The sequence below is a fragment of the Ahaetulla prasina genome, chromosome 4, assembly GCF_028640845.1.
Source record: "Ahaetulla prasina isolate Xishuangbanna chromosome 4, ASM2864084v1, whole genome shotgun sequence".
NCBI lineage: Eukaryota > Metazoa > Chordata > Lepidosauria > Squamata > Colubridae > Ahaetulla > Ahaetulla prasina.
This window is the reverse complement of record NC_080542.1, coordinates 59,991,816-60,238,623: the sequence shown is the minus strand read 5'-3', so window position 1 is coordinate 60,238,623 and position 246,808 is coordinate 59,991,816. Positions and strand designations below refer to the sequence as shown.

Here is a 246,808-nt window from a genome sequence, read left to right as displayed (position 1 = left end):
GGAAGGAATGGAGAGCCATAGGTAGAAGATAAACATGTTCTTTTCAAAGTTTCATTTAACTCAAAGTTTATTGGCAGAGTTTTCTGCGGGACTGGTGGTATAGTAAGTTTATATAATTAACTAGCAAACTAGCCCTGCTACCATACCTGCTGCCTGTTAAATTAAATTAACTGTATTACACTTTAAAATTTCTGATTCTAATTGGAATCAGAACAAATTGTCAATTTTGAGAATATAGTGCTGTCTTTAAAACAGTAACAATAGCGATAGAAATAAATTATTGTGCATATAGAACCTATTCTATAGAACACAGAATACCTGGAGTAATAAATATAGAAGGGAATAGAACAATGATGGCTAACCTTTTTGCCATCACGTGCCAGGATGGGGGGTGGAGGGAAGATTCGTGCATGCGCATGCCCACACCCATAATTCTACGCGCCCCGCCCTGCGCACCCAACCCCCCAGCCCCCCACTCCTGGCACGCAATGGTCCGGGGCCCGTTTTTCTTTCTCACCTGGCTCCAGGTCCTCTCTATGCATCTGGGGAGAGCAAAAACAGCCTTCCCCATCCCCTCGGAGGCCCTCCATAGGCCCAAAACAGCCCATTTCTCAACTTCTGGTTGGACAGGAAGTGACTTTTGTTCTGTCCCCAGTCTCCAGAGCCACTCTAAGAGTCTCTGGAGGCTGGGGAACAGCAAAAAAGTCACTTCCTGTCCAACCAGAAGTTGGGAAATGGACCATTTTGGGGAAGGCTGTTTTTGCCCACTCTAGATGCATAGAGAGGATCTGGAGTCAGGTGAGAAAGAAAAATGGGCCTTCCCCCCCCCCCGGCCCTCCGGAGGCAGGAAACAGCTTGTTTCCCTACTTTTGGCGGGGCCAAATCAGCTGGCTGGCATGCGCATGCACGCTGGAGCTGAGCTGGCATGCTCACTGATATGGTAACGCATGCCACCTGTGGTATGCGTGCAATAGATTCACCATCACAGGACTAGAACATGTCCATCTTCCACTTTGGGTAGGAGATCTATATCATTCTAGACAAACAGCTCTCCAATCTCTTTCTGAAAACCTTCCCTTCCAATCACACTTGAATCATTTCTTTCGTTGCTTATTGGTGGTATAAGAATGAAGTTGTCAAGGAGTTACTGAATGTATTTAGTATCTTCTCAGAAAAGAATGGATTTAGATATTAATAAAAATACTTTCATTAAGTTTTAATAACAGACTGGTAAGACAGTCTGTTATTAACGTAGCTGCTTGCAATTACTGCAGGTTCCCACCAGGATCAAGGTTGACTCAGCCTTCCATCCTTTATAAGGTAGGTAAAATGAGGACCCAGATTGTTGGGGGCAATAAAAGTTGGCTTTGTATATAATATACAAATGGATGAAGACTATTGCTTGACATAGTGTAAGCCACTCTGAGTCTTCGGAGAAGGGCGGGATATAAATGCAAAAAAAAAAAAAAAAAAGGTTAACAATTCTTACTTATAAGGAATCCAATAGAATCTGATAAAAGAGCCAGATGTGATTGACAATTTAATAACGTATTAAACAGATTAATCAGGAGTGAAATGCTCCTGGTTCGAACCGGCTCGTCCGATCCAGTAGTGATCGCGGCGGGTGGTTCGGAGAACCGGTAGCAAAAATCCCTGGCCCCGTCCCCTGCCTCTGCTGAGCCAAGCCATGAAGTTTTTTTTTACTTTTAAAAGCAGTTTTTCTTCAGCCGAAAACATGCCTTTAAAAGTAAAAAAAAAGCCTTTGATGAGCATGTGGCTGAAGAGGTTGTAAAAAAAAAGTTTTTAAAAGGATCCTCTGGTGATCCCAGCTGAGTTCCTCATCACAGAAACTTAAAAAACATGTTTTCTACAAGCTCTTCAGCCGAAGAGCTTGTAGAAAACCTCCTTTTAAGAGGTTCTGGGCTGCGATGAGGCACTTACCTTATTACTGCTCCTTTCAGGCTGGCAAAGCCATGCTTTACATTAGTTGCATCAGCTAGCAACTGAATCTGCCTGCCTGCAATCCATTTCCTCAGTCAGCAACTCAATTTGCCTGCTTTGCTGACTGAGGAACTCTGGAAATTGAAGTCCACAAACTTTCAAGCTACTAAGGTTGGAGACCCTTGATCTAAAAAATATAAAATAAATAAAATAAAATAATAAAATACTTATGCAGCTTTCTGAGATTTGGTGTGTTTCTGTAGTGTTTCACTCTAGCTACACAAACACACAAAATCTCACAAAGCTGTATGTGGCATTTTGTGTGTGTGTGTGTGTGAGTGAGTCAGTGAGTATTGTGTTGTGTTGTGTGTGTGTAAAGTGTGAAAGTTGGTTTTTGAGCTTTTTGTGGCTGTGTGAGGTTCCTGCATGTTGTAGGGGCCATTTTGGGTTAAGTGCAGCTGCTTTTACATTGTTTGTGAGTCTGTTGTGTTTTGTTGTGTGTGTGTAAAGTGTGAAAGTTGATTTATGGTACCTCTTATTGTTTTGTATACCTTTTTATTATTTATTTTATTATTTTATTATTTATTGTTATTGGCCATGCCCACCTTATTGTTTTGTGTACTTTTTTATTATTTATTGTTATTGGCCACGCCCACCAAGTCATCTGACGACCAAGCCACGCTCACCAATTAAGCCACACCCACAGAACCGGTAGGGAAAATTTTTAGATTTCACCTCTGAGAATAATCTACATATTTTTCAAAAACCTCTTCCATCACTCTCTCTAAATATTTGTTCCAAATTTCAGTAGCATCTTGCCAAAAGTCATTCATTCTGGCACTCTTAGACACCTTCCCCTCAATTGGCATCAGCAGAGAAATGTCCTTTTTAATAAGGGATTAGTTCAATGATGTTTTCAGTATATTAAATAATGTTTGCACTATAGTTACTGCAACCGGAAACTATTAGACTTAATTGGAATTTACATACTGTAAAATGATTAATTTATCATCTTCGAACAATTTGTAATTCCCAGAAGCATGCCAATTCAATGAAAATGTCAATTATATGTTGGGGGAATGCATTTAATGTTTAAAATGATTCTGTAGTTCTACATGAACTAATGTCAGGTTAGCTGATGCAGTAACATTGCATGTAACATTGAAATTATCTGGTTTAAGTGAAATGCCAATTATGGAGAGGAATATAGCATGGTTGTTCTTAGTTACTAAAAAAAAATTACAGCTTCTCATATTTTGTTAATCAAAACTGCCATCAGGCATGAAAGTTCAAGACTAAACATGAAGACGAAACATAAAACATGAAGATGAAATATTCATATGTTAGGATTGGCAATTTATTTGTTTTTTGAAAAACAAAAACATAGTACATATTCCAATAAATCAAATAAAAATAAAAATCCAAAATTAAAGCCAACATCACATATATCTTGTGATTGTTTCATCTGTGGCACTAAATTAAATTAATATTTTACAGTATATTACATGTAGTCACTGCAGATGAGCTGTAGCACTTCTAAAGAGCAAGATTGTGTAATCTAGCAGTAATATACATTGAAAGCCCAGTGCCTCCCCTGTGCACTGTCATCATAATTATTAAACATAATACAATGAACATAATTCAAGTTATCTTCATGAAAAACAAAATCATACTTATGTTAATTTTATTTAATGGCAGATTTCTCCAAGTTATACATGATCTATAGTTTTCATATCACTGAACCATATTAAGGGAATGGTATAGTTGTAATACATCTGGATGAACCCATTAGATCCAGTGAATTTGGTAACTTGTTATTTTGGCTTGATATAATTCTGAAAATAGATTGTTCCTAGATCCTTGGCACATAAACTTAATCAAGAGCACCACATAGATATTTATGTTGCTTGTAAACAAACTGGGAAAAACCTGCATTCTTTCTATTAGGGATGACCATTTTAATCTATCACAATGTTTCAGAGTTGTAGGATTTTTCACTCTGAGGCACCTGAAATAAAATAATCATATATTAATAACTTCTTATATTTTCAAGCTATTTTAAAAGAGATTCTTTTATATTCTTTTCCTATATTCCTTTTGAATGTACATATATATTTAGAAAAATTTTCTAATATTTCTACATATGAAATTAAATTTTAATTGTTTCTTCCAACTGATTGCATTTTTCTGGAACAACTAAGTCTGGGATCTTCTGCCCCAACTTAATGCCAAGGAAAAACGTTATGCCTTCAGATCCAAGATACTTTTCTGCCATCTATAGACAAGGTGTTCAAAGGTTTCTTTACAACAGTGAAGAAGATGGAGCAGAAAGAAAAGCTTCCTTTGCTGGAATGTTTTTTTTTTCTTTCGTATATTTTAAGTAAATTTTCAGGGATCATATTTGATATAAATACTGAGACAAAACATATAAAAGATTATTGATTTGGACAGTGTCTTGTCTTTTGAAAATGCTATCTTACTTCACTGATTTTAATGCTATCGTTTACATATAACTATTTTGTTTTTCTAGAAGTAATAGCTTTATATTATGCATATTTCCTTACAAAATGGCCTGAAAGGTGTGTTTCTTATGAGTTATTCTGCAAGCAGATTAGACTGCCATATTTATAGGCTTGTAGTCTGAGATGAAAAAAAATCCATTGTTTGTGGAAACACACATAACAGGACAGATTTATCTGTGTTGATGTAGTTAAGATATACTTCCAATATACTAAGAAATTCACTGATATCAGAGATACCAAATTGATCTATTGATCTTGCTAATACTATTACAGGCATTTTTACTGATGCTTTTCAATATTTTCCTGTATGAGTCTGAGTGAGACCTATTGATCCAACACTTTAATCTCCTTAGCAGCAGGTTTCAAACTTGAGCTTTCTAGGTCTTGAGAAGAAATTTTCCAAACCTGTAAAGGGTTGAGGGATTCACTTCTCAAATCTCATATATGCCATGATATATAAGTTATGCACACACAGTTGTAATATCTGACAGCAAGTCTGTCCAAATAATACATTTAAATATTACACCTTCTGGGTCAAACTATTCTGTGCAGAAATAAGTAACACTTCTGTTGGAGTTATTGCAAGCCAGAAGCTGGAAGAGAGATGATGCTTGATATGTTCCTTTCATGAAGAAGATATGGTTCCATCATCAGTCTTTTCACTAAAAGAGATAATAACTGAACTGCCCTAACATCAAGCCAACACTCACCTTCCTGTCATAAAAAGCTCTATTAGCAATAGCGCCTAATTTGTAAGAGCTGCTTCAACTGCTATGAAAATATGAAAGCCTAATATAAGTGTACTTTTTGCGTTTCAGTCAATTTTCCTGAAAGGCTTTTTACAGAGTCAGTTACAAAGATATATAAAAAGTCTTATCACAATAGTTCAGGTTACAGCTGCTACTCATCTAGACAACTTTTTGGGGTGCTTAAGAACTGGAACACGCTTTTATCCTACCCTACCTCTCCTCTCAAATCAATATCCTTCCTACAAATACACTTTGTTTTTTACCTTTCTTAAACATGCTTTTCCAGTTCCTGCGTTGATTGTTTCCATTAAGTCTTCCATTAAGGCTTGCCTTGAATTCCATACACTATCCTTCATTCCTGGATAGTATTGTCTCATTCTCAACTGTGCAGGAGATAATGCCAAAGGAAGACCATATTGTTGTTGTTTTGCAGAGTTGTTCTTATTCTTGAAAATATCTGCATTTCGGAATTTCTGCAACTCCTCAGAAGCAAATGAAGAAATCTACCAATTAGAAAATTTAAAAAAAAATGTTCATGGAAGAGATATTCAAATAGCAACAATTTGATACAAGGCATTTTAATCATGAGTGGGATCTTACTGGTTTAATAACCGGTTCACTAAGTGTCCACTTGCACACGTGCCAGATGCACACCAGATATGCATGCAAACTTTGGAGAAAACTAACCTTCCACATTGGTGCTGGCAAGGAAAATAGCTGTGGCATGGCAATGCACCCTGCCACCCCTATCAGCTGGGCTTCGGACATGGAAATATAGGTAAGTATGATGCAGGGGCGGGTGGACCCACTTCAAAATCAGAGCAAACCGGTTCCCTCACAGCTGAAAGTTGGAGCTAACGATTTGGCCGAACCGGTCTGAACTAGTAGAATCCCACCACTGATTTTAATATCTGATCTGAATTTTCGATTATTAAACTTCTATGCAATTTTATTTTTAAGACTGAATATCTGTTCCTGTTTTTTTTGTATCTTCTAAAAGGACTGACAAGCACAATCAAGGAATTAGTTTTGATGCAAAAATTCAATCTTTATTGTTATTCTGTTATTCTTTTTAGCACAGCAAACAAAAATGATTAGCTGCCCACTAGGCTAGATTAAAAGTAACCAATGTGTCAGCTTTGGAAGCCATACTAGGGCGAAGGCTTCCATACGCTGCCATAATTCTTCTCTGTGGGAAAGGAGGGGAGGAGGGTGGTAGTGCAAGGGATGATTAGACATAAAAACATATTTTTCCTGCCAGTCAAGGTCAGGCTGGGTTTGCATCTGGAGAAGGAGTGGCTGGAGTGATGTTTTGACATGGGACGGTTGAGGATTGGAGCATGTGACTGGCAGAGGGGTCAGATTTTGGGATTTGTATTACTGAGGGACAAACCGGAATCCCCAGTCTCGGTTTTCACCCAACTGTGCCAGTTTATCTATGTTAGTAAAAGAACTTTGAAAGATGTCAGTTTCAGATCTTTTCTGCAGGAGGGGGTTTCTGGAACGCTGACACAATATTTTATAGAATAAATGGTACCTGGCTCAATGGCAGTAATTGTGGAGGGATCTAGATGTCCTAGTGGACAATCACTTCTGTCTGAGCCAGCAGTGTGCTGCTGTTGCCAAAGAGCCAATGCAGTCCTAGGTTCCCACAACCATTCATCATATGCTTTAGCCTCAAAGCCTCTAAAGATCTTTTTTAGAGTGCATTTCTCTGCACTCTTTCTAGAATGTCAACATATTATTTTTTGTACCAAGGTTCCAAAACTGGGCAGAGTATTCAAATATGGTCTTACTACTGCAGTATAAAGTGGTATTAGTACTTCATGTGATGTGTCTCCCCTATAAAAAATATGGTGAGATGTAAGTTACAGAAATCCATAATGATCTATTATTATTACGGATCAAGTACACCAACAAGAAGAGGATATTTGACACTAATGCATCTGTCCTGGAAAGAATAACATGTAGAATCAGAAATAATAGAAATAAAAGAACAAGATTTTCAAGGATAAAAATGTTTTTGAACGCATTTGGGTTAATATAAAAGGAAATCACCCAACCAAACAGTAAATTGATGAACTTTTTGCAAATCAGTTACCTAAGCAGTGCAAAAAGCATACTACACTAGTAATGGGGGATATTAAGTACCATGACATAAAATTGGGAGACAAACTGTGCAGCAAGTGAGAAATCAAACAGGTTCCTGATAAAACCAACAGACAACTTTATCACCCCAAAACTATAGGAGGGAACTAGTGGGCTGGCTATAATGAAATGAATCCTTATTAACAAAGATGAAATTATAGAGAAAGTTGAACTTGCAAGAACTTTGAGGGAGAGGGTCCATGTCATATTGGAATTCAACGTAATGGAGACACAAGCAATAGAACAAAATCAAACTAGTGTCTTAGATCTCAAGACAGATGATTTCAATAAACAGAACAGCTTGGGAAGGATTCCATTTATGGAAATCTTAAAGAGAAAAATAACTCAAGAAGCATTGGAAACTCTGAAAATTGAAATTATAAATGCTCAGTCTAACTCAATATCTCTGAGTAAAAGAAATAAAGAGACCCCAGATGAAACTAGCATGGTGGCATATAGAGTTTACGGTCTTTCCATTCCACCTTGGTTGGGTTGATTCAGTCAATGGTTGTTGGAGACAAGAGATCCTGTCTTTCACCACTCCAGTATGGAATTCCCCAGAGATAACGTTTTCTTCCTTTTTATTTAACACAAATCTGCTGTGAGATCATCCATTGGTTTGGGTGAAATACCACCAATATGACCTTGGGTAATCTGAGTAATTCACAGAATGTAATCCCCACACACTAGAATGTATTCTTTATTGTGCAAAATATGGAAGGGATCAACTGGTATCCTGCTTTCCATTTCTATTCTATTGTCACTATGTATATAGAAGGAATAGGGACACAGTGGCTCAGGGGCTAGGACGTTGAGCTTGTCAATTGAAAGGTCAGCAGCTCAGCGGTTCGAATCCCTAGTGCTGCCGCGTAACGGGGTGAGCTCCCGTTACTTGTCCCAGCTTCTGCCAACCTAGCAGTTTCGAAAGCACGTAAAAATGCAAATAGAAAAAATAGGGACCACCTTTGATGGGAAGGTAACAGTGTTCCATGCGCCTTTGGTGTTGAGTCATTCCGGCCACATGACCACAGAGACATCTTCGGACAGCGCTGGCTCTTTGGCTTTGAAATGGAGATGAGCACCGCCCCCTAGAGTCGGCAACAACTAGCACGTATGTGTGAGGGGAACCTTTATCTTTATATAGAACGATGTGAGCCAGAAAAAACAACAACCAGAAGCTACATCTCTCAGGCTATCATGTTAACTACTCAGGTATTGCTTTTAATGGTTTTTTTAATATAGAGATGTTTTGCAAATTAAGTATATTTGGTGTTTGAGAAGCTTAACCTAAGTTTATACCTGGTCCAGTATACTACTATTTTTAATTCTTGTGAGGACCTCCTTCCCTCAGTAGGGTGATAGATATAGATACAGATATAGGTATAATTTTTATCTAAAATATCTCATCTTAGCTACTACTGGAAAAGGAGGCTGAAAGACAATGTTTGCCCAGTTACAGCTGAGTTCTCAGATGTAACTATTTCTGGATCTGGTTCTAGTGAGTGTTAATCATGCATTCATAACCTCTCTGGATTATTGGGACTGCCTCTGAATACAACTTGAAAACTACAATTTATTTATTTAAGCAATTGATAAGACCACCTATCTTGCAAAAGTGACAAGGATTAAACAAGGATTAAAAACAAGACAACCTCCATGCCCAAGGCCATAAACACAATCCAGTTTATAAAAAAAAAACGTATTAACCAATATTAACTAGCAGAGATCACTTAACTATCTGGTGCAACAGCTGGGGTAGTTACAGAATGTTCTACAAAAGGGCAACAGACTTGGGACTATGCTGATCTCAGATAAATTTTATTTTATAGGGCAAGTGCTGCCACAGAGAAGGCATGCTCTGGGTCCCCCAACATTATGTTGTTTAATGAAAGGGACCCAGAACATGCCTTCCCTGCTCTACCTGGGGCAGGGCAGAAACAGAAGTGGATGGAAGGTCCCTCAAATATGCTATGCTGGTTTTATAGATAAAATCCTGAACCCAGAATTGCACCCAGAAGCCCAATGAGCATCGAAGTATTCATGGAGCAGTGCTGCTATATAAGACTACTGAAAACATAACTATAAACACAGTATCTACAAACAATTCCTTAAAGCAGCTGTATCTTTTCCCTCAATCTTGCAGTTACTGTTTGTGGCTGCAACATAATTCCAAAAAGTTGTTGCTAACAAGTACTATGCAAGCAATTTTTCTATTCAAATCCAATGGGCTGTTCCAAATTATTATAAATCAAAAGAGCATCAAAGCTACATGAAGCTAGCAGCAGAAATACAAAAACCAATGAAAGTGAATGAGATAAAACTCAATTTACTACAACTGCTATGTCGCAATAGTTTACATATTTTGTTGATTCTAATAGCAGATTTAAAAGTGAACAAACTATTTTTGCTATATAAGGACAATCTTTATCCATTTAGTATCTTCTGCTTTGACTTGGCAGATTTGCCAGAATGTTAATTTGGAGATCCCTTCAACTTTCCTAAGATAATTTTCAAGCAAATATTAGGAATTCAAATTAGAATGGATTTTTAATTATATCTTTAATTGTATCTTTAATATTAATTATATCTTTAATATTTAATTATATCTTTGTTAAGTGACAAATATTATGCAGTGCAATTAGAATTACCTTTCTTAACATTGAGACTCCACTGTGCCCTCTAATAGCTGCCAAGAGAGCTGAACGCTCAGTCTTTGTTTCCATGAATTTTGACTCTTTTGGACTTTCACTTATAGTACTCTGTGAAATTTGACATACGACAAAACACATAGATTTATTTTTTAAAACTTAAAATTTGGAAACATGAATAATATGTGCATCTGATTTTTTTTTTTTTATTTATTTATTTTTGAAAACTTGCCAATTTTGGCCTTTATCTGACCTGAATATACTGAGCTATGTATAAAAGCAGTTTTGCAAAATACTAGAATACGTCATCTTCAGGCTGGTGTTATCAGCTTCGTGCTTCTAGGAGCTAACTTAAGTTAAAAGGAAGAAACAGCTGCGATCACACATTGCTCCTAGAAGCAGAAACAGTAAACACCAGCCTGAAGATGACGAATGAGACTTCGTCAAAACGTCGCCAAGATACTTTCAATTTTAGGTGGGAGAAAACCCAAATAACCAAAGACCTACATAGAATCACCTGCGAAAACCTCAGAAAATATATATATATATATATATATATATATATATATATATATATATATATACAGCAATGTGCAATGTGTGATCACAGCTGTTGCTCCTAGAAGCACAAAGCTGAAAACACCACCCTGAAGATGACGAATGAGACTTCATCGAAACATCGCCAAGACACTTCCAATTTTACGCGGGGGAAAACCCGAATAACCAAAGACCTACATATACCCGCGAAAACCTCAGAAAACACACACACACACACACACACACACACACACATATATATGTCTTGCCATTTTCGGGTCTTTTCCCGTGTAAGGTTACACGGGAACCTTACACGGGAAAAGACCCGAAATGCCAAGACCTACATACCTATACCCGTGAAAACCTACAAACACATATATGAATGAGAATTTTTACATACATTGCTTGATAATTACTACCTCTTTAGGACAGGATTAGTCTGTTAAACTATCTATAACCATAGCACCAAATGTTAAATATATGAAGTTGCTATGATTATGAAATAATTACCAAATAGCACGTATAGAACTGATGGTACTGTAGTACTGTATCTTGGTAATATGCAGTTTTATAGTGTTATAGTAGCTTAATAAGTCACTGGAAATAATGGTTGTTATAAAAGTTAGTTATAACTTTGGTAAAAACAACAACAACAAAAGTCCACTCCTGATCTTACAGGAAATGGTGCTTCATCCAAAGCTGCTTTTACCCGACAAATATTTACCTTTCGAAGCTTATATTTTCCTCCTGCGTTTCGAATGGCTTCCATTAAAGTACTATGTAATGATGTTTCTTTTGGAGGTGGCTTTTGTACAACTGATTTAATTTTTGTCTTTGTCCCAAAAATATTGTAGATGTTGTCTTCTATTCTATTAGGACAGAGTTTACTTTCTGCCTCACCAAGATCCTCATACTTTGTTTGGCTAACCATTGCTATTGATGGTATATCGCTTGATTTCACATGGGAGCTAAATGTCGTGGCAGATGTGTCAGTACTAGGTGTGCTAAGAAAAAGGGGATCTCTAACCTGATCAGATGGCTTTTTTATTACTGCAAAAGTCATTTCTCTATCTGTTACATCTTTTACTAAATCATAAACAAATTCCTGTTCTAAGAGGTTGTTTTTGTTAGAGGTTAATGTAGTAAATGTCCCAGAAGTGGTATTAGTAGCTTTGTTTTGTTCTGTTTTGTTTTGTTCTGAGGTCTTGATATTTGATACCCTACGATCAGCACAAGATGGAGTGGTATTTGACACATTTTTACTAAAACTGAAAGTAGTTGAATACAGTTCTTTTGTTTTTGCTGGCTCCAATTCCACTGGGCAATATTTGGCCGCAACAGTACATCTTTTGGAAAATAGATCCATTTCAGTTTTCATTCCTTCTGTTTTATTTAGTTCTTCATACTGCTTTCCTTGGATTGTTTTAAGCTGCATTAGATCATTGGAATTGGCAACAGTTGTGGCCAAATAATCATTTGATGATTGTTTGGGGGCCATGTGCACAATTGCAGATGCTAAGACAGTTTTCCCCAAAAACTGTGAGGTATTACTAGGGACTTTTATTTCATCTGACCCAACAGTAGTTTCATCACTGGAGTCAACAATTGGCCAAGTTTCTGTTTTCAGACTCCTAATACAATCAGGTTTAGTTCTAGATGTTTTATTAGGTTGTTTGTCATTTATGTTGCTTTTTGCTTCAACAGACTGGTCTAATGGTAATTCTTCAGTTTGTTTTCCCATAGAATTGGACCGTTTATATTCTTTACCTCTGCCAAAACTAGTTACTTTAGAGGTTGCATCTACTGTAATTTTTCCAGGAGAACCATTATTTGGTTTCACTAGGTTACCTAGATCATCTATTTGAATCCCACCAGTATAGAGAGACTGAATTTTGTTAATATTTCTTATTTTGGGTTTGGGAGGAACTACTGTAAAAGTTGTCAAACCAGTTTTGGACCGATTGATTTTACATCTATTGCTAAGATGACGACGCCATGGAAATTGTGTTGAGTCCGATTCTTCTTCATCAGGGTTTTTTGCTGATGCACCTTTCAATTCTAGATGAGATTTATTAAGTTCATCACTAGTATCTTCATAAATACTTCCTGTAGAATTTTTTTGTGACAAATTCTTAGATGAATAGGAAGATGTTCCTACACATTCCTTACTGGCAGATTCAATATTTGTATTTCTGTTAAAAAATTTAATTAGATCAGCCAATTTAACTGGAATATTTTCATTAGGTTCTGTTTTAGAAAACAATTCTTTTTCTTCTGTATTTGAGTGAGCAATGGTATAATTTTTTGGAACTTCATCAATAATTGTCACTGGCACAGGAGATGAAACATCAGAAGGATTCTCAGCTTTTTGTAGAAGTGGGCTGGATGCACCTTTCATCTCAAAGAAAACCGACTGGCTTTTAGAATCATTATGTATATTTTCCGCCCCTGCAAATATTGTCAACAAATTATTTCAAAAACTATTTACAATGAAACTGGAACATTTTGCAAAATTTTATAATCAAAAGTATCTCAAGGAATCCTAAAAGCCATTTAATATTTTCTCGGCAGCAGCAGTTCTCATACTGTAAACTTTTGTTTTTTTACTACAAAAGTTATTTTATATATCACAGAAAAGGTTACTGTTAGAAAAATAATTGAACACAATTTTACAACACACAACGTAATTAACAAAACACAACACAATCTGAATCTGTATTGTGCTAAAATATTTAAAAAATCTGCATTTAGTGAACCATTTGAATGTAATAAAGGAAAGTATTATCAACAAAACTTATTTCCACAAGATTATTTCTGGGCAAGACACCAAAATCAAGAAAGCAAAGTGTGCATGTGTAGATCTATATCAGTGGTAGTCAACCTGGTCCCTACCGCCCACTAGTGGGCATTCCAGCTTTTATAGTGGGCGGTAGAGGTTTTGTCAAATTGTCAAATTATAAATTTTATAAAGTAAAGTTACTTCCCTACTTCATAAATAACCATGACTGTGGAACCAGTGGGTGGTTAGAAAACTTTACTACTAACAGAGATACAAAAGTGGGCGGTAAGTATAAAAAGGTTGACTACACCTGATCTATATGTATATATGTATGTGTGTGTATGTATATGTGCGTAGATACATATGTGTGCATGTTTGTCTGTCTGTCTGTCTGTCTGTCTGTCTGTCTATCTATCTATCTATCTATCTATCTTTCTATCTATCTTACTATCTGAATTCAATAATTTACCCTAGCTGAATACCACACAGACAATAGACTTTTCTATAATTTTTACTTGTACAGTAGCACAGTTTGACTTTTTAATGCTATTATGTTTCTTCTGTGATAGAATACTCAGTCTTCCATCAATCTATCTAAATAATACTATTTAGAAATTTATTCTCTTGCTCTATGCCTACAAAAATAGTAATCAGTGATATATTGCTTTTTTTGGAATAGTGGTATACTATTTTTAAGAACTGGCTCTGTTGGCTCCATTGCTAGTATTGTGTCTAGCCCTTAGCCATGGAACAACAGATTGGCATTGACATTCACCTTTGTTCTTAAAGTTCCTAGAAATTTAACTATAATTCTCACAAGCTGGAGTGAGCCAGGTTCAATATATCATTGAATGTAACTATGGTAAAACTTACGTCTAGAAAGAGTAAAATAAGGCTAATCATGGAAGTGGAACAGTTTCACTGGTATAATATTCAATAAAGCTACTAGGTTATGATAGGCAATTATATTACCATTATTACTTTCTCCAATTTGGAGATTTACAGAAATCTTTTAAATCTTTCTAGTACATTCTCTGCTATTATTTCCTCCTCCTTTCTATTATGTTTGCAAATCAACTTCCACCTACCTGCTAGGCTTTTGTCTGCTGCAAGTTGAACATTTTGTATACTAGCAATATCAATATTCTCAATTTTGGCTTCCACCATTCTGCCATCAGCCCTGTATTATGAAGACAATTGGTTAATTGCTGATTTCTAGCAGGGCTAATCATATTAATACTATAATTTGGGTGAATTTGGATGAAGCAAGCCAAGGAATAAGAAAGTCAAAGTAGGCCAAAAGTCAATATGCATTTTATTGATTATAGAAAGGCCTTCAACTATTTCAACCATGTCAAATTATGGAATGTCCTCAGAAAAATAAGAATCCAGAATAATTCACTGTCCTCAAAGAAATCCTATATAAACAGAATAGGAAGCCAGAGTCTGGAGTCGAAAATTACAACCAATCTCTCTGTGCTGCGTCACCTGCAAAGTCATGGAATCAATCATCAACCAATCCATTACCTCATACTTAGAAACTAACAACCTACCCTCCAATAAACAATTTGGTTTCAGAAAAAAATTATCATGCAACTTACAACTTCTCCACTGTAAAAACATATGGACTACAAATCTTGATCAAGGCAAAACAATAGATGCAATCTACATAGACTTCTACATAGAGTGAAACAAGGATGTGTACAACCTCCTAATTACTGAAACTATGCTTTGACTATATATTAAGGGAGGCTGGATTGAAAGAAGTATGTGCTTTTAAAATTGGGGAAGAAACATTGATGATCTGAGCTATACATATGAAACTATTCTGACAGCTGAGAATGCAAATGATGTACAAGCTCTTGTAAGAAAAATCAAAGAACACAGTAAGAAAATGGAATTAAAGATCAAAACAGTAGTAGATATAGTAAGCAGCCTTAAACCTGTCAATGAAAGTACTGAAATGTTGGATAACTTCAGACTTATAGGATAAACTGTCAACAGTAAAGGAATCAGCAATCATCTTGATAATGTAGCAATGAAAGCATTGAAAGACACAACATGTCTATACCTGAAAAGATCAGAATCATGTAGGCAATGATTTTCCCTGTAACACTTTTTGGAAGTGAAAACTGGACTCTGCAGAAGCAAAGAATAGGACAGAAAAAATAGTGATGCTTTTGGTGTTGGAGAAAACTCTTGAGAATATCATGGATACCCAGGAAAACAGATTATCAAACAAATCAATTCAGAGTTTTCATAAAAGGTACAAATGACCAGACTCAAATTAACATGTTACATACACATATGAGAAGACTTAGCTCTTTGATGTAGGTTACAATTCTAGGACAAATGAAAAGAAGGAGAAGAAGAGGACAACAAGATGCAAGGTGGATGATCTCAATTACAGTACATTCCATTAGGAGACCTGAAGGTTGGGGATACACCATGCTAGAGGAAGTCTATTTATGTAGTGACTAAGACTCAACACTGACTTGAGGGCCTATATTTTAATTAAATCCCACAGAACCAAATTGCTTTAAAATTACATGTAACAATAAAAAAACATTAAAAATTGTATTTCCCTTGATAACAGAAAATAGAGTGGATTAGAACTGTTTGCCCCAACTCAAGCAAGTAAAACAATGTGTCCTGAATTCCTCAAATTTGTATAGGGTTGGAGCATAGTCTAGACTCTAGGAGCACAAAGAGCCATTATTAATTGCTATTATCATGTACTAAGTGAGAGGGTGGGGAGGAGTCAGAGGATGAGAGACAGAGCTTGGGTTTCTTATTTGGATCAGGAATTCAACAAAGGGAATAGAATGCAAAGCAAAATTCTGCAAGTCTCCTCTTTAAGATAGACCAAAAGCCAGCCAAAGGGCTGAGTAGTTGGAAAAGTCAGTGGTCAGCTCTTGCTTTAGATCTTAGATTTTTCTCTAAGTTTGTTGCCTGCTTCTCCTTTGGATTTGGTGTCTGATTAACAGTCCATAGTTCTTAATCTTTATTTACTTTTTTTTTAAAAAAACACAAATAGAGTCTATTTCAAAAAATAAACCAAAAGAACTTTTGCAAAAGAACTAGCTGCAGTAAAGTCAGGGTATGGTTAATTGTACGTGTAGGTCCCTGATAAAATTTATAAACTACTTGTTTTCTTATAGCCAGTTATGCCAAAATAATAAACTTGCATATCATCTCAAAAATGTAACTTACCTTTGTTTAATAATCTCAGATTTATCATTTTTAAAGGTAGCATTATTTACAGAACATTCTTTTGCAACCAACACGGAATCTATTTCAGCTGAGGTCTTCTCTACATCAATGGATTTGTCTGTTGAATTTATGCCATCAGTTGGAAAAGCCATTGGTACAATAACAGGGGGTAAATTAATAATTTCTGTATCATCTATTTTGCATTTTGGCATAGAACAACTGCTAAAAAAGCTGGTTTCTTCTACAGTGTCTTCTTTATAAGTATGTGAAAGTTGGACATTTCCTAAAGAAAACACAGGGAAAAAGTGAACAATGAAGCTTTCGTTGTTTGGCATCATATTGCCTAATTCATTGCTGTCCAAGTCCTGCCTTCACCATGAAAACCAGCTGAGTGATCTTAGTCCATTCTCTCTTAGTCCAACTCAGCTCACAATAACCTCCCCTGTTGTTGTGGAGAAAATAGGAGGAGAGAGGTATGTTGGATATGTTCACTGCCTTGAGTTATTTGTTAGATAGATAGATAGATAGATAGATAGATAGATAGATAGATAGATAGATAGATAGATAGATAGATAGAAGTGGTATATAAATAAATAAAGAATAAATAAATTTCCATTTGTTACTTTCTGTCTTGTCCTCAAATGCTTTGGAGAATAGGTTGGCCCCCTCTTCTTTGTTACAGCCCCTCATATATTGGACGCCTATTGTGTCATCCCTAATCTTTCTCTTCCTTAGACTAGACATTCCCAGTTCCTGCAACGGTTCATCATGTTTTAGCCTTTAGCCCTCTAATAATCTTTGTTGCTCTTCTCTTCACTCTTTCTAGAATCGAAATATGTTTTTTGTATTGCGGTAACCAAAATTGGATGCAGTATTCCAAGTGGGTTATTACTAAACAGTATATAGTGATATTGATACTTCACTTGATCAGACTACTATTAGTTTTTTTTTAATTTTCTATTTAATAATCTTTAAATTACATTTTAAAAAACATTTAAAAAACAACCCAGAGCAAGAAATTCTGCAACAAATTACTGATGGAATCTATAACTGTGGCCTAGAATTTCAGTTCTTGTAAAGATGATGATTATAATGATGGTGATTAGCCAAATCTACTTCATGATAAAGACATTTTTATTGACAGTTGTGGGCTGCAATATCTGGTGTAATTTAGCAGAGAGAGAGAGGTTTGTTAATTTTCTAGTCTAGGGCTGACAAAATGTGGCCCACAGACAGACAGTCAATTAGTTCCCATATCTAAGGAATAGAATCACAACCATGCCATTTTAGTGCCCATGTATATTAATTTATAAAATAGATTTCAAAATTGTGAAACCTAATTACATTTCTACTACTGAATGCCAAAGATTGAGGAGAAACTTTAACCACAAAAAAGCAATTCAGACGTTTTCTTTCTTCCTTCCCTCCCTTCCCTTCCCTTTCGCCTTTCTTTTTTTTCCTTCTTCTTTGAGAAGGCCTAGTTTTATAGAAGTCCATCAAGAATTGTCAAGATAAATAGTTTAAAGTAACAACATCTTACTCAAAGTGGTTACAGCTACCAGAATTGCTTCTCTATTAGTAAGCAATTTCTTTTCAGAAACCCAAAAGGTTTACTAAAAGTTTTAAATCCAAATTAAATCATCTTCACTATAGTATATTATCATCTTCAGACATATATTATAAAACCCAGTTCATCTTTCAATGCACATTTTTCAATTACAACACTATCTTTTAAAAGCTATCTTCTTCTCTAAATGCATGAGTCACTAATATACTGTACTACCAAGTCTAAGCATAAATTGATAGGATCTGAATCTGAATAAATGTGAATAAATATATCTGAACTATATCCAGATATATCCAGGGGTATATCCAGAATATATCCAGATATATTCAGGGGTATGATCAAAGGTCTTCAAAACATCAACTTGTTTTATATTTACTGTGATGGGTAATTAAGAAATAAGTAAGAATCTAGTGCACTCATGAATTTGAGAGTTTCAGAGTAATTAAAAAGCTCACCTTGTGTTTTCTCACTAATTTCAATAAATCCAAATCCTTTTAGAAAATCTGAGATCACAAGGTTAAAGTAATTCTGATGGCTTTAAAACTGTTTAGTATTCCTTGTTTTATGTTTGAAATCAAAGTCCAAAACCTTTCCTCTTTTTTTTCTGGGAAGGACATGCCACATTAACGATTCATTCTGAATCAAGCCATCTTGAAAGTGATTTCAGATAAGATGATTTATGTTTTCATACCTTTCAAAAGGAGTGGTCAATAAAGCTCCAAACATACAATACCTGGAAAATATTTCTTCCTAAGGGGTCTTAAATGTAAAAAATTTTCCTACTGGAAAGCCCTTCTGCTGATATGAACATGTCTAGATATGAAAAATGTTGGTTTCTCAGACTGTAATATTTTTTATGAAAAACAAATAGCTTATATACGTGTGTGTGTGTATGTGTGTGTGTGTATTATATATATTATTTCTAGAGACCTACTATAGAAGATAGATTACATAGATAGATAGCATGTCTCTAGAAATACTTTCCTTTTTACCATAAATGGGTATTGTCTTATCAAATAGTAACATGACAACTTTACACACACATAGACAAATTTACACGCACCAAGACAAATTCCTTGTGTGTCCAATCACACTTGGCCAATAAAATTCTATTCTATTCTATTCTATTCATACACATAATCTGTGAATTTCTATTTTTTTAATGTGTAGATCATGCTTATAATCTCTTAGAACTGCAGAAAAAACAATTACTACCAATCTGCCTTCCATTGAGGACCTGTATGCTGCACGAGTCAAAAAGAGGGCTGTGAAAATATTTACAGACCCCTCACATCCTGGACATAAACTGTTTAAACTCCTACCCTCAAAATGGCGCTATAGAGCACTGCACACCAGAATAACTAGACACAAGAAACCTTTTTCCTGAACATCATCACATTATTTGCTAAACAAATAATTCCCTCAACACTGTCAAACTAATTACTAAGTCTGCATTAGTATTAATCTTCTCATCATTCCTATCACCTATCTCCTCCCACATATGACCGTATGACTGTAACCTTGTTGCTGGTGTACCTTAAGATTTATATTGACTGTTTCCCTATGACTATCATTAAGTGTTGTACCTTATAATTCTTGATGAATTTATCTTTCTTTTATGTACACCGAGAGCGTATGTACCAAGACAAATTCCTTGTGTGTCCACTTGGCCAATAAAGAATTCTATTCTCTTCTCTTCTCTTCTCTTCTCTTCTCTTCTCTTCTCTTCTCTTCTCTTCTCTTCTATTCTATTCTATTCTATTCTATTCTTCAAGATCACCCTTTCTCAGCAGAATTACTTAAAGGTATAACATATGCCTATCTCAAAGTTTGGTCCCATTACAGGTATTCCTTGATCAGTCACCTTAATTGACTCACAATTATGTTACAAGTTGAGGTGATTGGTAAGCAGTCATCACATGCCCTTACCTGATTTTATAACTTTTTTGTAGCAGTTATTAAGCAAATGCTGTTCATTAAGAAAACACAGTAGTTGTTAAGGGAGTCCATTTTTACAATGTTTTTTTGTTTTTGTTTTTGCTAGAAATCAGGATTAAATGCTATAATCCAAAACACTGTAAATATTGATATTGTTCAAATATTGTAAATATTGTAAATATTGATGTTGGGATGCTAAAAACAGCTCTAAATGTGAGCCAGTTGCCAAGCGCCAAAAATGCATTTAGGTGACTGCAGGCATATGTGCGGCCATCAGAAGTTAAAAATCATATGGTAAGTAGCTTTGGGAAGGTCAGTCATTGCTTTGAACGGTGGCCAAGTCACTTTTTTCTTTCCATATGAAAAACCTATTGATGAATTTAAAGTTGTCCATCGCTTCTGTCTTATAACTCCAAAATTTCCCTTTTTTTTATCTTAGGGAAAAATCTAGGCTACAAAACATTTCTGCTCCATTTTCCTAACCCATATTCGTCACCCCAGATTTTATACCCGGTGAGGAAAATTAAGCTTCTTCTTGGATGAGAAGATCCTTCTTATATCACAATATTAAACTATGCTCCAGTAACTTATATTGAAAATTTAAATGCTACAATTTAGATACCTCATTACTAGGACATCTTTCTTTTTAGAATAATAATTCTATCTATATATTGATGCTAGGAGGTTTATTTAAAGCATACACCTTTTGCTTGTGCAAAACAATACTTAGCGATTTTAACTGTACACTGATTGGAGAAGATGATTAAAATTTACTTGTCTTAAAACAAAAATCCTACAGTTAAAATATTGTAAAATACTTATGAAAACTAGAGGGGCCAACCGATTGGAAGAGGTCAATCTACATTACAATACAGACAGTCCTCAACTTACAACCATTTGTTTAGTGAACAAAGTTACAATGGCATTGAAAAAAGTAACTTATAATTGTTTTTCACACTTATGACTGTTGCAGCAGCCCCATGGACATACATGATCAAAATCTGGACACTTGGCAACTGACATATACAATGGCTACAGTGTCTAAGGGTCATATGATCACTTTTTGCAACCTTCTGACAAGCAAAGTCAATGAGAAAGCCAGATCTACTTAAGGACCATGTTAGTACTTAAATAACTGCAGTGTGATACACTTAAAACTGTGGCAAGACAGGTCATAAAGTGGGGCAAAACTAACAACTGTCTTGCTAAGCAATGGGAAATTTTGGGCTTAGTTGTAGATAAGGAAGTACCTGTACCCAAAAACAGCAACTTAACTTATTGTACAATGTTCTTAATTTCACATGGTAGCAAAGTAATGCTTAGGCTTTAATTTTCCTTATTTATTCAGTCTATATGCTGAATATATACTAAAGGAAGCTAGACTGGAAGATGATGAAACTGGGAAAACAAAGAAAAAAAACATTATTATTCCACACTATGTTGATTATACTATATTGATAAGCTGAAAATGCAATGATTTGTAAGCCCTAGTATTGAAAGCCATAGATCACAGTGAAAAAAAATAATTGCTGTAAACCAGGATGGACTTGTTAAAAGAAGGTCATTTCAAACAACTTTGCCTTTTTTGATAAAATGGCTAAATTAGCGGATCAAGAAAATGCTATAAATATAATATACATAGTATACATTTCTACAAGGTATTTGAAAAGTAAACCGCAGCCTATTTCTAGGTAAAATAAGTTGATTTTGTATATAAATATACAAATAGGATGAGACTATTGCCTTACACAATGTAAGCCACCCTGAGTCTTCGGAGAAGGGTGGGATATAAATTCAAATAAAACAAAACAAAACAAAACAAAATAGAACAATGTGGAATAAAAAGTACCACCACCAGATGAATATACAGTTGACTGACCAACCACACTCAGCGTATGGTCCTCAATGGAACTACATCTACATGGAAGGAAGCATCCAATAGGATATCTCAAGGTTATATCCTGGACTCAGTGTTCTTCAAAATCTTCATAAATGACCTATATGTGAGGGGATAGAAGGGGAACCCATCAAATTTGTAGATAACACCAGGCTGATTGGTATCATTGCTGACATTTTGGAAGTTATACTTAAGATTCAGAAGGATCTTGACAGACTTGAGCATTGGGTTTTATCCAACAAGATGCAATTCAAAAAGTAAAAAAAGTAAGGTCTTGTACTTATACGGGAAAAACCAAATGCATAGGTACAGTGTAGGCAGTACCTAGCTTAATGATAATTACTGTGAGAGGGATCTAGATGTTCTCTTCAACCACCATTTAAATTTGAGCCAGCAATGTGATGTGGCTGCCGAAAAAGACAATGGAGTCCTAGGATGCATCAAGAGGGGTAGCACCAAGATCATGAAAAGAGATATTATATACACTAGTAAGATCACACTTGGAATATTGTGTCCAGTTGTGGTAATCAGAATACAAAAAAAAAAAAAAAAGACTGAGAAAGACTGCAGCAACAAAGAGAATAGCAACAAAGAAGTTAAGGGTCTGGAGGCTGAATTGCATAAGAAATGGAAAAAGGAACCAGGTATGTTTAGCTTAACAAAGAGAAGGTTTAGGGGTGATGATAGTCCTCTTTCAATACTTAAAAGGCTGTCCCCGAGAAAAGAATTTTTCTTCAAAGCACCTGAGGGCAGGACAAGAAGCAATGAGTGGGAGCTCATCAGAGGGGGACCCAAGAAGTAGCTTCTTTAAAATGAGAACAACTGGATTTATACAACTGGATACTATCACCTGCTTCAAATTTTTCCCTAGATGCAACATCAGCTCTGATCAAATTATCAGGAATCCAACAAATGCTAAGGAGTTTCATCTCAAGGCACATGATCTGGAGTTGGGAGGAAATATCAAATTATCCCTTGTCATTGATAGATCACACTTGGATTGTCTGGAGCTCTTTATTCCGGTATTCTATTTTCTACTGGGAAAATAGGATCCATTTAATTGGTCTATCCCAGGTTCCTGAAATACCCACTGGTATTCAAAGTTCCTGAGAACAGTTCAATTAAAGCTTTAAAATTCTTCTTGGAATGTAAAGATGGCTATGTCCTTATATCAGACTGCTTCTGCACAGCCTCTCTAAGAATGCAGATCCCAAAGGGTCTGATTTTCATAGAACTTCAGAAGTTGAAATTGCAGAAGAGATGTCTAGAGTGCTATTGAAGGAAGTCAAGGATCAAATCCACAACACATGAGCAAGGGCTTTTAAGGATTATATAATGATAAAAATGGCAAAAATGTGTATTTTCTCATGTTGATTGCATCTATTGGTTATTATTTAGCTATCCATTTAAGGCAACTTATTCTGTCCTGTGATAGGTCAGAAGATCACCTGTAGCCTGATGTGAGGAATTTTCAGGTATCTATCAAATAAGATTTGCTCTGCACTAGATTCCAGTTGTGCAGACCTTATTAAGATGACTAAGGCGGAGTCTAGCATGGTTATCTGGGGAAAGTTTCATTCTGCTTTTTGTTGCTTATGTTTTTGCTTCTGAGAAATTCTAAGAGTCCTCAGTTGTTATTGAGACAACCAGTTATTAAAATCTTGCTCTTCCAAATTGGTCACATTCCCTGGGTTGGGTTTAGGAATTCTTGTGATAAGAGGTGGTTCCCCTATGCTTAAGGAGGCAGTAATTCTTCCCATACGAGGAACCTGACAGTACTAGATAATTCTGACCAGTTTCCAACCTTTCCTTTTCCAAAAAAAGTTGTGGAAAACACAGTTGGCTTGCAGCTTCAGAAGGCTCTGGAAATAACAGATTATCTAAATATATTTTAGTTTGGTTTCAGGCTTCTGTACAGTACCAAGGCAGCAATGATCATGCTTATAGATTCCTATAATGGGGTCAGGATGGGGTAGTGCATCCATCTTGGATCTCCTTAATCTTTCAGTGGCCCTTGATATATTAATGAATGAGGACCTGGCATTACAGGAATTCTCCTTCTTCCAGAGGGGTTGTAGTTGGTGGTGATAGGAGGTGGTGATGCAGATCCCAACATTTGTGTTGGATAGTGTCTCATAGCTTGATTCCGCTTCTGTTTCACAACTATATGAAGCTGCAGGGTGAGGCTATCCATCAGGATGGGGTTAAATATTTTCAGAATGCTGAGGACACCCAATTATATATCTCATCCATGATTATTCAAGTGATTGCTCACTCATCTGACACAATGTCTGAACCCGAGAAAATCTGATGAGTAAGGAACTGAATCAGGCTCAATCCTATCAAAACCAAGTGTCTTGTTTTGTGCAGCCTTGAAGACCTGATTGTTCATCGGGTATTAGATTAGGTGACTTTGTAAACCATCTGGATTGACTGCAAAATTGTCTTTGCCATATCCAATTTACTTATGTTTTTAACCATTTATTTTTTTACAGTATTGTTCTACCACTCTTGTAAGCTGCCTTGAGTTGCACATTGAATGGTTTGCTATATTAATTGAGAAACACATAAACATTTAAGAGACACTGTATTTGAAATGAAAGCAATAATAAGTTTTACATGAAATTAAAGAATAGCATAAAGATTAATAAGATTAACAATAAATAAGAAATGTGAGGATGGGTGGGGAATATTAAGACGTAAGAATGGCATTAATTCAGAATATTTTGTTTTGTTTCATGTTTATCAAATTCCTCTAGTATTATTTTTAAAAGGTTGGACACCAACCTCCTGGTTTTGTAAGTAATTTCAGGGCTCTTAATTCAATATAATTGGATTATGGTTCTTTTTTGTCGTCTCTTATTTTTCATACAGGTAAGTATATAGTTTTTAAAAATGTAAATATATAGTTCTTAAAGATGTAAATCTAATGCTGAACTATACTCACCAAATATAGCATTTGACATTTCACGAAGAACTCTATTTAGCTTAGGTTTGACAAAGCAAATTATTTTACACAAAGAAATTTCTATTCTTTATGTTATGTCAATTTTGAAACATATTTATATACTATGAAAAATGCGTAACATTTCTTAATGAGTGGCTTTAATAATAAGTTCAGGATGACATTAACTTTATATTAATATTACACGAATTTTTTCTCATTTTTTCTTTCCCTATTAATTTTAGTTTTTTCTAATTGCTATATTATATGCAATTTTTAATGCAGTGCCACTTTTTGTTCATTATATTTCATTAATAAAAAAGTTTTATTACTTTTAGTATACTTCTTTCCTTTTAAATTTTGGTTTCTTCTAATTGCTGTAAAATGTGCCTTTTTATTGCAGTATCATTTTTGCTCAAAGTATTTTATTTAATAAAAAATATCCTTAACTATTAGAATAGATGGATATTATTATAGAGAAGATAAAGGAAAATAGAGAATAAAGAAAAGCTATTGCTCAGCAATCTTTCAGAAAAATCAGTCATAAAGTATTTTTTTATAGAGTTGACAAGTGAAAAAATAAACTATGTACTTGCCACTACTTTTGCTAACAGCAAAAATCCAACTCCTTCTGCAATTATAGTCTGTATAGGCAAAACCTACATGTGGGATTAGAGACTGCAACTAGTAACTCTATTTCTTAAGAAAGAATATGAAATGTAAATAACATCCATTGGCATACGAAGTCAAAACCATTAACCACTATGTTAAATGCTTTTCCATACTAATTTACCATAACTGATCTCATGAATTCTATTATTGAAGATTTTTAAATATCTTACATGCATTCTTTAAAAAATATGGGTGAAAGAAACAGAATTATTAGTATTTTAGTATTTCATACTTCTGAAATATTTTATTAAAATTATTACTTCTAGTATGTTATTTGTTGGGAAATGTACTGCATATATGGCCATTTTTGTTATATTCAGAAGAATATAACAAAAGTGGGAAGAAAGGATGAGAAGCTGAATTGAGTATTATCGTAATTTAAGTGGTATAGGCTGAGGTTCTTTACAATAAAATTCTTTACAATTAAATTAAGAAATTGTTTTAATATCATACTGAAATTCCTAAAGGAATAAAAATAAAAATTAAATGAATTAAATAGAAATTTAAAACACATTTACATTTTGATGTTCTTCCTCTGTCAGTGGAACAGTTGAAGAGACTTGTGCTAACATTATCTGGGCAAGTCGAGTTACATATGATTTTAACAACAGTCTCATAGTATCCATAAATTCCTCACATTTATTATGCCAAAAGTTTGTATCATCTACACAAACCAGGATTAGACAGTATAGTATCAATGGGCAACAATCCATTATCTCAGGAAACAATCCACTGGCTTCTAAAAATATTTTTAAATTTAAAAATAAATTGCAAAGCCATTTGGCAAAACAAGTTATGTCATAAAGAAAACTTATTAGCTTTCTTGAAAGGAAGAGCCAGATTTGCATGAATTGTTATAGCTACTATTGTAAAAGAGATCTATTGTCTGAAGAGATTAGAGAACAATTAATTGTTCTCTAAATTAATTTATGCAAATTAATTATTGTTTTAGTTAATATTGTGAAAGAGGATCCGTCTAAAATTTAGTTGTTCTAATTGTCCAGGGAATTTCTCCAATCTAGAACCAAGGAGAAATTTCCTGACAGCGAGAACAATTAATGAGTAGAATAGAAATTTAGCTGCTCCATCACTAGAAGCTTTCAAGAAGAGATTGGACAACCATTTGTCTGGAATGGCATAAGATCTGCTTGAGCAGGAGATGAGATTAGAAGACTTCCAAGGTCCCTTCCAACCCTATTATTCTATATCTAAGAAGTTTCCAAAATGGGTAACTTAATGATTGCCTGCAGCATTTGCTAAGCTACCTAGAGTGAAAGATCATGAAAATAATCTCCACAGCACTTGCCAAAATTACTCAGTAAACAAACTCTTTTACTAACACTATAAAGGAAAGGAGCCTTTCTCAGCCTTCTCTTTTTTGCAAGATTTCCTGAAGATCTTTTTGACATTTAACACCATGGACTTCCTATAACAAAGAGTAAGCAATTTTAAAAGGTGACCTTTCTTAAGCCAAAGTCACACCCTGCACTGTCTCAACAATTCATTAGCTGACAGTTCAGACTGTCAAGAAGCATGAATTGATCTTCTGTGTACTACACGGTTCTCTCTATTGCTCTGTTACAGCAATTAAAAAGACTGTCCTCCACTATACTCCTGCCTTGTATTCTGAAAATCCCTAACTATAGTAAATAATAGTACCTCCACTAGGCACAGCATCATATCCATCAGCACATCACAATTTCATAACATAGGAAAGGAAGATCTGGTAGTTTAAGCAAATAGTCCCTGAGGAATTTCATAGACTTTTCAGAGGAGATAGCAGCCTGAACTCCTTGACCACTGAGTGTGCCAGCTGATCTCTTAACTAGCCTCTTCAGCATGCACTTTGGACAGTAAACCACTCATTGAAAGGTCTTAGACATGCCCATTTTGTACATGAGCTATGGAATTTCCTATAACCTGCAATAAAGCCACCAAGTATAGTTGCAAGTAATTCTTTTTTCTCCCTCACCTGCAGCATTCTCCAAAGTAGGTACCTATTAGACTATTCCCATAATAGAAAATCCGACTTCAGCAACAGAGTCAACACCTGGAATGTTCTACCCTACTGTTGTTACATCCTCAAACCCTCACAGCTTCAATCTTAAAACTGTCTACCTTGGACTTCACCTCATTCCTAAGAGGTCCATAAAGGGGGCATGCATAAGCACACCAGCGTGCCTACCGTCCCTGTCCTACCGTCCCCATTTATTTATATTCATTTCCTTCATTCATGTCCATGTTCATATTCATACTTGCTATCTTGTACATGTTTGACAAACTAATAAATAAATTAAATAAATAATGAGTCTTTTATGCCTACACATGCCTGAGACAGTAACCACTTTATATGCAAAGCAAGTCATTTTCTAAGTGTATTCCTGACATTCCTCTGGAGCCTGGGGAAGGCGAAAAATGGGCCTTCTGGTCCCACCGTGACATCACGTGTCAAAAATGGGAGGAGTGCGGGCAGGTCGCTTATGCATGCATGGGGGGCGGGGAGCATTGAATTATGGGTGTGGGCATGCGTGTACGCGACCCCCTCATGCTTTCGCCGCTTTTGGCACACGACAGCAAAAAGGTTAGCCATCACTGCCCTACACAATTAGCATTTGTATACCATTTTCTCTCAGGCATATTAACAGATTTGCAATGGTATTTCTTGGACATTTAAAGTAAAATTCATATTTATTGGATTAGATAAAGAAAATATTGAGGGTTATTTTTCTGTTTAGAATGCATTTATTTGATTATATATTAAGAAAAGTACATGGTCAGCTACAAATAAACAAAATTATAATAGCCACATGCTTTCAAATTAACAAATAAAAATTCTTTTACGATAATCTTCAGCTTTGGAGAAGTAAATTTCCCATCTTTCCTTTTTATTTTAGCATATATACCCCCTTTGCTCTGTTTAAATGCTTTTCTTTTTCTTATTAAAACAAAATAAAAGAATAAAAACAAATATTACATGTCCTGGGTAAAGATGGCCTAACCTCAACTTTCCATCTAAAGGCTAATGACGAAATCAGGTAATAACTGATAATGTTGCTATTAAAACTTAAACACAAAAACAACTTTTGCTAAAACTGTTTTGCATGACTGCGTAAATAAACATTTGATAATATAGGCAAAACTGGAAGTAGGTCACCCAAGTGGCTTTGTGTCTATGGTGGTATTAGGACTCACAAACTCCCAATTTTTAACCTGCTACTTTAAACAATTTATCAAACTGGCTCTCAGTAAATAGGTATTCTATTCAAAAATCAATTCACCTATTTATCATATGCTATTTGAGTAAAATAGTGAACCAAGTATAAGATAGTGATTGGAATGAAATCAAAACTGAAATTTATTAATTTTAATATACTAATGGTAATTAATTAATTTGTAATAAACAACAACTAGGACATATGTTATTTCTGGGTTATCATAAGGGATTTGATTCTGAATGCCCATCATATCTGGGCTGCAAAATTACAACATGGTATCACAGAGTTAATTTTTTCTATGTCTCTTTGCTGCTATCTAGATTTTGCAGTTCAGATATGTAAACTTAATGTCTACATACAGTACTGAGGATTGTTAATTTTCCTGGTGATAGAAAATTAGAGAACACGAGAACAAAACTGTTGGCCTGTTCCTTTAATAAACAAAATTACTTTCATTTAAAGCAGGGGTATTCAACCTTTTTATACCTACCGCCCACTTTTGTATCTCTGTTAGTAGTAAAATTTTCTAACCACCCACCGGTTCCACAGTAATGGTGTTTTATAAAGTAGGGAAGTAACTTTACTTTATAAAATTTATAAAGCAGAGTTACAGCAAGTTAAAGCATATAATTGTCACGGGGAATTTTATGAAAACCTAATGAAAATGTTTTTAAATAATGCTATGAAAATTTTTTTAAAAGTCAATTAAATTAAAAAAAGGAAAGTGCTTCAGCATTGGACAAAACCCCTACTGCCCACCATAAAAGCTGGAACACCCACTAGTGGGCGGTAGGGACCAGGTTGACTACCACTGACTTAAAACATTTTATCCTCTGACCCTGAGGTTTGGTTAACTGCTAAGACATGAGATACCATTGAGTTATACTCTTAGGAAGAAAGGTCCTAGTAAATTTAAATTCTTACCCAAATAAGAAAAACTTTTCTTCCTTCTTTGATACTTGTAAGGGCATACAAACTGCATGTATTCTAGCTCAGAATTATCTCCTTTGCACAGCTCTGAGTAACATATATGACAGAGTACAGAAGAAATTGAAGAAAAGGCAGGAGAAATCTTACATATATATTTCTCCTTAGTTAACATGAGATTTATCTTCAGTCTAATGCTGAAAATAGAGGCTTTCCGAATATACTGATCTCAGTACAAGGTTTTGACTTTACACTACTCTGAAAACTGTTGATACATTTCTTTAACATATTGGGAAATAGAACATAAAATGCCAGTAGTAAAGATGTTTGTATTATAAATTAAAACTGCTATGGCTTTAATAATATCCCATCCGATATAGAGAGCAAATTTCCATTTGAACATAAATGGAAATTATGCTGCTTGCTAGATGTTTAGAAATTAACAAAGATACAAGTGACTTTTTAAAAAGAGCAAGTTTTTGAAATCAATGCAGCATATTGAGTAATATGAAAAAAATCATATGTAACCTTTTGAATGCACAATATATGTTTGAACATTATTTCTGTTCTTTTACTATATATAAAGTTCACGTTTATAGCTTTTTATATAAATATTGGTGCTTAAAATGAACAATTCTATTAAATAAAAATTGCTTTCAGAAATACACACAAAAAGTAATGAACATTATTTCTCAAACTAATACAAAAAAGAACTCTATTGAATTAGATTTGTCATCAAACAGTTGAGAAAGTATTTGATTCAGAAACACATTTAATTTATCATATGGTAATAGAACTGCAACAAGATACTTATATGCAATAAGAGTATGCGAAGTAGGAAAGGTAATGAATTAGTCTAATATATTATATCTTCTGCATATCTTCCTATGTAGTGGTTGTGGGATTGATCTGAAGATATGCTGCCTAGGGAATGGTCGGATAAGAGGGAGCATAGCCTATAGCTGCCTAGTGAACAGAGCAACAGGCTCAAAAGTGACTCACTGCTATTCTGCTGTAAAGGTGATAGTGGGAGAACTGTAATTTCAGGCTTACAAGATTCTGTTAATGTACCTTAAAATAAAGTAAAATTAGTTTATCTGGCCGTATTTTCTGTCTGGTCTATCTGATAAGGGTGACATCAATCTTGCAAGTCAGAAAGTACAATTCTTGTGCCATCACTTTTACAGTCGAAATTTAGGATTGTTCCTTGGGCAGCATCACTTCACCCAATCTCCTAAGGACATTCCCACATGCCATTAAATCCTGTGACTTACTTTATACATCATAAGGCAACATTTTGAAGCATTTTTGTGATTGAATTGTCCGTTAATGTACTATCTTTGACAGTTCCCATTTGAACTTACTTCAACATCTGTAGCTTTTAATTCGAATCCCTTGTGAGGTTGATAGATCATGCTGAGCAAACTGTAGAAGCTGGTTCCGACTGGCAGAAGCCAAGCAAGTTGATCTTATTCATGTGACATGAAAACAACTGCTATGTTCAACATATTAATTCTGCAACTCTATTCAGAAATAAATCTTACTATTCTGAATGAAGTTTATGTTGAGTATGCAAGGGTTTAAAGTTTCATAGTAAAATTCTGAGATAAATCCATTGGAATCAATGAGATTGATTCCTATATAAGCAGGCAGGAATGTAATCCTACACAAACAGATCTTGCTTGAGCCAAGTGTATAACCATTTATTTATATACTATTAAAACTCCTGTGTTTGTAAACTGTAACTGGGTGAAACAGTTCATCATAAGGCAAAATCTTTCTAACCAGGGTGACTCAAATGGCAAAACTTACAGAATGGATCTAAATTACAGGATCCCAGAGTCCCATGGAACTGAAATTTAGCAAACTTTATAAACAATCTTATGATATAAAAATGATCTTAAGAACATAATATAAATACATAAAGAAAATATCATCGAACATTTCCTGTGGTCAACCCCCGATATTTGTCTGTGACATACAGTTCAATATGGACAACTTTTAAGGCAGATACATGTCGGAGTATCTCCCTGAATTTTTAAGAACTTTTCACGTATATTAAAAACTCTGCCACTGTTGATGGCACTGAGGAATCTGATGAGGAATATTTCTTAAATAGTGACCCATGGGTTGTCTATTGTCTACTTAGAATTAATCCTGAAAAAGTTAAAAGCCTGCATCACTTTATCTATATACTTTTCTGAGCTCATTGGAAAACTAACACAAGGCCCCTTGTATCATTCATTATATTGCTTCAATAAGGCGTGCCCAATTGCATAGAACAATACAAATGAAATCTATATGGATATAGCACAATGTATAGTAGTAAATGTATACTTGAAAAGAGAAGGATAAGAAAAAAACAGCATAAATGTAATTGTTCAACTTCAACAACAAAACTGAGAAATGTCCTCCATCTAAGTAGTTAAAAAAAAAGCATGCATACACTAAATCCTGGAAGAATTTGTTTCATAAACATATATGCAGCTGAAAACATTTGTCACTGCAAAATAATAACATATATGAAAAAAGATATCTGAAAATGTCATTCATGTAAGAAGAATGTTTTTCCATATGAAGAGAAAAGGCAACATAAAGATAGATAAGGCAGCAGAGGCAACAGTTTTCAGAAAGATGGAGACCATAGCAAGAGCCAAACTGTATCAGATGGGCTTGGAAGGTGAAGGAAATGATGCACAACAATAAACTGTTGGGGAAAAAAGCAAATAATGCATTAAAAATTTAAAATACTTTAAGGCACACTCCTAATTTACTAATCTAGGAATATATACTACTATAACCAAGTATATTTTTAGATGTTCAAGAGCTTCTAATGAAGCTAATAGTAAAAGTAGGGAAGCATCCTTGAAGAATAATTTATATTCTGTCCAAATAAACTTTTTAAAACGCACAGCTGTAATATATTACATTTCAATATAATACATATTCACAAAGGGGTGAAAGATCTTTTTAGGATCTTTGTTCACAAAAGACTAGCAATTATAAATGTAACATTCTTGGACAAAATCAATATACATAATTAAAGCATGCACTTGTTATATACCTTACTTTGTGTATACACATACACACAACTATACTCTAAACCCATGGTCACCAACTGGTGGTCCACAAGAAAATTTTGGTGGTCCTCAGAAAAATTATTTGCATTTTTTTTAATTGCACTAAATCAGGGTTCCTCAAACCATGGCCCCTGGGCCGGATATGTGTAATGAATAGTTGAGTTGCTGCAGAGAGTCTCCCCCTTGTGTGGGTCGGAGGGGGGGGTAGAAATTCTGACTTGGGGTCTGCTTCGGCCTCCTGGTGTAGGACTTTGGTGAAGGTTGGAGGGGAAGCAGTGGCAAAAAGCCAGAGGGCCTTGTTCCAGTGGGACTGCATCATAGCCTGGAACTGGCTGACCATCTCAGCTCGCTCAGCCAAAAGACACCATACCTGGCTTGCACTCCCGCAGGTCTTCCCTCTGCTTGGAAAGCCTATGCTCCTAGTCCTCAGTGAGGTGCTTCTGCTGAGCCTCCTTCTCAGTCAGATCCAATTTGAACTAAGCCAACTGTTTTGCCAACTATTTCTCATGGTGGCTGCTTAGCTCCGACAACTCCTTCCTGTTGAGGCCCTAAGGAGCCTGGGGAGGTGAGGAGTGGCTGGGAGGGGAGGGGTGAGTAGAGGCTGGCAAGGCACCCCTCCATGTGAATGACATTGAGTTGGACCACCCACCCAGTCACATGAGCACCTAGCCACCGAGCCAGTCATTAGGCAGATCATATTAGTGGTCCACGGGATTTAAAATTATGAATTTAGTGGTCCCTGAGGTCCGAAAGGTTGGTGATACCCTGCTCTAAACTACCCTGGGAACTCTCAAGAAGAGCAAAAATCAAATAACAACAACAGCATAGCTGAAAGTGTGACTCATTCTCTGAGGTTATTGCTGCCAGCAAGAACATAACTCAAGCACATGCAACCTCGGGTATATTTCTACAAATAGGGTTCTTGTGGCCAAATAGAATCATGTTTTGAAATATTTCCAATGGTCCTAATTTATAGTGATTACTCACTAGCTACAATCCTGTATCTATTTACTCCTGAGCAGACACAAATAGTGTTATGCTACCTCTTAAATACATTTATCTTAAAATAAATTCTACTAACCTTAGTTTGATATACTTCACAACTAGTTAACTGGGGCTGTTAATTAAAACAAACTGGGGCTGTTAATTAAAACAAACCTTGGCAACTATACATGCAATAAATGTATGAATTGTAACAAATCTTCACAAAGTGAAAGTTTGATCAAAATCAGATATTAGGCTAGAACGGGGGTAGTCAACCTTTTTATACCTACTGCCCACTTTTGTATCTGTTAGTAGTAAAATTTTCTAACCACCCACCAATTCTGCAGTAATGCGACGTGAATCATCGTCTGTGCATGCCTCTCGCGCATCGTGGATTGGGTTTGCGGGGGATGCCGGCTACCAGCTCTGCTTTTCTGTTACAGCTGGGTGGGGAGGGGAGATGCGCGAGCTATTCTGGGATGAGTCTCTTTTGTTTGCAGTCGCACTACAGCGCCATTTAGTTTCACTTACGTAATGTGAACTAAACTTATGCGCGGGCGATACAAATAGTATATTTTCAGAAATTTAAATGGTCACGGGGAATTTTATGAAAACCTAATGAAAATGTCTTTAAATATTGCTATGAAAATTTTTTAAAAGTCAATTAAATTTAAAAAAAGGAAAGTGCTTCAGTATCAGACAAAACCCCTACCGCCCACCGTGAAAGCTGGAACGCGCACTAGTGGGCGGTAGGGACCAGGTTGACTACCACTGGGCTAGAAGAATAGAAGAAACCATATTAGTAAACTAAAACAGAAAAATCTACCCATGGATGGGTTATGTGGGATTTGGGTGCAAAACATTTAAAGATCCAAATGTTAACAAGGCAGAACTGTATTTGAACAGAACATATTTATTTCCTTTTAATTTTTTGAAGGGGTGAAAAACATAGGCATAAAGCTGAGGAAGGCAGGATAAAGTAGTTATGCACTGGCTAATAACAGAGCTCTGATTTGCTAGCAGTTCTCTGTATGTTTTAGGTGCTGCTGCATTCAGGGAGACAATAGCAAACAGGTGGCAGGTAAAATTAACCAAGAACTGAAGGTGACCGATAAGCCCTTCTCCAATCCCATCTTCCACTGGTCACTTGGCTTCACTTATGACTTTGGTTGCAAATCATATCTGATTTAACATGAATTGTAGTTCCAGTTGGATACTACTTTAAGACTGCAAACTCCTAGGCAGGTATGAGAGTAATCAGAAGGTAGCTAGCTATACCATTTCAAATGATACACAGATTATTCAGTTAATTAAATATGCCACAGAAACCCTTGCAAAGTCTGATGCGGATGCTCAGTACTTGATAAATCACATGTACGAACTTCAGCAGTAGACCAGCATGCAGAAATCATACCTCATTTCATTTTAATTATGTGAGAAATAGAAAGTTGTGTTGTCAATATTCAATGAATCAAGGGGTCAATGAATGGGACAAACAGTGGCCATAAGGGTCCAAACTCTATCTTCTGAGATAAATGGCTGGAATGGGGGTTCTCTTTTTATTTAATTTCCATTTGAGGTATATATTAGGATTAACCAGGATAAATTGGGGCTTCTTGCCTACTCTCTGCCTATTGATAAGATTTTCCAGGTAGCTCAAAACGAATTCTTTACTAATTGTCATTTAAGTACCTGGAAATATTTTTTTCCTGAGTCTGTAATTGGCAGCTGAGACAATGGATTGTCCTCTATAGCAAACAGAGTCTTCTCATGTTTTTAAAACTGTCACCACTGATTCTAGGAAGAGGTCACTGCTGCAGAAAGCTCACTAGTTGCCTTCATTCATCCTCTTCATTAGCTCAGGTCATCTTTAAGGAACTTTAAGATGAATGCATTTTAATACCCAGAATTCCCCAGTCAGCACGGCTAGCTGGTGCATATTCTGGGATTTGAAATTCACACATCTTTAAAGTTGCTGATATTGGGAAATGATGACTCTAGGTAGTTAGCAGACTGTGTCTCTGCAAACAAATGGTCATTTTGGGTCACTGACCACATATTATAAAATTGTCCAGAAGCCACAAGAAATCCAGTAATAGCCTGTTTGTAAACTATCTCTTTCTCTTTCCTTTTCCCATTCGTTATATTCCAAACTGCAAATGTGATTATGTTTTAACATTTCAATTACAAATAACTCAAATATACATTTCTTACAATTTTCTTTTTTCTTTTTAGATTAATTGTTGCTTGGGAGAACTGCTCTTTTCTCTTATATGCTCCTTGCATTGATTCAACATTATTTTTAAAATAAATATTGTTATACTCTATGGAAAATCAGGATTTGGAAAAAAAATTAGTGGTTCTATAATTCAGCTTCCTAAGCTGCATTAGGGCCATTTAGCACCATAACACCAAACTATTATCTTCATGAGAAATGAAGAAATGGCCTATAAAATTCCATAAAAGAAAGAAAAATAAATAGTTACATAAAATGAAACATTGAACTCAGGTCTTGCCATCCAAATGCCAAAAATGTCATATCTGAAATCATTATCTTAAATGACTACTTCCAAAAAAGTAGTCATTTAAGATAATGGCATGATTGACTCAATATATTACTCAAGTTCATATGATACATTTAAGAATTTTAAAAGGAAACAAGATTGATAAGGAAAACACATATATGACTGGAAACAGAACAGAGGAAAGTCTGGAAAAGAAAGAGAAATAGGCAATTTTTCAAACATACTTTTAGATACCAACTGGGTTGGGTCTGTAACATCTGCTTCATGGTACAATGCAGCTGAGTCCATAGAAGCTTTGTCAGGAGGAGGGTATGATGGGGGTGGGGGAAGCACTAACTGGGGTGGATCTCGTGTGTTGCCTCTAGGAGGCTTTTGAGGCACTTGCTGTTCATTACCTATAGGGGAATCAATTGGAATTCACTAGTTACTTTTATCATCAAATCAGATGCCTATCACATTTGCTCTAATGTACACTGCTTTGCAGTAATTTACATCATAATCACCTTCTGATTAGTGTTTGGACATTGCTACTCCAAAGTATTAGCTGTTTGTCAGTTTTAATGTATTTTTCAAGGAAATCTGAAACTCCAAAGCAGGCATAACCATATTACAACATGAAAAGTTAGTGTGCCATTTACCATTGCTTCCTTAAAATGAAATATTTGGTTGTGAGTCATTTGAAATAATCTATTGTTAATCTCTTTTTAACAAGTATTATTCTCTACCTGACCTTTGTAATTAGCATACACACAAAACACAGAAAAAGCCATTCATATATCTACAACTGTCATATAATCTAAGGAATTTTGTATAGTTCATATAGCTTATATGAGCTATACATAATTCCTTAAAATAAAATATTTCATTAAAATATTACTGCCAACATAACCAAAAAATGTACAAACCAATAAATTACACTTGTAATTCTCTTTATTTATTTATTTGTGTGCCACCATGATCACAAAACTCTTAGCTGCTAACAAGACATATAGAAAGTGAGACAAATAAAACTGAAATAAAATATCTACATCTGGTCACAAAAGCTCTCTAAAGAGTTGGCTCTATCATTATAAACAGTGTTTCTGGGCTTTGGCCTCTTAACTTTCCAAAAATGTGAGGCAACAGATGCTTCGTCTGGCATAGGCAGAGTGGACAGGCCACCTTTAATGAATAGCTGTGATCTACCAGATAATCAAGTATCAAGCCATAAAGTAATTTATAGGTTGATATCAGCACTTTTAATTGTACTTGGAAAATAATAGGAAGTCAGTGCAGCATCTGAAAACAAGTGCAATAGGGTATGTGCTAAATGGTCAACTACAATTTTACACAAAGTAAAGTTTCTACATCATCATTAAATGTAGAGTATGTTGCAGTAGTCTAAATGTGTGGTGATGAGGGAGTGAATCAGTACAATATTACAAACAGTACCATCAACTTACTAGGTTTTGTTAAACTTATTCTCTCCCAGCCAGGCTCATATAACCTCCAAACATAGAAACAAGACTTTGATGGCATCTCCAGCCCAATTTGGAGTTGCCATATATAATAGGGTGTATCATCAGCATATTTATATCAGACTCCAAAGTGCTGGATTACTGCCCTCAGAGGCTTCATGTACATGAAGGGGGAGGGAAGTGCTGATTCCTAGGATATCCCATGGGAGAATCTATGTCCTTTGACTATCACCCACTGAACTGATCACAGAGGAAAGAGTGGAAGCAATGCAGAACAGTGCCTTCAATTACTGCAATTGGTGCAAAAAGATATCATGGTTGATGATAATGAAAGCTGCTGAAAGATTGAGAACCAGGACAGGTCATCACACAAAACCACTAAAGCTGTCTCTGTCCCATATCTGTGCTTGAACTCCAACTGTTAGGATCCTGATATAAAACCAAAGGTATCATAGAAGATCTTAAATGCATTCAACAAAGTAAATGTAAATCACTAGATGCATTTATAACTGGCTGATAAACTGTACTCAATGAGTCATCCTTATAGGTACTACCTCTGCATGAAGAGAAGTAAGCAGTACCACAAGGCTCCATTTTAGACCCACTACTCTTCAATATCTTCATAAATGACTTAGATGAGGGAATAGAGCAACTGATTAAAGGCCTGGAGACAAAAACATATGAAGAACACTTGCAGGATTTGAGTTTGGCTAGAGAAAAGAAGGACTTGGGGAACATGATAGCAATATTCCAGTATTTAAAAGATTGCCACAAAGAGAAGGGCATCAACTTACTTTTCAAAACACCAGGGGGCAGGACAAGAAACAATGGATGGAAACTAATCAAGGAGAGAAGCAACCTGGAATTAAGGAGAAACTTCCTAACAGTGAGAACAATTAACCAGTGGAACAGCTTGCCCTCAGAAATTGTGGGGTTTTTATCACTGGAGGTTTTTAAGAAGAGACTAGACAGTCACTTGTCTGAATTGGAATAGGGTCTCCTGCTTGAGCAGGGGGTTGGACTAGAAGACCTCCAAGGTCCCTTCCAGCTCTATTCTGATTGATTGATTGACTGAAAACATATCTCAGATTTAAAAAGATAGTTAAGTTCATTGAACATAAATCTAAATAATCATTAGAAAATGTTCAGCTTCATAAAGCTTGTTAAATTTTTAGCCAAATGCAACATTTGTGCCAGAATAATTTGTTATTTTTTTCTACAAGTTGTATAAACTGCCTAACAATGGGAGTTTCAGATATGTGGAGAATTTTTTGATGTTGTTTCCCGTGTTTTGGTGGATGAGAAAAGGTCACAAAATGTTTAAATCAGTTAATTTTATCCATATTCATGGATCTTAATATTTTAATATTAGTGTTAACTAAGAACTTTCCAATCAATAAATACTATTCAATAAATACTGTTCAAATATTATGACTTTGTCTAATTAAGTAAAACATGCCAATTCCTACTTATCGTATTTTTCAGAGTATAAGACGCATCTTTCCCCCCCCCTCAAAAGGGGGTGAAAATTTGGGTGTATCTTTTACATCAAATGTAGCCCCACCCACTCACTGGCCCCCATCCTTTGGCCTCTGCCTCCCATCAATTTACTTCAAGGAAGTAAATTCTTAAAAATCACCTGAAGTAAATCGGCTTCAGCACAGCCTAATTAGCACAAGTTGATTGTCCCTTGGATCGGCCTCCCGACTCTCAGCTGTTTCATGCTGCAGGGATTGCCATTGCCTATTGCTGCGCGGGCCTCTGCTGCTTGCTGCAAGGAGGTAAATTGCTGGGAGCAGGTTTTTTTTCTTGTGCTAATCAAGCTATGCTGAAAACAAAGATGAAAGTAAAGCAGGCTATTTGCTGTAACTAGGCAAAATTGCTGAGAGGCAGAGGCAGAGGCAGATTTTTTTTTCTTGTTTTCCTCATCAAAAATGGTAGGTGTGTCTTATAGTCCGGTGCATCTTATACTCCGAAAAATATGGTAGTTAATTATATACTCAAAGAATGCAAATCATTTGTCACCTTTGTTGAGAATAAGTCTTGTACTGAAATATTATATTAACACATAATGTATTTCAAATATATATTCAAACGTGCAAAAAAGTGCTTAAGGCACCTTAAGTATTAATATTCATCATAAAAATTTGCACATACTTATAAAGGTTTATGCATTAAACCGATTTGCAAGAAAGACATGTTAAGCTTTGAAGAACTTTGTGAGGAAGGACAGAGAAAAAAATTAAAAAATCAAGTTCTAGGATATTATTTGAAGGCACTAAAGATCAAGATTGTTAAAAATAAACAGTGGTTCATCTGATCATTATCTATTCAAATAGATATATTGTTGTCTCTGGTAACCCTTGGTGGACTTTTGCTGATCAGGAGTGAAAGCTGGAAAGATTTGTTTATAGATAAGAAATGGATTATGAGAAATAATAACTGGTTATATTTTAAGGAAAGGTGGTAAGTTACTAAAATTGTTTATACCTGTGATGAAGGAAGAAGGAAACTATATCCTTGTTTTCTTTCTATTTTTCTGCACTGTTTCTTCTTTTTTTTTTTTTGAATTAAATATTCAAAAAATATTTTGAATTAAAATTTTAATAACATTACTATCAAAAAAATACATGATCAAATACTTCATTGTTTCCAGACTTTCATTCTGTTATGTTAATAGTAATATTTTGTAAACTGGGATACATTTTAGGATTACTGTTGATGCAGCACACAATCTGAAAAGCAGCAAAGATTACATGCACTAGTTTCAAAACTAGTCGCCCTTACCAATTGTACTTTCTCTTTTATTTTGAAGTTCATTGTATCTGGTTGGTATTTTAGGAGGCGGTGGAAGAGGAGCACGTCTCTTTTGCTTTTTTACTTCAAGTTGCAATGAACTTTGAGACATCTATAAAGACAGGAAAAAATTATGTGGACATATATTACATATTTTGTATATTTGAAGGAATATTAATAGGCCAATATTTGAGCCCTTGTTTTCAGTGCCATGTTCTACTACAGACAAAGGCATTAAATAATCCTATACTCAAGCAGCTATTGAAAACATCCTTCTCTAAACTGGTAATAACATTACATTTCCAAATTAACTACTCTCAGTAGAACTGTCTGCTGTGTACATCATCACTCTCCATGTGATTATTAACCTCATTTATTATACAATATATTAAAAAGAAATGTATTTGGTATATTCTAAACTTTAATAATCTTCCCTGGATTAACCATCCACATTTTCCATGCATACATGTTTTATAAACCTTGATCATATATTCCTGAGTCATTTTTTAGCTGAAAACTCTCCATCAGCGTTTTCTCACATAGAAGGGATAATGATAATTCCACTATCATTTTATTTTTTTTCTTGCACTTTTTTTAGTTTTTCAATTGTGATCATCAGAAGTGTATCCAATATTTCATGGGCAAATGTACCCATAGATATATGCATATATGGGATTTGCCATGTTGACCAATTTGTTTTCAGTCCTTTTCCTTCCTGGTTTGAAATTGTCTTTTTTACAACATCTGCAGTGAGTCAAAATATTCATAAAATCATCAATAATAACACCAAGATTCCCTGCCCCCAATCAGTTACAGACGTCTCAAATCTCTGGTCTCAAATCAGGGGATATGTAAAGTTAGGGGTTTTTGTCCCAATGTACATGACTTTTACATTTGTTTAAACTGAATCACATTTAAAACATTAAAACTGAATCCAGAGAAGGCAGTGGTATTTACTATCATAATTGCAGATAGACAGTTTTTGGTTTTTTTGGAAGGATTAAACTCTTCTAGAATGAGCAGATACACCATGTGGGATTAGTGGTGGCATTCAGCCGGTTTTCACCAGTTTGCCCAAACCATTTCTTGTACAGTTTAGAGAACCAGTTGAAAATAAAGTGCAAGAGTGGTTGTTTTTTTTCTCTTCTCTCTCCTTTCCGTTAATAGCTCCGGGCAGACAGCCAAGAACCACTTAACAGTTGCAGCTGGAATGCAACCAACACATGCCTTGAATAAAGTCAATAAACAACAGAAACTGACAGGATTAGGAAAGAGAAGCCCATCAATCACCATCAAGGGATGGGATTAACCTCTTCTCTTCAGGAAGAAGGACAAGATTACAAACATTTTCATTATAAAGGGTATTAAGTAACACTTTTGTAATCAGCTGTCACTCCCTGGAGTTCCCCAAAGACCCTTTATAGCTGCTGCAGTGTTGGCTACTTCTTGTTTCTTCCTGGGGGCAAAAGATACAGGAGTGGGCAATGATGCAGCTTGATCATACAGGCTGTGGTCCTGCCAGCTGTATTGTTTCTGCTGTGAAGCATCCAGTTTAAAACATAGAGAACCTAGAATAGATTTGGAAGGGTTAATGGGTTTTTGCAGTACACCCAGGCTTTCTATTAGCATGATCGGCTGCTCTTAGTTTCCCTCTGAGCTGGTGCATTTTGGGGTTTTGACATTTGTTTAAAAAGGGAAATGGCTGTTTTAAATTTTCTGCATTGGTTTAGTGGATCCTGGCACTGTCCTTTTCAGGTGTATTTCCCTCACTCTTTTTGAAAGCCTCAAATGATGGAGTACAACTTCTGAAGGCAAACTATTCCATTGGTTGATTGGTCTCACCCTTAGGAAATTTCTCCTCAGTCCTAGGTTGCTTCTCTCTTTGGTTAGTTTCCATCTATTGTTTCTTGTTGTGCCTTTTGGTGTTTTGGAAAATAGATTAACTCCCTCATTTTTTTTAAGAGCCCCTCAAGTTTCCTGACAGTTAGAACAATTAATCAGTGGAATAACTTGCCTCCAGAAGTTGTAAATGCTCCAACACTGGAAATTTTAAAAAAAGAGGTAACCATTTGTCTGAAGTGGTATAGGGTTTCCTGCCTAAGCAGGAGATTGGACTAGAAGACCTCCAAGGTCTCTTCCAACTTTGTTATTCTATTCTAAATATTGGAACAGTGCTATTTTATTGTGAGTTGGACTAAGGAGAAATTTCCTAAGGGAAAGACCAATCAAGTTGGCCATGCCCACCCAGTCACATGCCCACCCAGCCAAGCCCACCCACCCAAACAGGTTGTTAAATTATTTAACAAATAAATAAATAAATTTAACAGGTTGTTAAATTATTTGAATCTGAGCACTGTGTGGGATGCTTTTGATTACTATCTGTCTCTGCTTGTCAACAATAAGGGAATGGCCAGAAAATGGCCAGGACTGTTTCTGATCAGCTAGGCATTGTCAGGAACCTGTTTGATGCTTTGCAGAGACTACCCTGACATAAACAGCGAGACAAAAAACCCCATTATTATATATTAATGCTTAACAATACATTTCATTGGCTTATTGATTACACTATTGAGCAGCTCTTACAATGTGGATTTTCCCTCCCTTTGAAAGTTGAAAAGATATGTGTAAAGATGGCTATTTTAACTTTTCTTAGTTAAATTTCTTTTGCTATTTAAAAAATTATTACTATACTAGCAGCAGAAATGTATTTATATGAAATATAAACAAACAAACTTTGAGGATGCAATTTAGCACTGTAACTCAGTTTGATGTGGCATAAAAGGCATAAAAATGTCAGATAAAGTATCAGATAACAGTAATATAAATGCAGTAATTTTATAACATAGTAGTGAAGGAATGTAGATCAGGGATGATATTAAGACATAACTAAGATATTAATTCCAGGATAGGAATTGGATAATTACTGTATTCCTAATTCAGAGTTTTTTTCTCTCTATGAAAATATAAGTAATTATTCATGACTGATAATGTATCTTTTCCTACATAATCCTTTACAAATTATATATAGGACTCTTGGCTTGGAAGGTTGGAATCCATTGGTTACTCTTTTGAAGTATTTTTATCAACATGGTTTGGAAACTGTATTGCTTTGGTTTATCTTTCAGTCAATTGCTTGTTTTCTATGATTCACTGAACTTGAATGTATAATCCTATCACTTAAAGTCATTATTCAATGTATTATCTTTTAACATGATAAATACAAATCTTGAGCTTCCTCAGGTACTTGAAAATGTAGCAATACCACATTTTAAAGTAACTGAGTGCATGTATTCCATATCTTCTCAGTGCCAAATAGTCCCAGTTCCTTCAATCTCTCTTTATATACGACTTACATTGTGTTACTATTCTTGCAGCCTTATCAGCCTTTGCTGATTCACAATTGGTTGATGATGAACTGCTGTTTGACAAGTACTATTGTATAGTAAAGATTTTGAAAATTTTAAAAATTTAGAAAATTTTAAGATGCAGTAATACTTGTGAAAATATTTTAAAATAGTTCAACTAGAACTTTATTTTGGACTGTTCCTAATCCAAAACTTTAACTATTACCACACACTGACTTTCAATAAGATAAAATACCATTTAGTCAATACATAAGTAGCTTCAGAATAAGTTAGGATTAAAGAAGAATGTTGCAAGAACAATGATTTCTCTCTTCCGAGTTATCTTCAGTACTCACAAACAGACTGGCATAATTCTCTAAGATATTTCAACTTCCCAGAGGCTGGTGGACTGCTGGTTGTGAGTAGGGAAGACTGAGAGGGAGTGCAGGATGAGCTGCCTCCATTGCATTTAGGTAAAAAACCCACTTTTATCGAAAGGTATAAAGCAGTGTGCCCCATTTTTTTGCAATGGTGATTTGGCAAACAGCTGTTCTGTAATGAAGTGAAGAGCTATGTAGTCATGATCATGTGAAACGAGTTAAAATGCTTCCTTAAAAGTTTTAAAATGTATATATAGTAAAAGCTTGCTCATAAAATTGGCGGAACACAATTTGCAAGACTTTATAGTTATAAAAGGCTTAATGGAAGTAGCAAAACACAAAGAACATTGTGTTTCTTTTTCATATTGGTAGAAAGCAAAACAATAGAAGTTGAAAACAATTTGTTATGGTTGGCTGCTTCTTTTATGAAAAAAATCAAGCCTTAACAACACCATCTGAAGCAATTGCCTACCCAACTTTGTTATAAACACCTCTTGCCAAGTGCAACAAATTCCTCACTGTTCTCAGCACTCTTTCACTATTTTTGATAACTCATTAGCAGACTTCATTTTATTTAAACAGACATTGATCAGCAAAACAATGCAACTACATGGAGAAAACAAAAACAAGAAACCCATAAAAATGAACCATAGAAAACATTTTTTAAAAAAGCATGCATAGTTGAGATATATAAGTACATTCATAAAATGGTAGATTATAAATGTCCAAAATCAATTATTCTATCAAAAAGTCAATTTCATGGGGAAAGCTATCTGTTAGAAAGAAATGCTCCAACTAAAAAAATGAAAACATATATAAATAAAATCCAGTGGAAGATATTTTTCAAAACTCTTTGCAGTGGTGTTACTTTTTCCAGCCAGTGTTGTTTTCCAATTCTTTTAAATATTTTTGTTATAAAAGTAAAGGACTTCAAGTTCAATACTAATACTAATACAAGTATTAGTAGTTGTTATATTAAATTTAATATTTAAAAACAATAACAAAATTGTTTTGTATCACTTTATATTACCAGAGGAAAATGACCAATGAAACATTAAAACTAATTATTAAAAAAATTATGTAATTTTTCAAATTTTGTCACATACTTTCAACTACAATGAATCGTGATATGAATCATAATCTAATCTAAAAAGTCTGATTAAAATAGCATCTCTTAATCAATTCTTGATTTATTAAACTAGTTTTACAAAGAAATTTATGATATAAATAACTATTAATATGAATTTTCTAAACTTTTTAGAAGTTTCTGATAATTGAATAGAAACAAAATGTCATAGTCACAACAACAATTAAAATTGACTATTGAAACTATGAATTTAATCATCTTTGGATACTTCTTTTGGTACCTTTGGTACCTGACATCTGACAACTGCCAGGACAAGTCACTGTAGTTTTCTTAATAAAACTACTTTCTTAAGAAGTGATTTGCCACTGCCTGCTTCTCAGGGATGAAAGAATGTGATTGGCCCAAGGTAGCTTTGTGTCTTAAGATGGGACTAGAATTCATGGTCTCCCATTTTCTAGCCTTAACTAGTGCACCCAATTGTCTCTTTTGGATATGTAAGTGGAATTCTAATAGCACATACTGTATGTTGTAGATACAATATCCATAGCTCAGCACAGATAAGGTGGCTTTTATACAGATGATATGCATATAGGTGGCTTTTATGCAGATGATATGTATATCTACCAATTGTTATTCAAAAAAGTAGTACCCCAGCTAATGCATTGATATAGGATACATTAAAAATGTATCTAGGGGCATTGTTCAGGGAGGCAGGGAAATGATGCTGTAGAAAAGATAGGAACTATTGAATCTATTAATTTAAATATTTTAGTCAAAATCTTGTTTTGATTCAGTCCGAGTTTTATCCAGATCAAAAGCAGAAGGTGCAAGCACGAAAAGATCAGAATATGCCAAGTTGCTATTAATTTGTTTCTTTAGAGCCAAATCTATCTAGCAGGATGAAATGGTCCAGGGAAGCCCCTCCCTCAAATTCAACCAGAATTTGAGTCAGCAGAATCTTACTCAAGCCCACAAGCCTAAGCCTATCCACAATGAAGCATTAGAAGTCAAGTGAGGAATGACTGTTTCACTGTCACGGACTTCTAAGCTTGAGGTTTCCTTATAAATACACCGCTGAATGCATATAGCATTATACTCAGAATCTTGGCTTTAAATATCTTAACCGCTGCCAGGGCATAGTTATTTTCAAACTGATTTGCAAATTTAAAAATGCAACAGTTGCTTTTCGTATGAAGCATTGTCACTTGAAATTGACCAGCAGTTGGAAAGCAAACACTAAATACCCAAGGGAGGAGTCAAATGGGGACTTAATCTAGAATCTGTACATGGGCCCTACATGAGAGTGAACCCTGCATGAGAGCAAATTCACACACACATACACATAAATGCTGTTGAACTTTATCTAGTCTCACCCAGGCACAATATAGACTTGAGCAATAAATCAACTAATTAAATTCCCATGTGGCCTAATTGTTCAGGTCTGACACCTAAATACTCAAAAGATTTGACCTAATCAATAAATTTCTGATTAATCATCCATCTAATTTGGGGACTTAAAGCAAAAGATAAAACAATCTAATTGGTGACCTAAAGAGACCGTCACAAATATTGTTTTGGTTAATTTCAGAGTACCCACTAGCAAAATGAAGCAATAAAACTCTGAGGCATTGTCATGGAACAGACAAAGCAGGTGTCCCAAAGGTGCTTTTTCAAGAGGCAACTGGACTTTCTGGTTTTTCTTTGAAGACCTTTCATTTGTATAAATGAAACTCAATCATTTCACTTCTCAGAGTGTCCATATAACTTATAATTAAAAAGCACAGCCACAATCTTGACCTCCTTCTGCAGATAATTCTAATATAAAATAATATATAAATATAAATAATTTAAAAATTGCCCTTTTATTTCTACTATTTTTTATACTTAGCAAATATGCCTATTCAGTGATATTAATACTTTTCCTTTGGTAAATTTGTATGGAGATGTAATGCTTATTAAAAGTATTATATCTCCATACAAATTTACCAAAGGAAAAGTATTAATAACACTGAACAGGCATATTTGCTAAGCATAAAAAAGCTTAACTTTATATTTAAACACATTGTCTTGAGCGCACAATGTCAATGATTTTTTTTTAATATTCTAGGTTCCATGAACAATGTATGAATTTATGTAACATTATGTGCAAATAAGACAAAAGACTGGTAGGAATTTAAGATCACTGTCACAGACCTTTCTATTAGACGGCAGAAGGTACAATTGTTTGTTTTCTGAGGAGATACAAACTCTAAAATGTTCTGTCTTAAAATTTCATCATGTGCTTGTCAGTTCAAATTCAACACTCATTTTGCTATAATTTAACAGTTATGTTATTATTGCATTGTCACTTTATTTTCTTTGTTATTTTTATATTATTGTTTAAAATTTGTATTGCATTTATATTTGGTATTTACAAAGTTTATTATTATGACATAAACTATACCAACATCTTAGTAGAATAGGTGTTACATTATATATTATAAATTAATAAAATGCAGAAATCCCTGATTTTGTCAGATTGGAGAAATTTAACCTCCTATCTCTACTGACCCACTTTATTAATATTCTTTAAAATAGTGAAAAAACCTTGCTGCTTAACTACTTAATATAAATATAAATTTCAATCGAAGGGTCATTTTAAAATAGGAAGCATGTGTATCTAATGATAGTAGGTACTCCTCTGTCCCCTCATACTTAAATATAGAATTCTAATTGCATAAATAAATCCATGATTAAATGTTCTATACTTGACAGTGGGGGAGGAGATTTCTGCTATCTTCCAGGACAAACAGAGAGGCGGGCAGGCAGGTAGATACAACACATATAAGACAGAGGCACATATATACAACATACTCATTTCGCAAAGACTCATAGTTGTATATTATAAAAATTATAATTAATTATAACACCAATAATTATAACACCAATATAGGTAGTCCCTGACTACAGTAAGACCACTTTTTATTCTAATGATTTTGTATTTTATTAGTTTTTCTAAAAGTTTTACATGAAAAATTAAATAAAAAATTTGATAAAACTCATAACAATTTCAAATCACTTAAAGAAGACATCCAGACACAGGCAACAGTAATTAAATCAGCCATGGATTGGAAATTAATTCAACATTAACAGACTTGAAAGAGAAGTTTTGTTTGATGACTGGAGACTTTCTAGAAGAGGCTGAAGAAGACATTAATGAATTGGACCTTCTCAGGAAAGTTAGTGGATTTTGCAGAATAGAGCTATTTATGCAACTAGACATTGAGTCCCAAATTTACTGAGCAACAAATACTATGGAGATATCCTAAATGGAGAATATTATGTTTCGGGGGTGTGCAAAGCAATTGTTTGGAAAGATTCCGCTTATAACTTTATAAGGGCCGCGGTGTGGCTCAGGCTGTAAGATAGCCTGTTATTAAACACAGCTGCCTGCAATTACTGCAGGTTCTAGTCCCACCAGGCCCAAGGTTGACTCAGCCTTCCATCTTTTATAAGGTAGGTAAAATGAGGACCCAGATTGTTGGGGGGGGGCAATAAGTTGACTTTGTATATAAATATACAAATAGAATGAGACTATTGCCTTACACAATGTAAGCCGCCCTGAGTCTTCGGAGAACGGCGGGATATAAATATATTTTTTAAAAAAAGTAATTTCAGATTGTAACTACTTATTTTCTCTAAAATGTTTCTGTAGGGGATTTAATCAGATATTAATCAATGCTACTGTCTGCTTTTGTTGGTTATTCTTGGTCATTCTATCCAGCCTGCAATTGCAAATCAGGAAATTTTCTGAGTACTTATCATTCAATTTGTATTTCTAATGTATGTTTCTTACCCGGGTTGGCATTTTTTCTTCCCTATCAGCTTCCCCACCAGGAAAGGATGAAATTACGGGACGGGGAGGTGCTCTCCGCTTCTTCATTACAGTACTTGAAGTTGCCCCTTGTATATTTCCAAGAGATAATGATGGTGCCGGCAGTGCAGAACATAAATTTCGTGAAGAATCCACTATCGCTGCTTCCTGGAATCAGATGAACAAACCACCATCAAAATTTATTAATGTGACATTTCAAAGCCATTTATTATAAATTTACCTGAAACAATAACAAAATGCTGCCTGATATATCACCCTATTTATGTTGGCCTTCTAGAAGTCATTCAAACCATAGTTTTTGTCAACTGTCTGACAATTTTATGATATAAAGTAATGGCCCAAATTGTGGAAGCCTTTTGGGAAAAGTGTATTTTCTAAAACTAGCTAATAACACCACTTTTTTATGGAGTAGTAGCATAAAATTATGTATTAATAGAAAGATAATTTAATCAAGAATTAATGCAATAACTTTTATGAAGGATTTCCTTCATACAGTTACAATATAAAGAAGAAAAATGAAACACATATTAAAAATGAGATATACAAAAATTATCATGTCAATTAATACTTAGTTGGGTAATCTTAGCATGAATTAAGCCTTACAACATCTTCCCATGTAGTGAACCAAATCTTTTAGTTCTGCAGCTGTTAGAATGTGAAACCAAGATTGAATGATTGCATCTATTAACTGGGTTTTATAGCTGGGTCGCTTCCGACTAACTAAGTAAAAAACTAAGTTTTTAGTCGGCTCTATGAGTTTTCAATTGGGTTAAAGTCTGAGCTATTCCCAGGCCATTCCCACAGTGGAATATGATTAACTTGAAACTCAAAAAATAAAGTGGTGTTATTAGCCATCAAGCCTCAAAAATACACTTTTCCCAAAAGGTTTCCACAATTTTGGCCACAACTGTAGTACTATGCTAAATGGTTACATGGTGACTGATTAAATGCACTTTCTGTGTATTTTTCTACCATTCTGTTTCATCTTCTTAATATATCTTGTTATTTTTAATTGGTTTTTATCAATATGTATTGTTTTATTTTATATACCATCCAAAGTAACTACATGAGATTGGTGACTATATAAATTTGATCAATCAGTCAGTCAAATTACTTTCTCTTATTTCTAACTAATAATCACAATTATATTAACTTAAAAATAAAGGAAATACAAGTAACTTAATGCTATTAAAATGAGAGGGTGTAAATGAAGAGGAAGGATGTATTACCGCATCTAGTAAAGCTTTATAATAGCAGAGACTGGAACAGTATTTGTCATTATATTAATTAGCATGAAAAAAAATCAATAATTTTAAAGAGACAACAGCAAGTGCAAGACAAACACACAAAAAAACATCCTTCAACTACACTTTACAGAAGACCCTGAAACTTTCAAAACAGCAAAACCATTAAACTATCTTGGAGAACCAAAGAAAACTGCTTGCTCTGTACCAGGAGTGAAGCATAGCATATATTTTGCTTCAGCCTTAGAATGATAGCAACACCTAATTTGTATTGAGCACCCCTTTCCACTTTTTCTGTTGGCCAATGTACATGCCCTGTTTTGTTTTGTCTTTCAACCTGACATGTTAATATAATTAATACAGAATTCAATTTCACTGGCAAAAGTACAATTGTTTACCCCAAAAGGACTTTTCAACAAACCGATAGTCTACAATTAATCCTTTAATCTCGGAGTAGCACTATCTAATGGCTAAATTAGGACTTACATCAAGGCTTTGTTTACGATACAATATGGATTTTAAATATTCTCCACTACCCAGATCTAGGCTTCTTCTTGAAGATGTCTCTGCCTGAAATTTAAATAAAAATCCTGCATTATATTTTTTTAATAAACACATTACACATCTAAACTCAGTAGAAAAGCCTGTAAAAGCAATGTACAATTAACCACAGATTCAACTGCTGCTTGGTCATTATTTGGCAAACTAATACATAGATCCTGATAAAGAATTTGCCTGAGCATGGGGTAGTGAGAGGAATGCAACAGATTCTGCATTCTTTGAATTATATTTTCTTCCTTAGGAGCAATTAAAAAATGGAACATTACACATTCATCAAAGTTGTAAATCTATAGTGTTATTACATAGAAAGCATATGTCAATTTTAATGGACCCAGAGACAAATACATTTGCCCTGTCCACAGAATACAGTGGGAAGCTTACTGGAAAAGATACACAGAATTCCCATCCCAAACAAGCATGTTTGTAGGAGTCAGAAGTCAGTTCTGGAATGATTCTCTGTCTCTGGTGAGGAACAGAGTTATCATCCTTGCCTCTCTTGTGTTTCAGTTAGAAAAGAACTGACAGATTTATATTAGGAAGCTTATCTCTAAGAGAAATAAACCTCAATTAGCAGTAATCCAGAGGACAAAGCAAAAAGATGCTCTCAAGTCAAGTCAAAGCATTTATTGTCATTGTACATCATGTATACAACGAAATTGGTTAATTTTCTCTCCTACTATGGTACTGTACCTCTCTGTACCTCTCCAAAGTTGGGTTCCATCACTGGAGCACAACTTAAAAAAAAGAGTGGACAACCATCTGAAATGGTATAGGGTCTCCTGCTTGAGCAAGGGGTGGGACTAGAACGGGGGTCTCCAACCTTGGCAGCTTTAAACCTGGAGAACTTCAACCCTCAGAATGTCCCAGCTAGCTTTGCCAGACTTAAAGTTGCCAAGGTTGGAGACCCCTGGAGTAGAAGACCTCTATGATGCCTTCTAACTCTGTTATTCTGTTATTCTATTGGTATATTTCTCAATAGATATGCAGGCAGTCCTCAACTTACTAGAACAATTGAGCCCAAAATTTCTGTTGCTAAGCAAGACAGTTGTTAAGTATGTTTGGTCCCATTTTATTACCTTTGTTGACACAATTGTTTAATTGAATTAGTGACCACACGACTCCAGGACACTGCCACTGTCATAAGTGTGTGCCAGATGCCAACTGTCCAAATTTTGATCATGTGACTATGGGGATGCTGCATTAGTCATGTGAAAAACAGTCATAAATCACTCTTTTCCACTGCCATTGTAACTTTGAATAGTCACTAAATGAATGGATGTAAGTCAAGGACTAACTGTACTGTGTATGACCTGCACATATATACCTGACCTGCGTAATATACATTATATGCACAATTGTTAGGAAACAACTAATATTTTAACAAATGTTATTAAAATCACATCTATATTTCTCAAAACGAAAGCATAGACTTTCATTTTATATAGTTCTTTGGAAGGACAGCAGCTTATGCTCAGTTTTTTCATTTGCCACTGAAACTTTACAAGTTGCTTTACAAGCAACACCCTAAATACAAGCTACAAAACATACACAGATAAGTAGGAATTACTAGCCAAATAAATATAACATTTACCTTGTTTTTCTTACTTGTCCTAAAATATCCAAAAAGTCCTTTCTTTTCCTTTACTGATGTGTCATAACCAGGTGATACTTTTGTTTCTGTTAAATGCACAAGTCACAATAACTATTCCAATCCAGCTCAAATAACATTTTAATAGAATCGCTTATCTATTTGAAAATTGAAATTAGAAATCTCTACTGCATAGAGGACACAGATATAAAAGGAACATTTATTATTCTTATGAGTTACTCATGAGAGAAAAAAAGTCATATGGCATTCACTCAAATCACTTATTTTAGTTTTCAACCCAAGTTTTATTTACCTGTATTAAACTTTCTCTCTTTGTATCTGTCTGTAGGTATAGATTCTTACATTTCTATCAGACTCTTTAAACATGAGATAACAAATACAATTTTATTTACAATAAAAAAACAAACACAAATGTTTAAAACACTGTTAAACTCTAATGAAAGCTCATCCTGTTCATTCTGTTTGCATGATCTTTTGTTACATTTTCAATCAGTCATACAATGGTTGGCTACTCTGAGTATGATGGTTTGCATCTGAATGGAACAGAATTGTGCAAAATTCAAACTGGGTAATTATGCAGTGTACTGGTGATATTTTTTAAACACAAGCAGTATAACAAATTTTAAGTTAGAAAATAGGACAATAGAACAGTTTATCACCAAAGAGTACCACTTGGCAATTTTGTATAGACAATTTTTATCATTCCTTCTATTATTGCTTCTCTACTATTAATTGCCCATTTTTCTTTTAGCTTGCCTAGTCATAACTTGTCTAATATATATATCCCTCCCTATTTTGTATACAAATGGTATCTTGCTGCACCGGTTGGAGAGTTTGGGAGTGGGAGGCATCGTTTATCGGTGGTTCTCCTCCTATCTCTCTGACCGGTCGCAGACGGTGTTGACAGGGGGGCAGAGGTCGACCACGAGGCACCTTACTTGTGGGGTGCCTCAGGGGTCGATTCTCTCGCCCCTCCTGTTCAACATCTATATGAAGCCGCTGGGTGAAGTCATTAGTGGTTTCGGGGTGAGTTACCATCTGTACGCTGACGATACGCAGCTGTACTTCTCCACCCCGGACCACCCCAACGAAGCTGTCGAAGTGCTATCCCGGTGTCTGGAAGCTGTACGGGTCTGGATGGGGAGAAACAGATTCAAGCTCAATCCCTCCAAGACGGAGTGGCCAGCACCCCGGTACAGTCAGCTGCAGCCGCAGCTGACTGTGGGGGGCGAGTTATTGGCCCCAATGGAAAGGGTGCGCAACTTGGGTGTCCTCTTGGATGGGCGGCTGTCGTTTGACAATCATTTGGCGGCCGTCTCCAAGAGGGCTTTTTACCAAGTACGCTTGGTTCGCCAGTTGCGCCCCTTCCTTGACCGGGATGCCTTATGCACGGTCACTCATGCTCTTGTCACTTCCCGTTTGGATTATTGCAATGCTCTCTACATGGGGCTGCCCTTGAAGTGTACCCGGAGGCTGCAGCTAGTCCAGAATGCAGCTGCGCGGGTAATAGTGGGAGCAACTCGTTGCTCCCATGTAACACCAATCCTGCACAGTTTGCACTGGCTTCCTGTGGTCTTTCGGGTGCGCTTTAAGATTCTGGTTACCACCTTTAAAGCGCTCCATGGCTTAGGGCCCGGGTACTTACGGGACCGCCTGCTGTTACCCTATGCCTCCCACCGACCTGTATGCTCACACAGAGAGGGCCTTTTCAGGGTGCCGTCCGCCAGACAATGTCGGCTGGCGGCCCCCAGGGGTAGGGCCTTCTCTGTTGGAGCTCCTACGCTTTGGAATGAACTTCCCCCTGGTTTATGTCAAGTGCCTGATCTTCGGACTTTTCGCCGTGAGCTGAAAACACACCTATTTATTCAAGCGGGACTGGCTTAGAAGTTTTACTAAATTTTAACTGGGGCTATTTATATTTTAGGATTTTAAACTGTTTTAAATTTTGGCCATTTTGTAATATGTTTTGTTTTAGTCTTGTTTTAAAGTGTATATTGTGGATTTTTATTTGGCTGTACACCGCCTTGAGTCCTTCGGGAGAAGGGCGGTATAAAAATTGAATAAAATAAATAAATAAATAAATAATAAAATACATACTATTTTCTGGAATCTGCATCCTTTTACACAAAAAATATCACATTAAAATTTAGCTAGTATCTTCAAGCAGATAGCAATAGATAATTTATATTGTCTGTAGCTGACATATTCTATGAAAAATTCACAAATGGGCTGTTTCAAGCTAAAATATTGTATTGGATGGATGGATGGATGGATGGATGGATGGATGGATGGATGGATAGATAGATAGATAGATAGATAGATAGATAGATAGATAGATAAGATAGGAGACAAGAATGTTGAAATATAGTCAGTAATATATGAAGGTGTGAAAAATCAAAGTGTTGCAATTGACCAAAAAGCCTGATATCACATTAATATATTGTCAAAGCAAAAAAATGATTTTACAATAAATTAAAGGTTGTGTTTGATAATACATAACAATTGCTTGGATTCTCACTAATGTCTTTTCTGGGTTTTCTACAATAAGCCAACATATCTGAGGATTTGTGTCCTTGGAAGTCAATTCTTGCAGTTTCTTGCCTAACTAGTCAAGGCAGTGTTAAGGCACCTTTATTTCATTCTTAAAGCTCCCTATAAAGGAGATTCCTAAAGCTCCCATAAAGGCCAAAATATTTATCTCCACTATTTCCTCAAGTGACTTGGATCCAACAAAGTGCTAGGAGGGAAAGGTTACCCACAGCTGTAGATTGCCCATTTTATATAGTTAATGGAAGCTTTGGTCTTAAAGGCTTAAAAATAACTATGATACAATAATTGTGATGTATTAATTAATGTTACAATAGAGTCACTTCGGTGTGGTGTTTAAGGCATTAGGCTAAAACAATGGGAGACTGTAAGTTCTATTCCTGCCTTCAGGCACAAAGCCAGCTGGTGACTTTGGGCCAGTCACTTTCTCTTAGCCCAAGGAAGGAAGCAATGGAAAACCACTTCTGAAAAACTTTGCCAAGAAAACTGCAGGGACTAGTCCTAATAGGCTCCAAGAATCAGACACAACTGAATGGAAGGAAATGTTTACAAAGGTTGATAATAAAAGCAAAATAAATGCAAAGTATGCACAAACAGCAATAGTTGACAATTCATACGAAGAATTACAAATAATTTAAGACATCATTTACAATAATTCAACTAGAGATAATTATGTTCTATGGTTATACGGTTATGAATACTATTAAATTTGCCATTAGTTACCATGCATGTTACAGATTAAACTGACACCGGCAGTTTACTTTCATGCTAATAAAACTTTTACTTTATTTTATTCAAAACAAAAAGTTTTCTACTGTTCATTAAAATGCATTGTGATTCTGGAAATAACAGTAAATATAAAAATATTAATATCAAAACATACAAAAACAAAACCTAAAAGGCAAATTTCTCTCCAAGTTCATTTTACATTACCTCTATAGTTCACAACAGGTTCAGAGTGAGTTTTTGCTGGCAAAACTGCAACAACAGGAAAGTAACACTATGAAACTATGCAATATATTGATCTATTTACTTATACAAGATTTTTACATATTGCCTCTTTTCTAAGGTTTATTATAAAAATACTAGCAGTAGCAGCCAAAAAGGCAAAGACAGTCTTTCTATAATCAATGCATAAACATACTGAATAATAATAAGAGCTGAAGAATCTTAGACAAGACCAGATGGTTGGGCTATCCTATATCTTAGGAGGCATTTATTCCAGAGTATGGGGGCAACTTCTAAGAAGATATATTGCCAGACTCCTGCCTCTTTGTGAGGTGAAATCTTAAGCATTCCCTCCTTCAAAGACAATATAGGGTAGGCCAGATCTTACTGGGAAAGTCTTAATTCATAAAATAAGAAAGGCTCCTTTCTTGTAACCAGGCCTTTACACCATTAATTAATGATTCAGTTTAATAAATACTATAAAACACATCTGAGCTGAGTTTTTAGGAGAAAAAAAATTCCACTGAGTTTACTCCATTTTATTTTTGGGGTGGTCGAGTTCCAGCTTCTAGTGACTTGTCTTCTTACCTATCCCCAATACTTATGTACTTAAATGGGACTTAGGAACATTATCAATCATAAATCCAAATAACTACTTCAGAAGTTAAATGCTTAAATGGCCAAATAAAGGGCAGAAAAGGATCCAAGTTGTGTTAGGATTCCAACAAATGTCATAAAGGTAAACAGAGATTGATCAGTACCTGCCTCAACAATATATTGTTTTATATAGCCCTATCATTTTATATAAAGGTGTTCAATACTCAGAACAATTAAGGAGGGTCCGAGGCTTGGTCATTAACAACTCCTTTATTAGCACAGAATTGGAACAGGAACAACCAGAACGAGCCAACTAAAACAACAACTCTGCCCCTGCTTGACAGCTGCTTAAAAACTAGCTGTCAAGCCTGAAGGGCCAATCAGGTGGAAGCAGGTTTCCCACTTATTTGGCTAGCTGCATCTAAACCAATCACCGTCGGCTAGCAACAGGCATACGTTTCCTCGGGTCGTAACTCCGAGGACATAACAAAAGGGTTATATATATTTGTCATTGATTTTAAACACCTTGTGGAATAAACCTGAAGACATTTGTATAGATAAATTCTTGTTGCTGCTCCTTTTAATGTAGCTTATTCAATTTGTTCAGTGATTGAGTAATGTCATGTCAATTCAAATGCTTACGAAGTAATTTCACTTTGAAATTAGTTAATAAGCTTTTGATGGGTGCTCTGAGTCTTAATTATGTAAACCGTTATATCACTGGAAGCGACAAGAAGTTTTTGTTTCTCACTATATTTTATGGCAGGTTACTGAGGGATTGTTATCATAAAACAAAACTAGTTGAATTTCTTTACCAGATCAGATATTCATAAGTGAAAAATAGCTAAAATTAATAGTGTACAAGTTACAATTATGTAAATGCCTTGGCCTTTTTCCAGATTTTTTGAATCTAAATAAGTCGAATTCGATACAATATGGAAAAGTTGAAAGAAGTGTTAATGAAGTAAAACTCTGTAAGACCCTGGCAGATATTATGTTACAGCAGCAATTAAAACTTTCAAAGCTGATTTGGTATATGATTCTTAAGTTTATTTTACATATAGCTTTAATATTAGAAACATGTTTGTTAGTGAAAATATAAACCTGGCTCACTTTTCTTTCTTTTTTATACTTAAATCAATTTATTTTTTTCATCGGGATTAATTCTAATATTTTGGGATACCACTGGTTTAAATGGAATAAAGACCTTATATGAAACTTAAGAATAGTAGGATATAAACTGGTCTAATTTCAATGGGATATGAAAAGTAAATTGTGTAATTGAAAAATATTTCTGAAATAACTAATACGGACAGATGCCTAGTTTACAAACATCCAGATTTAAGAAGTCCTATAATCAAAAAGCATCCAGCTAATTATTTAACTAATATAGCAAAGCTAAAGCATTACAGGGCATTTATAATGGCTTGTATCAATGTGCTTTGCTCAACTGTACTAGACAGTTGTTATAAAAAGGCCCCTTTCATTACAGTAGCCTTCCTGTGTGCAGCAGAAAAAAAAAGCAGCTGATCACTTAGTTTTGTATTGCTTCTTTTATCATTTCTTTTTAAGAGCTACCCAGGTGATTGCAATAAGGCTTTTTATTTATTTCCTTTATTCTTTAAAAATATATAATTAAAATATAATGAGAAATGAAACTGAGAAAGATTCACCATGGACAAGCAGCAACTCGATCTTGTTGAGATTTAATTTGATATCATTCAGATCCACCAGGCCAGGATTTCAATAGCATCCCTATTCTAACCCAGGCTAACAATACAAAGTTGAGTCCAGGTTTTCTGGAACAGTCACTGACCATAATAAGAATTCTGTTCTATTATATACAATTGGATGTCATCAGCATACTGAGGATACTGCATCCTGAACCAAGAGATGATCTACCCCAGCAACTTCATGTTGTTTTTAAATAGCATGGAGATGAGATCAAGAGTGTATGTAACAGCATCATTCATTCATTCATTCATTCATTCAATTTGTATACTGCCCATCTCACTATCAAGCAACTCTAGGCAGCTTCCAATACCATACATATACAACCATTAACAGGATTAAAACATAAAAACATAGGGCATTAAAACTTTAAAATTAATATTAAAGTTGATAAAAAGAACCAATGTATAAATAGACTGAAAGTGAGTTCTACTGATCTACCAACCACCTCCAAAATGGACATCCAGTGGTGGTATTCAGCTGGTTCTATCCAGTTCAGGCGAACCGGTAGAGGCCAGTGCAGGATGCCCCGCTCACCCATGCAGAAGATAGGCGTGCAAGCGGAGCACGTGTATGCACATTTGTGAAACAGTAGAGAAGGTAAGTAATACCATCTTAGACATCCCATTTATAAGCATGATAATTTAACATAGATTGTGATTTACCTCTTCTGTTGTTCCAGGCATAAAGCTCCTTTATCCCTAGGTCATTCAATGACTTACTCAATTCCAGTTTTTCTCCAGTGAAAGTATCTCTTAAGAGAACAATGCATTCTTGACTAACTTCACACTTTTCACAAATTATTGGTACTATATTCCGAAGAGGAACTTCAGGATTCACTCGAACTACTGTCTTTTGCGCCTTCAAATAATTTACAACAAGTCTCACGGTTTTCTAGAGGAAAGCAATTCAAAAACAACCAAATGTCCAAGCACAATACTTCATCAATATAATTCAAACGTAATTTAAACTGTATGAGAAAACTAAAACATAAATGTGCACTGTACCTTCATTTCACTTAACACTATAACATTCTGAATAAATATATGCATAAACAGAAATCATAAGTGCAACAATCATAGGGCCGGGTGCTCCATGGCATAGGGCCAGGTTACCTACGGGACCGTCTGCTGCCACCGATTGCCTCCCACCGACCCGTGCGCTCTCACAAGGAGGGACTCCTCAGGGTGCCGTCAGCCAGGCAGTGCCGACTGGCGACACCCAGGGGAAGGGCCTTTTCTGTGGGGGCTCCTACCCTCTGGAACGAACTTCCCCCAGGACTTCGCCAACTTCCTGACCTTCGAACCTTTCGCCGCGAGCTTAAGACACATCTATTTATTTGCGCAGGACTGGACTAGAATTTTAAATTTTAAATTTGGTTTTAACGGGGTTTTATTATTTTATTGCAATTTTTAAATATTCGGCCTTATTTAATAAGTTTTTTAATTGGTGTTTTATTTTGTATTTATATGTATGTTTTTATTAGGCTGTAAACCGCCCTGAGTCCCCCAGAAGGCGGTATAAAAATGCAAATAAATAAATAAATAAATAAATAAATAAATAAATAAATAAATAAATAAATAAATAAATAAATAAATAAATAACATTGGAAAAAATAATGAAGAGAAAGGTAACTGAAGAGAAATTACATTAACTAAAAAAACAGTTTTTGTCTTAGAAAACAAAAATGCACACTATAAGGCCCTGATTCCCTGAATCTTTCCTCATAAACTAGTTTCAAAACTGCAAATCAAAACCATGGATAAGTTATTTGGCCGGAGAGGGTGTATAAGTGGCCGAGAAGAATGTGTGAGTCGCTGGAGAGGCACAAGGCAAGTGCACTGAGGCTTAGGAAGGATGCATGAATATGCATGGGATGTGAGACATGGCATGAGCACACTGAAGCAGGTGATTGGGAAGCAAATGATGAGTATAATGAGGTTTGAGGAGCTACACGAGTGAGGCATGGTGTGAGAGCAGCAAAGCTCAGAAAGGGAGAGAATGCATGGGTGGTGGGAGAGGCATGGACAAGTGCAGTGAGGCTTAAAGAGGTATGCAAGGGTATACAGGTGGCCAGCAAGGAGCAGTGTGAGTGCAGATGGTCTAAGGGAGGGTGAACAGAAGGTAATTGATTGATTTTGCTTGTGGAAAGCCAGCAAGCAAGGTTGCAAATCATCACCATGGGCTACTGCAATTGTCCTAAGTGTAAGCCAGTTGTCAAGCACTCAGATTATGACCATGTGTCTGTGGAGATGCTGAGGCAGCCAGAATTTCAAAGACTCGTAACCACAACTCATTCAATGCCATCGTAAATTGAAGAGTTATTGGACAGGTGATTATTAACTGAGCACAACCTGTATGTCTGTTATATGTGTAAATATATTACACACTTTGCATGATCCATTCCTTAAATGAGTTACCCTCCTTTTTAAGTCAGACCTAGATCTCCAAGCCACAAGCTTTCTGTATGCTTCAGTTAGTTAAATCATACATTCACTTTTTATTTTGATAAATATTCATATACTGCTTATTTAAAAACATCAAATTATCTAAGATACTAACTTATTAAACTGAATGCAATTCATAAAGCAACCACACATTTTTTTCATGTTTGACAGCCTATTCAAAAGAACCTCCCACTGTAAATTCAACCGGAACAGTGGAATCACTAGATCCTTGTGAATTTGGCCAATATTGCCTATCCTTGTGATACTCGATGGATTAAAGGATTGTATCAGCAATACTAAAATAATCCAGCACAGTGAGATGACTATCCCCTTCTCTATTCTTGGCCATAATGCAAGAAAATAAATAATAAGAAAATGTTTTTACCTCCGGAATCTGTGGCGGAGGGCGCTTGATTTTTTTTTCTTCAGGAACCTTCAATTTTAGAAGTACCTTCTGTACGTCTAATGTCCCTATCAAAGTATTAGGCTTGTAATTCACCGATTCCTGGGGCTCCCCAGACTTCAATTCAAAAGTATGATGGGCTGGGTTTAAGTGGTACTGGCTGCACAATTCTACGAAAAGATCCATCACAGGTTTGCTGGGGGGTAAAATGCTGAAGGTTATTCTCATGAAAAGGCCAGTTATAAACTAGGACTATAACTGTAGGCTTTTCTTGAAGATTTTACAATAAATACCTATACAACATACATCACAACAAAAAATATCAAGTCATTATTTTGAAAAGCCTTAAAAACATGGAAAATATAAATGTCAAAATTTTTTTATATATCTGCATTTTTCAGAGGGGTGGGCAATTAATTTTCCCAAGAGCACATGAGAAATGGGGACTGTTATGGAGGGCCTAATCAATAGGAAATATTTTTTATTAGTATGGTTAGTAATTGTCATTCTATTGTCATTCTATTAACTAAGATTTATCAATTATCATTAAATAAATATTATTGCTTTTCTAAATAAAATTTTCAGGAAACATAATAGGGGATCAAATTAATTTCTTTTGATTTTAAAAATGTATTAAGCTTTATTATAGTATAAATTACATTAAAATAAAAACATTTAAAAGGGGAAGTGCAGGATGGTAGGGGGGGGGAAAAAGGATGGAAGAAAAATGTGTTGACTTCCAACTCTTCCCAACACAGTAAAATACAATTTTGACCTCAACTTTTTACATTATTTATACTAAATGCAGGACTTTACTTTTCTCACCATTGAATCTTGTTAGATATGACCCAATGCTTACAGCTGTCAAGTAACTTCTGAATCTTGTCTAAAATGTTACCTGTTCCCCCAGCAAATTTAATCAGAACATAGAACACAGAATAATAGAGTTGGAAGGGACCTCACAGGTCTTGTAGTCCAACTGCCTGCTCAAATAGGACATCCTGTATGATCAAAGGATTATTCAGTCTCCGTTTGAAAGTCTCCAGCTGGGACATGACCACTGAAGTAAAAACAAGGAAGCTGGAACAGCATTTTTCAAAATGAAAAAGGTCTTCTGCAGTCATGATATAAGTTTAAGATTGAACATCAGGCTTGTCAGATGTTTCATCTTTTCTATCCTGCTCTATAGAGTAGAGAGTTGGTCTCTGACAGAAAGCCACTTAAAAAGACTAGAAGCATTTGAAATGTGGATTTACAGGCGGCTGTTATGTATAAACTGGGTGTTAAGTTTGGGTATTGACGAGGCAGGAGACCAGGTTAGTGACAACAGCTCTTTAATATAGTGTGACCCAGAAAAACTCTGGACAAAAACCTCTCCTTATATACACTTCAGCCTGAGGCTGCATCCAATCAGAGACGAGATATTTCCCGCCTAAAACTCCCGCCAAAACTTACAGTAATACATTACACTCCTTCCCTCCCAGAAGGCACTTTGCCCATATTTGCATACTACTTCTCTACGTAGTCCTGCAGGTACGTGGGGCGTCTCCTGACTCTCCCGGACCTGCGCAGTTCACTTTCTGGAGTTGAGTCGAGCGTGCCGGAGGGACTTTTCGTTCCTCTGAGCTCCTCCTCCCGGCCATCCGGCCCTGGATTATTCGCCGGCTCGGGCCTGCTGTCCTCTAGAGGGACCGGAGGGTGTCGCTGGACCTCGCCTGACTCAGATAAGTCTCTGTTTGGTTCTTTGCTTACGATTTCTGTTTGTTCTCGGCTCCAGTCAGCTGTGGGGTTAATTAAATCAAAGTCAGGGCTGGTCTCGCCTAATTCCGTCTTATCGCTCACTCTATTTCTTAATTGATCTATGTGGCGTCGCCAGATTCGGCCATCGTCTAGCTCCACTAGATAGGATTTAGGGCCCGTTTGGTCTATGATTCTCCCCCTCCTCCAGCTAGGGCCGGCGCTGTAATTCCGAGCCCATACTGTGTCTCCTATGGCTATTTCTCTGAGTTTCTCCGGTTTAGTTCTGAACCCGTCTTGTATGTAGCTTGGGTGCAGCCGGTCTAGTGGGCATCTTAGCTTTCGCCCCATTAGCAGCTCGGCTGGGCTGCGGCCAGTGGCTACACAGGGGGTCCTATGTTGAACAGTTAGGAATGCGTCGATTTGTGACTGCCAATCCCGGGGCTGCCGTGACAGCGCCTCTTTCGCACTCCGAACAAATCGTTCAGCAAGGCCGTTCGACGCAGGGTGGAACGGCGCTGAGAGGGCATGTCGGATGCCCTCTTCGGCCAGGTACCCTTCAAATAGCGCTGCGGTGAACTGTGGACCGTTATCGGACACGATGGTGTCCGGTAGCCCATGTGTTGCGAAAAGGTGTTTTAGGGCTGCAGTGACAGCTCCCGCGGTTGTGGATTTCATTAGAATGATCTCCAGCCATTTGGAGAATGCATCTACCACAATTAGAAATGTTTGGCCGTTGGCGTAGTCGGCAGGATTCGAACCTGCGCGGGGAATGTAATGTAATGTATAATGTAGAGTGTAATGTATTACTGTAAGTTTTGGCGGGAGTTTTAGGCGGGAAATATCTCGTCACAATTTCAAAGTCTCGCCCAAAAACGTATTCGTGAAATTTCTTCACGCCTGACACTATTGCGAGAGCCTCCCTATCTAGTTGGCTGTAATTTCTTTCAGCCGGGGACATCGTTCGTGAATAGAACGCTATAGGGGCTTCAGTGCCGTTTGGGAGTCTGTGGCTAAGTACAGCTCCTACTCCATAGGGGGATGCATCGCAGACCAGTACTAACGGCAGCCTGCTACTGTACTGGACTAACAGGCTTTCGCTTGATAGCAAGTTTTTGACTGCCTCAAATGCTCTGTTTTCTGTCTTTCCCCAAGACCAAACAGCGTTTTTTCCTAACAACTTGTGCAACGGTTCCGCAACGGTTGCTTTGTTTCTTAAAAATACAGCATAAAAGTTTACCAGACCCAGGAAAGCCTGAAGCTCTGTCTTGTTTTTGGGTGCTGGGGCTCTCTTTATCGCTTTGACCTTACTCTCGGTGGGGTGAATTCCATTCTTATCTATCCTATATCCCAAAAATTCCACTGACTCGACCCCCACCTGGCATTTTTTTGCTTTAACTGTCAGGCCGGCTGACCGGAAAATGGCCAAAACTTTCCTCAGCCGCTCCCCCAGTTCTTCCAAATTCTTTCCCGATACCAACACGTCATCGAAATAGGGCACGACTCCTGGTAGCCCCTGTAGGAGTCGTTCCATCAGATTTTGGAATAGCCCAGGGGCTACGCTTACCCCAAACTGTAACCGAGTGCATTTAAAGGCACCTCGGTGCGTTACAATGGTCTGGGCTTCAGCTGTGCTAGCATCTACGGGTAGCTGCTGGTACGCTTGTGCCAAGTCTAATTTGGCGAAAACTTGTCCGTGCCCTAGTGAGTGCAATAAGTGTTGCACTACTGGAACTGGGTAGGCGCTCTTTTGCAATGCTTTGTTCAAGGTAGCCTTGTAATCAGCGCAAATTCTTATGGACCCGTCTGGTTTTACAGGGGTGACGATTGGCGTCTCCCATTTGGCATGGTCAACTGGCACTAGTATCCCCTGGCTGACTAATTTATCTAACTCTTTGTCGATTTTAGGTTTGAGTGCAAAAGGAACCCTCCTTGCCTTTAACCTAATGGGAGCTATTTGGGGGTCTAAATTGAAGGAGATAGGGGTCCCCTTGTACTTGCCTAAACGGTCCTCGAATACATCTGCGAATTCCTCCAGTAGGGCGTTTGCAGGTTGCATCCGCCCGTGGACGCCAGTCACCCCATTCCCAACGCCTGAACCAGTCTAGCCCCAGCAAGCTTGGCAAGGTTCCTCGACTAACGTGATGGGCAGGGTCTTTTCGTATGTCCCGTACTTGACCTCGACGGTCGTTGTCCCTCGAACAGGGATGCGGTTGCCCTGGTAATCCTGCACCCGGAGCCGTTGTTTCTGTAGCTTGCGCTTTGCGATGTGCGGCAAGGCTTTCACAAAAGTGTCCCAGGACATGATTGTGATAGCTGATCCTGTGTCTACTTCCAGTCGGCACGGTACGCCTTCAATTGTCGGGTTTGTGAAGATCTTTTCTTCGATGCGGGTAGCTGCGTGGTCTATGGTAACAGTCATTCGGTTTGACTTCGCGCTCTTTCTTTCCTGGCCAATCGCGGGTCGCCTCGCCGATCTCGCGCTCTGATTGGCTGGTTTGAAATTTTCGGCGGGAAGGTTGGGGTGCTCGGCAGACTTGAGCCAGGTGCCCCTTCCTTTCACACCGCCGGCAAATGGCGTCCCTGAACTTACATCTTTGGCGCTGATGTCGCCCCCCGCAACTTCCGCATTCCTCCGGGTCTTCCCTTGTCGATTTTCCGGTGTAGTGGACTTCTTCCTCCTCTTCGCTGGTTGACTCACGATAGGTTTCTTCGTGGTGGACTGCGCTCGGCTTTGCGCCCGCCATTGGCGTGAGTCGCTTTTGTAAGGTGTCTGCTGCATGGTTGGACATCTCATGGGCTCTGGCTTCGTCCAGAGCGTTTGCCAATGTCAGGTTGCTCTTGGCTAGCAACCGTCTCCTCAAACGGATGTCTCTGACCCCCCGTATAAGTTGTTCCAGCAGCTCTTCGTCCAGATCGCGGTACTCGCAATGCTTGGAGGCTTGTCTCAGGGCTGCCATGTAGTCGCTGATAGACTCGCCTTCTTGTTGCCTGCGCTCCCCAAACTCGTACCGTCGAACGTATTTGGACGGGGCTGGTGCGTAGTGATTCTTCAGGAGGGTCTGAAGGGTCTGCCACGATACGGAGTGTAGCGGTGTTGGCTCCGCTAGGGCTTCTGCGACGGCGATGACTGCTGACCCACAGTGGCTTATGAAGTAAGCCCGTTTGCGGTTGTCGGAGACTCCCTGTAGCTCGTTTGCCTCCAGGAAACTTTCGAAACGGGTCATATATATTCCCCATGTCTCCTGGGCAGGGTCAAACGGAGTGGGTGGCGTGTAGCCGGTCATCGCTGCAATGGCCGTCACCTTGCTGGGTTTGATTCTCGTAGTGAGTTCAGCTCTGTTCTGGTGCTCTGCCTCAAGATCCCACCTTCGTCGCCAATGTTAAGTTTGGGTATTGACGAGGCAGGAGACCAGGTTAGTGACAACAGCTCTTTAATATAGTGTGACCCAGCAAAACTCTGGACAAAAACCTCTCCTTATATACACTTCAGCCTGAGGCTGCATCCAATCAGAGACGAGATATTTCCCGCCTAAAACTCCCGCCAAAACTTACAGTAATACATTACACTGGGTTGACAAAATCAGAAATAAAGAAGTGATAAACCTCCTGGGAAAGCCAAGGAAAATGATCAAAATGATCATTAAAAAGCTGAAGTTAGAATATTTTGGACACTTTTTGAATATTTTTCTTGGTGATGTGACATCCAGAAAAATATGGCATACTTCCCTTAATTCTCCAGGGAAAGGTTGAAGGCAAACGAGGTCCAGACAGAAGAACAACATCATGGCTTCAAAATCTAAGGGACTGGTTTGGACAAAACTCAGCAGCCCTTTTTCGTGTGGCTGTTGATAAAAATAGGATTGCCAACATGATTGCCAACGTTCGATGATGGATATGGGACAAGATATAGTGGTAGTGATGGAGCACCCCCAACTTCTGAAGGCAAGGTATTTCATTGGTTTATTGCTCTTACTGGTAGAAAATTTCTCCTTAATTATAGGTTGCTTCTCTCCTTGATTAGTTTCCAAGACCATTGTTTCTTGTCTTCCTTTTTGCTGCTTTGAAAGTAGTTTGACCCCTCATCTTTGTAGGAGTCCCTCAAATATTGGAACAGTGCTATGATGCCACCCATAGTCCTTCTTTTCATTAAACTAGATATACCCAATTCCTGTAACCATTCTTCGTATGTTATAGCCTTCAGCCCCCCAAATCTTTTTTTTTTTTTTGCTCTTTTCTGCACTCTTTCCAGAGCCTCAACATCTTTTTTATATTGTGGTAACCAGAACTGGATTCAGTTTTCCAAATTTGGTCTTATTAAGGCTTAGTAAAAGGCTACTCAGGGGCTCAGGGGCTAGGACGTTGAGCTTGTCGATCGAAAGGTCAGCAGCTCGGCGGTTCGAATCTCTAGTGCTGCAGTCTAACGGGGTGAGCTTCTGTTACTTGTCCCAGCTTCTGCCAACCAAGCAGTTTCGAAAGCACATAAAAATGCAAGTAGAAAAAATAGGGACCACCCTTGGTAGGAAGGTAACAGCGTTCTGCGTGCATTTGGCATGGAGTCATGCTGGCCACATGCCCACGGAGACGTCTTCGGACAGCACTGGCTCTTCGGCTTTGAAACGGAGATGAGCACCGCCCCCTAGAGTCAGCAATGACTAGCATGTATGTGCGAGGGGAACCTTTACCTTTAAAAGGCTACTAGAAATTCATGTGATCTTGATTCTATTCCTCTAATAATGCAGCCCAAGATTATATTAGCTTTTTTGGCTGTTATCACACAATGTTTGCTCATACTTATGTGATTGCCTATTAGGACTCCAAGACCTCTCTTGCAGTTACTGAATTAAGCCAATTTTCACCTAGTCTATACTTATACAATTGGTTTTTCTTGCCTAAGTGTAAAACCTTACTTTTATCTATGCTGAATTTTATTTTGTTAAATAAGGCATACTTTTTAATTATGTCAAAATCTTTTTGGATCTTATGGACTATGGGCTATTCTTGCTAGCTTAGTTCATCTGCAAATGTGATGAATTCCACTTCAATTCCTTCATCTAGATTATTTATAAAGATATTGAAGAGTACTGGGCCTAAAACGGAACCTTGGTGTATCCCACTGCTTACTTCCATCCATGTGGATGTAGTTCCATTGAAGACTACAAGTTGAGTGCAATTTGTCAGCCAGTTACAAAACAACCTGATAGTAATGCTCTCGATCCCACATTTTACTAGTTTGCCAAGACGTAAGTTGAGGTCTACTTTATCAAATGCTTTACTGAAATCTATGTATTCCATGTCCCCATTTTGCTGATCTACTAATTTGGTCATTTTGTGAAGAATGAAATAAGATTTGTTTGGAATGATCTGTTTTTGACAAACCCATGTTAGCTACTGGTTGTAACCTTGTTTGCTTCTAGGTGTTACATATGTGTGATTACAGATATCTTTATCATGGTTATTTTTAAGAGTTATGGCAGTATTATTTGTTTCAGATATTAAAAACCTTACCTTCCATGAACAGTAATTTTCTGTTCTTCTCCATTTGGAAGAACTACCAGAATGTCCAATGTGGTTTTAATCAGATTTCCCTTCATAGTTAAGATATTCTGATCTGACCACGTTTCTAGGGTTGGGATTACTTTATGTTCGTTAACGTCACGAACAAATGGAGGTTGGGGAGCACGACCCTTAATTTTTTGTCTGAAAAAAGAAAAAAAAAGACAATGTGATCAGATTTGCCTTATTTATGTTCCTAAGACATTGCTCCCTTTACTCAAGTGAAAAGGTCACCTATTCTGGCATGACTATTTGGAAATAAACTTGGTGGCCAGAACTATTACTAATGAGTCTTTTTTATATCTCAGGATCCTCACACTTCAGCTTCCAAAGATTTTAGTACTGGTTTGTAATATGATACCTATAAAAAAAATAGATATTAGTTTGTGTGCATCGGTGATTGGTTTTAACCAGTGTTACCACTGGTTCATTTCATGCATGCGTGCTTCGCTTCTATTTTGTCATCTAGATCGAAGAGATCAAAGAGTATTAGGCCTAAAACAGAATCTTGGGAGATATCTCCCTACTTCCTTACTTCCATGTAGATGTAGTTCCATTAAAGAACTACATGTGGAGTATGGTTTGTAAACCAAATTTATCTGGTAGCAATGCGGTCTAGCCCACATTTTTCAAGCTTCTTAAGAAGTAGATTGTGATCTACTTTGTCGAATGGTTTACTGAAATCCGAGTATTCTATGTCCACAGCAATTTGCTGGTTCGCTACTTTAGTCACTTTGTTAAAAAATGAAATAAGATTTGTTTGGCATAATTTGCTTTTGACAAACCCAAGCTGGATTCTGGTTATAACTTGGCTTGCTTCTAGGTATTTGCAGATTTGTTGCGGATTACCTTCTCCAGGATTTTTCCAGTCTCAACATCTTTTTTATATTATAGCAACAAAAACTAGATACAGTATTCCAGATGTTTTCTTACCAAGGCATTATAAAGTGGTATTAACACTTCACATTAAAGTAAGGCTATATGCAAGTCTGAATATGCAAGTCTTATGGTAAAGCTATATGCAAGTCTGAATATAGTAAGGCTATATGCAAATCCACCTCTATTTCTGGTGGATTGCTTGAACAATTAAGGTAGATTCTTCCTAATTTTTTACTTCTGATTGTAAAGCCATTGTGGGCACCTGTTTCAACTCCTACCCTCAAAACGATGCTATAGAGCACTGCACACTAGAACAACTAGACACAAGAACAGTTTTTTCCCGAAGGCCATCACTCTGCTAAACAAATAATTCCATCAACACTGTCAAACTATTTACTGAATCTGCACTACTATTAATCTTCTCATAGTTCCCATCACCAATCTCTTTCCACTTATGACTGTATGACTGCAACTTGTTGCTGGTAATCCTTATGATTTATATTGATATACTGACCATCAATTGTGTTGTAAATGTTGTACCTTGATGAACGTATCTTTTCTTTTATGTACACTGAGAGCATATGCACCAAGACAAATTCCTTGTGTGTCCAAACACACTTGGCCAATAAAAATTCGATTCAATTCTGTTCTGTTATGTTCTGTTCTGTTCTATTCTATTCTATCCATTGTCTGAGTGCTTTCTAGACAACATCTCTTCCCCTCGTCCTTCAAGGTTATCCACCCATCCCATTACAGATACAATATCAAATATATTTTTGAGACATAAAGTAACTATATTTTTTCTTCATGAGAAATAGCCTATGTCAGTTTAGAATATTACTTTATATTTGCAATTCTGAAAAGAAAAAGGACAGATCTATTTTTTTTCCACATGGATACAAAGTATTTATTTAAAAAAAACAATAAATCAAGTTAATAATGGCTCTCTGCTATGCTGCAATAGGCAGTAGGGGTAACCTTGAAAAACATGAGGAAGAGCCACAATTAAGGCCACATTCAGATAAAAGAAATCTGAGACCCTGACAAAAAGGTAACTTGAGAAACTGTCTCAAACTTGACCATCCCTACTTCTCATAAAGATAAAGGCAGAGAGGAGAAAATGTATTCAGACTTGCAAGATTCTATTACTGTAAGTTTATAATAAAAGGTAGCAATTGTATTCAAAAGTTGGTTTTCTAGTTTGATCTACTTCAAAAGGTTTAACACATGCTGAAGGGAACAAGATAAATTTGTCCCATCTCGGCTCCTTCATTTTTACTAGCATTAGAGCCATTGGCAAATAATATACATTAAAAAAATAACATTTAGGAATTAAACTGCCAATTCCAAAACACAAATTGAAATTATAGGTAGTTCTTGACTAATAATGGTAAATGGGACTTGAATTTCTATCTGACACTAAGCAATATAACTATAGTAATATCTGCAGTCCTATTTGTTAATGTAATGTGCTTTCCTGCTGTTCCTAATGTTAATTCCTGCTGGCTTCCCACCTATAAGTTAGTGGAGAAACCCAATGGAAACTTGCAAATGTCAGAAGATTCGCAGGGAGGTAAATGGCTACTGTCTGGTGAAGGAGCCCACAAGAGATGCATAAGAGAAGAATGTGCAATGATGTTCAAGGAGGTTGCACACGGGTGGGAAAAAGTGCAAATGGGATGTGATAAAATTTGGAGAGGCTGTGCTTAGGGTTGGTAAGGCTTGGGGAGGATGCAGGAGTGTACAAATATGCCAGGAAGACACAGCAAAGGTCAGGGAGGCTGCACAAGATACAAGGGAGGCACAGCAAGTGTAGGGAGGGTATGTGAAGGAAGCATGGTGAGGATCAAGAAAGATGCATAAGAATGCTGAACAGTATGAGGCAGTGGTGAAATCTGAATTAGTTTGCCATCGGTTTGCTGGCCATGCATGCGCAGTACGTGCCAAATGTGTGCTGTCTGCACATGCTCAGTACACACCAAATGCACACTGCACACGCACATATGCACAATATGTACCAAACACACACTTTGCATGGAAAAAGGAGGTAAGTAGAACAGCAATGGGGGGGGAGAAACAGCTGTGCCATGCAATTTAGATTTACTAGAAAACAGAATTTCCTGCTTTCTAGCAATTTTAAATCGCGCAGCACAGCTGATTGTCAGAAATACTGATTCGGAGGAATCAGTAGCTTTTTTTTTTTACTACTGGTTCTCACGAATCGGTAGTTTTTATCACTACTGGTTCGCCTGAACCAGTGTGAACTGGTAGCATTTCACCACTGGTATGAGGGATATATGGCAAAGATCAGGGAGGATGCATGGGGGTGCAAATATGGTGAGGCTCAAGGAGGATGCACAGGTGACTAGGGCAGTGTAAGTGCAGAGGGACTGTGGGACTAATATCGATGGGATATATAGAGTGATGTTTAAAAGTCTGTGAACCCTTTTGAATTTTCAGTATTTCTATGACAAATCCTAAATTTACATAATGAAAACTCAATTAATCAATCAATCAAAAGGATGTTCATTTACTTACTGAGGAAAATGATCCAAAGGAATGTGATTTTATGACAGTTACTGGTTGAATAAAGATAACATTCAAACATTTAATAATATTTAATAGAGGAAGAAAATACTGTATCTAATTGTTAGCTACTCAAAATAGATCAGACTATGAAACCAATGCCATGTAGGTCAGAACTACTTATTCTGCAAAACTACAGTAACAATATCTTGCAAATCTGAATATGTTTCCCCCTCCTCTATCTTATGTGAGCAAAGGAGGGCTTTCTGAGACACTTGTCACATTCTTGTCCTGGGATCAGGCTTTTTTTATTTGAACATTGCCTTAGTAGCATTTGTTCTTCCTGTCCTTCAAGGCTATTCCCACTTCCTCCTTTACAAGGGATATCAAACTCAAAGCCCAGGGATCGGATGCTGCCCATGGGATGCTTAGATCCGGCCCACGGGATTGCTCTGGAAATAGCGAAGGACTGGCGCACAGTGCCAGTGGCTCCATTTTGGCTGGCAGAGGGTTGCAGGAGGCCATCCTAACTGAAAATGGAGCTCTGGGGCCCATTTTCTCTGGCAGAGCACTCAGACCACCAAGGCGCCCCCAACACGAGTGATGTTGAGCTGGCCATGCCCACCGTGGCTATGCCCACTCCGGGCCCCCAAAGTCAAGCACAACCCTGATGTGGCCCTCAATGAAATCCAGTTTGACACCCCTGCCGTGCATTAATAATAGGGTTTGTCATTATTGCAAAAAAGGCCATATACTTTAGAATTTACCTAACAAAAATTAGGAATTATTTAAAATAATAATTTACAGAGTTGGAAAAATGTAACAGCAGATAATTCCAGATGGGAAAAAAAATAAAGTGATCTTAATTAGAATTACAGCTTTAGGATAGCACTCTAATTAGAAAGTTTAAAAATACTTTGTATGAAAGTGGGTTTCTGCCAAGATGAAGTGGAGATTGAAGGAAGGAGAGAATCCACTCTGGCTGTTTATGACTAGTAAGAGAAAGAGAAACGCCTAACACTTCCTGATTCAATACAGAAGGAAAAGAAAACTAGAGAAACACAAGGTATAAAGGATGACACTGGTGAATCAGAGACCAAGCTAGAGATAGCCATTATGTAATAATAGGAAGAGAAGGTCTGTTCAATATGTTTGCCATCTTGAGTTACTTTTAAAAATAATAAAGGCAGGAAATACATACATATGTACATACTAATATACTAGGGGTGAATTGCTCCCGGTTCGGACTGGATCGCCTGATCCGGTAGCGGTAGTGGCGGGTGGTTCAGAGAACCAGTAGCAAAAATTCCTGCCCCCCTCCATGCCCAGCTGAGCCACGCAATCATCATAGGTGTGGTTTTTTTAAACTTTTAAAAGCATTTTTTCTTTGGATGAAAAAATGTTTTAAAAGTAAAAAAAAAAAGCCTCTGAGGATCATGCAGCTCAGCTGGGATCATCAGAGCCTTTTAAAAGCATTTTTTCTACAACCTCTTTGGCTGAAGAGATTGGTTAAAAATGCTTTTTAAAAGCTCTGGCGATCCCATTTGAGTTGCCCAATTGTCAGAGGCTTTTTTTTTTCTTTTAAAGGCAAAAAAATGCTTTTAAAAGAAAACAAAAGCCTCTGACGTTCAGGCAACTCAGCTGGGATCGTCAGAGCCTTTTAAAAGCATTTTTACAACTTCTTCGGCCAAAGAGGTTGTAGAAAAAATGCTTTTAAAAGTAAAAGAAACCCCACCCACCCAGTCACATTACCCCCATACACAGCAAGCCACGTCCACAGAACCAGTAGCAACTAATTTTACATTTCACCACTGGTATGTATGTATCCAACTGTCCACCTTCAAAGCCACCAATATCATATCAAACATTCAAAAGGAGAGGAGAAAATAAATCTTGAACCAAATATTTGGTTTTGATGAGCTCATTTCAGTATGTTTTTCAGATGGATAATTATGAAGCCATTAATTAGAAATGCTATGTGTCAGAGTCCCAAAGGTGCTTTTTTTCAAGAGGCTTTCTGGACTTTCTGGTTTTTCTTTGAAGACATTTCGCTTCTCATCCAAAAAGCTTCTTCAGCTCTGACTGGATGGTGGGTTGTTCAGGCTTGTCATCCAATAATTTTCTTTGTCATTCAAAGAAAAACCAGAAAGTTGCCTCTTGAAAAAAGCACCTTGGGGACAACTATGACCTGGATGACTGAGAATTTCCATAGACATATATGTCAGAGTGTCTAGTAATTTCGGACGTGTTCCTTGTCAAATAATATTTTTTAATAATTCTCTTATAATTATTTAGCTTGTTTTATTTTTAAATATATATTTTGAACATTTCAAATAAAATATGTAAAGAGGCAAACCAAAAAGAATAAAAGGGAAATTTTTTAAAAAAATTCTAGGCCCTTAGCATACATGAATTGAGGCTTGACCTTTTGCTCCTCAACCTCTAGCAGAAATGATAGTAAAGTGATTATAACAAAGGTACTACAGTATCTGTTTGAACAACTTGTTATTTTGTAATTGCTAAAACTGCTCTTCTTTCCAGATCCAGAGTCACAGGAACAGAGAAGCTGCTTGGCATAATAATCTTACCACAGATCAAAGAAATATGATCCTGTTCTTTAGAGATGTCTCAGAAGAACTCTTCAGTCCAAGAAATGATAGCCAACACCTGAAAGGCTCAGGTGTTGAGATAAAGAAAGATTACACCAACAGTGCTAGAAAAATATATCAGCAGCCTTTATACTAAGGACAGGTGCATATAAAAGGTCTCTCCATCATTAAGGCTTGCTGGAAATCATGGAATAATGTAGTGGACGAAAAGAGTATAATCATTTATTTATCTATTTGGATATTTAAAGCTCACCAACTACATTAACAATTTCAGAATAAGTTATAAATAAATAAGATGAACGTTTTAAAAATCAATATACTAAGATTTAAAACAGCAATGCCACAATGTCATAATAGATAGGCAGGGATATCTGAAGAAGAAGTTCTTAAGTTGCAAATGCATAAGTGAAAAAGACCTCAGTTTTCTACTTGCACTAAAAAGTAGTCAGTATTCAGTTACATAAACTTTTCATTGATTATGATGAACTTCTCTCTCTCTCTCTCTCTCTCTTCCTCTCCCCCCCCTCCCGTAAAGTGCCATTAACTATATCTCAAAGGCAAAAGATATCTAATCTCTAATTTTGAAGTTATCCTTGTGATGTTATCCTTGTGAACAGCTTGGCTGTTTAGCAGGCTCTATTGTTATTGCAATCGTCAAAACTGAGGACCCAACACAATCTCACATGACCATTTAGCAATAGAATCCAAGCAGTTCTCATTGTCATTGTTAAGCAATAATTGTAGGTTATTAAACAAGGACCTCACATGACTGCGACTTGTAACTTCCTGCTGCTTCCAACAAGCAAAGTTAATGGGGAAATGGCAAGAAGTTGCAAGTCCCAGGCAATTCATAAGCAGATCAACAGACAGATGGATGCTATGGACAGTAGCCGGGATAGGCAGCTGCTGCAGCATGGTCTATATGTGGCCAGGCAGGGGAATGCTATAGAGCTGTGATGAGGAACCTTTTTGCCACCACTTTGCCCAAACTGGAATGCGCACGCATGCTCACATGCATGCCGGAGCGCCGGAAACCTGAACACCAGGTGGCTGGCGTGCGCATGTGCACTGGCCAGCTGGTCTTTGGGTTTCTGGCGCTTCAGCACATGCAAAGACCAGCTGGTCGGCATGCATGTGCCCGCCAGAAACCAGAAGAGCATGGCGATGGTGCGCATGCTCACAGAGAGGGCTCTGTGTGCCACCTCTGGCACACGTGCCATAGCTCCACAATCATGGCTAGAAAGTGTGGGAGAGCATGCAGGTGGCTACCATGGCTGAGTGGAAGATTGCTGCTAAGGAGAACAAGAGGGTATGCAGATGGCTATCATAGCATGGGCACAGCTGAGTGGGTTGTGGTTACTAGAGTGTGGGAGGATGCATAAATGGCATAGCCAGATATGCACTATAGAGTAAAGGAAAATAGCACTGTGAGTAAACATGAATCCCCAAGATCTGGTATTTTATAGCTAGGATCCTCAGGAGAAAAAATGGAAACAAGAGTGGCTGATAGGTGTAACCTGCAACCTTCTCTGCTCCTGCTTCTCCACTGACTTTACTTGTGGAAAGCTAGCAGAAAATGTCACAAATGGCAATCACCACTGTACACCATTGTACTGCACTGAACTCTGTCACCACTGTAAGAGCCAACTGGTTACTAAGCATCCAGACCACAATCCCTTAGGTGCTTGGGAGAGCTGGAACTTTAAGGACTGGTCTTAAACAGCACTTTTCAGCACTGTTACAAGTTTGAATAGTCGCTGAATTTGTGGTTGTAATAACAACAACAACAACAACAACAACAGAGTTGGAAGGGACCTTGGAGGCCTTCTAGTCCAACCCCCTGTCCAGGCAGGAGACCCTACACCATTTCAGACAAAGGACTACCTGTTAGTCAAGGGCTACCTGTAATTTAACCCCCCAGGAGGAAGATTGGGCTGTTATGCCACCTGGATAGGATATACTAATTTGCAAGTAAGAACAAGGATTTTGGGGCTAATAGTGGATGTAGCTGTTATCATAGCCACCATAATTTTTGCCTGCTTGAACAGTTTCACAGCAAACTAAATTTGTAAAATCCATTTTTTGGAACATCCTTAAAACCCAATGCATCACATACAGAGATGACAATAAATGCCATCAACAACAAACCAGTATATTTTCTCCTTTTTCATACTATTTACCTTTAATAAATTTGTTCAAACTGTACCCACTCAAATTTCAAACTGTACCCTCTCATAACCAAAGCATACATTATTCCTAACACATCCCCATTAAATAAACACATAATTGAAAAATGCTGCCTTCTCAATATAGATGACTGGAATAAATTGTACAACAGTCAAGTTAGTAGGCAATTTAATATTAAAACATTTTCAAATACAATTTAATAATGTACTAACTAAAATAAAGATGAAAAATACATTATGTTTACAATAATAAAATAATTTCTCTGGTCAATGAATCACTAGTAGCTATTCATCAAGAGTCTCCCAGCACCTTGCTATTCAGGAGGTTCTTTAATTTTTTTATAAAAAAATAACTGGATTTAGATAACTTTTAATGTAAAAGAGGAAACTAATTCAGTTGTGAGGGACTTTGAAAAGGAAGGAAAAACATATTTTTTCATTAAAAGCAGCCAAAATCTAATACAAAACAGGCAAAGTAATTCAATTAGACGTCTTACTGTAAGCACTTGTTTAAAAAGATGAAAAAAGCAAGAAGCTAATAAAAACACAAGTGTAATTACATATATAAAAAGGTGAACGTTGAAATCAGTAAATAAGAAAATGCAGATTAATTACTGTATGGCTTAAGAAACTGAAGCTAGAGAACACTTCATTATACCAATGTTTTACTGTTTAATGTTACTTGCACTATGTGTGTGTGTGTGTGTGTATGTATGTATGTATGTATGTATGTATGTATGTATGTATGTATGTATATGGGACTTTTTTAGGTCCTCTAGTCCAGTTGTGGTATTCAGCCAGTTCTATGCAGTTCGGGCGAACCAGTAGCAGCGGCTGCGGGTGGCTCTGCCCACCCACCCAGATGTAATCACATCCCATTTAGCCATGTTTTTGACACTCTCATGCACAGAGGTGCTCAGGTGCGCACTCACATTTGTGAACCGGTAACAAAATAAGTGAATACCACCCCTGATCTAATCCAAACCCCCCTCCCAAGTAGGAGACCCTACAACATCCCCATTTACAACATTTACTTTTTACATTGCAGTTTATACTATATTTTACATAGAATTTAATATATTCATTTAATATTCAGAAGAAAAAAAGTATCTCTGTCAAATGCAAGAGGCATAATGTATTAACATTTTGCCTATTATCCAATTGCTATCAATTAATTCTTTGAAAATGTCTATTGGGTGTAAAAAAGAATTAATTCATGAGCTAATGAATTTCCTAATAGCCATAATTTAGAATTTCTTAAGGCTGTTTTAATTAGATATTTTATAATGAATTTATATTTTCAAGCAGTGCAAATACGACAGAAATCATTAGACTAAGAATCATCACAGTAAAACAATTCTATGTAGTTAAATGGTTTATTAAGGAAACTTCATTTAAAAAGCTTCAAAGTAATAACTAATAGTAGCTAAAACACAAATATGCTGATAAAACCATTTTTCATCTATAGTATTGTTAATTTCCAAAGTAGATAATCTTTCATTAAATACTTAAAGACAGGAGAAAGTAATTAAAAAGAACAATGTAAATAAACATCAGACACTTCATAAAAACCTTTTCATTCATTCTTTCTCACACAAATGATTCTCCTTAATTGAGTTACATTGTTAAATAATTAAAGAAAGTAATTTAACCAGGCTGTTTTCAGCTGATGAATAAAGTAACAATTTGTTTAAACTTGAATAATATAAAAATAACTTAGCATATACAGGCAATCTTTGATTTACAACTGTTCATTTAGTGACAGTCCAAAGAAACAATGAAATTGAAAAAAGTGGCTTATGATTTGTCCTCCTACATATGACTGCTGCACATCCCATGGTCAGAGGATTGAAATTCATGCACTTGGTAATCCAGCATATATTTACAAGGGTTGCAGTGGTTCATATGATTGTCACTTGCAACCTTCCAAGAGTGCTTTTAACAAGCAAACTCAGTGATGGAAACTGGACTTGCTTAATGGCCATGTTATTCACTTAACTGCAGTGAATTTCTTAAGAACCATGGCAGAAAAAGGTAATAAATTCAGGCACAACTCACTTAACAATTGCCTTGCCTAACAACAGAAATTCTGGTCCCAATTGTGATTACAAGTTGAGGACCACCTGTATTTAGCTAGGTGCTAACATAGGAAAAAGGTGTGTTATACAGATAGTTCTTGATTTATGAGCACAATAGAGTGGAATTTCTATTTTCCACAATGGAAACTTCATCAATAGAAGACTAGAATAACAGAGTTGGAAGGGACCTTGGAGGTCTTCTAATCCAACCCCCTGTTTAGGCAGGAAACTCTATACCACTTCAGACAAATGATTATTCAACATCTTCTTAAAAATTTCCAGTGTTGGAGCATTCACAACTTCTGGAGACAAGTTGTTCCATTGATTAATTGTTCTAACTGTCATGAAATTTCTCCTTAGTTCTAAGTTGCTTCTCTCCTTGATTAGTTTCCACCCATTGTGTTATGTATTTGAATTTTGGAGGGAACGTTTTGGAGGGAAAAAGGACATTGTTGATTGGCTGGTGTCTCAGCCAGAACAGTATAAAGGAGAAATACAGTTTATTACAGCCATAGGCCAGAACAAGTAAAAAACACTCAGTAAATATACAATTAAAAATTCAAGAATAAAATACTACATAATAGATAAAATCTATGATAAAATCCAGTTATCTTGTTGTGTAACTTAAAATTAAAATACTACTAACTTCAATCGTGTATAATACCATTCCAATAATTAAAATACCTTAACTCAACCAATAGGATCACTTCCTAATTTACATGTGTTGAAAGCCATCAAGTATGTGAGTAAATGTATTTTTACCATAACTGTTATATATATCTCCAAAAAGTTGCATCAGTTGATATCTATAATTCGGTAACCAATTTTTTTCTTGTGTACATTGCAGTGACACAAAATTTTGCCACTGCACGTGTGGTAGCCGGATCTGAGTCTTGGAGGAGAAAGTCTACATAAAAGTCGACTGTCCTCCCTGGCAATCTCTCTAGTAAGGGGAGAATATATATTGACCTACATACTCTGTATAACTCACAGTACAATAAGACATATGAGATATCTTCGACTTCTCAGAACAGTATAAAAGGAGACCTTTCCTATTGTTCGAGTTGTTGGGTTCACACCATGCATTAAAGAGTTGTTGCTGATGACTCATCTCTTGCCTCCTCATTCACCCAACACAACATTGGCGACGAAGGTGGGATCGAGGCTGGCACAGAGACCCGAAGAAAGAGCTAGTCACCCCTGAACCCAACGAGTATCCGTGCAGCATCGACTGGACAAGACAACAGGAATGTCTGCCTACACGCTGCCAGCACCCTTTGATCCAGCCACCGAAAAGTGGGGATCATATATGGTCCACTTCAAGTGTTTCCTTGAAGCAAATTAATAATAATAATAATAATAATAATAATAATAATAATAATAATAATTATTATTATTATTATTATTATTATTATTATTATTATTATTATTATTATTATTTAATTTGTATACTGCCCTTCTCCCGAAGGACTCAGGGCGGTTTACAGCCAAGATAAAAACAGTAAAGACACATACAATACTAAAAACATACATTAAAAAACTTATTAAATTTGGCCCAATTTTTTAAAATACAATCAATCCCGATAAAAATTAATAAAATTAAAACCCATAAAATCAACTAAAAAATTAAAATTCAAGCCAGTCCAGCAAGACGGAATAGATAAGTCTTAAGTTCATGGCGAACTTAAGGTAGTTGTCGAGGTCCAGGGGGAAGTTCGTTCCACAGGGTAGGAGCTCCCACAGAGAAGGCCCTTCCCCTGGGGGCCGCCAGCCGACATTGTTTGGCTGACGGCACCCTAAGGAGTCCCTCTCTGTAAGAATGCACAGGTCGGTGGGAGGTACCAGACAGCAACAGATGGTCCCGTAAATATCCCGGTCCTAAGCGATGGAGCGCTTTAAAGGTGGTAACCAATACCTTGAAGCGCACCTGGAAGACAACAGGAAGCCAGTGCAGTCTGCGTAGGATAGGTATTACATGGGAGCTCCGAACCGCTCCCTCTATCACCCGCGCAGCTGCATTCTGGACTAACTGGAGCCTCCGGGTGCTCTTCAAGGGGAGCCCCATGTAGAGAGCATTGCAGTAATCCAAGCGAGAGGTAACAAGAGCATGAGTGACCGTGCATAAGGCATCCCGGTCAAGGAAGGGGCGCAACTGGCGAATCAGGCGGACCTGATAAAAAGCTCTCCTGGAGACGGCCGTCAAGTGATCTTCAAAAGACAATTGCCCATCAAGGAGAACGCCCAAGTTGCGCACCCTTTCCATCGGGGCCAATGACTCGCCCCAGCTGACTGTACTGGAGTGCCGGCATCCACAGCCACTCCGTCTTGGAGGGATTAAGTTTGAGCCTGTTTCTCCCCATCCAGACCCATACGGCTTCTAGACACTGGGACAGTACTTCGATAGCTTCCTTGGGGTGGCCTGGGGTGGAAAAGTACAGCTGCGTATCATCAGCGTACAGTTGGTACCTCACCCCAAAACCACTGATGATCTCACCCAGCGGCTTCATATAGATGTTGAACAGGAGAGGCGAGAGAATCGATCCCTGCGGCACCCCACACATGAGACGCCTCGGGGTCGATCTCTGCCCCCCTGCCAACACCGTCTGCAACCATTCAGAGAGATAGGAGGAGAACCACCGATAAACGGTGCCTCCCACTCCCAAACTCCCCAGCCGGTGCAGCAGGATACCATGGTCGATGGTATCGAAAGCCGCTGAGAGGTCTAATAGGACCAGGGCAGAGGAATAACCCCTGTCCCTGTCCCTCCATAGTTCATCGACCAACGCGACCAAAGCCATCTCCGTACTGTATCCGGGTCGAAAGCCGGACTGGAACGGGTCTAGATAGACAGTTTCATCCAGGTATTGGGGTAATTGATGTGCCACCACACTCTCTACAACCTTCACCACAAAGCGAAGGTTGGAGACCGGACGATAATTTCCTAAAACAGCTGGGTCCAGGGAAGGCTTCTTGAGGAGGGGTCTCACCACCGCCTCCTTCAAGGCAGCCGGAAAAGCCCCCTCCAACAAAGAAGCATTTATAATCCCCCAGAGCCAGCCTCGTATCACCTCCTGCGTGGCCAGCACCAACCAGGAGGGGCACGGGTCCAGTAAACATGTGGTGGCATTCAACCTCCCCAACAACCTGTCCATGTCCTCGGAAGTCACAGGGTCAAAACTATCCCAAACAGTCTCAACAAGACGAGTCTTGAACCTCTCGCCTGGATCTACCCAATTTTGATCCAATCCATCCCGAAGCTGAATGATTTTATCGTATAGATAACCGTTAAACTCCTCGGCCCACCCTTGTAATGGGTCATCCCGCACCTCCGGTTGCAGGAGAGAACGGGTCACCTGAAACAGGGCGGCCGGGTGGTTATCTGCCAACACAATGAGGGAGGAAACGTAGGAACGCTTCGCTTCCCTCAGTGCCACTAGGTAGGTCCTACTATATGACCTAACTAGTGTCTGGTCAGCTTCCGAACGGTTGGATCTCCAAGCACTCTCTAGGCGTCTTCTCCAGCGTTTCATCTCCCTCAGCTCCTCGGAGAACCAAGGAGCTGGTTGAGACCTACGCCGGGTCAGAGGCCGCAAAGGCATGACATGGTCCAAAGCCCCAGCCGCGGCCTGTTCCCAGACCGCGACTAGTTCTTCAGTCATGCCACGGGCCAGATCCTCAGGAAACGGCCCAAGGTCCGTCAGGAACCTCTCCGGATCCATCAGGCGCCTGGTACGGAACCAACGCATTGGTTCCATCTCTCTGCAGTGTTGAGTAGCGGTCCAAAAGTCCAGACGAAGAAGAGAATGATCTGACCATGACAAAGGCTCGACAACTAAATCATTTAAAATCAGATCATTCAACCACTGGCCAGAGACAAAAATTAGGTCTAGAGTGCCTCCCCCGATGTGGGTAGGGCCGTCCACTAATTGAGACAGGTCCATGGCCGTCATGGAAGCCATGAACTCCCGGGCCGTCGAGGAAGCCACGCCAGTTGATGGCAGGGACTACCGGACAATAGAAAGAGGACATATTTTCTGACCCACTGCGGTCCCGCTGTATTTAACACAGCCGAATCGCTGTCGGAACTGACTCCAGTCCAGATGGTACCCTGGCAAGTACTTCAGGCTACTCTCAGAGCACACTACACCCCAGTGCCATCCAAGTTGGTGCAGCAGTATGAATTCCGCCATAGACTGCAAAGAGAAGGGGAGCCAATCAGCTATAGCCATAGCTACCCTGTGCAAGGCCGCAACACACTGTGAATATCGAGACTTCGATGATGCGCTCCTAGAGCAACTAATCTGCGGAGTGAGAGATATTCGGCTACAAATAAGACTATTAGCCAAGTCCAATCTAATGCTACAAGTTGCCTTCGACAAAGCCAAGGCACACAAATTATCTACAAAAGCCGCTAAAACATTCCAGAGACCAAACTCAACGAACACGCCATAAAGCATAGTCCCAATACACCAAGAAGAGATCCAACTCGAGAGCGAGGGCAACTCGGATGAAGAGATTTTTAAAACAGAAAGGATGGGGTGCGATGAAGAAGACAAATGCGCGGGCTGTGGAGCGGCACACTCTGGAAGCACATGTCATTTCAAGGATGCCATTTGCAGGCGATGTGAAAGAAAAGGGCATCTAGCTAGAGTGTGCCTAGCAAACCAACCGTCCTACCAAAAGAACAGGGCTATCGTGAAGCCAACCAATCAGCAGCCGCCATTCCGCAGGAAGAATCCAAATGGCCAATTTCAAAGAGGCGCAAAATCCAACCAGATGCGGATCGGCCAAGCAACAGCCAGCCCAGAGGAAAAGATGTTCACCGTAGTTGGCATCAACGATGTGCCACGTGAGATGGAAATAGACACCGGATCATCAATCACGATTATGACTTGGGTCAACATAAAAGCTGCTCTCCCACACTAAATGAAGAGGAAACTACAACAGCAAAGACTAAGGGTTCGAGACTATCAGGGAAATCGAATCCCCATGGAAGGCATCGCCACCATCAGAGTGACCTACAGCCAACACGACAAAGACCTACAAGTCACCGTTGGTGGAAAACTTCCTAGCCTCCTGGGTCTAGACTGGTTTCAAGCCCTCAGGATGAGAGTCACTGGAGTCATCGGAATACACACCATTGGGGGAAGCTGAGTTCAGGGACATTTACACAGGCAGCCTCGGCAAGTATGTGGGGACCCCTATCTCTTCTAAACTAGACCCAACGATTGCCCCAATTAGACTAAAAGCCAGGAAGGCAACCTTCGCTCTTAAGCCAAAAATTGACCAGGAACTGGACAAACTAGTCAAACAAGGAGTACTAGTCCCTATAGATCACACAAAATGGGAAATGCTTATAGTGACTCCCGTCAAGCCGGATGGGTTTGTCCGCATCTGTGCGGATTACAAAGCGACCCTGAATAAGACATTATAAAAGAGCGCTTACCCATTACCGATCATTCAGCACCTCCGACACTCCCTAGGACCTGGGAAAATATTTGCTAAATTAGACCTGGTGCAGACGTACCAGCAACTGCCAGTAGTTGGCACCATGGCTGAAGCACAAACCAACGTAACGCATAGAGGTGCCTTCCAATGCACCCGATTGTGCTTTGGGGTCAGCATAGCCCCGGGCTCTTTCAAAATCTGATGGAGTGATTGTTGCAGAGGATACCGGGGTAGTTCCCTACTTCAATGACATGTTGATAACGGCAGCTAACCAGCAACAATTGGGGTACAGATTAAGGAAAGTCCTAACAGTCTTTAGGACTGCTGGTCTTCAAGTAAAGCTTGACAAGTGTCAGATCGCAGTACCAACTGTCGAGTTCCTGGGGTATAGAATTGACAAAGCAGACATTCACTCCACAGACAGTAATGTCAGAGCCATCCAAAAGGCCCCCACCTCACAGAACAAAGTGGACCTCCAAGCCTTCCTTGGACTATTGAACTTTTACTCCATATTCTTGTGTTTTAAGGCCACCGTAGCAGAACAGGCTGTTGGCCAAGAAATCACCATGGATTTGGGGAAAAGCTGAAGTAGCCACATTTGCCACTATCAAAAGACTCCTGTCTGAGGACAGCCTACTAATCCAATATAACAACACACTCCCAATTGTCCTAGTCTGCGATGCATCCACTTTTGGAGTAGGTGCAGTACTGAGCCATAGACTTCCAAAAGGGTCAGAGGCACCCATTGCCTACTTTACCTCACCCTATCCAGCGCCGAACAGAATTACAGCCAGCTGGACAAGGAAGCCCTGGTCGCCGTGGCTGGGGTCAAAAAATTTCACAAATATCTCTTCGAAGGACCTTTGAACTGATCACGGACCACCACCCCCTACTAGGACTGTTGGTGGGGGACCGCCCCACACCTGTGGCCATGTCCCCAAGGTTGACCAGGTGGGCCATTTTTCTGGCCGCATACTCATACAGAGTGATCTACTGCCCCAGCCGCAAACTGAGCCACACCAATGCTCTAAGCAGGTGCCCACTGCCGGATTTGATTGGACCCAACCCTGGGCAGACCAGCCCTGCTAATCAATTCTTTGGACTCAGACCCCCTTACTTCAGCAGAAGTGGCAAGGGCATCCTGCAAGGACTTTATTATCAAAACTGTCACTGGCTGGGTGCATAGGGGTTGGCCTACCAGCCTGGGACACGGGAAATTTAAACAATTTGTAATGAAGCAATTTGAACTGTCAACACGGGGGGTGTTTACTATGTGGAGATTGAATTGTGATCCCATTAAGCCTGCAAGAAAGAGTTTTAGAAATGCTGCATGCAGGGCACCCGGGGATCGTGCGAATGAAGGGACTAGCAAGAAGCTATGTTTGGTGGCCCCACATGGATGATGACATAGCGAAATGAGTAGCGAGATGCCCCCAATGCCAAGAATCTAGACCATGTCCCCCAGCAGCCCCGGTCAGAGAGTGGGAGAAACCCCGAGGCCCCTGGTCCCAGATTCACATAGACTTCGCAGTCCCATTTCACGGCCAAATCTTCCTAATTGTAGTGAGTGCCTTCTCAAAGTGGCTGGAGATAATACTCATGAAATCCACCACCACAGAGGAAGTAGTCAAAACCCTTAGAAGACTATTTGCAACACATGGGTTACCGGATACCCTAGTTTCGGATAATGGGCCCCAATTCCTGACGACCCTGTTTGAGGGATACCTGGCAGAGCTGGGAATCCGCCATGCCCTGTCAGCACCGTTTCACCTGGCCTCGAATGGGTTGGCAGAATGTTTTGTGAGGTCAGCCAAAGAGGCGTTGGCACGGTTGGGACCGGGGGACTGGCAGGAAAGGATAGACACCTACTTAGCCGCCTAGCATGGCACCCTCTGCACAGCTACGAGCCACAGCCCAGCAGAATTGCTAATGGGAAGGAGACTCTGGTGCCAATTGGACAGGTTGAACCCCAATTACTCCCCGGACAGTTACCAGGGGTGAGGAAATAAGACAAGAGGCTTCCAAGTAGGGGCACCGGTATTCACCAGAAACTATGCCAAAGGACCCTTATGGTTAGCTGGCATCATAACTGAAATCACAGGCCCAAAGTCCTACATCACAGACATGGGGGACGGAAAAATATGGAGAAGGCAAATTGACCAAATACGTAAACAAATAGAGTCCAAGCAAAAACAAACACCAAACAAACCAGTCCCTGACTACCAAACAATTTATCCCACAGTTAACTCAAGCCCGGAGGACTTACCTGAGGACTTCGGTGTCCAGTGCCGGCCTCCCGAACAGCTAGCTCCAATCGAAGAACAATCTGCCAATAATCCATCCCCGACTGAAGAAAAAAACCACCTTTAATCCAATCCCACAAAACCCAATGGATGAGCTGAGAGGAACAGGAAGTACCTCTGACCAGCAGAACTCCCCGCCTAAAACGGAGCCGTGGAGATCAACTAGACACAGGGAACACCCTAGTTACCTGCGTGACTACATATGTAGGTAATTGCAAATGTTGGGTGCAATTATGCCTTCTGGGAGGGGAGGTGTGTTATATATTTGAATTTTTGAGGGAACGTTTTGGAGGGGAAAAAGCACATTGTTGATTGGCTGGTGCCTCAGCCAGAACAGTATAAAAGGAGAGCTTTCCTATTGTTCGAGTTGTTGGGTTCACACCATGCATCAAAAAGCTGTTGTTGCTGATGATTCGTCTCTTGCCTCCTCATTCATCCAACACAACACATTGCTTCTTGTTCTACCCTCAGGATAAATAAGCATGCAGTCAATAAGCACGCAATCATTAAGTGAGGCATGTGACCACAACCCAATTTTATGATATTTTTGCATGATTGTTAAGCAAATCACCTATGGTCATTAAGCAAATCACCTATGGTCATTAAGCAAGACATCACATAACCACAACTTGCAACCTCCTGGCAGCTTCCCCATTGATTTTGCTTGTCGTAATCTGGCTGAGAAGTTTGCAAATAGTGATCACATGACTGGAGGATGCTGCAATTGTACATATGAAACAGTTGCCAAGTTTCCAAATCACAGTCATATGACTATGGAGACACTGTGATAGTTGTAAGTGCAAGGACTGGTCATGTCACTGTTTTCAGCATCGTTATAACTTCAAATAATTGCTAAATGAATGGTGTAAGTTGAGGAATACGTGATCCAAACTTCTATTCTTACTAACATATCACAGCAATAACATGTACTCATATTAAAACCACATTTAACAGAGATAGGCGGGGGGGGGCACACTCTTTGATTGTAAAAGCGGGCAGGTTGTCAAGTATCCTAATTTTGATCACTATGGAACACTACAACAGCCATAAGTGGAGGACCAGGGAGTTGAAGTCCACAAGCCTTAAAATTAGTAAGGTTGGAGACCCCTGTCTTAGATAAAAGCAGCTAAATTTAAAACTTCTTTAACTTTAAATCGCTGTCTAAAAAAAACTCTTAAAAAAAAACCCAATTAACTATTTTTTAAAGCTCCCACCCACCCACCCACCCCCATTTACTTACCCAATTGCAGGCAGGCAGATTCAGTTGCTAGCTGATGCAACTGACTGCAGCAGCTGAAGGAAAGGATGGCTTTGCAAGCCCAAAAAGAGCAGCAATAAGGCAAGTGGGGAGGGGGCATTGGGTGGGCATGGGAGGAGGTTGTTGTAACAGATTGTTAAAAAATGATTTTAAAAGTCTGTGATGATCAGGAACCTCAGCTGGGATTGCCAGAGGAACCTTTTAAAACCTTTTTTTTTTTTTACAACCTCTTCATCCGGAAGAGGTTGTTTAAAAAAAAGAGTTTAAAGGGTTCTGATGATCCCAGCTGAGCCACAGGATCATCAAAGGCTTTTTTTTTTACTTTTAAAGGCATTTTTTCGGATGAAGAAAAAATGCTTTTAAAAGGTGTTGTTTTTTTTTCATTTATATCCCACCCTTCTCCGAAGACACAGGGCGGCTTACACTATGTCAAGCAATAGTCTTCATCCATCTGTATATTATATACAAAGTCAATTTATTGCCCCAACAATCTGGGTCCTCATTTTACCTACCTTATAAAGGATGGAAGGCTGAGTCAACCTTGGGCCTGGTGGGACTTGAACCTGCAGTAATTGCAAGCAGCTCCTGTTAATAACAGACTGTCTTAGCAGTCTGAGCCACTCAAGGACCCTTGAGTGTAAGTAAAAAAAACAACCTCTGATGATGGCGCGGCTCAGCAGGAGAAGGGGGCGGGGCCAGGGATTTTTGCTAGTGGTTCTCCAAACCACCAGTTGCCATCGCTACCGGATCGGGCAATCTGGTCCGAACCGGGAGCATTTCACCCCTGCTTCAATCTGGTCCGAACCGGGAGCATTTCACCCCGTGCGGAAGCCCACGAAGAAGGCAGGCAAGCATGGCAGGGCTGCAGGGAAAGAGCTAGCAGCTAGCACGTGGGCTTCCGCTTCTCTGCCTTCACAAGCTGGCCAGCAGGATGCCAGGAAGGCATCTTGGAAGGCAGGTAAGCATGGCAGGGCTGCGGGGAAGGAGCTAGCAGCTTACTCACCCTGCCACCCCACTCAAGCAGCGGCTTCCCTGCTCAGCCCCGACAAGCTATGCAATGGGATTGTTTTGTTTGCTGCGGTCGTACTTCGGGAGGGCAGGTGGACATATTTATTATAGTTGTCAGCTGCAGACATCCACCTGCCCTCCCAAAGCACCACCGCGGTGAACAAAACAATCCCATTGCTATGGGTGCATAGCTTGTTGGGCCTGAGAAGGGAAGCTGCTGCTTGAGTGGGGGGAGGGCAGTAAGCTGCTAGCTCTTTCCCCACAGCCGTGCCATGCTTGCTTGCCTTCCACATGGGCTTCCACTTGCCTGCCTTTGCAAGCTGGACACCAGGAAGGCAGCGTGGAAGGCAGGTAAGTATGGCTGGAGCTAGCAGCTTACTCGCCACCTCCCCCCACTCAAGCAGCGGCTTCCCTGTTCAGCCCTGACAAGCTATCATCCATAGCAATAGGATTGTTTTGTTCACTGTAGTGGTGCTTTGGGAGGGCAGGTGGACATATTCATTATAGTTATCAGCTGCAGACATCAGCCTGCCCTCCCAAAGCACCACTGCAATGAACAAAACAACCCCATTGTGCCGCGCCTCTTCCTGCAGCCAAATGCGCCCAGCCATGCATGCCCATTCCTCAAATGGGCTGTGCATGGGGCACTTGGAGACTGAGCGAGCAATAGAGCTCTCTAACCTGTTTTTGTGTGTGTGTGTGAGGAAGGGAGCATTCTGAAGCCGAGGCACCCAAACTTCTGGCAGCGGTGGGGGTAGTTTCTGAGCAGCCCTGAGTCAGCCAGCTCCACGTGACCTACTCCCTGAGTCTCGCCATTCTCCTCAAACCCCCCCCCCCGCGTCACTCAAGCAGCAGCATTTCTTCTCTACTTCTCTCGAGATGCTGGTGCGGGCACCATGGATGCATAGCTTGTTGGGGCTGAGCAGGGAAGCTGCTGCTTGAATGGGGTGGGGGGGCGAGAACGGCAAGACTCAGGGAGTAGGTCAGGTGGAGCTGGCTGACTCAGGGCTGCTCAGAAGCCACCTGTGCCGCTGCCAGAAGTTTGGGTGCCTCGGCTTCAGATCACTCGCTTCCTCCCTCCCTCATACACATACACAAAAATAGAAGTTGGAGAGCTCTCTTATTTGCGGTCTCTCCAAGCGCCCCATGCACAGCCCATTTGAGGAAAGAGCACACACGGCTGGGCATGTTTAGTCACAGGAGGCAACGCAGGTGGAAGGCAACTTTTTCTGCAGCATCCCCCTCCCCTCTTTGGATTGCCCTGCAAGGGGGAGGCTGTGCCTTTGCAGAAATGGGATGGGAGGTTTGTACGGTGGATTGGCAGGGGGGGATGCACGGCCCTCCGGGATGAAGAGCAGGGCAAGAGAAGGCTCCAATGTTCGCTTGGGCAGTCAAGCCAGAGGAAAACTCAAAAGCGTTGGGGGCTTCAGAAAGGCAGAATGTGCTTTTGTGAAGCTCCTGGCTTTTGTGACATTCTGTGAAAGACAGAATGTGCTTCTGTATCAGAATGTGAGCTCCTGGCTCTAACAGTGAGTGACTCCAAGTTGGCCACGCCCACCCAGTCACATGCCCACCAAGCCATGCCCACCAAGGTACGCCCACAGAACCGGTGACAAAAAAAAATAGATTTCACCCCTGGCTTTACCTACTCATTCTCCAAATTCAAATTCAATAACAATTTATAAACCTTAGCAATAGTATGTTCATCACTACCATGCAGTAGGATTTCCAATTCATTTTTCACAAAGTCAAACCTATAACTCTTCTTATCTACTTGAACCTTTCTTTCAATTGTTAATATGTAAACCAATGACAGGTGCATCCTTCTGATTCTAATTCCTCTTTGGGTTTGAGGATTACCAAAATTAAAAAATATTATTTGACCATAAGTCCACAGTCTGACTTTGCTACTATTTCTTTTCTTTACAAAAGCTTTCGGGGGGCGGGGGGACACCCAGAGAAGCATCTTTTTTTAAAAAAACTTGTTTTATATTTATTCTAGACTCTTAGAATGGCACATCTAACAAAATGGTTATTAAAATCAACATTTACTTTAACCTTGTCATACCATAAATAGTTATGCCATCCAAATCTTAATTTGTGGCCCTCTAAATTGAATAACCTCTTATTCTAAAGATTAATCCACTCTTTTAGCCAACCAAACAGCAAGCATCAAAATACAATTTCAAGTCAGGTAAACCCAAATCTCCCCTTTCTTTAGCATCCTGGAGTAATTTGTATCTAACTCTTGGGTTTTTTCCCTTGCCAAATACTAAATGAACTGCTGTTAAACTGAGGACTACCTGTAACTACGTATCTGCGTGCATGCAAAGTTGCTGTTCTGCTGATACTGGCAGAAATGTTGCATGAAGTAGAAAGCCATCTGAATTTTGTAAAAGATGCAACTACTTTAAAAATTCAGAGATGCTTTTGTTTAAAAAAATACACCTTATGAAACATCTCTCTAAAAATTTGCAGACACCTAGTAATCAACCATTCTAATAATCTGACATATGCCACAAGAAAAAAACTATGATTTTTTTTTAAAAAAATATACACAACTACTTTCTGCATATAAACAACTTTCTAAAATGATGTATCTTCTTTTAACACCAATGGCACACATAATTTGTGTTTCTAAAAATGCATCCCCTGGTCACTAGAGGGTAAGGAGTGCAACTGTTTTCAAATTGCACAGCTAATTTCAGAACATTTTATAATGCAGAGACAGAACTGGATGGGATTATTTATCATCAGGAAAGAAGAACAGTAACATTGCTCAAAGACAGTTTTAAAACTATCTAGCTCAGTTTTAGCGATCATAAATCTCTAACAGGTCCATAAAACAAACATTTTTCTGTATGAACATTCATAAACAGCTATATTTAATTTACATACAATTTAACTTCAACAATCCATAACTCTGTTACAGATTTCACAATGAGTGTTGGATAAAATATTGCAAGGTTTAAATCATAGAAACAAACCCTCAGGCTCTACTGATTTCCAAAAACCTTTTAAGTGCAGATCTTGGCTAAATGCTACAGATTATCTTATTCCATTTAAATTTTCAACTGTTTAAAAACTATAGCTTTTTTTCATTCTGAATTAACATTTTGTTCTGCTGTTGTGTACACATAGATCTTTATATATCATTATATATTTACAAGTATATTTAAAGATCTTTGTGCACAAGAGCAGAACAAAAAGTTAATTTATTGCTATAAATTGAGCAAGAACATTCATTCAACTATAGCAATAGAAAAAGAAGCCTAGGACATCACACAGTAGGCAATAACATGGTTTGTAAACCTTGTGGCTCATAGCCTAATATTTATATATGAATTGAGGCACTGTGATTATTTCAGAAACACAGTTAAGCAAGCTAATTTAGCAGAAGATAATCATCTTCAAAATCTTTAAAATTCATTTACAAACACTGTAATAAATTAGTGTTTCTTCTTGAGTTTCCTTTACAGTACGTAAACCAGACTGAAATGGGCAAATAATTTACTTCACTATGAATTAGAAACTGTGAATTAGAATTTATAATTCTAATTAGAATTTATAATTCTAATTAGCACATAAATTCAATTGATTAAATCATAATTGTATAAATGATATTTCTGCTTACAAAAGTAAAAAGCCTATGAGTCATTAAAGCTTTTTGAAATAAAATCAAGGTCACTTTTTCAAAATTACTACTTCAGGCAATATTTGGAAAACTAAAGCTTAATGTAGAATTTTATACTAAAAATATTTACTTCACAGTCAAATCAGAGAGATTGGAAGCCTTGTTGAAAAATGGGTGTACTTTGGCTATGGTTTTAAAAATAAATAAATCAGTACTATAGTCATTCCAAAGTGTTCTCACATTGTCACATATTTGTATACTTTTACACAGAAGGCAATAAATACTATTAACATTTAAACTTTTGATTATTAAAAGGCATGGCTTCTTTAAACCATGAATAAACCCTTATGATTTGGAACAGTAGATGGATGGTACTCTTTCAATTACTAAATTAATACAGGGACAAGGAAGAGAGCTTTCAGCTTGGCTAAATGTCTTCTGTTTATTAAAAATATTTAGTGCACACTTTTAAAAATTTTCTATTTTAATTTTATGCTCTCCTCTAATAATTTAAACAATATAGTTAATATTTGTACAATATCAAATCATGTATTTTTGTTATCCTATTGTCATAAAACATATACGAGTCAATTGTTCTCTCATAGTTGTATGACTTAAGTATCAGAGTTCCTTTCAAGAGAACTAAACCCAATATATGGAGCATGTCTATTTTTATAGTTAAACAGAGTTATGGTTTTAGGAATGTTTCCAACTAGGAAACACCAGAGGAACATAATTACTACACTCTTTTCCAGATGCTCATATCAGCCCTATCCAGCACTATTAATCTACAGTATTTATTTTTTATATTTATATACTAACTGTCCTCTTAGAGGTCAAGGTAGCTTGGCATGGAAATCTCTAACATTTTACCCCCACCAAAACAATCCTGAAAAATTAATTAGGTAAAGTAAGTGACTAATCCAGAATCACCTAGTGAGTTTCCGTGGTTAAGAAGGAACTTAAACACTATTCTCCCTTCATCCTAGTCCACCAATAACTAATATTCTACATTGCACTGCAGCTGGAATCCTTTAAACTATGGTGCCATGGTAACACTAAACTTGGAATAATTCCCCAATCACTGGTTAGTCTGCGCAACACAGGAGCGAGGCTAGACGGCTTCTGGGCCAAAAAGCTCCCCAGCACGCGGGGCTCAGCCGTCGCCCCAAAGGACCTACCCTTCGCCCTCTCCTGCCGCCTTAACTAGGCAAAAGATTCGCCTCCCACTTGCTCCCTTCCAGTTGCCGGCCAGGCTCCAACTCCACCCTTAACTGTCAACAGCTGAAGAGGCGGGGTGAAGAAACGCAGAAGAGAAGCGGGGAGAGACCCTCCCGAGTCCTGATTTGACTGTCTTAAGGGGCGCTGGCGCCTTAGTTTTGGAGAACGTCGCGTATTGCTGGTTTTTGCTAACATATCTAGTTAGCTTAGATAGTACAAACCCAGAACGGGCTGGAAGTATTGCGGTCAGGAAAGGGCTCGCAAAGGGGTTTTTGAGAGGACCTTTAATAACGCTACGAACCTAAACCTGCTAACCCTTAAAATAGTACTGTCTCTTGAAAATGCAATATCCGAAGGCTGCTTTTCTTCGTCAAAACGCCGAGTGCGAAATGTCCCTGATATACACTACTTGTTCTCTACTCCGCCCTAAGCAATTGCAGCCGAGAGGAATAAAAACCGGGACAAGCCTCTCCCCGTTACTCTTTCTCATATCTCCAACTCTTCTCCTATTTAAAAGTACTTCCCCCTCGGAGTAGCCTTACCCGCTGGCGGGTTTGTAGTCCCCGGACTGAGTAGCCCCGGTCTCCATAGTTGCTTTGAAAAGTTGCTCTTGCGCTGCCTTGAATGAGAACTGCTCAACTCAATTAAATTGCAGCTGGCGGTGGGGCAGATGGCGGGCGTCTGCTCTGCTGGGCCAATTGGTTGGCGCGCGGTGTTTCATTCACGCCGGACTCTCACTCTAGCTGAGTCCTGATTTGACTGTCTTAAGGGGCGCTGGCGCCTTAGTTTTGGAGAACGTCGCGTATTGCTGGTTTTTGCTAACATATCTAGTTAGCTTAGATAGTACAAACCCAGAACGGGCTGGAAGTATTGCGGTCAGGAAAGGGCTCGCAAAGGGGTTTTTGAGAGGACCTTTAATAACGCTACGAACCTAAACCTGCTAACCCTTAAAATAGTACTGTCTCTTGAAAATGCAATATCCGAAGGCTGCTTTTCTTCGTCAAAACGCCGAGTGCGAAATGTCCCTGATATACACTACTTGTTCTCTACTCCGCCCTAAGCAATTGCAGCCGAGAGGAATAAAAACCGGGACAAGCCTCTCCCCGTTACTCTTTCTCATATCTCCAACTCTTCTCCTATTTAAAAGTACTTCCCCCTCGGAGTAGCCTTACCCGCTGGCGGGTTTGTAGTCCCCGGACTGAGTAGCCCCGGTCTCCATAGTTGCTTTGAAAAGTTGCTCTTGCGCTGCCTTGAATGAGAACTGCTCAACTCAATTAAATTGCAGCTGGCGGTGGGGCAGATGGCGGGCGTCTGCTCTGCTGGGCCAATTGGTTGGCGCGCGGTGTTTCATTCACGCCGGACTCTCACTCTAGCTGAGTCCCGAGCTTCCTGCCTTCTCTTGTGTGAGAACGCGGGGCGTCTAAAAAGAGGATAAGCGCGGAGTGGAAAGTTATTGCTAGCTCTCCCCTGGCATCCAGGAGACTAGAAAGGCAACTTCCGTCCCCGAGGCCAAGAGAAAGGGGCACAGACAAGGGCAACCTCTTCGTTTGCTGTCCCGTTGGGGAGCTGAATGTCTTGCAGAATAACAAACGTTACGTTTGCCAGGCAGGGAAGCAATGCAATATTTATAGGCAGGTGCTTTCTTTCGGAGGCCCAACGAACCGGATGTGTAGTTTAAACAAATTAGCGTATCAGGAGCAACTGCTGATTATTAAAGCACCAGAACATACCCCCCATATGTAGGAGTCGACCAAATTATTTGTAAAAGGGTTAGAGATAGAGTAAGCACAAGGTTGGGTGCGTGATATTAAAACGTTCACAAATGGTTTGTATGATAGCCCTTAGGCTATAGTAGTGTAACATACTCTCCCATTCCGCTGGGTAGGAATTCTTTTCTAAAGACAGAGCTGTTAAATAATGCCGAACCGGCATTCATAATCTTGGATCTGAAATGGAGAACTGAGCTGTAACACCTGTTCTCTAAGCTAAGCTTTGGGAATAATACAAGCTGTAGTAAACTGGTTACAGTTACTCGCCGACAATACTGTCGTCCGAAGCTCGCTTCAAGCTCCAATACCGCTTTGGCTCGTGTAAAGGGCAGGTTCCTCACCGTGCTATAATATAGAAAATTTAGACGAAGGCTGGGGACGTGGAGCGACCAGTGTATTAAATGACTGCCCGGAGCGAATGCAGCAACCGAAGAATGACTAAGGTCGAGTGAGAAAGGCAAGCGGCGGCGCACCACATTTTTGTCAGTGGTTACGGGCAAAAGCGAGCTTGAGAACAAACGCAGATCGCATACCTGCCACCGTCAGAGGAAGGATTTTGCTTACATAAGCAAGAATCCTAAAAGTCCATTCCTGCCTCGAGTGTGTTTCTTAAAAATAAAAAAAAAACCCATTCCCTTCGTAAATGCTGAATCCCTTAAAATAGGTGGGCAGTTTTAAATTTCCCGGGACTGTAGTGAAGTACTGTAATGAAAGCTTGGGGGAGGGGAGTTTTCTTATTTTGAGGGATGAATTCAGAGTCCTCCTCTAATGTAAACAAGATCAAAGCTTGTCTTTATGCAGCCACAGTCTTTGTTTCAAAATAATTTTACAAACGAAGGTGATGGTGTTTGGGGGCTATTACACTACTATAAAAGACCCTCAGAGGCAGTAGCCTCATTAAAATGGCTTATATTCTCATAATGGTCATCTTTTGCAAATCTCTCAGTTTATTATTCTGTGTAAAGTTAAATGGACATATTTTATCTCTCGAGCCTCTAGTTATTAAGAAAGGGTATTTATGGATAAAGTTAAAGTAATACTTAAGAAAAATAAGGCTATCTTTCAATATAGGAATGTCCCATTTGTAGTGATGTATCTGATATTGCCTTCATAATGTCTTCATGTACAAATGGCAATTACTGCAGCAGAATGAAGAGCTGGTAAATATTCCAGCCCTTTGTACTTCCTCTCCAGACAAGAGGACAATTAAGATTGCCCTCAAGTATTCCAAAAAGGTGTTTCTTGTGAACAAACTGTAAAACAGCAGTCTCATCTGGATTAGAGCCCTGGAAGATGAGAGAAAGCCATTGCTCAAACATTTTAAAGGGCAACATTTGTATATTTCTTTTTTCAATAATTTTTGGAATTAACTGCTTTTCAGCTATTAGGAACCTTTGGATCAAAAAGTTTCTTTTTTTAAAAAAAATAGTTTTTATTGAGCTTTTTACCTTTAAAAACAGGAAAAAAACAGGGACAAAAACACAGTAAAAAACATAACAATACAATATATGCTATTTTTACAGCCTTCTGTATTAACTTACATATTCTCTATTTTTGTTCAATTCTTCTACTAAATACATATATTTATATTATATTTATTTACATAATATTATGAGATTAACAATTAGTGACTTATAGTTCTGTATTTCAGCAATATTAACTTAAATTTCCCAATTCTTATTTTGATTTCTTTTTTCTAACCATTTATACATTTTATTCCACACACTATAATAGTCCGAAACTTCTCTTTCCTTAATTTCCATTGTCATTTTATCCATTTCTGCATATTGTAAAATTTTTCCAATCACTATTTCCTGATGGTGTGTTATTTTGTTTCCACCCTTGTGCAATGGTAATCCTTGTTGCCGTTAATATGTGTAATATTATGTATTGCAAAGTTTTTTCTATTTTGGGGTCTATTATTCCTAATAGAAATAGCTGCGGTTTAAATTCTATCTTTTGTAATGTAATTTCATCCAAACATCTCTTAATTTTATACCATTTTTTTTTATTTTAGGGCACATTCACCAGATGTGGTAGTATGTTCCTAATTTATGGCCACATCTCCAACATTTGGGTGATAAATTTGGAAACATTTTGACCAATCTCGCTGGTGCCAAATGCCATTTATAGAACATTTTGTACAAATTTTCTTTAAATGCTACTGTCCTTGTAAATATATAATTTCTTTTCCATAATTTGTTCCATTTTTCTAATTTTATATTGTGTCTGAAATTTCTTGCCCAACTGATCATTGTTTCTTTTACCATTTCTTCTTCCATTCTATCTCTTAATAGAAGATTATAGATTTTTGTAATCATTATTTTTCTGGAGCCTAATAATAATTTACCTATTTCCAATTGTTCCTTATATATGCCACATTGTTTCAGTTTTTTTTAAATCTAGTTTTAAGTAACTAGTATCTAGTTTGTAAGTAAGGCCACTGTTCCAAATTTAATCCTTGCATTTTCAAGTCTTGAACTGATTTTAATTATCCTTTTTCATCAAGTAGTTCTGCATATCTCATTTTGCTCAAATGTGTGGTGTTTGGGTGTAATATTGCTTCCATTGTTGATAACCAAATTGGGACTTTTGTATAGTAATTCCTTTTTATTTATAGTGATAAATTCCTTTTTGTATAGTAATTCCTTTTTATTTTCTCCCAGATTTGTAGATCAATAAGTTTCATGGTACCAAGAAAGTTTCCTTTAATCCTTAGCAGAATAAGTTTTAAATACAAGTTTAGGGACTTAAAACTAGGGGGCGGGAATAAACAGCAAAAGAATGATTAGATCATTTAGATCTAATTTGGAAAATTACAAAATTGACTAAGGGTACAGAATGGATTTGAAATAAGATTTTGGTATTAATTATAAGAATTCTTCGTGTGGGAAAATGCTTTTGTTTTGAATTCTTTAAAAAAGATGTGATTTTGAAGACTGGACACAAAGAACCAGAAGGAACTGAATTATAAAGAGAAGAACACTTGAACTGAACTACTAATAAAGAATGGAGCAAAACTATTTTGCTGTATTAGACTGCATATACATATTATTAAAGAGAAACAAATATTACAGAACAAGATTTAGATTGATCTGGAAGTAGATTTTAAAATAACTGGTAATAAGAATCATACAGAAAAAGTGTTTCACTGAATATTCAATGAAACTGGCTAATATCATAATAATTAAAATGAGTATACAGATAATAAAGAAATAGCCTAGGTGTGCAAGAGGTGTTGCTTGGTGTGCAAGAGGTGTTGCTTGGGTCTGGAAGGGTGTGCCGGATGCATGATAGAAATAAGAGTGTTATATAAGAGAGTATTAGACAGAAGTGAGAACTGAGTTTATCAGGAAAAACATAAAAAATAAGTTGAATGCAGTTGCTTTAATGCAGGGGTGTCAAACTCTTATTTCATTGAGCGTCACATCAGGGTTGTGTTTGACCTCGGGGGCGGGGGGGCAGGGGTGTGTGGCCAGCTCAACATCACTCGTTGAGGCTCCATTTTTGCTTTGTGCGTGTGTGTAAACTAAAGAGTGTTAAAAAAATGAATGGTTCCTGAATTAAAATGGATTAAATACCAGTTAGTGGTTACTATAAAGAAGACCATTGGGATGATTTGGTCAAAGAGAATAAGTGAGGAATTAACCTATAAAACAGAGACAGTATATTACAGAAAAATGATCTTGGAAGAGAAGGCCAACGATGTTGTCGTTGAATGGAATGGATGAGATCCTCAAGATGAGAAAGGCACATAAGAAAAACAAAGGACAATATACTATGAACATCCTAGAAGTCAGAATAGTTTTAAGGACAAACACTGAATGGAAAATATGGAAAAGACTGAATAGTATGGAGGTAAGTTTGTTTTACCTACATTGTCTTTCCTTTTTATTATTTCACTCCTTTAATTTCTTTCAGTATTTCTGCACCCAGCATAATGTTGTTTACTCAAAAAGGAACAGTATATTTGTGCATACATTGAAAAATTGTTTTAAGATAACAATTATTTAAATTGATTTTTAAAAATTTTAAATCTGATTTTTTTTGTTTAAATCTTTTGTAAAACATGAAAATTATTCACAAACATTATGTTCTGTTTGGCCTATGTGTTTTATTCTATATGCTGATGCGAAGATGATAAATACTATACTTGGCAAAATATTCTACCACCCTTTAAAAGTACAACATAAATCCATCTATCAAGAATTTGAGATAGTAGGAGAGATCTGGGCAAACATTTACATTTTGTTTGTATCCAACCTTTTTTCATTTTTTCAAATAACTCAAGGTAGTAAACATTAATTTATTTTTTAATTTATTCCTTATAACTCTGGGTAGAACATATCCAACACCCCTTCCTCCTCTTATTTTCCCTACAACAGCAACCTGTGAGGTGAATTGGACTGAAAGAGACTGACTGACACAAGGTCACTTAACTGGCTTTCATGGCTAAGGCGGAACTAGAATTCACAGTCTCCTGGTTTCTAGCCAGTGATTAGAACATAGACCAAAAAGGACAATTATGTTTTTGAAATAAACCTTTTACACATCAAAACAGGTGAAAAGAAACTTAATTGTAAATGTTCTAACAAAGTTTCTGAATTTGCCGATCAGACAGGCCAGGCCACAAAATTATGCAAGAAAAAAAAAGTTGCTTATGAAAACAGCATCTTCAAAAGAAAAATAGAAGAGAGCATTGCCTCAACATGCAGGATATTCAGGTTAGTAAACATACATTCTTTCTTTCTTCTTGGCCTTATATTAATTAAAGCAGTCTCTTTTTTAAATCTTCCACATGATCCTGAAAATACACACAAATGTTTGGAGAAGTCAACTAATTAAAATCAATATAACTCTTTAAGTAGCTGTACATTTTTCAGCCTGTGGATTTATTAAAACACCAGCATGAGACTTTAAAGTTTGGCATGCAGTTAATAAAATACAGTTTTTTATAGATTCTTTGATTTGCCTTTAGAAAACTTTTTTTTATTAATGACATTATTTTATAATGTCATATATTATTTAATTTCAGTGAGATCCATCCACGATACATAAAATACTATAAGATTTTTTTTTTGTAAATGAGTTCTATATATTTTCCAGAATAATGTACTGAACTTGTGCAGAATAACTTCTCTTTAGAAATTTGGAGTCCTTCAAGGCTGACCTGATTAGGAAACAAAACTACCAGAATTCCGGGAATGCTGCTTTATTGTTATGCAGTATAACAACGGTCTTGAAAGTATATCAGAATTTCTCTCTTAAATCCAAGGCATGATTTTTTTGAGCTTTTGTCTCAAGCTTTCCACAGTCTCAAGACTCATTTGGTGAGACATGCCCTTCTTGTCATTTTTTTATGTATGTATAGCAGTCTTAAACATAATGGGACCACTACCTGCTACAATGAAAGATTGAAATACCTGTAAGAACACAAGCCAACTCATCTGAACATTCCCTAAAAACATACCAATGGATATTAGGCCTGCTGCTTTCAAAATGCTAATTTTCAGCAGTGTCCTCCGGACAGAGATAACATCAAAGTTAAGCACTTGCTTGGCAGGATTGGACACAGCTTTCCTCACAGAGGTGCTATTTGATGCCTTAGATCTTCCAAAAAATGTGTTCAGCTCATTTAAAAAGTCTGTTTCACCCTTACAACACGATGTAGCCACCGTATAGTCTGTAATGGCCTGGATGCCTTGCCACATATTGCCAAAAAGGCACTAAGAGTTGTTAATCAATCTTGCATAGCTTCTTGTCTGGTAATATTGTACTACTAACTAGACCATACAAAACATTTGCTAGACCAATTCTTGAATACAGCTCATCTGTCTGCAACCTGCACTGCATATCGAACATAGATACAATTGAGAGAGTCCAGAGATATTTTACGAGAAGAGTCCTCCACTCCTTTGCTCACAATAAAATACCTTATGCCACCAGACTCTGGGCTTAGACAACTTAGTCAAACTATGCTGACTTCAGTCTGACCTAAGCATAGTATATAAAATTATCTACCACAATGTCCTACCTGTCAATGACTACTTCAGCTTCAACCACAACAATACATGAGCAAATAATAGATACAAACTCAAGGTAAACTGCTCCAAACTTGATTTCAGAAAATATGACTTCAGTAACAGAGTGGTCAATGCCTGGAATGTACTACCTGACTCTAGTTTCTTCTCCAAACCCCCAAAACTTTAAGCTTAAACTGTCTACTATTGACCTCACCCCATTCCTAAGAGGTCTGTAAGGAGCGTGAATAAGTGTGCCTGCGTGCCTACTATTCCTGTTCTAATATTACTTTTTACTTACTTTTTTCATGTATCCAAATTATGTTTATACTTTTATCTGTTATCTGTTGATGATCCAAGCGAGGGAGAGGAGGCATATCTTGTTGAGCCCATTTGGGATGAGTTTGACCCTGTGGCTCCCGAGAACGTGGACAGGTTGTTGGGGAGGCTTCACGGCATGACATGTTTACTGGACCCGTGCCCTTCCTGGCTGGTACTGGCCACTCAGGCGGTGACAGGAGGCTGGCTCCAGAGGATTATCAACGCTCTTTGTTGGAAGGGGTTTTCCCTGCCGCCTTGAAAGAGGCAGTGGTGAGACCCCTCCTTAAGAAGCCCTCCCTGGACCCAGCTATTTTGGGTAATTACCGTCCAGTCTCCAACCTTCGCTTTGTTGCGAAGGTTGTAGAGAGTGCCGTGGCGCGACAGCTACCCCAATACCTGGATGAAGATGTCTATCTAGACCCGTTCCAGTCCGGCTTCCGACCCGGATACAGCACGGAGACAGCTTTGGTCGCATTGGTGGATGATCTCTGGAGGGACAGGGACAGGGGTTATTCCTCTGCCCTGGTCCTATTAGATCTCTCAGCGGCATTCAATACCATCGACCATGGTATCCTGCTGCGCCGGCTGGGGGGAATGGGAGTGGGAGGCACCGTATAGCGGTGGTTCTCCTCCTATCTCTCCGACCGGTCGCAGACGGTGTTGACGGGGGCAGAGGTCGACCGCGAGGGGCCTCACTTGTGGGGTCCCACAGGGGTCGATTCTCTCGCCCCTGCTGTTCAACATCTACATGAAGCCGTTGGGTGAGATCATCAGTGGTTTCGGGGTGAGATACCAGCAGTACACTGACGACACCCAGCTGTACCTTTCCACCCCGGGCCACCCCAATGAAGTTGTTGAAGTGCTGTCCCGGTGTTTGGAAGCCGTACGGGTCTGGATGGGGAGAAACAGGCTCAAGCTTAATCCCTCCAAGACGGAGTGGCTGTGGATGCCGGCACCCCGATTCAGTCAGCTGCAGCCGCAGCTGGCTGTCGGAGGCGAGTTACTGGCCCCAAAGGATAGGGTGCGCAACTTAGGTGTCCTCCTGGATGATCGGCTGTCGTTTGAAGATCATTTGACGGCCGTCTCCAGGAGGGCCTTCCACCAGGTTCGCCTGGTTCGGCAGTTGCGCCCCTTCCTTGATCGGGATGCCTTATGCACAGTCACTCATGCGCTCGTTACCTCTCGCTTGGATTACTGCAATGCTCTCTACATGGGGCTCCCCTTGAAGTGCACTCGGAGGCTTCAGTTAGTCCAGAATGCAGCTGCGCGGGTGATAGAGGGAGCTACGCGTAGCTCTCATGTAACACCGCTCCTGCGCAGACTGCACTGGCTGCCTGTGGCCTTCCGAGTGCACTTTAAGGTGTTGGTTACGACCTTTAAAGCGCTCCATGGCTTAGGACCTGGGTACTTACGGGACCGCCTGCTGTTACCACACGCCTCCCACCAACCCGTACGCTCCCATAGAGAGGGACTTCTCAGGGTGCCGTCCGCCAAACAATGCCGGCTGGCGGCCCCCAGGGGCCTTCTCTGTGGGGGCTCCCACACTCTGGAACGAGCTTCCCCTGGGTTTACGCCAAATACCTGACCTTCGGACATTCCGTCGCGAACTGAAGACACATCTTTTTATCCGCGCGGGGCTGGCTTAAATTGGAATTTTAATGCTAAATTGATTAATTTTTAAACGGGGTTTTTTAGTATGGCAAATTTTAATCTCCAGGCTAATTTAAATAAGTTTTTTAAATTGTATTTTAACCTGTATATTGTATTGCTGGTTTTATCTCTTTTACCCTGAGTCCTTCGGGAGAAGGGCGGTATAAAAATCAAATAAATAAATAAAAATAAATAAATAAATAAAATATCTTATATATGATTGACAAAATAAATAAGTAAATAATACAAAAAACCAAATATGCCTTGTGTTCTGAAATACAGTCCTGAAAAAAGAAGTTACCAGTAAACCTCTTTTAATGGTTCCTTTTTGCACGTTAATCTCTTTATTCCTTTATAGATATGTGTTATAGTATGTCCTTATTAGAAGGTATGACGTTATAAAGTGGGAGATCATCAATTCAAGTCTTACCTTGGCCATGAAAGCCAGCTAGGGTTACATATTCTGACAAAGTGCATCTTCCCTTTAGGAATTTGGTGAATACAGGTAATCCCCAGGTAACGAGCATTCCCGCGAACTCCACCCTCATTGCGTCGGCAGATAACCGCCCGGCCGCCCTGTTTCGGGTGACCCGCTCCCTCCTTTATCAGGAGGTGCGGGATGACCCGTTACAGGGACGTGCCGAGGAGTTTAGTGGTTATCTATACGACAAAATCGCTCAGCTCCGGGATGGTCTGGACCGAAATTGGGATGATCCAAGCGAGGGAGAGGAGGCACGTCTTGTTGAGCCTGTTTTGGGATGGGTTTGACCCTGTGGCTCCCGAGGACGTGGACAGGTTGTTGGGGAGGCTCCGCGCCACTACATGTTTATTGGATCCGTGTCCTTCCTGGCTGGTGCTGGCTACTCAGGAGGTGACACGAGGCTGGCTCCAGAGGATTATAAATGCTTCTTTGTTGGAAGGGGTTTTCCCTGCCGCCTTGAAAGAGGCGGTGGTGAGACCCCTCCTTAAGAAGCCCTCTTTGGACCCGGCTATTTTGGGAAACTATCGGCCAGTCTCCAACCTTCGCTTTGTTGCGAAGGTTGTAGAGAGTGCTGTGGCGCGTCAGCTACCCCAATACCTGGAAGAATCCGTCTATCTAGACCCGTTCCAGTCCGGCTTCCGACCCGGTTACAGCACGGAGACAGCTTTGGTCGCATTGGTGGATGATCTCTGGAGGGCCAGGGATGGGTTATTCCTCTGCCCTGGTCCTATTAGATCTCTCAGCGGCTTTTGATACCATCGACCATGGTATCTTGCTGCGCCGGCTGGGGGGATTGGGAGTGGGAGGCACCGTTTATCGGTGGTTCTCCTCCTATCTCTCCGACCGGTCGCAGACGGTGTTGGCAGGGGGGCAGAGGTCGACCGCGAGGGCCCTCACTTGTGGGGTGCCGCGGGGTCGATTCTCTCGCCCCTTCTGTTCAACATCTACATGAAGCCGTTGGGTGAGATCATCAGTGGCTTTGGGGTGAAGTACCATCAGTACGCTGATGACACTCAGTTGTACTTCTCCACCCCAGGTCACCCCAATGAAGTTGTCGAAGTGCTGTCCCGGTGCTTGGAAGCCGTACGGGTCTGGATGGGGAGAAACAGGCTCAAGCTCAATCCCTCCAAGACGGAGTGGCTGTGGATGCCGGCATCTCGATTCAGTCAGCTGCAGCTGCAGCTGACTGTTGGAGGCGAGTTATTGGCCCCAAAGGATAGGGTGCGCAACTTAGGTGTCCTCCTGGATGAGCGGCTGTCGTTTGAAGATCATTTGACGGCCGTCTCCAGGGGGGCCTTCCACCAGGTTCGCCTGGTTCGGCAGTTGCGCCCCTTCCTTGATCGGGATGCCTTGTGCACAGTCACTCATGCACTCGTTACCTCTCGCTTGGATTATTGTAATGCTCTCTACATGGGGCTCCCCTTAAGGTGCGCCCGAAGGCTTCAGCTAGTCCAGAATGCAGCTGCGCGGGTGATAGAGGGAGGGTCTCGTACCTCCCATGTAACACCCCTCCTGCGCAGACTGCACTGGCTACCTGTCGCTTTTCGGGTGCACTTTAAGGTTTTGGTTATGACCTTTAAAGCGCTCCATGGCTTAGGGCCTGGGTACTTACGGGACCGCCTACTGTTACCATATGCCTCCCACCGACCCGTACGCTCTCACAGAGAGGGACTTCTCAGGGTGCCGTCCGCCAAGCAATGTCGGCTGGCGGCCCCCAGGGGAAGGTCCTTCTCTGTGGGGGCTCCCACACTCTGGAACGAACTTCCCCCGGGTTTACGCCAAATACCTGACCTTCGGACCTTTCGCCGCGAACTGAAGACGCATCTTTTTATTCGCGCGGGGCTGGCTTAAATTTTACGGATTGTATAGTTTTATTATTAATTTTAAACGGGGTTTTAATTTTTATATATTTTAAAATTTTAGGCAAGTATAATAAGTTTTTTAATTCTGCATTTTATAGGTTATTGTTTAGTCTGTTTTTATTTGCCTGTACACCGCCCTGAGTCCTTCGGGAGAAGGGCGGTATAAAAATCTAATAAATGAAATGAAATGAAATTCCCTTAGCAAATGTTTGAAGTTACATGATAAGTGCCCCCTAGCATTTATGATCAAGTCCTGAAATTATGAATATTGCAGTACCACAGCAGTTATTCACTCTTACGAATGACCACAGAAGCTAAGCAACATTCACCCCACCTATTTCCTCTCAACCCCCCTCCCCTGGTATGGTCTTCACAGGCAAAGGCTTACCTTGCAAAGATCTCTTTGTTGTGCATTCTTTGCCTGATTCATTGCTTCAGGCTTTTGGTGCATTCACAGAGAACAGAGTAGTGTGAGAACTTGTGCTACTGATCTTATGTGATCTCGCACTTTAGGCCTCTATTCTCTGCAAATTGAGGCCTGGATCAGTAGTGGGTTTCAATTTAGTTTGCTACCGGTTTGCTTGTGTGTGCATGCTCGCATGGTGCACAACGTCCAGGCAGGTAGGCAGATCCTTCCACCGCTACCAGTTCGCCCAAACCACTAGCAATCCACCACTGGCCGGACATTTGCAAATGGAGGAAAGTCTGCAGTCCTTTAGGCCTTCCCTCCATTTGCTGTTTTCTTGATGAAGCCTGCAGGGAGATTGCATTCCTGTAGGGTTTGGCACCCCTTTGCAGAAAGTCTTTGTCAGCACCAGCGAAGCTTGGGAGGAGTGTGCCTCCAAAGCTTTGTTGGGAGGAGCATCCCTCTGAAGCTGTTCCCAACATCAAAGGCTTTTTGAAAAGGGCTGCCTAAAGGGATGCAATCTTCAAGCACTTTGCCGACAAAAAAAGAGACCCAGTGGGCCACGTGCGGCCTTCTGTGCCTCCTTTCTTACTAGAGATCCACTTTATGAGGCCTATGGTGACAAAAAATGAGGGCCGGAAGATCAGAAGCCTCGTTATGTGGATCTCCAGTGAGAAAAAAAGCTTGGAATACTGTGTGTGACCTTCCGGGCTTCTTTTTTCATCACTGGAGGCCTCATCAAGCCCTTTGCTGATGAGAAAGGAGGAAACAGGCAAAGAAACAGGCTGGAGAGGAGACATTTTCATAAGGTAAGTCATCTGGCATGGCAGTATGGGGGGGGAAGTAATAGTGGGGACCCCAGGGGAGGGAGAATCAGGTATCTGTGGGTTGGAGGAGGCATTGGGTGGATTGAAGTAGGTGACCCATCACTAGCCCCCCCCCCTAGCTTTCTCCACTTTGAAATACCTCACAGCACTTAACATGCTGTGCATTCAATTATCGAATGCATGGGCGAAAGCAGGGAGTGATCTTTTTCAAGGTACGAGATTCCCTCCCACAAATACTCGGGTTATGAATGGAATGGGCAGGCTCCATTCTTAACTAAAGGACTACCTGTACCAGCAACTTAATCATAATTATAGGGCTTCCGGTGGCGCCGCTTTCTTCGCTGGACGCCTGAAAAGGCGCCCTGTGCTGAGGTTTCGTAAAAGCCGGTGAAAACAGCGAAAATCAGCTGCTCGCCAGCTTGAAGTACCTTTCCTGGGAGAAAAGGAAAGAAAAGAACAGTGGAAAAGCAGTAGAACTCCCCAGAGGCTTTGCTTTTGAAAGTGAAGCCTCGGAGGGTTGAGTTCCGCATAACTCCACTGAGCTCCGAATCCAGCGCGCTCCTGCAACAGCAGGAAAAGAAGAAAACGACCACCTCTGCTCAAGTGATTTTTTTTTTATTTTTGGATGCAGACGGAACAAACACAAGTGATCAATCATTGGGACTGCAAGTATTGAACCTAACTTCTACCCTTTAAGAAAAGAAACTTTCTATCGTTTTAATTAAAATTGCTGAAAATGGCGTCTGAGAGGAAGTGAAAGTTGGAAGTTGTTTGTGTAATCAATTGGAGAGTGTATTTGTGGATTGTAATAGAGTGGAGGCTCTCCTACATTGAAAGGAAGATAGAAGATAGAAAAAGTTTTTTTTTTATTTTACATTTTTGATTCTGACTTTATAACTGAACTTTAATTTGGAATTTGAAATGGCTTCTAAACCACCTAAACCTATAACAAGAAGGGGATCTGAAGTGGGTATGGAAGATATGTTTAAACAACAGACAAAAATATTTGAAGGAAGGTTTAAAGAGGTTATGAATCATATTGAACTGACTAGAGAAGAAATGAAAAATAATAATAAAAAATAGATGATATTTTAATGGCTTTTCAAGGTTTGGAAAAGAATTTGGAGGTTTTGGAAGAGAAAGTGGAAGAAATTAATCAATCTAATCAGCATTTGGAAAATAAAATGGGACAATTGGAAATAAAAGTGGATAAAAATGAAGATCAGGTGGTGGTGTTACAATAGAGGGCGATGGAGGGGGCTTTGAGAATCAGAGGTTTGCAGGAAGTAAAGGATGAGGACCTTAAGAAAATTTTATCAGAAGCTTTGGCTGAAAGGTTAGGATTTTATCCACAAGAGGTTGCTTTTCAAATTGACAAAGTATATAGGGTTAATTCATGGATTGCTAGACAAAACAAATTGCCAAGAGACATTGTGGTTTACTTCTTGACAAGAACAATGAGAAATCAAATTCTGCAAACCACGTATCAGAAAAAGTTGCAAATAGGAGAACAAGAAGTGATTTTTTTACACAAGAGCTCAAGAAACGTCAGATTCAATTTAGATGGGAGGTTCCATCTGGTCTCACAATGTTTTTTCAAGGAAGGAGATATATTGAAACTGTGTTGAAAGCGAAATACTTTCTTTTCAATGTGCTGAAAGTTGATCCCGAAGCAACAGATAAAAGCCCACAAGAGAGGCAAATGAGTATGGAAGCCGACGTGGCCCTTTTGATGTTATTATCCCAAGAACAACCACAAGAACAAAGGATGACAAGGGCGGCTACTAAGTGTAAAGAAAAGGAGGATCAACTTCAAAGTAAAAGTCAGGATTCTACTACAGAAGCAGAAGCAGTGGGAGGAGCGAGGCCAAAGATAAAGGAAAGTGAGGATCTTCAGCTGATTGCTCAAAAGCTTCGTGAGGCCAGTGATGACAAATAAATTCCTGACCTGGAATGTTAATGGTTTGAATTCAGCGCAGAAAAGAAGAAAAATATTCTATTATATTTTGGATTTCCTCTTCTAAATACCTACGCTGTTTTTGTTGTTTACTTCTCTGTTTATTATTCATATATATTAAAACTCCTCTCATATATTGATTAGGATGTATTTATCTCTGATTTGTATGGGGGAAGTTAGGATTTGAGAAGAAGGGGAGGATTATAATTTGTGTTAGGGAAAATTTAGTGAATGTTTGTTTTTTCTTTTGAACTATACCTTGTGTTTGTTCTGGGAAGTCGGGGGGGGAGGGAGGGGGGTGGTTTTGGAGGGAGGGGGGAGGGGATAGAGTTGGGGGGAGGGGGGGTAAATTTTTTTGTAAAAACTTTTTCAATTAAAAAAAATAATTATAGAAAATCCTCATGAGAACTGGAAATCTCAGTTACACAATACAATTCCCCAACACAAATCCCTCATCCAAAGTTCACCTAGAGGACAAAAATCACCACATTCCTCAAGATGAGAAAATGACATTTCCTCACCTCCTCATTTCCATTTCCATATGGATTTCATACATTTCCCAATGCAAACACACTAGCTAACACTTTCATATATTTCACCAAAGAACCAATTTCCCTGTAAATATTATTGTCTTTGGCATTTCAAATTGTAATTACCTTTGATTACTGTATGTCAGTGTTATTCTGTCAAATAAACTTAACCTTCACTTAATGTAGTTGTCCGATATGCCCATTCATGACCAGCTTTGAATGAACCAAAAAATTTATTCTTAGAATTTAGAGACCCTGAACGGATTCTGACACTAACCTGGCAAGCAGACCTAGCACGGGTAAACATCACCTAGCTGGCACCGGACTGTTTGTCTGGAAAGTCCTACCCATGGCTTAACCTGCCCCATTATAGGTAGCAAAAGGAGCTTGAGCTTTAGCTTTGAACCAAACAGCTGCTTGAACCGGAGACTCCTAAGTTAGTAAGTACCTCACAGAATTCATTACTTGTGCTTAATGATTGTGTGTGCACATATCTCCCTTTTATGTTTTTCCCACTGCTGCCCAAAACTTGCACCCCAACTCATGCTCAACTGCACCTGAAGTCTTGCAAACTTGTGTCAGGCCATAACTCAGAGATGTTGAAAAACAAAGGAGTTTTTCAGATACCTGAAGGCTCCAGCAGATTGAGAAAGGAATTGTGTTATCTGGGCAGTTGCCAGCCTAGTTTCTGACTGTTAAAGACTCCTCCCAAGTGCCTGACACTCAAAACCTGGTAAGTGGAAAGGAGTGAGATGCCCATACTCTACTGAGAGAGTTCCTTTCCACCCCAAGAGCTGGACTTTTGAAAATTGTAAATAGGTTAAATATAAATTCCTCTGCTAGGGAATCTTTCCAGGTGTGCATGATATCTCAAACAGTTGGGACAGGCATGTCAGCTAGAGTCAATGGGAAATTCCTCGTTTTTCCATTTTCCCCTTTGCCTGGGATAATGGAAAATTGCTGCCCAAGCAGAAATGAAGAAAAACATGATGGTTGTGGAGGGAGTGGACAAAACTTGAGACAGCTAGTAATACAATTTGACTAAAAGTACTTTCAAATAAAATGCATTAAAAACAGGGCAAAACAAGCCGTCTCACCTTCCATATTGAGGTTGCGGAGTGAACTCTCTGATCTAGTCACCACAATTCTCAAACCAGACACTCACATTATCACAGGCCCATGCCTGGACTGCACAGTCAACTCAGAGCCCCTCCCAGTTGCCCAGAATCAAGTGGTTGGAATAGAAGAATCATAGAAAAATAATGGCACCTCTCCTTCAGAGACCTAGCTTTGTCTGGGCCTAAGGATGGATGAAATACATCATCACCTACACCCCATTCTCACTGTCCAATTCATTAATTTGAAAAAAGGACAACCCTGCCTTCCAGTCAGATCCCTAGACAATTATAAGAACCTGGCAAACCACAATAGAGAGCCTTATCCTTTGTGAGGCTACAAGATGTAGCTTTTGAATGTTGTCAGGCATAAATAACCAGACCTACATGCATAAGGTTCAAGCTTTCTATTTATTCTGCCTATTATATAGAGATTTTTTTCCAGACTGTCAACCTTAGCCAGGGAACAGGAAGGTAAGATTCTACGGAACATAAGGAGGAGGTCAGTTCTGAACTTGTTGGCTGCAGAATGACTCAGAATGAATTCTACACTTAAGCCTCCCTCTTGCCTGATTGGGTGTTTCCCAACTTCACTCCTTCCCCACAACAGTGTCATCCTTCTTTCATGTTATCCTCATTGCCTGCATTCTCGTAGGAACTTGGGAGGGAGTGATGCCAGTTCAAAGGAATCCTTTTGCTCTCATGATTGAAGAATCTGCCATGCCAGTTGGTGCATCCTGCAAAACATCTAGATGATTACGCATTCCTCCCCACTTTCCTTCCCTGAGCCCCATCTCATTTCCCCCTGGAGGGGCCTCTTCTGCCTGGCTAACCCCTTCACATACTGGCCCTTTCTCAGGCTCTGGGGTAGAGCTGGGTGTTAGGAATGTAGAAGGCTGCAGTTTGTCTGGGAATCACAAATGGAACTGCTGCATCAATTCAGGAACATGCATATTTCAGTTGTCTCTTTTCAATAAATTTACAGACATTTCTAAAATTTTGTTTTCACTTTGTCATTATGGGGTACTGAGTGTAGATTAATGAGAAAAAAATGAATTCCAACAACTGTAAAATCAGGCTGCAGCATAACAAAATTGACAGAAGTGAAGGGGGTCTGAATCAGGGGTGAAATGCTCCCAGTTTGGACCAGATCGGCCGATCCAGTAGCGATGGCAGCGGGTGATTTGGAGAACCGATAGCAAAAATCTCTGCCTCTCCCTGCCCATGCCCGCCCGGTTGCCCGCTTGCTGCTCCTTTTAAAAAATGTTTTAAAAAGATAAAATAAAGGTCTGATAATCACAGCTGAGCTGCGCAATCGTCAGAGCTTTTTTTAACTTTTAAAAGCATTTTTACAACCTATTCGAATAGGTTGTAATAAAATGATTTTAAAAGTGAAAAAAAAAAGACTGACAATCACAGCTGAGCCACGTGATCGTCAGAGCCTTTTTTTTTACTTTTAAAAGCATTTTTTACATTCAGCTGAATAGGTTGTAAAAAATGCTTTTAAAAGTAAAAAAAAAGATCGCGTGACACAGCTGATCACCCCCCACACACACACACACAGTTCTACTTATCTCATGTCTTCTTTTTGGCAGGCACTATGCGCGTACCTCGCATTTGGTGCATGATGCCAGCAAACTGTTGTAAACCATTTCAGATTTCACCACTGGTCTGAATACTTTTTGAATGCACTGTATATGTCATTCCTAGAACCCTGATCATGCCATTATCACTGTGATTCCTGCCTCTGCCACTTATCATCCTTGAGCTATGCACCCTCTCCAATATTCCAGTGGACCTCACTTTGCAATATTTCTTTGCCTTCACATTGGAGGACTAACAACACATATAGATGACACAGCTCCCACAGGAGTATACCAAATCACCTATTCTCTTCACCCAGATCCTGAAAGCTTGGGAAATACAGTGTCTTTCATCTCTCTGCTTTGTGATTCTGCCTTCAATATGTTGTATATGGTGCAGAGAAATAAGTTTTATTTCTGGCATAATTGTTGTTTGGTACAGTGTGGAATTATAAAAAGAAATAGGTGAAGACCACATTAAACTATGGACACAAAAACAAAGGAACAACCAGTCTCTCCTGATCATTTTCTTGTCAATATTCACATTACTCAGTCTCAGAGTCAACCTTTAACTGCTAAAAGTTGGCTGTGGAATTATATTCTAGCAATCATTCTTCTAAAATACCAACAGTAATAAATTTCAAAGCAAAGCACAATGCATTGAGACATATCTATTTGCTGATTTATTTTTGAAGGTGAGCTGGAGAATCTCACTTAAATATTTGGAGGGAGAGATCAATATGATCAGCAGCCTTGTTAGTAGAATTCAGACTTGGGTGGTTTAAAACCAGTTTAGCTTTTTCAGTCTCTGTTCAAAATAATTGGGATGCATGTATAATAGTGCACTAATAATAAATATTTTAAGTCTTTACAATCCATATTTACTCATTCTTATCCCTTAACTTTTGTGTGCAAATGTTAAAAAACGAATATTCCTAGAAAGGTAGCAAAGATAATGAATGGTGAATAAAATTCAAAAGTTAATTATCAGTAACATAAGGAACCTGACATGTTTTGATGGTACAGAGAAGATGAAAGAGGATCAAATCACAAAAGTATGTGAAGATGAGAAGTGGGATGTTCAAAAACATCAAACATTTAAAAGATATAAATCTTAAGAGATATAAATCTTTTTAAAAGATAGAAAATTATGAACAAGTAAAACTAGTTTTAGGCATAGTGTCTTTTCATATTTCATGCCTTGTAATTTGTGTTAGCATTTGTTATGTTTTTGCGATTTTTTCACACCCCCATCTTGAAAACAAATAGCACCCAGGCGGTGCACTATATATATATCAGTGCTTAGTAAAAGTGACGTAAAAGTGGGAGGTTGTATATCTTCCAGGTAACGATATAGAACATAAGCACTCATTGTCTACAATACCCCTCCCCTTTTGTATCTTATTTCTCTTGAATAATAGTTAGAGATCTCTTGCCATTCAAGAGACTTTTGCAAAAAAAAAATTTCAAAAGGAAGCCTCGCGCGCAGCGTCTGCTCCTATGATCCTTATACGCTTTGCACCTTTGGAAACTTTCAGCAGCGACCACTAACGCGCTCCCAACTCATTCAGTGCTTCCATCCATGTAACGCCCGCTCCAATACCAAGAATTACAAAATTTTGACAGCCGCTTGAAACACTCTGCGCAGGCGTATTTAAGTACTGAACGTTCCTATTTGCCTACGCATGCGTATGAGCCTCTGTTTGGTGAAGATTTTTTTTTTTTTAGGATTGTGAAGGAGTGAGGCGCAAGCGCACTTCAATTGTCTTTCAAAGGGTTCCGGGACCTTCTAGTGATCCGGGTGAGCCGCGGCAAGACGAGCTTTTGGGGGTTGCTTTTATTTGATTCTCGCTGTTTTTATTTGACAGGGTAAGTGCATTTACGATGTGATCTCGTAATACCGAGAGGGAGATGGGTTTGAAAGTTCAGGACCTGGATTGTCTGAGGTCTTGCTAGAGAAACGTTCTCAAGGTTATATCAAAATGCAGTCATCAGAGCCGAATACAAAATAGATTTCTTTAGCAGATAAAGCGGGGGAGAAAACGATCGTTCTATTTACGATAGCTCTTTCTTTGCTGCTTATAAGTCAATGCGTGGGATGTGGCCCAAATTTTTTTTTGTTTTGGCTCCGTGGCTAGTAGATGGGTGTGGATAATCCATCAGCAGCGAAAATAATAATTACTGGCATGCATATTCCACGTATAGTTGGCATGGGATTTTTATTAGTTTATTTGTTTATTTTTGTGGTCTTAGGATGCTGCTATGTTCATGGAATCATAAACAAGCCAACCATCCTTTAGCTTAGCATGCTATGGCAGTTTTGCCAGTATGGTGAGTTTATCATTCGGTATGTGCAAACTCAAAAAATTAGATTGAGTAACAGCGTTTATGCAAACCATGAGATAATAGGTTGTGCAATATTTGGAAAAAAAATAATAAAAGCTATCCCACAAACGTACAGCATCAGGTTACTCTTTAATTTTTCTAGATCTCTCAACAGGTTTTTATATTTAGAAATTACCAGATATAGATCATTTGGAAGATCCAATTAACATCAAATAAACATTTAAAATATATGGTTGTATACAAGTATTGTTGGAAGTACAATAATTTAAAACACATTACATTTCCTTTTCTGTGCTCCTGTACAACTTACTGAACAATTGAAATTTGGTTCTGGGTGCTTTTTCCTGCACATGTTCTATTTTATGCGTGTTCCATTCACATTTATTATAATTCATTTTGCAATGTATGATTTCCAAATAAGGGAAAGAATTGAAAAATGATTGCAAAAGGAAGAGGATTTGACCTGTTAATAAAGCACACTTTACAATACATGTTACTACAGTTTATAAATTAATATATTTTAAAGCTAATGCTATATTGTATAGTACTGTATATCAAATTGGTAAGATGTCTAAAGGGCATAACTGTATGTTAATTGCCATTGTCTGTTTTTTTGTTTGGTAAATTTATTTGTTGCCCATCTTGCTGTGGGGATACTCTGAGCAGCTTTCAGCAATAAAATGGGGGGAAAGGATATAAAATATAAAAAAGTAAAGAAATAAAACTATATGAATAAACAATGAAAGTACAATAGTATGAAATTAAAAAGATGATCAGCGAGGGAGCAGAAAGCACGGGGGAGAGATGGTGTCAGCTAATTAGTCTGGCAGCCACCTCTAGTGATGTATTCCCCCATTGGCTCCCTCTGTCCAGATGGCAGAGCCAGGAAGGTGGGGGCAAACCTCACCTGAGGAGCAGGATGTTGCAGAGAGTTGATACTACAATAGAGAAGGCTCAGTCAGAATTCCTTGACCAATGGGATCCTCAGCAGGTTTGTTTGCTGGCATGAGTAGGGAAGACTTATTTTAAGCGGGATCAGATGGTTCATCAAGTAGTTTGAACCTATGCCATGGAGAACTTTAAAGGTCATAATCAATAGCTTGAACTGCATCAGTAGCCAGTGTAGCAGTGGTGTAACATGTGGGCCCCAAGACTGCTCATGCTGCTTGTACCAGTTAAAGCTTCTAAACGTACTTCAAGTGCAATCCCACATAAAGCACATTGCAGTAATCCAAATTAGTGATAATTTGGTATGAGTGACCAAGCGCAGGGGTCCCAATCCAGAAAAGGCCATAGATGGTGCATAACTGAAGCTATGCAAAGGCTCTCCAAGATATGACTGCGATCTAATTTTCAAGCAGAAATTGTAAGTCCAGGAGAACCCCCAAGTTGCAAACTGGTTCTGAATGAGGTAGTGCAATAGAACTAAATATGTCAAAAGACTTTTGAAGATTTTGAAGTTCTATGAACCCAAAGCAACACGGTCTTACCAGGGTTTAGTCATAGCCGGTTGTCCCACATCCAAGCCTCTACAGACTCCAAGCACTGTGAGAGGGTAGCACTCAGGTCATTCACCCATCACTCAGTTCATTCAGATGTGGATATATAAAGTTTAGTTTCAGCAGCATTTTGATGATATTTCAACCCATGATCTCATTCAGTAGCTTCATTAGATGTTAAACGGGAGTGGAGAGAGTACTGAGCCCTGCAATATGCCTTAAAAGAGTGGACAGAGGCTGATACCTTACTTCCTATCAACACTGATTGGGAATGGCCTTGAAGAAAAGAGCTAAATCAGCATAGAACTGTACTGTTTAGTTCTAAACTCTGTAGCCGGCCCAAAAGGATACCATGATTGATGTTATCGAAGGTTGCTGAGAGGTCAAGAAGAGCCAAGTTGGTTGCATTGTTTTCATCCCACTCAATGGAGATCATCCATTAGTGTATGGTCCACTGTCTCATAGCCTGGCCTGAAACCTCAGAGAAAGAGGTCTAATAAATTAGTTACCTCCCTTGAAGTTGCCCAAAAAACCACCTTATCTATCACTTCCCCTAAAAAGGGGAGAAGGGAAACTGAATGAAAATTGTCAAGGCAGTTGGTACGGATTGAAGGTTATTTTAGGAGTGCAAATCAGGGCCTCCTTGAAAAGTTCTGCAAAGGTCTCTTCTTGTAGTTAGGAATTTAACACTGCCTGAACCCACCTGCTGGTCATTGTTCTGAAGGCTTTTATGAGCTAGTGGGACAAGGGTCTAATTGACAGGTGGTTGCATTGATAGCACTGAGGATTTATTCATTTATTTAAATAGAAGAACTAATGCTATTTTGCTGCTCTTATCACTATGAGTTTGGCCATAATAGCAGTTCCAAGTTTTGTCTAGCAGTGCTCTAAGTATCTCTTAATCCTTTTCAAACCCAACAGCTCCTCAATGAACCATGGGGAGCATCGGGATTGATGGATCAAGCTAGGCCATATAGGCACAACCTGTCCAGAACCTTGGCCACCCTTTGATTCCAGGCCATTACCAAGGCATTGATAGAACTATGCAGCAAATCTTTTGTGACATTCCCCAGTTCCCTCTGGAATCCATTTGGGTTCATCAGTCTTCATTATGAGAACACTGGAGTAATTTTCTCTTGTTATCCTGTTTTTTCCAAATGTTTCTTTCAAAACTGTATAGTTTGTCTATTTGTTCTGGTGTATAAAGGTTGAATAAATCATGGCAACTGGTCCAAACTTTGTTAATCTTGAGATATTTTGTTGCTCAGCTAAGCAATTTCATTAGTCAGAGCAAAATTAGTTAGGCAGAGAGTCAGGGAGTTGCTGAAATGTACCAACTCTTTCCACACCAACTTCAAGGGTTTCTCCCCGGAATGCATTGCAATATGTCAATTAAGACTCAATTATCCAGGCCAAATTTGCGTTAATTTGAGATATTTTGTTGCTTATCCAAGCAACTTCATCAGTCAGAGCAAAATTAGTTAAGCAGAGAGTCAGAGAATGTACTAACTCTTGCTATACCAAGTCAGCTCTCTGATTCTGTCTGAAGTTTGGTCCTATTGCCATGATTCAACTTTTAGACACCTTTGGCCTGGATGATTGAGTCTTTATTGACATATTTGTTCTGGTGCTTTTCTATCAATACCATGCATGTTAATTCCTCTCTTTAGAATGCCACAGTAGCACATTTATGACTGTTTTACTTGAGAATATTAGAAATATAGCAAATTATAGACAAAGTCATTCAGTTGGAACCTATGTATGGTGCAGGTCCATGTGGTGGACCTGCATGGGGAAAGGTCTTTCTCAGTTATCTGGGAATAATTTGTTCTTTTGGTCCCAAGGAAGTAGACAGGGTCTTCACTACTGTCAGTGCAACCACCAGTCAATTAGATCCTTGTCCCTCCTGGTTAGTGAAAAGCCGTCTGGTGACTGTCAGATGGGTTCAGGCAATGATAAATTGTTCACTGTAGGAAGAATTTCTACAGTGAAGAATTTCCTGGGGCCTTTTTAAAAAAAAACATTTTTGTTATGTTATAGAGCAGTGAGGGCAAACCTTTTTGACACTGAGTGCCAAAAAGGGAGCCCATGCACAGCACCAAGTGCTGAAAAGGAAGCACTTCGCGCGCTCATCAGAAGAGGAGCTCCCCAGGGGGCATGCGTGTGCCAGATACAGGTACTTTCGGTCTCCAGCACGCACATGCGCACCGGCTAGCAAGTCTTCCAGTTATTGCCACACATGCACACACACTGATCAGCTGGCCAGCGCGCATGCTCATGCTGGAAAACGGAAGACCAGCTCTTCCGGTTTCCGGTACTGCCACATGTACAAAGGCCAGCTGATCATCGCATGCACATGCATACCAGAAACCTGGAAGAGGAACGGGCAACACTGTGTGTGCCAGGCGACATGGCTCCATGTGCCACTTCGAGCATGCATGCCATAGGTTCACCATTATGGTTGTAGAGCCTGGGTACTTACGGGACCGCCTGCTGTTACCACATGCCTCCCACCGACCTGTACGCTCTCACAGAGAGGGACTTCTCAGGGTGCCGTCCGCCAAGCAATGTCAGCTGGCGGCCCCCAGGGGAAGGTCCTTCTCTGTGGGGGCTCCCACACTCTGGAACGAACTTCCCCCGGGTTTACGCCAAATACCTGACCTTCGGACCTTTCGCCGCGAACTGAAGACACATCTTTTCATTCGCGCGGGGCTGGCTTAAATTTTATGGATTTTATAGTTTTTATCATTAATTTTAAATGGGGTTTTAGTTTCTATATATTCTAAATTTTTAGGCAAATTATAATAAGTTTTTTAATCTTGTATTTTATATAATATTGTCTTGTCTGTTTTTATTTGCCTGTACACCGCCCTGAGTCCTTCGGGAGAAGGGCGGTATAAAAATCAAATAAATAAATAAATAAATAAAATAAATAAAATAAATAAATAGAGTATTATAAAATAAAAAATACAAAAGTAAATAGAAGAACGGGGAGGGGGAAGGTGGAAGAGAAGTGAGGAAAGTTAGGAAAAAAACGAAAGAAAAAGAAGCATTGATTTCCGACTCTCTCTGTTACAATAAATAAGGCATTAACATCAAATCACAGCTTTTTGTTTTTCCATAATAGTATGAACAAGTCATTTCTATAAATATCTAACAATCTAATCTGTAAAACCCAAAGAGTTTCATTCTTTCCCAGCACGAAGTTCAGAAGCGGTTTCCATGTGGAAACAAAGTACTTATGTTCTGTTCTTTAATCAAAGTAGTCAGTTTTGCCATTTCAGCCAACTCCATCAACTTTTGCAACCATTCTTCCATGGTAGGAACCAAAGTTCCATTTGCACATACAATAATCTTACTACTGTAAACATATATAGTATCAAAGTTCCAAATTTTTTCTCCAGTTCTCTTTTCATTAGACCCAAAAGGAAAAATTCTGGTTTCATTTTCATCTCCGTTGTCAGAATAATCTGTAATAAAATATGAATCATACTCCAATTTTTTTTTTTGCTTTATCACATGTCCACCACAGAAAATAAAAAGTCACTTCTTTATTTTTACATTTCCAACATTCATTTGGCATGCGTTCCTGGGGCCTTTTAAGGAGATTCCGGTTTCCCCCCTTCTTAAAAAAACATCATTTGATCCCACCTGCCTGGACAATTTCTGTCCAGTTTCTCATCTTCCATTTAGGGAAAAAGTGGTTGCCTGGCAACTTCAGAGGGTAAAACAGTTGATCTGGACCCCTTCCAGTCAGGATTCAGGTCTGGTTATTGGTCGCACTTGATGATCTCCGAAGAGACCAGGATGGGGATAGTGCAAGATAAAAGTCAGATACTATACATGTGAAAATTTATCATATACACCAGATTATAGTTTATTGCTATTGAGGTAAATCATAACATCCAGCCAAGTTTGATAAAATTATGGTTCCTGCTTCTGAAATCTCATTAATCACTGACTTTTTTTGTTACGTTGCACAGTAATTGTTTCTCCTGCGATAATTAAATAGATAATCTATTTTTTATCTTTAAAATTGAGGCTTGATCATATAAATAAATGCAATAATCCTAACTCAGAATACTTTCCAGGAGAGATTTATGTTGACACCAAAAAGCCAGGGTATTCTATCACATATCTGTTGCGCTATTTGGTCTTTATTGAGAGGTTCAGTATTGCTATAAAGATTATATGCTTTCAACATTTTAGCCAAATCATTATGATGATCCTGATAAAACGTGTTATCAAAGGAGTTAAAGGAGAATTATCTATTTTTAGAATTGTGATTTTTTTTTCAAATTTGAAGCATTGCTTTTTTAAAAATGTTTTCAGTCTGTTTTATTCTAGAAAAATGTTTGGGATGTAAAAAAACACTGATTTATAACTTTATTCAACGCTGACGTTCAGTTTGAATTCATTGTTTTAGAAGAATCTTCATAATAAATGAAATCATATGCCTTAACTGTGCTGCTTGATTATATTGATAAATTGGACATCCCCAGCCTCTCTGTTTCTGAGGTCTACATATAAATAAAATACTTCTGCAATTCACCTTAAATATCAAAATGTTTTGAAGCCCATATTTTAATTTTATTATTTCATTTCCTATATGTTGGCATATCTAAAGATTTTATGAATCCATTGTCCATTATTTTTAAGTTATATATGCATAACTTAATCTGCATTTTCAGGCTTTGCTGTAAGATGGAGGAGACTGACAGGGAAGCAGTTGCAACAGCTGTACAAAGGGTAGCTGGGATGCTTCAACGACCAGACCAGTTAGATAAAGTAGAACAATATCGCAGAAGAGAAGGCCGTAAGAAAGCTTCAGTAGAAGCGCGACTGAAGGTATAGAATCATATTATTGATAGTCTTGAATTTCTATGTATATGGTGCTATAGATGTTTTCTAACAGAGTTTCAAATGCGCTTCAAATACCTGGTTAAATGTTATGTTATATATCAGAATAAATTTAGAAAGGCACAATTAGAATTACAAAAGTTATGACAGAAATTATTTTAATTAAAATTAAATAATTAAAAATAAAAGAAATGATGACATTGCAAATTCAGGTAATATTAACTGTTTAATTATTTAATAATTGATTTATTTAAATGAAATAAAAATAATTTTAAAAGATGGGGAAAATCTAATAATTGAAATTAAAAGAGTGCTTAGGTTAATGAGAGCAACATTATAATTTTAAGTATGCCTGAATACAAATTGATTCTAGTTTATTAAGTAAATTATTTAAGATATTGTAATTCAATTTCTTTTTGCAATTGAGGAACCTACTCTTTAGTATTTCTGATTTTGTTTAAACTTTGAATTCATTTAATCAATTCCTGCTAGTAATGTTGTCATATAGTAGTTACAATAATTTATTTTGATTCAAGAATCTTTAGCTTAAAGTTTTGAATACATTAAAGCATCAGCTTTTGTAGACTATAAACCAGGGATGTCCAAACCAGGGATGTCCAAACTTGGCCCCTTGAAGAGTAGTGGACTTCAGCTCCCATAATTCCCAGCCAACATGAGCTATAAATATGATCAAGTTGCTGTCTGGGGAATTCTAGGAGTTGAAGTCCACCACTCTTCAAGGGGCCAAGTCTGGACATCCCTGCTATAAATCAACTTTATTAGATGTATGAAATGTTATAATAGTTTAAGACATGGGTATCCAACAGGGGTGAAATTCACTTACCTTCCCTACTGGTTCACAAAAGTGCATGCACGACTGTGAACAGGAATTGTTGATCCAAGAAAGGGCATAACTGGTGCGCAACCTTCTCTTGCGCAAAGGCTTTGAGCAGAAGTCTTGAATCCAGGAGAACTCCCAGTTTATACACTGGGTCTGCCTGGGGCAGTACCAGTTATAAACCATTCAACACCAGAGATGGCAATTCTCCAAGGACCAAAAAACCCAATGGAGAGATTTGGTCTTGCTGTTGTGGTCCGCCAGCAGCCGGCGGAGGTCGCAACAGAGTTGGATAGCGATGAGGCTGAGGAAGAATAGGGGCCAGTCCTGGAGTCTGGGGAAGGCCTGGATGAGGGCTCTGCATTGGAGGCAGAGGTGGAGCCACGGCCATTGGGGAGTGAGGTGCCAACTCCAGAGCCTCCAGAGGCTGACAGTAGTGAGGCAGAGGAACAGGAGGAGCCTGTTCCTAATGCATGCATGAGAAGAGCTGCCAAAAGGCAAGAGCAGCTCAAGCAAAGAGGACAACTCAGGAGTAGGGCCAAGAGATGATTGGCCCCTCCCATAAAAGACCAGCAACGGTGTTTGGGCTCTTTGCCGGAAAACAACGTTGATAGCTTTGTCTTATTGCATTTGTGTTGTATCGGTGTCTTCTGAACTTTTGCCAAGAAAGGCCTTTGTCAGTTTGCCTAATTGGACCAAGGTTGGTGACAAGACTGAGGAATTGTATTGGGAGGAATTTGACTTAGTTGGACTGCACTGAGAATGAATTAATTCTCATGTGCTCTAATAAAGTCTGTTTGTTTTTACACTGACTGAGTTTCCTACTACCTACTTGGGTCTGGGTCACAACACTTGCCAGGATTCAGTTTCAGCCCGATGCTCCCCATGCACTAACCCACTCCTGCCAGAGATCATAAAAAAATGCCACTAATGTTGTTTCTGTCCTATAACCAGACCTGAACTCTGCCTGGAAAGATAATCTATTTCTTTCAGGAACACATGGGGCTGCTTCGCAACCAACTTTTCAATAATCTTCCTCGGAGAGAAAAATTCAAATAATTTTTAATAATAATTCTTTAATATTATTCCATTAAAATGATGATGGTATTTGTGTTGGACGTTTGTGTTGGACATTGAGACATTTTATATTTCAGCAGAAAAAATATATACATAGCTCAGATTGAACTGTGGAATCCTTTGTGCTCTCTGGGCTTGGTTGCTTTTTTGCAGACATGTCGTTACCCAACTTCAACTGTACTAATACTACTATCTAGCTGGGTAATGAAATGTCTGCAAGCAAAAAACCAAGTTCATTGAGTATCATGTTTCTGTATTTAAATAGAACTGGCCTCAGTTTTATTAAACAGTGTTTTATTAATAAAATTGTAGTTTATCTAAAAACAAATATTTTTTAAAGATAATTAGAGAGCATGTTAGGTATTTATTGCTATCATAGAGTAAATTAACTATCAAGCTTGGTTTTTTTTTAGGCTGCAATTCAATCACAACTTGATGGAGTTCGAACTGGTTTAAGCCAGCTGCACACTGCATTGCATGATGTCAAGGACATACAGCATTCCTTAGTTGATGTCAATAAAGATTGGCGGCAGAGTATCAACACCATAGAAAATCTCAAAGATGTTAAAGATGCTGTAGTTCAACATAGTCAACTGGCAGCTGCTGTAGAAAACCTCAAAAATATATTCTCAGGTATGACTTCTAAAATATCTCATATTCTGAAAGTACAAAAGAGTTGTACAGTATTAGTATGAATTCATATAAATAATGTTAAGTTTTAATGTACTGCAGCTGTTGTTATGCAGCTACAATTCTGAAGTTTGTGGGATATAATGTAACTTAAATCTGTGATTTCCCTTTTTCTTTTCAGTCCCAGAGATAGTCCAGGAAACTCAAGACTTGATTGAGCAAGGGCAGTTATTGCAAGCCCATCGAAAGCTGATGGATTTGGAGTGCTCCCGAGATGATCTTATGTATGAACAATACCGCATGGATAGCAAGAATACCCACGATATGAACCTAATTGATAGTTATTTTGGAGATATGCAGAAACTTTCTGAAGAACTGGCCAAGCAACTCTGGATGGTCATTCAAAGGTCTCTAGTCACTGTCCGTAGAGATCCAACCTTGCTTGTTTCAGTTGTAAGAATAATTGAGAGAGAAGAAAAGATAGATCGGCGTATGTTAGATCGGAAAAAGCAAACTGGATTCATCCCCCCTGGGAGACCTAAAAAGTGGAAAGAAAAAATGTTTGATGTCCTGCATCGAACTGTTATTACCAGGATTGAAGGCACTCAAGCAGATACTCGAGAGTCTGACAAAATGTGGCTTGTTCGCCATCTGGAAATAATTCGTAAATACGTTCTTGATGACCTGTTGGTGGCTAAAAATCTCATGGATCAGTGTTTTCCCCCACATTATGAAATTTTCAAGAGATTGCTATCTATGTATCACCAGGCATTGTCTTTACGCATGCAGGACCTGGCTTCAGAAGATTTAGAGGCAAATGAAATTGTTAGCCTTTTGACTTGGGTTTTAAATACATATAAAAGGTAAGGATATTATTAGGAAGTTAAGAAGGTAAGAAAGTTAGTACTAGTAAGAATTACATGATTTTAATAAATTTTGTCAAGCCCCATATATCTGGCAAAGTCAAAGGTAGCAAGAATGAGAAGACTTTGAAAAAGCTATCTTTAATAATAGGTTGAGGTCAGTACAGAATCTTTTAAAAAGTAAGAAAGTTCTTTCTTTGGTTACACTGAGTTTATTAAACGAGAATTACTTTGAAGCAATTTTGTTCCCCATCAGGATAGAGATACCTCTTCTGAAATAAGCAATCAAACACCAATCTGCTACACTTTCCCATAGTTTTTCACAAATGCATAAAGATTAATTCAGTTTCTAATAGCTAACTGTACACTTTTACATCATTTTCTTGATATTACATGAAAATGCTTAATCACTTCCTTCCACCAGATTAGGATTAGCATTAGGATTAGTTATTTTTAATTTTGCGATCTAACCTCTACCTTAAGATTCTCTGTTGTTCTTTTATCTGAATATTAACCAAGTCTGATCCTCCTCATTTTTTTTCAAACCAAAATCAGCTAAGTGCTGCCGTCTGCTAAAGAAAGATAAACATATGATATAAAATAGCAGCCAGATATGGATACAATTGAATAATTAAAATGTAGAAGAGTTATACTAGGCAGCATTCATGAAAAAAAAATCTTGTTTTATCTCAGAGACTAAAATGTTTTGTAGTGACTAAATTGGGGCTACCTTTGAAAAGCATTCAGAAGCTACAACTGGCGCAAAGCGCAGCAATGCAGGCAGTTCTGGGGGACCCTAGGATGGCCCATATTACACCACTGCTCTGCAAGTTGCAATGGCTGCCGGTTTGCTTCTGGGTACAATTCAAGATGTTGGCTATTATCTTTAAACCACTATATATCATGAGTCCAGGTCTCATCCCAATGGGACCAGCCTAGCCCAGCTATACCAGTAGAGGGTATGCAATGGGCCCTGTCCGTAAGAAAATTTTGGCTAGTGGGTTCCAGGAGAAGAACCACCTCTGCCATGACTGCTGCCCTTTGGAACATCTTATCCAGGTAAGATGCTCTCCTTAAGGGTCTGAAAACATGGCTCTGCCAGATGGCTTGGGTCCCCAATGGAGGAGTATCATACTGGAGATAATTGATGAATTAAGAGATCATTTAATTAAGAGATTAAGAGATGCATCCTGATCATTCTCTTCCAATCTTTTAACTAAATTTATTTTGGACTGTAATTTTATTATTATTTTAGACATATTTCTTTTATGGTTTTATTGCTTTTAATGTTGTAAGCTGCCCAGGATTGCTTCAAAGCTAGATGGATGGCAAACAAATTTAATAAATAAACAAACAAATCAATCAATCAATCTTTAGTTAAAGCTGTTAAGAACTGAAGAAGTAATCTTTGGCATGCAAAGCAATCACTATACCATAGAAAGGTACTCTTTGTACAGTACAGATCTTCTTACCTATCTTAGATGAGTATAAAATGAAAATAATAGTTTTTTACCCATTTTGAGAGAATAAAGATAATTCTCATATATAGATTTGTTTAAGTTCAGTCATAAAGTCATGCAATCAGAATCATTTGGCTAAGTTTCACTGTTTATGGAACATTAAGAGTAATGATACATTATATCTTATACAACCACAACCCAAAATTTCCATTGCTAAGCAAGTCAATTGTTAGGTGAGATTTACCCCATTTTACGACCTTGCTTGCCACACTGAATCACTGTTAAGTGAATCACTGCCGTTATTAGGTTATTAAGTGAATCTGGCTTCCCCATTGACTTTGCTTGTCAGAAGGTCGCAAAAGGTGATCATGTGACCCCAGGACACTGCAACTGTCAAAAATATGATCCAGTTGCCAAGCAATCAAATTTCAATCGTGACCATGGGGATGCTGCAATGATCTTGTGAAAAATGGTAAAGAGTCACATTTTTCAGCACAATTGTAATTTTGAACATTTACTAAATGAACTTTGCAAGTTGAGAAATATCTGTACTTGGTTTATTTTGTTTCTAAGGAATTTACACTTTCGGTAAGAAGAAAAAATGAGTTTTCTTTTTTTAGATATTCAAGCGTTAAAAAGCAATAGGTTGGAGAATGTGCAAAAATGCTGCAGAATAAGATCTTGAAAATTGGATTCTCTTTACTTTTTCTTTCCATTGGATAGAATATTACAAGTGTTCAAAGAACTGGTAATTCTATCTGTTAAATAAAAAAGGGATTCTAGTATTTTTTTCTATGGTTCAAAATGGTTCAAAATCTAAAACTAAAGCATCCAGAGTAAACAAAAATAAATAAAATCATATTGAATCTTTTCTGTTCCTGCTTTTTTCTCCTCAATCACCTTCTAACCCCTTTTAGTCCCCCTCCTATTTCTTTCTTCATCTCCTAATATCCAAATTATTTGCAATCCACATCTAGAAGATTCTAATATTATTTTCCAATTTTAATTTGCATCTTATTGCTAATATGCACACAGCTGGACTTTGAATTCTTAAATCTAGGACTATAATTAAGGAGAGTTTAACTGTGAGTTTCCGTTTATGTAATTAGGTATCCCTCAAGTACTTGTATAAAACACATACACAAATAATTGTTCGGAAAAGCCCATGTTTATTTTGCAGAATTAAAAATGCAAATACCAAAAATAAGCATCAATTGTCTATTCAACTCTTCTGCTTAAAAAAACTATTATTAAATTGCTTTGTTAGACTATCTGTATTTAAGGTTTGCTATTTTGATCTTTTTAAAAGTATTTCATTATGTGCCTGTTCGTGTGTGTGTGTGTGTGTGTGTGTGTGTGTGCGTGTGTTGCATTTTTTGCAACTAAAGAAAAATTGATCCTAGAATTGTATTTGCCATTTATCTGTTCTCTTTACTTTAGTGAAGAAATGATGGGAAATTTGGAACTGGCACCAGAACTGGAGGTGAATTTGCTGCAACCTCTTCTTTCTCAGGATATCGTGAATGAACTTCTCAGCACATATATGTCAACTCTTACGGTAATTTATTCATCTAATTTCAGTGCCATCCAGCTTGACATTTTGGCAACTTACAGACAAAAAGAGAAAAGTGCATATAAATACAAATAAAAGAAAATCCTGATTGACTTAAACTTAAGTCAACTTAAGTACATTTTCCACATCAAACAAAAATTAAATACTGTTCTTATTCAACAAAGGAGCAAACCAATACAAATAGGTTAATTCTTGTCTGTTGTTAGAAGGCAGGATTTATTATAGATTTCCTATTCTCTGAAAAGAGAACTAGTTCTTAGTATTGGCCCTGCCTTCTGGAGAAAGACAACTCTAGGCTTCTGCAGCAGTAAATAAAAGTAAATAAAAAATAAAAAATAAGCATGGGCATTTGGGATGGATGGGTGAATGATAAAATACATATCACAATGCAAATGTTGGCCCATTTTGCCTTGCATTGCAATTTTGCAGAGTAGTCATAAGGAAAAAAGCTCTGGCTTTGATAAGTGATAATATATTTCTAGTCACTCGCCAGTTACACTTGGATTCCTCAAAATATCTAAGCATTTTGGTCTGCTACTAGTCCATTATTTTGTCTTATCAGACTTAATAGTGGTTCTGCAAGTGTTGATGGAGGCTTCTTTTGGAGCTTGACAGATCATTAGAATTTAGACAAAGAAAAAGGTTTTTTTGGGCGGCTCTGACATCTTTTCCAATCATGAGTGATTGTTGTTTTGTGTTGGTGAGCTCTAGACCACTTGCTCATGATCTGTTCATACTGCAGATGATCAGGAACAGGATTTCTTTGACAGTGTCCTAGTTAGAAACTCTGCTCAGGAAATATAGCTCCCTAACCTGTTGTCTTGCCTTTTAGATAAATCTGTTTTTCTTCAGGCCCATTTGAATTTGTTTCATTTTTGTCAACATGATATTTCTCTAAGAATGGACAGAAAGTGGCTAAATTTGGTTGGGAATAAGCCAACAAGTCAAATACACAATTGGAAAGAGGACTGGCTTCAGCTAGGGCTGTACAGGAAAAAAAAATCTCAGAAAAATTGGCTTGATTAGGGCTTTCAAACAAAATAACCTTCAACAGCAGATAAAAACTATTTTAAAGTAAAAATGGTGACAAGATAAATGAAGATACGTAAAATTAGAATTGTGCTCCATATGGACTGGGGAACTTCCAGATGGACCACTTATAGCATCAACTAGCCTTTGGGGTTTTTTAGATAGGGCATTTTTAAGGGGTGGGAGGGAAAGGGCGGGTGTTGGGGGAAACCCGTCGGGTGGGGGTCCAGTTCCTGCATATGCTCATGGCTGTAAGTTAATAGGTCCGAGGGTCATGGGGGGAGTTTGTGTTCCACCGGTTGAGGGTGGTCCTATTTGCACGGTATGGGGGAGGGGCAGATATGGCGGAAGTGGGGGCTCAGATCGTTCTAAGGGGGTGTGCGCTCGATGCTTGCAGGCGATCGCGCGCCCCGAGCCCTCAGACTTCTCCCGTTCCCCGGATGGTCAAGACCCTCAGAGCCCGGGCCTTCGGCTGATGTTGTGCAACGCACGGTCCGTGGCCAATAAGGCCCCCCTAATTTATGACCTTATCCAGGGGGGTGCCGCGGACTTTATGGGTGTTACGGAGACCTGGTTGGGCACGAAAGGGGGCGTGCCCCTGGTGCAAATGTGCCTGCCGGGTTTCTGAGCATTCCATCAGCCGAGGGCCCAGGGTAGGGGTGGAGGGGTGGCGGTTGTGATTAGAGAGAGTCTGGAGCCGAGGGAGACCACTGTACCTCAGATTGCCGGGTGTGAATCCCTCTTTGTGAGGTGGGGTCATAGATGTCAGATGGGCTTGTTTGTCACGTACCTGGCTCCTTGCGGCGTGGCAGCAGCCCTGCCCGAGCTCCTGGAGGTGCTTGCTGGAGTGGCGGTGGAGACCCCCAGACTTATTGTCATGGGGGACTTTAACTTGCCATCGACCGGCCTGTCATCTTCAGCTGCTCGGGAGTTCACGGCTTCCATGATGGCCTTGGACCTGACTCAAGTAGTTGATGGCCCTACTCACAGTGGGGGTGGCACTCTGGATTTGATTTTCATCTCTGGTCAGTGGTTGAAGGATCTGGACTTGAGGGATTTAGTCATTGAGCCTTTGTCATGGTCAGATCACTTCCTCCTTCGCCTAGACTTTCTGACCGCCACTCAACACCGCAGGGAGACGGAACCAATACGTCGGTTCCGTCCCAGGCGCCTGATGGACCCGGAGAGGTTCCAGACGGAGCTTGGGCCGTTTCCTGAGGGTCTGGCTCACGGCATGGCCGAGGAACTTGTCGCGGCTTGGGAACGAGCCGCGGCGGGGGCCTTGGATCGTGTCGTGCCTTTGCGGCCTCTGACCCGGCGCAGGTCTCAACCAGCTCCCTGGTACTCCGGGGAGCTGAGGGAGATGAAACGCCGGAGAAGACGCCTAGAGAGTTCCTGGAGGTCTAGTCATTCAAAGGCTGATCGGACACTAGTTAGGTCCTATACTAGGACCTACCTAGTGGCAATGAGGGAAGCGAGACGTTGCTACGTCTCCTCCCTCATTGCGTCGGCAGATAACCGCCCGGCCGCCCTGTTTCGGGTAACTCGCTCTCTCCTTCAACAGGGAGAGCGGGATGACCCGTTGCAGGGACGTGCTGAGGAGTTTAGTGGTTATCTATACGACAAAATCGTTCAGCTTCGGGACGGTCTGGACCAAAATTGGGTAGATCCAGGTGGGATGTCTGAGAGCCGTCTTGTTGAGATTGTTTGGGATGAGTTTGACCCTGTGGCTCCCGAGGACATGGACAGGTTACTGGGTAGGTTGAATGCCACCACATGTTTACTGGACCCGTGTCCCTCCTGGTTGGTGCTGGCCGCACAGGATGTGACACGAGGCTGGCTCCAGGGGCTTACAAATGCTTCTTTGCAGGAGGGGGTCTTTCCAGCTGCCTTGAAAGAGGCGGTGGTGAGGCCTCTCCTCAAGAAGCCTTCCCTGGACCCAGCTGTGTTAGGTAACTATCGTTCGGTCTCCAACCTTTGCTTCGCGGTGAAGGTTGTAGAGAGTGTGGTGGCATGTCAGCTACCCCGGTACCTGGAGGAAACCGTCTATCTAGACCCGTTCCAGTCCGGTTTCTGGCCCGGTTACAGCACTGAGACGGCTTTGGTCGCATTGGTGGATGATCTCTGGAGGGCCAGGGATAGGGGTTATTCCTCTGCCTTGGTCCTATTAGACCTCTCAGCGGCTTTTGATACCATCGACCATGGTATCCTGCTGCGCCGGTTGGAGGAATTGGGAGTGGGAGGCACCGTTTATCGGTGGTTCTCCTCCTATCTCTCCGATCGGTCGCAGACGGTGTTGACGGGGGGGCAGAGGTCGGCCCCGAGGCGCCTCACTTGTGGGGTGCCTCAGGGGTCGATTCTCTCGCCCCTCTTGTTCAACATCTATATGAAGCCGCTGGGTGAGATCATCAGTGGTTTCGGTGTGAGGTACCAGCTGACGACACTCAGCTGTACTTTTCCACACCGGACCACCCCAGCGAAGCTATCGAGGTGTTGTCCCGGTGTCTGGAAGCTGTACGGGTCTGGATGGGGAGAAACAGGCTCAAGCTCAATCCCTCCAAGACGGAGTGGCTGTGGATGCCGGCATCCCGGTACAGTCAGCTGCAGCCTCGGCTGACTGTTGGGGGCGAGTCATTGGCCCCAATGGAGAGGGTACGCAACTTGGGCGTTCTTTTGGATGGACGGCTGTCTTTCGAAGATCATTTGACGGCCGTCTCCAGGAGAGCTTTTCACCAGGTTCGCCTGGTTCGCCAGTTGCGCCCCTTTCTAGACCGGGATGCCTTATGCACGGTCACTCATGCTCTCGTGACATCTCGTCTGGACTACTGGAATGCTCTCTACATTGGGCTCCCCTTGAGGAGCACCCGGAGACTCCAGGTAGTTCAGAATGCGGCTGCGCGGGTGATAGAGGGAGCCCCTCGTGGCTCCCATGTAACACCTCTCCTGCGCAGACTGCACTGGCTGCCTGTGGTTTTCCGGGTGCGCTTCAAGGTTTTGGTAATGATCTTTAAAGCGCTCCATGGCATAGGGCCGGGTTACTTACGGGACCGTCTGCTGCCTCCGAATGCCTCCCACCGGCCCATGCGCTCTCACAGGGAGGGACTCCTCAGGGTGCCGTCAGCTAGGCAGTGCCGACTGGCGACGCCCAGGGGAAGGGCCTTTTCTGTGGGGGCTCCCACCCTCTGGAACGAGCTTCCCCCAGGACTTCGTCAACTTCCTGGCCTTCGGACCTTCCGCCGCGAGCTTAAGACACATCTATTTATCTGCGCAGGACTGGACTAGATTTTTAAATTTTAATTGTTTAAATTTTAGATTTGGTTTTAAATTGGGTTTTATTATTTATATGTCTATTTTAAATATTTGGCCTATTTAATAAGTTTTTTAGATTAATGTTTTACTTTGTATATTTATGTTGTTTTTATATGGCTGTACACCGCCCTGAGTCCCTAGGGAGATAGGGCAGTATAAAAATATAAATAATAATAATAAAAAAATATAAATATAAATAATAATAACTCAGTACTAACAAAATGCTATTTTCTCTTGATTAAACATTCTCTTGATTCTCTAGTCCAACATTATAGGCTGGCTAAGAAAAGCATTGGAGACAGATAAAAAAGACTGGCTAAAAGAAAATGAACCAGAAGCAGACCAGGATGGATATTATCAAACAACACTCCCAGCTATTGTATTTCAGGTATTAACAATATTTACATATAAATAATTTAAGTCATGTTTAAGAATTTTTAAAAATATATGATATTGATGTGAGTTATACTCTTCTGATATAAAATATCATAAAATAGATTGGATAGATTTGAATTTGTTTTACTAAGGATTCTTGGCGAGATTCTTACAGAGAGCTATAAAGCCCTACGAAGCAGTGTATAAGTCTAAATGCTATTGCTATTTCATTGCTCATATCCCAGCATATTCAACTAACAAATGGAGATAATGTGTTCATGTAGCACAAACAAAATTTTGTAACTCAAATTATAGTGGCAGGAGAAAAATGTATTGTTCATCTGAATCTCCAGAAAACATGCTTAATTCTGAATGAAATGTTAGCTAATTGTTTTTCTGATTTTAGATGTTTGAACAGAATCTTCAGGTGGCTACTCAGATAAGTGAAGATTTGAAAATAAAAGTCCTGCATTTGTGCCTTCAACAAATGAGTTCCTTTCTTAACAGGTAAAATTATTATTACCAGAAGTTTTTGCAGAAACATTGTGAAAACATAGTGACGTGACCACAGACACTGCAAACAGCTGTAAATATGGGTTGGTTGCTGAGCATTTGACATGCAGCCATATAACAATGGGGAGAGGGGTGGCCATTGGAACTTCAGAACCGCGTTGTAAGTAACCCTGGGGTAGTCCATCATAACTCTAAACAGTCACTAAGATAAGTCAAAAGTCAAGGACTACCCGTATAGATTTTTCTGCAAATGGTAATGCAGCCTCACAATTTGCCAGTTCATTGTGAATTATGACTGAACCCACTGAATCTGCTTACTTTTAATCTTTTAAATAATTTTACAGAAACTATACACTAGAAACTATCCCTCTGGAGATCTCTAAAGATTAATCTATCTGTTCTGGGTAATGATGTTGTTCCTACAAGAGCAGTTTGAAGATTTCACTTTCTTTTCTCATTGAGTTTGTTCCCCTTCCCTTATTCAGGTATAAAGAGGAAGCACATTTATATAAAGAAGAACATTTAAGAAATCGTCAATATCATCCATGCTATGTTCAGTACATGGTTGCCATCATCAACAACTGTCAGACTTTTAAGTAAGTTTTGCTAACTGAATTTTTTTTAATGAAAAAAATCCACATTTAATATAATAAAATAAGATAGTAGACAAATGTGTTTTGATAATACTAGATAATTTTGCTGCTGTGCTAATAACATACTAAAGCTGTTTGGAAACAATCTAATACATATCTAAGTCACTCTGAGTGTGAGATGTGGTACCTAAATTTGACAAAAGCAAACAAATAAATGGACTACACAAAAGGAAAAACAAATTGGGGGAACAAAGAAAGCAACTAAATGCAAGTAGCAGATCTTGAAATTCCCAAAATGCAAAATTTATTTAAACAAGTGGTTTTCAAACTTTCAAATCTTTAATTATGTGATTAATTTTTATAATACCTATTGGAATATTTATTGAACAACATATTAAGCTATACCTATAATGGCTTCTATAACTTTTCAGTATATTGTGTAATGGAGACCCCTATAAAATGTCTATAAAACACATTGCAGAGCCTTTTGGATCATATTTTAACGCATGTATTTCACTACTTCTACATGAATTTTCCATTGCCCTTCCTTCTTCATAGAATTTTGCAAAGTATTCATTATACTACTACTCAAAACTCGTTTGATTATTCTCAGCTTTAAGCTTTTCTAATCATGAAAATGCTTTGAAGAGGAAGAGAGTGTTTGTTTAGCTGCTTAAAGTCCTGTGATTACTATTGTAAAGTCCTCCATCTGAAATAGCCTTTATTTTTTTAACACTGGCCAGGCCAGTTGAATTAATAAATTCAACTGACCTAGCCTGTTGAATTTCAGCACAGCCCTGGTAAGATCATACGAAGAGTATACTAAAGAGAAGCCTTCCTGGAATCAAATCTGATTTTTATGATTTCATGTAAACTTCCATGTTATTATGTGTTTATAATGTGTGTGTGTGTGTGTGTGTGTGTGTGTGTGTGTGTGTGTGTGTGTGTGTATTATATATAATATATTATGTTATTATGTTCCATGTTACTGTTTCTTGGCAACAATATGGAAATAGTTTGTCACTATCTTCTGGAAGAAAATCAGTGACCAGAGTACAGTATAGATAGTTCTTGACTTATGACCACAAGATTCAGAATTCTCATCATAAAGCAGTGCAGTGGTAAAACAAGTCATCATGTGACTGGACCTAATTTTACAACTTTTTACTATGGTTGTTAAGCAAATCACATGGTCATTAAATGAATCACATGTGATTAAGTGAATCCAGCTTCCCCAATTGACATTTATTGTTAGAAACCAATTTCGCAATTGTGCTCACATGACTGTAGGTCTGTAACACTGCAATTAGTTATAAATTTGAGCCTGTTGCCAAGTATCTAAATTGTAATCTTGTGACTGTGGAGGTAGTGTGATCATCTTAAGTGTGAAGACACTTATTGTACACTTACACTTATTGTAAATCACTTTTCCAAAGGTCACCATGACTTTAAACTATCGTGATTGTATAACTGTATCCTCTACAGTCTTATGATTTCTTAGTAGTCTTTTTTTCAAATATAAACCAAGTCTGACCTATCTTACCCTTTTTGAAATCAAAGTTCATGAGGTGCTCCTGTAATTGAGTGAGAGCAACTCCTAGTTTTTGTTCTATTTTTTAAAATTTATTTATTATTTTATATTTATTAATTTATATTCTACCCATCTCATTGTGAAGTGACTGGGCCACTTTCAACAATATAAAAATATAATATTATAAAAATATAATTTAAAACAATAGAACTGTTAAAAACATTAAAACTTTTAACATTAAGAGTTAAAAAACATTAAAATCAACCAAAAATAGAATAAAACAAATAGTGTCCTATGTCATTAGATTGGGAGTAATGAGCAGATTTGCTCTGCATTTTCCATTTCAATAAAATTACTTATTTTCTTGGTGAAGATTAATTGAAAAATTTCAAGAATAATTGAAGATGCCTTGTTACACAATTGAAGACCACAAGATCTTCATATATGCTGCTAAATTGAACAATCATGTTTTACATATTGTAATATCACCTTGAGCTTTGAGAAACTATTATTAATAATTTAGTGAAGCTTTGTCATGAGGATGACAGTAATACTTTATTTTTTTTAAATAATATTTATTAAATTTTCAACATATAAAACACAAAATACAAAAAATTTAACACTAATGACAGCTTTTCCATATTGGTATCTCTAGCAGAACAAACACATTTACAAAGATTCTAATTCTCTCCCCCCACCCCCCACCCTCTCTCTCTCTATATATATACATATATATTTGTTTTCTGAGGTTTTTGCGGTGTTTGTATGTAGGTCTTTGGTTATTCGGGTTTTCTCCCGCGTAAAATTGGAAGTGTCTTGGCGACGTTTCGACGAAGTCTCATTCGTCATCTTCAGGCTTCAGCTTGCTCCCAGAAGCACGAAGCTGAAGCCTGAAGATGACGAATGAGACTTCGTCAAAACGTCGCCAAGACACTTCCAATTTTACGCGGGAGAGAACCCGAATAACCAAAGACCTACACACACACACACACATATATACATACATATATATCTTAAATTACATCCTTATTTAAATTATAGTAACATCTATTCACAATTCATGTGAGGATGACAATAATACTTTAATGAGGCTATCATTGGACACCACAGAATACTTTGATTTAACTTAATATACATTTAACAAGATCCTGAAATATTTTTTCTTGCTTACCCAAGGGAGTCGATCATCAGTTTGAAGAAGAAATATTTGCCCCCTATGATGGAAGAGATGCTGATAAGCAGTCATGCATGCATCGATGCTGTTTTAGATGATATTGCAAAAGAAGGATGCTCAAGCCTGCTAGATGAAGTCTTCATTGATTTAGAGGTTATTTTTTTCCTTCTCCACTCCCTTACTTTCATTTTTAATTTTTTTAATTAAAGATGTTTTTACAAATTAAAAGATAATTATGAAAAAAATACGAAAAAGTAAAAAAGATAAAGATATAAGAATTAAAATCAATAGGGGGAAAAAGAAAAATAATATTTAAAGAAGCAAATTTCAGTTTTCATAGCATTTATAGACATCTTAAAACTATTTCCCCCTTCTAAATCACATAACATGCTTTCCTTCCCCACTCCTGCTTTTCAGATTAAAGCTTTGGGTTGTGGGGCTGTCTGTAATGGGATAAGAGACAAATGCCTTGATTTAATGGAGATCAACCCAGTGTCCATCTAATCATATGTGAGATTGGATATATCTGATTTATATGAATTACAGCATACTCAGAATAGATAATGTTGTATAGAAATTGCATCCCTTTGAACAAAAACCTTATCTGGCAGTACAATAATTTTGAGTGTATATTCTTTCAGTACCCAGAACATAGGGATATTTCAATATACCATTCATCCTGACAACAGTTTTCTAACCCATGCAGTATGTTCTTCCTCAGAGAACTGGGAGAGAAGAAACTTAATGGTTGGAGGTTTGTGTTGAATAATTTTCCTTGCAATTTGTAGATGATTTACCTCACCATGGACTCAGTGTTCAAACACTAGGAAGGTAGGCAGAATAATAAAGACCATTACTTCATCCTTGGTCTTCAAAGCTGATTAAATCACCCAAGTTGTGATAGGCAGCATGGTTACATAAGGTGCTTAATGTCCCTTTAAGTAAGAAATGTGTTTCCACTTAGTTAAAGAAGAAATTAGAAGACCTTTACCAAAAGTACTCATGAATGATGGCAATGTGTGTCCCAGGATAATGTTACAGGCCATTGGGACTAGAAGTTTAATTTTTCAAGTTTTCGGATTCATGCTGAGCCTATCCCTGAATCCATTCTCAGGGAACTGGAGAGAAAGAAGTTTCCTGAGAATGGGCTACAGCTTTGTAGCCCTTTGGTCCCTGTGACTGACTTAAATTGGATTCTGAAAAAGTACTCGGATTCTGAAGATATTTAAAATTATATGCCATTCTTGCTCTTCAGTTAGGTAAAGAAGAATGTAGTGACTTTGTAATTCCAGGTGCTGGTTATCTGGACTTATTTTAGTTGGGTTTTGTGAAAGATGCAGTACTGACACTGCCTTGATGGATAACCTGTGCTGAAAACTAAATACGGGAAGTGCAATTATACTAGAGAATAAAACTTTGTGGAATAATTTATACAGAGTTACAAGATGAGATGGAGACTCTGTGTTCTTTATATTAAAATACTAAATTGTCAGCTCATGTTGGCTGTGAATATTTAGTGATCTTCCTCCATTATTTTGGTACATTCCCTTACAAGTATACCAAATGCAAATATAAAGACTTTTGTATTTATTGCAGTTTTTTTTATTAAAAAAGTAAATAAACAATTTCAGTTTTGCTGAGATGGTATAAAATGACATGATGCTGAATAATATTGTTAAAAATTATTCTGATTGACATTTATGTTTTCTTATTTTTTTTAAGCCCCATCTTAGTGAATTGATGACAAAAAAATGGCTCGGTGCATCCAATGCTGTGGATACAATCTGTGTAACTGTTGAAGATTATTTTAATGATTTTGCAAGAATAAAGAAGCCCTGTAAGAAGGTATTTATTAAGTCTAATGTAGAATATTTAAATATTACAGCATAATGTGTAAACATTATTATTGCTTTAACTTTAAATTCAAATAAAATAATAAAACTGTGTAATTTCTTTCTTGTAATAAAGAGTCCCTAAAATTAGCAAAATAATTACCAGAAATAAACCTTTATTACATGACTTTCCTAAAATGCACTGCAAACCATCCCCCTGCCTCCTTATATCCTTCGGCGGCAATTGGTGGCAGCAATCAGCAGCAGTGATCCTGGCCACCTAGAACAACTGATTGGGAGTATTCCAGGAGGCCAATCCAACTGATTAGCTACTCAGCAGTGAAGGCTCCAGCCTTCCACGGTGGTGGTGAATGGCAACGGCAGTGACAGGCAGCGGTAGTGAACACCACTGCCGCACCAGCGTCCCTCACCCTGGCACAATGTTCACTCTATAAGTCACACAGACATTTCCAACCACTTTTGTGGGGGAGTGCATCTTATAGTACAAAATATATAGTACTATCTGCTCAATGAAAATATCAGAATGTGTATATGCAGTAGAGAAAAATCCAAACTATTCAGCTCCTATTTTAGCTCAGTCTTCCCTGAGAAAGGCCTACTGTATTTTTCGATGTATAAGATGCACCTTTTTACCTCCAAAAAGAGGGTGAAAATCTGGGTGTGTCTTGTACACCGAATGTAGCCCTACCCACCTGCCTCCCCCCACCCTTCGGAGGTTGTCGGCCTCTGTGCGTTGCACAGCCACACATCCTCATGAAAACGGTTTTGCATCTGCCACAGCACTTCAAAGGGCCGCACTACAGCTGATCAGCGCTGTAGGCGGCTAGTAGACTGGTGCCTCTATTTTTAAAGAAGCTAGACCAGTGCGCTCAAAAAAAAAAAAGGCAATTAGTAGACCGGTGCCTCTATTTTTAAAGAAGGTAGACTGGTGCACACCAAAAAAAAATGCAAGTAGTAGACCGGTGCCTCTATTTTTAAAGAAGGTAGACCAGTGCATTCCCAAAAAAGGCAAGTAGACTGGTATGGCTCTGCTAGACGAAGCAAGCCTGGTAGATGAGTATGTTTCCTGATTAAGAAAAAAAAATTGGTCAAAAAACTCACAGTGACTCTGAAAGAATCGAACAGAAATGGGCTGGAAGCCAGATCTGCCAGAGATGTTTCTCTCAGGCCTACTGAGTCAAAACTGGGCCCAACAGGAAGGAGGAAGGGGCGTGGTCAAAAAACTATGACTCAGTCTCTAGGCAGATCTGGCTGTAGCAACCCATGTCTGGCTGATGCCTCAGCCTCACTGGAGAACTGGTGGTTTGCTGGGCGCTGCACAGGAGGTGTAAGGCAAGGTGCTGCCACCCGAAAATTGTTGCCGCAATCTCTGCTGCCTGGAGCCGCCCAAAAACACGATGCTCTTTCTTTGCCACTGCACACCCCATTTTTGGAACTGGGAGGCAGCGGAGATCTCCAGGCGGCTGAGATCGCAGCAACAGTGTTTTTAGGTGCCAGCGCCTTGCCTTTGCCCCCTGCGCAGCATCTGCTTTGCCAAGCAAGTCCCGACCTCCGCGCTTCCCTAGACCCCTTCCATTATCAAAATCCAAATGGAAGTGATGACGCCGCTGATCCTGATGCTGGTAGGCAGAGGCAGAATTCTTTTTTTCTTGTTTTCCTCCCCCAAAATTAAGGTGCGTCTTATACGCCAGTGCGTCTTATACACTGAAAAATATGGTATGTTCATAGAAGAGCAGATGGAAGAAACAGAACAAATATTTTGACATTGACAAACTATTTGTAAGATAACCTGTTTATTTTGAAAGAATTGAAATGTGTATCCCACTAAGTCTATTGATTCTAGGATACTGAAGGAACTTCCTGATAGTTTAACCAACATATGTGATATTTAAGAAAGCTTGACTGATATTAAAACAACCCAAATTTGTCCTATCTTCAAAAAGAGGGAATCCGGTCACCTGGAAGAGAGTTCTAGAACAGAACATAAAGAATGTTTGTTTGTTTAACAAATTTATATAGCTTCCCAACTCACAAACAACATTAAAAATCCACAGTGTATACCCTGCCCACATCCTTATCTGTGACAACAGAATCAGACAAGCCACTTAGTCAACTCCCCAAACACGCTGACAAAACTATGTTTTCAAAACTTTGTGGAAAAAGACTAGTCTTTTCTCTAATGGAATGATGCTCCAAAGGGATGGAGCCACAACAGAGAAGGCCCTCTTTCTAGGTCCCACCATAGGTACTTGTTGGCACCCTGTCTTCCTGTTTAGTAGGAGGTTAAACTACAGATTAAATATAAGTACCTTTAAAAAAATGCTATAATTACTGGAAGCATAATTTTGCCAAGGACCATTCTTGCAAAATTCATTTTATCTCAATATTTTTCATGACCACCTACCTTAGCTGATTGTAGAAATACTATTTCTGTAATGAATCAATTTCAGTAACATCCATCAGAATTTGATTAATAGTCGATAAATGAACAAGATGGCATTAGCTTTACATCTCTACAAAGCAATCAAAAAATGCTTATTAATCATTTTCATCACATTGAAGTGATAAATGCCACAAGGCGATGCCACAAGAACCATTCTTGATTTGTAGACATTTTTTAATGACTTGTATAAGGAGGTAGAAAGAATGCTTATTGGATGTGCAAATATTAATGAGATAGACATTTAATTGCTATAGAACATAGAATCATAGAGTAGGAAGGGACCTCAGAAGTCTTCTATCAAACTTCTTGCTCAAGGCCACCCCAGTGAAGTGGTTGTTTGATTTATTCTTGAAAATCTCCAACTCCTAGAGACAAGCTATTCCATTAATTAATTGTTCTCACTGTCACAAATTTTCTCCTTACTTCTAGTTAGGTTTCTCTTTAACAAACTTCCACTCATTATTTTTTGTCCTAGCTACTTGTAATTTGGAGAATAAATTGATCCCCACTTCTCTGTGGCATCCACTCAAGTACCAGAAGACAGATATATCACCCCTAATCCTTCTCATTGATAACCTAGACATATCCCTCAACACTTCATCATATGATTTAGCATCCAGACCTCTTATCATCTTTGTCTTCTCTTCACTTTCTAGGGTCTCAGCATTTTTTGTTTCATGATGGCCAGAACTAGATTTAGTATTCCAAAAGTGGCCTCACTTATCACTTTTTGTGATCTTGATGCTAACCTTCTTATTAACTTCTTGATATTAATCTTCTGTTGATGCAGCCTAGAACGGCATCAACTTTTTTAGTAGCCACTGCACACTGTTGACTCATACTTAAGTGATAGTCTACTAGGATACCCAGATCCCTCTCATAGTTACTACTGCTGAGCCAGGTACTACCTGTATCTACGCATTTGGTTTTTCCTGCCTAAGTGCAGGACTTTACTTTTCTTACATTAAACTGCTTCTTCTTTTGCTATGACCCAGTTTTTAAATCTGTCAAGATCCTTCTAAATCTATCTTCCACAATATTAGCAATTCCCCAGCTTGATGTCATCTGAAAATTTAATTACTGCTCCTTTAGGTCCTTCATCTTGATCATTAATGAAGCGTTAAAGAGTACTGGGCCTCAAACAGAAGCTTGAAGTGATCCACTGCATGTTTCCCACTAGGTTGATGTAATATCATTGAGAACTATGCGCTGTGTTGGTTGGTCAGCAACTGCGAATCCCATCTGGTTGTGATATTGTCTATCCCATATTGCTCTATCTTATCAAGATATAGAATGTGCTGTACTTTGTCAAATGCTTACCGAAGTTCAAGTATACTATGTCCACAGCATTTTTCCGATCCATTAATTTAGTCACTATTAAAGAAGGTAATATTATTTGTCTGGAGTGAATCTGTTTTTGACAAACCCATGTTGGCTGCTAGTAATTGCCTAGTTTGCTTCTAGGCGCTCAAAAACCTGCTTGATTACTTTTTTCAGGATTTTTTTCAGGTGTTGCTGTCAAGCTAGTTGGCCTATAATTTCCTGGATCCATGTTTTCCCTTTTTGACTATTGAAACCATCTCTGCTCTTTTCTAGTCTTCTGAATTCCTTTGTGCTAAATTAAAGAATGGCAGTGGTACTTAAAATGTTGTCCCATCAATATTGAGTTAGTTGAATTTCATCCCATCAAATGACTCCTAGTAATTTTATCTGGTCCATCTATCTAGCGGCCTACATGTCTGCAAGCTTTATCTCTAATTTTATGTCATTAAATTAAAGTTAATTTTTCCCTCCCTAATGTGGATGTTTTGGTAATTTTTGTTTGTTACTTTTGTTATTTAATACGCACATCCTGTCTAGATAACTAGATATCTTTTGAATTTTTTTCAGAAAATGACTGTTGAGTGCCATCGTAGAGTTGTTATGGAATATATCAAGGCTGTAATGTTAAAACGTATTACTTTTAAAAATGCAGAAGAAAGAAAAGAAGGTGCTGAAAGGATGAACAGGGAAGCCAAACAGTTCAGGTTTCTATTTAAAAAACTTGCAGCAGTAAGTACCATCAGTATAATGCTAAAAAAACAAAGTCTATATAATTGGCATTTTAAAATATTATTCTCCAGTACCAATATAACAATATATAGATGTCAATATTTTATTTTTTTTAATTGGTTGGCAAAATCTATAGTGATTTCTATAGATAAATTCATTATACGGTAGGTAATGTTTGATTACAATCAAAATTTAGCCTGGAATCTTCAGTTGCTGATTGAAGTCATTATTAAGTGAGACATTATATGACCACTTTGTTTAACAACAACAATCCCAGCTCTCCCAGTAGCTGTGCTAAGCAATTGTGCAGCTTATTAAGGGGAGCACAAGGAGTGCTTCAGGGGTTTGGGGAGGTCTGATATAAGCTACAGGGTCCGCTGTTGGGCAAAAGCCTATGATAGGCCAGAGGGCCAGGACATTCTTCCCAGTCCAATATTCTCAGAACGCCTCAGCTGGTTACAGGTCCAGCAGTGCACATAAATTGTTCCACTTACTTTCATATTTTCTGCACTGCTGACAGATGCACTCACCTGATGCAAAGCACGGTCTTCCTACAAAGTCTGCCTTGCATCGTTTTTGGGATTGTTTGGAAGGCTCCTTTCAAACTATTGCATGATTTGGAAAAGCACCTTTTCAAATGAACATTAGCTTGCAGAATGAAGAGAGGTGGTCTTTATATGAAGGCTATGAAATCTCAGTGAATGGGGGCAACTTTTCTGATCATTTAGAAGGATAGAAAGAGCCTCTTTATATCCCCCCCCAAACAAACATCTTCATTAGTTCTTTAGTTCTTTCTAGTCTAGAAAACACAGAAAGCTAGCAAAGGCAATTCTTTGGGAGGCTACTTTCTAGCCTTCTGAACTATTGCAAGAGCTGCTGACTGCAATACTAATTCATGTACTACAGATTGTAATGTATCAATTTCTGTTTATTTTCAATGTAATTCAATTTCATGTAATTAAAACAAACTAATAGGGGCTATGCACAATTCAAATATGATTCGAAGAAAGATTTGAAGAAGCTTTGGATTTTATGTAAGTAAAGCATGTGTTATTCTCTGAAGTTTATATGTCTTTTCAGTTTTGTACATGAATCTGAAGAAACATCGCAACTGCCTTAAAAATAAGAATTTTTTGAAAACATTTTCAAAGTATGTTAAGCCCTAGAATTCAGTATTTCACACTGGTTCACAATGACATTTAATCATTTGTTTCTCTAGATAAATACCTTGTTCTAAAGAGATAAAACAATTCATATATTTAATACATTTTCTTAAATCTGGTATGTAACTTTGCCAAATAATGACGTTGAAAATATGTTGTTATAGTAGAGTAATTTTAAGTTTTTTAGCTTAAAAGTTGTGTCATTACTTTCAGATATATCTTATACTCCTTAATAATAGTGCATAATATAATTTGAAATAAATGAAAAAGAGTTATTCTTTCAGTGGATTCCTTCCTTCCTTCCTTCCTTCCTTCCTTCCTTTCATGAAAACCAGGATGAATATGATATTTGATTATTCATTTAATATAAACATAATATTTTTTTAGAAATATTTATTGTCAATCATTGTCATTAAGAGAGTCATATAGTAATCAAGTATATTTAGTGTGCTGGAATAAATCATTGCATCCTTGATGAAACAGTTAGAAACAATAATTTGCTTGATTAATAGGGATCTGGAGAAGACACAGAGGGGCTTTGTGATGTCATTGAAGCTATTGCAGAGGTTTTCAAGCTAACTGATCCATCGCTGCTTTATTTAGAAATCTCAACTTTAGTTAGTAAACATCCTGATATCAGGTAATATTATACATTTCTAGAATTGAAATTTCTGGATTATTTCACAGTCGTAAAAACACTTTACAAAAACCTGAACAAAATCTTTAGCTTTGATTTTTTTTTTCTTCCTACGTGAAACTTCTTAACTAAAAGCGGTCCCAACTAAGAGATTTTATACAGTTCTTCATTATTTCAATTTCTGAATAATATAATATGTAACTACATGTAAATAATATTTGTTTTAAAAATATTTTTAATTTAATCCAAAAAACTGATCATTTTTTTTATAAAGTTAGCATAGAATATATATATTCTTAGATTTAGATTAGATTTAGAATCTTAGATTTTCTCCTAGAAGCACAAAGCTGTAAACACCTAGCCTGAAGATGACGAATGGGATTTCGTCAAAACGTCGCCAAGACACTTCCAATTTTACGTGGGAGAAAACCCGAATAACCAAAGACCTACATACACACACACACACACACACACACACACACACACATATATATATGCAGGTTTTGGTATGTTTGGGTCTTTTCCCGTGTAAGATTGGAAGTATTTAGGCAACGTTTCAATGAGATCTCACTCATCATCTTCAGGCTTTGGCTTTGTTCTTATGTGAGCAAAGTGTGGATTTTAACTGCTGCTTCTCTATAAATACTGGTGGGGGGGTGTTTTTCGAATTGCAGGCCTAGCTGTTGCAAGCTGATTGGTTGGCTGTGTTGCTACATATTGATTGGTTAATGGAGTTTTTTGAATAGCTGGCCTAGCTGTTTCAAGCTGATTGGTTGGCTGTGTTGCTAATTGGTTAATGGGGTTGTGTTTGTGTGGGAAGTAGCATTTTGGGCCCTGGTCTGGTTCTGAGTTCGAGGTCCTATTATGTGTTGATGTTTCTGTGGGTAGTAGTATTTTGGGGCCTGGTCTGGTTCTGAGTTCGAGGTCTTGTCATGTGTGGATGTTTGTGTGGGAAGTGGCATTTTGGGCTCTGGTCTGGTTCTGGGTTCTATGTCCTGTTGTGTGTTGGTGTCAATTTTTGTAGCTGGGATTCATTTCTTGACTAGTGCTAGTTTCCAGATGTTTGGTAAATGGGAGGTACCGTCACGTTTATTCATGTTATGGGGGTGTTTCTCTATTTCTATGGCTTCCATAATTATTCTCCTGTGATAGTGTTCAATTTTGGAGATTAATTTGGTTCCTTCAAAATCAATGTCATGTCCTGTTGCTTTAAGGTGTTGGAAGTGTAAGTGTAAGTTTGTAAGTGTTACAAACTACTAATCTCAAATGGATTCCAAAGAAACACAATTACAAACCTAATCCAAAGAGACACTCAACCCAAAAACCAAGACACAGAACAAAACAATGACATCGCCCTCCTCCCATACATCAAAGGCACTACAGATAAAATCAGCAAAATTCTCCACAAACGCAACATCAAGACAGCCTTCTACACAGACCAAAAAATAGCCAACATCTTAAGAAACCCCAAAGACAAGATCCAGCTAGAAAACCAAGGAGTTTATGAAATACCCTGCAATGTTGCCCAGCAACATACATTGGACAAACTAACAGGAGAATAAATGCACGCATAACAGAACACAAGATTGCAGTAAGAAAAGAAGAAAAAACTTCATTTCTCTTCCAACACCTTAAAGCAACAGGACATGACATTGATTTTGAAGGAACCAAATTAATCTCCAAAATTGAACACTATCACAAGAGAATAATTATGGAAGCCATAGAAATAGAGAAACACCCCCATAACATGAATAAACGTGACGATGGCTCCCACTTACCAAACATCTGGAAACTAGCACTAGTTAAGAAACGAATCCCAGCTACCAAAATTGACACCAACACACGACAGGACCTAGAACCCGGAACCAGACCAGAGCCCAAAATACTACTTCCCACACAAACATCAACATATAATAGGACCTCGAACTCGGAACCAGATCAGGGCCCAAAATGCTACTTCCCACACAAACATCCACACATGACAAGACCTTGAACTCAGAACCAGACCAGGCCCCAAAATGCTACTTCCCACACAAACATCAACTCCATTAACCAATTAGCAACACAGCCAACCAATCAGCTTGAAACAGCTAGGCCAGCTATTCAAAAAACTCCATTAACCAATCAATATGTAGCAACACAGCCAACCAATTAGCTTGCAACAGTTAGGCCTGCAATTTAAAAAACACACCCCCCCCACCAGTATTTACAGAGAAGCAGCAGTTAAAATCCACACTTTGCTCACATAAGAACAAAGCCAAAGCCTGAAGATGATGAGTGAGATCTCATCGAAACGTTGCCTAAATACTTCCAATCTTACATGGGAAAAGACCCGAACATACCAAAACCTGCATGTGTGTGTGTGTGTGTGTGTGTGTGTGTGTGTGTGTGTGTATACACATACTGAGGTTTTCATGGGTGTTTGTATGTAGGTCTTTGGTTGTTTGGGTTTTCTCCCGTGTAAAATTGGAAGTGTCTTGGCGACGTTTCGACAAAGTCTCATTCGTCATCTTCATCTAGGAGCAAATTGCTCCTAGAAGCATGAAGCAGTAAACACCAGCCTGAAGATGACGAATGAGACTTCGTTGAAACGCCGCCAAGACACTTCCAATTTTACACACACACACACACACACACACACACACACACATATATATATATATATATATATAGTGAAAAATTGGAAGTGTCTTGGCGGCGTTTCGAAGTCTCATTCGTCATCTTCAGGCTTCAGCCGTGCTTCTGGGAGCAATGTGTGGTTGCAGCTGTTTCTTCCTTTTCACACCTTGCTCCCAGGAGCACGGAGCTGGAGCCTGAAGATGGCGAATGGGACTTCGTCAAAACATCGCCAAGGCACTTCCAATTTTACACGGAGAAAACCCGAACAACCAAAGACCTATATACAAACACCGTGAAAACCTCAGAAAGCATATATATATATATATATATATATATATATATATATATATATATATATATATATATATATATATATATATATATATTTGTTTGTTTTCTGAGGTTTTCACGGGTGTTGGTATGTAGGTCTTTGGTTGTTTGGGTTTCTCCGTGTAAAATTGGAAGTGTCTTGGCGACGCTGACGAAGTCTCCTTCATCATCTTCAGGCTTCAGCTTCATGCTTGATTGCTCCCAGAAGCACGAAGCTGAAGCCTGAAGATGACGAATGAGACTTCGTTGAAACGTTGCCAAGACACTTCCAATTTTACACGGGAGAAAACCTGAACAGCCAAAGACCTATATATATATATATATATGGTGGATAGATGAATGGTTTATTATTTCCCTATAAACAATATTGATTCTTCTCTGTGGAATGTGCTTCACTGCCTTTTAAATGTCTATGGAGATTCTCAGTCATCCAGGTCATGGTTGTCCCAAAGATGTTTTTCAAGAGGCAATAAATTTTCTGGTTTTTCTTTGAAGACCTTTTGCTTCTCATCCAAGAAATTTCTTCAGCTATGATTGAATGGTAGGGAATAGAAGGATTTATACTCCTTGCAGATAGCTGGGCATTCATAAACACAGGGTACAACAGAAGAACAAACCCATCAGGACAAGATTCAGCAGTCCATCTGCATTTAAAAGACAAAGGCCACTCTTTTGAAGACAGCAAAGTCCATATTTTGGACCACTGGTTTGAAAGAGGGGTCAGAGGCGATCTGTGTCAAAATTGAACAGACCTCTCTCAACGGAGGGGGAGGGATATGACATCATCTATCTCCAATCTACCACACAGTCCCTTCAACAGTTCCAAGAAAGTTCCACAGCTATTTGCACTACTCAGATGACCCTGAAGACACAGATAAACCTCCAAGTGGACTCAGTCACGAAAAAGAATGCAAATAACCAGCTGTCTGCAAGGAATATAAATCCTTTCATTCCACACCATCCAGTCAGAGCTGAAGCTTTTTGGATGAGAAGTGAAATGTATTCAAAGAAAAACAAGAAAATCCAGTTGCCACTTGAAAAAGCACTTTGGGACATTGCCATTTAAATTTCCATTGCTGAAAATGGGCACATAAAAGCAAAGCTAATTGGGTCAGGAAAGATTGGGCCAGAGGAGGTTGATTGGAGGGCAAAACCAGCAATGACATGATTGTGCAACTCTTTAACAGGAATCATGGAGATAAAGTACAAACGGTTTGCCAAATGCCCAGCTCGCAATCTGATGACAGCAGGAGTGCTTTGATATCGGAAACTCTGAAGCCCAGTTGTAGCCATCATTTGTTCATCCCTGTCACAACTTTTAACTTGTCATTGAATGAATGGTCATAGGTTGAGGAGTAACTGTAAAGATTTAATAAATACTAAGTTGCTGTGATTGAAATTCTTCCTTATCCCAATACACCTGAAGTACAAAGTATAGAAATGAACAGATTAACTGGTGGATAATTAATAAAAATCTAATCATTGTATCTCAGTGCAGGCTTTCTTAAATACAAGTGATTTAAAAAGTTGATCAGTGAGTTCATTTTATGAGATGACAAGAATTCTTTAATGCAGCATGTGTGGTATAAAAAGATGCCACTTGCAGATTTCCATAAGTAGGATTTTTACTAACGCTACTTTATTCTGATTGGCAGAGATGACCATATTGCGGCTTTATTAACAATGAGAGGAGATGCCAGCAGAGAGATGAAGCAGACTATCATTGAAACTTTGGACAAAGGCCCAAGCCAGCCAAATCCAAACTATGTGCCACTTTTTAAAGAAATTATAGTTCCAACACTAACTGTGCCAAAGCTTCTTAAGTAATAACAATAGTTCATGTCAAAATTTGGAATGTTTTAGCTTACAATGCGTATAGAGAAAATACAAATTTCTTGCAAAGCATTTTTCCTCCTATATTAACATTTGTAACAAGATATAAGAATACCTAATTCAGTCACTGAAAAAATATATAATATGATGTCCAAGAGTGTTTTAGAATTGCATTTTTACCATTATTAGTGGATCCCCCCCAACTTGCATTTTTGTGTGCATTTCAGAAAAAATAAAGAGTGTCTATTTATGTCCAATTTGGATAAAAAATTGAAAGCAGCAATATTTTAAGGGTACATAAATTATCACTAGATTTGAAAAGAGAGTTGTGTTAGGTGTTTGCTTAATAAATGAATAGCACTGGTGTTGCATTTTTGAATTGTGTGCACATTTGGCTGTCCTTTTGTGAAACATTTATTTAAATACTTATTACAAAAATTTATGTAAAGAAAGGAGAAATGAACAGAAGAGTGCAAAACTGTATTACAGGTAATCCTTGTTTAGCAACCACAATTTGGTCCAGAAATTCAGTAATTAGACATAACAGTTGCTAAGTAAAAATTACATTACCATGACTGTACTTACTATTTTACTTCAGTTTTCTTTTGCTTAATACTTCCTTCAGTTGAACAGAGGTACTTTCTATATGAGATCTTGGTATGAGGTAAATAAGCAGGTAAAAGTAAGGGGAGAGAGATAACTGCAGAAGGTTGTAAATACAGCTGTTGGTCCCTAAATTGCCTTTTTACTATTGTAACTTCAAATACTAAATGAAGCAAATCACTAAGTGAAGACTACCTATAATTATAAATACTGTGCTATCATTTAGAATTAATGGGGACAATTTAGGATATTAATCCAAAATCTTGATCAATTTATTTCCCCAATAAATTTCCACTCAGTTTCTGCTTCAACATACCCAGCAAAGGGAAGCATACTACCTGTCTAGATAGTTTGTAATGGACAAACTGGTCTTACCAAAATGATACTCATTGTAGGAATAGCCAATCCCCAATTCCAGATTACATATAAACTATGGAAACTGGGATACTATAACTTGTGTAATAAAATTGAGCAGCAATCTGGACAATCCATATAATTTCTCTCTCTTCACCCTCATTTTTACCAAGAAACAAAATTAATAGTTGAATTAATGTATCAAAATTTAAATAATTTAAATTAATTATTTAAATTAAATAATTTAAAATACTGCAGAGTGCCCCTAAAAACACACACATTCTCATGAGATCGCTGCTTTATCCATAGTGATTAAGCATTTTAAAAAATTAAAGGTGCAGTCTTCAGCTGTTGAAAATTTATCACTACACAAAAGCATTAATGAGTCTTAACCCTCAGATGGGCCTCTGGTGGCTCAGACTGCTAAGATAGTCTGTTATTAACACAGCTGCTTGCAATTATTGCAGGTTCAAGTCCCACCAGGCCCAAGGTTGACTCAGCCTTCCATCCTTTATAAGGTAGATAAAATGAGGACCCAGATTGTTGGGGGCTATAAGTTGACTTTGTATATAATATACAAATGGATGAAGACTATTACTAACATAGTGTAAGCCACCCTGAGTCTTCGGAGAAAGGCGGTATATAAATGCAAATAAAAAAAAACCCACAATTTTCTGATTCAACAGAATAAGACTCAGGATTTTGTTTATATGATACATAAAATGGTTATGCAACACAATTTTTTGAGGTCTCACAAAATTTTCTTTTCAGTGAAAGTATACAGAATTTAGCATATTAAATCATAATATAATAATAAACTTCCTGAAAAACAGGAAGCAGCAGATGAAGCTAAGCAGAATCACATCAGATACCTGTACAATTAGCACAGGGCCCCTCCAAGGCTGTGTGCTCTCCCCAATACTCTTCTCTCTGTATACCAATAACTGCATCTTAATAATAACAGAGTTGGAAAGGACCTTGGAGGTCTTCTAGTCCAACCTCCTGCCCAGGTAGGAAACCCTATACCATTTCAGACAAATGGTTATCCAACATTTTCTTAAAAATTTCCAGTGTTGGAGTATTCACAACTTCTGCAGGCAAGTTGTTCCACTGATAAATTGTTCTAACTGTCAGGAAATTTCTCCTTAGTTCTAAGTTGCTTCTCTCCTTGATTAGTTTCCACCCATTGCTTCTTGTTCTACCCTCAGGTGTTTGGAGAATAGTTTGACTCACTCTTCTTTGTGGCAACCCCTGAGATGTTGGAACACTGTTATCATGTCTCCCCTAGTCCTTCTTTTCATGGATCTTTAACGATCCATCTGTTAAACTATTGAAGTTCACAGATGACACAACGGTGATCGGTCTCATTTGAGACAATGATAAATCCGCATATAGACAGGTTAAAAAACTAACATAAGAGCACCAGCGTGCCTACCGTCTCTGTCCTAATGTTCCCTTTAGTTGTATTCATTTTATGTATTCAATTCATGCTTATACTTATATATATTATTTAATATGTATTTGACAAATTAAATAAATAAATAAACTAGCCTTGTGGTGCGACCAGAACAATCTGGAACTGAACACACTCAAAACTGTAGAAATAGTGGTAGACTTTAGGAGAAACCCTTCCATACTTCCACCTCTTACAATTCTAGAAAACACAGTATCAACAGTAGAGACCTTCAAATTTCTAGGTTCTACCATATCTCACGACCTAAAATGGACAGCTAACATTAAAAACATCATCAAAAAAGCACAACAAAGAATGTTTTTTCTGCGCCAACTCAGAAGGCTCAATTGCCTTCCATTGAGGATCTATATACTGCACGAGTCAAAAAGAGGGCTGTGAAAATATTTATAGATCCCTTACATCTTGGACATAAACTGTTTCAACTCCTACCCTCAAAACGACGCTACAGAGCACTGCACACCAGAACAATTAGACACAAGAACAGTTTTTTCCTGAATGCCATCACTCTGCTAAACAAATAATTCCCTCAACACTGTCAAACTATTTACTAAATCTGCACTACTATTAATCTTCTTATTGTTCCCAGCACCCATCTTCCATTTATGACTGTATGACTGTAACTTAGTTGCTTGTATTCTTCGACTGATATTGATATTTCCTGATTGCTTATTTGTACCCTATGACTATCATTAAGTGTTGTATCTTAGAATTCTTGATGAAAGTATCTTTTATGTACACTGTGAGTATATGCACCAAGACAAATTCCTTGTGTGTCCAATCACACTTGGCCAATAAAATATTCTATTCTATTCTATTCTATATGGTTTATTATTTTTGGCTTAGCAAGACCAGTCAATTAGTTTTTCAAGAATCAATAAAAAAGCAATATTTAGCCTGATGTAGGAGCTCACTAATTCAAATGAAAAATGCCCACATTATTATAATTAATATTGTATCATATTAATATAATTATATACTATTATATAATATATTAATATAATATTGACATTACTAATACAACATTAAAACTTTCATTTTCTACTAGACATATTTTGTTAGTTTCAGGAGAATCAAAAGTATTTCTAAAGAAATAAGAATTAACTGGAGTCAGAAAAGCATATGAAACTGGTTTGCTTATTGATAAGTTATGATTAGCAAGTTGTGTAACCACTCATTGGATGAATATTTCATCTTGTGTATGTGGTAAGGAAAGAAAACATGGAAAAATGGAAAATGGATTACCCCACCTAAATTCTTCAAACTGTATGACGGCACACCTTTTTTTTTTTTTAGAAGCAGTCTGAGAAAGAAAAAGAATTATTAACTTCTTGAATGAAGAACAATTTCAGGGAGAATGTAGGAAGAGACAGAGGCAGAAACAAAGAAAAGAAATTTCGATAGATGAGTCTGCGCTAAACTAAAATGTGTTTGACTTGTTTGTGGTTTATTATTTGTGCAAAACCAGCCAGAGAATACATGTATGATAGTGTGTTATGCTGAACCCACAGGTGGTTTGTTAAGAGAACTGTGAACTAGAGAATTTAAACTTGGAGTGCATTAGTGTAGGTGTTTCATTCAGTTCACATGGCAAGGGTTCCTATCAAGAAGTTAATACTGATGGCTAAATGTACATAACATGCTGACGCATGGTTTGTTGAATAGTTAAGTGAATAAACTGTACAGTCTAAATCAGCCATGTCCAATGCAAGGCCACATGTGGCCCTGGGCAATTAAATGTGGCTCCACAAAACTAATAAAAATATAAAAAAAACATTTTTATTTGTATACATTAACTAATATGTTATATGCAACCCAAAACAAATCCTCTTCACTCAGTGTGGCCCAGGCAAGCAAAAAGGTTGCATACACCTGAGCTAGAACATACAAAAAAAGTCATATACCAGTTTAGTGTGTTGTGGCATCATATGTGCTTTGTAGGATTCCTTCATTCCTCGAATCAATGGTTAGATTTGCATATATCATTGGCTATATTCATGCAAATGGTGAATATATTTTAATCTCGAGTGTCATACAAACACAGCCAGTGAAAATGAATTTGATTCATCAAAACTATTTGCATAGCTTATTAAGCCAAATAAAATCATATGATTTAATTCATCAAAGGCAGCACTGAGTCTTTGCTTGAGCCCCCAAATTTGGGTTGCAATCCTCTTGGCAGCAAAGTAGAAAAATCTTTGTTACCTTCTATTGGTGGTTCTGGTATCTATAATCCAGCTCTAATACCTTCGATGACTTCCATAACCCTGTGTTTCACGCACTGTGTCAAACTTGGCAAAATTAAACTGACTGGCTGGGGAAATCTGGGAGCTGAAAGTCCACACATCTTAAAGCTGTCAAGTGTGAGTCAATGTTGAAGTAATCGCACCGTTTGACAAATATTCCATAGTGTGTGCATAGTTAGATTTAATTAGGTAGTAACCATATGTAAGGGGAACTGGCTCATACAAACATACTTAGGCCAAGCCCATGTTTTTTTTTTCCAATCACGCTTGGATGGATTTAGACAACACCTTCAAGCACAAAAAACGCAGTAGAAATCGGCTTCAAATCCTTTTAGCCCAGCCCCTTCTCAGAATTCCGCCTGCCGAGTTGGATGCGTCATGATTTGTGTCAGAGAAGCAGAGGTGGCTGGTTCCTTTTTTCCCACCGAAGCTCGGACTGAAACCCGGAACTGGTTCTGAGAAGGCCTCTTCCTTATCGAGTAGGGGTGGGGTTGGTTTTCTTCTTTCCGCAGCTAGTTTGAGGCGGCATGGCGTCTATAGGCATGCCAGACCCGAGCTTCTTGTGGGGAGTCTTCCAAAGGTGAGTCGTGTGAAGTTTCTCTTTTTCTCTTAGGAAGAGGAGCGATGAAGCTGAATCGGGGAAGGCGCCCTCTCCTCCCTCCTTACGCGCTGGGAATTCTTCTTTGCGCCTGTTCTTGGCCCGCGTCGTAATTGGAATATTTTCTTGTGCTTGATTTCAGGGTTGATAAAGACCGTAGCGGTATCATCTCCGACACCGAGCTCCAACAAGCACTTTCAAACGGTAGGATGCCCTCTTTACTCCCTAGAAGTGCTGCTCTAGAACGCCGGTTGCGTTTACACAACTCCGTTTTTTAATGTTTCATTTAAGCATACTGCGTTTGGTTAGCTTGTGTACCTTGCTAGGTTCAAACGTAGTTTATTACTCGGTGCTTTAATGTTTCTGGAGAGCACATTATCTCTCCCTCTCCCCTGTGATGTTGTATAGCAGGAATATTTTCTTACTGCAATATGAATAATCAAAAGCCGGAAATATAAATTAATTAAATTCAGTGACAGCAATTGGAACCTGATTAATCAATTCCTAGAAAAATACCCTTTATGTAATGACATTGGGATTCTAAAACTAAAATTCAGTATAGCTCATTTATAAATTAATTACACCCTTTTGGTTTTCTACTTACACTTATACATTTTGATTAGAATGATCTCAAGCTAAATTATTTTTCTAAGGAAATATGGAGGCAAAATTCAATCTGTTATTACTTCTATTGCAAATTGTCTAGGGATTTTTGAGAGGAAATAGTACAACTTGCTGCTCTCAAATAGCTAAAGAGAGCAGGTCTGGTTATTTCCTAAAGAGGAGTCACCAGAAATTCCAAAGATTAAATAAAGACATCAAAAGAACATTCCATAGGAAGGCAATGGCAATTTCCTTGTTGCTGCTAGGAAAATTTTATGAGCATGTCCAAGTAGTCACCAGAAATCATTCAGCTTCTGGGAGAGGTTATCTTCATAAATTGAAAGACATTTTTGCCTGTAGTAGCCTTCAAATGGAGATATATGTGAAAACTAAGACAATTCAGAATATTTAGTTGAAACAAATCAGTTAATAATTAATCACAAAAAGGGTGAAAATCCTAGTGATTGATTAATTTTAAAGAACAGTGAACCAATTGAGTATAAAGAAATATACAAACTTCTGAAAGCTTGTTTCAAAGCTGGTGCCACTAAATATAATAAAGTTTTATAGGAGGGTTCTTAAAATTTGTTTTAATTGCTGAAAGATTTTACTATGACATTCTTTGATAATTTGATTAAAGAAGAGATTATAAAAAAATACCTGAATATTATTTTCCAATTATATATAACAAATAATGCAGAAACATTTTCTTTGTTGTATTCCATTAATACAGCATGAAGACAATTTTGAAATAATGTAGTTTTTAGTTTGTGGTGAATCATATAAAGAAAAGATTTTGTAACGTCTGTAAAGAAAAGATTACAGAAAGTTTGTAATAATGAACTGAAACAAGTGGAAGAAACAGCTTTTCTTTGTGTTTGCTCAAATCATGTTTCACAATATAAGAATTTTAAGAATTAGTTTAGTATCTTGAAAGTTATAACAGTATTATGACTGACATCAGAAAGTACTGTTGAAAAAATCATGGACTCAGGCAATGGATTCTTCTGCCTGATCACATTTTAAGTTTATTAATCCTTTTTTTTTTTGGTTTGTTTAGTTCCCGGTGTTTTAAGAGGGATTTTTAATTGTCTGGGTTTCTGTTTCCATACTTGAGTTATAATTAAAAAATATTTGTACACCAGGGGTGTCAAACTCAATTTCATTGAGGGCTGCATCAGGGTTGTATGACTTGGGGGGAGGGGCGGCGAAGTGGGCATGGCCAGCTTGAAATCATCCATGTCGGGGGCACTTGTGGTAGCCTGAGCGCTCTGCCAGAGAAAACAGGCTCCTGTGCTCCTTTTTCGGCTGTGACAGCCTCCTACAACCCTCTTCCAATGAAAATGGAGATCCATTTTTGCTGGCAGAGGCACCACGGGCCGGTCCTGTACTGTTTCCAGGGTGGCCCCCCAAGCCAGATCTAAGCCCCTGGGCCTTGAGTTTGACACCCCTGGTCTACACTGAGGTTTAGGAAAAGGATATACTTGTTTATACTATTATATCTGAAAATTGCAATTCTTTTTAATTTTGTGGCAGAAATGGAAACCATCATTCAATGTTCTTTTATATATGGGATGAAGCTTGTATTGCAATGTTTTTTTTTTATTATTCAAAAAGTTTTACAAAAAAATTTCCCCCCCTTTCCCCCAACCCCCATCCCTCCTCCCTTCACAAACCCCCCTCCCCCCTCCCCCCTGACTTCCCAGAAGAAACACAAGGTATAGTTAAAAATAAAACAAACATATGCTAAAAAAATTCCCAAAACTATTATACCAATTTTCCCTCTCTAACTGACTTCCTCCTTACAAAGCCAAAATCCTCCAAAAAAAATAAATAAATTTTTTTTAACAATTAACAATAATAAAATATATAAATAAGTAGAACAAATTAATCTAAAGTATTTAAAGCCAGCTAATGCGTAAAAGTCCAATCCAATTCAGAGAATATCTCCCTTATAGCTTCTATAAATATATAATTTTCCCCCAAAATCTTTCTTACGTAAGATCTTTCAAGAATATTCTATTTGCAATTCAGTAGAACACATTATATAATTTGAATACAAAAAATTACAGTATCTCAACTTTATATTCAAAATCCAATATAAATCCAAATATTTAGTCTTTTATGATAGATGTGAAACATGTAATCAACCCATTTCTTCCAGATCTTTCTCACATAAACTCTTTCAGGGACACTAATGTTTTTATCTGTTAATATTTCAAAAAAAGATTCTTTCAAGGATAATACTTTTATCTCTTGCCATTTTATTTGATGCATTAGTCTCTGTCTTTCCTTCATTACTCCTTTTAAAAAGTCAATCACAATATTTCCTGATAGTTCCTTATGTCCAACAATCCACAAGTTACTGCCATATATTCCATCAGTCCGGAATGAAAACTCTTGGAAAGCATTAACCCTGTGAATTTTTCCAATTTGGAGACAGCCTCTTGTAACACAGATTCAGGCATTTCATCTAAACTTAGATCATCTAGTTTATTCACGATCATATCTTCATTTTTATCCATTTTTGTTTGTACCTCCATTCCATCCAAGTACTGATTACACTGGTTAATTTCCTCCAAGCTCTCATCAAAAACATCCCCATTTTGTATCAATTCGTATTTTTAAATAATTAAATACATTCTTTCTGTATAATCCTGTATAAAGTCACGAATCCATTCTTCTGAAAGAACCTTCATGGCGAAGGTCTTACGGAGAATCCCCTTATGAAATACTTAAACAAACTAATATAATCCAACAATCCACAGTCCAACACAATAAGATAAAATCTCCATTCACTTTCACATTCTCAGCAAATAAACGCCTTTTTTCCTTTAAGTATAGGAGAACTCAATTCGTTACAATCCACAAATAATGTTTCCCAGCTTCTTAATTATGCAACTTGCTCTTTACTTTCACTTCCTCAAACGCCATTTTAAACAATCAGTTAAAGCAAGGGGGAAAAAAGTTTCTCTTTTTAAAAGGTGGAAGTCAGGAAATCAAAAATACTTGCAATCCAATAATTGTTCACTCGTGCTTCTTCCGTCGGCATTTGAGCAGAGATTGACACCTTCCTCTTTTGCGCGCACTGAAGATAGCAGGATTTCAATGGGATTCAAACCCTTCGGACTTTGCATAAGAAAAACAAAACCCCTAGGGGAATCTACCACTCCCCCCTGCAGCTCTATCCTCTCTCTTTCAACCAGAGAGAGAAATCGAAGCTGGGAACAGCTGTTTTTCGCTGTTTTCACCGGCTTTTACGATATCCAGTGCGGATTGCCTTTAAGTTAGGCACCCAGCGAGAAAGGTGGGGCCAAACTGGAAGTCCTTGTATTGCAATGTTCTGTCCAACCTATTGCCAATTTTGAACATTCATACCTTCAATAAATGTTGATGAAATGACTTGTCATGCTCATATGTAGTGACTCACATGATTAATGGAAATAGCATTATTCATCTCCATTTAGAATACTGTAGACTAATTAATATTCAGTGTGTAACATGACTATAAAAAAAAGCAACAGTTCTAATTTCTTTTTTGTTGGCCAACCTTACTTTCAGAGTTATATTGAGCATACTAAGCATATGTGAATAATTAGGGCAATCTGGAACAAACCAGTGCAGAAAAATTAAAAGTGATTGATGGATGACTAGAAATTATAAAGGAAGATGGAAGTAATCAGGAATATTTAGTTTTGAGAAGACAGAACCATACATGAACAGAATGGGTAGCATTCTTGAAAGGAAACTACATTATTCCATGACGGGCCATTTGTCATTACAAAGGGCAGGTCATGGAATATGGGCTTAAGTAACAGGAAGGCACAGTTCAACTGATTATTAAAAACATTGGGATCTGTTTTGCTGATCTCCATTGAATTGTTTACAACAGTTTGTTTATATTTTCTTTTTATTTACTAGTGTTTGTGATTGCATGTTTGGCATATTTATTGTTGGAATTACTTGTGTAGAACTATGTTAGAACCAAAGAAAAGGTCATTTAGACTGTCTTGTCCAACCCCTTTTCAGTGCTGAATGCAAATTGGATCATCAATCAGAGAGCTCTGTAGTCTTCTCTTGAATACATACAATTAAGGGAATTCATTTTATCATTTATCTTTCTGAGTAAATGCTTCCATTGTCAAACTATGTTTAGTTAAACTATGGTTAGCTATATTTATCATATGGATATAAACATTAATACTTTTTTAAATGAAATACATGATAAGGATTTTGCTAAGACATCTGTTGGGCATGAAATACAGAGGATATTAATGAAACTCGTGAACTTGAAATTGCATTGCTTTCCCTTGTATAGTTTTACACTATCGTTCCTTGGGAGTTGAGAATGAACCAGTTCCACAGTTGAGCATTCTATGAAAAATTTAGGATAAGATGGATTCCATCTTTGATAAGCATTCATTGGAAACTACGCTTATAATTATGTTTTCTATTGATGCATATATATCTTATGATGTAGAGCAACATCAACATCTATAATCTAGAGAATATAAAGCAACAATTAAACTATATTAGAAAAAACTACAGGTATATGAGGAAGAATTGAATAATAAAAATATTAAAACATTCAAAAGGAATAATTTTACTTATGAAATTGGATAAATACTTGGAAAATAAAGGTATTTTTAAAAAATTTAGGGGATTTCCTACATCTGATTTAATCAATTGAAGTATGTAAAACCAAAAGAGAATTCCCCACTGAGTGGGAGAAGGGAGTGAATACTACATCATCATGTTATACCATCATTTGCATGATTGTGAGGAAGCCATTCCTGGAAAGTTGAAGGATGGGGGGGAGGGGGAACAGTTGGCTATAAGAAAATGAAGACTGTGCTTTCCATTAAGATATTTTTGCTCCTGTTACCTCAGGATATATATTGTGGAATGAACAGGTACTGATGAGACAGGTTACGAGTAAGTAATTTGGCTACTCAGTTCAATGCAAAATATCTTCAAAGTAATTGCATCTGACTTATCTGCTTCTACAGCCTACGTCTAGGACCCTGATGGTGAACCTATGGCACACGTGCCAGAAGTGGCACCCAGAGCAATTTCTCCGGGTACATGGAGACGTGGCCTGTTGCTTTTCTGGGTTCCGCCATGTTGGCCAGTTGGTCTTCACACGTGCAGGAGTGACAGAAACTGAAAGATCATCTTCTCAGTGCACGCATGAGCACTGGGTGGCTGCTCTTTCAGTTTATGGTGTGCGGGCCGGAGAAGACCAGGTGGGCAGTGTGCATGCGCGTTCCGGAATCCACAAGAGAAGCAAGAACAAGGGGAGCAGAGCTCGCAGCCAGGACGGGTGGGCCGGGACTTCCCACCCGAATGGGCTTCTTACATGGCTCCAGGCCATGGCTACTGCCACACGTCTGCGGCCTGGCTTGCTTGGGCACATGGGGCAATGGGATAGGGGTATCCTGGCTGGGGGGCCAGCTGCCCCTGCCGCTGTGAGGGGGGCGGTTCTTGCACCATCACTTCCGGAAGGGATGGTGCCAGAGATGTAGGAGGAGCCATGCTGTCCCAGGAGGGCCGGACGAGAGCACAGCATGGAGATGCTGCCAAGGAGTAAGAAGCATGCCAGCTGGAAAGCGACCGGAAAGGGTGGGAGGCTGCACTAGCTTATTCTCAGTGGACTATGAGGGGCACTTCATTCCTACCAGAGTTGTGTGAAGTTCTGCCTGCCTGCTGGCCTCCCAACCCGAGCCCCAGGAATGCCAATCCCCCTTACGTCCAAGGCCGGGAAGGGGCTCTGGCTTCCTCTCCCTGTCTAGGGCTGCAGAACTTGGTTGTCAGTGGGGATGTTCCGCCACCCCGACAGGGACCAGAAAGCCGGGCACAGGGGTGGGAGAACCCCAAAAGGCCAAGCAGGGCCGCCATATGCGCGCTGGACAGCTTGTCTTTGTGCCTGCATGTGTGTACCAGAAACCAGAAGATCACCTGCTTTTCTGGTTTCTGGGGCACGCACCCTTTGCACATGCACACTTCAGCATTGTGCCAAAAATGTTTGCGTACACTCCTGTTTTGGCAGTCGGTGCTGAAAAGGTTAGCCAACACTGGTCTAAGAGGTACAAAAATCTTCACTGCTACTACTTTCTGAATCATAGCTAGAACCACCTCTGGATTCCATTGCTGTATATATATTACACTGTCAGCAAACAAAGAAAAACACCCACACATGATTTAGAATCACAGCAAATGTGAAATCACAGAATTCAGATACACTCAATTGAGCCTAAAGAATAGGAAGGGAAAATCTCTTGTGTTAAAAAAATATTTGGAATGTTGAATATACATGTTTCCTTAATTTATTTCTTGTTTAACAATATTAAATATATTTACATATTGAAGTTGTGCTAAAAGGGAAAGAGGAATTACTAAGCAGAAGCCAAATTACAAATCATAGATCCAGTTTTTCCTGATGTTCAGAAGTAAATAATGCTGAATTTGTTTCATTAGGAATCTAATCTATTAGAATTTCAGGATCTGAAAAATTATTTATTTCCACAATAGTAATATATCTTTTGATAAAAGATAGAATATTTGTAAATTGACCAGAGTGTAAAATTTAAAAAAAATACTTAGTTCCGTGACATACCCAATTCCTGCAACCATTCTTCGTATGTTTTAGTTTCTGGCTCCTGAATCTTTGTTGCTCTTCTCTACTCTTTCCAGAGTCTCAACATCTTTTTTTGTATTGTGATCAAAACCGGATGCAATAGTCCAAGTATGGTCGTAAAGCAATACTAATACTTCACATGATCTTGATTCTGTCCCTCTCTGAATGCAGCCTAGGATTGCATTGGCTTTTTTGGCTGCTGCTATAAATGGTTGGCTCATATTTAAGTGATTGTCCACTTGGATTCCAAGATCCCTCTCACAATTACTGGCATTGACCCAAGTTTGGTCTAGTCTGTTACTTGTACAGTTGGTTTTTCTTGCTTAAGTGTAGAACCTTACTTTTACCGACATTAAATTTCATTTTTTTAGATAGTGCCCAATGTTCAAGTTTGTCAAGATCCTTCTGTATCTTTTGGGTGTTGGCTATTCCTGCTAGGTTAGCGTCACCTGCAAATTTGCAAGTTTCCCTTCTATTTCCCCATTTAGATCATTTATTGAAGAGTAATGGGTCTAAAACAGAACCTTGGGGTACCCCACTACCTACTTCCCTCCATCTGGATGTAGTTCTGTTGAGGGCTACATGCTGACTGTGGTTTGTCAGCCACTTACAAATCCCATTGGGTAGTGATGTTGTCTATCCTACATTTTTCTAATTTACCAAGAAGTAGATTATGGTCAACTTTGTCAAATGCCTTACTGAAATCTAAGTACCGTATATACTCGAGTATAAGCCGAGTTTTTCAGCACGTTTTTTGTGCTGAAAAACGTCCCCTCGGCTTATACTCGAGTATATACGGCTTATACTCGAGTTTTTTTTTTTCTTCTTTTTTTCACATTATACCGGATGGCGCAAACTTGGCGGGCTTTTGCATTAGCGCGGGGAAGCCCTGCCGGTGCAGTGAGAGGGCGGGGCGGGGGAGCCGCCAGCCTTCTCGGCTGAGGGAGGGAGGGTTTCCCCGACCGGTAGCTGCCTCATTTCCCACCCTCGGCTTATACTCGAGTCCCCAGTTTACCCCAGTTTTTTGGGGTAAAATTGGGGACCTCGGCTTATACTCGGATCGGCTTATATTCGAGTATATACGGTATACTATATCTACAGCATTTCACTGATCCACTAATTTAGTCACTTTATCAAATAATGAAATAAAATGGATCTGTTTTTGACAAACCGAAATTGGCTTCTGATTACCTACCCATGTTGGTCTGCTTTTTGGGCATATAATGAAGAGTTAATTATTTGTAGAACATCATGTACGTGTTTATTAAGTTGTTTATATGCACTAACTAAAATGTTCTGAAATGTGTATATACTGGATTTGTACATGGAAGTGCACTGGTGAGCTACTTTGGAGTTCTATGTGTTGTATGAACTAAAGCAGGGGTCAGCAACCCATGGCTCCGGAACTGCCTATGGCCCTATTAACCCTCTGCTGTGGCTCCCTCCATTCATCCCTCTGCTGGGGAGAGAAGCGGCCGCTGCTGTTGCCGCCTCCATGGCCTGCCCACGGCTCTCGCAGCACCTTGCACGGCACAGTGAAATTTAGCACGCTTCACAATGGGGGAGACGAGTTCCTTCCTCCTCCTGGAGCCCATTATGACACGGAGCCACAATGCGAACCTGTCCCACTCGACCCTGGTAACAGTAGTGGCATTGTCCACAGCGCGGGACGGGCCACTGTCTCAGGGCAGAAAGCAGGTCCTGATTTCACATCCCTCCCTCCCCCCCTCCTCTGATTTCACCTTCGTTTCTTTAATCCTGTATATTATGGTTTGTTGTTATTAGTATTTATTAAAGAATGCTGTGTAGCTTAGAAGTTCTCAGCAAAAATAACAGCAGCTGTTTTTAATGGCTGAAGCTATCCTGGGCTGTTATTTACACATACACACACACCTATTTTTATTCCATTTTTCCTGGGTCCTTGAGAAAGGAATGGCATTTTTTCCCCATCTCCGTCTTTAATAATCAGGACTTAGCACTGGCATGAGATTTAAGCACATATTTTGCACAGTGTCTCTCCTCCCCCCACCCAAAAAAAAAAAAGGATTCAGAAACATGAAACAGGAGGAGTCCCCTCTGGACTTGGGGGAGCAGAGAGAGAGAAAGGGAAAGGGTCAGGGGGCTACCAGTCTGAGAACTTGGTGAGGTCTGGAGCTACTGTGTTTTATGCCCATTGCCTCCAAACAAGGCCCTTCGCTTTCCCATGGAAAATGCTCTGAAGCTGGTGGGGAAGCAAAGAGCCAGTCGATACCATGGAGGGGGTTCTCTATCCACTCCCCTCTCACAGTCTTTTAGCTACTATTGTCCCACCTTGCTTCCCCTTACCCTTAAAACGAGGCTAGGGAAGAAAGCGGATGGGGGAATCTAAGGGAAGAGACCCAAGCAGATCCCTCTCTGAATAACCCTCCTGCCCAGATTTCATCTCTGATCCTCTGATGAACAGACCCCACCCGACTTTTTGGTCTCTGGACCACCGCGCCTTTATTTTTCCCATTTATTGGGGGAAATTGGATTTTTATTGGGTCTTTCCCCCGACCCCTGCTAAAAGGAAAGCCAGCTGGGCTTCTCTTCCTAGAAGTCCCCCTATCCTTCCCCTGCTCCCTTCCGCCCTCTCAATCCCACTTTGGGACAGAGGAGCGCACGCTGGAAATACGTGTTGGGGTGACATTGGAGCACACCTTCTGACTCCGGTGCTTGGCCCGCAACTCTCCATGCTCCTCCAAGCTTGGCTTGCTGAGAAGGGGGGGAGCAGTCCTAATGCTTCCGCTGCCCCCCTCCCCGCACAGCCCCAGCCATTGCTGCCCAGCTTCCTCAAAGGCACAGTGCATTTCAAAGGCCGCAGCTTGCATCTGAAGGTGCTGAACAGTGTCTCGCTGTGAGAGCCAGGCCAGGCCTCTCCACCATCCGACTCGCCAATGGGGGCACTTCTGCTGGGCCAACTGCCCCCTCTCCCGCTGGGCCTTTGTGCTCAGCGCTTAGCCGTGGGAGGGGAGTGCTTCCCCACACTGCCCCCTTTCTCTTGGCCCCACCAACGAGGGAGGAGGAAGACCAAGCTTGGAGGATGGCCTCCACCCCACAAGATCCACCCCTGCCATTCTCTCTCAGCCCTCTTTGCTGGCAGTAACAGCAAATGTACCACGATGAAGGTGGAATCCTGTTGCCACCCAAATGTAAGTACAGGGGCTCATTACTCCCAGAGTAGGCAATGGGTGACAACTCTTTCATTATCTGCTGCAATAGGGCGACAGAGAGCCACGGCAGAGGGATGAAAACTCCGGAGCCATGGGTTGCTGACACCTGGTTTAGAAAACTAAGTTATAGCTAAAAAGGCCAGGATTTACTGTAGATCCTTGTGAATTGCCAAGCATCTAATAATTTTCTGTTACTTTTTGTTATTTCTGCAAATAGTGTAGCTAAAGAACAGTTTTCAAGTTTTCAAGTCCTCCTAAAACAGGGATCCATTAATACAAATTGTGGTATGGAAATTATATTCCATCCAGGTTTCTATAGAGCACACCTTGTTCTAATGGTCCTTCCTGAAAAATGAAGCCAAATTGTGGATTTTTCTGTCACAGAGTAAATATTAAATCTTACGGGAAAGCCTATGAAAAACACATCTGTTTCTTTTCCTCTTTTTCATTTTGTGGAATTGGTTTGAAATTGTGAACTAAGAAATAATATTGATTCACAGATGCACAGTTTGAAGCCCTAAGGCTGTATATAGTCCCTCAAGTTCTCTGCTACGAAGTTTTACCAAAGTATAATTTAAAATATAACAGAAAAGAGAAATCTATCACAAGAATATAATTCTATTAATTATATTTAGTTTGAATTATTTTAATACTGAATTATTTATTTAAAAATAAATGAAATGAAATGATTATTTCTTAGGACCCATCTACACATTTTTAGAGTTTGGCCATCAGCATTCCAGTCAGGTCTGGTCTTTGACTTGGGAAAACTATATGCTTGTAATCTAAATTCAGGCTGTACAACCTTTTTCAGGCTGAAACTATTTTTGCCTTTGAATGGGGGTCTGAGGGCTATTACTATTATTATTATTATTTATTCAATTTTTATACCACCCTTCTCCCGAAGGACTCAGGCAGGTGTACAGCCAAGATAAAACAAAATGGTACAAAAATATACAATTAAAATACAAATTAAAAAACTTATTATATAGTTGGCCTAAAAACTTTAAAAATATATAAAACTAAAAACCCCATTAAAATTAGTAATAAAGTTAAAACCAATAAAATTTAGGCCAGCCCCGCGCGAATAAATAGATGTGTTTTCAATTCGCGGCGGAAGGTCCGAAGGTCAGGTATTTGGCGTAAACCCGGGGGAAGTTCGTTCCAGAGGGTGGGAGCCCCCACAGAGAAGGATCTTCCCCTGGGGGCCGCCAGCCGGCATTGCTTGGCGGACGGCACCCTGAGAAGTCCCTCTCTGTGAGAGCGCACGGGTCGGTGAGAGGCATGAGGTAACAGCAGGCGGTCCCGTAAGTACCCAGGCCCTAAGCCTGCTGCGAGGACAAAGTTGATACGTTAGTTGCGAAGTCATGTCTGACCCATTGTGATCCCATGGACAATGTTCCTCCAGGCTTTCCTGTCCTGTACCATCCTCTGGAGTCCATTTAAGCTTCAGTGACTCCATCCAGCCACCTCTTTCTCTGTCATTCCCTTCTTCTTTTGCCCTCGATCTTTCCCAGCATAAGGCTCTTCTCTAGTGAGTCCTTCCTTCTCATTAGGTGACCAAAGTATTTGAGTTTCATCTTCAGGATCTGGCCTTCTAAAGAGCAGTCGAGTTGATCTCCTCTAGGACTGACTGGTTTGATTGCCTTGCAGTCCAAAGGACTCGCAGGAGTCTTCTCCAGCACCATAGTTCAAAGGCCTCAATTCTTTGATATTTGAAAATTGATATAATTAATACTAATAAAAATGTAATGCAGAGTTCTTCTTTCCCAAGACTTAAATTTAATTTCCCTTTTTAAGTCACTTAACTCACCCCACAATGAGGATTGAGGCAATAAATAATGTTGTAATGTAAACCATATGATTTATTTTCTACCTCTAAAACAATGTATATAAGAAATTTCACAGACATGACTTACTGACCTGATGTTGTACTCTTAAAAAAAAATCACCTTCTCCACTACCATTGCCTGAATATTTTGATTCTTGAAGCCAGATCAGGCAATATGGTCAAGTTGCTAAAAGACATACAGCAAGTAGCAGGAGGGAGATTCACGTATATTACAAGGCAGAGGAAAAATAAGTAGTGGGAAGATCAAAATTGTAGTAGAAGCGTCAAAGGATGTCACTACAAAACATAAAATCTAATGTATCTGCATCCAAGAAAATAAGTACCTTTCTAGTGTTAATTTTGTTTTCCTGATAGAAGAGTGAGGTCTAAAACAAGATCTCAAAGGCTACATCAATTCTTTCTGTTCCAGCTCTTAACATAATTATATTTATAGAAAATAGTATTGGAATAAAAAGGAGTTGATACTGAAATCAATTTACTTTGTCTTTCCTTCAAAACTTTAAATATGTTATACAGAAAGGAATTGGTATTTACCTGTCTCTTTTTTATGAACAGCAAGAAATTGATACTGTTCCAATTTTTTCCAACTATTAATTACTACTAAAACTCTTATTTTCATGACCTTTAAATGGGGAAAATGGTACATCATAGAGCAATCATTTTTAACCAAGGTACCCCATATGGCTAACTTGCGGAATGTGTCTAAAATTAAAAATCCTTGTCTCTTGAGGAAATGAAATTTGGAAAAGTTGTGACTGCTTCAATGTACTAGCTACTGCTGGACCTCTACATACCATTTCTGAACTGCACCCCCTCATTCTTTTCCCACCACTTCCATTGCTTTTCTCCCTGCAAGCTTCCCACAAACAAAATAAATGCAGAAGTTTGAGGAAGGGAAGGAGGGATGCAGTTTTTGAAGCTTTCTGCTAGCTTCCCACAAAGAAGATCCAAGGTACGCTGACCAAATAGTCTCTTAAGTTGTACCTCTCTTTAAAGCACCAAGGAGTAAGAATACTCTGTTGTTATCAAGAAAGTATTCTCAACTTTTTGGCAGTTGGGCCAAACACATTCCAAGTACAGGTAGTCTTTGACTTAGAACAGTTCATTTAGTGACCTTTCAAATGGTCCATTCAAACAGCACTGGGAAAATATAAGACTATTTTTCACACATATAATAATTGCAGTATTTCCATTGGTCACATGATCAGAATTTAGACACTTGACAACTGACTCATATTTATGACAGTTGCAGTGCTCTGGGATCATGTGATAACGTTTTGCAAACTTGCAAAGCAAGCAAAGTCTATGGGGAATTCAGATTCACTTAACAACTATGAAGAATAGAACAATAGAGTTGGAAGAGACCTAGGAGGTCTTCTAGTCTAACCCCCTGCTCAGGCAGGAAATTCAATACCATTTCAGACAAATGGTTGTCCAGTCTCTTCTAAAAACTTACAGTGTTGGAGCATTCACAACTTCTTGAGGCAAGTTTTAACTGTCAGGAAATGTCTTCTTAGTTCTAGATTGTTTCTTTCCTTTATTAGTTTCCATTAATTTCTTATGCCGCACTCAGGTGCTTTGGAGAATAGCTTGACTTCCTCTTCTTTCTGGCAAGAAAGAGATATTGGAACACTGCTATCATACCATCCCCTAGTACTTTTCATTAAACTAGACATACCCAATTCCAGCATTGTATTTATATGTTTTAGCCTTCAGTCCCCTAATCATCTTGTTGCTTTTCTCTGCACTCTTTCTAGAGTCTCAACATTTTTTTTATATCGTGGCGACCAAAACTGGATGCAGTATTCCAAGTGTGGTCTTACCAAGGCATTATAAAATGAAGAATTAACACTTCACGTGATCTTGATTCTGTCTCTCTTAATGCAGCCTAGAACTGTGTTGGCTTTTTTGGCAGCTGCAGCACACTGCTAGCTCATATTTAAGTGATTGTCCACTAGGATTCCAAGGTCCCTCTCACAGTTACTACTGTTGAGCGAGATACCACTTTTAATGTACCTGTACATTTGTTTTTTCTAGCCTAAATGTAGAACCTGACTTTTTTCACTATTGAATTTCATTTTGTTAGATAGCGCTCAATGTTCAATTCTGTCAAGATCAGAGGTGGGCTACTGCCAGTTTGGACCGGTTCACCCAAACCGGTTGTTCTGATTCTGTGCAGTTTGGAGAACTAGCAAATCAGACCATTGGCTGGCCCTGCCCCCCCCCCCCGTTTTTCGGGCCAAGAACTCCCTGAAAATGGCCAAAAAATTCCCTAAAACAGATAGTTTTGGGGGCCATTTTCAGATTGTTTTTGTCCGTTTTTTGGATGAAAAACTACCTGAAAACAGTCTGAAAAACAAGCCATTTTTGGGCTGTTTTCAGGCCATTTTTCCGGCCAAAATTGGCCTGAGAAAGGCCTGAAGTTGATCCCAAATGCCCCAAAACCAGACCAATTTTTGGGCTGTTTTCAGGCTGTTTTTCAGTCCAAAAATGGCCCTGAAAACAGCCCAATAAAGCTGGCTGCAAAAGGAAAAGAAGCCGGGTGAGCCAGATCCAAATGTGTCCCAGGTCCCCTCATCCCAGAAGCAGCAACCTTGTACTCTTCCTCTTTCTGCTACCCCCCTTTTTCACATGGGATCGCTCAGCAATGGAGAGGGAGAAGGGGGGCATATTTCTGTTGCTCCCGTTTCTGTGTGGCATTCTTCATTCCTCAATATTAGTGGCCACCACTGCTTCCTTCTCACTCTCCATCTCTGCTGCTGGGTGATCCCATGCGAAGAAGGGGCTAGCAGAGAGGGAAGAGTGCGATGTTGCTGCTTCTGGGATGAGAGGACCTGGGAAATGTCTAGATCCAGTTTACCTAGCTTCTCGTCCTCTCGCAGCCAGCTTTCCCAGTCTAACTTGACACAGTCTCTCTCTCTCTCTCCCTCCCTCTCTCCCTCCCCCTCCCTCCCTCCCTCCCCCTCCCTCCCCTCCTCCCTCCCTCACACACACAAACAAACAGGTTGGATCTTTCTTTCCTCCCCACCCCCCGGAGATTCCTGGATTCCCTCCCCAACCCTGCCTTCCCATACAGGTACCACTCACACATGTGACGTAGAGTTGGCCATGCCCACTCAGTCACATGGACCACCCAGCTAGTCATTAGGGCAGAGAACCAGTTGTTACAAAATTTGGAGCCCACCACTGGTCAAGATCCTTCTATTCTATTTCTATTCTATTTCTTCTGGAGTGTTGGCTATTTCTGCTGGCTTGGTGTTATCTGCAAATTTGATGAGTTCCCCATCTATCCCCATCTATCCTCTCATCCAAATCATTGATGAAGAGTAGTGGACCTAAAACAGAGCCTTGGGTACAGAGCCTTGGGAACTGCAGATGCAGTTCCATTGAGGACAATGCATTGAATGTGGTTGGTCAGCCAATTACGAATCCATTTGGTGGTGATGCTGCCTAACCCACATTTTTCTATCTTATTAAATAATAGATTGTGGTCTACTTTATCAAATGCCTTATTGAAATCTGAGTAAATTATATCCACAGCATTCCTCTGGTCCACTAATTTTGTCACTTTGTCAAAGAATGCAATAACATTTGTCTGGTATGCTCTGTTTTTGACAATCCATGTTGGCTTTTCGTTAAGACCTTTTTGCTTATCTTTTCCAGAATCTTCCCAGGTATTGAGGTCAGGCTAAGTCTGTAGTTTCCTGGATTTATTTTTTACCCTTTTTTGAAGATGGGAACTACATTAGCTCTTTTCAAGTCCTCTGGCAGTTCCCCGGTGCCCCAAGATCTTTGAAAGATATAGTTCAGTGGTTCTCATGTCTACCAGCTTCTTCCGAACTTTGGGATGTAATCCATCTGGTCCTGGTGACTTGAACTCATCTAGGGTGGAGTGGTGTCACTATTTTCTTGCCTAATTGAACTTGTATTCCTAATTTGTTTTTCATAGATTGGACTGCTTTTTTTCTTTTGTAAAGAGAGATGCAAAAGTTAAGTAGTTCTGCTTTCTGCCTGTTTCTTGTCACTTTCTTGCCACTTTCTCCCACTAATGGACCAATAATTTCCTTGAATTTTTTCCCTTTTTTTTATATGTTGAAAGAAGCTTTTTTGTTTGTTTGTTATTTTTGACTTTTGCCACAAGCCTTTGTTCGTTTTGAGCCATAGCTTTCCTCACTTCATCTTTGCAGGCTCTGGCTGATATTGCTGATATTCTGCCCTAGTTATGTGCCCCTCGTTCCATTTTTTTATACTTGTCATTTTTGTCTTTCAATTTATCAAAGAGTTCTTTATGCAGCCATGCTGGCTTCTTTTCAGAGCTGTTATTTTTCTTCTTCATTGGTATTTGTGCTAGACTGGACTTTTATAATCTCACTTTTCAAAATTTCCCAAAGTCTCTCTAAGTTTATTGAAATTAGTTCTCTTAAGGTCCAAGACTCTAGTTTGATTTGTTCTATTGCTTGTGGTTACATAATGTTGAATTCCAATATTGCATGATCAACCCTGCAGCTTCAACACCTTCTATCATTTCACCTCTGTTAGTGAGAATTAAGTCCAATATGGCTGATCCCCGAAAAGTTCCTCTGTTTGGTTGGGTGGCCTAGAGTATACATCCATGGCAATGTAATCCATCCCCCTTTTATATTGATCCAAATGCATTCAAGACACTTTTCATCATTGTTGTGCTCTATTTCTGTAGAGGTTATATACAGTGCAACTTAACCTCCTCTTTTATTTGCCTGTTTCTTTTAAATAATTAAAAGCCCTCTAGCTGTATATTCCATTTGTGGGTTTCATCCCACCAAGTTTCCATAATGGCAACAATATCATATCTACCCTCATTTACTTGGATTTCTAATTCACCCTGTTTATTCCTCATACTATATGCATTAGTGTATTATCACATTTGAGTCCTTTTTAGTGTATTATCACATTTGAGTCCTTTTTAACTGATCCTGTGTTTACTTTCTACATAACCTATGTTATACTTGAGTTCCTCTACTTCCTTATCACCTGTTTGATTAGTGCACATAATATGGCACTTACTATTAAAAGCTTGATTTTGCTTGACAGCAAGGTTGATATTCTTATCTGCACAAACATTGATGTTACATGAACTGATAATCCTATTAGTTTTAGATTGCTGGGGACAGAAATGTTCTGTATCAATTAACTCTCCTCATTGTTTAGTTTAAATGTTTTTCCAGAAAATCCATGAATTTAATGTCAAGTCCCTTTCTTAGATGGATGCAAGCCATCTCTTTTGTACAGTTTTTCACTGGATTTGCTTCAGAATATAACCAAAGCTTTTCCTTTTACACCACTTCTTTAGCCACACATTGAACTCCGCTATATGCTGGCTTTTTCTTTTCATTCTTTATATACAGGTAAAACCTCTGAAAAGGTAAGCCTGCAGCCTATTCTCCTAGGTTCCTGCCCCAATCTCTAGGGTTACCAATCTTTAGGCTCTTTAGGACCTATCCCCAAGCATAAACTCCAGATAATAAATAAAACAAGGAAGTGGGGAATGTAGAAAGGAAGAAAAAATCAGAAAGAACTCAGAACAGCCATAATGGACTCAGATGCATAAACACTAATGCTCAAAGTTTGGAAATAAACAAGATGAACTTCAAGTACTAGCTTATGAGGGCAGATATGATATAGTTGCCATTACTGAAACTTGGTGGGATGAAACTCATGATGGAATGTACTGGAAGGATAAAAACTGTTCAAAATAGAATAGAATAGAATAGAATAGAATAGAATAGAATAGAATAGAATAGAATAGAATAGAATAGAATAGAATAGAATTGAATTGAATTGAATTGAATTGAATTGAATTGAATTGAATTTATTGGCCAAGTGTGATTGGACACACAAGGAATTTGTCTTGGTGCATATGCTCTCAGTGTACATAAAAGAAAAGATACGTTCATCAAGGTACAACATTTACAACACAATTGATGATCAATATATCAATATAAATCATAAGGATTGCCAGCAACAAGTTATAGTCATACAGTCATAAGTAGAAAGAGATTGGTGAAAGAGATAAGTAGAAAGAGATTGCTGAAAAGAAACAGACCTAGCAAAAGAGCAGGTGTAGTTATATTATATGTAAAAAATCACTACACCTCTACAGAAATGCATAAAACCAAGGATGAAAGCCTCCTTGAATGCATGGGTAAAATAAAAGGAAAAAAGGATGACATTGCCATGCAACCAAGCTGAAGAAATAAATGAAGTTTTTGCTAATCAGTTGACTTATGTTTCTTTCAACATATAAATACAAAAAGTCAAGGAAACAATTGATGCACTAATTGGAGAAGGTGGCAAGGAAGTAATGAGCAGCAGGGAGAAAGCATCTTGTTTTGCATCTGTCTTCACACAAAAAGAAAAAATAGTCCAACCTATCAAAAACAGATCCACAAAAATCAGACTAGGAATATAAATTAAAATAGCAAGAGAATGGTAAGAGAATGCTTGTCCGCTTTCGATGAGTTCAAATCGAACAAGTTCTTTGTGGTTTAGCCTGAGTATGTTTCCTACATCTTCTACTTCGCATTTGAGTTTTTCTTCTTTCACTTTACTCCTACCTCCTTATATGATTGGTTATATAGTTGTTTTGGCTTGGAATTAGGTTCTAAAAGTTGTGAAGATTGGTCTCCCTCCCCCTCCATTTTAGTTTAAAGCCTTCTGATAAGATGAGCCAATCATTTTCCAGATATATTCTTTCCTGTTCTTGTGAGGTGCAACCCAACCCTTGCCGGGAGTCCTTCATGTAGGTAATGCATAGTCTAGGAAACTGAAGTTCTCTTGACAACACCAAGTTTTTAAGGTTTGTTTCTCAAATCTTTTGCTCCCTCATTGGATGTTGACTTTTTGTGGGAAGTATAGATGAAAACACCAATTGTGCTCCTAATTCTTTAACTTTCTTCCCGAGCTGTTTGTAATATCTAATTAGTTTATTAGTTCATAAACTAAGAACTTAGAATTTAATCTATTTTAAACATTTATATCAAAAGCTGTGATCTTTTGGGGGATACGCCTTCTTTTAACTCGGGTCTGCAACCTTAAACGCTCAAAGAGCCATTTGGACCTATTTCCCACAGAAAAGAAAACACCGGGAGCCAATAATTTAACAACCGGTGTGACGGTGGGCATGGCCACCTTGATGTCACTCACTCCCACCCAGTCATATGACACCCCCTGCAACTGGTCATTAGGGAAGAGAACTGGTTGTTAAATTATTGGCTCTGCCTGGCCCCGCCTCACCCCTCTTCTCACTGCCACCTCTTGCCACACCTGGCCTTGGGTGTGTAGTTCATACCTCTCTCTCCCTCCCTCCTCCCTCTCCCTACCCTCACTTCCCAACTCACACACCCAGGAAATAACTGTAAGGAACATTGGCCACATTCTCTCTGTCTCTGGAAAGATACAAAAATAAACCTTGTGTTGCAAAAGGAGTGACTGTCAGGCTATTAGATCACAGCACCACAAGGTTGCTGCCTTAGATTGCCGCACGCACTGCAGAGAAGCATAATCCTAAGCAGCAGCACACTTACACAGGCATGCATACGTATCCCGCAACTCAGTCCAAAGTGGCCAGAAAATATAGTTCCCAGTCACAACTGAAGATGCTTGACAGGCAAAGTACAGAACGACAACACACACACGCTCATCACCAAGACAGCATCTGCTGAATCCTTTCAAAACTGGGCAAAGGTGGAGAGAGGGGAGCAGACAGATCTGAATTGAGCCAAATCTATCTCTTTGTGTCTCTCTCTCACTGCCTGACACTGCAGGAAACAGCAGGCAGCTACTTCCTGATGTTGGACGTGCAACTTGCTTTCCACCCCGAGACACTGACCCACCCCACGGCCAATACCGCTGCTGTTATTATTGTTAACATTGTTTAAAAAGGACATTGACCCAGTCAATACTGTCCACAAAATATGTATGGTGTGAAAGGAAAACTGTAAATAAAACATGAATTTTAAAAAAAAGAACAGGCTCCTTACAAGCATATGGAGAGATGACATAGAAAATAATTTCTTTGTTTATAGGCTATGGAATGTATGTGGAAGCCTATAAGGAAACATTGAAGACAAAAGGAAAAGAGGATGGCAGAGGATGAGATGGTTAGATAGTGTTATCAACACAGTGGGCATGGTTTCAGGGACATCCGGGAGACAATGGAGGATGAGGCCGCCTGGCGCACTGTGGTGAATGGGGTCACAAGGGCTCACATATATATATATGTATGTATGCAGACATAAGAACAAAGCCAAAGCCTAAAGATGATGAGTGAGATCTCATCGAAACGTTGCCTAAATACTTCCAATCTTACACGGGAAAAGACCCGAACATACCAAAAGCTGCATATATATATTTATTTATTATTTACATTTCTATACCGCCCTTCTCTGAAGACTCAGGGCGGTTTACAGCTAAGTTAAAAAGACATATACAAAAATTAAAACACAATATTTGAAATTTAAAAATCTGAAACCATAAGTCCGAATATTAAAATAACAAGTAATAAAACCACTCAATTAAAAATTACTCTTAGGCCAACCCTGCTCGATAAAACAAAAAAGTCTTGAGCTCGCGCTTAAAGGCCCGGAGGTCGGGAAGAAGGCGTAGCCCCAGAGGCAGTTCGTTCCATAGGGTAGGTGCCCCCACAGAGAAGGCTCTTCCCCGGGGGCCGCCAGCCGACATTGTTTAGCTGACGGCACCTCGAGGAGACCCTCCCTGTGGGAGCGCACAGGTCGATGGGAGGCTGCAATGCTCTCTACATGGGCGGCAGTAGGCGGTCCCGTAAGTAACCTGGTCCTATGCCATGGAGCGCTTTAAAGGTGATCACCAACACCTTGAATTGCACGTGGAAGACCAGTGCAGCTTGCGTAGGAGAGGTGTTATATGGAAGCTCCGAGACGCTCCCTCTATCCCCTGCGCAGCCGCATTCTGTACCAGTTGAAATCTCCCAGTGCTCTTCAAGGGGAGCCCCATGTAGAGAGCATTGCAGTAATCCAGGCGGGACGTAACGAGGGCATGAGTGACCGTGCATAACGAATCCCGGTCCAGGAAGGGACGCAGTTGGCGGATCAGGCGAACCTGATAAAAAGCTCCCCAGGCAACGGCCGTCAAGTGTTCTTCTAACGACAGCCGTGCATCCAGGAGAACGCCTAAGCTGCGAACCAACTCCCTGGGGGGCCAGTGACTCGCCCCCCACAGTCAGCGATGGAACTAGCTGACTGTACCGGGACGCCGGCGTCCACAGCCACTCTGTCTTGGATGGGTTGAGTCGAAGTCTGTTCGTCCCCATCCAGACCCGAACGGCTTCAAGGCACCGGGACATCATATCGATGGCTTCGTTGGGGTGATCTGGGATGGAAATGTACAGTTGAGTGTCATCAGCGTACAGCTGGCAACTCACCCCAAAAGCACGGATGATCTCCCCCAACGGCTTCATATAGATGTTGAACAGGAGGGGTGAGAGAACCGACCCCTGTGGCACCCCACATGTGAGGTGCCTCGCGGTCGATCTCTGCCCACCCGCCAACACTGTCTGCAAGAAGTCGGAGAGATAGGAGGAGAACCACCAAAAAACGGTGTCCCCCACTCCCAGGCCCCCCAACTGCTCAGCAAGATACCATGGTCGATGGTATCAAAAGCCGCTGACAGATCAAGTAGGACCAGGATAGAGGAACAACCCCTATCCCGGCCCTCCAGAGATCATATTTGAGATATACCCGTGAAAACCTATGAAAACATATATATATATATATCTTTATTACATGAGGAAAAATTATTCCATATTTATATATTTTATTGGTGACAGAACTGTAATAAAATATTGAACGTGGGTAAAACAGCTTAGTAAGTGGAGATAATTTATGTAAAAGTAAATAATTGCCTAACTTATGAGCCTAATTGAGAGGTAGGATTTACTAATACTACTATTTTAATAAACTTTAATTGTTCAATTGCTACTCATTATCACTTTGAGATGTTCTTGTTTCTATGTGTACTATGTGAACATGTAATGTTTTCTCTTTCTTTTAGGAACATGGACTCCATTTAATCCAGCAACTGTAAGATCTATTTTATGTAAGTAATATTTGAAATCCATTTGTTTTATACTTAGGTTGCACTTGACTGAAGTGGGAACCAAAATACTAGCCTTTTCAGTGTTATTAATTTAAATAAATACAGGTAATCTTAAACTTACAACTGGATGTTTAATGGTTGATCAAAGTTATGACAGACTTGAAAAAAACTACTTACCCCTGTCCTCAAAGTTATAATTGGCATTTTGGGCACTTGACAACTAATTTCTATGCCAGTTTTTAGGGGAAAAAACCCCACACCCATTCAAGAGAATGGATTTGCTTAATGACAATGTGGTTCAGTTAATGATCATGTTATTTACATTATGACCACAGTGATTTGTTTTTACGGTCATCATAAAAATGTGTAACGTTGAATTTGGTCACGTGATGCCTCAACTTACAATTGCATTGGCTTGCAATCAAATTTTCTGGTTCCATTGTGGCTGTAAATTGAGGACTATCTATAAGTTTATTGTTGTAACCACCGGTCATAGCAACTTTATTAATTGGTATTGGGATCCTTCAGGTAGTCACTTGTGCAATCAAGTTTTTCTGCTTCTCAGAAAGCCATTTTTGAAACTTTGGTTTATTCATCTTTTTCCGAATCATGATTATGAATGTTTGAAATATTGAGTATTAATTGATACAAAGGAGCCTCTGCAGGATCCAGTCCTTTCATCAAAATGAAAGCAGCATTATACAGTCACAATAGAAGCTCTGTCCCTTTTATGTGTGTGTACAGCAACTGCTTTTCTCTTTTCTCTTTTGTTATTGTTTAATATATATTTTCTTTGTACTGCTTTATTAAATAAAGACAAAAAAGGTAATGGAGCTTGTTTTGCATACTGTTGCTTTCATCATTTGTCCCCTTGAATATCTTTTAAAGGGAGCATATATAGAAACCTTGATTTCCCCCTCCATTAAAATTAGTAAAACTTTTCCATCCTTCCATATTAAGGTTCTGCATAATTATCAGCTAGGCTGGACTATAGATTGGCTGAAGTAAGATATTGCTGCTTATATCACTACTCAATTAGTAGTATTGCCAATGGCATCTGTAGAGTATATCTGTCAAAATCAATATGATGGTATATGGAGGATGACATTGCAGGTGTTATTTTTTTTAACCTGTGTTGCCAATGTAAGATGTAAAATGGGGCAGGATTTGTATCCTTGCAAATTTTGACACACATACCCTGCAGATTCTGCTAAACTACAGTATTTCATAAAAGATATAACAAATGCTTACAATTTCAGGAAAAGATGTAATATACAAAAAATTTACTGTGTATTTCTCCTCTACTCATCTGTTCTTAAACTATGGTAACTAATGGCGGTCCTTACATGAAAGACCTCCATTAGTTTGAATTGCTCTTTAAAATGGTTGAAACCAAACTTTTTTTCTTGAGTTCTAGGGAATCCATATTTTGACCTGCATAGGAGCTGCTTTTGGAGTTTCGTTTTGACATAAAAATGGGAAATAATTTCAGCACAATTGGCTTTTTCTTTGAAATACTTTATTTATTTATTTTCTTTTTACTTTCTCCTAATTTAAATTTAAGTTAAACTTAATAAATTAAGAAATGGTAAATTACAAATACATTAATATTTAGATTAATCTAATATTTAGATTAATTAAGATTGATTATTTTTTCAGCTATGTTTGACAGAGAAAACAAAGGTGGTGTAAACTTCAATGAATTCACAGGAGTCTGGAAATATATCTCTGACTGGCAGAATGTTTTTCGCAGATATGATAGAGACAACTCTGGAATGATTGACAAACATGAATTAAAGCAAGCCCTAACAGGTTTTGGTAATTCATTGTAATTATTACAATATGTAATTTTGGCAAATAGCTTTACGTAGCCTTTCCAGATGTATAGACTTCAACTTTCAGAATTTTCGGTAATAGTCAATCAGCCTGAAAAATTCTAGGAGTTGAATGCCACATACCTGGAGGATACCCAGCTTGGAATAGGTTGCCATTAGGCATTTAAATTAATTAACACTTTTAATCAATATATTTAATAGTATATTAGTCACAAGTTAAGTTTAGAACTTATTTCACAAAAAAATTGTGATTGTGGAATCATAGTTGCAATAGGGGGTCCTTATGATGCTGCCCTTGAAGGGTATCCAGTTGGGACAAAATGCAACAGCATGAGCAGTTTTAAATGTTTCTAGTAGAATATGCATTACACTACATTACATTTCTATTGATATATAATTTTATGATACTACTACAAAAGAAGTGGTGTTATTAGCCATCAGACTTCAAAAATATCCTTTTCCTAAAAGGTATCCACAATTTTGGCCACTAATACAGTTAAAAGAGAATTATGGGAAAAAGTGCGTCTCTGAGTACTGGAAAGAGAATCACATAATGTATCCCCAAGGGGAATCAATAGGCAAATGTCAAGTAAAGCTTGATAACATGAACGTCATCAAAGTGTCAAATGACTGAGAAGATGATATATTTCTTTAGTTTTCTCTATGCTGTAATTTATAAGATATTACATATTAAATTAACTGACTACAAGTCAGTTTATTGAAGATTTGAGAGGAGGGGTGTTTTAAAATGAACCATCTTTTGAACATTGTTATTTAAAGCCTGCTGACCATTCATTTTGGATTTAGAATTGGATCCATAATTCATTTTAAAAGTATTACTATAAATGTTAATGATACTTGGTAGAAAATGTTAAGGATATGGATGCTTGTCCACTAATTTTACAAAATATTTGAAGATTTTACATACACACAGAGGGATACACAGACATAGAGAGAGAAAAAAAGAAATCTGAAACCTTGTAAAGGTGTCTTTATAATTTCAAAAGCATGACACATAATAAAAAGGCAAGAGGAAAAAGTATATCTATTTTTAAAGGTACATTTTATGCCCAGATATTTAGATTTAAAAGAGCATAATCCAGTAGAATAGTATGATTGGGTACATGAAATTTTTTCTGAAGTATAGCCTCTCACACTTCAGAACCAAGTTTTCTGGTGAGGTGTCTGGCCTTGATGTTTGCTTCTCATATGAATGAAATTGTCTTGACTGTAAACATTTTCAAGTCATTCATTGTGAAGAGCTTACATTCGTCTGAGGGATAAAAGGAATACATTTGAGTATAATTTTCAATGAAGTATACTACACAAGGGTCCCAAATGTACTTTTTCAAGAGGCAACTAGACTTTCTGGTTTTTCTTTGATGACGTTTTACTTCTCATCCAAGAAGCTTCTTCAGTCTGGCCTGGAAAAAAACTAGAAAGTCCAGTTGCCTCTTGAAAAAGCACATTTGGGACAACCATGACCTGGATGACTGAGAATCTCCAAAGAGATTTAGCAATATATTACATAAGGTTACAGAAATCTGTAAACTCCCCACAGCATGTGTAATGAGGTTGTTGAATGCATTTCCCCTTAGGTGCAAACATTATTCCATTTAAATGCATTTCATAATACAGTAGAATGGCTTCTTGAGTACATACTACTAGCCCAGGGTTATTATTTCTTCCTGTTTAAATAAAGCATTATTTTCATTCTTGCACATTCTTATGAGTAATTATTTAAAAAAAATGATTGGAACAACACAGCACTATTTAAAAACTGATGCTATACCAAGATTTAAATTTAGTTAATTTAACAATCCAGTAAACAATATTGTTTATGTTTTCAGCCATAACTTTTGTTACAATAGTAATAGCACTTAGCAATAGCACTTAGACTTATATACTGCTTCAGAGCTTTACAGCCCCCTCTAAGTAGTTTACAGAGTATATTGCCCCCAACAATTATTTTATTGACCTCGGAAGGATGGAAGGCTGAGTCAACCATGAGCCACTCAGAACTGAATTCCTGGAGTAAGCAGTGACTTAGTCTGCAGTACTGCATTCTAACCACTGGGCCAGCACGGCTCTTATCTGTGACAAATCACAGTATGCTTTATAGAATAGACTGATTTTTTCATAAAGTAAAAAGGTGTCCACTAGCTCTAAATGATCTGATTAAACCAGTTCCATTCTCCTCTCATATGTGAAACCTCCTGGGTTGTTGTTTTTTAATTTGCTTATGTGAATATCATTTATGTAGGTGGCTGCAATTATAGAATGTAATTATTTTAAATTTTGCTCATTAATATTTCCAATTCTATTAAGGATACCGGCTGACTGACCAGTTCTACGATCTCTTGATTCAAAAATTTGATAGGCAAAGAAGAGGGCAAGTGGCTTTTGATGACTTCATTCAGTGCTGTGTTGTGCTGCAGGTAATCATAGACTGGGGTATATAGAGAGGCCAGATGAAGACAGATGATCAAATTGTTTCAAGTATGCAACATGAAAACAAGGATATAAAAGTTTGAATTTGAACACAAATTTATGGTTTATGTTATGAACCACTGACTTTGTGGTTTTGTCCAGCCAGCCCTTTATCTGGATCCTGACTCCTACTTTCATTGTCAAAAACTGTGGAAAAAATATTTCCCTCCCCAATTTAGATTTCAGTATATGCATCATATCAGTCTTATGGTTGTTGTATGCATTTTATATAATGGAACACTAGGTATTTTATCTGCAGACAATTTGACATTAACCTTTTTCTTCCAGAAATGGACAGATGTCTTCAGACGCTATGATACTGATCAGGATGGCTGGATACAAGTGTCTTATGAACAATATCTTTCTATGGTTTTCACTGTTGTATGACAGTAAATATTGTGTGATTGAGGAATAGAACTTGCATACAGGTAGTCTCGACTTACAACTACAATTGAGCCAAAATTTCTGTTGCTAGGCAAGACAGTTATTAAGTGAGTTCTTCCCCATTTTTGACTTTTTTGCAATCACTTTGGTTACTAAATGACTCTTGCCCCCTCATTGACTTTTCTTGTTGGAAGCCAGCTGGGAAGGTTACAAATGGTCATCACATGACCCCAGGAAAATGCAGCTGTCTTAAATACATGCCAGTTACCAGGTGCCAAGTGACCATAGAGATGCTGCAAAAGTTGTAAGTTTGAAAAATGAACGTAAGTTACTTTTTTCTGTGCAGCTGTAACTAAGAATAGTCACTAAACAAATGGTTGTAAGTCAAGGACTACCTGTACAAAAAAATAGATTACTGTCCTCCATACAACACAATAAGTTTAGAAACACATTGCTTAAAGAGTCTGTTTCTCATTGCAAAAGGTGCTATAGCTACCAGATTCTGCATTGTATCATTTATATTTTATTGCTGGAAGTTATCTTTAAATGCCAAACAGTAGAATTCTTATTCAGATATGCACAGTATTGCATGTATCTTTTTAACATATAAAACAGAAAATAAATGAAACATTTATCTTGTGTCTTCACAGAAATAATTATATTAAATATGCCAGATGTCAAGATAACTAATTTGTATTTTTCTTCCCTTTAGATTAGGTTTCATCTGCTTGTATCATTTATCATTTTTTAAAAGATAATAGAGTTACTCTTCTTCCTGGGATTTTTTAATTCTGGGTAACAGATTTATTACTAAAGCTGAATATTTTTCTTTTTCTTTATCTTTTGGTGCAATAAAAAGATTTCCTGCCTTTGCTCTCTGAGCATGTTGCATATCTAAGCATGTTGCAATTTTGAGTGGAGTTTTACCTACAGTAGTTACTTGCTTAGGATGTGGTACTAGCCAAAATAATACCATTCTACATGCACTAAGATCTACTCTACTCTGGAATGGTACATGGCCACATAAAGACTGCATTTCAGCCATGTCTAATTTACTAACTGCATGGAATTTCTGCATCAGGAACCTATCTTTTCTATGGCAAGCAACTATTTACTTCCTCTATCTTAGACAACAAAACAGAAAACTTACCAAAACAAATTTTATTCTTTGAAATTTCATGGAAGGGTATTAGTCTTGATTTACATAAAATTAAAACCTTAAATAGAACTGATAGCCTCATTTAAAATATATTGATATATATATATTTCCAATGGTGTTGACTTAATGCCATTAAATCAAAATTACAAATAACAGTATCTAGAACAAAGTTAAAAATATGTCTCGCCCCCTCCCAATTATTATGTTAATGGTAAATTTCAGAAATCCTTAGTACTGTAATATATTACTTTAAATTGGTTTCAAATTCTGAAGAAAGTAGTCCTTGTTTAAGAATTCTAATTGGGACTGGAAACTCTATTGTTAATCAGCTTGATCGAAAAACCATTTGACTACACCAACTAATTATAGTGACAGCAGTCACTATTATCAAGTGAAGACTACACGGTCATCAAATGAGGACCTTGTGACTGCACTTGATGCCAATTCCCCACTGACATTGCTTGCTGGAACCTGACAGGAAAGGTCACAAATCACGATGATATGATTGCAGAGATACTATAATGACTGTAAATAGGATCAATTGTAATTACCACTTGTTCAGCGCTGTTGTAAATTTGAATGGTTGCAGAGTGAGCGATTGTTAAGTGAAGACTACACGGTCATCAAATGAGGACCTTGTGACTGCACTTGATGCCAATTCCCCACTGACATTGCTTGCTGGAACCTGACAGGAAAGGTCACAAATCACGATGATATGATTGCAGAGATACTATAATGACTGTAAATAGGATCGATTGTAATTACCACTTGTTCAGCGCTGTTGTAAATTTGAATGGTTGCAGAGTGAGCGATTGTTAAGTGAAGACCACCTGTACAGAAAAAAATAGTCTACCAATCTGCTTCCATTATGTCTTAATTGATTTCACTCAGAATTTGGGTGGATCCAATAATGACCGGATATTAATTTCTAGGGGTGAAACCCCCCCTATCAATCTTAATGCAATAGAATACACTGAGAATAGCTCTTTATCATCTTATATTAAGAAGTTTCAGGCAGTACTAACAGTGTCAATTTCTAAACAGTCTCTTCTTTTTGCATTGTACTTGTTAATTAGGAAGTCAATTTTGTTCCCAACTTTTTTTCTTTGAATCGCCTTGCTTAAAGAGTCTGTTTCTCATTGCAAAAGGTGCTATAGCTACCAGATTCTGCATTGTATCATTTATATTTTATTGCTGGAAGTTATCTTTAAATGCCAAACAGTAGAATTCTTATTCAGATATGCACAGTATTGCATGTATCTTTTTAACATATAAAACAGAAAATAAATGAAACATTTATCTTGTGTCTTCACAGAAATAATTATATTAAATATGCCAGATGTCAAGATAACTAATTTGTATTTTTCTTCCCTTTAGATTAGGTTTCATCTGCTTGTATCATTTATCATTTTTTAAAAGATAATAAAGTTACTCTTCTTCCTGGGATTTTTTAATTCTGGGTAACAGATTTATTACTAAAGCTGAATATTTTTCTTTTTCTTTATCTTTTGGTGCAATAAAAAGATTTCCTGCCTTTGCTCTCTGAGCATGTTGCATATCTAAGCATGTTGCAATTTTGAGTGGAGTTTTACCTACAGTAGTTACTTGCTTAGGATGTGGTACTAGCCAAAATAATACCATTCTACATGCACTAAGATCTACTCTACTCTGGAATGGTACATGGCCACATAAAGACTGCATTTCAGCCATGTCTAATTTACTAACTGCATGGAATTTCTGTATCAGGAACCTATCTTTTCTATGGCAAGCAACTATTTACTTCCTCTATCTTAGACAACAAAACAGAAAACTTACCAAAACAAATTTTATTCTTTGAAATTTCATGGAAGGGTATTAGTCTTGATTTACATAAAATTAAAACCTTAAATAGAACTGATAGCCTCATTTAAAATATATTGATATATATATATTTCCAATGGTGTTGACTTAATGCCATTAAATCAAAATTACAAATAACAGTATCTAGAACAAAGTTAAAAATATGTCTCGCCCCCTCCCAATTATCATGTTAATGGTAAATTTCAGAAATCCTTAGTACTGTAATATATTACTTTAAATTGGTTTCAAATTCTGAAGAAAGTAGTCCTTGTTTAAGAATTCTAATTGGGACTGGAAACTCTATTGTTAGTCAGCTTGATCGAAAAACCATTTGACTACACCAACTAATTATAGTGACAGCAGTCACTAAATGAACTGTTGTAAATTTGAATGGTTGCAGAGTGAGCGATTGTTAAGTGAAGACCACCTGTACAGAAAAAAATAGTCTACCAATCTGCTTCCACTATGTCTTAATTGATTTCACTCACAATTTGGGTGGATCCAACAATGACCGGATATTAATTTCTAGGGGTGAAACCCCCCCCATCAATCTTAATGCAATAGAATACACTGAGAATAGCTCTTTATCATCTTATATTAAGAAGTTTCAGGCAGTACTAACAGTGTCAATTTCTAAACAGTCTCTTCTTTTTGCATTGTACTTGTTAATTAGGAAGTCAATTTTGTTCCCAACTTTTTTTCTTTGAATCGCCTTGTTAAGTGGCATTCTTTACTTCCATATGAATTCTATTTTATATTCTCTTTGAGTATGAGAATACCCTAATCCTGCAAACTGAAGGATATTTAAGAGCAGAAGGTTAATTTAGTTTAGTAATTTTCTAGTAAAATTCACTGTTTGAGTCTATTTTTGAAAACCTTCGATGATGGAACACCCACAACTTCTGGAGGCAAGGTATTCTATTAATTGTTCTCACTGTCAGAAAATTTCTCCTTAATTCTAGACTGAATCTTTATTTAACAATCTTCCATCTGACATTTCTTGTCCTACCCTTAGATGCTTTGGAGATTATGTCAATTCCCTCTTTTCTGTGACATCTCCTCAAATATTAGAAGTCTGATATCACGTTATCCCTAGTCCTTTTTGTTAGGCTAGACATACCTAGTTCCCATAACTGTTCATTATACAGTTTATCCTTCAGATCCTTTATCATCTTTGTTGCTGTTTGCACTGTCCCTAGAGCCTCAATATCTTTTTATATCATGGTGACCAGAACTGGATGCTGTATTCCAAGTGTGCCTTGCCAATGCCGTATAACGCTACTATCACTTCACATGATCTTGAGACAGTCCCTCTTTTGATGCAGTCTTGGATTTCATTGTTTTTTGGTTTTTTGGTTTTTTTGCAACTGCAGCACTCTGCTGGTTCATACTTGTGGTTATTTTGTTCTCTAGGGCACCTGAGATCCTTCTCCCAGTTACTGCAGTTAAGCTGTTCTATACCTGTGCATTTATTTTGTTAAATAAGACCCAGCATTCAAGTCTGTCAAGATCCTTCTCTCCCTGGGGTCTGTCATTGGCTATTCCCTCCCTGCTTGATATTGTCTGCAAATTTGATGAATTCCCTTCCATCCATTTATCTAAATAATTTATAAAGATGATGAAAAGTATTCACCTAAGACAGAATTTTTGCATTGACTGATGGATACATTCTAATGTATCTAGGATAGTATATATAATTTAAAGGTCAGAATGACTTGGTGTTCAGAATTTTGTTCTATTTAAGATTCTTGTTTCAACTCAAGATCACAGGGCTTGAAAGGAAAGCATCATTTGCTTTTCACACAAGAAAGATAAAGAGTTTGTTAAACATTCCCTCTGTTTCAGGATACAAATCTTCCCTTTGGCAAACATTATGCCTGAAGTCCTTAGTAGAAACTCAAGGTGGTATATGTAGCACTTAATCCTCCAATTTTTCCCCAATCAACAAACCTCTGAGATAGATTGAACTGAGAGATTAACACAAGTCATCCGCCGAGTTTTCATAATTGAGGATGGTGTCAAGACTGACTCGAAATTTCATCTATTTTCCACTTTGCTGGCAGCTTGTGAAAGAATAGGGTGGTGGTGGATTGGAATGCAAGGGTGGGGGGAATGGCAACCAAGCATCCTCGGTTCCCATGAGCCATTGCTCCCCCCCCCACCAAGCACACCCAGAGCAGATGTCACCAGCATTGCCAGTGGTTCTTATAACAAAATGAACAGAAGTGATTAGTGGATGTAATGGACTGTGAGTGCCCCATGGGGAAAAAGAGAATGAACTAGGTGTGCTTTTGCGCAGGAAACCAGAGCTGGTTTCACCTCTTCTGTGCCAATGTGGATTTATTCAGTAAGGTTTATATTCTTGGCAAAATAATGCCTCCGGAATTTCTTTTTCTGGATTCACCAACTGGATAGTTGACAGGTAGACTGGTACCTAGCTCTCCCCAGTCTTTTGTCCATCACCTTAATTACAGCCTCCATTTGGCTGATGATGATAAGGTACAGAAATGAGATGTGCAGCCCAAAGGATTTCTATCAGCCTAGACATGAAATGTATGGCAAGTCTGTAATGATCTCAAGAGGTTAATCTATCCTGGCAAAAATACCTATCAAGGCCTGATTTAGGGTTTTAGCATTGATTTAGATCTACTGCTTCTGGCCCCCTAGTGGCATTGTACCTGGAATTCTAGACTTCATTATTAGCTTTTTAATAAATAAATATGGCATATATATTTTTATTTTTAACAAACTCATAGGGAGATTTTAACAAATTCAAAGACCTTAAGAAAAAATCCATGGACAAAAATTCTAAAGCAGAAAACAAGAAACATGAGAAACACTGAAAAATATGATCATAAAACCCAGTCTAACACAATACCACTGAAAACCAACATGGTTGAACAAAGGTCTCTGATAAACTGGAAAGAGGATAAGTACAAAAACTAGAAAGTGGGACACATAACAGACAGAATATCAGCAGATAGCCCAAATATACAAAAATGAAGTCAGGAAAGCAAAGGCTCAGAATGAACAAAGACTTGCAAAAAGTCAAAAATAATTAAAAAGTTTCTTTCAACATATAAATAACAAGAAAAAAGTCAAGGAAACAATTAACTAAAGAGAAGACGACAAAGAAGTAACAGGCAATAGAGAGAAAGCAGCACTGCTTAACTCATTCTTTGCATCAGTCTTCATGCAAAAAGAAACTATGGCCCAACCTACCAAAAACATAACTGTAAAGACAGATTAGAAATAAAAACTGAAATAAACAAAAAAATGATAAGAGAACACTTGTCTGATCTTGAAAACGTAATCCTAATGGATTACATCCCAGAATTCTAAAGTGCTGGTAGATGTTATCTCAGAACCATGATATCATATCTTTAAAAAATTGCGGAGCACCACAGAACTGCTAGATGATTGCGAAAGAGCTGATGAGGTTCCCGTCTTCAGAAAAAAAGGTGGTGGGGGGAACAGACCCAGGAAACTAAAGACTAATCAACCTAGCATCAATACCTGGGAAGATGTTGGAAAAAATAATTAAAAAAACAGATCAGTGAACATCTAGAAACAAAATTATAATTAGCCAGCATTTATTTTGTTAAAAATAAATCATACCCAACCAATCTTACTTCATTCTTTGACAAAGTAACTAAATTAGTAGACCAGCAAAATGCTGTGGACATAGTATACTTAGACTTCAGTAAGGCATTCAACAAAGTAGACCACAATCTACTTCTTGGTAAACTAGAAAAATGTGGGATAGACAGCATCACCACCAGATGAATTTCTGACTGGCTAACAAACCATATTCAATTAGTAGACCTTAATGATACTACATCTACATGGAGGGTAGTAAGCGGGCAGTACCACAAGGCTCAGTACTTTTCAATATTTTCATAAATGACTTGGATGAGGGAATAGAAGGGGAACTCATCAAATTTACAGATGACACTAAGCTAGCAGGAACAGCCAATGCCCCAGAATTCAAAAAGATCTTGACATGTTTGAACAATGGACCCCATACAACAACATTAAATTTAATGTGGAGAAAAACAAGGTTTTACACCTAGGCAGGAAAAAACAAAGGTACAAATACAGATTAGATGAAAACTAGCTCAAAACAGTATATGAGAGGAACCTTGGGATCCTAGTGGACAATCACTTAAACATGAGTCCGCAATGTGCGGCAGCAGCCAAAAAAGCTAATACAATCCTTGGTTGTATAAACAAAAGCACAGGATCAAAATCGTGAAATATTAGTACTACTTTAGGAATCCTTAGTAAGACCATGCCTGGAATACTGCATCAGATTTGGTCATCACATTACAAAAAAGATGTTGAGATTTTGGAAAAAGTGCAAAGAAGAATAAATAAGATGATTAAGGGCATCGGAACAAAAGCATATAAAGAATGAAGGAATTGGGTATGGCCAGGGTAGAGTAAAGGACTAGGGGTGACCTGATAGCCTGATTATGAATAATAGCAGTATTCCAGTATTTGAAGGGATGCAACAAAGAAGAGGGGGTCAACTTATTTTTCAAAGCACCAGAAAGCAAAACAAGAAACAATGGATAGAAGCTACTCAAGGAGAAAAGCAACTTGGAATTAAGGAGAAACTTCCTAACAGTGAGGACTTAACCATTAGAACAGCTTGCCTTCAGAAATTGGGTGCTCCATCACTGGAGGTTTTTAAGAAGAGACTGGATGGCCACTTGTCTCAAATTGTATAGGGTCTCCTGCTTGAGCAGGGGATTGGATTAGAAGACCTCTTAGGTCCCTTCTAGCTCTATTCTGATTGGATTTGGTATGGTATCCATGCCTCCTTTTGAAATTTAAGTTAACCGTGCTTTGTCTTTAGAAAATGCCATTTTTAAATTTTTAACATGCAAAAACTAGCCTCTTCAGAAAGTGAATACTGGGGAATTCTGGAAGTCTAAATACACTTGCAAATATTAAGTAAGAAACTCAATTGAGAAAGATTAATCAATGTCTTTATTTGTTTTTAATGCATCCCAAGTATACCAATGTATCATTTGTTTCTGTATCCTACATAAATACTTGACCCTTCCCTTAATAAATAACTTTCACTTCTCCTAAAGTACTTGTGATTCATGTTGTATGTGGTTGTGGGAAAAAGCTATTTTTCAGAGTTAATGTGTCTCTCCCAAATTGAGGGATCAAGTTCTTATCTAAAACTTATGCTATCTAATACAGACTCTAGAGTGTACTCATAATATTGGTTGATTGTATCTGAAGCTGCTCACAAATTATTTCAATGTAATTTTTAGTTTTACCCAATAAAGCAATACAAGTGGCTGATTTTGGTAGCCATCTGGAAACAGAGGCATTGGTTCTCCAGGCAACCATCTATGCCAGTGATGGCGAACATGCACTGAGTGCCCAAACTGCACTCATGTGCATGCCCAAACTGAAAGGTGTGCATGCGCAAATGTGCGCACATGTGCATGCACGGACGGGCGCATGTGCATGAGCGGACGTGCACACAAGACCCGAAGACCAGCTGGCTGGCAGGAGGCAGGGCATCCCAACACTGGCAGTGCGGCAAGAGGTAAGATCTTTTTCTTTCATGAGCTTCTGTTTCGTCGTTTGCAGGGAAACAAGCTCAAGAAAGAAACACTGTGGAGATCTGACCTGGGATGAAGGTGCACATGCCAGCAGAGAGGGCTTTTCATGCCACCTCTGGCATGCATGCCAAAGGCTCACCATCACGGATCTATGCTCTCCTCATCCATCACTTGTCATAAACTATGAAGTTATTGGAAATACGATATGAGTTCCACTTCTGGTTCCCTTAGACATGACATTGGCAGTTTTTCTTTACATTTTCAGTTTTCCACTGCTTTTCCATCTCAAAGGATGTGATGCAGATAATGTACTTAACAAAAGACATTCTAATAAAACCTCATCTTTGTATCTGTAGTTTTGGGTTGATGAAGACAGAACTTGGCTGGTGCTTTGTGTAAGGCGGCTTTTCATTTTTAGTTGGGTGATGTAAGAGTCACGCCTGTTCAGGGGATGTGTTCATGTATGGAATGGACTATCAGAACACTAATAGGCAGTGTTTCTCCTCTCCAGGTTGTAAATTCACAGCAAGGAGCCTTTGTAGGCTTGTAAAGCTTAATGATGAGCCACTCAGTGCTGTGGATATGCTATGGTCAGCACCCAGATAATGTCATCTGATCAGATTCAATTTCACCAAGAGGCCTTTAACCATGTGATTTTCTATTTGATATATTAGCCATCCTGTGTTTATCATAACAGTCATTTTGTAGGAGATACCTACTGCACATTCTCAAAGTGATGTAATGTGTTGTTTGGCCTCAATCCCTCTATAATACAGCTTAATGGGATTGTTCAATAATACAGATGTTTGACTTTCATCAGTCCACACAGAATCAACTAGAACACTTGTAGTTTCTTTTCCTAGCCTTCACACAAGTAGGATTTAAATAGCAGGTTAAAGAGTTGATGTCCAAATGTACAAGTTGCTGATATTTAGAAGTAATCAAAGCATACATAATATTTTGGGGCAGTTGCTCCAGTCTACACCCAAGGAAGAGACACATCCTTTGTTCAGAATTTAGAAACAATCTGATGGGTCAATAATTTTCATTTACATCATTCAAGTTAATGCTAAATATAATGATGGGTTATTTAATATTTTAGCTTTTTCTGCTGATTTTCACATTTAATGGACATTGAATTCAGTGGGCAAAAAACAATGGGGAAAATGTCAGCATCCTAGAAGGTGAAAGTGATGTGCATTGGCTCTTTTAAATCTTAAACCTGCACATTTTCCACTGTAAGAAAATTATATTTCTAGCTTTGCAGCCACAGAAACAATAGTGATCAAAGTTAAAGATTAGAAACCAAGGGAAAAAGGAAATGAGCCAAAAAAGGGCATGCAAAATATTTGTGTTTCTCTGCATTCATAACTCTCCCATCTCCAAGTTCTTTTTGCTGACCTTGTGTTTGATTGATGCGCCTCACAATCAGGGCTGGCTCTGCTTCAAATCCAATCCCCCCTAGCAGTAGAATGAAAGCTATGACATGCTGCCAACCAGAAAAAAGGCTATGCCTATTAAAAAAATAGAAAACATAGAAGTTACAATATAGATTACCAGGTTTCATTTAGGCTTATTGATTTATTTGACATGAAACTGGCAGGTTAAATGGACGGAGTGAACATGGCTAGCCTAAACATACTCAACCTCTCAAGGAGGGAAATCTTTCCACAGAATAAGGTACTGCAATCTCCCCTTGCGGATTCTAGACTCTTAAGATTTCTTTAATCTCAAACTGTTGTTCTCTATCATAATTGAATGAGGAGGCAGTTTTGAGTTGGGCTGCAAAGTTGAACCAGAGATGGGCTTCAATAGACTACAGTGAAACACAGGATGGACTCACCGTTTTTGACAGTTTTAACTCAACCGTCACTGGGTTTATGACCTTGGTGATGGGAAAAGGCCCTACATATTTTGGACCTAGTTTTGTACAGGGTTGTCATGACTGCAGGAACCTAGTGGAGAGGTAAACTTTATCTCCTAAACTCCTTCTGAGGTGTCCTTTTCTTGTCAGCTTGTTTTTTTATATGTTTCCCTCATTTCATCTGGAGCTTTGCAGTCCACAGTCCAAATATTCTGCAAGATCTTGATCCATGCAGGGCTGTGCTGGAGCAGTTCTAGCATAGGGACAAAGTCCAGGCATGTGGCCACCTGGAAAGTGGGGAAACCATTACTACTGTGTACTGAATTTTTGTAGGCAACTTCGGCAAAGGGCAGGAGTTTGGCCCAATTGTGTTGCTGGTAATTAACAAAACAATGGAGGAACTGCTCCAACATGCTATTAGTCCTCTTACTGCCTCCATTGATCTAAGGGTAATGGGAGGAGTTTAATCCCTGAGCAGTATCAAAACTTTCAGAAACTCCTTCCGAAAACTAGAAGTAAATTGGACGCCATGGTCTGAAATAATGCACTCAGGTGCTCCATGTAGATGGTAGTTGTGTTGAATGAACATCTTCACCAGGGTTCGAGCCAACAGAATTTTGGAACAGGCTACAAAGTGGGCATTTTTAGAGTAAATGTCCATAACCACCCAAATCAATGTATTTCCAGCACTGTCAGGTAATTCCACAATAAAGTCCATAGAAATCTACTTCAAAGGGGCATTCAAGCTGGCTACAGATTGCAACAGGCTTGGGGTTTTCCCCAGGTGCCTTTTCGCTGAGATGTATACTGGCAACTGGCTACATAATGTTCAATGTCCTTTTTCATGGGTGGCCACCAGAATTGCCACTTCACCAGATAGAGCATCTTCACAAAGCCCACAATGCCCTGCAGTTTTGGTGTCGTGACTTTGCTGAAGAATCAGCTCCCCATCCAAGTCAATCCATCTCAGGAGGACAGGTCCTCCTTTTGTTGTTGGAACCAGTCATATTCGTTTTTAGCACCTGGGTTAAATCATCTGCCATTTTCTCTTTTGGGGTTTTCTGATGCTGGGTGAGAGCTGGGAAAGAATAATGGAGGTGACTGCTTCTTCCTTTGCACAGTTGTACTGGGGCATTCTGGATAGGGCATCTGCCAGGAAGTTTTTTCCTCTGGGCAGGTAGAAATTGAGTCCAGCGGACTTGTTTGGGAGTTAGCCTCCTGGGTGTTTTCAGTGCTTCTAGATTCAAAAGGTTCTTGAAGGGATTTTGCTGCTTTCAAGGAATTGCCTCCAGGTGACGAGCACCCACTGAACTGTGAATGTCTCCTCCCATATTGCCTAATGTCTGTCTGCCTTGGATATCTTCCTTGAGGTGTAGGCACATAGTTGCATGTTCCCTTTTGAGTTCTTCTGTAGGAGTACCTCCCTTACCATCACATCACTGGCATTAACCTAAATTATGAAAGATTTATTCAGGTTGGGAAGTTTTGACATTGGCTCTGCTGCAAATAAGTGTTTTAGCTTTTTGAAAGCAGCTTAGCACTCCATGGTGCACTTAGGAAGTTTGGGCTTAGAGCCCCCTTTTGTTTTTAATATGCTTGTAATCAGCAATGCAATCTGGGTAAAATCAGGGATGAATTCCCTATAGAAGTTCCCAAATCCAAGGAACCTTTGCAATTGCTTCCTTGTGCAGGGAGCCTGTCACTCCAGGTCTGTGCGTACTTTTCTGGGTCTGTTTCTATGCCATCCTGGGAGATCCAATATCCCAAACATTCCAATTTAGTTTTGTGGAACTTACACTAGGAGATTGGCAGTATTGATGGGCCTTTCAGAGTTTCTCGAGCACTGCTTGCACTAACTTCACATGTTTCTCCGAAGTTTCAATGTAAATCAAAATGTCATTTAAGTACCTTTATAGAGATGCCATGGAGCACTTCATTTATTAATTGCATGAATACTGCAAGGGCTCCTTGTAGGCCAAAAGAGAGCAGTCAAAATAGGAAGCAGCCCAGTGAACAATTAAATGCTGTCTTCCACATCTCCCATTCTAATTAACACTCTGTAATAGGCTTCCCTTAAGTCCAATTTTGTGAAAATGTTCTCTTTTGCCAAGTGGCCCAACATATCCTTCATTAGTGGAAGAAAATACACATTCTTCACGCAAATTGCATTGAATCCTCCCATAGTATATGCATGATTTCAGTGAGCCATCCTTTTTCTCCCAGAATAACACAGGGTAGCCATTCACAACTTGGCTGGTTGGATGAAGCTCCTGGCCAGATTTTTGTCCACAAATGCTTTGAGTTCCTCTAGCTCCTAGTATGTTATTAAGTACAGTTTGGGCTTTGTTAGTTGCCCAAGTGAGAGCTTTTTCCGACTTATATTGCAAGTAAAGATTGAATAACAGGGAAGGTGAATGGTCAAGAGAACGACTAGATGTTTTCTTTCCTTCTAAGCTTAGTTTTTGATAGCCATCAAGTTCTATCATCATTGGGTTCTGTTCTTTCAAAGACGGTGACAGTAGTGAAGCCAGAACTGAATCACAGAGGAAAAAAGATATCCAACTAAGTAAGAAGGAATAAAAGGAGTGGGAGAGAATATGAGAAAGCAGAAGGAGAGGGAAAGGAAACATGAGAAAATTGAGAAGGATGGGGAAAAAGGCAAGTAATGAGAGGGACAAGTGCTGGGAAGTCAAATGCCCCACAAACATGGACAAAGGACAGAGGTGAGTGGCGAGAATCTGAGATCTGAGAGACTGAATGGGACAATGAAAGAATCTGAATCAACAGTAGAGCGAGGGCAGCACAAAGCAACCCAAAAGTTGCACTGAGCGCCTGAAGCGAGAGCACCTGGAGCAGCCCAATTGGAAATGAGCAACGAGGTAAGCACCTGAAGGTGCAGCAGAGCACAGAAAAACCTTAGAGTTGAGTGCTTTGAGAATACCAATACCCAGAATAGTGCAGAGCACAGCAGTTCTCTAGAGAGCATGTGAGAACCCAAATGATCGGAGGCCAGGCAGAGCAACTGAACAGGCAGAGTAAGGGAAGAAGCAGACAGTGGCAGATCCAGGCTAAACACAATCTGGCAGATCTTGGTGACCAGACAGTGCCACAACCAGGCAGCAACACACCCAGCCAGATTCAGGCAATGGCAGGCCCAGGTGACCAAGCAGGTAGCAGTGGAAGACAGGCAGGCAAATCCAGGCGACCAGGCAGCAGCGGAGGCAAGCAGATGTACATAGCAATAGCAACAACAGTATAGCGGCAGTGTAGAAGAAGCCATGTGATAAACTAAGTATGACCACGGCATTAATACAGAAAGTTAAAATCCTCCATAAATTAATTAATTTTCATTCAACTTAAAAAAAGAAAAGAAAGAAAAACAGTTTTTGAATTTCATAAAAAATGGTTAGATTTTTAAATTTTCTAATTTTTAAAATTTGTATTGGTTTTTCAAATTATAAACCTTTTTAAAAATAAAATTTATAAACTGTATATGATTTTATTATATTTTCTATAAATATTAAAATTTAGTTGGAGCTAAACAATCAATTTCATAACCTACCCTTGGAAGATAGGTAGACAACTGGAGAAGGGACATCACCAAGTGTATCAATTAGAGAAAAAAAGTAGGCCAGTCTTTCCTAAGGAAAAAAAAGGTGTGGGTTGATGATAGGAGATTCACTGTTCAAAGAACCTCAACCAGCAATTTGTAGACAGAACAGTCAGTCTACGGAAGTTAGCTATTTTCCAGGAGCAACTATTAAAGATGTGACTGAAAGGCTTACTAAGGTAATTAAACCCAGAGATTATTATCCGTTTCTCCTCTTCCATGTGAGAGCAAATGACACCACATAGACCCTGGGAACAATATCAAGAGACTATGAGCAGCTAGACATGAAAGTCAAAGAAATAGGTGCCCACGTAGGTGTTTTCTTCTATACTCCCCATAAGCACCCAATCAGGGCACACAGAACTTTTGAAGTAACACTGACTCAGGGGATAGTGCTGTCCACAGAATTTTGGATTCTTAGATTATGGACAGCAATAGCAATAGTACTTAGACTTATATATCACTTTACAGTGCTTTACAGCCCTCGCTAAGTGGTTTACAAAGTCAGCAGATTGCCCCCAACAATCTGGGTCCTCATTTTACCAATCTCAGAAGGATGGAAAGCTGAGTCAACCTTGAGCCTGGTGAGATTTGAACTACCAAATTGCGGGCAGCCGGCAGGCAGCAGAAATAGCCTACAATACTGCATTCTAACCACTGTGCCACTGTACCAATGCCTATAGGAAAGGATAGGCTATATCTAACAAGAGCCAGGAAGAACATCTTTGGAAACCAAGCAGCTTGCCTTATCTATAGAGCTTTAAATTAAAACCGGAGGGAGACAAATTTTTAGAAGCTAATTCCAAACACAAAGATTTAGGGCAATCAACCAAAAGATAAAAAGGAAGGGGAACTCGGGCAGAAAGCAGAAGTAGAAACCAAACACAGAGTTAGTCAAAAAAGACTAAGATGAAATCCAAATACACAAGGGCAGATATGATATTGCTATTACTGAAACTTCATCCCATTGATGAGGTGAAACCCATGAATGGAATATGCAGCTAGAGGGATTTGAACTGTTCAAAAGAAACAAACTTAATAAAAGAGAAGATAGTTGCCCTATATGTAAGAAATATCTATTTATTTTTATTTATTTATTCGATTTTTATACCACCCTTCTCCCGAAGGACTCAGGGCGGTGTACAGCCAAATAAAAAGCGCAATATATAAATTAAAACAAGACTAAAACAAACATATTACAAAATGGCCAAAAATTTAAAAAATTTAAAACATTTAAAATAGTTTAAAAAACCCTAAAAATATAAATAACCCCAGATTAAAATTTAATTAGGCCAGTCCCGCTTGAATAAATAGATGTGTTTTCAGCTCACGGCGAAAAGTCCAAAGATCAGGCACTTGACGTAAACCAGGGGGAAGTTCGTTCCAAAGCGTAGGAGCTCCCACAGAGAAGGCCCTGCCCCTGGGGGCCGCCAGCAGACATTGTCTGGCGGACGGCACTCTGAGAAGGCCCTCTCTGTGAGAGCGTACGGGTCGGTGGGAGGCATAGGGTAACAGCAGGCGGTCCCGTAAGTACCCGGGGCCTAAGCCATGGAGCGCTTTAAAGGTGGTAACCAAAATCTTAAAGCGCACCCGAAAGACCACAGGAAGCCAGTGCAAACTGCGCAGGATTGGTGTTACATGGGAGCAACGGGTTCCTCCCACTATTACCCGCGCAGCTGCATTCTGGACTAGCTGCAGCCTCCAGGTGCACTTCAAGGGCAGCCCCATGTAGAGAGCATTGCAATAATCTACACTTCTACAGAAATGCAACAGAACAATGATGAAAACGATCTCAAATACATTTGAGTTAACATAAAAGGGGAAATTATTTATTTATTTATTTAACGGATATCACATCATACATGGACTAGCAATATAAATTAACATATCAAGTAGTTTAGTAGAATCCAATAATATATAAATGTTAAAAAGATATATGTTCAAGTATCAATATCTATGCGATCTAACCATTGAAATGCAGCATCGTTTATGTTTTAAAAAATCAGATACTGGATCAGTATACGCCCTCAGCTTACAGCTGGTCATGATGTGATCTACAGTTTGACGTGGGACCTTACAGTCAAGTTGAGGGGAGGATACATGCCCCATTTATAAAACAGTCTTGGCAGACACTATGTAAGGTGCAAATCCTATTTAGATTTGTTCATTGCTGACATGGTCGTTCAAAGCCTGACATCTTTTTTGTGGGGATCATTTATATGTTTTCATATAATTAGACATTCAGTGACCTTTTTGGCTTTCCATTAGAAATCAGTGTTAAAGTTGTTGGGCAGATGTTGTACAAGTGTCAGTGGGGGCTTCCTGGATTTGAGTCTTCCTGCTGATAAACGAGGAAGGTCTGCATGCAGCAATAGAAGTGAGTTGTTCATAATTTTTCTGTATTCTCTCACTAGTGCATCTTGCCTTTATAAAGCTGATGATGCTAAAAAAATGGGTCAGAATAGGAAGTTAGCAAATAAGCGGATGTATTAAAACCAAAGGAGTGGTTTTAATACATCCATTTATAATCCTCATGGTGGTATTGAGTCTGGTGTTTAACTTACTATTAAACCATACAGGAGCACATATTCTGCTGTGGAATAGACCAACCCTAGTGCTGATGACCTGAGGTTGGCAGCTGAAGCTTCCCATTTAGTTCCACATAACTATGGATTGGAGCATGTTATTCCTAGTATTGATTTTGCCGCTCTGTTCTCTAAGTGTTTCTTGTAAGAGAGAGTCTGGTCCAATGTTATTCTAAGTTATTTTGGAGGGGATCATAAGGGATTAAGTTGTTGTTTAAGTGGACTTTTTATGTGCTGGTTTGTTGTTAAAGTGGACGCATGTATTTCTGTTTTGTTGAGATCTAGAAGTCTAGGTCTCAGCAAACCTAGTGCTAGGAGTGAGCCTCCAATCAGTGAAAACTTCTTCCAAGATTTTAAGATCTTTGGTCAGGAGTCTGCCAGGGACTTCCATGCGTTTTTCTTGTACTGTTTTGGCCAAATCATCAGCATATCCAAATTTGTGTCCCCTTGCTGCTGGCATATCTGATATGTATAAGTTGAATAGCATATCTGCCATTACAGAGCCTTGTGAGAGGCTATTGTTTAATCTTCTAACCTTGCTTATGTTCTCCCCCATTATTATCTGAAAGGACCTATCACTATGCATGTTATTAATTAATAGATATAGATTTTTGCAGGGGATAATATGAATAGGAAAAAGGAAGGGAATTATCATAGGGGTATACTACAGATTACTCAACAAACACAAAATAGGTGAACTGTTTGCTAATTAGTTGTGTGCAGAAAGCATACCATGATAATGGGGGAGTTTAACTATCCTGACATCGAGACAAACACTGCAGTTAGTGGAAGATCAAACAGGTTTCTGACAAACTTAGCAGACCACTTTGTCTCCCAACTGTAGATAGGGAATTAGAGAATCAGCTATACTGAACTTTATTCTCACTAACAAAGATGAAATGATAGACAAAGCCTTAGGAGAAAGTGATCATGCAACATTGGAATTCAACATAATTCAACCTCAAGCAATGGAACAAAGTCAGACTAGAGTCTTGGACTTTAAGAGACCTGATTTCAACAAATTTAGAGAGTGCTTGAGAAGGATCTCACAGATGAAATCCTCAAGGGGAAAACAACCTGAGAAACTTGGGATACTTTGAAAAGTGAGGTTACCACTCTAGCACAATAGAAGGAGATACCAAAAGGAATCAACATGGCTGCACAAAGAACTGTCTGCTAAATTAAAAAGGACAAGTATAAAAAGTGGAAAAAGGAGTGTTAGGTTCGGGAAGTAACGAGGCTGGAGACCAGGGTAGTGACAACAGCTCTTTAATATAGGGTGAACCCAGCAACAGGCTGGGGGAAAAACCTCTCCTTTTATACAGTTCTGCAGGAGGGTTTCCAATCAAGCAACGTGCTGATTTCCGCTCAAATATTTAAAGGCACAACTGTTAATACATAACACTCCTCCTCCCAGAAAACACTTTGTCTCTATTTACATATTTATTTACATGTTATTTTTCGGCGTAGTCACGCAAATAACCTGGGCCTCCTAGTTCTTTCTGACCTGCGCGTTCAGTTCTGGTGGTGTTTTGAGCTGGTCGGAGGGGCTGTTTTCTCCTCCCAGCTCTTCTCTGGGCCAACGGGCCCGGATTATTGGCTGACTCTTTTCTTGGCCATCGGGCCTTGGATTACTTTTTCAAATTCCTGCCGCTTCCTCGGGAACCTGATGGCGCTGCTGGAACTCTGGGACCTCAGCTAAGTCTTGCGCCTCCCCGGTCATTGTCAGCTGTGGATTCAAATTGGTATTGATCATGATATGTTTCTTTGGTTCAGTTTGATCGGTTATTCGCTTCTTAACTGATCTATGTGGCGCCTCCACACTCTGTTGTCGGGTAGCTCTACCACGATGATTTGGGCCAGTTACTTTAATTATTTGTCCTGTGAACCAACTAGGGCCGCCCCATAGTTTCGAGCCCACACCGGTCGCCTATGCTCATTTCCTGGTCTTTTCTAGTTCCTTGTAACCCTCTGGTGTGTAATGGGATTCAAACGGTCCAGTGGGCACCTGAGTTTCCGTCCCATTAGCAATTCGGCTGGGCTTTTCCCGGTGGCCGTGCTTGGGGTTCTGTGCTGGATTGCTAGGAAAGTCTATTTTGTTTGCCAGTCACCTGGCTTGAGCCTGACACTGCCTCCTTAGCGCCCGGACGGAACGCCTGCAAGGCCATTCGACGCAGGGTGGAAAGGCGCAGAGAGGGCATGTCGGATGCCTTCCTCTGCCAGGTATTCTTCAAACTGGGCTGCCGTGAATTGGGGCTCATTGTCGGACACCAGAGTGTCCGCAACCCGTGAGTTGCGAATAGGTGGCGAGGGTTGCGATTACTGCTTCGCCGTAGTGGATTTCATAAGTATGACCTCCAACCATTTGGAAAATGCATCCACAACCACTAGGAATGTTTGGCCGTGAAAGGGCCAGCAAAATCAATGTGGATTCTTGACCAGGGCCCTTGGGGCTTTTCCCATTCTCTGACTGGGGCCGTTGGGGGTAGAGGTCTGGATTCTTGGCAAGCCTGACATTTCCCCACCCTTTCAGCAATCTCTGCGTCCATGAGTGGCCACCATACATAGCTTCTGGCTAACCCCTTCATCCTTACGATCCCTGGGTGACCCTCGTGGAGGGGGTCCAATACCTTTCCCCTTAACTTTACAGGAATTACCACGATCACCCCATAACAGGCACCCCTTGAGCCGAGAGCTCATCTCGTTTTTAACAAATTCTTTGAACCTTTCGCCCGGCGCAGCGGCCACCCTCTGTACCCAACCGAGTACAGTCCTTAACACAATGTCGGTATGATGCCCGAGCCACTTCCTTAGATGTGACTGGGCCAGAGTCCAAAGAGTCAATAAGTAGGATGGGTGTCCCTGGGTGGGGTCTTGGTCGCCCCAGGTAATGGGCATCGGCTTAATGCGTCTGCATGCCCCACTTCTTTCCTGGTCGATGCTGCAGCTTGTACGAATAAGCGGCTAAGAATATAGTCCATCGGGTCAAGCGTGGTGAAAGTGCCACAGGCGTTGGGCGGTCGCCAGCCAGTATTCCTAGTAGCGGTCTGTGGTCAGTCACGATTTCGAAATTCCTCCCAAATACATACTCGTGGAATTTCTTGACCCCTGACACAATGGCTAGTGCTTCTTTGTCTAACTGGCTGTAGTTCCTCTCTGGGGAGGACATCGTTCTCGAATAGAACGCTATAGGGGCTTCTGTACCGTTTGGAAGTCTATGGCTGAGTACAGCCCCCACCCCATAAGGGGAAGCATCGCAAACCAACACTAGGGGTAATGAGTCGTGATATTGGATGAGCAGGCTATCACTTGAGAGCAGGTTCTTTACTGCTTCAAAAGCCCTATTTTCCGACTTTCCCAAGACCAAACAGTATTTTTCCTAAGAGCCTATGCAGCGGTTCCATAGCAGTTGCTTTGTTCTTTAAAAGACCGCGTAAAATTAACCAATCCAGGAATGCCTGCAGCTCTGCTTTGTTTTTGGGCGCTGGAGCCTTCTAATTGCCTTAACCTTGCTCTCAGTAGGGTGAATTCCTTTCTTGTCTATCCGGTAGCCCAAGAAATCGACGGATTCGACCCGATCTGGCATTTGTTTGTCTTGACTTTTAATCCGGCTGTCCGGAAAATGCTCAAGACCTTTCTTAACGCTCCCCAATTCCTCCATGTTTTCCCTGAAATTAGGACATCATCAAGTAGGAACTACCCTGGGAGTCCCTGCAGTAGTCGTTCCATCAGGTTTTGGAACAGCCCTGGTGCCACACTGACCCCAAATTGTAATCGGGTGCACTTGAAGGCACCCCTGTGCGTCTGTCGTTTGGGCTTGGCTGTGCGGGCGTCTACTGGCAGTTGTTGGTAGGCTTGGGCCAAGTCTAACTTTGCAAAGACTTGCCCTTGCCCCAAAGAGTGCAATAAGTGTTGCACTACGGAACCGGTAAGCGCTTTTCTGTAAGGCTTTGTTAAGCGTTGCCTTGTAGTCAGCGCAAATTCTAATTGACCCGTCCGGTTTTATGGGGTGACGATTGGCGTCTCCCACTGCGTGATCGACTGGCACCAAGATCCCTGATTAATGAGCTTATCCAGCTCCTTATCAATTTTGGTTTTAGGGCAAAGGACTCTCCTCGCCTTAAGCCTAATGGGGGCTACCTGGGGTCTAAGTTGAAGGAAATAGGGGTCCCTTGTACTTGCCCAGGCAGTCCTTGAAGACATCTTGAACTCGTTAAAGAGAATGTCTTTCAGGTTACAGTCACTTCTGTAGATGCCAGTCACTCCCATGCCCAGGGCACGAAACCAGTCTAGTCCCAACAGACTGGGCAGAGTTCCTTCGACGATCGTGATGGGCAGGGTCTTTTATGTGGACCATACTCGACTCGGACGGAGGTGGTCCCTCGAACAGGGATGCGATTCCCTGGTAGTCGTGCACTCGTAGCCGTTGTGCTTGCAGGTGGCGCCGCGACGGACGGCAGCGACTTCGCCAAAGTGTCCCAGGACATGATGGTGATCGCTGATCCCGTGTCTACTTCAAGCCTGCACCGTACTCCCTCGATCTTGGGCTTTGTGAAAATCTTCTTTCCACTTTGGTTGAGGCGCGCCTATAATGACAGTCGTTTGGTTAGACTTCGCGCTTTCTTGTTTGAACCAATCGCGGGCCGCCTTTCCGGTTCCGCTTTGATTGGCCGATTTGAATTTTCGGCGGAAGGTTGGGCCGCTCTGCAGACCTGAGCTAGTGCCCTTTCTTCCCACACCGCCGCATGTTGCGCCTTTAAACCTGCAGCGTTGGCGCTGATGCTGCCCTCCGCAGCTTCCGCACTCGCCACGGTCCTCAATGTCGCTTCTCGGTCCGGCAGACCCTTCCTCCTCCTCGCCTCACCGCCGGATTCGGACTGAATCTCCTCCTGGTGTACTGGCTGGCTTTGAGCTCGCCTTGGATTGAAGAGGCTTTTGCAGGGTCTCTGCTGCTTTAGTAGACATTTCGTGTGCTCTGGCTTCGCCCAGAGCATTGGCTAGTGTCAGGTTGCTCTTGGCTAGCAGCCGCCGCCAGACGGATGTCCTTGACCTCGGACGAGTTGCTCGAGTAGCACCTCGCCCAGGTCTCGTATCCGCAGTCCTTGGGCGCTCTTCTTAAAGCGGCCATGTAGTCGCCGATGGACTCGCCTCCATCTGTCTACGTTCTCAAATTCAAACCGCTGCACGATTTGGACGGCGCGCGAAATGGTTCTTCAGCAAAGTCTGCAGAGTCGGCCACGATACCGATTGTATCGGCGTTGGCTCTGCCAGGGCTTCCGCAATCTCGATGACCTCCGGCCCACAATGGCTTAAGAAGTAAGCCCGTTTGCGGTTATCCGGGATCCCCTGTAGTTCGTTGGCTTCTAGAAAGCTTTCGAAACGGGTCATATACGTTCCCCATTTCTCCTTGACCGGGTTGTACGGTGCGGGTGGCGTGTTTGCCATTTCCGCGTTTCTGCCCTGAATTTGCTGGGTTCAGAACTAGCGTGCTTCAGCTCGGTTCTGGTTCTCCTTAACCTCGAGATCCCACCTTCGTCGCCAATGTTAGGTTCGGGAAGTAACGAGGCTGGAGACCAGGGTAGTGACAACAGCTCTTTAATATAGGGTGAACCCAGCAACAGGCTGGGGGAAAAACCTCTCCTTTTATACAGTTCTGCAGGAGGCTTCGTCCAATCAGCAACGTGCTGATTTCCCGCTCAAATATTTAAAGGTACAACTGTTAATACATAACAAGGAGCACATAACTAAACCAAAATAGCAGCATATAGCCTGAACCTGCAAAGGTAAAGTCAGGAAAGCTAAGGCTCAGACTGAAATAAGACTTGCAACAAAAATGTAAAAAACAAAAGCTTCTTTCAACATATAAAAATAAGAAGAAAAAATCAAGGAAAAAATTGGTCCCCTAATGGGAAAAGATGCAAGGAGGTGATAGGCAGCAGGGCGAAAGTGGAATTGCTTAACTCATTCTATGCATCTGTCTTAACACAAAAGAAAAAATAGTGCAACCTTTTAAAATAGTACAGTAAAAGGCAGATTAGCAATAGTACTTAGAACATAGAACATCAGAGTTGGAAGGGACTTGGAAGGTCTTCTAGTCCAACCCCATGCTCAAGCAGGAGACTCCATACCATTTCAGACAAATGGCTGTCCAATCTCTTCTTAAAAGCATCCAATGATAGAACATCCACAACTTTTGAAGGCAAGCTGTTCCACTGGTTGATGGTTTTCACTGTCAGGAAGTTTCTCCTTCTAGGTTGCTTCCATCCTTAGTTAGTTTACATCCATTGCTTTTTGTCTTGCCTTCTGATATTTTGCAAAATATATTGCCTCCCCTATTTTTGTGGCAGCACCTCAAATATTGGAACACTGCCCTTCTTTTTACTAGACTAGTCACACCCAATTCATGCAACTATTCTTCATATGTTTTAGCCTCCATAATCTTTGTTGCTCTTCTCTGCATTCTTTCCAGAATCTCAACATATATTTTTTACCGTGGTGACCAAAACTGGATGCAGCTCCAAGTGTCATCTTACCAAGGCATTATAAAGTGTACTAACACTTCTGTGATTTTGATGCTATAACTCTGTTAATGCAGACTAGACAAGGGTGGGATTCAGCCTATTCAGAGAGGTTCAGGCAAGCCGGTTGCTCTGACGATCAGCTGAGGGTGAATCGGTTCGCTCTGATGATCATGTGGGCCTGCCCGCCCGCCTCTGCCCTATATTGACTTTTATTTTATTTTATTGAAGCCAGCTGATAGGCGTGGCAGAGTGGATTGCCGCACCTCAGCTGTTTTACTTACTGGGGCTGCAGTTGAAGGTAAGTTTTAGACTGATTTGGAAATGAAGTGTGAGTGCATGGAGCAAAGCGTGTGCTCAGCGAACCGGTTCTTACACTGATTGAATCCCACCACTGAGCCGAGGATTGCATTGACTTTTTTGGTGGCTGCAGCACACTCCTGGTTCATACCAGGGGTGAAATGCTACCGGATCGGACCGGATCGGGCGAGTAGGTAGCGGAGTTTGGTTCTGGTTCGCCGATCCGGTAGCAATCGCTGGCTGGCCATGCCCCCGAACCAGTCCACGGCCCGCAGTCCAGCCTTCGCAACACCGGAACACCGGGAAGGCAGCTCGCCACCTGCTCGCCCTTAGGTCAGGGGCCAGGGGCCATTCCCGGAGGCCCTGGAGCCGCCGCCTTCCCCAACCGGGTCAGGGAATGCACCATTCCCTGACTCTGGCCTTTCCCCAGAGCCGCTGCCCGCTCTTACTTTGCCCACTTGCTGCCCGCTCGCCACCTGTTCCCCCTTCACCTTTGGTCAGGGCCCAGGGATACCTCATTCCCCTGAGGCCCCGGAACCACCCCCTGCTTGCCGCCTGCCTCAACCGGGTCGGGGAATGCACCATTCCCCGACACCAGCCTTGTCCCGGAGCCGCCGCCTGCTCTTCCTTAGCCACGCAGCATATACTTACTTTCTTCCAGCGGCTGGCTGCCAGGAAAGGCAAGAGTCCAAAAGTTAGAGTCCCTCTCCTTGAATCTGCCACCGCCATTGCTGTGTTTTTCATGCACCGACTGCGCACACCCGTTTATTTCATTTATTTATCAGTGGCAGGTTGGGTGTGCGCTTGCGCAGCCAGCGCATAGAACAAGGCGGGATATTCAAGGAGAGGAACTCCGGTAACTTTTGGATGCTTGCCTTTCCCAGCAGTGACTGAGTGGGCATGGCTGTGAGTGACATTGAGTTGGCCATGCCCACTCAGTCACAGGACACACCCACCCACCAAGCCACACCCACAGAGTAGGTAGCAAAAACCAGTTTAGACTGCAGAAAACATGATTTCTGTAACAGAATTATCTATGCTTGGAATGCATTACCTGACTTTGTGGTCTCTTCTCATAACTCCAAAAGTTTTATTAAAAATCTATCCACTGTTGACCTCACCACATTCCTAAGAGGACTCTAAGGGGCGTGCATAAGAGCACAAATGTGCCTACCGTTCCTGTCCTATTGTTTCTTCCCCTATATATATATATACTTATACTACCTTGTTTCTCCTCATATATATGTTTATATATTATATAATCTTTTGTGTTATGCTTGTTATGCTTGTGTATATTGTTATGACAAAATTAAATAAAAAAATAACAAAATAAAAATAAATAAATAAATAAATTTAGATTTCAACCCTGGTTCATACTGTATGTGATTGTCTACTATGACTCCAAGATCTGTCTTGCAGTTACGGCTATTGATCAAGTTTCACCTAATTTGTAGTTTTACATATGGTCTTTTTTTTCCTAAATGTAAATCTTTTTTATCCATTGAATTTCATTTTGTTACACAGAGCACAGTGTTCAAGGTCTGTTGAGATCCATCTGGATCTTGAGCTTATCTCTTGGGGTATTGGCAATTCCTGCCAGCTTGGAGTAGTCTGCAAATTTGATGACTTCCCCTTCTTTTCTATTTTTAATTTATTTTTTTAATTTATTTATTTGTCACAACAGTGTATATATAAGCATGCATGAAATAACTATACGAATTGGATACAATCAAAGGGAACATTAGGACAGGAACGGTAGGCACGCTGGTGCTCTTATGCACATCCTTTACAGACCTCTTAGGAATGTGGTGAGGTCAATAGTAGATAGTACTTTCCTTTATTTAAATTGTTTACAAAGACATTGAGAGTACAGTGCCTAAAATAGAAACTTGGGGTACCCCACTGCTTACTTTTCTCCATGTAAATATAGTTCCATTACATTAAATACACTTTGTCAGCCAGTAGGCTGTAGTCTACTTTGTCAAATGTTTACTGAAGTCCAAGTATACTATATCCAAAGCATTTTGCTGGTCCACTAATTTACTCACATTGTAATGAAATAAAGTTTGTTTGGCATGATCTGTTTGTGAAAATCCTGTTTTATTCTATAGAAATTCTGTTTTATTTCGTAGAACTGGTAGAAGAGGATTATTCTATAGCCATATAGACATGAAAATCCTTTATTTCTTGTCCTATATCTCTCAGGCATTCAACCATTTCCAAGGTGTGCCTTATGTAAGCCTACATATCCTCGCCTTTCATCAGCTTGGTTTGCTATATGTTTCTAATCAAATAGAGTTTATTGCTGAGATTAGCTCTTTCATGCACCTTCTATAATCCTTCCCACATTTTTTTTAGCACTTTCACATTTACCTACATGTATGATTTAATCATCTTCTATGCTAAGAGAAGGGTATTCTGGCCTAGCTTCATTTATACATTTCCATGTACTTTCCCTTATTAGGAGCATTTTCATCTTGAATTTCCAAAACTGGTGGTTCTGTTTTGTCAAATTTGCAAATGAAATCTTTGTTGCATCTGTGTTATTGGCTATATCTTTTATCTTTTATTCTGTTGCAGTCTTGTTCCTGTTGCTGTACCTTGCACTTATTTGCTGTAGCTGACTATGCTGGTTTGCTCTGTTCTGTGCTGAACTTTATATTTAATTTTGGCTTACTACTGTGTTTATACTGAGTTCATCTTTGGGTACTGGGTTTGTATTGGTTTATCTCTAGGCAGTGGATTTATGCTGTTTGCACGCTTGGATGTAGTCTCTAGGTTGAAGCTGGGCCCATAACCTGTTAGAAAATCCTGTTTTACTCTATGGAAATTATGTTTTATCCTATAGAAATAGTAGCAGAGGATTATTATAAAGCCATACAGATTAAATAAAATGTACAGTGTACAGTCAGCATGAGCCTTGCTGCTTGACTTTTAACTGTCACAGGAAACTCTCCTCAGAACAAAGGAACCATAGATTATAACCATAGGTGCTAACTAAACACTGCCATCTACTGGCTGATCAATTCTGTAATTGTTGCAATACAATGCAATACATTCTAACTGTATTCCAACATGTTATAACTTTGTTTACCTCTAGGCAGAAGTTGGTTTAAATTTTCTTTGCTACCAGTTCGCTATTGGGAGCGTGTGGCACTTCTGCGCATGCGCAGAGAGTTTTTGATGACGTCTGGGCAGGTGGACGGACCCTCCCGCTGCCACCGATACCAATTCACCTGAACCAGGGTGAACCGGTAGCAACCCACCACTGCCTCTAGGTGTTCACAGATCTTTTTCTTGATTATCTTTTCCATGATTTTCCCAAGTATTGATGTGAGGCTGATTGGTCTGTAGTTTCTTGGTTGTGGTTCTGGGGTTGTTGTTTTTTCTTTTCTTTTTTATCTTTTTTGAAGATGGGAACCATAACAGCTCTTTTCCAGTCTTCTGGTAATTTCCTAGTGCTCCAAGATTTAGACTTAAATACTGCTATATAATGCTTTACAACTCTGAGTGGTTTACAAAATGTCAGTATATTTCTTCCAACAATCTGGGTCCTTACTTTACCAACCTTGGAAGGAGGGAAGGTTTAATCAACCTTAAGCCGGTCAGGATTGAAATCTTGGCTATGGGTAGAGGAAGCCTGCAATATTGCTTTCTAACCATTGCCTCACCACGGCTCATATTGGATTAAGAATAGGCAAGAAAATGGTTAGAGAACATTTTATCCATTCTATCCACTCTAAATTCAAAATATCAGGCCCAGATGCATTGCATTCCATTGCATTCTGAAGGAGCTGACAAACATGATCTCAGAACCACTGAACTATATCTTTCAAAGATCCTGAATCTCTGAGGAAGTATTGGATGCTGAATAGCTGACTGGCAGGCGGATGGAACAGTGATTCCCAAGCAGCAGTGGCAAGCGATGATAGCATTTCTGGCTGCCCAGAATGACTGATTGGCGACGTGCCAGGAGGCCAAGATCTGGCCGCTGAGCAGCTGACCTATGGTGGGTGGAAAGTGCTTCCCAGTCTGGCTCACAGAGGTAGATCCACAGAGCCAAGCAATCATTCAGGGCTGGATGGGTGGAGCACACGTTACCCCTAGATTTGGTTTTGTGACATCTGTTGACTGAGACCAGCTAGTTGATTGCTGGCTGGCGGTTGAGCAGGCAGAAGTGTCCAGGTGGAAGGTGGGCATGACCTCGCCTACAAAAAGACGCTGAGAGGCAGAAGCTCCCAGCACTGATTTTGCATCAAACTTTAATACAAAAGACTCATTGAGTGCCGAGGCTTCAGCCTAAATAAACCTTTTTTCTATTTACTGGTTCCAGAGCAATTGAGTATTTGTTTTGCCTAGTACCTGGCTCAATAGCAGTTAACTGTGCAATAGGTCTGGAAATGTTGATGAACAGCCATTTGTTGATGAATGAAATCCAGCTTTCTAGCGAATGTAAATCATGTGGCACAGCTGTTTCCCCCACTTGCTGTTCTACTTACCTTTGAAGACCCAGAAACGGCTTCTAAATCCTTCTTTTTCAGTGCTGTGTGATAGCACATGCGGTGCACATGCGTGCAAGGGGCATGCTTGGCACGCACTGTGCACTGTGCATGCACACATGAAGCATGTACTTGGCATGCACTAGCATGCGCGCATAAAGCGTGCATTTGGCATGCACTGTGCATGCATGTGTAAAGTGAACTGGTAATGAAGCGAGCCAGTAGCAGAATTCGGAGCATTTCACTTCTGGTTGAGGCATCCGTGGGGCCTCCTTTTGCCTGTTGCAAGCCAAAATGGAGTTTCTGAGTGGCGGATCCACCCCTCCAACACTCTGTTCAAGACTCTGTGGGCCTCCACCAGCCCATTGCATACCGATATAGAGCTTTTGATGGGTGGATCCACTCCACTTTGGCTGGCAATGTTGCAGAGTCTCTGCGGTTGTTTGTAAGGGAGAACTGTGGTGCTGCAATATTCGTAGTTTCGGGACTTATTGCGTAACTTCAGACGTTCGCCACAGGAACGCTCATAACCCATGGATTACCTGTACTTTTAAAATTAATTTTGTTCCATTTGAATTGTTTGATCCCTTATATATGAGCGATGGTGGTGCTGTGGTTAGAGTGCAGTACTGCAGGCTACTTCTGCTGAGTGCTGGCTGACTGCAATCTGTTCAAATCTCATCAGGTTTAATGTTGAGTCAGCCTTCCATCCTTCTGAGATCAGTAAAATGATCCAAATTGTTGGTGCCAAATATGCTAACTCTAAACCGCTTAGAGAGAGCTGTAAAGCACTGTAAAGTGGCATATAAGTCTAAGTGCTATTGCTATAATGTTGTGTTTCATGTGCATTAAAGATGAACAGTTACCATTGGGGGGAAGAATAAGAATGCAAGTGTATATTTTATTTAGAAGCAAAAAAGACAAACTCTTGTAGGAGGGAATTAGGTCAACGTGATAAACTGTTTTTGATTTGTGTGGGAAGAAAGAGATTGAAGAACAAAAAACTGGCTATGATACACAGTCAATAAAACATATCAATGCAACTAATGATAGTTCTGTTCATTAACAAGATCACGCCATCTTAAACCCTTACTTAGTCATGGTTTGGGATAACTTGTTCTTCAACCGAATCTAGATTAGAGCTTTTGAGGATAAAATAGAAAGAAAGAGTCAAAATGGGTTATATAAATGAAAATAGAAACAAGTGAATGGATTGTTTTAAGAATAAAAAAGAGATGATGAAATCTGATAAATACTTAGCTGGTTTTGAGTGGACTTCTGTCTTTTCCTCCCTGCATATAGACATTCTATATCATAGCCCTGCCATGGAAGCTGCAAGGCATTTCCAATTATTTAGTTAAAGTCACCATTCCTCCAAAGCAGCAATACATATAACTAAGTTCCAAAGATCCTCTTCATTATTTAACTAAATAATGGTGTAAAACAAATTCAAATTTCTAATTTAGGATTATATGGAATATTTCTAAGAAAGAAAAACAGCATTTGCAAAATTGAATTATTACAAAAAATCATTTTGGGGATGGACAACTAGAACTGTACAAGTTGGATTTATTCCCTGAAGCAAACATTAAATCATAATATTTAGCAAAATATAATAAAATATTAATCAATGTATAGTATTTTCTGCAGTGTCACTGCCAGCTCAACTATGCTAAAATGGCAAATCATGAAATGCTGGGCAGAAATATTTCAGAGCACAGTATATTTTGTTGTTGTTATCTGGAGACCACTACAGAGCTTTAGAACAGCTAAAATCAATTCCAAGGTAAGAAGAAATAAACAATGAGGACACTTCCCAGAAATTTTAATAGAAAAACAGTTTCCTGAATATTAATCCTATATATCTGAGGTGAATGGGACAAGAGGCCATTCAACAGAGACTGTTAAAATGCATGGTGTTTCCCTTAAATACTATTTGGTGTAATAAATGTCAGGAACGTATAAACTGTACACTGATTTGCAATCAACTTGAGCAGAAAATTGAGAATTCAGTTTCTGGTGATTTAAAACAAGTGGATGTATTCATTATCTTAGGTTACCATAAAACCAGCACCTGGCTCACCTATTTTACTTTATTCATTTGACTCAACAACTTCCTGTTGAGGAGACAAAGTCATAGACATTTCTACAAGTATAACAGAACCTCTTGTGGGCTTTACGTAAAATTTCAGGACTAAAAGCACAACTTTTTCAATTCAGAATTCTGTTCATAAAAATATAAAATTCATTTTTTAGAAACGTCGGTGTTCCTTCATTCCTACCTCTTCAGCAACCCACGATCCTACATGGAACAGTTTTCTCCACCATATTCTATTTTATATGTTCTATTATATGGGGATGGAACAATGGTCATTAAGTATGAAAAACATTCACTTTGAATGGCAACTAAATGAACTGTAAGTCAAGGACTACACTTACAGTTTTTTATCAATACCTACTTTATCTGTATAACTTTGCTACTGTAAGTATGTGTTGAGTAACTACTCAAGATATTTTCTCAGATGTAGGCACCATAAGTCTGACTCAGCATCTTTATCTATGTAGTTAAATTTTGTTTCCATGTGTTGTGGACTTCAGGCAAGTAGTGATTCAATTAATTGTAGTTTAATCTGTATACAAACATTTGTGAAAGTTTGTTTTCATTAGGGAGAATGTGACTATATTGTACATGTGTTTTGTACTCTATTCATTGTCTATATAACTGAAACTTTTACCATCACTATTGTTCTAGTCACTATTTTATATTAATTAGCATTTAGAGAACATTCTGTATATGCTGATGCCTTATTTAAATTATTTTCTCGTATTTTGTTTAATTGTAATCAACATGTCATCCTCTTTTCTTTTCTCAATGTACTTAGAGTTGCTGCTGTTTACAGTGAATATCAAGCAACCTATGATTTTACACTGAAAGAAAAATGCAAGATTAATTAATACATCATGATTTATTGGGAGCAACTATAGGCATATGGAATTTTTCTACTAGCAATATTTAGATACATTTTTAATAAGAAATCCATAATTTGATTACACATTATACAATAGACAAGGCACTAAAATGTACACCTACTATTAATTTTCATTATGGATTTTTTTGGAGTCTCTTTTGATGAAAAAATAAATATTACTGAACAAATCCTTCATCAAAAATGTTATCATGAAACCAAGATACATAACAAGGTTCCCCTTATTCTTTAAATATTTATATATAAAGCATAAGGTTCTGGTTCCAGAGACCAAATAGGGCAACAATTCATATTTGGACATAATAGCAATTTTCCATATTTTCCATTATGTACTTTTGAAAAGAATTCTGTAAAAAGCAGAAACAGCTTTGGTACTAATTTGAAGAGGTACTTATCTGAGGATATTTGAGATGGTTTCTTGCAATTTGAAGAGATTTCAAAAAGGCTCTGTAATATGCATTTGTCAAATGGATAGATCCAATGCAAGTTAGAATTATTTGAATAAAGTAGACAGATTGATTGGTAGTGTCAACTCATTCTCAAATTTGGAACAAAATGGCTAAATTTAGAAGGATTTGATTCAACCCAGTTAGGTTTTTTTTCAGTACTCAGGAAACAAATGATGGAGCTGTCCTATTTGCACCAATATTGAAGCTACACATAACGTCTTGGTTAAATGTTATATCATACATAATGCTAAACCATAAATTCTGATGTATAAGACAATGGCTAAGCCAAACTGAACAAACCACATTTTAAGCTAGCATGGTATGCGCCACCAGCCATAAACTTACACAACCAGAACTTGGTGAATATGGTAGCAGAAACAGATACTCAACAAATTGTTATTTATATGTCTTATCTTCACGATATTGCTACTTCAAGGTTCTCTTTGCCCATGCTAATATTTGACATTTATAAACTTTAATGATAACTAGTGATAGAAATCAAGACATAGTATAATGAGAATAATGTGCTATATATTATGGGACATTCACTAGAAATTGAATATAAAATGAACAAAGATCTGAACAACTGGTGACCCATTAAGCCAAACACACTTCAAGAGTGCTAATCGTTGCATTTAGCTTGGTTGTTCACAACTTGTGCAGTGTGAGATGCAACTCATCTATAATGTTAGCCTGCTCTGAAATATGCAGAGGGTTGAACTAAAACAATGAATCAGAACATCTATACAGATTAAATATCAGTAGTGCAAAGAGACCTCTTAGAAGTTTAAAAACTGTTAAACATACAGTTATTAAACAAATATTCATACAACTTTACCTTCATGAATGAAATTGGATAGAACAAATTGAGCCAGATATTTAGCCATTATACTAAGATATTTAGCATATTTCCAATGGAATCACAAAAAGGAAGATTGTTAATTTCAACAAGACTCACTCAAAATTAAAAATTACATTTCATTCCTTGTATTAAACAGTGGTTGACATAACCTTTGAAAAGTCCCAATTTACTCATCCCCCTGAGTATGCTTAATGGTATCTCTTTGGATTTTATCTTTATCATATTAGTTCCAGGTATGATAGAATTAAATAATTGCATGCCTTACTTTCTCTTTCATTTTCAGCCATGTCTTAATATTGATGATTCTTTGGGTCTTTTCCCATTTATTTGGTTTTTTAAAATAATTCCCTTATTTTTATTTAGTTTGGTTTATTTAAAAATAGTAAATTTAAAAAAAAAACCAATCACAATCCCATTCAATAAGAACAGTATGTAGATAGCCTGGAAAAGACTTTTCCCCAATATTCAACTATTAAAAATAAACAAACACAAGTTTGAAACAAACTAAAATTCAAAGACATGATTGTTTTTATCAAATTAGGCCATTGAAAAATGCTACTAAACTGACTGGAAAAATCACACAATTATTTGTAAATATATAAATAATTAAATGACACTAATTTGTGTAAAATTATGATTTCATTAACTTTTAGCTTGCTTTTTTATAGGTAAATGTAAACTCAGAATATATAAAAATTAATTTCTTCTTTATAATACTGGAAGTAATAATTGGGTCTTAGTATGTTGCATACTCAAGAAAAGTAACAAATGATATCTAAAACATAATCCAATAGTCACTGAAGCTGTAAATATAATTTCAGTGTATGTGGTTGAATGCATAGTGAAATCTCTTATCCAGAATTTTCTGCTATCAGTGGCATAATGACCAATGATTAGAAAAAAATAAAATAAATGTTTACTATGGAAATATATAATATATTCATACCAATAACAAAATTTAATTTACTTAGTGCAAAATATGAACCACAGTTTGCACTGATTTTTTTGATAATAGACTTATATTAAAATGAAGTTAGTTGCTTTAAAAACTCCAATGGTTTTTGCCTCTTGATTTAAGCCAAAAAAAAAATACAATAAATAAATTGTTTTGGTTTTGCCCATTTTGGTTCTACAAAGGATGAGATTCCACTGCTTTAACTAAATTCAACACACAAGCTAGTCAACAAGCAAATGTTTAAATTCTGGATTCAGGTTGTTCACAACATTCATTACAACCTCACCTATAAACCTGAATAAGAAAGCAATGTCCTTTTGTTAAGTTAGAATTACCCAAAAGGAGAACAGAATAAGTAATTAAAAATATGTTAGGATGGTTGTAAAGCTATGAGGTTGTTCCTTCAGAAATGAGCTGCGCCTCCCTTTTGTTTTACTGGTAGCTTTCTATGAATAATAACTTTAGTCTACAGATTTTTAAAAGATTTGGTAATGTTCTTAAGCTTCAAGCCAGTGATCAGCAGAAATGCATGGAGTGAAAAAAAATTGTCTGTAGAAATCTCCAGAAGGAAACCATTTCGGATTTGTTGGAAACCCAATGAACATAACAGAATTCCTACTCTGAAAAAATGCTAGTCCCTACCATCTTTGCTGAAATAATAGTGAAATAATAATGCTACATATGAATTGTGGACATTCCAGGCTACTAGCTATGTTAAAGATAGAATAGTTTTCTTTCTATTTCATATTATATTTGTTTCCTTCAACTTTTTAATCTGTTCAAAGGTAAAAGCTCTACAAGGGTTGCTTTGAACATTATGCCTCTAAACATGTGTCCAGTAATATGTGTGTACATAGTAGCAGGAAGCCACAAACATCCACAAGCAGTACTTGCATAAAATTAATAAACTGCAAACTTATATGCATTTACTTTGGATAAAACATTCATAGGACTAGGCTGCAAATAGAAGTGGGCTATTTCTTTTTACTGCAGGCCAGATGCCAGCTAGTGGGCTGATTGTGCCATGCAGTGCAAATCAAGGGCAATAGACTAGATGATCTATCAGGACAGAAGTGAAGGCAGAAAGGGGGGAACACACATTTCTAGTATTCCACAATTATAACTATGATTGAACAGACAGTCAATCAGATAACTGTTGGAAATCTGAATTCCTTTTCTTGTACAGCAATTGCTATATTATTACCCTTTTTACCTTGCTTGATAATTCAACTGAGTCACTCTTCAAGTCTTAGTAACTCTACCTTAAGATACATTCATCATTAAATAATTAATTGAAAAAGTCAGCTACAAAAATAACATAACATAAAATGCCCAATTGGATTGAGCTGGCTACCATGGAAAAGAGTGGGTTATTGGGCATATTTGGAAATTCCATTAAAAAGTTATATCAACATTTTGCCTCCAAAAATATGGAGATTTCTTTGTTGTTTTATTAAATGAAAACCTACCTAAACCCTACTTTAGGTATTTATTGACATTTGTTCATAGCCAACAATTACACTGTCATTCTAAATACAGGAATTGAACCTAATCTCAAACTATTTTCTGATGATCAAGTTACTTCAGTCTAATGAATCACCAGCTGCTGCATGTATTAGGGTGAATTAGGGAATGGCCTGTTAAAAGATGATACAGGCCATTCTTTTGTAACAGTCTGAAGTTTCCTTTCCCAGTACATTTTTTTTTTGTTTAACACTTCCATCTTGATTCTGTGTTCTTCTTCAGCCATTTCACATTCCCTTTCTATCTGTTGAATTTTTGCCACATGTACTTCATTCATTTGGATTAGCTGCAGTTGTAAAATAGACATTTGCTGATGGTGTTCCTCTTCATGCATCTTTTTCAAATCACTTTCTTGAGCAGCTTTATTTCTGAAGTTTTTATTTCCAGTTACTCTGACTGCTGAACAGGAAGGCTCAGACTGTGAGGTACCTTCACATACCTGAAAATGTACAAGTCCTTTCTCTTCATCACATGATTCTTTGTTAATAACACTGAAAGATTCTGGGAAAATACAAGAAACAGTTAAAAACTGTATGAGGTTTTTCAAAAGAATTCCATTAAAAAGTTATATCAACATTTTGCCTCCAAAAATATGGAGATTTCTTTGTTGTTTTATTAAATGAAAACCTACCTAAACCCTACTTTAGGTATTTATTGACATTTGTTCATAGCCAACAATTACACTGTCATTCTAAATACAGGAATTGAACCTAATCTCAAACTATTTTCTGATGATCAAGTTACTTCAGTCTAATGAATCACCAGCTGCTGCATGTATTAGGGTGAATTAGGGAATGGCCTGTTAAAAGATGATACAGGCCATTCTTTTGTAACAGTCTGAAGTTTCCTTTCCCAGTACATTTTTTTTTTGTTTAACACTTCCATCTTGATTCTGTGTTCTTCTTCAGCCATTTCACATTCCCTTTCTATCTGTTGAATTTTTGCCACATGTACTTCATTCATTTGGATTAGCTGCAGTTGTAAAATAGACATTTGCTGATGGTGTTCCTCTTCATGCATCTTTTTCAAATCACTTTCTTGAGCAGCTTTATTTCTGAAGTTTTTATTTCCAGTTACTCTGACTGCTGAACAGGAAGGCTCAGACTGTGAGGTACCTTCACATACCTGAAAATGTACAAGTCCTTTCTCTTCATCACATGATTCTTTGTTAATAACACTGAAAGATTCTGGGAAAATACAAGAAACAGTTAAAAACTGTATGAGGTTTTTTCAAAAAGAATTCCCATTAGATTTAATTCACCTTGTGGAAAGACTGTCTTTGAAATATACCTGGATTCCCATTATCAGTATGACATTTACTGAATGCCCTTGGCAAACCACAAACAGTTGTACTATACATCTAGTGATTTGTTATGAAGAAAAAGGATTCTATAGGGAGGTTAAGATTTCAATGTTAAAAATAAAATGACACTGCATAACTAAAAACATTCCTGTAATCTTCCATGAACATTCAGGATACACTAAATAGCAAAATTGTCTACAGCAGGACAATAGGAAATTACAAACATATTTTAGAGTGGACACCCCTCTTCCCCAAACTGCTAAAGGCAATTGGAAAGAAAGATTGAAGTCGATATATGTATATGCATATAATTTTCACTTTTGAAAATGTTTCACTTCTGGTACATTATGTAAATATTTCCTACTTACCTCAGTTCCGAGCTTGGAAATAAGGCTGAAATTCTGTTTCAGTTGACTGTTTCCTAGTATGATTTGATTGCTTATTTGTACTCTATAACTATCATTAAGTATTGTACCTTATGATTCTTGATGAACGTATCTTTTTTTTATGTACATTGAGAGCATATGCACAAAGACAAATTCCTTGTGTGCCCAATCACACTTGGCCAATAAAATTCAATTCAATTCAATTCTATTCTATTCTATTCTATTCATCTAGTTTATTGAACGAGGAAATATCCACAAATTTAAACTTAATGTCCGGATTCAAGAAGTTGTCAGTTTTGCAATATTATCCATCCTAGGCACTTTGAACTCAATGGACTGCAAGAGGAAGGTATAGGAAATTTGTCCTAGCTTCTCTTTTTGTTTGTAGAATTATAGGTACCTTTTTCTGTTTATGACAAGGAGAAGACTCTATCCCAAAATGCTCCACTTCAGATAATTAAACATTAAACGTTGTTTCAATTGTTTATAAGATGCATTTACATTAAGTAGATTACTGTGATTTTCAAAGCTGTATTTTTGAAAAAAGAGAGGCTATTTTACCATTATAAACTGTACAATTGTAGTAGGCTTTCTGTAACTTCTTAATAAAACAAAATACTAAAACATTATACAAATTTGTACACAGTCATTTTTAAAATAGTACCCTTTGTACAGAAGATTATTGTTAATAATTTAACAATCTAACTAATTGGGAATTAAACATATGACATCAAAAGGCAAGTTAAATTTTTAAAACCAAAATTTTAAACAATTAGTAAGAAAATAAAGGAGTTATCCTACCCATCTCCTAAAGACTTGCCAGAAATGTAGTATAAATCCTTAAAAAGCTTGATAAAATACAAATAGAAATTCCAAATACCTCCTTCCAGAAGCAAAGCTTAGTCTCACCCATGTGTCTGCTACAATACCAGCCATAATAAAGCATATGTTGCACTCTGCCCCCTGCAGTTTTTAGTATTCCTATCTCTATGTTCAGGAAGGACTCAACTGTCAAAGATTTTCTCTCTCTCCTACTTTGAGATAAAAATATGGTAATGATGCTTACCTACGACACAGTTCAGGACCGATCTTGCTGTTATTGCAAGCAGTGAATTATGTCTCACTAATTATATAGTGAATTGTACATGTGATTTGTTTACACTTTGAAACTGATGTCATTATACAGATATCAGTGGATAAATGCAGTGCAAATCTCCTATCTATTTTTGAAATAGGAAAAAAAAAGATTAATACAGGTCACTAGATTATGACTGTACCTTGATTGGACGTTTCAGGCTGATACTCAGAATCTTCTTCTGGTGGAGTCTGTAAAAAATATACTTGGTCTGGTATCATGTTGGTGATCTTCTCTTTTCCTAGGATGTGATTACTTATAAGTGGACTAATGCATCTTTTTACCTTATCTCGTCTTTCATGTGCCATTATTTTCTTTGTCCGAGCCTTGATGTTCTCCCAACATTTTTTCAACTGCTTAAAATCTCGGAGTGATACATTTGGTTGGGAATTGTATTCATGAGCAAGGGCCTGCCAGGTCCGTTGTTTCAATGCAATAGTCCTTGCATCACTCTTTTTACACTCAAGTACATACTTATATTTCTCAACTAATGCCAGCAGCACACTCTTCTCCACTTCAGAAAAGTATTTGGCAGGCTTTATTACTTCACTGTTTTGCATTTTCTGTCAATTTTCTGGGATATCAAAGCAAGCTGAAAGTCAATAGGAATACTTTAGATTTGGAAATATGAATCATTTTAAAGTCTCTACATTTTAATCATAAAATGTAATTTTCACATATTCACAATTTTCACCCATACACACACACGCATATATGACTCGGCCAATTTGTACAATCATTAACTGGTGAATTCAAACAAAACTTGGTGTAATTTCAAATGATTTGTAACTTACCACCACTGCAAGATGTTATCATAGTCACTTGCTTTATTATTTTAAAATACATGGAAAATAAAACATCTCAGTTCCAGTTAGCCACAAAAATGGCATGCCCATCTTCAGAGGCAATATAGTTCTCAATACTAGCAAAGGATGGCTATTGTTTTTCATGTCCTAATTACAAGCTTCCAAACGGCATCTAGTAAACAATCATTACAGACAGAAATATGTACTAAAAAGTATTTTAGGCTAAACTCCTTTTCTAAAAAACAAAATTAAAATATCAGCTATCAAATAATTGTGGGATATGGTTCAATATTTCTCTTATACCTTATTTTGGAAAAGATACAAATTCTATTACAGAATAGAATATTCTTAAGATATAATATATTCACATTTCACTATTTGAGCAAATTCTTAGAATGTACCGTATATACTCGAGTATAAGCCGAGTTTTTCAGCACGTTTTTTGTGCTGAAAAACGTCCCCTCGGCTTATACTCGAGTATATACGGCTTATACTCGAGTTTTTTTTTTTTCTTTTTTTCACATTATACCGGCCGGCGCGAACTTGGCGGGCTTTTGCTTTAGCGCGGGGAAGCCCTGCCGGTGCAGTGAGAGGGCGGGGCGGGGGAGCCGCCAGCCTTCTCGGCCGAGGGAGGGAGGGTTTCGCCGACCGGTAGGTGCCTCATTTCCCACCCTCGGCTTATACTCGAGTCCCCAGTTTACCCCAGTTTTTTGGGGTAAAATTGGGGACCTCGGCTTATACTCGGATCGGCTTATATTCGAGTATATACGGTATTTTGAAAAGGGATACATGAAATTCTGAAGCAAGTTGAATATTCTGCTATTCGTAATTTTTAAATTTCATTCGAAGGAATTTACTATTAGGAAGTAACAGATAATCTTTTATTCAAAAGGGTCTATTTAATCTTACAAATTAAATTTGTAGATACTCAAGGTATGTATCTAATGCAACCTACTGCAATAGCAGTGGTAAGTTATCACATAGAAAAAACAAATGAATCACAATAGGTTTATATCTGGATTTTCTTGGATGATTAATCAGTCCCGAAACTGATTTCCCAAAATCTGAAAGTGTTTATAAGTGGAATTATTCATATTTACTGTCTTCTTGCTCTCATTACTGACAAGCACACCTGGCCTAGTGCTGGGATCTCAAGACTGTATTCTTGTTCAGTGTGGCAATCTCCTTGTAGAAAGAAGACTTCATGAAGCCAGCAGATACCTCATGGAGAGTTAAAAATTAAGACAGTCTGTTATTAACACAGCTGCTTGCAATTACTGCAGGTTCAAGTCCCACCAGGCCCAAGGTTGACTCAGCCTTCCATCCTTTATAAGGTAGGTAAAATGAGGACCCAGATTGTTGGGGGCAATAAGTTGACTTTGTATATAATATACAAATGGATGAAGACTATTGCTTAACATAGTGTAAGCTGCCCTGAGTCTTCGGAGAAGGGCGGGATATAAATGCAAATAAAAAAAAAATCACTCCTACATCATCTGAAGCAGCAGAAAGTCAACTGAATATGGTGGAGCACAGGGCCACCAGGGTGGCTTGTATTACAGAACTCGCTGGATGGCTGGGTGTTCGTACCACATTTTGGGCTTTGAGTGGTTTTGTCTTTGCATTGCTGGGCTTGGGATGGTCAGAGGTCCAGTGTCCAGAATATTTGCTGGATCTCTGCTGACTGCTACCTATTTTAAATTCAATAAAAGTTTCTACAGATAAAAACATGGCTATGCTGTGTGTCCCCATTGTGGCCAATTTCTACCCGGAAGAGGCAGAAATTAAAGCCATAATAACTCCTTCACAGGAATTCTATCCACTCACTGGCAGTATAGGTAGGTAGACAATACTTGAGTCAAGATTAAAGCACAGGAATTAGAAGCCTTCACCAAACACATCCATTCTGTGGACAGATACATTAAGTTCACTTTGGAAGATGTTAAGGATAATAGTGTCACCTTCCTGGACTGTGCATTACACATTAAGGAAGACAGAAGCTTTAACACCAAAGTTTACAGAAAATCCATACACAGAGATCAATATCTACATTTTTATTTTCAGCACCCACTAGAGCACAAAATGAGAGTGATCAGAACCCTACAACACTGGATTTAAAGTTTAAAGTTTAAACCAATAAAGATGGAAAAGAAAAAGAATTAAAATACATCAAGGAAGTTCTCAGAACTTGTGACTAACCCAACTGGACCTTCATCAAATTAAAAAAAAAGACCCAGCAGGAACTCCTCCATAATAGACAAAGAAGAGAACAACAAATGAAACAATGTTGTCATTCCATATGCTGTAGAAATATCTGAAATGGTGAGGAGGATTTTCAACCAACACAATATACATACATGTTCTAAACCCAAAAATATACTAAGGCAGAAGCTTGCCCATCCCAAGGATAAATCACCCAAACACAAACTGGGCAATGTGATATATGCAGTACAATGCAGTGATATATACAAATATATACAGATCTGTACATTGGAGAAACAAAACAACCATTCAATAAACATATGGCACAACACAGGAAAACAAATCCACCAGGATAAAATCCAGCAGTCCATCTGCATTTGAAAGACAAAGGTCACTCTTTTGAAGACAGCAAAGTTCACATTCTGGACAGAGAACCACTGGTTTGAAAGATGGGTCAAAGAGACCATCTACATTAAGACCTAACACAGTCCTTTCAGCATTTCCAAGGTTGCACGCCCATTTGCACTATTCAGGTGTTCCTGGGAGCACAAAACAAACTTGCAAGTGGCCTCAACAACTCTTAGAAGAGTGTTAAGAACCAGATGACTACAACGAATATAAATTCTTCCCTCCTCCACCATTCAGTTCAGAACTGAAAAAACTTGGATGAGAAGTGAAATGTCTTCAAGAAAAAACGAAGTCCAGTTGCCTTTTGAAAAAAAAGCACCTTTGGGATATCCTTTATCAGTTTCACATGAAAGTATGTTGAATATATAATAATTCTATTGAAGCCAATAGAATACCACTTTAATCTACTTGGTAAAAAAGTGAAAATCTTTGAGTAAAATTTATTTATTTATTCCCAGAGCTATTATAGCAAAATCCTTTTCCACATCCAGCAAAAATGACTGATTTCAGGTTTTCTAAATATATCAAGGGCTGATATTAGATTACTAATTAATGCTGGGTAAAGAATTCTGGGAGTCTTAAAGTTGCAGGGTTGAACACATGTGATTTAGAGTGTTAATTAGTAATCTAATATCAGTTTGATGGCTTTTTATAAAATCACAAGATGAATAATCAAAGATAATACCAGCTGTAGTTTACATGCCAGCATTGTTATGAATATTTTTGTAGCAAAATTTAGTAGAAAATCAGAGAGTAACTTGCATAATCAGCAGGATCTTTCAAGCCTTCAAAATTGGTTATGTAAACTTTACTAAAGGGAACTATAGTGAAGCTGTAGAAGAAATTTTACAATATTTAAAATGATATTTTATAATAAGCCTCCGATTGAAGTATGTGCACCAGTTGCTTTTCGTGTTTCCATATATTTAAGAAGTTATAATTTTTTTTTTGAAAAGTATGGGTATATAGTCAATTTGAAAATATGCAATCTTAGGAAGGGCTGTATTATATAAAAATATACATTTGACTCAGTATTACATAATAAAAATATTTTTAATGTTGACTTATTCAGTCAAAACATTTATCAATTTTATCGTGGGATATTTAAAAAACGACGGGTCTTATTTTCTTTTGACCCCTGAAAAAATGGCTAGGCCTTCTTTTTGGAAGGTTCTAATTATTGACTCACCTCACACTGGTGGCACCGACAGCCTTGCCCAGCAGGAGTTCACTTCTTCTGTGGCCACTCGCATCCATCACCCCAGCCTGTGTTTTGCCTTTGGATGCCTGCCGGAAGGCATCTACAGCTGATAACAGAACTCCGAATCAATCTGGAGTGCTGTTATTGGCTGCAGATGCCTTCTGGAAAGCCCTCTGCAGCCGATAATAGAACTCCAGATTGATCCGGAGCTCTGCTATCGACTGCAGATGCCTTCCGGCAGACATCCGAAGGCAAAATGGAGGCCAGGGCAATGCGTGTGAGTGGTGGCAAGCGGCCGCAGAAGATGACGAGGCAGGTGTCAGGGTGTGCGAGGCCTGGTAAGTAGGGCAGCTCCACCCCACATCCCCACCCTAGCTTATTTTTTACCCATGTGCTTTGCCCCACCACTGTACCCTGGGGTGGGCATGGTCTTAATTAGGGCTACTTTTGTGGGTGGGACTTAATTTGATTGCATGCGCTCAAAAACGTGATAGGGCTTCTTTTCAAGGTGGGTCATCTTTTTGGTGATACTACCACTCTAGTGAAATTCTACCACTAGTGAAATTCTGGAAAGAATACCACCATAATCATTTCTTAGGCTGATTTTTTTTAAAAAAACACCTCTCTGTCAAAAGACCAATATTAGTCAGTTATAAATTTGCTATTTAAAAGTCTGGGCAAATGTATCAGGTATAGATAATAACACTGAATATTTATTGATCTACAAATATACATTTTCTTTAAAATGTATCATTTATGCTGTTATTTCCTTCATAGTTCTGGCTGTGAATGTTGCCTTGTTTATTCTTATAGCTCTAGCTTTTGTCCTTTATTGGTAGACCTCTTTAACAACCACTCAATTAGTGACTGTTTGAACTTATCATTGTACCAAACAAGGAGTATTTACAATGTACATAGTTACAACCATTACCGAATCCCCATAGCCATGAAATTGTACTGTAATTTGGGTAGTGATTGGGCACTTGGTGACTGGCTCATAATTACAATATTGCAGTGTCCCACAGTCATGACTGTGATTTGTCACCTTCATTGCCAGCTTGTGGCAAACAAAGTTAACAGGGAAGTTGGTAGGAGATTGCAAACAGCAATTTCATGGACATGGGATGCTACCACTGTGTGGGATTCACTTGACGATGCCAATAGGGACTGTCAGAACTGGCATCATAACTGCAGTGGTAACATGACTGTGTCTTAGGATCATGTTGCTTAGCCATGGAGTACATGTCCTAATTATGTCTGATAAGTGGAAACAACTTGTATGTTCTAACATTTAATTTCATTTGATTTTTTATGATCAAAGATTACCATAAATCTTAAAAATAAAAAGGAATACGTACACACACACACACACAAATAAAATGACCCTAAACAGGAAAATTGGTGCAATTGATAAATCAAATTATCAAAATTGCTAGACAATTTAGAATCAAGTATTTATAGCAACTGCACTGCAACAGATTTAGCGGTCCTTCTTATGCATCAGCTATGAGGCAAATATTCTGTCTCTGATCCTGCCTGATAATAGACATGACATTGTCCATCAAACTCATAGCAAGATTATAGTGTAACTGCAGCCAGTATTTCATAGAACATGGACAAAGGTGGAAGGGACCTAGAGTTGGTCTTCTAGTCCAACCCCCTGCTCAAGCAGGAGACACTATACCATTTCAGACAAAGTCTCTTTTGGAAAGTCTCCAGTGATGGAGCATCCACAATTTCTGAAGGCAGGCTATTCCATTTGTTGATTGCTCTACCATTAGGAAATTTCTCTCCTTAGTTCTAGATTGTTTCTCTCCTTGGTTAGTTTCCAACCACATTTTTTTGTCTTTCCTTTTGGTGCTTTGGAAAATAGTTTGACCCTGGGGGTTTTTTAGGAGCCCCTTAAATATTAGAATAGTGCTGTAATGTCACCCCTAGTTCTTATTTTTATTAGATAAGACGTACTCAGTTCCTGTAACAGTTCTTCGTATGATTTAGTCTCCAGCCTTATAATCATCTTGCTGCTCTTCTCTGCACCCTTTCCAAAGTCTTAGCATCTTTTTTATGATGATTGGTGACCAGAACTGGATGCAGTATTCAAAGTGTGGTCTTACTAAGGCTTTGTAAAGTGGTACTAGAACTTCACGTGATCTTGATTTTATTTCTCTATTAAAGCAGCCTAGGAGTGGATTGGCTGCTTTGGCTTCTGCCACACACTATTGGCTCATATTTAAGTGATTGTCCACTAGGACTGCAAGATCCCTCTCATAGTTACTGGCATTAAGCCAAATTTCATCTAGTCTAAACCTATACAACTTCCTTGTCTAAATGTAAAACCTTACTTTTATCTGTTGAATTTCATTTTGTTAGATAGGGCCCATTGTTCAAGGCTGTCAAGCTCTTTTTGGATCTTGAGCTTGTCTTCTGGAGTGTTGGTTATTCCTGCCAGCTTAGTGTCATCAGCAAATTTGATGAGTTCTTCTATTCTCTCATTTAGATCATTATGGGCCTAAAATGGAATCTTGGGGCATCCTACTGCTTACTTCCGTCCATTTGGATGCAGTTCCATTGAGGACTACATGTTGAATACAATTTCAGCTATTTACAACTTCATCTGGTAGTGATGCTGTCTATCCCACATTTTGCTAGCTTACCAAGAAGTAGGTTGTGGTCTATTTTATCAAATGCTTTACTAAAATCTAAGAATACCACAGCATTTCAGTGATGTACTAATTTCGTCACTTTGTTGAGGAATGAAATAAGATTGTTTGGCATGATCTGTTTTTGAAAACCCATGTTGGCTTCTGGTTATCACCTTGCTTGTTTGTAGGTGTTTGCAGATTTGTTGCTTGATTATTTTTTCCAAGATCTTCCCAGGTATCAATGTCAAGCTGATTAGTCTGTAATTTCCTGGATCTATTTTTTTCCTCTCTTTTGAAGTCAGGGATCATTATCAGCTCTTTTTCAGTCCTCAAGTATTTATCCAGTGATCCATTAACTTTGAAAGATATGTTTCAATGGTTCTGAAATCATGCCTGTCAATTTCTTCAGAACTCTGGGATGTAATTCATCAGAATCTGGTGATTTGAATCTGTCTAGAGCTGACAGGTATTCTCTTACCTTATCTTTTGCATATTTTAATTTGCATTCCTAACCTGTCATTTATGGTTCTAATAAAGGAGAATATTTGCAGCTCAACGTTGATATGAGGGGTCCTTGGTATTCTCTGACTTTGTTTGTTTTCTTGCAGACAAAGACACAAAGACCGAGACACCCAGGATTATGGATCTCATAAGCCTCTGCTTAACTACATACTTCCAATTTGATAGCCAAATTTACCAACAAATTAAAGGGACACCTATGGGATCACCACTTTCAGGACTTATAGGGGAAGGTCATCATGCAATGTCTAGAAGCCATAGAACTTCCACAAATACAACCAAAAGTATGGATCAGATATGTAGATAACACCTTCACCATAATAAAAAAATAACTAATTAAAGAATATTCACAGAACCATCAATAACATTTTTAAAGGAATCCAGTTTACTAGAGAAGAAAACAACTATCCCTTTCTGGACATCCTGATCAGCAGAGACCACAATGGCAAACTAGAAATGCAAGTTTACAGAAAAACTACTCATACTAACCTGATGTTCCACTGCCAAAGCAACATGCAACCTCTCATAAGAGAAGATACGTAAGGGCTATTTAGATGAGCCCAACACACTGCAGCAACCCAGAACGGCAGAAAAAGGAAATAGAGCTTCTCTCTGTCAGTGGGAATGCTGGTCAGGCTGGGTTTCCCTCGTTGCTAGCCAATTAGGACCGAGACGAAAACCTCTAAGAAGGGGTGTTCAGGTAAGCCAACACCCAATCTCTACAACATATTCCAACAAAATGGATATCTATGCAATTTTATCAAAAAAGTCCCTGACTACTCGACCCAATACAGCACAACCAACACAAACCCTGAAAAGAATTACATTGCCATACATCAAGAATATCTTAGAAACCACCAACAGACTACTATAACCACATGGAATCAGACACAAGCCAAATAAAGCCCTTCAAAACATTGTAAGCAGACCAAAAGACTCAACAATCCCAGAGGAAGAAAAAAACCAGGAATCATCTATAATATACAATGTAAGGACTGCAACAACCATTATATAGGACAAACAGGCGGAAGACTGCCAGAACGCATCTATGAACACCAGCTAGCAATCAGAAGATATAATGAAAATTCTTTTAATTCCACAACATATAGACAGATATAACCATAGTTTCAATTGGGAAAATGTGACCATCCTGGACCAAACCAACTCCAAAAACCCCATGGAATTTCTAGAAACCTGGCACTTTGACAAATCAGTCATCAATAGACACATATGGGACAATAGTCCCACAGAGAGGGACTCCTCAGGGTGCCGTCAGCTAGGCAGTGCCGTCTGGCGACACCCAGGGGAAGGGCCTTCTCTGTGGGGGCTCCCACCCTCTGGAACGAACTCCCCCCAGGACTTCATCAACTTCCGGACCTCCGAACCTTTCGTCGCGAGCTTAAAACGCACTTATTCATCTGCGCGGGACTGGATTAGATTTTAAAGTTATTGGTTTTAAGGGGTTTTTTTATTATTTATATTGTTTTTAAATTAGGCAATAGAATAAGTTTTTTAATTGTTGTTTTTTAATTTGTATTTATATGTATTTTAACTGCCTGTGAACCGCCCTGAGTCCTTAGGGAGATAGGGCGGTATATAAATTTGAAAAATAAAATAAAAAATAAAAAAATAAAATATACATTAACAACACCTATAGACTATGCAAAAGAGACAATCAACCAGCCCAAAAAGGAACAAAAAGACAAAAGCACTTCTCCATCACCAATCAGATCAATATATATTAACTCCAAGGTTAACATCAGACCAACTATCAAGTAAACAATACCCCAATCAAGAAACTGCCAAAGAAGTCAATAGCAAACAGCCAAATCAAATAATCTAAGACCAACCCCACCAACACTGACAGACAAGTCACTAGAATATAAACAGACAGCAAACAGCGCTCCTTTTTGGTACTGAAGATGTTACCTAGTTTGGGTAATGAAATGTCTGCAAGAAAACAAGCAGGTTCAGAGAGCACCAAGGATGTCTAATTTATGCTTCTGTGTTTGGTAAGTTCAGTAGTAGTTTCTTTTTGCGTGAAGACAGATGCAAATAAGAATTAAGTAGTTCTGCATTCTCTCTACTGTCCATTACTTCTTTGTCATTTTCTCCCATTAGTAGACAGATTGTTTCTTTGACTTTTTCCTTGTTTTTTTATGTTTTTAAAGAAACTTTTTAAAATTGTTTTTGACATTTGTTGCAAGTCTTACTATGTTCAAAGCCTAGCTTTCCTAACTTCATCTTTACAGTGTTTTGTACAGTGTATCGAGTGCTTTGTTGATATTCTGCCTTAGTTATGTTTCCCTCTCCATTTTTTTCTACTTCTCCTTTTTTTCCTCTTTGTTGGTCTAAGAACACTTTGTGAAATCATGCTGTTTTCTTATCTTTTTTCATGGTATTGAACTGGACTGTCCTTTTATAATTGTATTTTTCAGGGATTCCCAAACTTCTTGAGTTGATTTGTCCTTTAAGGTTTTCATCCATAGGATCCTTCCTAAAAGCTCTAAATTTGTTAAAATCAGCTCTTTTAAAGCCTAAAACATTGGTTTATGTTCTGTTGCTTAAGTCTATTTTATACTGAATTCTAGTATTACATGGTCACTCTCCCCTAAAGTTCCTATAATTTCAATCCCCTCTATCACTTCTTCTCTATTGGTAAGAGTAAGGTCCAGAATAGCTGTCCCTGTAGTTGTCACCTCTACTTTTTGGATGATGTTGTCAACTAGGTGATCAGAAATCTGTTTGATCTCCCATTTGTTGCAGAGTTTGTCTCCCAATTGATGTCAGGGTAGTTTAAAGTCCCTGATTACTATTGTTGTGGGTTTCCTATATATGTTGCTTAACTTATTAGCAAAAAATTCATCAATTTTTTTCTGCTTGGTTGGGTGGTCTGTAGTATGCATCTATGGCAATGTCATTCTTTTTTCCTTATATGTTGATCCATATGTATTCTAGAAGGCCTTCATGCTTTGTTGTATGCATCATTATAGTTTCTGTAATGGCAGTTATAATTGCCCTTACGTAGTAGCATTTCAAGTTCACCCTGTTTGTTCCTAAACTTTGAATGTTAGTGTATAGGCCTGCCATGACCTTTACCTGTTGTGTCACTGCCACATCACCAGTCATCCGATTAAATTGAATTAAATTGAATGGGACTGTCTTTGAATCAACAATGGGTCAGAGAAGGAGCCGCTGCAGGACGGAGATGACAGCTGCTCTTTAAAAATTATGATTTAAATCAAGTCAATTTAAATCAAACCTTTTTACTGGTGATTTAAATCATAATTTAAATTGACTTGATTTAAATCAAATCCACCCTGGTTTAAAGCCCTTCTGATATGATGAGCCAGTCCTTTTTTGAATATATTCTTTCCAGTTCTTGTGAGATGCTGTCCATCCCTTGCCAAGAGTCCTTTATATTGGTAATTAAGACCCTGGTCTAGGAAACCAAATATCTCTTGACAACACCAGTTTTTAAGCCAGTGGCTCATTCCAAAATCTATTGCTCCCTCATTGAACGTTGACCTTTTTTTGGGGAAGTATAGAGCATCATTGATGCTCTTAATTCTTCAACTTCCTTCTCTAACTGTTCATAATCTTGTTATTGCTTTCAGACTCATTGTTGTACCATTCAACCCCACGTGTAGAAGAAAGGGGTAGTAATTTGTGGGGTTGATTAGTTTTCAGTTACATCTTTTTATTTTTGCTCCAAGGAGACAACATATCTCCTTAGATTGATTGCCTGGTCTGCAGGCTATGATTTATTTTCCTTTTAGAATTGAATCTCTTGTCACTAATACTTGCCTTTTTTTCCTAAGAAAGTTTGGGATACTTTTTCCTTTTTGTTGAAATATCATCATTTCTGAAGCTTCATGACTTTAAGATGGCGAGAAGGGGAGGAATTGGTATCCAAGCCAAAATAAAGAAGCTGGAAATTACTGTGGAAGGGATTTTATTAACTTTAATTGACTCTGCTGAACATCTTTGCTTTGCTTTTAAAACAAATACTGCCTAAAAGGTGTTTTCTGTTGTGAAGAGGGGGAGAAATAATTCTGATTTTACTTGCCTCTGTTTGGAACAGCTGTGAGGGATGTTAAACAAAGAAGCACCTATTTCAGGTTTATTTTGTAGCTTACATTGCAGTGACGTCGTTTGACCACACAAAGGAGCCAAAAGATTGTAATATTATCAATTCTTACTAACTCTCCAGTTACATTATTTTATATACTAAACCCATTGTATTTAATGTTAAAATTTTAGAACTTCAAAAATGACTAGTTGTAAAAAAACTGAAAGAACATCAGAAGATGCAGAAGATGCAGAATCTCTAAGATCTTTTTTAGATATATATACAGCTAAAACAATGAACTAATTCAAGGAATGGGAACAAAACTTGAAACAAAACTTGATGTACTTTCAAAAAAACTTCACAAGGAGATATAACATTTGACTGGAGATATTAAATAGGTGAAGGATAGAGTGGATCTGATGGAGCATAAATTGGAGAAGAAAGATCTCCAGCCTGAAGCTGGTTTGGATGAAAGATCTCTTTTGGAACTATAATTTAAGCAACTCCAATTAAGATTTTGAGTAATTCCTGAATTGTCTGGAGAGGATATTAGACCAAGGATGATTAAAGGCTTGGCCAGGTTAATTAATTGAGAAGAAAAGACCCTTAACCTTGAAACAGACAAAATTTATAGAATAAATTCTAGATTTGCACCTATGAGAAATCTACCAAGGTATGTTTTAATCCACTTTGTAAGAACAAGAGATGTTTTGGACTGCCACTTTAAATCTAAAGTAAAAATGAAAAACGTGGATATAATTGTTTTGAAGGAAATCCGTCAGAATTTTGAGAAAAAGGAAAGTTTATTCCTTTCTTACTGAGGAAGAGAAAAGTTCCCTTCCATTGGGACATACTTGAAGGATGATTCACTTATCAAAGAGCAAAGATTTAGACTGAATCCTATAGAAAAAGCCAAGGACTTCTTGATTAAATAAACTAATGTTGGATCCAGACGAAGAAATTTGTGCAGACAAATAACTAGAAGTAAATAAACCTCAAAAGGTTGATACTAAAGATGTGGCTGAAATGCCTGTACAAGAACTTACTATTTTATCCACTGGAGATTGTTCATAGCATAAAATATTAACGGGGGAAATGCCCCATCTAAACGTAAAAAATACCGTATTTCCCCAAAATAAGACCGGGTCTTATATTAATTTTTGCTTCAAAAGACCCATTATGGCTTATTTTCCAGTTAGGTCTTATCTTGGGGGAAATACAGTACTAAACACCACCGTCTGGTTGATGATCTTAACTGGGGCTTATTTTGGAGGAAGGGCTTATATTATGAGCATCCTGAAAAATCATGCTAAGGGCTTATTTTCCGGCTGGGTCTTATTTTCCGATTGGGACTTATTTTGGGGGAAACAGGGTACTTAATTACTTAAGGAAACAATGTTGATATAATTTGCTTTCAAGAAGCACATATTAAAAAAATTACAAGAAGCATTTAATAAATAAAATAATAGGGGAGCGATTTATATCTGCTGGAGTTAATGGAGTCGTTACAAAACCCTAATCTAAACCTAAGTTACTTTTATAAGATGAACATAAAATAGAATAGAATAGAATAGAATAGAATAGAATAGAATAGAATAGAATAGAATTTTTATTGGCCAAGTGTGACTGGACACACAAGGAATTTGTCTTGGTGCATGTGCTCTCAGTGTACATAAAAAAAAAGATACGTTCTTTCACGGTAGATTTGTAGCAGTGGAAATTGAACTGAATGGAATAAAATCAATACAAGTAGTCCTTGATTTAAACCACTATTTAGTGACCATTCAAAGTTACAACAGCATTGAAAAAAGTGACTTATGACCATTTTTCACACTTACCACCATTGTAGTATCCCTGAGGTCATGTGATCAAAATTTGGACTTTTGGCAACTGGTTCAAATTTATAACGGTTACAGTATCCCTGGGTCATGGGATCCCCTTTTGCAGACATGTCAAATTCAAGGCCACAGGCCAAATCCGACCGCAAGATGAATAGAACTGGCCTGTGGGCTCGCTCTGAAGACAGAGAGGGACCAGGCCCCACTGCCTCAACCTATCCCAGCCAGCAACCAAAGGAAAAATCTGAAGGCAGCAGGTCAGAAGGCAGCCCAGCCACCACACCCCTCCCGTTCCTTCTTGGCCCCTGGGCCCAGATGTAGCCACTGCTCCTCATCATAAGTGGGGCTGGACTTGCAATTACATTGCCCACTTTGTCCTGTAAAGCGGGGCTCACTAGGTGCCCTCCTCCGCCATCATGCCAGGAGCCCCAACTAAAGGCTGAGCACTCCATTCTCACCCTGTCAAGGAAGGGGGCAGCAGCTGAGAGTACACCATGTCTCTAGGGCTCAGATTCATTGGGTGACCCCTTCCCCTCTCCCAGTGAGCCTGGGTTACTTGCCTCTTTTTGCGGATTTTGTCAGGGGTACTCAATCGCTGCCCCAACTTTATTCTGAAATTTCAGGGTTGAAAAGTGGAGGAGCAGTGCTGCATTTGTATGCACCAGCCATGCCTGCTGAAAAGCCTCCTGCTCCCCTTCCTGCAACTACCTCCTTCGGAGTCTTCCTGACCACAAAGGCAGCCCTGTCCGAGAAGGGGTGTGTGTGCTGCATTTGTAGGCGTCAACCGCACCTGCTGGGGCTGCTATCGTGGTCAGGAAGGCTCCGAAGGAGGTAGCTGTGAAGGAGAGGGGGAAAAGGAGGCTTTCTAGCAGGCACAGCTGGTGCCTACAAACATGGCACTGCCCCTCTACTTTCCAATCCCGAAATTCCAGAATAAAGTTGGGGAACTGTTTGAGCGACCCTGACAAAATCTGCAACAAGTAACTCAGGCTCACTGGGGGAGAGGACGGGGTCACCAAATGAACCTTAGCTGAGACATGGTGTAGCCTCAGCTGCCACCCCCTCTTGGTAGGGCAAGGCTGGAGCGCTCGGCCTTTAGTCAGGGCTCCCGGCATGGCAGTGGACAAGGGTGCTGGCTGAGCTCCACTTTACAGGATGAGCTGAGCGGATGTAATGGCAAGTCCAGCCCTGGCTAAGGCAAGGAGCAGCAACTGCATCTGGGCCCAGGGGCTGAGAAGGAACGGGAGGGGTGCGTTGGCTGGGCTGCCTTCTGACCCACCACATTTGGGTTTTTTTTTCCTTTGGTTGCAGACATATGGCCTGACCGTGCCAAAAGGCAAGAAGGTTTCTTATCAGCACAGATCAGGAGGCTGAAGGCTAGACAGGCTGCTGCTGGGGAAGAGAATCAACATAGGGCAAAACAAGCGTAGTTCACCACGGTTTATTGATCTCCAAGTTTTCCTTGTGTTTTTCTATCCCTTCCCGGGCTATTAAAATCACATTGGCAAGGTCTGTACCAAACACCTGGCTGCAAAACTAGCCAGTCCTGTTAAGAATTCTTAATAAGATTTGCTCTTTCTTTCTAACATAAATAAAGGTGATTTTTCCAGAAAATATGTGAAGAGCTGTAATTAGTGTTTTAACTGTTTTATTTTTGGCTGTGTTTTAATTTATACAATGTATGTTTAATTGGTGGTGGGGGGACTTGGAGAGGTAGAAGTGGCCAATATGGAGGCTATGCCTTGCCTTCCAGATCTCTGAAGAGAAAGAGGCAGTAGTAGGGAAGCTGCATAAGGGAAAGCTGTCCCAACAAGACAGCATCTTTACCACACACGATTGGAAATGGGGATTTCCTTTCGAGATGGGCCAACCTCCCTTGTGAAGCCTCCTCTTGCTCTCCGGAGACCTGTTAAGGCAGAAGTCGGACTCTGCTTCCTGCAAACTTTCTCCTTTGTGCTTCCACACAAAGCAACGCTGTCCCTGCTTTGCTGGACTGGTAAATGCCAATGATGTCTGGGATTAGGAGAAAAACATCTTTGCATGCTATACACATACACACACACACCCCATTCTAAGTTTAGAGACTTTTATCCACATCTTGAGCTTAAAAACTGCCAATAGGGATGGAGAAAGCTCCTCTCCTTCCTCTGTGGATAAAAGTCCCAAAACTTGGAATGTGGTTTATATGTGTGTTTGTGCCTGCGCAGGTGCACACTTGGCTGTAAGCAGTCTGGGGAGGTAAAGAGCTTGTGGGACACCAAATTGTCCCAACATCAACTTATCCAACTTGTTCCGTCCCAACCCAGCTGTACCGGAATCAGACATGCCCAGTAAACAACATTGAGCTGGCCATGCCCATTCAGCCATGCCCATGTAGTTGCAGTGACCCCACTACTGGCCCTTTGAAGGCAACCATAATGTGATGCGGCCCACATTGAAATTGAATTTGACACCCCTGATTTAGAAGGTCATGAATTAAGATTTGGATGACAAGGTTATCTATAGTATGAGAAGGTTAAAGTAAATGCTGATTTGTTATTTTGTTAGACATGCCATTCTAAGAGTTTGGAAAAAATACAAAACAAGGTTTTCTACGAAGATGGTTTTTTGGATGTGTGTCCCCGCCCTCCCCCGGGAAGCTTTTTTTAGAAAAGAAATGTGGCGAGGCCAGACTAGTGGACTTACGGTAAAATAATATCTTTTAATTTTGGTGATCCTATCCTCAAGTCTAAGGGCTAGAATCGGAAGGACTTGTCTGCCACTGGTTTACATACTTACACTAGAAAGATTGAAATTAGACAAAAAGAGTAATGCATTTGACATCATTTAAAATACATTGGAAATCCTATTGTGTGGTAGTGATGAACATAATATTGCTAAGATCTATAAAATGTTATTGAATTTGAATTTGGAAGGTGAGTATGTAATGCACTGTATGATTCAGTGGGCAAGGAACTTTGGATATAATGTAAAGCTTGCACAATGGGCTAATATGTGGATTAGAGGTTTAACATGTCCATTAAATTACAATTTAAAAGAAACTTTTATAAGCTGATGTATCGATAGTTGGCATTTGACACAAGTTATCAAGAATATATAAAGGTATTTCAAATGCATGCAGGAAATGCAAATGTAAAGAAGGGACTTTTATTATTTATAGTGGACATCTCATAAATCAAAGAAATATTGGAGTAGGATTCATATTCTAATACAGAAGATTCTCAAAGTAAATATAAAAACCAGAAACAAATTTTTGGGGGGGGGAATGGGAAAAAACTTGGGGATAAAATTGGAACATTGATGTTATATATGTTGACAGTAGCAAGATTACTTTATACACAAAAATTCAAGGATGCTTCAATCCCCACAATGAATGCAAAAACTGACGGGAGTTAACAGAGATAGCTAAATTGACTGTTTTTATATAGGAAAAAAACACTACTTCTTTTGTTTCTACTTGGAAACCACTTCTGGACTTTGTGCTTGAGGTGGGAAAAAAATAAAACTTTGATTTTGGATTGTATTGATTAGATAGATCTATTGTTGTAGAAAAAGCTAATTTATACTACTGTTTAAAATAAAAAGTTTAGATTTGTTGTTTCTTCTTATTCTAGAAGGGAATTGGAATTCAATTCATTTTCTTTCTTTTTCCCTTCTGTACACTTTTCTCTTCCCTTTTCCATTCCCTACTTATCCTCTTTGCTTTTATATTTTTGTATTTTATATTATAAACTAATAAAAAGGATTGACGTGGCAAAAAAGGAATCAGCAGTCATTCTTGCATCTGCTGGCAATATAGTAGTCCTTGATTTACAACAGTTCATTTAGTGAACGTTCAGTTACAACAACACTGGATAAAGTGACTTATGACCATTTTTCATACTTATGACTGTTGCAGCATCCCCATGGTAATGTGATCAAAATTCAGATGCTTAGCAATTTATGACAGTTGCAGTGTCCTGGGTCATGTGATTCCCTTTTGCAACCTTCTAATAAGCAAAGTTAATGGGAAAACCTGATTTGTTTAACAAATGAGTTACTAAGTTAACAACTATAATGATTCACTTAACAACTGTGGCAAGAAAAGTCATAAAATAGGACAAAACTCACTTAACAAATGTATCACTTAGCAACATAAATTTTGGGCTCAATTGTTGTAAGTCAAGGACTACATGTACAAGGCAAACAGTGCTCTGAAGCAGCAGCAAATCCCATGATTTAAAATATAGCAAGATATTGCAACAAGATATAAATGAGTAAATGGCAGGCTAAAAGGTAGGTAGGTAAGTAGGTAGGTAGATTGATCGATCGATCGATACAGAGACGGGGGGAGAGGGAGCTATCAAAAATAGCATTTGTTCTACTCTGAATGATGGTTTTGAATGACAAATTGTTTAGCATAGTAAAGATGCAATCTTCTAATGCTTGACTCCAATTATAAAAACTCACATAAACAGCAGGGAGACTGCTTGTCCTTCTTAGGCCCCATCATTACCATTTATACATTGCAATTTAATAGGAGATAATTGTTCCTCTTTATAATTCCATCCCTGGGTTTTCATTGGAAAGGCATAGGTCTACTAGTAAGCCTATCGTTGCACAGAAAGATTTCTCACCCAATCTTCTGTATGTCTCGCTGTGATGTTAACTTCATCATTACCACTATAGGTGCAAAATCCTACCTAGTCAAATCCAGATGCAGTTGTCAATCTTACCAGAACTTTTTCTTCCATGTTCTGCACTTCCAATATTCTTCAGACATGGGATAGTAGGAATATTTTAAGACTTCACTTTGTTGCAAAATTACGTAAAACCAGAGCAGCAATAATTTCAGCCAAACATTTCCTGTACCTATGGATCAATTCTGCGTAATTGTTTGGCATATTGTTATCCTCTTTAGAAAACTGCTTCAGTTTATTGATGTTTTGAGGTAGTCTTGCATGAACTACTACTTCTGTTTAGAGCTTTGACTTGGTTTTGACTTGGCTAGTCCAAAATATAAAATTTTCTTCTGTTTCATTCATTTTGTTTCATGTTTGTATGTTCAGGATCACTGTCATGGTGCATGACTCATGTTCATTTAGACTTTGTGCTACAGATGGATATTCTGACTTTCTTTTTCAGAATTTTCAGTACGATCCAGACTCCATTGTTCCTCCAACTGCTGAGTCTGCAAAGTAGCCCCCAACTATGATATTTCCATCACCATGCTTCATAGTGGGATGCTGTTGTTGTTGTTTTTTTGCTTGAACATCGTTTTTTAGCTTGTTCATAGTTTCTTATCCATGCCATAAAACTCTGCTTTTATCTCAATCATAAAAGTTTCTAGGTCATTCTGGTGGTTCTTCGCAAACTGAAGATGGTGGCAATATTGAACATTTTTCTCCCTGGTTTTATTCAATTCTTGTTTGATATCCTCTTTGTAATGCACTCATGAATACTCACATTAGATAGTCTGCAGATCTTTTGCCGTTATTCTAAGTTTCTATACTGCAGTCTCCCACAATACTGCATACCTTGCACTTGGGTGATTTTTGTTGCATCACCATTTCTGGGAAGTGTAACAATTAGCTTGCCTTTTCTTCATTTATACATTGTCTGCCTGATTGTGGATTAAAAGAGGCCAAAGATTTTGGCTTGATTTGTAGCCATTTCCAGCCTTATTAAAATGAATTATATGACTGACCAATTCATAACTGTGATTCTACCTAGTATACAAAAAAAGAAAAAAACAATCAGAGTTATGCCTCCAAGCCCCAATGCCCAGGAGAATAGCCAAGTCTTCAAAGCTTTCTTGAATGCTAACAGGATTGTAGTAAAGTCTCAGAATGGCATCAAGTCACAGGGCAAGTACCACAACAGAAAAAGCATAATGATAATCAAAACATTATTTTTCTGAATTGGGATATATCTCTTTTGATTGGGGCATAATTTATTTCCTCAGGAATCTGTTGTAAATGGCAGACTATATGGTAAGTAGTATTTCTAGTGCCAATACTAGTGCAATATTAATGCAATATCGGGTGTTCAATTCAATTGTATAGAATGTGAAGGATATGTGTTTGTGTTTTATTTTATAGTTCTAATGTACATTGAAGATGGCATTTAATTTTGCTGTACGAGCTGCAATGACAATAAAGTAAACTTAACTTTTATGTGTGTATGCATGTGTTTTGAGGGGGATGGTCCCTATAGTCTTTTTTAAATATAATTTTATTGAAAATTTAAAAACAAGAGGAAAGATAATCTAATTCAGAGTATGAAGGCAAAAAGAAAAATGTATAAAAGAGAATCCTAAAGAGTAAAAAAGAAGAAAAAAAGATAGAATAGAAAATATAAAGGGGCTTCCAATTTTCCTTACAAGCAGTTATGAGAACAATTGTACATTTACCTTTCTCTAAAGTTACCTCATGACTCTCTTAACATAACGTAACAACAGAGTTGGAAGGGACCTTGGAGGCCTTCTAGTCCAACCCCCTGCCCAGGCAGGAAACCCTATACCATCTCAGTCAGATGGTTATCCAACATTTTCTTAAAAATTTCCAGTGTTGGAGCATTCACAACTTCTGAAGGCAAGTCGTTCCACTTATTAATTGTTCTAACTGTCAGGAAATTTCTCCTTAGTTCTAAATTGCTTTTTTCTTTGATCAGTTTCCACCCATTGCTTCTTGTTCTACCCTCAGGTGCTTTGGAGAACAGCCCGACTCCCCCTTCTTTGTGGCAACCCCGAGATATTGGAACACAGCTATCATGTCTCCCCTAGTCCTTCTTTTTATTAAACTAGACATACCCAGTTCCTGCAACCGTTCTTCATATGTTTTAGCCTCCAGTCCCCTAATCATCTTTGTTGCTCTTCTCTGCACTCTTTCTAGAGTCTCAACATATTTTTTACATCGTGGCGACCAAAACTGGATGCAATATTCCAAGTGTGGCCTTACCAAGGCATTATAAAGTGGTACTAACACTTCACGTGATCTTGATTCTATCCCTCTGTTTATGCAGCCCAGAACTGTGTTGGCTTTTTTAGCAGCTGCTGCACACTGCTGGCTCATATCTAAATGGTTATCCACTAGGACTCCAAGATCCCTCTCACAGGTACTACTATTGAGCAAAGTACCACATATACGGTACTGGTGCATTTTGTTTTTTTGGCCTAAATGTAGAACCTTACTTTTTTCACTGTTGAATTTCATTTTGTTAGATAGCGCCCAATGTTCAAGTCTGTCAAGATCTTTCTGTAACTTGAGCCTATCTTCTGGAGTGTTGGCTATTCCTGCCAGCTTGGTGTCATCTGCAAATTTGATGAGTTCCCCATCTATCCCCTCGTCCAAGTCATTGATGAAGATGTGTTTTTGTTTTTATAATCTAGCCTATTTGTCAAAACTATAGATTAAGTTCATTTTTTCGGTTTTACACAAGAGGTCCATAAGGGGCGAAGAAGTTTCCTATAATCAAAGTCCCATCTTATTGTCATCTCATTTGATTGAACATTTGGTTCAACTTACTGAGAGCTATTTATCCTAGGGCTGACCTGTTTTTTCTGATGTAAACACAGAATATTGGCTCAATGTGTTCTATGCAGGACATAGATCACTATTTCAGTGCTCTTTGCTTAACTGGAATACTCTGTTCCATATAGGAAACATTATGATTTTTAATCACTGATTCTGGAATCTGTTTAATAAGGGTTGGCTGCATTCATACTGTTATTGGAAATGTTATTTCAAAAAGATTTGGAACATTAACTCATATAGATTTGATTGTTCCTTTATTGGCGTATGGTGGACTGAAATCAGTAAGTCTACTAATATTTATTCATTCATAACAATTAAGTAAGAACAATCACTGAGTGTTAATGATGCCTCTATTCTTCTTCTTCTTTTGCATTGCTACTCTTGGAATTTGGAATCTATCAAGGCACCAAGAACTGAGGCATGGAGGTTGATAAAAAAATATGCAATGTTGGAAGGAGATATGTATACTAAATTTGCAGCAATGGACTGATGACACATTGTCATTATTTGATTTTGTTTCAATAAAAGGAAAAGGAAAAGGACTTTTGAGCAATAAGTCAAAGCTATCCAAAAATATATTATATTCTTTAAGTTCTCCTGGATAAATATTTACGGAGAGAAAAATCAAATATAAAAGGTGAGATGAGCATATAGACCCTGCATTGTTAATATATTCCTCACTTTTATAAGGTATTAGTATCACCATGAAAACTGGAGGAGTATAAAACTGAGGATGTAAAATAAAATAAAAGCCTGCGAATTTAAATTTACATCATATGTAAGATACAGTTATGGGAGACAGATTAGCATGAGTAAGTGACGAATATTTGCTCAATTTGCTTTTATATTCAATCATCAACTGAGACAAACATATCTTCCTTTTCTGGATTCCTGGTATCACTTGAAATTTAGGAGAATCAAATTTCAATAACATAAAACTATGGATTAAAAACTTTTCTCAGGTATATGTTTATGATTCTTCCTGAACTTCTCAAAAGAATTTTCTAACAAGTTGTAATTAAATGTATTTATTTATATTCCAACTCTTCCTGACATTTCAGCAACATAAAAACTGTAATTAAAAATACTGAAGAACTTACAAATATAAAATTAATCTTATATGCTGTCATCTTCAATAGGCAAACCTCCTTCCTGCCCATAATGAAGATTAGTGAATCAAACTAAGCTTTCTAGGAAACTGTTTGAACAAAATAATTGTGTTGTTTGACAGGAGCATTAAAATAAACTGACTTACAGATAAGTCATATTACTGTGTTTAGATACTGTACTCCAACAGTTAATTGCCCATTTTCTAAACAGCAAGGCGCCTACCCTATATGTTTTGTCATGTAGAGCCTAGCTGTTGGAATATTGACCTGAAATAAAGGCACATTTCAGGTAAATATTCTTAGCAATAGTTTTTAATATTTTTAAATCAATCTTCTACTAAATATGTTTGAGTTAATAATATAGCAGATCATACTAAGCTTGGAATAAGGGACACCTCCAAATGCCCTGAAAAAGCAACAGTTTAACAGAACAGAGGCAAAATTAAGCATTATTTATTTTTCTTCCCTTCTTTTTTAAAATTAACAAGTCTAGGTGATATAGAGGCCAACTCTCAAGCAAATCAAAATTGTTAGTGTATTACCTAATTACCCATTTTGCCACACGCCCTTTGAGGTCCTTCTGGTCTAGAATAGCCAACTGACTCAGTTTTGGACACAAAGGTGAGACATGAAGAACCTCGGCACTGTCTTGGGATATGCATATCCCACCCACACAAACACACGTGTAAGATCTGAAAAAATTGACTGTATTGGTCAATGGAACCAAGCAAAATCAAGAGAAAAATGTAAATTTCTAAGTAAAGTATAAGTACAATCTATTCTTTACTTCCAGAAAAACGATTGTATAACTTGTGAAAGTTGACTGCATCCAAACTTCGCCAAAATTGCAAAAAGTCACATGCAAAAATACAAAATCAAGGTTTTACTAGAGATTTTATTAAAGGATAAATTTGTCTTAACACTATCTGCCTGGATGTTTTCAAGATCACAGTGTTTTACCGGTATTTAAAAAATTGGTGGGAAAAAAGGAAGTCTTTTAAAATGGTAGTTCCAATTTTGGAACCAAAACAACTAATTAAAACAGAATTATAAAGTATTCTATTCATTTTCGTTTTCAGAAAACTGTATCTAATCTTGCTTACATTAAATAACGTTAGCAACACATTTATTCAATGGTACCCAACTTTGTTCATTGAGGCTTACTCCTAGATACTGAGATTTTGTGATTTCTGAGAGATTTACTGTTGAGAACAGTAAAGAAATAAATAAATCTGCGTCCATCTATAAAACATTCTAAGCATGGCCTAAGGCAAATAATGGAGGAGAGAGGATTTCAAAGTGCTTTTCTGAAACGGTTTTTTCTTCTAAATAAACACAAATATATATGCATGTATGTTACCAGGCTTCTGTGCATAAAGGCCTTCTCAGATTTCCCCTTCCTTTCTCCTCGATGCTGCCGATATCCTCTTCTTGGTTTAGATAAAAGAAAGCAAAGATGTTAACCTGACAAAAAAATGGCCCAGCAATTTATATGCACATATAATGCACAGCGGCAATTTATATGCACATATATGCACAGCGGTCGTAGATTTAGAAATAAAGGGACGTAAGCTGGATCCAAACAGAATGTTGGTCTTGTAGTGGTTGTTGCTATCACTACTTCCGAAAAAACAGTAATGGGACAGAAAGAAAAAAAATGTTCTGCAATTGCAACGCCAGCGCCTTAGATTTGAAAGACAATAGCAATCTTTAGTTAATAATGCACCACCATTACCGGCCTTTATTTTCTGCACCCGCTTCGAAACTGGGGTGGAAGGCTAGACCTCTTTGTCCCTCCCACAGTCACACTATTAGCCCCCCTTTCCTGCTCTTCTCAAATTCCGACACGGTGGGACAGCGTAGGGAAGACCGACTGTTTAGCAAAAATCTGCAATTCCCTGCGCACTAAAGTGGCTAGCAAATCCAAGTGTATGTAATTATGAGCAAAAAAACAGCGGTTTGCTTCCTTTTCCTTATTAGCTTGATTACACCACCACCCTTCGTTAGAACAATAAAACATAAACGTGTAATGCCGTTCCCTCTCCTGGTTATCCAGTTAGGGTTTTCCGTCTAACTGATGGTAATTATTCCGACAAAAGTAGGAAGAGCCAACTTGCGCGTGCGCAACAGTCTTTCGGTAACTGGCGGACGGCAGCCTATGGGATGTTTTTGAAGCAGAGCCGCCGGGGTTTGGGTTTACAACTAGGACCTTCGTTTACGTTCGTCCCGTTGCCTGCGGTTCATCGAAGGGCTTGAAGGACTTGGATAGAGTGCGTCTTACTCCCCTCAGCTGTCATTCTTTTTATTTTATTTTTATTTATTTATTTTGTCACACAGTATATATAAGCATAAGCATGAAATAACTATACAATATATGAGCATATATATAAGCATGAGTATGTAATAACTATATTAATTGAATATAACGAAAGGAAACAATGGGGGTAGGCACGCTTGTGCTCTTATGCACGCCCCTTTTTCCCTTTTTCCCGTGCTCTCTGAGGTTAGCTGTTTCCTTGCAAATGTTGCGTTATCTGATTAGGTAATCTTAACTACTGAGTATTGAAGATATTATCTGTAACAAAACATTTGCAAGTAACCAGCCAACTCAGAGAGAGCCAAGGATTGCATAATTCAAGCTGAGCTCAAGCTTCTATTAATGTTTCCTCCGTAGTGGACATTCAGAAAAGAATTGTGAGTTTAGAAGCTGACTTTCAGAAATGTAGCACTTCTAAAGATGGGAACTTTATTTAGCTAACATTAACAAACAAATCTCCCCGAATAGAACAGAACAGAACAGAATAGAATAGAATTCAATTCTTTATTGGCCAAGTGTGATTGAACACACAAGGAATTTGTCTTTGGTGCATATGCTCTCAGAGTACATAAAAGGGAGAAAAAAGAAAAAAGAGGGAAAAAATACATTCATCAAGAATAATAAGATACAAGACTTAGTGATAGTCATAGGTTAAATAAAGTAAAGGTTCCCCTCACACATACGTGCTAGTCATTGTCGACTCTAGAGGTCAAGCTCAACATCCTAGCCCCTGAGCCATGGTAAAGTCATAGATTACTAATAGGCAATCAAATCATACTAGGAAATGAACAGAACAATATAAATCGTAAAAATACAAGCAACATGGTTATAGTCATAAGTGGGAGGAGATAGGTAATAGGAAGGATGAGAAGAATAATAGTAATACAGTCTTAATAAATAGTTTGACTGTTGTGGGAATTAGTTGTTTAGCAGAGTAATGGCATTGGAGGTAAAAAGCTGTCCTTGTGTCTAGTTGTTCGGGTGTGCAGTGCCCTATATAGCAGGTGTCTCCAACCTTGGCAACGTTAAGATTTGTGGACTTGAACTCCCAGAATTCTTCAGCCAGCAAAGCACAAGTCTTAACGTTGCCAAAGTTGGAGATCCTTGCCCTATAGCATCATTTTGAGGGTAGAAGTTGAAACAATTTAAGTCCAGAATGTGAGGGGTCTGTAGCAGCAATTGTTACATTTTATGATAATTGGTATATGTGTAATTTTAAGGAACACGGTGGCTTAGTGAGTAAGACACTGAGCTTGTTGATCGAAAGATTGGCAGTTCAGCAGTTCGAATCCCTAGTGCTGCGTAATGGGGTGAGCTCCTGTTACTTGTCCCAGCTTCTGCCAACCTAGCAGTTTGAAAGCACGTAAAAAATGCAAGTAGGGACTTCTGGTGGCGCCACCTTCGATGAGTTCCTAATTAAGGAGCTCCATACTGAACTTCGTAAAAGCCAGGAAAACACCGGCTTTAATCTTTTTCCCTGGATGAAAGGGAAAGATAAGAGCTGCAGGGGTGTGGTAGACCTCCCCAGGGGCTTTGTTTTTTATTAAGCAGAGCCCTGAGGGTCGAGTCCCATAAATCATCCTGCCAAGCTCCGTCCTTCAGTGCACGCCTGCAAAAGCAGGAAAAGAAGAAAGTGTCCATCTCTGCTAATTGTCTTATCTTTATGGATTTCTATAAGCAGACGGAATGAGCACGAGTGAACAATTACTGGATTGCAAGTATTTTTGATTTCCTGACTTCTACCCTTTTAAAAAGAGAAACTTTTTTTTCTTTGTTTCAACTGACTCTTTAAGATGGCGCCTGACAGGGAGTGAAAGTGAAGAATGGAATTCTAAACAGCCTGTATAACTAAGAAGCTAAGAAATGTTATCTGTGGATTTTAATGAAGTGAAGCGAGCTCTCCTATACTTAAAGGGGAAAAGAGAAGACTTATATTTTGTGAATCTTAAAAACTGAAATGGCTACTAAACCACCTAAGACTGGGGGTAGAAGGGGTTCTGAACCAGCTTTAGAAGATTTGATTAAAGAACAAGGGAAAGTTTTTGAAGAAAAGTTTAAGGAGATAATGGATAATAATGAGAAAATAAGAGAAGAGAATAATAAAAAAATAAGAGAAGATATTCTGATGAATGATTATGATGTATTATTTTTTATTGTTTTTGGGGGAAGTTAGGAATTGATGATTGTAGTGTATAATTAAGTTGGGACGAATTTTTTTTAGCATATGTTTGTTTTATTTTTAACTATACCTTGTGCTCGTTCCAGGAAATCGGGGGGAGGGGGTTGTAAAGGGAGGAGGGAGGGGAGGAGGGGGAAAAAAATTTCTGTAAAACTTTTTGAATTAAAAAAAAAATTCAAGTAGAAAAATAGGGACCACCTTTGGTGGGAAGGTAACAGCGTTCTGTGTGCCTTTGGCGTTGAGTCATGCCGGCCACATGACCACGGAGACATCTTTGGACAGCACTGGCTCTTCGGCTTTGAAATGGAGATGAACACCGTCCCCTAGAGTTGGGAACGACTAGCATGTAAGTGCGAGGGGAACCTTTACCTTTACTTTTATATGTGTAAACGTATTTTCAGCTGCAGGACTAGATTGTTTATACACTAATTTAGCAAGCTTGAATGTCCTGTTTTAGAAATCAAGGTATTTGGGGTTTTTTAAAATCATCATTTTAAATGTATTACTGTATAACTGGGAATTTGGGTTGTCAAAATATTTAAATGAAGTGCACTGCAACATGCTTTAATAAGAATGAAACACCTCTTCTTGACTTGCTAAAGCAGCTGTTATTTTCATAAGCTTTATATGTCAATTTCAAAAGCTGTTCCTTGTTATTTGTCTGTTTCTTCATGCACATATTCTCAGATAACTAGAGACATGAATGGTTTTTATTTTTATTTTATTTTTATTTAATTTTAATTTAATTTAATTAATTTAATTTAATTTTAGTTTTAATTTCTAGTAGAAGTTTTCTTTCTCTCTCTCATTAAATTATATTATTGGTACGTGTACTTTTTATTGCTTATCAAAGCCCACTTAAAAAATAATTAAAAAATCAAATTACATGTATATTTGATATTACATGTTTTGACAGCAGCAAGAATTGTATTCGCCCAATACTGGAAAAACGAGGAAACACTTACGGAAGAAGATAAAATAAAAAAATGATTAGACTGCAGAAATTGACAGATTAACACTGAAGATAAAAGAAAAAGAAGACACAGGGTATTTTCGAACTTGGGACTTGTTTTATCACGATAACAGAGGTAGAAACTAGGATGTTAAAAAGAATTACTATGTAAGCAAATTGACTCAGACAGTACACTATTCAGCAAGCACCCATTATATGTAAAGAGAATATATATAA

At 38.6% G+C, this 246,808-nt stretch overlaps 4 protein-coding genes across 13 annotated transcripts; 2 read left to right on the top strand and 2 right to left on the bottom strand.

The window, feature by feature from the left end:
* Positions 1-3,396: 3,396 nt before the first annotated feature.
* On the bottom strand, positions 3,397-94,502 carry COBL (cordon-bleu WH2 repeat protein). Its single transcript, XM_058183069.1, has 16 exons — positions 94,297-94,502; positions 68,557-68,748; positions 61,294-61,507; positions 59,127-59,355; positions 56,119-56,163; positions 52,621-52,706; positions 50,955-51,038; positions 49,186-49,371; positions 40,531-40,651; positions 36,511-36,681; positions 16,538-16,820; positions 14,413-14,504; positions 11,270-12,993; positions 10,009-10,119; positions 5,476-5,715; positions 3,397-3,949 (listed from the first exon to the last, which is right to left on the bottom strand). The coding sequence occupies exons 1-16, from the start codon at positions 94,341-94,343 to the stop codon at positions 3,908-3,910; spliced, it is 3,867 nt and encodes a 1,288-aa protein (XP_058039052.1). The 5' UTR covers positions 94,344-94,502; the 3' UTR covers positions 3,397-3,907.
* Positions 94,503-114,005: 19,503 nt separating this feature from the next.
* On the top strand, positions 114,006-152,115 carry EXOC3 (exocyst complex component 3). 5 transcript variants are annotated; one of them, XR_009154941.1, is made up of 13 exons: positions 114,006-114,144; positions 120,812-120,968; positions 123,309-123,528; positions 123,707-124,388; positions 127,289-127,406; positions 132,022-132,147; positions 132,541-132,641; positions 133,133-133,243; positions 135,948-136,098; positions 137,668-137,790; positions 142,132-142,293; positions 143,269-144,096; positions 148,698-148,718. XR_009154941.1 is itself a non-coding variant. In XM_058181283.1 (13 exons), exons 2-13 carry the CDS (start codon positions 120,825-120,827, stop codon positions 148,867-148,869), a joined length of 2,238 nt encoding a protein of 745 aa, XP_058037266.1. In that variant the 5' UTR covers positions 114,006-114,144; positions 120,812-120,824; the 3' UTR covers positions 148,870-152,115. The 5 variants fall into 5 exon arrangements, 3 of the variants coding, with proteins under 3 accessions (XP_058037266.1, XP_058037267.1, XP_058037268.1); XM_058181283.1 differs by having other exon boundaries at positions 143,969-144,096; positions 148,698-152,115; XM_058181284.1 differs by lacking the exon at positions 148,698-148,718 and adding an exon at positions 148,230-148,687 and having other exon boundaries at positions 143,969-144,096.
* Positions 152,116-153,901: 1,786 nt separating this feature from the next.
* On the top strand, positions 153,902-232,775 carry PDCD6 (programmed cell death 6). 4 transcript variants are annotated; one of them, XM_058180659.1, is made up of 6 exons: positions 153,902-154,129; positions 154,290-154,351; positions 176,496-176,540; positions 178,200-178,358; positions 180,704-180,813; positions 226,680-232,775. In XM_058180659.1, the coding sequence occupies exons 1-6, from the start codon at positions 154,077-154,079 to the stop codon at positions 226,722-226,724; spliced, it is 474 nt and encodes a 157-aa protein (XP_058036642.1). In that variant the 5' UTR covers positions 153,902-154,076; the 3' UTR covers positions 226,725-232,775. The 4 variants fall into 4 exon arrangements, with proteins under 4 accessions (XP_058036642.1, XP_058036643.1, XP_058036640.1 ...); XM_058180660.1 differs by having other exon boundaries at positions 153,905-154,129; positions 178,200-178,352; XM_058180657.1 differs by lacking the exon at positions 226,680-232,775 and adding an exon at positions 181,154-181,881 and having other exon boundaries at positions 153,916-154,129.
* MSANTD3 (Myb/SANT DNA binding domain containing 3) lies at positions 216,563-245,234 on the bottom strand. Of its 3 annotated transcripts, XM_058180656.1 has the most exons (4): positions 242,484-245,234; positions 219,097-219,404; positions 218,955-219,003; positions 216,563-217,175 (listed from the first exon to the last, which is right to left on the bottom strand). In XM_058180656.1, exons 2-4 carry the CDS (start codon positions 219,370-219,372, stop codon positions 216,766-216,768), a joined length of 735 nt encoding a protein of 244 aa, XP_058036639.1. In that variant the 5' UTR covers positions 219,373-219,404; positions 242,484-245,234; the 3' UTR covers positions 216,563-216,765. The 3 variants fall into 3 exon arrangements, with proteins under 3 accessions (XP_058036639.1, XP_058036637.1, XP_058036636.1); XM_058180654.1 differs by lacking the exon at positions 242,484-245,234 and adding an exon at positions 237,183-237,314 and having other exon boundaries at positions 216,565-217,175; positions 218,955-219,404; XM_058180653.1 differs by having other exon boundaries at positions 216,567-217,175; positions 218,955-219,404; positions 242,484-245,227.
* Positions 245,235-246,808: the final 1,574 nt, after the last annotated feature.

Excerpts from the sequence above, each read along its gene's own strand:
- COBL (XM_058183069.1), bottom strand. The coding sequence starts at position 94,343 with ATGGAGACCGGGGCTACTCAGTCCGGGGACTACAAACCCGCCAGCGG. Across the intron at positions 5,716-10,008 it reads GAGTCTCAATGTTAAGAAAG|ATTTCTTCATTTGCTTCTGA; the intron begins GTAATTCTAATT and ends TCTAATTGGTAG. Across the intron at positions 3,950-5,475 it reads GAAAAGCATGTTTAAGAAAG|GTGCCTCAGAGTGAAAAATC; the intron begins GTAAAAAACAAA and ends ATTTTATTTCAG.
- EXOC3 (XM_058181283.1), top strand. The coding sequence starts at position 120,825 with ATGGAGGAGACTGACAGGGAAGCAGTTGCAACAGCTGTACAAAGGGTA. Across the intron at positions 133,244-135,947 it reads AACAACTGTCAGACTTTTAA|GGAGTCGATCATCAGTTTGA; the intron begins GTAAGTTTTGCT and ends TGCTTACCCAAG. Across the intron at positions 142,294-143,968 it reads TATTTAAAAAACTTGCAGCA|GGATCTGGAGAAGACACAGA; the intron begins GTAAGTACCATC and ends CTTGATTAATAG.
- PDCD6 (XM_058180657.1), top strand. The coding sequence starts at position 154,077 with ATGGCGTCTATAGGCATGCCAGACCCGAGCTTCTTGTGGGGAGTCTTC. Across the intron at positions 176,541-178,199 it reads AACTGTAAGATCTATTTTAT|CTATGTTTGACAGAGAAAAC; the intron begins GTAAGTAATATT and ends TTATTTTTTCAG. Across the intron at positions 178,359-180,703 it reads GCAAGCCCTAACAGGTTTTG|GATACCGGCTGACTGACCAG; the intron begins GTAATTCATTGT and ends AATTCTATTAAG.
- MSANTD3 (XM_058180653.1), bottom strand. The coding sequence starts at position 219,372 with ATGCAAAACAGTGAAGTAATAAAGCCTGCCAAATACTTTTCTGAAGTG. Across the intron at positions 217,176-218,954 it reads GCCTGAAACGTCCAATCAAG|AATCTTTCAGTGTTATTAAC; the intron begins GTACAGTCATAA and ends GTATTTTCCCAG.